This window comes from Vidua chalybeata, chromosome 4, assembly GCF_026979565.1.
Source record: "Vidua chalybeata isolate OUT-0048 chromosome 4, bVidCha1 merged haplotype, whole genome shotgun sequence".
NCBI classification, from domain to species: domain Eukaryota; kingdom Metazoa; phylum Chordata; class Aves; order Passeriformes; family Viduidae; genus Vidua; species Vidua chalybeata.
Window position 1 is genome coordinate 54,383,953 of NC_071533.1, and position 283,775 is coordinate 54,667,727.

A 283,775-nucleotide genomic window follows, 5' to 3' on the forward strand; every position below is an offset into this window, starting at 1 on the left:
GATTGTAGGATTGCAAAATGAATGCATTAGAATAAAAGGAGAACATTGTGAAGAGGTAAGGTATCCAAGAGGAGACACAGTAGCCAGAATGTGTGTATGGTCTGTGACTGTTCTGCACTGCTTTTTCTGTACAGAGCACACTTAGCACCAGTGCACCAGTGCAGTTGGTTCCAAAAAGGGCCAAACCAGAATGGCATGAAATTAAAAATATGAGCTAATGACTTCAGGCACACACAGAGAAGTATTAGAAAAAAAATCACCCAGTTAATTGCAGTTAATATACCACAAATTTTCAAATGTTCGTTAAAAAAACCCAAAAGTGTGGCACATAACCTTTCTGTATACAAGGATTACATCCAAGAGATCCAACTTCTGATATGTTTAATTTATAAACCCTGGATATTTGGACACACCACAGCAGCCTGACTGAATCTGACTCTGTCAAAAACTGTTTGTCTCTGTCAAAAAGCAGAGTTTGTCCTTGAAGTTTTGTTTCTCCCTTCTTTTGAGAGTTGAGACTTCTTGGCAGATTTAAAACAGTTTTGTAATGTAAGCAGAGACTAAACAATGAAAATTAATTTAAAACTTAAATACTTTCAGCCACATTAACTCCCTGCACTATGTAACACTGTATAAACATGAGCAAATAGTCCAAACTAACTACGGCAATTGTTCCTCGGAATATATTTTTTTAAGGATTATATAGACAAAAGCCTCGCAAGTAAGGCCAACAATACCATCATTTAACAGCTCATCTGTGCTGAAACTCTGGAAAGTACTATTTTCAGTGTTTCATTATTTTAATAGTGTTTTGAAATTGCTATCAAATACTTTCAGGACTGCTTAGCACAATAATTGTATTAAATTAGAGTATTTTTTGTCACTATGGACTTGACCTGCCTCCCTCACTTTCTCAGAAAATTATAACAGCTTTCTACATACAGTTATTGGATGGCATTGTATCAATCAAAGAAGTCCAAAATGCAAAGAGCATTTAGCTAATTTACAAATAAAGCTAAACATCCCAGAAATTAAGACTTGGAAGAAAATTTCAGCTGGGGTAAATTGTCTTTGCTCCTGAAAGTCTCCATGTACCTCATCTTACTGTGTTCAATAATTAGTCCAAAGTGCCAGCTAGCAGAGTTCCACTTAACTGAAAAAACTGGCCTGGAGATTATCACAGTAAGAGAACAAGAGTCAAACAATAAAATACTTAATTGTGTACAACAGAATGAAGGCCATGAGCCTAATTTAAAATCCTACTTCCATTATTTAAGCCCATAATTTGAAGGGGACAACCTGTCATCTTGCTGTCTGACTACCCTTCCATGCAAAATCATGACAATGGGAAATCAGCAAAATACTAGATATCCCACAGTCTTTTGCTTTTCTATTTATTACATCAAAATCCTATTTTGATTACATATTTTCAAGGAGTGTTGTTTCCTTGTGGGCTTTGCTGACAGGGTTTTATAGAGTACAGTAGCTGTCTATGTTGTACCAGTAGTAATGATCAATAGGTCTTCTAATGGAGAGACATTTTGCAATATCTTCTAATATTTTTCTTCTTTACCCTCACTTCATGGTTTGAATTGTTTCAAATTACTAAAATTCATACTCAGATATCAGTTGTTGAGAAGAGGTTTAGCCAGTTAGTTGCTCTTTAAAATCCGAGGCTATGTGCCCCTCTTTGGTACTGAATAACAGAGAATTCATCAAAATATTATAAATTGTATGTTCTCTTTCTTGTGCAGACTTGTGCAAATTTATGTCAAATCAGATGACTGCTCATAGGAAGTTTATGTTTCCTATCAAAAACTGAAACTTTAAAAGAATGACTATTGCTGATTGAATATATTCATTTTATGTAAGTGTAATTTTCAGTATTTGTCTAATAGAGATAATGCATCTCTTGATTCCCATATCTTGGGTTCCCTTACAACAAGGATTAGATGATTCTTGGGAACTCAGATGTCAGTGAACAAAGTTCAGTAGTATTACCTTAAGGGAATTTATCATCAACAGACACTGATACTCCTCTAAAAATGTTGATGTTAGGTGAGATGCTACGGAACACAAAGTAATTTCTCTCTCTCTGTACATAGTAAAGCACACAAACTGAAGCCCTGGCTTCAGACATGCTGGTACCAATTCACCCAATAATACATCAGCTGACCTCCATTTCCTCCCTGCTAATTGCACAGACACTCTCTAAATTACTTAGTTGGTGTTGTGAAACTAACATCTCTTTATCTAATTCTGTGGAAATGTGGAAATCCATGTGATCTTAACGTCATGAGGATAGTGTGGCTTTTTTTGAGAGCAAAGTATCAGACAGCAGCAATCTGAAAAGACTTCCTTGCTTTTCCCAACTCTTCCTCTCTCCCACTGAATGGCCTGTGCCAAATACTTTGCTTTGCTTTTTTCATCTTTAAATTGAAACTCATGGCAGCTGCAGTTAACATAACTAATTTCATTAATATACCTTTGTGAGATACACTAATGAAAATCTCTTGTGGTAAAACAGTTGTGACTCTTTGTTATGTGCCTAACTGGAATCTTAAAATCAAAGACTTTGGTTCTCAGTTGTTACAGGTGAGGCTTTATTTAGCAGCCTCTTACTGTTTTGAACTTTGTTAAGGAGTTGAGTACTGTCAAGAAGAGTTGTACCATTTTGTTGCTGATGTTATAACCTATTGGGGTTGTTTCTGGTGGCAATCCCTGATCTTTTATCTGTTTTTTACAAATCATGCCATGACTGTACCTCAGAAAAGTCTCAGATTACCAGTACCTTAGAACATGTGATGGATTTTGATTTTGACTGATGTTCGTCTCATATGGAAAGGTTTGCTCAAAGGAGAACATTAACAGTACCAACATTTGATGGTATTAATATAATCCAAAAAAAAGGGATCTCCTGGGCCACGTGTTGATGCAGTTTACTTGGCAAGGGGTTCTAGGGTTCTAGCACATAATATACCCACAGAATAAGGGTATGCAGGGCTCTTCGCTTGCATCTCTAGCTTAAATCCTGAACTGTGTTTTTCTAGCAAATTAATATTCACAGGGTGAAGGGACAAAAAGGGTTGTACAACATCATGCATAGCCTGCAAAAGAAACAAACACCTTTTTAAAATAGCTGTGTTCCTCTTTCATGGGTGGGTATTCATTCCTCATAGCACTATGTATCTGTTACAATAAGACATAAAAAGGAAAAGGATCAGCTTTAGTTGTTCAGAGAGCATTGATTTAACTTCTGCCCTCAGTTTTTAATAGTTAGAGATGCAGCTGAGCTCAGTGACGGGCTGAGAATACCAACATGAGTAGCAGCATGCACGGTGAGCCATTTGGGTGGAATGAGTGGACAATGACTCATCCCAGACTTCAGTAACATCACAGGGCGTCAGAAGGATTGTTATGAGATATTTACCCATATTTCTTTGAAGCAGTTTCCCTAAATTGTGTACAGAACTTGCATAGAAATCTCTGGAGCAGAAATCCCTTTTGCACCTGGAAGCCCGTAGAAACGTAACCATGATTATGAAATTGGACCTGAGGATTTCATAATCATGAAATCATTCATCATTTCATAATCATTTCATCATTCATTCATCTATGGTTGGTGAATGGTATTTCAGAAATCGCTGATAGTACAACAAGGTGCTCAGAAGTAAATTTCATCCTTATATTGTTTAGTTCAGGTCAGTATGAAATAAATTGTTTAAATGCAGTTACTGTGAGATAGTGATAGGACTCAGGCTGATTGCCTTGAAAAAGTTTATGATAAATGTGTTCATGAGAATTTTGTGCATTCTCCAAAAGTGTGGCCTAGTTCTGATCTGCCTGTAGTTTGTTCCTGTGAGAAAAACTCCACTGAATCAGAGGCCTAATGCCAGCATCAACCTGGCAAGTGAGAATAGAAGTAGACCATGACATTCCATATATGTTTTTTCTAATGGTTTTATTTAATTTCACTTGTCAGGACAAAGAAGACCTGGTAAGAAACATACACCTATTTGTAAATTTGACACCAGATACAGATATGCTTTTCCAAATTCATCATTTTACAATTGGATTTTCTATTTAACTTAAGTAAAGATCTCTGTCAAATGAATGAAGAAACAGAACAGAGTATTCTTCAGGAAAAAAGAATGAGGTAACTGTAAATTGATGTGGTTTAGTTTTGGATGAGAAAAGATACATATAGATAGCAGGAAATGGCAGAGCACACCAACTGTTTTGGCTGCAAGGGCAGTGTGTTCAGTATATGACATTACAGGGGAGAAAAGGATTAAGACTAGAATTAAAAGAGGCAGATTCTTTTGTTATCACGGATTAGCAAGCCTCCTTCAAATATAGGGAAAAATATTTTTGTATACTTTTGTCCAAACTATCAACGCAGTCATATTAAGACACCTAAATTATTTCTTAATTAAAACCAAATTTTATTAATAAATCAGTGTTGCTAATAAAACAGCCAGCTCCAGAGAAGTTCTTGCCTAAAACGTTCAACATCCCAAATAATGCATGATTAAGTACAAGTGGACAGACACTCGGGTTTTTGTTTCTCCTAAATGATAAAATTACATCTGCAATGAACAAGCATTTAGTTAAAGCCTCCTTTTTTTGTCTCTTTTGAAACTTGCAGGGAGACAGAGAGATGATACTGATCTGCATGGAGAGTGATCTATCAAGCAGTTAGTTAATGTAGTGGAGAGAAATTATATCATAGAGGCAACTCAGAAATGTTCAAACATGAGGACTATTGGCTGTACATTTGAGTAAATCTATGCAAAATAAAAGCCTAGAAAAACAAAACTCTTTGATCTCAATATGTTTCATGCAGAAATCCACTCCAAAATGGGAGTCAAGAGTTCATAGCAAATTCTTCCTCATTTACTCTGGCAATTTAACTAGCAGATGCTGAATCGAGCTCAGCCCAGGACCAGATGGTATTCATCCAGAACTTCTAAAGGAAATAGTAAAATTATTAACTATGATGTGCAATCTATTGTTTAGAACTACGTTGTTGCCAGGGAAAAAAAAATTGTGTAAATGTGATGCCAGTGTTTAAAAAGTACTCCAGGGGAACTAAACCCTTGGAATTGTGAACCTGTCTGTAAGCCTGGCGTTCAGAGAAGGAAAACTGGTGAGGACTCTAATAACAGATAAAAATCTCTGGACAAATTTGTAGAGGAAAGCTGCACCTTATACATTTGGAATCCTGAGAATGTGAACAAGGTGATCCAGTTTGTTTTAAACACTAACTCCACAGTTGCTGGGATTTGCACAGAATATCATTCCCTCACACATTCTGCTCTTACTTGTGGTTGAAATGAGTACCTTCTGGAGTTAGTCATGGCTCAGTACTTATCCCTCAGCTCTTCAAGCCTGTGCTGCACCTGCTGTCTCCTACCACTGTGATGCAGCTCCTTTGCTGCCTGCACAGCACACAAGGCAAGCAGTGTCCAGTGCAGCCTGGTTCAGTTTGCCTGTTTGACAACTCTGTGAAGCCTCCAGCCGTGGCTGCTGGCCTCATTGGCTTCATCCATCATGCACGTACTTAGCAAGCATGTCTTGACACTGAGGTGGGCCCACTGGCTTGGGGCTCAGTGAGGGGCTCCTGCTGTCCTGGGGGAGCTGGTCCTTCGCCCTGTCCCACATATCTTTGAGAGTGATATCAGAGACCTGCACTGGCTTCACAGTGTTAATCACAGCCCTGGCCAGCCTCTCACACCCTGAGAGCAAGGTGGTCAGTGGCACCATGCAGTGGTATGGGCCACTGATGGCCAGCTGCATCCAGGACTTCCAAAGGATAATTGAGGAATTGGAACTTTCAGTCTACTTTCCTACATACCTATTCCCATTATTCATACTATAAAGCAAAGCTGGCAAGACTGGAAGAGAAAGCCAGGCGTTACAGCTTGTGTATATCAGCTTTGAGGGGTCAGGATTTGTTATAAAGAACCTGTTACTGCTCTGCTTTTAAGTAAAAGGGATTTTAAATGTGAAATTAGTTTTTCATTCAGTTACAGTAGAGATTAATTTCTAATATTAATTTTTATTTCTATATAAACAAGCTATATACTGGAAAGTAAAAGCCCATGACTTTGTGAAAACACCAGTGAGGATGATGTTTATTAAAAAAGCAGAACTTTTAAACCATCGAAATCTTTGTGTTTTCCACTGGTGTGTAACTAATCTGCCACGATTTATCAGGTTTATCAAGTTTGTCAAGTCATATACAAGTTCTTGCACAGAGGAAATGTATAGACTTCTGCTCATATTAACTGACAATTCTAATATACTTTCATAAGATTTGATCCACTAAGTGAAATTAGTAAGTTTTTCTATTGACTTGCTGGGGTTTGGATCAGGCACGTACAGCACTTTTGTATAAATCTAGCACTTCGCCAATTGAGATAAATGTAGCTGCTTTTATTTTTCTGAGTCTACCCTATCTTCAGTTTACTCTGAAAAATATGAAGACAAGAATCATTTCCATGTAAGGAATGCAAAATCTTCACTATGTTTTTCTCTTCTCTGCCCTTTTATTAAGCAACTCTTACCATTTTAAATGTTAGTTGAGAGACAGATTTATCACTCTCCTCACTCTCTGTGTCTCATTTATAGGCTGTGACTTCACAGGCTGACTCTCAGAAATAGTGTAGAGACATGAGTAGAAGCAATCTTGCAAGGGGTTAATGCTGTAATCTTTTTCTAGCCTGTTTATAATTCCAACAGTAGTGCAGTAACAGAAGAGGGTGGATCTAAAAAGTCCCCGGGGGGATATGTGTGTGTGTGTGTGTGTGTGTGCATACGTGTGAGTGTGTGTGCACACATTCTTTGCTTTTCTGAACGGCCGTGTGTGCCCCTGGAATAAATCTTGTTCAACCAGAACAGGACTCTGTGTGTTGGGTGCTCCTGCTGGAGAGTCAGAACAGCTTCCTTGCACAGCTGCCTCTCCTGCATTTCTTCTGAAGAATTCATTCAGAAACCATTTGTTTACTGAAAGCATGGGCAGATAGTTACAAACCGGTGGGTTTCTTCTTCATCAAAGCTACCCTGTGGATACTGAAGAATGGAAATAGTTGATGCTAGTAGCTTCCTTGGGAATGGTACCAACATTACTGATTTCCTCTGCGATATTATCTTGGAAAATGACACTTTTTTCTGTGTGGATGATGCACCTTATCCTTCTAAAGGTATGTATGGAAAATTGTTTTTTTTTTTTCCAGGCAGTTTTAGTTCTAGCTGGATGCAGAGATACTGTAGAAAGAAAGAGCTATGCAAGGCTTTTTCTCTGAGAGGGTGGAAAATCAATTGCTTGCTTTTAAGTTAGCATGAGAAACAGGCAGCAAAAAAAATAGTATGTGCTGATTTTCCAAGTTCAGAATGAACTAGGACAAAATTTGAATATAATGGAAAACTAAAATACTAGCACTTTGGACCACGAAATTAAGGACTTGGAGAAGCATGATTTTTACTCAATTCAATAACAATGGAGTGATCAGATCTGATACCATGCATGAAAGTGATTTAATATGAAATCATAGCACTCTGAAGCTGAAAAAAAATCCATATATTAAAATGTCTTTTGATTGCTTGATCTTTTCTTACCTTTGCATAAAATAGGATCACCCATGGTGAGTAAGTGGTGCAGTCAGTAGCATGAGAAGCACACGCTTTAAGAAGTTGTATTTGACTCTCCAAATGTACATTGTATTGCTTATATTGTAGATTAATGCTATGGAATTTAGGTAGATCGGAATACATTTAAGAATTTCAGCACTTTCACTGATTTTGTGTTAGTGTAAAGACATAAACCTTCATAAAATTGAATACAGAAAGGCTTTTACCTTCTGATTAAAGGTTGAAATATATAATATTAATCTGAGTTGAATACTGTGTAACTGATCTTTTCTTGTGACAATTTTCAGATTTGCATCAGATAATACGGATTCTGCTGTATTGCTTGATATTTCTGCTCAGCATTTTGGGGAACATTCTGGTGATTACGGTGCTGATAAGAAACAAGCGGATGAGAACAGTCACCAACATATTTCTGCTGTCACTAGCAGTCAGTGACCTGATGCTCTGCCTTTTCTGCATGCCTTTCACCCTTATTCCCAACCTGCTAAAAGACTTTATTTTTGGAAGTGCTGTTTGCAAAACTGCCACTTATTTCATGGGTAAGTCTGGGATGTTTATACTTATTTTGAAGACTGACTAATGAGACAGGTAAGAAGGTATTTAAAGATCTATAAAAGGCTGATTGTTTCCATCCACCATTGAAGTTTACCAGTATTACGAAGAAACAACTTTGTAGTGCAAATCTTCATGGTTCTGGTGTCCTTGGTCTGATCCAGCAAAACACAGAGGCGCACACACACTTAACTTTAATGACATACAGAAGTGTTTTGCTGGATGTGAAAATGTTGCATGATTAAAACTTTAATGCAGCACATGCAGTTGCTTACCCATCATTGACAAGATTCTTATCAGTGTTCAGATCACCCACCAGAAATGGCGGGCTTGTACACCCTCAGTAAGGGCAGACTTTACCCACAGATTTTGGCAGCAGTGAGACATAAAAAAGAAAAGAGAAATAGGCCAAAGTAGGTGTCATTTGCAGAGCTGGAAGTTGGAGCAAGTACGCTTTGTGGACAGACCAGGTGTGATCAGAGCTCACCAGAAGACCATAAAACACAGATATAGATTTTAGAGGCTGACTTTAATAAGCATCACTTTTGTATGCCTTGTCATACTCCTTGACCATACATCCTGGGTTGTGGACGCAGGATGTATAGAGTTTCAAAATGTCTGGGTTGTGTATGTGTGTGTAAGTGATTTTTTGTCTCACTTTAATATTTCCTCTGCATTTGCTAATTTCTTAACCAAAAAAACCCAAACAAACAAAACAAAACCAAACCAATGAAGAAAAAGAAAAAGAAAAAGAAAAAGAAAAAGAAAAAGAAAAAGAAAAAGAAAAAGAAAAAGAAAAAGAAAAAGAAAAAGAAAAAGAAAAAGAAAAAGAAAAAGAAAAAGAAAAAGAAAAAGAAAAAGAAAAAGAAAAAGAAAAAGAAAAAGAAAAAGAAAAAGAAAGGAAAAAAGGAGAATATTGTGTAAAGTTTTTGCTGCTTTGGGAGACCCTTAGTTGATTACAGAAACCTCAGGTCCCCTTTCAACCCATGCCCTTGAGAACTTTGATGTAATGTGAAAGTACACACCTAAAGTGTGCGAATGGGAAATCAACATCTTTTTGTAGATAAAACCAATAAAACTAAAGGCCATGTTTAAACAATTATAATGAATTGCTGGCAAAAATACCCTAAAACATTACTGAAGCATTGTCATCTTCCTCTTATTGCGCACAGTGTAAATTACTTTATAAAAAAATCCAGTGAAATAGATCAACATAAAGTTTCTCATTATGAAGCTCTTTTATTTTAAGAGTCAGAATGTGAAGATTTCCCACTAAATGTTCAGGTAACAGGGGCATCACCTGACAAACAGACACTGACAACCATTGCATCAACTATGCTCAATTTTTCATTTTCAGTTACAGATGATTTCTGTAAAGCAAACCGTAACAATATTGGCATTTTATAATCTGACACATATTCACAAAGACAAATAAAAGCTCATTTATGGAAAGAAAAATTTGTGGCAAAGTTAAGAAGAAATATTTATAATTTTACAGTGGTGAACTTGGGCACCTCAATGACAGAAACACATACAACCGCACTATATTTTATAAAATATGAACAGAAGAAATTAAGGGTACTCGAAGGACAAAGATTCTGCTTCATGACTTCATTTCTCCTACTTTGTAGCTCCATTACCATCTAATTAAAAAGTTGTAATAGATTTAACTCTCTTGAATGAGAAAATCAGATCACAAGTGAAGCAGGACACTCATAAAAATTAAAACAATAAAAAAGGGACATGTGTTAAGAGAGTAATTAACTGATTTCAAATGCTTAGTTTGAATTTCAGCACAGTTAGTGAACAAACCACAGGAGCAAAGAGAATAATTAAGAGTAAAATTGTCTTCTTTCCCTGTTACCAGAATTTTATGATTTGACAGTGTGCATTTTTTCTTGGACTTTTGGAGTAAGAGGAGTGCAGAGCAGGAATATCAGTCTGGAGTAGTCTGGAGACCCAAGACCCACTGCCCCACATTCTTCACTGACTTCATCCGTGTGGTGTTTATAAATACTTCTGCTTATAAATAGTTTGCTATATTTTTAAATTTTTGTATGCATACAGCAAGCTACCAAGACCATTTGAACATAACATAACCTTTAAAACAAGAGAATAACCTTTTTCTTTATTTTATATGCATAGGTGTCTCTGTAAGTGTCTCTACCTTCAACCTGGTTGCCATATCTTTGGAGAGATACAGTGCCATTTGCAAACCGCTGCAGTCCAGGGTCTGGCAGACAAAGTCTCATGCTCTGAGAGTGATTGCTGCGACCTGGTGTGTGTCCTTCATCATCATGTCACCATACCCAATCTACAGCAAACTGGTACCTTTCACCAAGTACAACAACACCACAGCAAATATGTGTCGGCTCCTTTGGCCAAGCGATGTCATTCAACAGTCTTGGTAAGAATAACTGGCTGTTAGCAAATGTGTAATTATCTGCTGGAAAATGGGATTTCATGGTAGCAATAAGCCTATGGAAAATCAACTATTAACCTTCAGCAAATGTTTACACTCTATCATTCTTATTTAAGATGTAAAAAACCCCCAACATTTTTAAGCTGCTTACGTTTTGACATTTGAATGACTTTTCCCTTGTCATAGGAATGACTGCCCAACATGGCAATGATTCTCACACCATGGTCTGCTAAACCCCAACTGTCACTGTAAAGAAAGCATCTGTCACTTGTAGTAGGAATACTGCTTTCACTCATTTACACATAAACTTCAACATTCTCAGGGAAATCCTTGATTAATCTTTGAGAAACACAGACACTTACACCCCTCTGTGTGCTGCCTTGCCTGTTAATTTGTTTGAAGGTTCTTTGTAGCAGAGAAGTAGAACATGAGGCTGCAAATGTCTTATTTGAGAATCCTTTTGGTTGCTTGTGGAGAATAGGGGCAGAGAGAAGTGGGGAGAGACATGCTCCCAGTCCTACACATCCAGGCAGGATAAACAGCAGCACTATCAAACAGCTATAGTACTTAGACATGGTGTCCTTGCACGTTCACTAAACACTGACTGGCACTGAGAAAGTATAAGATTTTTTTTTTTTTTTCATACTGAAGGTCAGTTGGAACTGGGAAAGAGATTAAACTCTGCACCATTTTGGTATGATATATCCACAAAAAGAGTAACTTTGTGTTAATGCTTTCAGTAGCAGTCTCAGGTATTAGGCAGCATGAGGAGGAAGGGTACAGGACAAAATTCTCTTCTCTGTGGTCTCCTTACAGATTTCCAGGTGTGTTACTGAGTTTGCACCAAAGTCACAGGGATCAGGAGAGACACAGGCTCATGGATGCATTTAAACATCATTATTTCCCTAACTTGTCGCCACATCAGAGAAGCTGTCTAGCAGAGCAGCCTATATGAAACCACGTAAAAGCTGCTTCCTTTACCAAAGAGATTGCCACTCCTGGGATCCCCTCTCAGAAGTTCTTCATGGCTCCAGGGATGAAAACCCAGGTTGTGGCTGCTCTGTTTTTGCCCATGTGTGCCATGGCCCTCTAGAAGTCAGATCTTTCTGAAGCACAATAATAGAGTAATTTGCATTGGAAAAGACCTCTAAGATCATTGAGTCCAACCGTTAAAATATTTTTAATGTACCAAGAAGCCCTTTATGAATCAGCAGGTGCTCATTTATCTTCTGCAATGCAATTTTTTCACTGGCCAAAACTACAGGGCATCCAATGCTCTACAGCAGGGAGTCCCACTCATGGGCAGAGAGAACTTCTGCCCCCTTTAACTAATGTGGGAGTGCCCATCTCCTCTGAGCTGCATAGGTGGGATGAAAGATGGTTTTCGGCCATTATAGTATTTTTCCTGCTGTACCTTTCTGAGGGAAGCAGGAGAAGAAGTAGGAAGCTTCAAATTCCTGAGGTGTCAAAATGATACTTTGTATTAGCATGAAAAAAATTTTAAAAATCTTGAAATCCTGTCTTTCCCAACTCTCAGTTGTATAAAAAGAACTTTTTCTGCCATGGTTTTTTGCCATTCCCTATTCTCAGTGTGTCTTTTGATGCCTTAGGTACACTTTCCTGCTACTCACACTCTTTCTTATTCCTGGGATTATAATGATGGTTGCATATGGTCTAATTTCTTTGGAACTCTACAGAGGAATAAAATTTGATGCCAGCCAGAGAAAATCTTCACGAGGTAACAATATATTTTGGTTTGGGTGGGCTTTTTAAAATTACAGTTGAAGATACAAGCAGTCATTTTGAGGCTAGTAAAAGGAAAGCTTTCTACTTGCAGTAACGATCGTAATGGTCAGTTATGTCATGAACTTGCTAGCTGCATTTCTTGATTACTCTGCTGTTAGCAAATAAACCTCACCTATGGCTTGTTTGCAAAGATTCTGAGCAGAATACATTAAATTTCTATTTTTTTTATTATAGAAATATGAAGGGTTTTTTTCTGGCCATGGATGAGGACCGTTTTTATCAATAAATGTCACATTTAAAATTGTCAAATTAAAGTAGAAGGATATAACATTGAAAATTATCTTCTGTCCATACTGGACTAAGCAACATTCTTACACCTTTTGCATCAGTTTGTATAGAAGTAAGATGTAAGAATATTGGGAGACAGTGGATTCAGAGAAGCTGATAACATGACTGACTCAGAAGCAGGCCAGTGCTTTCTTTGCAACGGTTGCTCAGCTATGAATTATGTTGTTTATTTAGATTTAGACTGCATTCTTCATGTTTTATTTGGCTGACTGTTCAGAGATATTTTGCCAACTATTTAAACAGCACTTTATATGTACAGAAAGAAGAATAAGTACCTGCAGCGCCAAATACGAGGATGGAGATGGATGTTACCTCAACAAAACCAAAAGAAAAAGGAAAATGCCATTGCAACAGCTCTCTGCTATGAGCCACAACAAAATAGAGAGAGTGAGAAGCAACAGCTCTTCTGCCAACTTAATGGCCAAGAAACTTGTCATCCGCATGCTGATGGTGATAGTGGTTTTGTTTTTCATTTGCTGGACTCCCATCTTCAGTGTCAATGCCTGGCGAGCCTTCGACACAGCTTCCGCTGACCGCCGTCTCTCGGGGGCTCCCATCTCCTTCATCCACTTGCTGTCCTACACGTCTGCCTGCGTGAACCCCATCATTTACTGCTTTATGAACAAGCGTTTCCGCATGGCCTTCCTAGCCACATTCACCTGCTGTGCCAGGCAAAAGCCCCCCACCATACGGGGAGAGGCTGCTGATGAAGAGGAGGGGAAAACGACAAGGGCTTCCCTCTCCAAATGTTCTTACACACACATGTCTGCATCTGCACCCCCCTGAGCTTCACCAGGGGAGACAATGAGTGGTGAATTGTCTGGCTTTGGAACGTGACTGTGGCATCAGCTGAACGCCATTTAGTCCTGAGTTAATGAAACACTTCAGCTGGCAGTAAACAGCAAGAATTTTATGGGAAATTGATGCTATCACTGTATGAGTGTTAAATCACTTTCCCTTCAAAAGTACAAAGGAGGAAGAGAGCTCTGAAGATAAAGGACTTTTCATATGAAAAGCCTTAGAAGTTGCTCTATTAGTAATAAATTCCACTGCAAAAATTGGTGTCCTCTACATCAACAGCTTTGCTCAGTTTTCAGATGCAGTTCTGAGTATCTCAAGGTATTCCCAAGATGCAAATAGATTCTCCTCAAACATGAATATATGTAATGCAATCTTCACTTCACTAGCTATGCCTCATAAGCAAAAATATTTCTGTTATATTTGTAGTATCTTTTCACATTATTTTAGCTGAGCTAATATATGTTGAGATAATTTTGGTGTCACTCTCACGGGAACTCTGGGGTGGTGAGAATGGGCTTGTCCATGTGAAATTAATGCTTTTACGTAAAATAATTTCTTTTTAAAAAATAAAATTAAAATAAATATCATTGGCTTTGTGGGTGGAATGCTTTCTTCACTCAGGCAATAGCATAAATTAACATAAATTAATGTATTTTTCACTTATATAAACCCCATAGAACAAGGACAAAGAAGTTGCTTTCTTCTGTACAGCTGAAAGCACCCACATATGCAAGTGGCGGGATCTATGATGAGCCACAAAGGCTCGTGTGGAAATTTCCACAGTGGGAAGCACAGCAATAAATGCTTGGGATAAAGCACTGTTTTACAGAAGATGCAGGACTGAAGATACAGGCTGGTGCCCACGGCAGTCACATTTCACAAATACTTTCACAGCCGCTTCAGGCACAGCACTGCCAACACGGAAATAAAGACACTGAAGGCAGAGTGGCAGAAAGGGCAGATACAGCAAGCAAAGGCTGAAAGGCTTAGTCAGAAAACAGTTTTTCTAAACTTTGAAGCAGCTATTTTTTCTAACTCCATGTACTTGTAAACAGATTCAACACAGAATAGAACAGCTTTGAATGATGTAATTATTGCTGCTTTGTTGCACAAGGAATCCAGTCTCTTTCCTTTGCAGCACACAGGTGAGTGTGGATGTTCAGGTCTTGTCCTTTGCTCTGTGGAACTCAGATGGAGAAGTTACATTACTTATTTTGGTTTGTGAAAATATCCTGTTGGAGATGTTTCTATCTTCTACCTGAATCAATATCATTATAAACCCTTGTTATTAGACAGAGATTAAATTTGAGCACAGCGTGGAATGTAGATGTGGATATTAAATATAATAACCTCTCAAAGTTTTTAATCAGGAAAATCTGATCTCTTTATAGAATGATTTTAAATTAGAAATATACTGTGAGTTCCAGGACCCAGATCCATGTTCTGCACTGAGTTATTGCCTGAAATAGTTTATCCTAACAACTTAGGACACAACTTTGGCTATTATTTTTTTTCCATCCAGCTTGTCCACAGACAGGAAATTAAAAAAAAAAAAAATTCTAAACACTATTTATGCACAATCCATAGAAACAACGTTTTGCCTGCCTAGTTAATAAAGTAGCACTGCTCCTGAAACAGTGCTGAGACTACTGACATTGATCTGACCTTTTGCAAATGCCCAACAAATTAAATTATGGGATTTAATTCATAGCAATAAAATGAAAATTTTACTTCACTTACAGATACATGTTAAGACCCGCTACAAAACTGTCCTGTGTGTTGAAACTGAAGGAACAAACTTAGCTGTTTTCTAATTTATGTGGAACAGTGACAGCAGAAAACATGCTTGTGAAGTATTTTATACCATTTGAAAGCCTGGATCAATTACAGACAATAGTTTAAAAATTGTTGTTTAAGCAAGAAAACCCTCCACATTTTAATAATATTCTGGATGTGACTATTGCTGTCTATATGATGTATTGCAGGACAGTGTGGCGGCTACCACATGGCATTGCCCATGCGAGGCCGGGTGGCCGCCATGTGGGTGGGCACCCCAGGGGAATGGCGTCTGCCACGCTGGTAGTGCTGAGTGCTGCGGCGTGGGTTACACAGCTTTGGGTGCTTCACACGCTGAGAGGAGATGAAGAGACAAGAGAAGGACACTTGTTTGCTAGCCCTAAGAACTTTTATTCCTCCATGCGTGGTGTGAACAAAATGCTCTCTGGAAGGATGCAGTGCCAAAATGCCAGAGAACAAAGGCTTGCAGCAGATTAAGTAGGGGGTGGGCGGACAGGGGTGGAAACCTGCCTCGCCCAATGGGGACGAACGATAGAGAAATGACATAGATTATAACAACCAATGGTAACATAACAGAGGTGGGTACAGAGTCCTGGGACAAATAGAAAGGCTAAGGGGGGTGATTGATACAGAACTTTCTTGAAGAAGCTGGGGGTGGTTACAAGATTGACACTCAACAGGGAGTGACAAACCTTGACTGATGGGACCAAATAAGGAGAAAACAGGGAGAGGTGAGGAGATTGACAGGTAACTGTGGATCTGGGTGGCAGGAACTTTCGGGGTAAACAATTTGGAACAAACCACTGTGAGGGGAAAAATGGGGGAGTGCAAGGAACAAACCTAACTAACATTTATAAAACCCCTGACTAAATCAACCCAACCTACAACAGGACAGCCCATGCTACAGCTCTGCATTCTCTTTCAAAAGCAAATTCCTTTTTGTAAATGCAGCTTCTCCAGTACCTGTTATGTCACCTGAGTGACATAACAGGATATGCACATTCACCTGCTCTCACTGATTGAGTCTGAGGATAGTGGTTTCAGATGAAAGCCAAAAGCTATTTTCAACAATGCCTTAATCAGATCTCAGCCCCCCACAGCCACCAGTAGCTGCAGCTGAAAGGAGCAGAGTTTCTGATTGATTCCCTTCTCGTAACTGTCAGGGAGCACAATTTGGAGGTGATGAAATGAGGAAGGCAGGGGAAGATCCTGATGGAGTGGTGGCTGAGAGACAATCAGGGAAGGGTTGAAATGTGCCATTTCTCCAAGGCCCATCTGTGTGTGCGTCACTCATCCCCTCCATTGCCCCCTCTGCACCTATTTTCTTGTTATATCAACACAGTATTTCTTTTGATCAAGCTCCCTCAGCCACAAGCCTTATGCCAAATTCCATCAAGAATTAGGAATTAAGCTTTTGAAATGCAATATAGCGATCCGGTCATTTTGTATTCTTCTGCCTTGGTCTCCTAGCACAGGAAATTTCAGCCCTTCTGCATCTTAATGCCATTTTTCCCGATCTGTGCATTGCAGAAGTCATTCCTGGGTCCAAATCTTGCCCTTTCATTGTTAAAGAATCATGGCATCCTCCCAGTACCTTTAATTCAGATGCTGATGTCACTTGAAAAGTCATCTTCAGCAATAAATATGGGTGGAATAAACATACCAAAATAAAAACAGCCTATGAAATCTTCTCATTTTAGTAGTAGTTTACAGGGATTGTGGAGAAAAATCCTGTCCTACTACAAGCAATCTGTAAAATCAAACTGTTTTCCAGATGTAGCAGACAAATGGCAAACCAATGAATTTCAGGCGCATAATATCCATAAACCTTGGAAGTTTTTATCTTCTTTCCCTTTCTCCAGTTCCCGGGGCTTTTCCCCCCTCCGTCTGTCTTTCTCTTATCTCTTTCAGCTGCATGACACCATGTGATTTTTCTCCTGCATGCTTCTCAGTCTCTAGGTTACTTTCCCAGCACCACCAATTGCTAGATGATTTTTTTCTCTTTGACAGGTTTATTTTCCTTCCCAGATTTACTTTCCCAGAAGGCACTCTCATCTTCATTTCCCCCATCATCTCCGGCTGACAGACTCCCAGAGCACATTTCTCCAAGCAATACATCCTGCCCACAACACAGCAACTCTGCAGTCCTCCCTACACTCCTACTTCTGAGCTGACACAGTGGCTCTTGAACACCAGTTCTCTAACAAGCAGGATGTTCAGAAAACAAAAGTGGAGCATTAATTACACCCAGATCCCCCTTTGATACTTCTGTCACTGTTACTTGCAACCTCTATTATTAGGGCATGCTTTAATACTGATGCCTTACAATACTGCTAAATACAGGACTTGGTGAGGGGTCAAAGTAAAGGTATTTCACTGTTGCCAAGACAAAATACCTTAATGCTCTTAATGGGAAGCTGTGTGTGGATTTGGAACTCCAGCCACTAAAGGTTTACATCCCTTATACAAGTCAGGGCCTCCTTTCCAATACCACCAAGCTCTTCTTGGCAAAGTGGAGAGCCTGTCTGTGATCCCACCTGCTCCTGCATTCCCTCCTGTTCCTCCTGCCTCCGAGCGCAGGGATGGTGCAACCCCAGTACAGCCACCATGGTTCACCACAATGCTTTTCTCACCTGGAATAGATGACTTCAGGATCAATCAATACTGAAATAGATGTTGAGCTAAACCGAGGGTTGCTGGTGGTAAAAGATGCCTATTCTCAAAGGGAAAGTATAGAAAGATAAAACCTAATGGTTTTAAATTTGGGAAAGGATTATGTGACAGCAGAGGCTGTAGCCTTTTTATTACAGCATCAGAGACAGAGTGGTAGGGAGTATAAAATGAAAGTTTGGACTTTTGGTTGGGTTTGTTTTGTATTTGTTTGTTGTATTTGTTTGTAAAATATTTTGCTCTTCATTCAAATATAACATAGACCAACCAAATACCACTTCACCTCAGATGTGCGTGTAGGTCAGCAGTTTGCTCACCCTCTGGCCACAGTTTTCCAATCAATTTTTCTATATGCATTATTAATTTCAGTTAAACAGCTTCAGCTTTTTATGTACAATCCATCCATCATGCACCCAGCTCTTCTCCCAGGGGTCATGCACAGCATAGTAATGCGTGCCTTTAACACGCCAGAATTTCTCTCAGTGTGTATAAAAACCTCAACTTCTAGAATTACCTGTTTTTATTTTTTCCTTCTGCAATGCTTGTCAGGCTGCCTTGGATACCTCCTAAAGAAAAAAATGCAAAGGAAATCTTCATGAATTGTAAAACTCCTATTTTGCTGCCTAATGGCAATTCATGCCTGCTAGGAGCTATTTGTCTGCATCTTCACAGATAACTATTTCATGAAGAGTTTTCTTGGCTTCCACTCCCAGTTGTGTCCAAAAAGCTGATTTTGAGCTAGCAAAGATGTCAGCTGTTCCACTCTACAGTGAGACAAGAACAAAGCATATTCATTAGCATCAGCTGGTAGTAAACATCAAGTAGGAATCATCCCCTATGGGGTAAACATGAGTTAATTGATGTCCTGCTATTTTGACAGTTATTAAAAATTTAAAAAATATATCCTGTTACAATGAAGAAATGCAACTTATATACAAAGTCTGACTTAAAACAGTAGACAAAATTCACTGCATAAGTCCTGTGAAAGTCACACAAACACCAGAGTTACAAAACAGGCATGAAGAAAAGTCATATGTACAGAACCTAAATTCACAGGAAGGGGGCTACTCATGCACTTGGCTTGCTGTCAGAGACAATTTTTTTTTATTATTATTATTGAATGGACATTGGCTCAGGGCCTTGTTCTGAGAATATTTAGCAACTGCTAAGAGACCTCATTTCTGAGCAAGTGAAGAATGACACACAGAGGTGAAACCACAGGGGCAACTTTGCTGAACAGATAACAATGCCCAAGAGAGAACTTTCCAACCAGCCGGGAACTTTGCATTGACTCCTACAAACCTGCTATGGTCCTTCTAACACCTGAGATCCTCAGGATCTCATACCTAAACTGAAGGTAGCTGTGGAACAACCAGAGATGCTCCTTGCTCTGCAACTGGCTCAAATCTCAGCCCATATCCCTGTGGGGACATCTGGCAGTGTTGCTGTGGCTGGCTTGCTGTTACTGCAAAGGAATATGAGGATAGCAATGTCATCCAAGACACTCTGTCTTTGGAGTTATTTTTCCTGTTGGCATCCCAAAAGATGGTCCTGCCACATGCAAAAAGGAAAAAGAACACTACAGGTATGCACTGAAATTAATTCAGGAGTTGTTCCTCCACTTCTTGTCCACCAGCCAACATAGAGCTCACCTCTGCTACCACTGCCATGGTGGGAGGCAGCCTCCAGGAACATGATACTCCATCAGACAGAGTAGGAGTGACAAAGGCTTCACAAACCATAAAAACCAGTTTCAGTAAGTAGAAAAACAACAATCTAATGAAGCAAATTATTTAAAAAAGAAACCAAAAAACCCCACAACCAAACACCTCCCCAAACTGTGGTGCTTGCATTTAATAGTTACCAGTAACTAACTAGCATTTCATTAGAAAGAAGCAGGTATTGCTTCTCCTGCCTCACTTCCAACTCACTGTTCTAAAGCTCTTTTCCACCACAGAGCTCCTGTGTCCTCATTTTGAGGACTGACAGCAGCAGTCTGTGGTGCATCTCAGTGCTACCACCTGGCTTCGCTAGATAATAATTTTCAAACCTATATGTCTGCTTAGGCTACAATGCCTTGAGGGTTCAATTATTCTCCTAACTCTACCAAAAGTAACATTTCTAAATTAATATAAACTTACCAAAATGCAATTCTATAACTGATTCATGTTGCGTCTGTGCTTCCTCCAAATGTAGTTTGAATAACGTTTTCTAATCTACTAACACATAAAACAAACGGAAGAACTTTGGTATTATTTCCATGTGCTTGTGGGCTCAAATGTAGCCATCTGTGCAACTTCAGGCTCTACCTGTGTGCCAAGAATTGTTATTTACTTACATTTGTCCTTGGTCCTCTCTGGACAAACATTTGTGCAAGTGCTTTTGAGCACTTTGCTGTGTCTGTGAGAGTCTCTCCAGCTGTGTGATCAGCTATCAGGTATCAGGCAGGAGGGCTTTGAAGGAGGAACACTTGGGAACACCTGCTTTTTATAGTTACAAGTAAATTTACACCCACTTTTTTTTTTTTTTTTCAGTTTTTAATACTACAAAATTTCACATCTGGCTTGTGGTCCCTCTACTTTGTTTCATAGCTTTAATATTAATCTTCCTCTTTCACCTCCTATAACTCATCTCTAATTCCAGCAATTCCCCTTTCCCTTGGGGAGTATCTCACACACAGGTCACCAACAAAACTACTGTTTTTTGTATCCAGGAAACTAAAGCAATTTTTGATTGCTTCTCCTGATGCATTGTGTTCAGCTTCATCAAATTTAAAAGGATAATTTTATTAATATTTCAGGATTTCCATGTCTGCCCTGACAAATTACAATTCACAATTGTTGGACCATCTTGCATTTTTCAGTTTCTTGCATTTGGGCCCTTCAGCTCTTTCTGTGGGGTGAAGTGAGATGTGACAATGAATTACCTGTTAGGAGTGGCCCACGGGAGACACTGAAAATAAGGGGAGACAGAGATACATTTTCCAGATTCCACTCTCTGCAATAAATTGCACAGAAGTAGTGACAGCACATACTCACGCATCCTTAAGGAGGGTGAAGGTTTGGGCAGCAAGGCAAGAGAAGATTAAAATTTTTAGCACCTGATGAAGCAGGAGACTACTGAGTACATAGATTGCATCTGTGTTGGAGAGGAAATTAGCCTAAAATGCAGACATTTAAAGTCTTTTGGCATGGGTGAGTAGATGAGGTAGTTTACACCTGCAGCAGATAAGGAATAGCGCTATCATGCAAGAAATGGTGTAAATAAAGGTGCACAATACCTGGGGTGCTGCTGATGATCTGGAAACCTTTTACACATTTATTAGCTAGTTCTACTTCAAACTCAGCCTAGGTCAGCGCCATGTAACCCTGCTTGTTCCCAAATAGCAGCTCTGCAAACCATCTTGGGCTTACATTTGTGGATTCTATCACAAATGTAAACTACAACATCCATAAAGCACAACTCCCCTTCTATCTGAGTATCCAAGAAGAAACTGTATATTTGTTTTCAAGCATTTGTCCACTCTCATCACAAATACAGAATCCTACTGCCCAGAATCCTACTTTGGGTGTGTCCATCAGGACTTAATTCTGACCACAACCACCCATCTATGGCGAGGGTGGGGCTTGGAAGGCCACAGAAGCAGAGAGTGCATTGGACCAGTAAAAGTTCAGGCTTTGTTTATTATTATTTTCCATGTCATTTTGAGCAGGCAGAATAGGTTTAGTCTGTAGTAAGGCAGTGGAGTGTTTGTATCATTTACAAGGAAACAGTTCTTTCGCTTTTCTAATGAACTTTTAGCTCTGCCTCCAAACTGAGATTCCAGCATCTCTCCATTCAAAAGCTCGGCCAATGACCAGACTAACTGACTTAGGTGCCTTACTAAGTAGAAACCCGGCACACCACTGGTATATTCCTCATCCAACAATTGCCAGAACAGGGGTTTTCCAGGCAGCAGCTACAGCTTGAAGTTCAGTAGTCCCCATTTTCCCTTATACACAAATACACTCTTTATTTCTTGCATTTTTGCTTAAGGTTTGCCACGTCCAGATCCTTATTGAGGACTTGGAAGTGCTAAAGACAATGGTTCTTCAGCATCCTCAGTTTACGTGACTTTTCATTTGTGCACACTAAATAATTCGTATTTCTCCATCTCAGCAATATAATTCACTCCTTGAATAACTTCACAGTTCAATTCCAGCGGGGAAATTAGGTGAAGTGAGAGTTCTTCAGGAACTTTCCTATTAAACTACCCAATAGAAAATTTTTTGATGGAGATAAGCTGTCAGAATAATTTTTTTTTTTTTTTTTAGGAAGAAAGCTCTTATTACCCAAGAGAGAAGTTCTGATTCAAGGTGAGAGAGAATCCGGTTTTAGCTCTTTCTGCTTCAGAAAATGGATTTAAACCTCAGTTTGTTCCATTCCAGGCAAGATGGACTCACTAAATGGTTAAGATGGAAGACAGACTTTACAGCCTCTCTAGTCTGATGCTTTATCAACATCTATGAACTATTCATTATTGAAAAAAACAAGGAACACATAAATCTCTAGAGAATTATTATTTCAGTAAGAGGCACCCCAACTTTGCATCCAAAGTAAGTATCTTGACCAGACTTTTTTCTTTACCCTTTCCCCCCTTTTTTAAAATTGTATTTTTAGACTTGCTCCATCTGACCCTGGCAAAACACACCAAATTAGTTAAGATTAGGTAAATTCAAGATGATTTCAACTGGATGGGGCACATGCCTGAGTTTTTTTTAGTAGGTATCTTGTATATTATTTGATTTCATATCTGAGTCCTTGACAGTTTACAATGAATTGCTAGAGAATAATAATTTTAAACTCAGCTCTGGTACAGTCCAGCAGTACACTTAACTGTAATTATCATTCGTCTGTTATTTAATTTTTCCCATTTTACATCACCAGGTTTTAGTACAAAATGATTCCTAAGTTCTGGCTATCAAGGCTACATCTGGTACTCAACAGAGGGATTTCATGTGTGGTTTTTTAACAGCCCATCCTCTTGTCCTACATGACTCTCTCTCTATATATATGTCTATACAATTAGGAAGTTTTCAGTCACATATACAGAGTAAATTGAAAAACAAGGTAAACATTGTTAGTGTCCACTCTAATATGACCAGCTGAAAAGAATTTGTTTAAACAAGTGAATGGAAGTACAGGTGAGAGAAAGAAGTTAGATTGTAATATTTGTTAGATTGTAATGTGTATAATGTGCAACTGATTAGTAAAGGTTTTTCAGATTCCAGCAGATGAATGGAAAAACTCTACCATATTTCATACCTGTATCCCTCAAGGTGGCTGAAAAAACATGCAGCAGAGATCTTCATATCATTTTTTTAAGCTATGACTGCATGACATATTTCAATTTTCTCCTTGACTTGAAGACAACCCCATGAAGGTAGTAAGCCTAGTTTATTGTTTCACCATCCTAAAATCTAGTGAGAGGAGATGAAATTCTCTGTTTGCTAATTTAGCACATTTATCTTGGTAGCCAGTATCTATTTTCTACAAGTTTACCTGTAAGCTGACAGTAAAAAGTTGTGGAAAAATATAATTTTATAAAAATTTATTATTTCAAGCTCTAGATCTGGAAGACATCCACGGTATAAAGACACCCAAAACATAAGTTTTAGGATGAAACACACTTGGCTCATGACAGCTTAAGAGACAGAAGGCAGAAATATAGAACAACAATAAAAATCAGATTAGTGGTTTTTTTCTTTGAATAAATAGCACAAAATTATTATTAACCTGAAAAATGAACCACTTGGTCAAAAGTGGAGTTGTATTTGAAAATCTAAACACTCACCAATTGCATTTATCCTCCCAAAGTAAGGAATTTTCCTTATCAACATTATTTCTGAATTAAATGAAGAATAAGCCATTTTTTCAGACCACAGTCTGATTTCCATATCTATTAAATCTCCAAGGTTTAACTGTTTACCAAAAATTGATTTAGAAGTCCAAAGCTTTCTGAATGTGTGAAACTGGGAGGATGAGACACCAGTCTCATGCCTGAGGTTACCACATCAAGCACAATCCAAAAGGCAGATGGCTCCTTAAGCCCTGGAATGCTGTAAAAAGCAGTATGGAGCAGCAGCAGAACTCACAAGATATACAAGCCCAAAGAAAGATTAATCAATGTCAGAACCTTCAAGAATAATTTTCTTGAATCTGTCTTCTGAAATTTGTAGTAACTGCTGAGTAATCTCCACAGCAGAGCCACAAAACATTTTCAATGTGGAACAAAAATAAACCAAACTCCTCCTTTGTTGAGAATGTTGTGTTAGCTGTCTATTTGGCCAATACAAGATTTAACACCTTTTCTTTTTATGTTTTCATAAGTCATCCTGCTTTGCATTCCTGCAGACTGCCAGCCTGTGCCACCTTAGCAAGCACACCTCCCCACAATGCTGGAAATGACCAGGCTGCAGCTCCTACAAAAGCAGAGCCAGGGTACAGGAACAACAGGACCACTCACTTCCTCTCCTAAAAGCAAGAGGTGCTGTTAGAAACTGCACTGGCCCCAAGATGCAACTCTGCAGTTGCTCTGTCTGCACACTGAAGTGCTTGTTTTCTGAATCTGGCAAACAAGGAATTGCCCAGAATTACGCTAAACAGTGCAAGAAATTTAAAATTCTTTCTTTCAAAGGCAAAGCATAGAAACACCTTGCTTTAGGACTAAGATGAGGGCACTAAAAATCAGACATGCTACTTCCTAACCTAATGACTTCTTTCATGTTAAAATCTAAGTCACTCACATTTTTGGAAAAGTTCCAATTACATTTTTTAAGGCAGTAAATTCAATCACTATGAATCCTCCACTGCCCTTCCCAATTTCCACAAAGAAAAAGTGTTGGCAGTTGAAGCACACCTAAGAGAGAACAAACAGCAACAAAGTAAAATAGGGCTAACAAGATACAAACCAACCATTTGTGTCTGGGTTTTTTTGTATGTGTGTATCTGCATGGTGCTGCACAAGACATGCTTATGCGGATAAAGAAGTATTCATAGTTTGCCCTGAACTAAACTCTGCAATTACACTGCACATACAGAAGTATCACACAGATACTTGGACAGAGACCAGTCTGGAAGTTGGAAGGAACTGCTGTCACATTTTATACGTGTAAGGACACCACCACCATGGATCTCAGGATCACATCCCATTTCACAGCAGATACCTTGGCTGGATTTTAAACAGATCATGTACAATTTTATTAGAATTATCAAAATCAAGAAGAAACACTAGAACAAACTCATAAAAAAAAAAAAAAGTCTCCCCAAAACTCACGTGGAGATTTTAAGAACTAAGTTTTTGTTTGTCACCAGCTAGCTATTAAAACAGGTAATTTCAAGACAGAAAATATAGTATGTATAGATATGTGCTTCTATCTTTTATGCAACTGTTGAAGTTATTCTCCAAACAGAACTATGAAGCTCTTGGAAGGATTCTGATAGTATGGTCAGCAAGGCTGTGGCTTCTGTATCAAAATCCTTATTTTGATGGCCAACAGGTGGCAATTTATTTAAATGTTCTAAAGTACTGGTATAGCAATGAACAGATGAATGCAGTTGCTATTAGCTGTAAATGCCAAAGGCTTCCAAGTCAAATCACTCAGGAGAAGCTAAAGCAGAAAAGATGAGATGGAGGCTGGGCACAGAAGTAGCTGCAATAGCACAAGGCCCCATCTTGCCTGTGAACGCACCCACTGGGATTCACAGAGGTGGAAACAGACAACTTTTCCCAGTAAACAAATCAGCAAATAGAGAAACAGAGAGGACTGAAGGTTTAAATGAACACAGATGAGGGGGCAACATGACTGAAAATACAATTAAAAGATAAATAAAAAGCAAAGGGTTTCTAAATTCAAAGAATTTACAACTTTACATGGTTCTAAATTGTGCCCCCTCAACTAAAAGCCTGTAGATCTTTAGGGCCAGGTCTGTAGATCCTTCCACTGCATTTATTTACAAGCAGCTTAAAAAACAAACTAACATTTCTTTCTCCCCACCCCACAGTCCAGCAGTAGAAACAGTACCAGGAGATGGCAGGGTGTAGTCTCAAAAATTGGAGTTCACCTTACTTAAAACCAACTCCTCTTCTAAATTATGCAGCAAAATTTACACATTCTGAGAAAAACTGCAACATAATTAAGGATCTGGAAAAGTACACTTGAAAAATAAGGGAACTAAGACTAGAATACAAAAGCAATAACACACACAACAGACAATATCCAACTTTTAACCATCCCTTTCCATCTCAAAGGAGATGCAGAACCTGAAAGACGTCAAATTCAGAAGATTTGATCGGATCTTTTTCAGATAATAGTTAACTTACAAGTTTGCTTCTACAAGGAATCAAGGCTTTCCCAACTTCTTTCACTTTAGCATGTCATTAAAGTCTATATTCAATACAGAAGTATTTTAAAGTAATATGGGCTATAACTCCTTATGCTTTTGATCTAACACTGAGCTTGTATTACTGAATATCAGAAATAAATCATCTTTACAGAGACACTCAGTTTTTTCTAGCCTGCTCAGGAGCATGCGACTCCAATCTAAACAGGGCACCATGAAAGGCCAACTACTCGATGGAGTTCTGTAGTTCTGAATGTTCTGAAATGGCACATATTACATGCAAACACGACATGAATAATTTCCTCTAGCCCAAGTATTTAACACCACTCTCCTTTTAAACTTCTTCTCTGGATCCTACTAGGATTTATTATTGAGACTACCTCTATAGCTAATTGCCATGGCTCAGCTGAAGAGATTTTTTTGTATTCACAGTTCTTCCTCTAAGATCTGCACCATCCCATGGTTTCTCCCAGTGACACCAACATTAAAGTTTAGCAAGTGACCATTCTCTTCGCAAAAACGTCAGATCTAATTTCTACTCAGTTCCAGAAGAATCAAGTTATCATTTCAGAAAAAGACTGAAAGGTCTTGGAAATAATTTTGAGACCGTAATTTTGAGAATAAGGTCCATAGTGTCTCTGTTTCAAAAAACAGAAGTTCTGAAACTCTTGAGTTTCTGACTATTTTATGCATCTTAATAGCAAACACCTTGCAGGTGTCTCAAAAGTATCTGTAATCCTTCATTAAAGCCAGTGATTTTTTGTTGTTGTTCTTGCCTCTCCTACTTAAGCACCACTTTTAGCCCTTTCTCAGTCTTACAGGTAAACTTGTAATTCTTCAGTCAGTTTAATATAACACTAGTTAGTACTGGCAGGCTTCTGCTATTCTATATTCTCTCTCTTCCCATTTCAAAAACTTTCTTGAAATGAGTGTCACTTGTACTTGCAAATTAAGAGTGCATAATTTCTAGCTGTTCTGACAGCCCTACTATGCTGTCAAAACAAGAAATAAGTTAATTTGCTGAATTTCCAGCTCTAGTTATCAACCAACTGAATGAAATGTCAGACATTCTGCAACTAAGATTAAAAGGAGTCAGATGCACTAGTTGCAAAAATAAAGTTGCTAAAGTTAAACAATTAAACACAGTTCATTTTTTCTTATTTAATAAATTATATAAAAAAGTGAAACTTTTTTTACACATTATTAAAAAACAGTTTCTTATCTAACTTCAGCAATAATACAAGCAAAAATGAAACCAAATTTTGGGTGGACATTCCGTATCACATTTAAGTGGAGTCCAGTGTGCACAGCCTCACAAGTACTGATGATTTTTCACTCCCAGGGTTGGTCTTCTTTGTGCTGTTCTGGTTCCATAGATGACCTCACTGCTCATTTGGGGAAAAAAAAAACCAAACCAAACCAAACAAAACAAACAAAAAACAAACCCATATTTCTTGGTCAACATTGAAAAAAAAAACCAACAAAATGTGGCAAGTTTCAACACCTGTTCAAACTAGAAGTACTTTTGTATCATCACACAGATGTTCAATTAAGTTTGTCACAGCAACAGTAACATGGCATTTTATCTTTAGCCTTGTAGAAAAAAATGAAACCCGACAGTTTATGCACATACACACACAGAGTACACTTGACAAGAACTTTTACGTGGTTTACATTTCACTTTTATTTAATCCTCAAAACTGCCCATATTGCAGGGATTTTCTTGATGAAATATGGAACTGAGCAATTAATTCTACAAAATTATGGTAAAAACTTGCTCATTTTTCTACCTTTATTGCTAAGAAATTTTACAGGTGCACAGTTTGTAAAAATAACCCTTTTAAGACTGAATGTATACACATGCTACAGGATTTTAAAAAATGACATTAGCATAGCACCTCCAGATGGGGCAAATGCAGTGCTGAACACAGACAGAATGTTTACAAAGTTAGAACTGCTCATTTATTTTACAGCTTCTAAAGGGAAGAAATTGTTCAGTCCTAAAAGGGTTAAGTAGAAACCCTAATATACTTCTTTTTCTAACAAAGCTGCCACTCAATCCCACAGTACAGTGCTTGAAAACAAAGTCAAAAGTCTGGCACAGGAAAGTATACACATTTGTTCAGTACTCATAAACACAGCTGCTTTTGATAGAAAGTAAATAATATGGTTAATAATTGAAGAGCATCTTAGTTTCAAAATGGACATCTCTATGGAGTCATTTAATCCACAAGTGGGTAGCTTACTTCCAATAGATAATTTGATTCACTAGGCATTAATATTTTCTATATGGGGAATGAATCAATTTATGTCTTGACTTAATGTCTTTTCAGGTAACCATTCTGATTTTATAAGTCTGTGCAATGGAAACAAGTACAGAATAACATTATTAACATAGCTGTGGGATGCCCTCGGGGCAAATAATTAGAAAAAACATCAGCAGCAGATTATTAAAGACTACGCTAGTGTTGAATTCTGAAACGCAGTTCCAAGCAACAGAAAACAAGAAAAGGCATAGCTAAATTAGAGCACTCACTTTGCTTCTCTTCCTATAGTTGGAACTACAACAACATTCTGAACACAGACTCAATTTCTATGTATACAGAATTAACAGCAGACTTAACAGCTAGACTTGAACAGTTATAAGAGTTTCATACTGAAACATTTTATAAGTAGTTTTATCAAAATCTTGAGATATTGTTAATATCATGAAAATTGTTAACAGCTCACAAGGCCAATATATGTAACAATATCACCCCACAGAAAAAAGTTCAGGAAGATAATATATCTGAACAACTGGACGTATTAACAACAGTAAGGACCTGGAAGACCATTTCTGTACTACAGAATAACTACTGGCAACAAGAGAGCCACAAGCCAAATGAAAAAATGTGGTTTAAAATGATCTTGTAAGCAGAATAGGCTCTTTTTTCACCCACTTGGCTGTAGTGTGTAGAACAGCAGATAGTACGATAAATCTTTACAAGTCAAGGGATATTATATCTATTGGGCAAAATTACCGCATGTAAAGAAACTGAATATAAAAAGTATTGCATTTATATGTAAAAAAATTTAAAATAATGAGTATAAAAGCACGTGTCAAGTTCTGAAAAGCTACTTTAAATAGTCTTTGAAGGTTAAAAGGCTTGTTATGGTTTGCCTGCTGTGTGTCTACCATGGTTTCATGAATACCCTCTAAATCTGATATATGTATCTTGCTTATTTTAATTCTCAGTCTAATTAGCGATGAAAATCTGTGGCTCTTGTACTGTAAAATATTTATGTGCTTCTAACAAAAACACTGTGAAACGATTCCTGCCACAACACAATAAACCAAAACTTTACAGCACATACAAAGTAAACAGATCTGCAAGTAAATGCCAGTAAACAGTTTAAAACAGAGATAAGGCCACAATGAATCCTGCCCTTGGTCACTGAAATGGAGATGAGGTGAGGCAGCATTCACTAGTGCTAGGAACCAGCATTGCGACTACGTCGCGGGAACACGTTTTGTAATAGAGAGTAACAAGTATGAAGGCCTGTGGTAGAATACAAGCACATTTCAGGAGGATAGTGGCACTGATTTTACTATTTGCTAAATATGCTTTATAACCAATTTCTTCCTTTAAACATTGTTTTCACACATACAAAGGAGCACTAAAGCAAACAAGTAGAATGGAGCGTCAGAGTACACAAATATGGTGCAGAGACGATGATTTAAGATGGTGGTGGGTGTTGAAACTGGAATCAGTGGTCAGAAATAAAAACCCTATGAAAATGGTCAACACGTAAGCATGTAAGCAATGCACTGTAGGAAACCACAGGTTCACATTTACACAGCAGTTGTGACTTTTGCTTCAGGGTATAGAAAAGGCTGAACACACCATGAAATTCTGGCTTTTAAAGAGGAAGATCACACTGTCAGAACTTGTCCTACAAGTCTATGCCTAGCTCTGTGACTACAAATGAACTACTGGGGTATATGTTCAAATACAAGTGAAGCAGGCAGGTCTACAAGGAGGGACAAAACATGGTAAAGTCAAAATGAAAAACAAATGCAACAACCAACAAAGTCAAAGTGCAAATGAGCCTTGAATTTATGCTGGAGAGAAGACTTGAATGTTGCACAAGCTGTTGGCAGGGAAAGGGAAACCCACAGGAAACAAGGATGGGAGGAGTTGACATCTTCATAGTGCTTTTATGATTTTCTATTTGCCCATTTCTAGGTAATAAAATTTACTTCTAGTTATTACTGTATGATCACTTCACAATGAAAGCACGTTCTCAATACAAGTGTTACACAAAAGTCTGGCCTAATTTACTGAACAGTATGAAGAAAAACATGCTTGCGATTCTCAAGTGATGAAGGGCATCACCTACCAATCCCATTTGTAGCACATACTTCTCATGGTACTTTAGTTTCATGCCAACAAGACAGAAGACATGCTGCCAAATGAAGTTATTGGGAACATTCCACTTTTGAAATAAAACATTTAACTTACACTTAATACAAATTATGTACAAGATTAGAAAAACCTGAACAGATCCTGAAACATTTTCAGATGTAATATGACTGATCAAGGAAGAGGGGGAGTAACCCAGTAAGAACCCTTCAAAAACACCAACATATGCCTGTGACATGAACAATCATTAATATGACTGCTTGAGATGCCACTTTTAGGAAAAAACTCATGTAATGTTAGAACCTCGTGAATTATCACTATAAATACATATTTAAAAAAGAAAAACAGAAATAACTATTAACAATGAAAACAGAGCACTAAAGTTAACATACATTGCATGTATTGCAGGCAAGGCAGAGGCATTTTTTAAAGCTTTTGCACAGACTTCATATAATCTTAAAAAAAATATGCTGGCCTTTACAAGGTTCTACTTGCTGAAATAAAAACAATTTCAGTTCATAAAAAGTCACAAGACTTCAGTTTAAAAAAAGGAACAGTTCCAGCCACAGACCAAAAATATATATTTTTTTTTTAAACTGGAAGAGTATGGTAATTAGATTATACAAGCATGGTCAGGCTTGGAACCTGAATATACTTCAGAGCAAAAGCTCAGAGGAAAAAAAAATATAAACTATTTGGTAACAAAAGTGTACTATATGTTGTGATACAAAAAAGGTATGGTGAAAATGTACCTTTTATACTAAAGCTTATACAAGTTCCTTGGTCCATAAAAACTATGTTGTGTTCATGTTTTCTAGTTTGCTCAACATGTATCCCAGCCACATTTTTGTTTCTTGCCCACTAAAAAAACCACAGCTGAAAAATAGATTTTCAATAAAGTTCTTATGTAGCGGATGTTGGTTTTCTCTTTTTTTTTATTGTGGCTTCTGTTTTTAAGATCAGCACTTGCAGGTAACAAGGTTGAAATCATATCACCTAAAATGGAAAAGTGTTTTCCCATGAAACCACAAAAACTGTTCAGTTCTCTTGAATGTAGCACGAAAAGTCAATTTAAGTCCAGACAAACAACAGTAGTTAGGAAACTACAGTTGCCGTAGATGATGTGACATTGGTGGGGTTTGTGCTGACACTTGTGTAACTTCCCTCACTGTTTGTGTTTGTTTCACTGGAGGCCATGAGACTTGAGTTGGCTCTGAGGATTGCTCCAGCAGCACTGCAGTGTGGCCGTGGCCCTGGTTCCGGTGTGTATGTAAAGGTAAGGCTGGTGGAGTAAATTATGCCATCGTTACGGACCAAAGTTACTGGAACCTGGACTGGCTGTCGGACCCACCTCCAACCCTCTCGAAACGCAGAAATGTCTGGAACAACACAAAGCATGCTCTCTGCACATCTGCAAAACAGGAGAGTCAACTGAGTACAATGTACTTAAGTTGAAAGAATTCAGTAAAACAGAACAGCTCTGTTGGAAGGGGACCTACAATATTCAACTAGTGCACACACTGACCACTTCAGGGCTGACCAAAAGTTACAATCATATTATTAAGGGTTAATGCCCTTTATTTGGTTAAACACAGAGAGGCTTGGGGGCATTAACTGCCTTTCTAGGAAACCTGTTCTAGTGTCTGACTACCTTCTCAGTAAAGAAATGTTGCCCAATGTCCTGTCTAAATCTTCCCTGGCGCAGCCTTAAACCATTCCCATGTGTCCTGGCACATGATAGCAGGAAGCAGAGCTCAGCAGCTCCCTCTTCCCCCACCTCAGGAAGCTGCAGAGAACAATGAGGTCACCTCTCGGCCTCCTTTTCTCTAAACCAGACAAGCCCAAAGTCCTCAGTTGCAACTCTTTGGGCTTTCCAGCCCTTCACCATCTTTGCCGCCTTTCTCTGGGACATGTTCTGGTACCTGAACATCCTTCTTAAACTGGGGAGCCCAGAACTGCATGCAGTGCTCGTGGTGAGGCTGCACCAGTGCTGACTGCAGTGGGGTGGACACATCTTTTGACCAGCTGGATGCAGTTTGGCCTCCATGCTGCCAGGGCACATTGCTAATTCATCCTGAGCCCCTGGCAACCAGCACTCCCAGACCCCTTTCTGCAGTGCAGAAAAGTGTACATTTGAGTGAGTACACAAGTATACATTCATCAAAGCACCCAGTAAAACACAAACACCATAGAAGTAATAGAAAATATTGTACCTGTACATGGTTTCAGCTTCCACATCCCCAAACCAGACACGTAAATTTGGAGTGAAGTTCTGTCCTGTAAGTTCCAACATTGCTACATCCCCACCACCATTCAACTGGAAACGGAGCACATAGAAAAAGAACAAGAAAATCCCCCCCAAATATGTATTATTAAGAATAAACACTCTTCCCTTGGAAAAAACCAAACAAATAAAAAACCCCACCAACCAAAAAAAGTCACAAACAAAACCCTCACATACAGTTAAGAACTTTAAATAGTGCTGTTTTTATCAGCTGGACAAAACCAAAACACAAACACAATCTACACAATTGAAGTATAAAGAAGTAACACATTTAAAAGATACTGCAAATTAATTTGATACCTATGAAGGAATTTCCAAGTTTTGATAATGGTTGCTTAGAATAGATGTCAACAAGGCTTTGAAAACAGAGAACAAATCTTTCAGAGAAGGTATTAGGGGAGCTTTATGTTTTTCCTCTGCCAAATGCTGAGGTTTTTTTTAGTAAGGTTCTCTTTGATCTATAATTGGCAAGAGTCAAAAACAATTTCTAAATAATCAAACAGAATTCCTAAGGGTATCACTACCATGGAAGTTTCAGAAAAAAAATTCTAATTGTATACAACAATATTGGTATTATTCCTATGATGGATAGTCTCATGTATTCTGAAATGTAAGAAAAAAAATTACAACAAAGTAATTTTTTTATTTATAAAGCTATAAAGACTGCTTTGCTACAGTATTTCACAAGGGTACCATGAAGGTTAAATGAGTATGACAAAAATAATCTCACAAAAAACCAGTTTATTAAAACAAACTACTAACTTACTTGAAGACTTTCCACAACAGGCACAGGTGTCACTGGAGCATGGACTGGACCCATCCCCTCATAAAATGTGTATTCTGCTTTGTCTGTGCTAATGATTGTCCAAGAAGCTCCATCATTAATCATTTCTTTATTTGGTTCTTTTGGGCATGGAGTGGCCTTAGAGAGAAAGAAAAGTTTAAAATCTGATCTGTAGAAATGTTTGTCAAGTCACAGACCTAAAAACCAACTCAGTCAGTAACAATGCCTGTTTTTTCAAAAACATGTTTCCTTGTGTTTTCGTCTACAAATGACCTAGGGAAACCCTCTTCACATTTCAGAAAAACTACTAGACAACTACTATTTGTGAGAACACCATAACTGTCACCTAGAACACTGTCACCTCTCCAACCTTCCGTTCGAGTTTTATTTTAGTTCAACTTTCAAAGTTTTAATGTTATTCAATAGGCATTAACAAAAAAAAAAAAAAAAAAAACCAAAAAACAAACAAACAAAAAAAAAACCTACAGCAACTAGAAGTAGCTGTTTTAAAACAGATCTCTTATTAAGGCAAAATGTCTAAAACAGCTACAGAGTGAACTGGAATACTTTTCATTAGTTATGATTTTTATCTGCTCTAGATTTTTTTTTTTCTTTTTAGAGTACTTCACCCTCTACAAAATGATGGAAAACACATTGTACTTCAGCATTTGTGCAAAGACATAGGAGAGCAGCTGAAATGGCAGCCTTACAAATTAGAATAATGAAATCATAGAATGGCTTGCACTGGAAGGGACCTCGAAGGTCATCTAGTATCTCCCTCTAAATACTACTAAATTAGCATACATAGATAGATAGATACATAGAAAATAGACAAATATTTTTTTATGGCCACAAAAGCCTTTCTGAACAATTTCACCACCTAGCAACCCATAAGACAATTGTGTATAGGTTAAACACAGAAAAAAATGGGACAAAAAATTCTAATAACTAGATTCTCTTTCCCTTCATTAAGCTTTAAGGATATATTGGTAGGTAACCATAACCTTCACTCTTCAAAGTGGCAGATAAACTTCAATTAGCATGAATTGTCCATCTTAGATGTTAAAAAAAAAAGCTGCATTTTCATGTGGACTCTTCATTCTGGTATGATCATGTAAAAAGCACTGAAAACAGCTGATATGGGAAGTGTGTGACATGGATAATAACTACAGATCTTTTCAAACTCAAGATTCCCAAATGAAACTTCCATCAGAAACATACAGTTTCTGAATTACTAGCCCAATTTCAAAAGAGGAACTGTTCTATACTATTGTGAAGCATGACACCATTCCTTTAGTCTGACTGCAATTCTTGTTGGCATGAGATGATATACTTTGAATCATAACAAATAAAACCATGGATATGAAAAAATCAATAACCCTGTAAAAGATCCTTGACTGACTTTTTTCACATTTCCTAAGTCCATGACATGTAGCAAATGCCACAGAATTTGTTCTCAAAATCCTGTTACATCAAGAATCATTTCAGTAACACATTACTCCGTCTGTTACAGAAATCTTTAAGAGGTTTCAATTCCTCTTTTAGAGAAGCATTCTTCCATGTCACTTCTAAATAGGGCTCCAGGGACATTTCTCACCCTTTATTTCCTTTCATTTTTGAACTAAATTTTCTCAACAGGTGGCACTGGAAGATTAAAATGCCTTAACACCATGCTTAGTACTCATGTACTGTCTGGCTTCAACTGGAGACCGAAGTTACAGCTTGGGATCCTAGGGTTGCCACTGACATCAGAAAACAGGGCTGAGAACAAGCTCTCTGGTATTATTTTGCCAGTGTGAATCCCTTGTTCACCTAATTCTGGAATACTGGGTGCAGTTCTGATCTCCCTATCTAAAAAAATCGTGAAGAAAAAAACAAGAGAAGAGACAGAAAGGGCAACTAAAATCACCAAGGAGTGCTGAACTTATGAGAAGAAATGGAGAAAACGGTGTTTTTCCAATTAGGAGAGAAGAAATTAAGATGCTGAATGGCTAAGTGAGTGCAGAACTGTTGCTCACTAAATACAGCAAAACTGGAAGTAGGAATTGCTCACAGAAATTGTTACATCATTCAAAACAAATACAGCAAACATTTACTACACAGGGAACCTCTTGAACTCAAGGAAAGCTCTTGAACTTTCTGCTACAGATTACTGAAGGAACATCTGCACATTCTGAGGTTATCAAACCAATGTACACATATACAACATGACAGTAAAAGACAAGAGTCAGGAATGCAGCCTTTAACAACACTTGGTACAAATGTGGATGCTGGCAGAGTACAACCACACTGGACTGTGAAACACAACCAGATCCACCTGCTTCCTGTAAGCACCAACTCCTGCTGCTGTTGGCAGACTAGACACAGACGTGGACTGTGCTCTGATCCAGTAAAGCATGATTCATATCCTCTCTCCATGCTCCAGAACACATGCATGTCTTGAAAGAGATCTGGCTGGTGCTTCAGCGACTGAATTTCAAGGTTCATGCTCACCTGCAGACTTTTTACAGCCTCTTTGCTTTAAGCTTCTATGGTCTCTATATAGGGCTATTTCCATTCACCCAAGAGAGACTTGTCATCCTAAAGTTTCAGGATTTTGGGGAGGTTGTTATTGTTGTTTTGGTTTTTTGTTTTTCTTTTTCCCAAACAGTGACCACAGTTTGTCTAGACTCCTACTATAGGAACAGTATACACATGCTGTTTCCCTTGTCTTTGTCTTCTGACCCAAAATAAAAAACCCAGATGAAACAGGATTTCTCTCCTGACACTGGCAGAAAGAGTTTCTCTTCCACTGTGATTTCACCTACCAAAGCATGGTAGCAGTCTGATGTGCAAGTTACCAGATTTTTATCAACAAGTACAAGCATCAGGTTCCTACCCCACTAAGAGAATTCAGGATAGGGAGTGTCCTTTTATCTAACTCCTACCCATGCAGAAAGTTCAGAGCTCTAATCAGACTGGGCTCCTTGAGTGCTGCTGAAACTGAAGAGGGGTAGGACATCCTGACAGTCCCACAGGCAATTCCAGGATGCTGAACTAAGGCAGCTGTCAGAGCAGCAGGAGTTGTTTATGCTGAACTAAGGCAGCTGTCAGAGAAGCAGGAGTTGTTTCTTCATTCAGTGCTTCCCATGCAGTACTCTAAAAATGATTAAATAGCAGGTTGATCCTGAGCTCTTGTAGTTCATGTTTCACAGCTTTCTCTTCTTAATGATAGTCCATTCTCCTTTACAAGAATATATATTGACAGATATGTATTTCTGCTGTGTGCTGTGGGTAGAAACAAGAGATCTAGTCCCTTCTGAACCACAGGTCATGATTCTTTACTAAAACAGAAATAAAGCTTCTCATATTCTCTTTCCATTGTCCCAGTTCAGGACAGAATTGAAATGACTCTTTACCAAGCCTTCCTGTCCCTTCCCTTAAATTAAGGGACATCTTCAATGTTAGCTTCTAATTTCCTACCTCTACTTTTCTTACCCAAGAAGGTACAGCTGTTCTAAGGAAGTCCTGAATCTTTCCCAAGCATGGCCATCTTCCTGCAGCACAGCATTAGCTCTCAACACCCTGCGTTATTTGAGCTGACCCCAAAATATTTAAAGAAAATTGCAATACTTAGGTAGTCCTGAACTTGGTCAAAGTCTTCAGAGTCATAGAATATTCTGAGTTGGAAGTGACCTGCCCACAAGGGTCATCAAGTCCAACTCAAGAAAAGACTAAGCATGTTCAGGGATTGAACCCACGGCCTTGCTGTTTTCAGTACCATGCTCTGACTAGATGAGCCAATCTCAGGGTCCTTGTTGGTCTGGTAGGAATTACCATGTGAAAGTGCTACAAGCATACTAACATACAAGGGACTAAAACCTGATGTTTTTCTCCACCTGCTGGAGAAAAAAATATTTCTGAGACAGTTCTATTCTTTATGACTAATTACATTTCTGTGGCTTTTCAAGTTACTGTGGGCAACTGCCACAGCTGTCTATGTTTACACTCTTAGCCAAGAGCAACACATGGCAGCTCTGCTGAATTCATCATGAAACAAGACTATTATCAACATATCTTTGCTGCAACCTAGAAAGGGACACACAAATAAATGCTGCAGCTCCACTGGCGTTTGTCAACATGTTAAGCCACAGTATCATGACCACATGCACAAGTTTCTAGTGCATTTCCTTTTCCTCCACTGGAGAAACCAGAATTCATTTTCCAGACAGACATGGAAGAAGATTATGAGGAAAGAAAAACAGATTTGGAAAGGCATGGATAACAATTTGTTGCTTTCCATCCTCTCTTTTCAAAACAAAGTGTTAAGACTCACATTCAAAACCTACTGCAAAAATGGCATTCATACATATTTTGGGGATACTTGGGAAAACTTTGCAGCTACACTTATCTATTGAAATAGGTTTGAACAACTTACTTGAAATTGGATTATTCTCTCCTGGGAAAGGCACAAATACATTCTCTCAGTGTCTTTAAGGTAAAATGCACATTTATGGAGCTGTGATACTGGATCATCTGCATCCAATAATGCTGTTTGTTTATCTACTTTTCGAATTATCTGTGAATGAAAATGGTACATATACACTTAGAACAATTTCTATACTTTATTACATATATACAGTCAGTAAAGGAAGTGAAAAGTAATTTTTATAAAATTCATGCCTCATTTTGATATCAACATTAGATTCGTAATTCTTAATGCTTTTGAAACAAGAATACAACATTGAAGCGATACTCAGTACTACTTCAATGTGCTGCAGGCATATATATTTTATCTACTTTTGCTGAAGGAGTGGGAAAATTGAAGCTTCAGCAAAATCTACTTTTGTTTCATTTGCTGGTGTAAGAGAGCAGTTATTAATTATATTGTTATCTTCAATTATTACTAATTACTATTTTTAGTAATTAATATGTTTCTACAGAAGCTTTTAGCACTGATAGGATCAACAACATTCTGTGGCAAACTGGTTGCTGAAGGAGAATAATTAAAATAAGGATTAACTAAAGATATTGAGATGTCCTTAAATACAGTTTTGGAAACAACAATCATAACATATCAGTATTTGGTCATTAAATATTACTTAAAGACAACTACAAAGAACAACTGTTCATTACATTTGGCAGTTCAGTGAAAAAATATCTGCTGACTTAATTCAGATCTCTTTTGTCAATTTATTTCTAGAATCAAAAGCTATTCCTTTAGATAGTGAAAATCTGTAGCTCATAATTTTAACTCAACTCCTAGAAAGAAGTTTAATGCTTTATGCAACAGACAAAGTGCCTGAATATTTCCAGGCTGACAATCAGAAGCCCAACTGTCCTCTGCAATATCTAACTATAATAAAGAGTATTTTTAGCAATGTAAGTTTAAAGGTTATTTTTTTTCTTCTAAATTCTTTGCATTTGCTTATAAAATACCTGCAAGTTATCTTTTAATTGCATTACCTTCCATCAGTCCTGTAAGCAGTATGACAAATGTTCCCCATGGCAAACAAAACAGGAACCTTTAGCCTAATTTGTTTCAATCTGTTTCTACTTACAAATAAGGTTTCTGGAATAATAAATGATGGTATCTCCTTTCACCAATAAAAAGGTATTAACATGAAGCCCATAAAAAAGTGACATCCTCTTACTGAATTTCCTGTGCTCAAACCCTATCTGTAGTGTAACCAGTGTAACTGCTTTTACTGTCATACAAAATTTTCATTTTGTACCATTTACATTGAGCAGCCTATTTTTTTTCTTTTAGCCAGGTTTGGTATTGGGAGAGAAATTCACATTACAGTCCTAGCAAAATTAGTCTGGAAAAGGGAACAAAAGCCTGACTGCAGGAAGTCTGTTTTTATATTGGTGCATTCTAAAGATTGCTTCTACCTAAATTGGAATTAGCAGAGCCTTGTATGAACTCGTAATGAGCTCACAAACCACAATTTCAGAGACGATCCCATATGAAACACTACTGATTATTAATCACAATAACATTCCACTTAGGCTGGCATTAAGTGCATAAAACAGGGGAAAAAATCTGTAATTCTGCTTATTCACAAAACCCAGTACTGTGTATCCAAAGGTAATTTTTTTTGGTTCACAAACCTTAACTGGTTATTCTAAAAGCAATTCCCACACTTCAGATTTAAAACAGACAGTATTAATAAATATGAAAAAATGTTTTTTGCAAGCTGCTACTGGTATAATATATCCGTAGGAGTACACAGAAGTGCTTTTAGATTCAAATCAGTTGAGCATTTTTAAAGCTGTGCTGGAACTCAACACATGGAAGAACCCTACTGGCTGAAAATATTTTACTCATCTATTCAATATTAATATTTGAAGCATTTTGGAACAGAGAAATCTACAATACTGTTTTTAAAAGAGACAGGTTAACCTATTTCGGAAGGCTTAAATTCTGAAAAATTCCCTATCTTATTTTGCAAGTTGTTCTTTGTTTACAGAAATAATCTGCAGATACAAAAATATGCTTTAATTAAAATAAATGCCATTTTCCATAAAAAACATTACCCAAGGGCAACACACAAGGCCAAAACTGTAAACACTGCAAACCCAACTATGGAATTACATTAAGTTGCTATCTATAAATTAATTACAGCATTGGAGAAATGAAACTGTACCAGTCTCGGGAGTGCCATGCCAGTAACTGAGCATACAAGTTTGACAGTCTGCCCATAATGAATGTAGCCATCTCTCACTGTGAATTCTTCTCCTTCTGATTCATCATCATCCACTGCATGAAACAGGAATTTTCAGAATTACTTGCTTTAATCACCATTTTTTTGATACCAGAAACATGTAACATCACACTATTGTATCAAATATACAATCAGTAACAAAACAAGTGTGCATATGGGCAATTAATATGGAGGAAAAAATGAAGGATGTTTTTTTGTGAGGATGAAGCAAAGAAAGTGAAGAAAAATACAGATTTGCTTTTACTTACACAGGTGAATGTAAAATGCTCCCCACTGCTGTGAACTGGCATGGAAATTACCACCTTCTACGTGCAAATATCTGGTGCTAACTGTTTGGGATCGAAGTCTATTAAATAGTGCCACTTTTGTCCCTGATGCAATACATACTGCAAGGAACACATACAGACTTGAGATTATAAAATTACTTTATTATTACATAGAAAAGTATCAAAAAGACACAAGTAACATAAAATAAACTGAAGAATAATTGAAATCAAGACATAATTATCAAATATTGGTTAATTTAGAAAATATTTATATTTGTGACAGACCAAAAATAGACATAAAATTATGAGTGCAATAACATACATAGTGGCTGTTCTCCAAAGGCATGCTAGCTCACAGAATTCTGCCACTTAGCCAAATGGGCTAGTGCTTGCCAGCTGTAAACTCCTTCTGTTCATAGTTCTCCAACAACTCATTATTTAAGCAGAAGCTTTAGCTTGCCCTTGTGAAGTACTTAAGACAACTTTCAGCAATCATTTGAAGAGTATTTGAAATATAAATACACAGTATTCTTACAAATCACAAGCAATTGAAAGGAAGACAGATGTAACTATGTCAAATTATAACCATGCAACTTGTAATGTTCTCAGATCTGAACTTATTTATCATTTAAAAGAGAGAAATGTAAAGTTTGCTCCCCTAAAAAAAAAAAACCAGCAACTAAAATTTTGCCATCAGAATGGGCATGTTGTTCTACTTGGTTCATATTTACTATTGAAGAATGCTTGGTTCATATTCACTGTCCATCAAAACTATCTGTCTGAATACAAATTCAACAGTGCATACTCTGAGCCCACGGGTGTGAACTGCACAGCAACAGATTGCCTTTAGTCATGTGCCAAGCTAGCGGCCCCGAGATCCACATTCCATAGGTGAATGGGTTCCAGCCCAACACAGATGGAAGAGCCTTTTAAAGCACTAGTGAAGAGAGAGAGAAAAACAAACAAAAAAAAAGGGTATCTCTTGAGGTGCTCCAGTGGTATGCAGGCAAAAAACGGTGGAGGAAAAGCAAAAACGTTCCCAATTATACATTAGCACCAGAGATATTGTTAGTTGAAAAACATGGTAAGCAAATAAATCTGGGTGAAATATCACCATACAGATTTCTTAAGTGACTACTTAAAAAGAACCATGCAAAACAAAAATAAGAACAACATGAAAATGGCATGAGACAGTAAGAAGGTGGCTGTGATGTGACGAAGTGCAGTAACATGATGCTACTCATTTATCACAATTTGAAAGCAATCTCTTTGATACTGATCAAAACATTCTAAGCACCAGATCATGGCAATTAAAGAGATCCAAAAGCTTAGAAAGCTGAGGTAGAACATTCTTTATACACTTGTCTACACTAATTCATTCCTCAAAATACAAGGGGCTTTGGGTGGGGCTTTTATATTTACTAAATAATTAACCATGACTGCATAAAACTCAACAAGGTAACTTATGTATATTGGAATATTTTAAAATACAATGATGTGTACAGTTCTGAAATATTGCAAAAAAACGGGAGTTGAAAATTTCAATGTATTTCCCTTGTAGTCAGACCTTAGAACACATAACAAAAAAGTATGAAACAAAATTAATTGCTAAATAGAGAAAAACCAGAGAAATACTTACAGTCTGCATTTTTCAGTGACTGTTTCTTTTTAGAGGGTTTGGAGATGACTTTGATCCGTTTGCTGAGGAACACGCCGATGTCATCACTATTGCCATAGAACATTTTTACTGATAACATGAAGTGCTTTCTCTTGTCTGAGTCTGATATGTATAATGTTTTGGCAGTGCAATAATTCTGTAGGTGAAAACATACTGTGGTTTATTCTTTGAAGCCAAGCCAGTTCAAGAAACTATGCGTATTTAATTATGAATAAAATAGAAAAACTGATGCAATAGTTTCTAAAACAGAGGAGAACCTGTTTTTTTCATCTCTTCCCTATGCATTTCTTTTATGACTACTGTTTCAGCTTTGTGAAGTGTTGCACTCAACCTCATTACTCTATGATCATTCCAAAGACCCTTACCCGGACTAGAAGAGACGACTGGAGACCATAACTGTGTCAAAGCCACCTGTGAGGGGTCAAGAGCACTACTAAAAATTACATTTGATTAGGGCTGTACAGACTCTGCACAAGGGACTGCCTGTGCAGAAAATGTATTGAGCTAAACTTTTCTTGAAAGGATGGGAAATGACTGGATTTTGAAACACAAGGAAGTTACTTTTGGCTACGTGTTTATGCTAGGTGACAATAGAATTAAAAAAAAAAAATCTCATAAAGAACTTCAATTATTCTTTATTCTTTTCCTATTCTGAATATATGAAGCATTTCTGGTAGACTGTGCTGGAAATACCAGGTAGCTATAAAATACTGTTTAATAAAACAGCCAGGTAAAATGAACACTTTTGCTGCTAGTTCTATTCCAACTGTTTAAGTCATCACAAATAACTTAAAAAAAAAAATCTTGTAAGCAATTTACACCACTGTAAAAATAGCCTACTAAATTTTAAAGATTCTACTTCAATTGTGTTTTTAGACAAAGGGACTTAAAGACTACTTCTAGCAGCAGATGTTCTGATATTTCCTTGATAAGATTATCCACTCATGCAAGCCAAGGAGTAGGACCAGAAACCATATTTTAGTTAGCCACTGATGCCTACCAAAAAACCTAACAGTTTACTGAGTCTGCATCAACAACCTACAAATGAAATGTTGCTATGACCCTATAAGCCAAAACCAACTATTCAATTGTCCTAAGTATTTTGAGGGATTTTTTTTTAAACCATTATGCAATACCTAGAAAGAAAATGATTCAAAAATAAGAAAGGGCATTCCTTGAAATATGCACCATGTAGCTATAATATCCTTTGCAGTTAGTTATCTTAGTGGTTTATTACAGTTTTTCTACCTTTCCTTCCAAGTTCAGCTGCTGCATTTCTTGGTCACTGTTTCCTATCCCAATAAAGGCGCAAGGTTGTGACTCCTGCTCAGTGCAACCATCCCGCTCCATTTGCTCTTTTTTTTTCTTCCATCCACTGCCCATGAGATACACACATGGAGGAGGACAAAAGAATCTGAAAACAAAGAACACATTATGGAATTACACACAGTTTTCCAGATAAACAAATTGACGTGTACCCAATGCTTTCACATTCACACTTTGCACTTGAGTTTATACAGGCATGCCCTTCATTTGTCTTGAAGGTTTTCTAAAATGTAAATTAAAAAAAAAAAAAAAAGCAAGGAAAATCAGCAGTAGATGCACCATCAGTGAGAATCTTTCCAGTTCAATATATACCACAGTTTGCATCTCTACAAAACACCTTCCAAAGAGATTCTGAAAAAAAAGGAAAAAAGGCCTCAAAAGTTATTATAGTCTTTTGCAGGTGCTTAACATGATGGAGCAATTAATACACACAGAACAGTTCCACAAACTAATTTAATGGACAACTGCTGACTACAATTCCTAAATGCTGAAAGTTTTGTCATAAGCAAGAAGGGAGTTTATTCTGTCCATACATAAATCTCTCCCCAGTTTTTAAATTGAATAATTTTGTATCTTCATCAGTATGTATAAAAACTAAGACCTAGTTTTTCAGCAGCACTAACTCTAATCAGTCTAGATGCTACTTACAGCAATATGTTCTAAATTAAATTCAGCATTATAATACAATGCATTGATCTTGAAGTTTCTGCAAATTGTTAAAGGCCAAATCCTGAAAAGTCATGGTTTTAGTTAGCAAACAAGCTACTATGTTTTTATCATCATTTCATTATGATCAAAGATAAAGAGGAATGAGTACAAACAGTTGTGAGGTAGCTAAGGAGGCATGTAATGGAGAAGAACATGAAAAAGTTTTTAATTATTTATTTCAGTTTGGAGAGTAGTATTATAACTTCACACTTCTGCAACCCAACAATGACTCCTACCTTATAGGTGAGGGTTTTCTGGTTTTGTTGTTGGTGGTTTTTTTTTTTTGTTTTTGTTGTTTTTTTTTTTTTTTTTTTTCTTTTTTTCATTTTTTTAAATTGGGCTTGGGACAACTGAATTCCTGGCAGGGGGAGCAGGCTCCACACTGGGGCAGCAGCCAGTTCTGCCGGTGGGCAGGAGCTGTCAGGGCAGGGGAGTAAACTGAACTGTGGGCTCAAAGTCATGGAAAATGATTAGAGGACAAAATTATTCAGTTTCTAAAGTGTCTATGGGAGTCCTGTCAAGAAAGATCAGTGCCAGGTAACCAGTTGGACTGGATGATCTGAGAGGCCTTTTTCATCCTAAATGATTCTTATTTCTATTAAACACCATTAATGCTAGCTTTAGTATGAAAATCTAGTGTAACACTCCTATTTATCTCATCTATTCAGCATTCTTTTTTTTCAGCATGATCACATGTATTTGACAGATACAAACTGTTTTTTTAAGTTACAGAATTCTTAATAGATGAAACCCAAGTGTTGTTAATAATACCATAATTAAATGCACATATTAAGAATACATATAAATAACTGCAAGTTTATGTAGTATTTTTGGTTAATGGGCACAAATAACGTATATTCTCTGTCAGAGAAACAAATCACCAAATTTTAAGTCTTACTGGTATTTAAAATGTCTTAGTGGTTATGAAAATGAACAAAAAATTTACTGTCTTCAGGCAAAAAAACTCCTCAAACCTTCTTTCTTGACTATAAATCTGCAGTCAAAATTTTTCATTTGCATTTGTTCCATTTACAACACAGCAAAGTAGGTGTTACACCAATAGGTATACAGCTGAAATATTTAAGAACCTCTTTCAGAAGTATCATGGTCATCATCTATAAGCTATTCCTGATGAAGAAGTTATACACGGATTAAAAATTAGTGTCAACCTTTATTAACAGAGCAATGCTCTGGAAAAAAACAAAAAACCATCAAACAAAACCAAAACAAAAATCCAACAAATCCCTTTTATTCCAAATATTACACCATAAGGAACATGACACATTTACCTTCTTTCCTTATATACTCTTTTGTATTTATCTTACTGGTCAGAAGACAAGAAAAAAAATGCCTACTTTTTTTCATGCCCTTTCTCATTTCAGCTTTATTCTAAACCAAGTCCTTTGAATAACTACAGCCACTAGATGGCAATAAAGACCTGTAGGAAACAAGGTGTAACCCACTGATGAAGAGAAAACAAACCACAACAAAAAGCACTCTTAAAATTAGAACACAGAGAAAAATGTTTGAAAATTTACTGAACAAAGAAACTTTTAAAGCTGTTAAAATTTTAAGTTTGGTTAAAACTACAAACATGAAGAAAGACTCTGGACACTCACAATTTAAATGGGTTTTCTTTCTTACGTATCTACCTCTTTTTCAGCTTTCAGGCATAGACAGCTACAGTCTTGGGTCTTCTTAACTTCATATTTACCATTCCACGAACTCATGTACAGAAGAAATTAGCTATGAATATTCTATCCAATACAGAAAAAGTGAACCAGGCTTGAATTTTGAAAACACTGTATTAAATCAGATAAACATAAAGAAAAGAACAATATTCCTTCAGTCAATGCAAGTCAATCAGTACAGAGGAAATGTGGTACTTCAAGCAGAGAAGCTACTCCAACTGAACTTGCTAGGAAGCAAGGGCTTAAAGGGAAATATGATCCACTTGTGTCATTTCTACCTCATCCAGATGCACTCAGTGCTCTCCTCAAACCACAGGCTTCTGTCACAAAAGTTTGCTTTTTCACATCATCCAAGTCATCTCTCTGGTCATCTTATACAAGGCTTTGCCTTCAGGAGAATTCATATGCTTCTTCTAGCTAGTTGGTAAATTCCAAGTGTTTGCCAATTACCCACATTGTTCTGAGAATGAAACTGCTCAGCAATCTTTCCTCATAGGAGATCAAAGAACTAACAACATCCACTAAAGAACTCCATGTGACAACAAACAAACAATCATTAGGTACTACAGTGCTAAGGACAAAGCAGTGGAGCCATGGGGTAAGCCCTGAAAAAAAGCTATGCTCTCAATAATTAATTTTATCCAGAGGCACACTCAGTTCAGAGAAAGGAAGTACTTGGTCAGAAATTATAGGAGCTCCTTCACTAACAGCTGTAAAACAAGATGCAGCTACAGCATTCTCATGCCAATCAGCAGTGATCATGTTTAACTCCGAGCAGCACAATCAAAATCCCAACCTGGCTCACAGTCTTTAGATGAACTATACCTTGGAATCCAAAACACTCAGTCCTTTAACTACTGGATGTTCACACTGCTCAGACTTTGAAGAGAGAAGTCTCAGTAAATGGTAAATATGGAAAACAATACAAGAAGTGCAAGCCAAATACCCACACTCATCAGAGTAAAGAGCATCTGAATCTCTATCAGCTGAATGCCTTTGAAAGGTGACAGTCATCCAACATGAAACATCAGGCATAAAGTCCTAAATTCAACTAAAGCCCAACATGAGCTCCTTACCTCCTGGCTTCTTTGTGAAGCTAAAAACCATTAACTTTGTTAAGTGCAAGACTTATATGAAGGGATGACTCAACAAAGTCAACTCCTTTCATTCCTGTTACTTAAAAGTACTGAAAACTCTCAAATTAACCTAGAAAGTCTGCATCCATGAAGCTGGAATAGTGTTGTTAAAACAGGCCACACTACATGAGATCTGCACCATCTACAGTAAGCTTTTAACAGAGTATTTCACCATCTAGTAACACTCATTAAAACACTGAAAGGTAGTTATTGTGCTAACCTTTTAATTATGATGTGCAAAGTTTGCTAATGGCAAGTATTCTCCATGACCTCGCAACAAGTAAGACTTAAATAAAGACTGGAACAAGAGGTGGAAGTTTGTCTAGGTTCAAGTTCTACATTTACTTGAAAGAGATGTCAAATTTAAGAAACTTGAATTCCTCATTACAAAAGTAATACAAAGTAAGTTATTCTTTAAATAACCAGATGATATCTATGCCACAATGAAATCCCATGGAAAACAGGAAATTTGTCTACAAAAATGGGTATAAGTTTCTTTCTAAGATGTATGCAAACCAACTCACTTCAGAAATGGTAGTGAATACAAAAATTATGAAAACTTGACTGCAGGGTTGAACAAAGCAGTATTAAAACTTTACTAATTTTGCTTACTCCAGAAATATGAAGAAACAAAGGCCACAGTTTGCTATAAGTAAAGTTGACACAATTTAAAAACTAAAAAAAAAAAGAAAAGAATAAACAGGAATATAATAATTCATCATTCAGCTTTACTAAGTACCTTAGGGCATACATAGATCCAAGGATTTCATAACTGGCACTTTCCTTTATGCTGATAACAACAGGACATCATTACTGATGCTGACAGTCTGGGAACTAGCAGAACAGTATTAGAGACAGTCAACATGATAAGTTACAGCTTAAGAAAAAATAAAATATTTAACTGAAAAAAATGAAACCTTAGTATGTATAGGACAAGAGGGAACAGGCATAAACTGATGCACTGAAGTTCCACTTGAACACAAGGATGAACTTTTTTACTGTGCAGGTGACCACACATGAAACAGGTTGTGGAGTCTCCCTCACTGGAGACATTCAAGAACCATCTGGATGCAATCCTGTGCCATGTGCTCTAGGTTGGACCAGATGGCCTCCCAAGGTCCCTTCCAACCTGATTGATTTGGTGACTGATTCCACATCTTCATTTCATACCCATACCACAACAGCAATCATTTCAGCACCATACTATTTGATAACCATCAAGAAACTATTTCCTTCCTGATCTTCTTTTATAAAGCTCTCAAGATTTCTACACTCATTTGAATGCTTCTATTCTTAATTAGATGAATCAGAGATAACCTGCATAAACAAATGCAACTATTAGGTCTACAAGCCCATATATGAAGGAGCATCCTATTTGCTTCTACTAGTCATGCAAAAAAACCATCACACAGTAAAGACTGCAAGAGAAGACTGAAGGAAAAGCACCTTTGCCTAAAAAGCATTCATTCTCATGTATTCCTGCAGATTCTGTCCTTTAGAAAAGTACCTATAATTGCAACTTGTACTGTATTGATTTTTGCAAGGAAATGTTTATCATAAATACAGTAATGATTGACCTATCATTTTTTTAAACTTATTACAGATGTGATTCAGAAATTTATCTTACTGAGGCTAGCAATTTCCCTTTCATATTAATGTGAAATTATTCAGAAAAAAACTTCTCTACAAGTATTCACTGTTGATCACCTCATTTACTCCAACATTAAAATGGATGGTTTAAAATGAGAACAATTTTAGGCAATGAAGTAAAGCTTTGCCCACAGATAGGGAACCTCTTGGTAGAAACTGTCATCGCTCCATTGAATACTATAGGTTTGGAGTACTTGGTACATAATTAAATGATTTAGGAGGAAGCATTTTATGTTTCTTCAGACTACAGTGCAATCTGAGGAATTCTGCAAAGCACTGTGCACCCAACTACACAGTATAGTTTCCTTAGTTCCCAGCTGCAGACAGATTTCAGTACAGCATAAAAAGTTACCTTTTTTCATTTCCATATGATTTCTGCGCAACTTTCGCATGGAGTATTAGCACGGTTTGGTCACCTCGCTCCTTCAGGTAATTTCGCATTGCTTCCCTAAAAATCAAAACACAAATATAAGCTTTGAAAGTTCTTTTGGTTTTGTTTACAACAAAACAAAGACAGCTTTAGGGAAAAACCCCAGGACCTGAAATTCCAAAAAGGCCATCATTAACAGGGTCAAGATGTGTCTGCTCACTTTTTAAGACAATTACACAGGAAAAAGAAGTAACTATCCTACACAAAACTAGCAATATGAGGTCTGTGATCATTTACAATTACTACATTTTCTGGAAAAAAAAAAACAACTTGTGATGTAAAATCATACCAATGCCAGTAATTACACCATGTTTAAAGTCCTGTTTCATTAAGCACCATGCCACAAATTAGAACACATTTTATTAGTTACATATTTTCTTCATGACCTGTTTAGTATCTCATGATAAGGACAAATTGTCTAAGCTTTTAACCAAATCAGTGCAAGGTTTATATACAAGTTTTCTTTTGGTTTTGAAGATACTAAGAAAAATTAAATTCTTCAGCATATTGTTTCACCTGGTTTTTTAGAGAAAATATCTACTTTCTGCATACAATCAGGTAAAAAAAAATTTAAAAGGTTCTATTGTTCATCATCACTGTAATTACAGATGTTATATAAATGCTGTAATTACCTCAAACACACCAACAACAATTCCTTGAGAGAAGTGAGAGAACAATAACAGCCAGTCACTCTTCTGTATAATAATCTAACCGTTCATTAAGCAGCATGCCAAATTCAACACCCTAGGGATCAGCTGTGCCGGAGTGCTGGCAGGAACACCAATTCCTGAGGGAGATTTTGTGGGTTGAATGCCCACCAATGCACTCATCTTCAAAGTCATCTACCAGAGAAATAAATTATGAATTTATCAGGAATCTATATGAAAAGATAAAACCCTGCATAAGAAGGATTTTTCATTTGGTTGTTTGGATTTTTGTCTTTTTTCTGTGAACAGAGCTAACTATTGAATTCCCTTAGGACAGATCTAGAAAACCAAACATATCTAGTGAAAAAAAAAATCATGGGAGATAGAAAGCAGTATTTAATTGAGCAGACCTTTTCCAAAAGAAATACCCACATAGTTTCATAGAGAAAAGCAAGTAGATTGAGCCAGGGCTGGGTTGGACAACGACAATTCAGCTTTGCTAATCATGTTTTGCAAATTCTTGTGTTTGTCACGCCTGCATAAGACATGATTAATGTCTAGTGATTAGTGAGCCGATTTTCTGTGTAAATAGCAGGATATAAGAACAGAGAATAGACTTGAATTGCTGTTTCAAATTTGGACTAACTTGATCTATTTACATTTGACATTGGTAAAACTGATGTTTATCCATGAAAGTACAGCTGGAATAACTATTTCAAAGCCCACAGACTTACTAATTTACAGCCATTTTTTAAGAGTATATTCTAAACCCCAAAACATAATTCACTGTGAAATTATTATTATACATTTCATTATGATATATATTAGCTGCATTTAAGTTTTTTAAAAACTTTTAATCTGACAATGTGAAATATTCTATTGAGAGTACTGTCATACTAAATGAGGTACATCTGTTGTATTAAAACCTTTTTACTTGACTACTATTAAAAACTACCCAAACCCAGCAACCAAACACAGAAAACTGCTTGGTGCTATTTAATTTTTATTTAGCATTGTATGAGGAAGAAAGTTTATGTTTCCTATTGGTCTTTTTCTACAGTGGATTTGTACAATCCAAGCTCCTGTGAGAACAAGTGATGTTCCCCTCCAACTCCTCCCACTGATATCTTATGTGACATTTTTCATTATTCAATCCTAAAATTCTTCATGAAGGTAGTATTACTAGTTTACATCTAAAACCAACTAGCATAGTATGAACAGAGTAGTGTTATTCTGCTGGAGATTATTAGTCAAACCAGGCAGCCTTTAAACAAAAATCCCACAGCAATTTTTCAATAATTGAACTAAATGCTTTTAAGGGTTTACAGACACATTTTCAGCATTGCATAAACAAGTCAATTTTAAAAATCTGGGTGACAGTTGTTCTGTTTCAGCAGTTTACTCTTCAGAGGAAAGTTAGGTTGTTTGTTTCCAACCTCTATCATCACAGGAAAGGTTTTCAAACTGCTGCTTTGAAGGATGGCTGGCACTTCTCAGATACCCACCCTATATTCAGGAAAGAGCAATGAGCATACCTAGTAGTTAAAATCGTGCACATGAAATTTAGAGTAACTATGGTAAATAGAAAACTTATTTAAAAGCTCTCATTGCACACTCATTTGTTTTTTGTTGCTCTTTTTAAAACACAGAAGATACATTCTATTTTTGTTCATTTTTTTAAATGAAGGAAGATAAATTCTATTAATACCTTCAGGATTATAGTATAGATGTTACTACTCAAGATGGAAAGCAGCTCATTACTTTAAACCATTGTATCTTCAAATACCCGTGAAGACTGCCAGGCCAACAAGAAACCACCATGTTTGTTCAAATACTTGTAAGTCAGTATGGATTAATTTTGCATTGAAATGAAGTTTAATGATGACAAGCTAACCTAAAACTTATCCAGAAATGCAGTGAGACAGATATTCACAGCACAAAATGTGAATGTTCCCCCCCATCATGTGCTAACATAAAGTATCATTTCATTCAAAACAGAGGCTGTCATGAGGTGACAAGAGGCTTCCTCTATCACCACACAAAACTATAAAAACAAATGGCACATCCTTTTTTGCTTTTAAGCAAATAGTGAATTTTAAAACCAAGAGCTAATTATAATTGGCACAGTTTGGGGCACAGAATAATAAATATTTGCATAGACTATGTTAAAGCAGTTTGAAAAAATAAGGTGACTTCTTAACAATTTCTGGTGTAAATACATCCCAGGCAGGCCAGGACCAAATCAAGAACTGTACTCCAGTGACCCTAAACACTTTCCAGAATAGATTGACTTGATAATTCTATTTGATAGTCTTGAGGTTCACCAAAAATTGGTTCAGATCACTCCTTGACAGCACCGTGTTCAATTCTGGCAGCAAAAAGGGTTACATGACCTCACTTCTACTCAAGAAACAAATCAGCTCATTCCTGAGGATTTGAAAATGAGCAGATCCACATCCTACAATATAACCTGCAATAACCTGATACAAGAAGTGAACACCATTTCTAAAAATTCATTTTGAGTTTCATATTAAAAATAAGCCAGTCTGTTAAAACTTGTACTTCTGGCTGCTGATTGCATGTATAATTGAAAAGCTTTGATATTTAAAATTCTAGGGCTAGCAACCCATGAATTTTTAACTTAATTTTTCTGAGAATGAAAAAGGTAACTTCAGAAAATTGTTAAATACTGACTTTCTTTAATGCTTACCTTGTGAGCCGTTTCGGTTGAGGTCGCTCTCCAAATTTCCTGAAAAAAGAAGCAGTTGCTAATTTAAACCAAAAGTGTTTAGACATAATTTTATAGTAAGATGCTATCCCAATTTTTGAAATTGTATTAGAATTTTATATCTTTTCTTTGTGATTTCCTAGATAAGATCACTATTAAAATATTAACCACCTCCTCGCAACAGCGTTTCCCACAACAACAGAGGCTTTTTCTTATTTGAACATTAGGTAACTTTCTTTGTTGAAGTCACATTTGCCCTCAGAATGACTTCTGGAAAGTTCAGACATCACAAGAATGTAAAGAAGCAGAAGATCTTTGCCATAGAATTGACCAGCAGTGCCATCAACAAGCAGTTACTGCAAACATACAGAAATTAACAGACATATCTGTGTTGACAAATAAGTGAATGCTTTCCACCAGGACAATTTCTCAAAAATCTGTTTTTCCTTCATGACTTCTTACAAAAAGGATGACAACATTTTCATACATGCCAGTACAGAATTACAGGAAAAAATCTCTCCTATGGAATGTAGCCAAGCTTGATCCATAAATAGCCACCAATACACACAACATTTTTTTTGCCATAAAGTGTTTTGAGACAGCTGTACTTCTTTCAGTGCTTCAACACCGTCCTTGAGAGAAAGAATATTCTTTACACTAGGCTAAGACTTTCCATGAAAGTCTTGATTTACATAAGACACCAAATTAACACATGGCAGATACATTTTCATTACCAAAACCATCCTCAGATTAAAACTAAATGGTCAGGTGAAAGATCTGAAAAAAGGAAGGCTGCACCCAGCAATGTACATCTGCTAATCCTGGTGAGGAAGTGCAACCACAAGCTAAAATGATGACAAAGACTGGGGGAAAAAAACCCCCAAGAAACCCACAACGCAAAACCAAAGCACAACAAAAAGACAGGCTTAGCTTAACACCTTTTTGCCTAAAAATAAATAGAGACATAAGAGACTGTGCTTTTACTGCCAGTGTTCATAAATATCCCTATGACTTGCCAAGTTCGTTTTATAGGTGGGCATAGCTTTCCCTTCATGCTTCCTGGAGAGGGAAAAGAACCCTTTCCTACTATTGTCCTACAAGAGTGTTGGAGGCTCCTTAGGACAAGAATTTGCTCATTAAGTGATGTAACAAGAAATTCCCCTGTTCGTGCAATGAATCTGTCCTGGACTCTACAGCCACTGATTGTGGAATGATTTCATACATTCCAATTTAATTTCTGTAATCCTAGAAATGTACAAATATGTAACTATTATAATTTATATACAGCTGAGCTAAATAGCACTCTCCTGACAGGGCAGTGAAAACATTCAGCCAATTTTGAAGTTATTTTTCAAGACTTTTCTAAAAACACTGGCAGTCCACATAGAGAAACTGAATAAATGACATGAAGCCAAATTTTCTTTTCAGCTTAAACAATGAAATAAAAATTTGTTTTTCCAACCAGACAAATTCCCTTCATGTTTTACTTTGTTGTTATTAATATACAGGTCACTTCTCTGGCTTGATTTTAATTTTAAATGAAACAATGAAATCAGAATTCTTGCTGTGAGATTTGTTTTTATACATTTTAAATTTTGAGGTCTACTGGAAACAAACTTAAATTATATTTTTCTCTGTGGTATGCACCACTGCATAGACATAGCTGTAATGCAGAAAAGGTAACTAGAAAACCCAAACAGCTTTGCAGTTTGGCAGCGGGAAAGTTACATCCAAAGCCTTTCTGCTTCTAACACTTATCTTTTCAGGATCTGCCTAGCCGCCTCCTGAGCACACCCCGTGCCTCTGATTTTCCCTGGAAAAGTGTGTGAGTAGGTGAATATCCCAGCTCCCCCATACTATCTGTGTAGGTGCTGCTCTCCCTTGAAAACCCAGGATCATCCTATTTGACAGAGGGTCTGTAACTCTCTGACTAGAGAACAGATTACCTTTAAGCTGTACTCTATAAACAACATCCCTATAGATTAGCTCCCTGCTTTTGAGCACAACTACTGTCTTTGTTCCAATCCCTCTGCACGTTTCAATTAACCACAAAAAAAAAAATTAAGAGGTGCTTACCTTGGAGCAAAGAAGGCATTATGCACACAATACTTACTACTTGTACTGTGGCCAATAGAGCCAATCCAAGATGAGGACCTTAGTACACCAGAAACTGCATTAACACAAAAAACCCCCTTACAGACAAACTCTGCCCTAAAGTAACACATGCCCATGCAGAACTCGAGTGCAGAAGATACATTCCCCTTGCACATACGCTTAATTACTAAAAAGAGGCTATACAACTCAGTTGCAATTACTGAAATAAATAAATTTCATCTTTTCCTTTAGTCAAATCCTGAACATACAACACAGGAGAAAAGTACCAAAATCCCCATTCTTCAGAATCAGAGCTAAAGCACTGAGTCACTCTCGAGATGTACAGGGCAAACTCTGATCTGATGCTCAGTGCAGTACCTCCCTAACTCATATACCAGCTTTCCCCAGCCTCCTCCACACAAAAATGAAGTTATTGATGTCACTGTAATCAACTTGTGAACACATATAAATGCTACCCTTAGCAACACGAACCTTTCAAAGAGATGATGTAAATTGGGTAAACCTTTTATTATTCTTTCAATATATATTACAGAGAGGTAGAATAGGAGGAAATTGCATCTTGGTATTTATTTTAACTCCCATGTTAACTGTTTCTAAATTAAATTCAGCGACTTTCCCTCAATAATGTTGTCTTGACAGATGACTGATGGTTATGTACCATAGCCATGGTGTCAAAGAACAGCCTTTTCCTGCATCATTACAAAATCATTTCAAATATTCCATAGATATTCACCTCCCTAGCTCAACAGCAATAGTTAAAGAAGTTAAAATTCAAAAATTATGAAGAATGAAATCAAGGAAACTGAAACATCACCATGTCATGGCATTATTCTGCCACAACCTCACAATTCTGAAAACTTGCAGCAGTGGGAAAAAGTTAATCTCAGAGTAGTAACAGCATGAAAGTCAGTATGAATAATCAATAGTTTTGTATCCAATTGGCTAAAACTCCAGCTTTCTAGTGAGAGTATGAGAGAAAAGTGACAAACAGATGCAAAGATCTAAGAGACTGATACAAGACATGCAAAATGTGGAACGGATATAGTTATTCTCTCCTATCTCACAAACACAGGAATTGGGAAATATATCCAACACCAAAAATTTAATATTAGAATATTTTTTTCCTAGCTCTACAAACACAAAACTAAGTTGTAGAACATTTTGCTAGAGAATATTGTGGAGGCTGAAAGCAGAAGTAAGCTCAAAAGATTAAACAGAAATCTGATACAGAATTCAATTCGATTCTATTAAGTATAATGATCCTGTTTTTACAACCTTGTTCTCAGGAAAATGTAAAGTATCTTCTACCAGCAGCAAAGAAAATAGCATGAGTTTAAAAAAACCCAAACCAGTCTACATTTACCCTGTCTTTCATATCCTTTCCTTACTTATCCTTTACTGATGACTAGCAGGCATGGATCAGTATATATACTCCTGTGAACGAGATATATTCCAAAGCAGCAACTTTGGAAATCCAAAGCAGGATGCCAGATTTTCAGTCACACTACAAAACTCAAATATACAAAAAAGACACAAATTTTCTTTTAAAAAGTATCACATGTATTTTGTTTAATGGTTCATCGGGTTTATTTTTTCCATATGTTTGCAAACTGATGTAGAGATGTGTACTGACAATATACACATATTGTATATTTTAGTTTCTGTCCTTCAGAAACATATATTAACATATCAGCAACTTCTACACAGAAGAAAAGACTAAGAATCTTTTTAAGTTTTCTGATGTTAAAACAGATGAAAATGCAAGAAACACATTATATCTATGGTTTTGTACTAAATGACATCCACTGCACAAGCTGTAATTGCTGCTATTTCACACTTTCATATTTGACTGGTATGTTAAAAAATGAGCCAGTTCAGACATTCCAAGGTTACCTGTCAGACATGACAGAGACTGCAACACTTTTCTTATGTAGGTTTCCACTGGATTTCATTGTTCTGGAATTTATCTAGTCAGTATTTCCATTTCTCCTTTTTTTCATCTTGAAAATATGCAGATTGATGAATAACAAAAATGTACAGGAGAGGAAACTAAAATGTATCATAATTCTATTCTTGAAGAGGTTATTAGACAGGATAAATATATGTAATTTGGAGTCCTAATTAGAGGTTATGCATCATTATATCTGAATGCTCACCAAGTTCCTTTCATTTCCTGGGTTTTTAAAATTTTACTATCCAAGACTAAATGCTCTTTCAGGTGTCCTGTATTGGGATTCTAGACATACAGACACACAGTCAAGTTGCTGTTTCATTCACATCAATTCAAGCTGTATTCTATCAGTATATCCTAACACATTGTACTGGTGTACAGCACATGAGTGAGAGTATTAGTCACACCATAATCACTTGCTACTGGAGCAAGTTATACTTGTCCTAATTAATTCTTTTCCCAGTCCTGGTTTTTTTTTTCCAACCACCAGTTAGTATTCTATTATTTCCTATGTTTTGTCTTCTGATGCTTTGCATAAATTAATTTCACTTCCACACTTTGCACTGTAGGCATAACTCTTTCTTCAATATAATGTCCCAAATAATTATTTTCAAGTCCATACTTTTCATTAAGCAAGTCCCAGTTTGCCATTTAAAATTCTTTTCCCCATTCACAGAAGTGTAAGGAAACATTCTTTCTCCTTTTATCTCTTTACTGCCCTTCAACTAAGTATGGAAGTTAACAAATGAAGTAACACTAATCTTATCAGTAGAGTACATAGTTTTACTCAAAACTTTTTAAATTCTCAAGTTAGGTAAACACATGGCATAATATACAGGGTAAGTTTCAAATGTTTTCAGACAATACAGAAAGTGAAATCCTATTTGGAATTCCTAGCTCAGATACAATACCACTACAATTTTCTATGGCTGCAGGAATATGAATTTTCACTGTTTTCAGCATCTATCTAGTTGTATGCCTTTACTGAACATGACAAACTTTTTGTTATTATATGTATTATATTATTTGTCTTATTTTTCTGGACATAAATGATTTGGTTCCTTTATTTTTTATTCAATGATTCTATGTGTCAAGTCAGCTTTGGATGGAAAAATAAATAAATGAAAATTACCAAAGCAGTTCTACTATTTGCAAGAAAAAGAATTATAAAAAAAAAAAATCTCTACAAAAATCACATGCCATCCTATCTTCAACTCTGACTGAATATCTATGGTCACTGAACAGCTCTAGCATCCTCCTGCCTGGAATATGAACTTCAAATTTTTCCGGTATTGGTCTTCAGCCAAGAACATCATTTTAACAGTCCCTGAGAAAGCCCATTCACCTTTATGTACTGAGAACAGAAGCCTTAAAAAAATATTTCCAAAATGTACAAATAGAGACAAACTTCAGCAATTAGGTATTGTATTTTCACTTGGCCTACGGATTGACACAATTTTTTGGCATCCAGTCAGAATAGCATGGATCTTTCTGTAAATGGTCTCGAGAGAAGCAAAATGCAAAAGGGAGTTGTCAAATTTGACTACAGCAGGAACAACAGCTGAGCAGAAAGCAAGTGTGTTGGAGAGGCCAACATGGGGGAGCAGTAGAAACAGTGTGGACTAAGAGGACATGAGCTGCAAACTAAGAATTGTTAAATGAAAAACATGGACCCGAGACCAGTATGGGAAATGGGGCACCAGAAAAATCTGTGGCAAGGCAAAACATTCAAATTCAACTCCAGAATATACAAAGTGTAGTAAAAATACACTACAGTAACTGTTTTCTGTGTCAATTATTTTTTTGTGACAGAAGTTTTCCTGGTGTCTTAAAAATTTCAACACTGAAAATAAAAGTAAATACTTTCCTTACCCTGAAAATCCAAAAGCACAGTATCCAAAACCAGGCTGCCCAGAAAGCTGGTAGATGCCCCATCCTTGGAAACATTCATTGGACAGGGTTCTCAGCAACCTGATCTGACTGAAGACATCCCTACTTGTTGCAGGGTATTTGGACTCCATGATCTTTAGAGGTTCCTTTCAAAACAAATACCCATGTGTTGAGCTCTCCATTTCCTTTCTGCCTTACACAACTATGAAGAGATCATGCTTTGTTGCCTGCAGGTAACTAAACGGATCCAGGTGCGTATTTCCCCCTCACCATCAGATGGATGAAGAGAGAAACATGAATAAAGAGCAAGAAAACTTGTATGTTGACATAAAATAACTGTTTAACATAGAAAGCAGAAGTGGAAGTAGAGAAAAACAAAGTGAAATGGGTCACTCACCACTACCCACGATCAATACCAAGCCACTTCCTAAGCAAAAGCTGGGTAACCTCGTTAAATCCCACTCCCCTCCAATGCTGAGTATGACATTATATGGCATGGAATATCTCTTCAGTTTGTTTGGGTTACCTGCCTAGTTGCATGCCTCCCAGTACCATGTACCCCCCTCAGTCATTGTGGGGGGACAGACACCAGGCAGAGTGAAGAAGAGAGAAGGCCTTGATGCTGTGCCAACACTGTTCAGAAAGAGCTAAAATATCAGTGTGTTATCAACACTGTTCTGTCACAAAGAACATGGCACCGTAACAGCTGCTATGAAGGAAATTAACTCTGTCCCAGCCACACCCAGGACAATGAGAAAAGAAAATTGGATTCCTTCTGCATGGGAAACAAATGCCAGATTTTAAAAAGGCATAGAGTGCGTGTTCATTGGAAAAGTTTCACCCCTAACTACCTAACTGAAAGATCACTTCCAACTGGACCTACTCACTTGCTGGTGCTTTTGACTGATTGTAGCAAAGGCCTAATATCATTCCTGAACAGTAAACTCAATTCTTTATTAGTCCTGTTATATCACAGTACGTATTTGCTGCAGGACATGTTAGAAGAACTCTTTAATAGGCTACAAGAGATGACTATAATACGTCAGTATGGATTTTGGAAAAAATCCCCAGACAAGTGTTACAAAGAAACTGGCCTGGACAGAACTTAGCTCACACTGTTCATTCAGTTCAATGGTTTCAGTTCCATCTCCCAGAGCACAATTGTCTCAACATTGTGATAAGTAAGATATGGCAGTCACTAATTTGAGGCAGTGTAAGATGCAGCATATTAAACATAGAAATTAAAATACAGAATAGAGTGATCAAGGAAAGTTTTTACTTCCTCAGAGGAGATCCAAGGGAAACAATGCTTGAAACACGAGGAGTCTAATAAAAAACCTCCAGATTTTTATATAGTCTTTGGCAACATCTCAGACTATATTATGAATTCAGAAATAAAGAATGAAAGAAAATCCAACTTCTCTCCAACAACATGAAGTGACAAAAAAGTCTGGTGAAAGGCTCAAGTCCCAACATTTCTAATACCTATCAAACAGCCAGTATGCCACAAACCATTATGTGCAATAGGACTGGGGAAGAAGAAATGCTGCCATTTCAACTACTCTTAAGTGCATTTCAGCCAGAAGTGCAGCAAAAGAAATTCCTGTGCTTCACTTAACTCCAGTTCTAAAAGCAGTGGCAACTGTCAGGTGCAACCTTTTCCTAGACCTCTTGCAATGCCATGTAACTTGTGAACAAACAAGAAAAGTTTGTGACTTAATAATCAGACAAAAGCCTTTTAAGGAAAGAAATTAAAATAAGAGAAGTAATTTACAGGTATTTTTTATCATTCTCCCTCAGCTTTAAAGTAACTGCTATATATCTGGAAAGCTAGAAAGTCTGTCAAGTGTTTGTTCAGCTCTTAGCACCAGATAACCAGACCCTCGTTGTAACAGGCTCTATTGCTTTCTACCATGAGAAATGGAAATACTTCTCAAAGAATTCATTTCAAGCTACTTTGTGATCCGTTACCACAAACTCACTATACTACAAGCCCCCCACAGGATCTCAAAGGTTTACTTGGCCTACTGAGGTTATCCAAGATCCGGGAAAGTGAAATACTCAGGTTTCCATTCAAAGTTTGAGGATCAATATATAAGTATTCCTTTTCAGCTCCTAACAGAGACATCATCTGAGAAAAGCTGAAAGATGGATTTAAGTAGCACACTGGGACTTTATTTTCTCTTTTTCTTTGAATTGTCTAGCCTCTGCCTATTTTCAGCTTCAATTTGCTTTCCATAGACAAACTAGTGAATAACTGAAGAAGCACTGAGGAAAGTTAATATTTATGGACTTTTAAAATGCTTGAAATTATCAAAGCTAACATATGCAACAGTGCCCATGTACAGGGCACACTCATTAATTCTCAGGAGCGATCCCTTAATCTGACATTAGCTAAAAACACTTCCTTTGGGTTGAACAGCATATTACAACTTACATGGTAAGACTCAGCCACTCCACATCAGACTTGTTTTGGTTTTGCAGATTTCTACATTTAGGATAACATGTCACATCAACTGCAAAAGCAGGTGTACATTTTAAAATACAAGATAGTCTGTTAATGTAGGTATACTTTTCTGTGCACAGATTTTGATGAAGACAAGATGTAAATACTGAAAATATTTCTATGCATTCACCTACACAACCATAGTCTATTACAAACATTTTAGAACACAACTCCCAAGGGAAATGATCATCTGTAACTAAAAAACATTTTCCCATATGGTGGTTTCACAGGCCCAAAGAGAATTCCTATGTATTGAAAAAAAGGGCCATTTACGATCCAGCATGAGCTGGCATATAAGGCCACCACATTTCATACAGTGGTTGGATCCACAGCACTTAAACATGTTTCCTGCTGGAGATAACTGTTGCATTTGAGTTCTCAGTATGCATCTTATTCCATACTGATATCCTTTATTTGTAAATGAATCTGAAAATAGTGCACTGTTACGATATGTCAGTGCTAAAAACATAGAGCTCAAAAAAGTGATGATCTACAGGTTTTACACAAGATTAAAAAGCCAAAACACCTCAAGGACACAATTTCTAAGAGATTAATGCAAAAGACATATAATTGTATATAAGAATTCAGTTAACATGGAAATAAACACAAGCAATTACCTATGCTCAAAAAATTTTTCACACTGATCTTCTCCATGGATGAAGACAATAAATGAACCATACCAATGGCTAAAAAAAAGCCATCAGAAGGAAAGTTTTATCTTCTCAAAAACAAACTGGGTTCAATATACACAAGTCTGATTATGGGAAACAGAAACAGTTGTATTACCAGTAATATCCAGCACTAAACAACCTCCACACTGGAAACACAAACTAAGAACGAAAATAAACTAGTTAATATTGTCAAAAGAAAGGACAGATGATGATGAAGTAATTCTTACCCACTCTATACTCCACAGCCTACAGTTCCACACAACCTTCATTCTTCACATTTCTCAGGCAACTCCCCCTCTGTGTCCCACAGGTTTTTTGGGGTTTTGCCCTCCACCAATTTTTGTAGGTTGTTGTAACTTAATGCCATACAGTCTAATGTGACCCAGCATACCCTGTATTCCTAAGTATCTGCACAGCATCATAGGGTAAAGAGTGTTTAAATCCTTAGACTACTCACACCCTAAATACTCCATTGTCTTGTTCTTCTAAAATACCACACAGCTGAGGTACAGAAACTGCTGAAGAAATGACACCTATCTCTCCCTGTTGCTCCCTCTAGACACAACTATGTCTGTAAGTGTGGTCCTCCCAAGGCTGATGAAGTCAACACAGATTGATTGACAACTTCCAGCTCACCCATCCCAGGCTGGTTCATGCTTCAGGATGAACACACACGCTAACAGAGTCACACGCAGTCATCAACTCACTCTCACTTTTGCCTGCCAGCAGCACTTCAACCCTGTTTCTCATTAGGGTGTCTACTGTAATAAATATTGCTATAAAGACTTTGTCCTGAAGGTTAGAGTTGAATTAAAAGCTAACCCATTTTTAAAAATAAATACAGTTTTCATATTCACATACAAAGAACCAATCTCAGCCAACTTGCTTTGGAACACTATTGACACAAGGTACCCTCTTTTTTATCCATCCTACAAAAGGAGATAAAATTAATTAAAACCACACCAATCAAAAATGTCTAATGGACATGACCAATGGATTTCTACTACTCCTAAAGTCCCTTTCTCCTCTGTAAGGAGTCAGTGATGGGTGGTCCAACTGCACTGTGACTCTTTGGAAGCAGGGGGCACAGCAGCCCCTGAAATCACAAAACCAGAAAGTTTTTTATCAATACACAAAACATTCTCCCTCTTTAACAACAACAACAAAAAAAAAAGACCCACCTGCTCCAGGGTGAATGCCACCAACCAAGCACTATCACATCTTTGTACTGCATGATTCTGTACTGCCCCTGACTATACTTAAAGAATTTAAGTCCCCCAACACAGGGAGCATGTTATCTGTTTGAAACAAGTCTTCCACTCTACAGCACTGTACACACTCTTGGCACTATATCAAATAATACTGACAAAAACACAATAGAAAAAGCTCTGCTTCACTTAGTCACGCCCTCTCACTCAAGTCACTGGTTCAATTAGAAACTCCCTCTCCCTTTTCTGACCTGCTTTCATCCTCCCACACTGCTCTCATTATTGTCCTCTGTTTTCCAATCCCCATAAAATCACAGAACCACAGCTGCAATTTAAATAAAAGCTTGCACTGTATCAGTAAGCAGGGTCACTTTTAAACAACTTAAAGAAAGTGAACAAATTCACTTCTTTATAGCAGTCTACCTAGATTTGGAAAAAAGCTCCATGCAGTAATCACTACACTTGTATATGACTCTAAAAGTCAAAGGTCTTCTCCCAACAGGATATAATTTTAATCAAGACAGCATTCACACAACTTTGCCACACTAAGTGAGGTAAGGAAATCGGTAATGATAGCTTGGTTAATGAGGAAGTGCCAAAACATACACCTGGAGATGTGATTTCCCTGTTTTTGCTTTTGGTTGTAGGTACCTGCAGCAAGGAGCTAGTAATCCAAAGATGTCAGGTATACGAAAGAACTTAGATACTATCAACTTAAAGGATAAAGACATTAAAATGTCAGAGTGGTGCAGAATGTAAGAAATGTAGTAAAACATTAGTCAATTTATTATGATTCCTTTATATTCACGTGCTATTATTTCTTTTTTATTAATTGCCTAATAACATTAGCTCAAATATTTAGTGGAAACTGTTGACTTGAACACACATACCTTAGCAACTGACCAAGTCTTATTAGCTTGAAAATCAGCATGCCAACAGAATCCTGGTCCCTAAAACACAGCTATTGTAAATGCATAGGGAACGTTCTTATCCATTCAAACCAAAAGAGTGTGGACACTTGGAAAAGGGAAAACACCTGCACATTCAATTCACAAAACTGACCATTAAAGTAATGGCAATACATAAAATCAGTCTGAAGTATGATTCTACACAAAACATCTCACGGTCACAGCTTTCATTGATAATGACTTTGCTCAGCTTATGATTACTAGAACTCTTCTTGTCCATCTGACACAGCAAATTTTCCTCGGGATCTCACCTTGCACACTACCTTTGAATACATACTTCACAAGCAAACTTGACACTTATTTCCTAAGAAAGTGATTATATATCCCCTACTAAACCATAATTTAAGTATCAGCAAGTCCTTAAAAACAAGCAGTTATCTTTTAAAAAATTAAATTTCTAAATATGGCAAGAACAGAGCTATTGAGTACCAAACCAGTGCTTTTTAGAGTTACTACTGACCCATAACTGCAAGTAAGATTTAGTCTGAAGACATTTTTTTTTAGAAGCATGAGGGAAAAGTTACTAAGTGTACTGATTATTATCTCTGCTGCCCAATTACTTGAAAAAAGTCACAAATTAGATATAAGAGGAGACTTTTTCAACCACTTTCCTGCCAATATAGGAACCCAGCACTATAGTATAGTACCTAAGGATTTGTTCAACCTTCATTTCAGTGACTGTATGTCTGCAGTGTTCAAAGAACAGTTTCTCCTCTGTAAATATAATTTCCATCCTTAACTGGAAGATAAGCAGATATTCTGTGCAGAAGATAACTTTTAAAAAAAGTGAATAAAAAGAAGGACAAAAGTTAAGGTTCATGGTTTTCTCTGAACCACCACCATTCACTGTAATATCAAAAATATATAACAGAAGGAGAAATTGTGAATGATTTTATAAGGAAGTGGTAAGGAACGAAATTAAATTTGCAAAGGCAGAAGATTCGCAAAAAGCCAGACTAACCTCACTAACCAAAAAGGCAAATAGGTATTTCTTTGGAGTAGCTCTTTAAGAGACAACAGGTTCTTGACAGGTACAGTCATTGGTCAGCTTCAAAATCTCTAACTACCACTCTAATAAAGTAGTGGGATAATCACTCTTCCATGTCCTTTTCCTTACCCTATACCCTCATAAACAAAGGAGCTTTATTGCTACAGCAACTGCTTCCTATGAGCAGAAAAACAAGGAGAATGGCCTAATCTGTCTCTAAGGGGCTTAGTGTCCCTGCTCCAAGCTCCTCAACTCAGTTGCCCTGCACCACCTGCAGTGCTCAGACCTTCAAAAGGAGCTAACTCAGTCCATCAATCTGGCACACCACTAACACATGGGGAAGCAGAAGACAGGGAAACCAGTCATGTTAGTTGTAGAAAGTTGTCTGGTCACCTCAGCAAACTCAACTTCAACAGAAGCCAAGAAAGATTACAGGAGCAGCCAAGCAAGCCTGTAACTCTCATGGGCAAGAACTATAATGCAAGAAAACGCACAGAGGAATCCAGTAAATCCAGAAAATGACTTGCAAAATGCAAGTCTTAAGCAAAATTAAAAGATCTTACTAGGAGACTAACATCTTTAGTCAAATTTTAGCTTAGGATACCTGTAAGACTCTCACTGTAAGTGCAGTCAGAACCTAATGCAAAATGACAGCTAAGTAAACTGACATCTCTAAGGTTTAAGGAGACCAACTCTGACATGTCTTGCTGAGACAGTTTAAGTCTCCACTGTTTCAAATGCCATTCCCACCTCTCTGCTCAGTCGGGGCAAGCAAACGTGCCTGTATCCCAGCTGCTCCAGTTCACAGTTGGACTATGGATTCAGAGGCAGCTGAGCTGATTTGTCACTGCCAAACAGGTCTTGCCTGCCAGCTTCCCCCAGCTGCACTGACCCTACCCTCAAACACCAAATTCCAGCACTTGTCAGACCTTTCCACAGGTAATTCAAATCAGTAATCCAGAAAAAAAACCTATCTTTTTGGGGAGGCCAGAGTAAGGCTTTATTGATTCAATCACAAAGCCAGTGAATGCCAGCACCACCTCACTGCAATCAAGAGGCACACTCAGGAGTATGTGACCACCTACTTTGGCAGCAGGGCACTGTTACAAACCTGGTGCACCCCTGGTGCACCTTCAGTTTAGACCCATTTAATATCATTGTAAATAATGTTAAAAATAGTAACAATAATAGCAAAAAGCCAACAAAAACCAGTTCATAAATTCTGTCAACTGGTCATGGTTTAGGAACTGTAAGCTCTGACAGCAGTACCTAGCCCTCCAAAGCAAGTTTCAAGAGCCATTTTTATATATATTTCCTGTATTCTCACACTTCTAAAACACACCTCTAAGAAATGGGGACAATTCCCTATCATCTCCCTCCTCCGGCAACTCAGTCACCTTCAGTCAACTTTATTTATGCAATGTAATTGTTTTTCTTTTTTTAAACACAGTGTTATTCCCCTCTCCTTTCATTTCATGTATGCACCCTCTCCTTTCATTCCCTTTCTTCCGCCAACTTCTATACTGTGAGCCTTCAAAATGCAATATGGAAGGAGCTCCTTATAGTTAATAAAAGTAAACTGCTAGAGTTCTATAAGCTTATTTCTCTGAACTATGTCCCACCCACTGATCCTAGACTTGTAAAACAATTAGAAAACTGTATCAGTACGCAAGCAGAGAATAGATTATCAGCACCTAAGCAGACTGCCATGCCAACAGTAACTTCCAAACTTGTAAATAAAATTTATCTCCTCAATTAAAATGACACAAAATCTGTGCATATGTGTACCTTTTAACTAAGCTGTATTTGGCACCAACCTGTGTTACAAAATTATAGGGTTTCCTAGATATCAGATGCTTTCTTGCATCACCCAGGAATTACGTGGTTACACTAACATTAACTGGGCGCAGTTATAAAATGAGCTGTCAGTATCCTAGAATTAATCAATCTCAAGTGTATTGTTTCGTAATTAAGCTTATGAATACATCATCCCATGAATATAAAAACAGCAGCAATAAACACATCCCAGAAAAGAATGAGAATTAGAAGGCTCTTTTCTAACTTTCCAGGACAACTAAATCAGTTGGAGGTCATTCTCCACTGTTAGGCTTTTTCCCTGTGATTGTGCTGAAGGTCTCTAACTGGGAAGCATTTAAAAAAGCAAATTATTCTTAAACCTTTAAAGTCACATAACTTGCATAGACAGCAAAATTAGGTAATATTCCATCTACAATTTACAAACCTGTGTTTTAAGAAAAGCAGTTGCTTTAAAAGATTTGAAAGCTTTGGACTTTTCGCCATTGCTGTTGAATTAATTTACAGTTAAATTCTAAGTTTCTAAGATATTAAATTATACTGCAGCTACAGCCCCAGCAATAATTAATAGAGCATTCCAACATAGGAAAGACAAATTCATACTGCCATTTAAAAAAAAATGCTCGATTTGAAGGAGAAAGATGAAAATAGCTAACAAAAACTATATTTCTGTTTAAATTGTATAAGCTAGAAGCTCCTTCTAATTATTACTAGTTCTAACTGTAAAACTAAAATATTTAGAAACAAATTGCTAGAGAAATACAATCTCCACAATGCCTACCATCAAACCTGATAATATTTTTAACAACTGTTATGGTAACTGGGTCAATGATCCCTGTACAAGATAATTAAACAGACACTCCAATAATAAACTTTTACTCCTCCTTATCACAGTACATTTACAAAAACCATATGAAAAGATTAGATTACATGGCTGGAATGTCAGCAAGCTAACACCTTATCATCCTTTTTTCTAGTATTACAGTATTGCAGGTCTCTTACATAGTCACACATGCTCCTAACAGCTTTTATGCAGCATTTTTCATAAGAAAAAAATATGAAGAGCACAAATGCAAAGCAGTTATTATTGTCCATTTTTTAAAATGGAAATTGTGTGATTCATACTTAATTCAAGGAGGCTTGCTTTTCGGGTTTGTCAAGTTTAAATTCCACACAGATGCAAATTACTGGTAAAACTTCACCCTGCATCTTAATGAGGTACACTATAAACCATGAAGCCAATTTGAAAACAACAATATTTTTTTGAGACCAACTTTACTTAATGTAGGTATTCTAAATATTTACGAAACCAGTATTTAAAAAAAAAAACAAACCAAATAGCACTTAACTTCTGCATGATCTTGAACCTGTGACTGCTACAACACGAGTTACCCAGAATAACGCCTGCACTGGCACAATTTTTTTTGCAAGGATTTTACAGCATGAAAAGCGTGCCTAAGCACTCTTGTGAGGCTCCCAACTGCTCAGCTCTGAACCCAACCTCTTTTCAAAACACTGTCTCATCCTTCCAAGTACATTCAGGCCAGAAAGAAATGTAAATTGTCAGAAGCGTCTTGAAGCACTAAACAACCAAATTTGTCATTTCAGTTAGCACCTACCAACCTTGTCAAGCATATCTTGACCAGTAAAATGATTACCAACACAGGACTACCAAGTATGTAGTACACAGAACATGCCAGTCTATAGAGAGATCTCCTTCCTGAAATTTCTGCCCACTGCTGCCTCAAACAGGGCAGTCAGAACTCTCCAAAGCAGAAGAAAAAATTGACAAATGCAATCATTAAAGTTCAACAATCAGATAGATAACCTGAACTATAGAATGAAAATATGTAGATGGCCACACAGCCAAGATAAATGAAGAAAAAAATCTCATCCGAAAACAATCAAGGGATAACTTCTTATATAAGTTACCACCTAGAATTCACCATTTTAGGGAAATGGTATCTTCAAGGCATTAATGCATTCTGGAAAATATGGCACACTCTGTCAACAGAGCAGGCTTACTGCTGTATTAGTACAATTAATAAATTGATTAGCCACTCTTGCAATAGCTTAGGAGCCCATAAATCTGTTAATTATTAATTAAGTTCAAAAAGAAGAAACAAGCTTTTAAAGAAAATTAAGTTGCTATGAGTTTTATGAAAACTGGAAACTGGATAGACATTGCCAATGTCATCAAAAAAGACAAAGCAGGATTTGGAAATTACTGTTTGACAGCTGATCACTTTGCATATGCCATTTGGCTAGACAGTAAGCTTATGCCTTAGATCTATTACCACTACACTTTGTCCATTAGGGATGAATGAGTTCATGGTACTGTCCCATAAACCTTCCTCACCATACAAGGCACAAGTGTACAGGACACAGAAGTTCTTTAATCCTACCATTTATAGAACAACTTAAGAGGCTAAAACCCACAAACCTGTCACATGACAAGAGAACATAAACAAAATGCAGTCTAAACAAATGAAGGAAATTCAGAATACAAGTTTTAAAGTGCTTAAATTATCTTATATGGTTGTGGGAAAGATTAAATACTGTGAAGACAGCACTAACATTGAATACAGTATGTTATCTACATACTGCTCACCTAGGCATAAGAAGTAAGAGAAACCATTTGCTTTATAGTCAGATTGTAAACAGAGCATCTCCAGAATTTCTAGTGATATTTATGAAATGCAACCTAACTGTTGAGTTACACACAATTTCAGGGCCCCTGCCTTAAGCGGACTTTTAAACAAAAAAAGCACATAAGTTGCATACTGAATTTATTTATAACTATAAACCTCTTGGAACATGTATCAAAGTTATGTTATATTTACTAGCCTGAAAAAAGCCTAATAAAACGTTCTGGCAAGTTAAACACCAGAGAAGTGTAGCACCGTGTAAATTTTTTTATTTCCCCAGTGGTTCACAGGTTGTTGTAATAATTTGGTGTGCCAAGTTAGCTATCACATTTGCTATGACAGTGTCTAGCTCTTCAGATAGGTAGCATTGCTAAGGGTAGGGGAAGGACTGCTAGACTACTTGTATGACAAGAAAGATAGTGGGAGAAGTGAAATGTGAGCCACAGGTTTGGGAGCCCGAGGTATTTTTCACTTCTGTTTTTTATTTTTCCATACACACAGGAAACTCCCTTCGGGGGGGAGAAAGAACAACTTCCCTCCAGCTAAATAAAAGAACATGTGTAAAAGAGAGAAGCCACTCAATGTTTCTGTACTCCAATAAATAAAAACTTAAAGAATCAGATAGAAAACTTTAACACTGAGATAGCAAAAATCTACTTTTCCCAAAATTTCTTCAATGTCTTTGCAGCAGTATAAAATTCAAGAGACAACTGCCTCCACACACACAGACATACATCATTATCTACCTTCAGAAAATTAATTCTGTTCCCCAGCCCCAGACCAGCATCCATCCATTCCTCTCCATTCCTTTTTGCTATTACAAAGTGAGGCAAAGATGAGGAAGAAGGACAGAGTTAAGACAATCCACTGGGGTGTGCAAGGCCTTCTGCTCCCACTGTTAGTGGATGCACAGGTTATTCTTATTCAGACCAAGGCTGCAGCAATCAATTTCTCCATTTCCAGCAGCAGGATTAAAGGACAGCTGAAGAAGAACCATACAAGCCTAAATGGTACCTCCCCTCAACCTTCTCGTATCTGTGACATTTTCAGTTCAATGCAAGGAAATCCCAAGGCAAATTCACATCATCAATGATTAGCCTCAAAGAGTCGTCCCACCTCAGAATCAAAATTTAGTTTTAACAGATCAGTAAATCCAGGTTCCAGTGACACTGGAGAAGCCTGCAAATCACACAGCTCAGCAGCCACAGACGCTCACCGCTGTGACAGAATGCCACTGCTATCTGAAGGTACGCACAGAAACCAGCTGTCAAGTGTGGCATGATAATACCAATGCTTATTAATAAAATTAGCCACAAACTTTAGGGGAAAGCATAATAAATCTCTACTGGTAATTTTTGGGGGGGAGGGGAGGGCAGCAAAGCAATGGTACTGCAGAGTTTTCTGGATCAACTTAGTTTTGGTTTTTTTTAAAAATGAAAGGATTTTCCAGTTTTCCCCAAGAGACTGGCAACTACAAAGTAAAATGCTCTTCAGGAAATAAATCTTCATTAACTACACAAACAGTGGCATGACAGGCACTGTTTTTCAACCCAACAGCTTTTCAGTTATGATCCTTTTACCAGTTATAAGATCTGGTTGGCCATGCCAGCACACCTTGGGACAAACCTGAAATATACTCAACATTCAGCACACCATTCTTCCTAAAACACAAGGAATATAGAGAGCTCCAGTAGTCCTGGCTGGTTTTATAATCAAAACCAGAGTTTATCCTTTAAGGTATACTAGAGCCTTGCTCAAAGGGCTCCCTGGACCTGCATGCCACCCAACAGCTTGCAGGCAGTTTGAGTGACAGGTGAATACAGGTTACTTACAGGAAGGACACTGTGCCAAGACCTAGGGCACTTGGAACTTAAGAGTCCTCAAGATGTTTCTAACAGCCACAATTAACTACAACACTGCAGAAATCAGACAGAATAAGCAATCAAAAGGACTGAGACAGCAAGTCAAAAGCAAAAGGACAATGTAATAAACAGCCTCAGGCAGAAAAAATGTAGTGGATTCCATTACAGATTATTTGGCAAAGGAGAAGCTGATAAATGACTCAACTCTTAGGAAAACTGCATGAAGCTACTCTTGGCTTTCAAGAAAGAAATTAAGAAAGCAGCTGAAAAAAAAGGAAGATGCCACAGACTGAAAGAGCAATGGTGATCTGGGACAATGCTTAAGTGTTTGCTTCCTGTTTCTCCAACTATGGACCAGTGCTGCAAGTCTGAGTTTGAAGATTGCTTTTACCAAAGGAAAAAACCTTTAACCAAAGGAGCAAGGTTGCACACATTAGCCTCGCTGCCTGGAACAATTATTCAATTCTTATATCCAAAGGATATGCCTATTTGACTTTCTAAATTTTGTTCCAAAATGAACTGGGGAAAATGCTTTAGACAAAGGCCTACATGAGCTGTTTAATCAGCAAAAGTAAACTGAGGCTCACTGTTGGAAGAAAAAGTGCACCATTGTTACACATCTACTTCCAGAATACCTGTATAGTAATCTTTCAAATACTTTTTTTTTTTAAGCGAGAACAGACATGATCGGGATAACACTAATAAAAATGCCTTCTATAATAAAAACAAAAAATGTAAGAGAACTATCCTGATCAAACTGGTAATTTTTAGCCTATACTAAGACACCCCAATATGTACCATTTCTGTAGGGTTCTGAAATGGTATTAAGAAAAGCAAATCAAATTCAACCACTGAAGCAGGCAAAAAGAAAAGTTACAATTTTATGCAGAATGTCACACATGCTCTTTTAACCCATCTTATGTTAGAAGACACTGTCTGTATAGTAAATATAAATCCAAGTTGTATATTAAAGTTGTATAACAAACACTTTTAAGTGTATCTATATTCACAGACACACACCCACCACTTTTTGTACAATGCTTATTTACAGAAATTAACCTGGTCTCAGCTTTACTTTGTTTGCTTTCATCACTTAAAAAACAATCCTTTCCCCATGTTCTGCTGCTTTAGAAATATACCATATTAGTAAGAACAAAGTGTCCTGCTTCTTCACAGCTTTCAATATACACCCAACAAAGCCACTAGCAATAGACTGCAGTCTGTGTTCATTCAAAGTTCTATCTTATCCATTCTCTTTGGAGTAGCAAAAGGATAAAAAAATAGTAGTAGCTTCCCATGTATGAAGAGGATTGAAACATTTCAAAAGAAAGAAGTGTGATAAAAGCAAAAAACCAGAAGTCCTTCAAAATAAAGTAATCCTTCACTATGTCTTCTTCCCCCTCCCAAAATATATTTCCTGCCTTCACAGCAGTAACACTGGATCCTTCTCTGGCTTTACCAGTATAACTTAAATGTTATGCTTCTCCCTCTGCATCAATGTTTCATCTTTTGTTACATGAGATATCTCAGGTTCTTGAATTCTTTAGATTTTATTTTCTCTACAATCCTCATCAGTTCTTAACAGAGGAGACAAGTCACATTATTAGACATCCCCTCTCATGATCCAAGACACTGACAAAGCAAAGTTTTAAGTTTCCAAAAATGAAGAATAGGGTTTGGATTTGATTTAAAACATAGAGTTGTTAGATTATCACACTAGCTGAGTAGCAACAGTGACTTCTCTGCTCTGTAGATAATGGTTGTGGTGATGCTCTAAGTACACAAGCCTTAGGGCTAGTAACAGCAAAATTTAGGGGAAAAAAGGAACTGCTTCTCTCACTGTTGAGAAGCAGTCTGAAAGTACTCCTCTGGACAAACCTAAGGATTTGGACTGCCCAGGAACAAAGAGAATGGGGCTTACACAGAAACAGCACAAAACAAACAAACAAAACCACAAAAAAAAAACCCACCAAAAAAAAACCAACTCAACAAAACCAGGGAAAGTATTCTGGTGTGCTACTCCATTAAAAGTAATTAAAGAGAGGAAAAAGAAAAAGGAAATCCAGAAGCAAAGCTAACTGAAGGTTGCTCACAAAATTCAGGAGAGGACAGAACTGAAAATGACTAAGCAAAACACAATATCCTCTGTTATTTCAGTATGCTTTATATATGTAATAAGAGGAAGCAGAATTGACCAGATATAAACCAGAATCAGAGAAAAGGAATGTCAATCTGTGCCTATACATGTTTTTCAACTAATGTCAAAACAAAAAAAAGACAGCATTAGCTAGGAATGCAATTTGTGCAATGGTAGAATAGCATTTTTCTTCTTAAAAGTCTAATATCATTACTGAAAATCTCTTCTACAATCTGGGCCATTAAGTAGGAGAATACTGAAAACAACAAAGAAAATATCAGAAGTGTCACCAGCAAAATCTGCTGAGTACTTCCAACAACGATATTCACAATTTGAATCCTAAGGACAGAATAAAAGTTTCAGTAAGTGAAGAAGTCTCGTATCTCTGCAGATAGAATATTCATTACTGCCTAAGACCTTCTGGCAAACATAGGTCTGTTGCTTATGGTTCAGTCTTTTTTAGCGAACTAGTCAAACTGAAAAAGATAAACTTTTAAATTTAACCTGATGCAATACTACTTTCATGACTATGCAAACTGACAAGTCAAACCAGTCTACTGCTAACTCTAAGTGCCATCCAGCAATATGGTGAGACATTAGGCAGGAAGGTCAGTTCAGTTTTTCGGATTATTTACTAAGTATTTAACAATCAACAAAAAAGTTAAGATTTTTTCCAGAAAAAACATGGAACACAGAAACATTAGATAAATAAGGGATATGCCCAGAGCTTTTCTTCTTCTCTATTTTATTTCCATATAGAAATGGCTACATTCAAGGAATGTTCACATAAGGACTGGCTTAATACACTGTCTGGAGAGGTACCTTGAACATATCTTCTGAGGTCACCTTCTGTTTACTGCAGCCTCAAAAGCTACATGCAGATGCAGCAAGTCAAAAAGAATGACTACTACCCTTGTAGCACAAGGGATCCCGTAACAGGAGTTGCTCTATACTTTTTAGGAGTCTTTAACAATCACAATTGACTGTAAAGGCCTGGTCTACTTTTCCTTTGCTACCATCTGAAGTACGATTTATCACTTCAACAAGCTGACTGGGAGTAAAACTCAGAAAAACCTTTTTTAAACCTTGTTTCATAACGACTCCTTTGTTTTGCCTGCTAACTGTTGTGAAATACAGGTATTTTGCCCATTGCAAAAAAAAAAAAAAAAAAAAAAAAAGAAAAAAAAGCAGAAAGTTCTGACGTTTGTTTTGGCATACTTCTCACGTTTGTTTTAACACAGTTCTTGGTATTTTGAGAGTGCTGCTATCTAAACGTAAGCACTGGGAACACTAATCTTATTTACTGTATTATCAAAACTGAACATGAGCCTGGCCAACATCTATATTATTAATTAGAACAGATTATCAGGATAGGTTTTCATGCCTTTCCTGCTTTAGATGGCTCTTAGAGCAAGAAATTTGCTTTAGCTCTAGAGAACTGCCTGTTTTTTTTCTCTCCACTTAACATATTCTTCTATCACTCTTACAGTGACACGTTAAGAGACGTAAGAGACACGTTACCTCCATCATCAACAGCAAAACAATTAACAGAGGAAGGTAGTCTTGTAAATTTAGTACTTACACAAAGATCCCTTGAGCTTTTATACTGTGATCAGAATTCCATCTCAGTATCATCTGTGCTGACTAAAACAGTTTGTCACAATATATCAAGAGTGCTACAAGCCTCTTTCAAAGAGGAAGCCTTATCCCAAATAGTTATTTTGATTAACTGCTCTCCATGACTTATTGTGAGAAATTTGTAATGCACACATACAAAATAAACCAAAAGCAACATCAAGCATGCAATAGTAAACGAAAAAAATGGAACACATAAGGAAAAATAAAAAAACCGAACAAAACCCCCCCACACAAACAAAAACCACAAACAAAACCCAAACCAACAACCAAACCAAACAAAAAACCACCCCAAACTACACCAAATCAACAACACTCCAGGACTCAATGCTGACAAAGAAGTACTGAACAGCAGAAAAAAAAAAGAATTTAGCCAAAAAAATACTTGGACAAAAAGACATGTCCAAAATAGTTTTGATATATCCCCGTAACTTCATTGAGGATTTTACTAGTCGTCACTGTATATCTACAACAAAATAAAGCATGAAAAGAAGCACACACATGCAGAATAACTGCAGTCTCTCACCAAAACCTTTTCTTTTCTGAATTCTGACACTCACCACTGAAACCAGAGCTAGGTGGCACATTTGGAAAGCAGTGAAATATTTTCATTTTGAAAATAAGTACCTATACAGAATAATTTCTCCCACAGTATAAAGACATGGAAACAGCACACCGCAGCACCACTTCATTTTATTACATGGCACGTTTATCTACTGGTCATGCCCTAACCATGGCATCTGCCTCAACTATGTAAGAGCAGCATCTCTCTAGTGCCCACTCTAATATTGCCCACTATAACCAAAACACATTAATGATGAATACAGTCACTTAAGTCTTATTTACCATACCTTTCTGTTATGCAGATGAAAAACCTAAGGAAGTCTGATTTCTCCTGACCAGCTTTCACGGCCGCAGGTGGGAGAGACAACATGATGTCACCTGTCAAAACCCAGCAAACAGCCCATAACTACACCAAGTACAAGAACAGAGGCTGGAGATAGTAATTCTATTTCCACCTCTCCACAGACTCTGTTTGACCTTGGCAAGTCACTGGGGTTTTGTGCTTGTTTTTTCATGTTCAGGACATGAGGAGCTTTTACGCAGACGGCTGGACAACAACAATAACTGAGTACGGCTAATTATTATTTATTCTGCCCGGCCTTAGAACTCTTCCACAATGGCATAAACTCAGAGTGTGCACAAGCACCTTCAAGACTCTAGACCTTAATGTTAAAGTTCCCTTTATGTAAGATCACCACTGAAAGCAGTAACACCCCTTACCAAGACAACCTCCCCCGTAATCCATAACTGATAAAAGCTTAGTTTCACAAATTCTTCTGCTAAACAAACAACTTTAACCTTATTTTCTGCACTGGTAGCTCCTAATCCACAATTTGCAACTTACAAACACTGCCTGCAAGATCCTTTGCCACTGCTCCCAGACAAAATTACATTACAGAGTAAAAATAAGAGCTGCCAGGAAAAGGACGCAGGATATTTTCTGAAGAGTATATTTTATTCCGTGCAGTTTCTACAGTTCGGCAAAAATTAGGGACCAGTATTTTGCACAATTCAATTCTCTCTTTAGGCTTGGAAAATTCTGAATTTCACAGCAGCCTGATCAAGTTTCATTTCGATACCAACTTTTCCTGGTAATCTCCCAAAACACCACACACTAAAAATATGCCAAAAGTATGGCTTTGAAAAAAAACGAAGTGCAGATGAAACATCCTACAGACCAAGCAATGTTACCGAGAATAAAAGCAGAATGACTTTTCTTCTGGCGCATTCAGAAAAATGTCTATATTTGTCTGTACTCATAAAGGAAAAAAATTAGGTATTTATTCCTCTACTCAAATAACTAGAAGAAATTAGATTAATAACTGAAACACCAACTAGGATCCATTGTAGTATATACCCTTTAATCTAACCTATGATAAGTAGAAAAATTAAATGGAGAATCAGGTATGATTCTCATGCAGAATAGTTAAAAATTATTAGCTGCCAATACAGTTTGTTGCTTATTCGAGAAAGTGTTCTGGATTTTCAATGCACTGAAGAAATACCACTGCATACAGGCTAGTCATGCAGTACAACAAAATGGAGATAAACTCTTGCTCCTGAATAAGAAGCAAATTAATAAAAGTTATACCATAACCACAACCACTGTAAGGTCTTCATGTTTTCCAAGTGAAGCATGTAAACAACTTCAGACTCACAGAATCACAGACTCATAGAACATCCTGAGTTGGAAGGGATCCATCAGAATCATCAAGCCAAATTCCTGGCCCTCTGTAGGACACCCCCAGATACACACCATATGCCTTTGAAAGCACTGTCCAGATGCTTCTTGAACTCTGCCAGGCTTGGTGCTGTGACCACTTCCCTGGGGAATGTTTTCCTAATATCCAACCTAAACCCCTCCTGAAATAAATTCAGCCCATTCCCTTGTGTGCTGTCACTGGTCACCAAAGAAGAGATCAGTGTCTGCCCCTCTGCTTCCCCCTGTGAGAAAGCTCTAGGCTATGATGAGGTCTCCTCCTGGTCTCCTCCAGACTGAATAAGACAGCTGATCTCAGTCATTCCTCATATGACTTCCCCTCTAGACCCTTCACCATCTTCAGGGTGTTCCTCTGGATGCTCTCTAAGAGCTTTACATCTCTCTTACACTGTGGTACCCAGAAGTGCACCTCCAGCACTTGAGGTGAGGCTGCCCCAGTGCAGAGCAGAGCAGGACAATCCCCTGCCCTGCCTGGCTGGAGATGCTGTGCCCTCAGCCCTCCTGGCTGCCAGGGCACTGCTGACTGATGTTTAACTTTCTGTCAGCCAGGACCCCCAGGTCCCTTTCGAGCCCCTCTTCCCCAGCCTATGCACATCCACAGGTGCCCCATGCCTGGCACTCGTCCTTGTTAAATTTCATATACGGCAATTGCCCAGCCCTCTAACTAGCCAAGATCACTCTGCAGGGACTCTCTTAAATATGGAAATACTATGGAAATATGTTCTTCAATTCAACACAAATGTTTCAAGACTTATCTACATAAAAAGACATGCTCAAAAAAGAGCCTCACAAGCTTCCTGAAGACATGTGTTGTTGGCTGAAGTGTCCAGGCTGCTTTAGAGAGAACAAATAATGTCCCAGCAGCATGTCATTCACTAAAAAATCTTATTAATCAAACAATAATACATGATAACAATTATACCTTATAATAAAATTTTACAGATCAGTCAAGCTTAAAAAAATACTAAAAAAATCAATGTCTATCTTAATCTCTATATTTTATATATAATTTTAATACATATATAATATTAGAATATATTTTATATATATAATAATAGTCTATTGTAAGGATCCAAATCTGCAAGCTTAATCAAGAGACTTCTCACACTGTACATACTGAAACCCTTATGTTCTTTTCTTTCTTGGTAAAAGATTTACCACCACAAATATGTAGTTTATACATTTACAAGCATAAGAGCAAGAAGATACACAGCCATATGTCACCATCTGGATAACTAAAGTGCAGTTCAAGAGCATGAAGTATTTTTTAGAAAATGAAATTATTTTTAACAGTATAAATAGGCTCTGAAAAATGGCTGTGATGTGACATAGCAAAGGTGACAAAAGAGTTTCCTCAGGTTCTAAAGGTTACTTATTTTTTTTTTGTAAAAGGTAGCAACCACAAAATATGAGTATAGAACACCACGGAAGTAGAACCCCAGGAAATGAGAAATTCTATGTTTAGCCCTTATTTTTCCAAGGCTCAGTAAGAATATAGGGATATGGAAACTGCTTCTATTAATAATTTACTCTTCAATGAAGAGTATTGGCTGTTTCCTTTTCTGAATTTTTACACTACAAAAGATAACCATAATTCTATATTATTTCCTTACTTCGTATCATCTTAATTGTTAATTAATGTGATTATGTTCAAGGTAAGGATGAAGTGTATAACATTATAATGCTATAAGCATTTCTACATAAAAATAATCGAAGTTCACTGAGATCAAGACTATAATTTATAATTATAAAACTGCCTTGAAATAGTATAGACTTAAAAGGTATATCCACTTTTGTCAACAGAATTAGGATTTCACCTGACAATACAGCTAGTGACATTTATCTTTTTCTCCTTTTCACCTAAACACAAAAGAAGAAAATAAATAATTCTATAAAAGCCAGTACTCACAACTGTTCAATTTTTAGAAATATTGAAATAACAAATTTAAAAAAAAAAACCACTTAAAATACACCTTCCCTGTGAAATGCTCTTGGGAGGCAGTATTTCAGCACATTAGTGCCATATAGTTCAGTTAATAATGTGTTTGCAATTAACATTCAAAGAATTTAGGGTTGCAAGTATTACAAACACAGAAAATTCATGTCCTGAAACTTCAGAATTCTGCCAGCATTATTTGGTCTCCAAATGTCAAACTAATACTGTGCATAAACTACATTATTCATCCCAAGAGAGATTCTAACGAACTGCATAAGAGAATACTTGTTTGTATTAAATATGTACTTTAAAAATTCAAATGACCACCTATCTTTTCAAGTTTATCTAAAACCAAACATAGCACAGAACAGGTATGCATTGCACCTTAACTGTAATCTTCACCAGTAGTGAATATATAAAACCTTTAAAACTGTAAAACCTTTCCTTAAAATCTTTACCTGTGAAGGCACCACAAGTCTTTTAGAAAGATTTTATACAAACCTACAGGCTACTTGTTCTTCTTTTCAGAGTTTTTTTAAACATAGAAATTGGAGTTCCAAATAATGAAAAATAGTCCTATAATAAATTACTACTACACAATAGAAATTAGTAAGTCAGGGGAAAGAAACTCACTCTCATTCACAAACCCATTATCATTATGCAATTTATAGTATGGAACAATACTTAAAAGAGAACTATTTTTGCAAAAAGATATCAGCAAAGGATATTGCCTTTTAATTGGCTGTAGCAAGCACACATGTACTATGCCAAATACAATAGTCTACAGATTATTTCTGGAGAAATCAAGCTATAGAAAGATTATTTTCAAACCTTTTTTGTTCTCTGTATCAACCAGAATAAGTCAAACAACAAAGAGCTACTTAATACAGTGAATAAACAGCAAAAGCAAATAAAATCCAAATTAAGACCTTAACTCCATAAAATTGCTTCTACTGAAAGTAGAAGGTTCAAAGGTCAAAAAGAGTATTTGCCAGCATTTCAGAAGACTCCTTCAAGAATATAGTGCTCACAAGGATTTCCCAATAGTCTGACTTGACAGCTCTTGCTTCTTGATAACGATTTAAATGTTAGTCACACAAAACCATCGACTCATTTGATTGTGAACAAGTTTTTCCCAATCTTTAACACTCATCACAATACAATAGCTGTAGTTATACTGCTACTCAAATCTTAATAAGCACTGTTTAAATGGTCAGTGACAGTAAAAACTGTAGCCTGAAGAACCCATCCATGAATTCTAGTCCTTATAGTCTACATCATCCTGTTTCCACTCCATAAGCACCACTGAAACCATTCTGACATCTCTTGCAGCCTAACCCTATGATGAGGCTTAGAATCAATATGTAATTGTTTTCTTCCTTGACCTGTCAACCACCCAAGACTACCAGCAATTCTTCTTTTCCAGAAATAACTCTCCTTCATTCCCTTGGCGTTGTTGCTCTCATGATTCATCCCTTATCACTCTGTTTTTTCAGTGCTTCCTCCTCAAGGAGCCTCCTCATTCACCTGTATTATTTTATGAATCACTTCATATGCTTTGGTCTTGCATCCCTTTCCATTTGTCTTCATTCTATCCAGGGCCAGGATTCAAATTCAACCATGAATGACCTACTATCAATCAGAAATATTCTTTCTACTCCCTACCTCTTGTGCTTCTCCAAGTCAACACCCCAGCCTGAGTCTCTCTTTCCCCACACTGATGCCTCACTATCAGCTCAGCCTCAGCACAGACAACACACAGGTCTTACTCATTCCACCATTGCTTCAGTTTCCTTTCCTCTACTGCAAGTCCTGAACTTAACTAAGCATTAGCTCTCAAATCTAGGTTCTCTACAGGTCCTAGAAATAACCTGTTGTTATTCTAGCAATGCCCATCACATCACTAAGATACCCCCCAGTAGCTGAAATTTTATCAGGTGACCACAAAGTTTGATCCTTAAGAACATTCCTCTCTCAATAGCTTTTTCTTAGCCTACAGCCAGATCACAAAAGTCCTTCCTCATCTCACTTCTTGAGCAGCATCCACTTCACTCTCTATTTCAAGACCCTCACTGGTCAAGGTCCTTATTCTAAAATTACTAATCAGGCTGTAGATGAGATTAAAGTTCTGGTGAACCGTGATATTTTCACCTCTGAACTTTTTTTCTCTTGCCCTTGTGGTTGGGAGAGCTCCATGAATCAGTACCCTCTTTCAAAAACTTCCTACAATTTTTTTTTTCATATTTCTCATTGAAAACAAATAAACAAAATGACCAGATGGTTGTCACATCCACACTACTACACTAAAATTCATGGCACTGATGCCAAACATTCTCCTGTACCATCACACATCTCATGAGTCTACCCTTACCCTTAAATCATTAAGCATTCTGGGTCAGAAAACCCCTCATAACCACTGAACTCCAGAATGACTAATTCAGACATGGAACTTGAACAGCTTGTTACTTAGAAATGTGACTAAAACAATTTTCTACTGTACAGTGCCTATGGAAAACCAGCATCATACCAGCAATAAGCCTACTCAAACTATTTTTGTCTTTTCCAAGGCTTCTCAACCTGTTTAAAAAATAATCTAAATGCTCTATTTATACTGCTATTACAGAGGTTTTAACTGGTAATTGAGTACTTAAGACAATGTCTACTATTTATGATTTCCATCTGTTACTTCTGAGTTGGCTTCCAGTATTTTAAAGATCAGGTTGTCCCAGGCTACTAAGAAGATCCCATTCCATACTTGATGCCGCTGTAAAACTACAAAATTAAGTTCATGGCACTCGAGATTTTCTCTGTCCTATAGCTTTATTAGACCTAGCAGAGCAATTTTCAAGCTAATGGATGCCTACAGGTATTTCTGCAGTATGACAATTATTTAAAAACAAGTGATTTGCACTCAAAATATAATTAAAGAAGCATTTTCATTAATTTTGTCATCTTAAAATGATATTTCCCTAAATTGTACACAACCAAAACCAAAAATACTCCACAAAACCCCAAAAATACTATCCTATAATCCCAGCCATAAATTATCCACTTCTTTTAAACAGCAGTTGTGAATAGTAATTCCTTTTAAGTTACTTGTCCGATGTTTCTGTTTACTTTCTCACTGTATCTGGTTCTGACACTGTGCAGTTTAGCTTGTCACACTGTACATATGCACAAGTTTAATCAAAACGCTCCTTGTGAGGCAGCAGCACAAGTGTGCCACATGCTGCCAACAACAAAGCACAAACACACTCTGACTGCCCCCTAAAACTGCTGCAGGAAATTCCTGCTATTCCATTCCAACACTGCATAAACCTACATACCATAACTTAAGCTTAGGCATATAATTTTCACAGGAAAAGAAAAAAAAAAAAAAAAAAAACAACAAACCCCACAACCTTTTTCATTCAGGTAACACTGACTGCAAAAGAGCCATAAGTTTTACCTCAAAGTTTGAGTGCCCATGTGATACCTAGTCAAACACAGTGTAGGATTTGCATATTACGTTCTTCAGTTATTGCTCTTGAGGACACTTTTTCTCCCCCAAGTAAGTTTTTACAGAACAGCCCAGAAAGAAAACTTCTTATACTAACTATTTTGAAAAAAAAAAAAAAAAAAAAAATCACCTACTGGAGAATCATCAATTTTTAATCCTAATACACACAGACAAATCAGCATCAGAGCCACACTCCAAAAACAGGCCATTTAATAAAAAAAAAAAAATTAAAAAAAATCAGGCTCCTTCATGCAATATAACTACAACATGAACAAAGTTAGCATATTTCATTTTATGTGCACTGGAAGTATTTAACAATAAGAAAACAAAATTATTTTTCCAGAGAACTATTTGATTTATAGGTTTAAACAATAAATGTAGAATAAAACCCTGAACTACAAACAATTATTTCACTCTCATTAAAATGGTATTTTTTCTACTCCTCTGATTATTTGATCACTGTTTTTAAAATAATCCACAGTTGTTTTGTCAACATTTTAACAGACATCTGAAAAGGATAAAACTAATGTCACAAACATGACAACACTTCTGACAATCCTGTAACAATCAATAAACAAAAGGAAATGGAGCCCAAATATTCAGATGAGTAAACTAACAGAAACGTAGAAAAACTTAATTGCTAAGTGGAGCACAGGCTAATAGTTATAGCAAACTTTAAAAGCATTTGTTCCCTTCTTTCAAGTCCAACCTCTAAACTAGTACACTCCAGGAATCATAACAAACAAGATTAGCTTCCCTAACGAACATTTAATTGGGAAACTGTATCAGCCACAAGATACCTTCATCAGGAGAGAAATCAAGCAAAAGCTTCAATTTATTTTTTGACAAACAAGAGTGAGGAATTGGAAACACTACTGCAGCTAATCAAAACAACAAAATACCATAATGCTACCTTCTCCACGAGAACAAAAGCATCAACCACCAACTCCACCCCACCCCCAAGCAGGCTGTTGCTCTCTAACCACAGAGCCAATCCTGTAGACAATGTAATCCCACAGGGAAGACAGAAGGTCACAGACACACTGTGAAATCTTAAAATAAGGTCCACGTTTTAGAAAGACCTAGAAGTACTTTAACGAGACAAAATTTCATTTGGAACTAACAGGTGGAGTACAGAAACAGCCTGCTCTTCTCCTGACTGTCTCTTCCCTCAACACATAGAGGGAGGTCACACTTGCTCAGCGTAGTCCAAAACTAAGGATACAGCACTTAAAATAAGCAGCAGCAATCAAGATGTGGCAAGGATGGCAACGTGCAATGTGACACTGCAGGTGTGATTGCACACTGTATACCAGCAGTGGATCTGTTATTATTCATCAGCAGTAGGTGGCTAAGAGGGTGTCACTTATTACAGTGACACATGCTGCAGCTGGCTAGCCATGATTAAGTATTACATTACCCAGTGCGGCTGAAAGGGATGGAGACTACCATTCATTATGATCCAGCGTGGCTTAGTAGCATAGGGAGGCTGCTACCCCTTCCCTGCACCGCAGCATTGGAAGGAAGGCAGCTAAACTCAACAAAGCCCTGGGAATGGTGTGCAGAGAGGAGAGAAAGAGAACCTCGGTCGCCCAGCCTGACGGAACGGGTGTCCTGCTAGCAGGGGCGAAGAGCCCGCCCGCGCTCGGCGCGACCGGGAGCGCTCCGCCGCCAAGTGACAGCGCCGGGCCGGGCCCCGGCCGGCCCCGCCGTGCGAGGGGCGCTGGGGCACCGCGCTCAACTTCCAACCACTGCAGCAAAAGCCTTTGTCCGAGCGCTCCCCGTCCGTGGCCGGGGGAGCCTGGAGGACCCCCGCCTACGGCGGGACAAGCCAGGGCGTCCGAGAAGGGAGAACAGCCCGTGCCAGCCCCTGGTTCCCTCCCAGCTGGGCTCCGTCGCTCCCCTGGGAGCCCTCAGAGCCGGACCCGCTCCGACGCAGCCGGGATGAGCACTGACCCTGCTCGGAGTCCCGACCGGCGTGTCCGTGCCGGAGAGAAGGAAAGCAAAGTGAGCGCCCAGACCCGCCGGGACTCCCGCGCCGCGGGGCGGCCGGAGAGCGCGGCCGCTGCCGGGCCGGCACCCGGGGCGCCTCCTCCGTGCGCCCACCCGGCGGGACCCCAGCCCCACGAGGTTTGCGCCGCAGGGCCCGCCCGCGGGCCGTCCGGAGGGCAGTCCCCCGTGCCCTCGAGCGGCGGCCGAGGAGCGAGCGGGAGGGCGCGGCGCGGCCTCGCCCAGGCAGCCCCGGGCGGCGGCGGCTCCGGCGGGCGCCGCGAACGCCCCGCACTCACCCTGTCACAACAGGCGCCATCTTCCACAAACTCTCGCCAAAACTCCTACTCTCGCGAGAGCGCCCCCCTCCCCGCGGCCCAGAGCGCGCGTGCGCGGGCCCGCGAGACACGCGCGGGGGGGGCGGTGCGCACCGCCCACTCAGCGCCCGGGCTTCTCCCCACAGACACAACAGCCCGGGCGTGGGAACCGCGCCGCTCTCGCGAGAGCCCGGCGCCAGCCGGCATGCGGAGAGCGGCGCAGGTCTCGCGAGAGAGGAGCGCGCTCCGGGGAAACCGAGGGATTCCCTCTGCCCGCTCGCGCGTCCCGCCCCCGCCGGCGCGAGGAGGGGCGGAGGGGGAGGAACCATTCGGGGCGCGGAGGGAGGGGCGGGCGGGGCGGCCGCTAGCGCGCGGGGATCGGCCCGCGGCCGCCACCGCCTCCACCCCCACCCCCGCGGGAAGTGCGCGTGGGGCCGCGCGCCTCGTGCTGCCCGCGGGCCCGGCACGTGCGCGGCCCGGAGACACCCGCGGGCTGAGGGGCCGTTGGGGCGGAGCTGCGAACCGGGACGGGGCGGGGAGAACTCTTTGTCAAACGGTGAATAAAAAGAGCAGGAGGCTGGGATTTGGAGGCACAGCCCTTAGGAGGACCTCTCAGGTTCCTTACGTGGGACTGTTAACATTTTTTTTTTTTTTTTTTGGTAGAAGTCAGTTTTACATTAAAAGGCCGGTTTCATAATTTTGTTTTCATCTGCAGCTGAAGTGCGTAAGATGGGTTTGTTTAGCAAACAGAAACAGTGGAGCCTGGCAGAGTCCCAGCCAGCTGAGCGAGCCCTGTGGCGACAGACGGCTGAGTGTGGGCACGGGGACAGGAGCTATCTGCAACACGGGCTGCAACACGGGGTGTGCTCCGACGTTTTGATAAAGACGACAAAAAAAAGACGACCCCTGTTTTGAATTCATTTAACAACATTACCCATTCAGGGTGCGGATCTGATTGTCCATTAGGAGACCAAGTTTGAAAACCAATCCTTTTACATCAAAACTTCTGTCTGTTCCAACTTCCTCTGTGTTTAGTATAACATGTCAGTCTAACTTCGGGACAAATGCTACATTGATTTAAAGTTTGCTGAGATTCCAAAGCCCACATCTTTTTTACTGTGTTAGCTCTGTACCTCTGCTGTCTTCCAAATTATGGGAAAAAAATAACATTTCAGTAATCCATGAATAAGATTTCAGATTTCTTGCCCACATATGCGCTTCACTGCTTATGCTAATTCAATGAATAATGTCTCAGATAAATAAAATCACGTTTCAAGAGATTCCTTGGTGACAAAGTTTTCTGTACGTGTCACTGTACAAACAGCTATTGTCTCCTGTCGTTAAGGGACTTTCCCCATCCTGATTTCCCCCTCCTCATTAGATATAAGAGGACTTTGATTGGCTCCCTTGTACGCACAGTTCTCGGCAAAAGCACAATGCATACTGGAAATCCTCTGTATTGTTTGCAAAGAGCAACTCATAATCCCTTTGGAAATCTCTTCCTAAAAACATCTCTCTTTTTTTTTTTTTTTTTTTTTTTTTCTCCCAAGGCTAAAGAATGATCTCAGCTCATGCTAACTCCATTCCATTAAGAATAGTTTCTGGATGTTTGCCATGGGCTGTCTCTAGATGGTTATTTTATGGGGCCCTTCTTTTAGTGTGTTTTGAATCAAACTGGAAAATCTAAAAATATAGCACACAATAATCTGCAGTGTCTGGTCTCTTTTAATAATTGACAATGAAAGCACTTTTACTAATAACCAGATTAATTGGATACTGGAGCAGGTATATTATTTTGAAGAATTAATAATCATAGAAACCATTGCAATCCTTTCCATCACTTACAGCAGTACATTATAAAACAAATAACCATTGATTTTATTTCCTTAAATTATAAATGATCTACAGTTCAAAAGGCTAGGTATACTACTCCAATCAAAAACAATAGCTTGAACTTCATGTGAATAGCTGGTGGAAAAGAAGATAATAAGCCTAAAGTTTTTTTTTAATATTGTTTATGCATTGAATTTTTTCTTGCTGCTAAAAGTTTGTATTTCACGTAGATTGTGAACAATTCCTATTGACTTTATTGGAAACTGAAAGCATCCACTACCTCAGGGAACTAGACCTCACCTTCTGGCCTGTAACAAATATAAGCACTTCCAGAGCTGAGGTAGAAAAAATTAAATACCAGGTTTGCACCATTTCAATGTTTGTGTTTGCTATGCAAATCAGTAGTTTGACTTTTTGATTTAAGCTCAGCTGAGGTTGTCAAAAGGGCTCTGAATCAGGCCCCTCACTTCAGAGACCATTTGGAAAATCACAGCTTGGAGGCATTTTTGAAGGATGTGACTCCACAAGTGTTGGGCCTCACCCATGTTCCAAGCAGATGCCCTGCCAGGTGACTCCAGCTGGGTGCTCAGAATCATTAGTCACTTTTGAAAATGGAAGGCTGTTCATGCAAGAAATCCAGTTTACTCTCACTTGTCAACTGGGGGACAGAACCACCTTGAACTTGAATTCACCAACATGTGTGTTTGTGGACAGAGCCACTTGGCCAGTGCTTAGCAGATCTCAGCAGCTTCATTTTGGGAATCCATATGGTTCCCCTGTGCTCTCAGTCTTGCTTTGTGTGGAAAGAGGAGGAAAGACAAGGAGCCTAGCACGAGCCCATGGCATCGTTAGGGATCAGGCCCTCGGTGTGGGCAGGGAGGAGGTCTTTTGGCCTGGAGTGTTGTCCCACCAATGGTACTGCAGGACAGGAGCTGCTGGCCAGCAGTGCTCAAGCAGCCCAGCTTTGGAGGAGAAGGGCAGGCATGAGCAGGGAGCATGAGATGCAAGCTGTGATAACCAGGCCAAAAATTTCAACAGCTTGTTTGACCAGTCCAGAACAAACTTTCTCCAGCTGTCTTGGCTCTGGGTTTCCTCTAAGCTCATTCCTTTGGGCACAGCACTAGCTAATTAATATGCTTCTCATTTGGCAATTGCTTCCCACCTCACTGGTTTGGAGAAAGATGAGAAAACAAAAGACCTGCACACTTTTGTGTAGAAGCAATCCCAAGTTTCTTATGTGCTTAGCACAAACATGTGAGACATGGGCAAGGGGACAAGAGACTCTGTCTCAGATCAGCCTGTCTTACAAAAAAAACATCTCACAGTGTGTCCTCTAAAATCCCAACTATTTTAAAACTCAGTGACCTTAAAAAGCATTGTAGGTAGTGAGAACTGCAGTTATCTGGATCCTCATTATAAGGAGCAGGTTTATCTTGAGATGTTGCAGTTTGTAGGTGGTGTAAATCACACATTCTAGTGGTAGGTACTGTGATACAGCCCTGCTGGGATTTCATAAACACAGGATGTACAGTGTGGTTCAATTGCGTGTCTAGGAAAGCAAACAAACAGGCAGCTGCCCACAGAACATCTCTTAGATCTGAACTGCGGTGCATGTGCCAACAAAAGTTATCGCTTAAGCTGTTAGCCAGCCAGCTCAATGTCAGAAGTGTCTGATGTTTGAAATGGATGCTGATGTTCAACACAGCTCAGAGAATTTGCAACATTGTCTTAAGGATGACAAGGAGAAAGAATAGGCTAGTTAGCAGTCTGCAGCAGAAGCATTGTTAAATAGTTTTTGCTTGTGTGTCATAGTCTCAAAGAGGATGGTAGAGCAAAGAAAAAATCTGAATCCATGTCATAATGCGGGCTCAGGTATAAATATACCTCAGTGTGACAGTCCCCAGAGGCTATAGTCAAGCTTGGTCCTCACTATGGTGTTGCCTTGAAAGCAAGTACAGTCCCTTCCCAGAGTGTTCTTTTAGAGTAAAGACAAGAAGCAAAGAGTATAGCAAACATTAGGAAGGAAGAGGGAGAGGAAAGATGAGGTTAACAGTAATAACATCATATGGTTATATAGGTTAACAGTGTGAACAGCTTGATGACTGACTTCTATAACCTCTTATTTTTAAATACTTTTCTAGAACAGCCTGCTAAGACACTTTGCATTGAATTAAATTTTGCTCTTCACCCTACCCCAGAATAGTATCTTATTTTCCGTTGGGTGAAATATTTTGTCAGTTTGTGTGTAAACTACTCTGCATCCCTCCTTAGTTTTACTGGGCTTTTCAAAGAGTGCACCTCTGAACCTCTCTTACTCAGCATTCCTCCACTCATGCACGATGCCTGTCCACCAGTTAAGTGTGGCACCAGGTTATTCCCTTAGCCCTGCCTCCCATGCAAAGCCCTCTGCAGTTATGGCTGGTGCCATCACTCGTCTCATTTTCAGGGTGCCCCTGCAGGTTCCACCAGACGTCAGTGAATCATTTGGAGGCTAAAATGCCATGTGGCTGCCCACCACACACTAGGTAGTGCCAGGCCCCTGCACCCCAGCATTCCCAGGCAGTGGCAGAGCAGGGGTTCCCCAGGCCCCACCTTGGTGCTACCAGCAGTGTGGCTGCTGTGCTGCCCTGACCTTCTGCCATGGCTAATGTGTGCACACACCAAAGCAGTTCTAAGATTAAACCACAGGATGCAGGATTACAAAGTTATTCATTACAAGGAGTAATGAATGGATACAGCAGGATAAAGTGCAAAAATCTCCATGTTTCCAAAATGTACAGGAGAAGATACAGCTTCTTTTCAGTCTGTCTGATCTCTGTAGGACTGACTGTGGGCTGAAGACATCTAAGGAAGTTATTTGCATCCTATTGGAATCAAGAAAATGGGGAAGATTGAACTAGTTGATTAGACTGTGAATTATCACAAATAATTAACAAAACAAAAGGAAGATTTAAAGATTATACTACTCTAGATGTTTTATTGATTTTATTAATATATAAATACAAATCAATTTTGCAATGCTACAGTTCTGAATTGATGTGAATACAGATTTTTTTTTTGCAGGAAAACATTTTAACTAGAGGTGCTGTTGCAGTTCTTTTGTTTTCCTGATGTGTATCAATTCACATTTACACTCAACCCCAAGCCTGTAATTTAGTGACTGAATTAGAGCTGATTTTTTCAGCTAGTCTAGTTTCTCATTCATTAGGCTCTTTGAGAATATATATGCTGACAGACTTCACCTCTATCTGTAAGTAAAATGTGGTTTTTGAAAACAAAGAATGAAAACTCATTTGATTCTACAAAACACAAGAGAAATACACACTCTTAATTATACACATTTTTCTTACTTACAGGGAATATGTAATAGAACAATGCTTAAGGAAATTTCAGACTAACTATAACAAGGTACAAAAAAAGAATTCATCAGCCTACTATAAAAGAAAACCACAAACTGCACATGACCTCTTGATAAAACTATCACTAAAAACCCACTTGCCATTGTAAACCATCCCATTTTACTATGTATTAGGAAAGTCCTTGTCCCAGTGATTACCATACACTATGTCAAAGGAGGAAATATGGGCAGAAATCCTTAACCTATAATTCTACATACAAATATGTGCACACACGAATTCTGTCTATAGAGAGAGGAGTTACAAAATTAATCGATTCACAAGTGTAAAGCTGGATACCATATAAATGCTTTCTGGAGAATTTAGTGACAGGTAAACCTCATTCTTATCTTACATAGAGAAGTTAAACTAATTTTGTGTTTAGTAGCTTACAGACTGTCCACAGCTGTGGTCTATAAAGATAATACTTGTTTTGGGGCTGTTTATTTAAATCATTTAGGAAGTTATACAATCTTGAAACAGAAGTCTAAAGGCATCACCAAAGAACATGTAATCCTAAAAAATATTTAACTTGTAATACTGCCATGTTGATATCTATTTGGGTTACAGAAGTTTTAGTTGTTGTAGACTTAGTCTAGCTTTCATACTATTATCATTTTGCTGTTCCACAGACCATTTTCCATAATCCTCCTCCTGAAAATAGATGGACTATTTCTGGCTGGAATTATTGAAAATAAATTCCATAAAAATTGCTCAGAATATTGCTCAGATCCAGAGTGGCTGACACCTTTTGAATTTTTTCCTCTTAGGGAATTACACACAATCATTTAATGCTAAAATTTATTAGTGCTTGGATTTCATATTGATGATCTTCGTATAAATGAATGGATGAACAGATAAGTCACAACTAAGATAATGATCTTACAGCTGTTATGGAGGTAACTGAAGACACATCCTGGATGATAATTACTTAAAGAATTTCTCTATAATTTTATTTACTGTCATTCTTGGTTCAGGATTCACTCTGTCTTCTTTAATCTTAACAGGCGGTGTTTCAATTTTAGTGTGCTAGACAGCCGTATCTTTTTCTAGAAATGCAGATATCCAGACATTCTTATTACTCACGGTTTCATTATCAGTTTGTTTTTCTCCTCATTACTGGCACTGACCTTGCCAAGAACTAAGCACATGCATAATTTTACCAGTGTGATTAGACTCATTAAAGCTAATGGGATTAGTCAAGAAAGTAAACCTTCTTCTGTTTAAGTGTTTGTTGTTTGAGGTACTGCTGCTAGAATCAAGATGAGGAAAGTCTGGAAGGAATTCAGACTGAACAATAATTTTCATTAAATGTCATGCAGAGAGAAATTAAAAGATTTTTCTCTTGACCCATGTGTGATCAACCCAAGGTGGTTTTACACTGGAGGTGAGCGGGGATTTCCTAAAATTGCTTTTTCTTCAAAAAGATGGGGCTTGTCAAGAATTAAGCTGGTCTCAGCAAACTTTACCAGGTCATTTCTCAAGTCTAGGATGAAATTTTTAAATTAAAGATAATGAGACATCTCAGCCACTAGCCCAGTAGCAGCGGCTGAGTGTATCCTGATAGCAGTGTTATGATGCTGTGCCCTGGGAGACTCTGGTTCCCCCCAGGAATATTTCATTAATGTGGGGAGATTGAGAGAGGCAAACCCAGAAGAGGTTTCCTCTTTCTGCACAGAAATAGGGAGATAGCACTGAATTAAACAACATTCCCTCTTGCAGAGGAATGGTCTCACAGTTAGAACATGGGCTTATAGCTTGTGGGTCTTGTGTATAAAATCCACAAGAGGTGTTTATGCCAATATAAAGTGGGGAAAAATATAAAGTATTTCCTTGCTATTACTCCTACCCTACCTTTGTTCCTCATTTTGAGTGCTGCAAGTCTGCTGTTTTTTGACTTGCCAGCTGAAAGCCTCCCAGAAGCATTATAGCAGCCAGAAATACAATGTTTAGAGTGCACCTGGTTTTCAGCCCCTTTCTTTGAGAGCCATCTCAGCTAGGGCTGAGAGGGGAGGAGCATGGAGTAGTTGCTCCGTCCATCCCAGGGAACTTCCCTTCTGGACCATCAGGACAATTTTATGGAGACTGGTAACACAGGCCAGACATAAAGTGGGTGATTATTAACTCCATCATGCTATAATTTATCATTTCTGACCTCTGATGAGCTGCCTCATATACAGTGAGTTATAAAAGTCTGGCCTCTTACAGAATCAAATACAAACTGCTCTACTATCATTTCAAAGTAGTAAATCTCACATGGCCTTGGAGAAAACATCACTTGTGGGCTTTCACACATTTTATACTTTCCTTTCAAAACAAACACTTATTTTGGTCTCTGATAAATACAAATGACAAGTAAAATTTATTTAAGCTGCAGGAAGGGTATTTGTAGTCTAAAAGTTAAAATTCTTAGTTAATACTGACTCCTGTACCCTGTCCTTTTCTGTGCAGAGGTTAAAAACCAGCAAGTCCGTCACTGCAAAGTCTAATATCAGGGGTGGTAGATATATTTAACTATTACTCACTTTTTTCTAAGAAAGCAATAGATCTATGCCCCAATGCTTACAATTTTATTAACATTGGAAAGAGCCATGTAGTGTTCATATAGTGTTTAAGCTCCATGAAGTCTCAGAGCCCAAGGTTTTCTGATTACTGGCAGAGGAGGAGGACTGGAGTGACAGTTAGGGGTGCGCCGGTCCCTACTGTATATACAGCTGTTGCTGCGCAGGGGAGGGAAATGCAGGGTCTGGCTGTCTGCTCCAAACAAAAAGAAATGGCACATGCTATTACTTCCAGATCATTGCAGTCCCTGCACCACCATCTGCTGGGGGTCAGAGCAGTTGTCCGGGTCGGCGTCAGTCATGCACAAACTCAATGCCTTCCACCGAGCTGCGCCCAGCAGTACATATTTACAAGAACAATAAAGCGAACCTGCTCCCTGGACACAGGCACCACAATGCTCCATCACATTGGGAACAAAGGGGCACAACGAAAGTTGATATGCATTACAAAGGAGGTTCTCGGGGATCACAGCTTTGTGATTTCAGGCCATAACACAAATTGAAGGGAAGAAAAACTGTCACCAATAAGCCCAGACCAAGTGATCATTGTATTTGTAATTGACGCAGCATTGCTGAAAGGGCACCTGGGACTCTGTGTTTCCCCTTTTCCTATTGTTAAAGTCTTCTGTAGAAAATAGTTAAATGGGAAAAGCTTTGATGGTAAATATTGAAAACTTGGATATGTTATTCTGTAACAGCAGCAAGATAATCTCTGCCACTTACCCCAGCTTGTCCATGCAGATCTCTTTTTCTGTGGCTTATGCCATGTGCTGGAGCGAGATGTGGAGAGCCCTGACTGACGTAAACTGAACAGTTCCTGGAAACCGGATGAGTACAACTGTGTCACTGTGATGTTGAAACCAAATGAGCAGTTTTAGCATCCCTTTGGCCTAACAACAGCTAGTGAGTAATTCATTTCTCCTGCTAAAAATGGCTGCTTCACCACCACTGGAGTGACACATCAGGCGTTACTGTTGGGTGCTGCAAACCTTTCACTTAGCGCTGTCCTGCACCCTTGGCTGAACATACACGTACAGGCATGACACCCTTGGGGCCTAGAGCTTGAGGTGGCATAGCTGGCAGTATGTTAAGGCATAGAGGTAAAAAGTACAGGACTTCTTTTAGGTCTGGGCTAGCTTGCTGCAGAGCTACATCCAATGTTTTGGTGCTGCATCCAAATGGAATGCTCGATGCAGAGGCGTCTGCATTCAGCTGAGTTTATTAGTTTGGTCTCAGCATCAGCACTGTTAAAACAGGCAGCAGTGCCAGCATGGGGTGAGGGAAATAGGCAGCAGATCTGAAAAGCTATGAAAAGGGCAGGTGGAGCTGCACTCAGAACATTTTTCAAGTGAGGCTCATTGCCAAATAACTAGAAACTATGCTGTGCTAGCAAAAGCACACGAAGGACTGCTGTAGTTCCTGCCTCACATAGCTACAGTGTCTGTCACAGCTCTACCACATACATAATCTTTGACATTTCATCTGATAATTAGTGGTTTTGGCACAAGTAAACACACTCTTGTTAGTTCTATCCTCAGTTGCTTTTTTACTAAGCATCACTCGTCATTTTTGCATAAAACCTCTCCAGTTCATGTAATTTGACAGCCTTCTCGGATGATTTGCCTGAAACACGATATGGAAGAGGACACCTCCAGGTAGCTGCACACACATGTCTTCCAGACTCCACCTTCCTGGCCTCACTGGCACCAGGACACCCCAGCTGCCGGAGCCGCAGAGCTGGTTCTGGAGCCTGCGAGGGCATGCAGAGCAGCCTTTGCTTGTTTCCTTGGAGAACCTCAGCAGCTCAGTTACATTTCTGTACTTGGAGGACACTTTCCCTGAGCTGAACTCACAGAGCTGAACTCCACAAGTTTGTACTGCAGTTAGGCAGGCTTTCAGCAGTGGGTCAGAACTAAAAGAAATCATTTTTTTTACCATCTGGTCCTGTGGAACTGCATTTGAGGTAAAAGTTGCAGAAGAGTAGTCAATGTATAGCTTAGATGCATTTACATAATAAAATGTATGCAAAGTGTAAATAATTTTGAATCTCTTAATTTTGGAGAGGAAAAGGCAGGGGATGGAAAGCTGGCAGAGTGGTTCTGTGAGGATAGTAGTAATAAAATGAAAGGACAGAAAGCCTTCAACCTGTAGGTAATTGATGTAATTAATGTGTGGGGACTGAAAGTCATTTCCATTAGTAGTCCAATATAAGTGATTGTCCTGTATGTCTAGTCCACCACAGAGAGCTGCTACATTGTGGAAATCATCTTGTTTCAGTGCCTGCTTGCACCCCTGCTGGAGGCTTTATTCTACCAGTCAGTGACTAGATTAGTGTAAGGAATAGCCTGGGTTTCCCAGTCATCCTTCTGGGCACAGTTCAGACATTGAAGAATTTGTTGTATTAGAAGGTGCCCCTGCCCATACCAACTATATGGTCTTTAAGGTCCCTTGTAACCTAAACCATTCTAGGATATTGTGATATTCTTCACATAATGCCAGGGAAATTTAGAACTGGTCTCATGTATTCTGCAGATAAATAAGGGACTTCAGTATTCAGGAGGAACTTTACAGGTCTTGTGGTCACTAGCAAATGTAAACTGCAAGAATAGATACATTCTGACTAATGAAATAAGTTTTCTGATAAAAATAAAGCTTTTACTGAATGAGCAATCAAACAACTGTGTTGGTACTCTTGTTCTATGATATGTTACCGGTAAACCATGCTCTTGTTGATGGAATATTCCATCCTCCTCAATCATATGTGGCATACTTAAATGCTGCCCTGGATAAACTGTAGTCTTCACTTCTATGTTGTTAGACTATCATTGCAGGAAAAAAAGTGTTCTGTTTATTTTTCTTAATTGCCTAGATAAAACAAATCTATACTGTGTCCAGCCCAGTGGATATCCAGTTATGCATACACCTTAAGAGTCTAATGTTGAAACTCTGCAGCATCCAGGGGCTGAGTGTAAGCTTTTATGTTTGGGTACTTAAGTGGGAGATGAGCTGTTGGGAAAATCTAGACCAGAATAATAGTTTAACTTTTTATATTGACTCTTTTATTTCATTAACATCACCCTTTATCTCTGAGGTTCTAGATATGTTTTTGTAAAGAGTAATTCTGCAAGTTACTACATCTCTGGGCAACATAAATTCAGCTCACATCAGGCACAGCGTGTTGAGTCACGCAGCACACGGAATATGGACACACCATGGCTGTTCATGCCAGCTTTATTCTTTATGCTGCATCAGTGACAACTATTGGAGAAAAAGTGATGTTTGATCAAACTCAAATTGCACAGAGGGAAGGTTTGGCCTTATTGAACAAATCTAATCTTTCACCTTCAGCTGTGCCAATTGAATACATTGCATCAAGAGACAGTGATGTTTTTGATCAGGGATTAACTGTTGTAACTTTGGATTTACTGCCTGGTGGAGCCTTGGCCTGATTTTTACCCCCAGACCACTTATATGCTGTTTCTTAACATGTCTTCCTTGAACTACTTTTCAAATCTACTAACCTCTCTTCTTCCTACCTGTTCTCTGAATTCTGTCTGCAGTAATGTCTGCCAGTTTCTAATGCCTGATGGCCAGATAAATGACCATTAGGAAATGATGGATTAATAAAATACAATTATGTATTTTTATGAAAGCAATGTCTTAGTGATTTACACTGGCCTAAGGCGTATATATGGTTAATATGGACTTTTGTTGCTTTTGTACTGCAAATCCCTTATCACTGTTTATGCTGCCCACTTACAGATTGTATTTTAGCCCCTTGAATTGGCCTAAGTGAAGAAGCCTTTGCAGTGGTGTTTCCTTAGCATCATATAGAAGGTTTCTCAAACATATTGGAGATGCTTAAAACTTCATGAGGGAGAAAAAGCTTTTAATATTTAAATATGTTCTCATTGTTTATTTTTTTTTGTTGTTATAGAAATCTTTTAAAAGGAATATTCAAAGGGTTGTCTTGCCTTAATAAACTTAGGAAACTTTCAACTTGTCCCTTATGTTGAGTACAAATGCAGCTGTTATTACTCCGTTTTTACTTGCACATTTTAAGCCATTGCACTGTGTTAGTGATTGAGTAGCACTTCACTGAGCAATAGAACTGTGTTCGCTCAGCTTAAAAACTGCTTCAAAAGAAGCACAAGAGAAAAATGTCTTTAAGGTTCTACAGAAACTCTGGCTAAGCTGCAGTAGTGGAAAGAGATGTGTCAGAGAGAGAAATCACAGAAGTTAAGGAAAAATTGGTAGAAAGGCAAAGGGAGAGACTGTTACTTTGGTAAATAAAGAGAGGGGTGGCTGAGCAGACAGCGTCAAATTGCTCCCCATCTCTGTTCTGGCACTTGCAGATCTATTGAAAACAGGCCAGAAGGACATGCTGAATTTGTTATTCCTGTGTGCCAGCCTTTTCTGCAGCAGCAAGAGAAACCAATCAGTGCTGCTTCAAAAGCAGCTGGAAACTGAGAAATCCCTGGTCCCCCGCTGCCTGGCAAGCAGCAGTACAGGGTCTTCTCAGTTTCCAGCCACTACAGAGGCTCCATTGACAAAATGTGTGCGGCATTTGAAGGAGCACAATGTAACAATGAAAGAACCTGAGGGAAACAAAACTAGGAAGGGGGAGAAAGGAAGAAAGGGGGAAGAATTAAATGGGAATGAGGGAGCAACTGAAGACAGGAGGACAAAAATCAAAAGAAAAATATGCTAATCACTGCAAAAGGGACAATAAAAATAAATCATCCTTGTCATATTTAACACCTCTGCACTGCTTTATCAAAGAGTATAGTTGTGATAGGAAGACTAGAGAAAAAGGGGTAAACTTTACTAATGTTTGCTTTCATTGCCTCTCTGAGATACAGGCACGCCTAATTTAGTCCCATACTTTCACAAATTCTGTTGTGAAGTACAGAATGACTGCAAGATGCCAGATACCACACAGGGGACCACATGGCACTGTGAATGGCACAGCTCCTACCCTGATCCTCTGTTTCTGAGAGAAGCAGAAAGATTTAAAGAGCCCTGTAAGTCAAGAGAATGGTGCCTTACTGTTGCTCAGAACAACCTGGAGAGTAAACAAATGCTGCCCAATATAGAGCAAGGCAGCTGGCTCGTTTTCTCCTTTCCCTTGTATTTCATTGCACTGGCTATGAGAATGTGTAGCAGAGTGGAAACCAGAGTATCACCCAGGGCTCAGAGTAAAGCAGCATGGCTGGGTTTTATTTCTTTTACCTCTGTCTGCCTGGCCATAAGGTAGGACATCCAAGAGGGGTACCAAGAGCTCAGGGGATATACCTGCGGTACATTAATCTCCCAGTTGTTCCCACTTATGCTGCTTGTCCAGGATGAAGGGAGATCTGGGAGTGCCAGAACCAAAGTTAGTTGCAAAGCAACTAAACTGGAAGGGACTTCCCAAATGTCCTTACATGACTCATGGAGTTTTTAGTTCATGGGTCCAGCTCAAGCTCCTTCAAATTAAAATTACCTGAAACATATGCTAGGTGAACACAGTGTCTTCAGCACCAACTTTTTCACTCCACATAGCTGCTCTTGCTTGGAATAACTTGGTACAGTAACATGCAAAAATGAATAGTACTTGGGAGAGAGCACTGGCATCTACAGATTTTCTGGGAATTCTTCATACTTTCTGAAAGGTCAGAGAAGTGCACCATAAAAATTGAGACAGAAGAAAAGAACTGTTGCCATTAGTTTCAAGAGGGAATATCAGCCAGGAACCACGAAGGGGTAGATTTTGTATTGCCCAAGTTGAAAATGAGTAAACTCAAGTTATGTGCATTTGCCTTTGAGCACTACTCTGTCATCATCTTAAATGAGCTTATCTTTTTAAGCAAAGGAAGGCTTCTGTCCTGGTGACAGGAGTTTTAAAATTAATAAAGCCTTCTTAAAAAAAATTTCTCATTCAGGTTTAAAATAAAATGCTTCCATTTGCTCTCTTAGTTTGACAGTTATTTTCAGTCATGAGTAATAATTCCTGTAAAGTAGTTACTGCTTAGGTTAAAAAAAAATCTGTTTCTCCAAAGCAAACTTAATTTGAGCATGAACCATGGCCTCTACACAATCCCTAGTATTTAGATCAGTGATCAATTTGTCTTTCTCTTTAGGAGTAGTAGAGTGTGGAACTGATTTTTTGTGATATTTTTATTAATGAATTCCTGGGTGTTATAGTTTTGAAAGAATTTACAGATGCTTTAGCAGTTGTAAAATGAGACCACCATCATGTCTATCTGATGAGGAATCACCCATTGTGTAGTAGGTTAAGAATGAGATTTTTTTTTTTTATTTCATCTGTTCAGTTCATGTGTAGTAGATCAGAATTGGTACCATATTTTCAAATTTACCATTTCAGATTTTTTTCATTTAAGTTAATTTAAAGCAAAGTTATCTTGCTGTCATCTCTAAAATCTTAGCTGTATATTTTATGTCATAGGAGGAGATGACAGCAAGGGCTGTAGAGGAACTACCAGCATGATAAATAAACACATAGAGATACCTCTCAAAATATTGGGCAAAAACCTATCTAATACTTTTTGATTTTTTTTCCCCTTTTATGTTTTTCTCATGGACTGGCTCTGATTACATTAATGAGTAATTCATCATAACAGAAACAGATCACCATATTGAAGTAGTTAGTGCTGAGAATCAGTGCATTTGTTATAAACATTACAAGGATTTGAACTTCAGGCTGCCTTTAACTTGATCCCTTGGACTGGCTCTTCTCACCATGCAAGCTGCCCAAAAGCTGCCCAAAGGCCCACTGGTTGGTTTGGACTCGTAACATCCTCGCTGGAGTGCATTTCATGTGCACTGAGCACAGCTTCTGGGTTAGTTCCCTGCAAAGGGAATTCAGTGCTTCTGTGCACCAAAACTGCTCTGGGAACTGAGCCAGTGTGCAGTAAATGGGAACACTCGGGGGTGGGATTTGTTGCAGAACTGCATTGCTGCTCTGAACCAAAATGGTAAATATATAGGCAATCATTTGTATTTTTGTGGCTTTGGGAAAGCACTGCATATTTTTCTATAGTGTGCAAACCAAGCAATTTTGCATGCTAAAACTCAAATGTGTATTTGTATACTTTTCTGATCAGCATCCTCTGGTAAGTTCTGTGTGTTTGATGATGCAAAGAGAAAGCAAGCTGCAGTGAATCATTATGTAAGCAGAGAAATCCTTACATGTGTGCTTTACATGCAACTCAGAATAGTAGATTTTATTTTATCAAGTAATAAAAATTGTGGCATTCACATAAAAATTATGAAAAACTGGTTTCCTAACTTCAGTTCTCCAAAAAAGAGAAAGTAACGGGTTTGCCAAATAAGGAAAATAGACTAATTTTCTATGATCAAAGAAGACCCTGCACTACATAGGGTTTCATGAGAATACATAAAGAGTGAAGAAAAAGGTGTCCAAAATCATGTAATCTTCCTTTAAGCAATGTGCTTGATATCATATAGTACATTGATCATGAGATCAGAAGTCAGAACTTCTGCATGCTAATTTTGACTTTGTCAGTGAATTCAGCTTTTGTCAAGTCTTTACTATGCAGTTTCCCACCAGAGCAAAGGAATGTTAATGTTTCGAAGAGCAGAAGAAAGAGTTCAATACTTAACAGTTTACCTTTCTGATTTCCAGGGTATTTATTTGAGTGAATCATTATTTTACTCATAAAAGGCTGCTGAATTTCATTTGCTATTGCTGGCTAAATTTTTTGCACTAAATGTTTTAATTTTGATTACTCACAGTCATTTGTGTAATTTCAGTTCCTTGGCTGGATTGCTAGAGCTCAGACAAAGTTCTTCTGCAGTTGCTGGTGTAAGTACAAAATTTAATTTCAATTAATTCTTGCATATATGTTTTTTGCATTTGTTCTCAGCAAGTGATCAGGCACATTTTGAATGAATGCATATTTCCAGAACCCAATAGAAGGGAATGTAAAGTGAGTGGTAAAAGTGTAATGAAGAATGTAAAGTGAGTGCGAAAAAGGGAGAATTCCTATGGTAGTGTACTCCAGTGCCTTTGTGCTAATGCTCTTTAATTTCTTCCACTGGGGTCTGATCCATAAAGGGATTTGGCTACTTAAAATAGCAGTTATGTCTTAAAGTTCTTAATATGTGCTATTAGAACTTCATCTCAGCTTCTATTTAAGCTTAATAGAGTACTCTCATGTTCACACCACAGATTATACCACAATCTACCTTTGAGACTGCTTTGCTGCCTGCCCAAGGGAATGGTGGCACCTGAAATGATAGACATTGCAGGAAATTCAAGCAAATGTGCTGTACTGCCACCAATATGCTTCAGCTCCCTGAGAGCCTCCTTATTTTGACCTGGGGGCTCTTTTGCCACCTGTGATTGTGCATTTGCACATATGCAGAGGTATGTCTGTCAGTTTGTAGGTTACTGCTGTAAAGACCTGACAGACAGACCAGCTCTGATGCAACAATGCTGGGGCTCTCCAAAGGGCTTTGTTTCGTGAGAGCTCATGAGCAGGAAAAGGCTGCCATCCACTTTTGTGCAATATGCAGTTTGAGCCATATTCTTGCCAATTATATTTTGAGGATAGTGTCCCAAACTGTACTTTCCCTATCCCCAGATGAGAGGCTAAGTTTGCTCAGAGAGTTGGAAGATGCTGCTTCCCGGGGAGCTGTCAGTCAGCTGTGACTCCAAACTCCTGGTATGTCACTCCCTAATTAAAACCAGGTTCTAGAATGTCTTTTTCACTCATGCCTTGAAATATCATTCTAGTTTAGGAAACTTTCAGACACAGCCATGCTCAGCTCCTTTCTGAGTCTGGGAGACCGCAAACCTATATTCACCTTCTGGACATCCTCTGCCTCTGGGCACGTTGTCTCCCTTTGTAGTCCTGGTCCTAGAACAACACAAGTGTACTTGTCTTCTCATAAGGAGATACTTTGTAAAGTTTTCCACTTCAGTTTTGCAAAACCAAAAGTTTCCTGATGGTCTACAGATAGCTTCAGATCTAGTTTTTAATCTGAACTGGAGGCTCTCCACAAAACTGTTTAGAGATAGGGTCTCAGTTCAGTTTGGTGATGAAACACCAGGAGTTTAATCTGCAAGGTATTTCTGATTTTCTTCTTTTAATGAAGCACAAAAATGTAAAGTATCTCCCCTTCCACCCCAGGTTTACAGCAAGAGCTGTAGGAATTATCACAACTGCATCTCTCAAAGAGAGGGTTTTTTTTTCTTAAGTTTAGGAGACTTTTAAAATTTCAGTTTGGTTATCCTTTTAAAATTTGATCCCCAAAAGAAAGCTTGCAGAAATCCCTAGTAATTATGAATGGGTCACCTGGTGTATCATGTAGCTCAATACTTCTTACCCTCAATCATTAACCATTACATCCCTATTAAAAGTGAGAATACAGAGACAGACAGCTCAGGCTTTTACTTTGGCACAATCCATAGAGATTAATTAAAAAACAGGCCCAGTACAAATTATACCAAAAGAAAAAAGTCAAAAGCATGAAAATAAGCCAAAAAAAGAATTACATCATTTCCTTGTATCTTCCCTAAGGATAAGGAATTGGAGAGTATGAGTCAGTCTCAAGAAATGAAATAAAAACAGCCCAGCTTTTAGTGACTTATTCTTACCTTCTGGAGCAGAGCAGGCCATCAAGTACAAGCAGCAGAAGTCTGAGTGCCTGACAGGTTTTAAAATAGGAGTGAAGGTGCACTTGTGAGTAGCTTGGCTTTCTGGTTCGTGACAAGATACAGTGACCAAGAAAAGTAGATTTGAATATGGGGCAGCACAGCATTGTGGATATCCCATCTCCTGCTGCTTACAGCCAACCACAAAGTCAGTGTGCTCTGCAGCTGTTATGGGTGAAGTATTTTCAAAGCTCTCTGTAGTGAGGAGAACACATGTTACATGTCCTTTTGGATGCTCTTTTTTATACCTCTCCTTTCCAGTCTGCAATACAGAGGTGCTGTGAGGAGGAAGCAATGGATGACTTATAACTACTTTCTTGGTACAGGGACAGCACATTTTGTCTGTGAATTATCACTTTGGCATATCATTTTGCCATGTACTTGCCTTGCTCTCTGTCCAACATCACAGTTTCAAATATTCTGGCAAATTACATTTAATAATGAAACATATCTTCCTGCTTAATAGTTCAGTGAGAATTATCTGGAATATTAATAAGCTTTCTACTGTGCCTAAATGGTGTTGTTCATTTCTGCTTAAATAAAGCTCAGGGTAACAAAGCATCAACTCTTTGAGCCAGGGGTTCATTTAACATCATCATTCACATTTCCTTCAAAATCAAGGGTATTCACAAGGTCAGTTTCTCTAAGGATACTTTGACAGACATAATTCTGTGTTGTTTACATTGGTGAAGAAAACGAAAAAGGGCAACACAGCATATTTTTTGGTCACACTCTCCAGTACCTGTGAAGTATTTCAGTGATCAAACCTGGTAAGTTTCAGAGCTACCCTGGGGCATCCCTGGTCTGAATTTACAAAGTAGAAAGTTTAGTTACCCAGCTCAAGTTTCATTGTCCCCCTGTTCCTGAAATTTCATTTCAGAAGGAGATTTGGGGTGCACTTTTGCCCATATTTTTAACAATTTTTTTTAATTTTGGTTTTCACCAGTAATTTCTGATCTCTTCTGTCTTTTTTTGTCATGTTCTGTCCCTGCTCCAAATAGGTTGTTTGATGAGCACAAAGACATTTAAAGGGCTTCAACCAAGTTAAAAATGTGTGTAAAACTGATGGAAGACTTAATAGGAGAAAGTGGGAAAGGCTTACCTGGAGTATACAAATATTTTTTTAAAATATTTTTGACCCCCCCCTCCACCACTCTGAGATTCATTTGACATTATCACAATCCCAGTTTTCATGTAAAAATAACTCCTGCTGAAAAGATACTGATGCCCTTACTGGTGCCTGCAGGTACAATGTGAAACAATACCTGTGAGCAATGCTGACGCGCATCATGAAGTTCCACAGTGTTCAGTAGCTCCCTGACAACTTCATCAAATGACCCCATGTACTAACATGAGAAAAATATGAAGACCTTATTAAACCCTCCAAAACCTTGGCTTTTGCAGTAATAATCTCTTTGCCTCTGTCAGCCTGTGAGGGGCAAATGGGAATGAACCATAGGATGGGTGTGAGAAGCCAGGACCATGCAATTTTCATGTCACGCTGTGCCTTGGGCAGAAGCTTCCAGTCATCTGATGCTGTCCTCAGCATCTGTTTCCCCGAATTGCAAATAGTTCCATTACCATCATGCTGTTTTATGTCCTGCAAATGCAAATTTGCCCTATGACAGAATGAGTCCTATGCCTGATGGAGATTTCACCATCCCATATTGTGTGTGTGCAGGTCCTACGTAAGCCTAAGAGAAACCTTCTGATGTGTACTACTGATTGTTTACATATGTTATCAGAAGGGAAAAAAACAGGAAAGGAAAGCTGTCAGCTTACACTGCCAAGAGACCTGGCAGTGGCTATAATCACATTTAGATCATTTCCAGTCAATAGATTTTGTTTTCATTTTTAAAAAAACCTCTTCCTAGAAAGTTGCTGCACTGTTCTTTTTACTCTGCTACAGTCAGTCCAGAAAATACCTGCAATGGCTCCTCTCCTTACAACCAAAGCTGGCAACATCAGGAGATGCTTCCAGAGGGAAGGTGGAAGATGTGGTAAGAGAATGTGCTTTATACCAGTTCAAAATATGTAACACTGCTTGGAGTTATGATTATGGTTCAGTATGATAAAGGTCTTTTAATGATAGTGAAGTCACAGACTTGTAATGCAAGTCAAAATTGATGCCAAAAAGAAGATAAAGTTTGGAACCTGGGCGTATTTCTCATCTTCAGGTCAAGCTCCATAATGGGACTAAAAAATATGAGCACTGGAGGACTGGGACTCCAGCTGCCTGAGTCTAGGAATTGCCTGTAGCAGAGAGATTGGTTCCTTAAGCCCACTAAGCCAGAAGAGCTCATTGCTTCTCCGAAAGAAAATACTAGAGGGACTAGACACCAAAGCAAGTTTAATTAATGTCTGACTAAGTGTGTTTAAATCTGTCTTCTTTCAACTATTCTTCACCCAGGGTGAAATAGAAGTCACAAACTTACGTCAGCATCTCAAGTACTACAATTCCAGCTAGTCCAGGCCCAAGCCTTTGGAGTCCTATTCTATTAATACAAAACTGTTTTCATAGGGTTAAGCATTTAGGGACTGAAAACTGCAATTTTTGAAAATGTCAACTCATTTTACAATAACAGTCTTAATATTTTCTCTGCCTGAAGACATACAACATGAGCAAAAATGAAATGTAAACTTGAATATCAGCATAAATATTAGCCATTCATATTAGCATCATCCAGAGAGAAAAAAAAAGGAAATTCAAATGCAAGCAGTCACAGAGATAAGGAGCTATAGTATGAAGTCCCTGTGAGAAGATGCAGTGTTATTGGCATCAACATTTCTTCAGACATCTTAGTCACCAGAAGCACAAAGATGGCAATGAATGCTCCAGAGGAAGTAGGGCAGTGATACAATCACTTCACATCCAGCATCCGATTCCAGGTGTAAAACCAAAACAGAAGGATTATTTTTGTACACATGTAGAAAAGCAACAAAAGCTATCTGCTTTTGACATCTAAATGAGACACACTGAAGACTAAAGTTAGCATCCTAGTTTTACTAGATGTTAGTTTCCCTTCCCTAGAGAAGGGAAGACCAAATAGCACCTATCAGATGCTGAAGTAGCTTACAAGTTAAAGCATACACTCCTTCCCTCTGCCCTCCACTTGGAAATCATATGTCATGGGATCATGTCAGAGGTTCTGGCTGTTAGGTCACATATTCCAATACAAAAATGCAAGGCAAAAGAAGTTGTCAATGATACAAGGGAAAACAAAGTAATACTTGTCAGCTGAGATATCAAAGGAAAACCACTGCTGAAAAGGAAAACCAAAAATGCTGTGCAGTCAGAACTTGGTGGAAGCTATCATCTTCTGCTGTGTTTTCCTTGTGAGAGGGAGAAAGATGCTGTCTCCTAAAGGCTGGCAATGGTAGGGCACTGTGTGCAAAACCTTGGTACTCCAGACCAACAGAAGTGGAAAAGAAAACAAGCTTGATATAAATGGACTTTCATGTCCAAATCTTCATCCAAAAGACCTAATCCTGGTCTGAGCAATTTCAGATAGTAGCAGTCATTGGTGCCAGACTCCCAAACATACCCCTATCTTTTTACAGGTTTGGGAGTAGGGTGAAAGGCTGGATGAATTAATCCTCATTGAGGTTAGTTCCCCAAGGCAGTTTGACTTGGAACATTTTTGAGTTTAGCTCTTTTGAAAGAGCTGTCTGACTTCTTTCCAGGAGAAGAGTGAAAGTGGACCAACACTGTTTTTACAGAAAAACCTTCATCCACCTTGATTTCACACTCATGATTCCTGCAAATGTCAGATATACTGTGGCTCAGAGCCAGCACATGGTAGTGGCAGCAACAACTTCTTTCCACGGGTTTCTTTAATTTACCATTTCCCTTACAGATCTGAAAAGAGATGAATCAAAACTAATTGCTTGCTTAAGAAGTAATACTGACTTATTTGTTGTGGCACTGGGCACAGGCACTTAAATGGTCTGGAAAATATGAAAAGAATTGGCTGGGGAACAAAAACAGAGCTGATACGTGGTAATGGCAGAAACAGAAGTAGAAGCTATATAATAAAGGCAAATTCCTACCAAATGCCTTTCTGTCTTGCTTTAAAGAAATACAGAGAAGCACTCAAGATGTGCAGATAACTAGGCAGTGTTTCTTACTGCAGAGTTTAAGAAAGAAGGAAGTGCTTCAAGGGTTAGTTCCTGACTATATGGAATATTGCTGGACTGAAGGCAGTCAGCTGGAGTTCATCCTGATAGTCCCCCAAACCACTTTATCGCAAAAATGTACTGTAATCAGTAAGGAGCAGTCACAGTATATTCCCACCACTTTCATGCTTTATAGGCAGATGGGGGAAGCGGAAGAGTGTGGGGTTCATGATGCATGTGAATGATGAACTTAGTCCATATTTTAAAGAAAGTATCTTGTGGAAAGAGAAAAAAAAACAAACTATGGTTGCATGTGAACTTCAGCTTTCCTCCTGCCTATTGATTATTTGATCTATTTGTTAGTCAAGGTTGCTTGCATAGCTGTTCATTTGTTGCATCAAAGGAATAGAGATGAGTCACTAAACAGAGGGTGCTACCTTCTGTAAGGTCTTTGCATCTGCTTCCACTGCTACATAACCAGCTGGAGAGAGACTTTAGAATCATCAGTCCTTCTTCACAGGCTGATCACTAGATCGGTGAAGACAGAATTTACAGAGGTAGGAAATTAGAATCAGCAGAGTATTATACCTTCAGAGAAACTTACACTGGCTACTTTCAGAGATAAGGGTATTATTGCCTTGGCCTTCAAGCAATATCCACAAGAATGCAGTTTTAACATCTGCTTTCTTTTTCTGCCAATCTGGGTCTTAAATTGGATGACTGTGTTTCAGTGTGATGTCTTGTAATGGTTTTGATACATATTTTTATTGTGTCAGTGTACAGATACAACTGTATAATCTTAAAAAACTAGACACTTTGTGCTTCAACTTACTTTGCAGTTTAGTTTCAGGAGTACAAGTGTTCTCAGTTTGTGTTCAGTTCCCACGATGTACTGCTTTACTTGGGTCCTTTGAACAGTGACATGGAAAAAGAATTAAATATAGTTGTAGTAAAGTCAAAGGCAAAACAACCCATTGAGGTTTCTGGTTAAGGCAAGTTCTTACACTCTTGTCCTTCTATTAGTTCACTTCCAGCTGACACATGATATATAAATAGTTGTTAATGTATGATAAGAAAGAAAATCTCAGTCGTGGCCATAGCAAGATAATTAAGATGACTAGGAAGAGTTTTTATCTTATTTTGTAGCATCAAAAGTCATAGGATTGATGGCATCACAGCAAATTACTTTTCTGGAATTTTTCCTCTTACATAATGCATCACTATGGCCAGGATGGAAGAATTCATATAGAGGTCACTTTTTTTAAACAAGAAAGTTAGAAAACTTTTCTAGAAAATTTTCTACTCTGCTCTTGTGAAACCCCAGTCTAGAGCACTGCATCCAGCTCTGGTACCCTAACACAAGGACATGGTCCTGTTGGAGCAAGCCCAGAGGAGGCCATGAAGATGACCAGAGGTGTGGAGCACCTCTCCTAGGAAGACAGACTGAGAGAGCTGGAGTTGTTCAGCCTGGAGAAGAGAAGGCTCTGGAGACACCTCATAGCACCTTCCAGTAACTGAAGAGGGCTTACAAGAAATCTGGAGAAGGACTCCCTACAAAGGCATGTAGTGGTAGGTCAAGGGTTAATGCCTTTATACTGAAAGAGGTAGGTTTAGATTAGATATCAGGAAGAAATTTGGTACCAGGAGAGTGGTGAGTGAGCACTGGACCAGGTTGCCCAGAGAAGTTGTGGATGCCCCATCCCTGGAAGTGTTCAAGGCCAGGTTGGATGGGGCTTGGAGCAACCCTGGTGTAGGGGAAGATGTCCATGCTGATGGCAGAGGGGTTGGAACTTGATGATCTTTAGGGTCCCTTCCAGCTCAAACCATTATGTGATTCTGTGAAATCTGTCAGACCTGAAGTGCTCTTTCCTGGTCTTGGTGGGCTGCAGAGGCATGGCTCTGAGGTTTCTGTGGTCCTAGAGCCCACAGTTCCAAAACAGCCCACTGCTCAAGCTGTCCCTGGGGCCAGGGGGCATTTGGGATCCTGCTCCAGCCAAGAGCAGGGAAGCCTTGAAAGCTCTGACTTTTAACTTTATTTTGGCCTCAATCTTTATAGCAGTCAGCCTGCAACCCCAGCTGAAGCCAAAATTTGCCTGCCAGGTGTCCTACCAAAGAAGGGGCTGCACTGCTAATTCAGGTTGACCTGGGCTGAGGGTGCCAGGGTTTCCAGACTCCCAGTCCATGGAGCTTTAAGGATTACACCACTATTTAAAGATACACCTCAATCCAGTTTTAGAAGGCTCCAAAGCTGACATTTGCCTAAGTATCTAGCATCCCCTTGGTTTCAGTGCTGGTTTGTCTACCTTCTGCAGTTAGCAGTGTATAGGTTTCAATGATTCTGCAGTGCTATGGTTACCAAACAAGGAAGTCCCTGCAGCCATTGTGCTGGATCATATGAGTAGGAAAGATAGAGCACAGCATCACTGCTACCATATCTCTTTGCAGGGCTTCTGAAAATAATTAAAAATAGCTTCCTGCTTTACCAGGAAACTTCCTGTTATATATATAGTCCTCTCTGTCACCTAAGTCAAGGTGTGAAATGAAATATATTTAAATGAAACAAAATGTGTCAAGTATTATACCTCCATGAAGTTGAACAAATTCTCATTTCTATTGCTTCGTTCTCATGGGTACTAAGACTGGCATGAACAGAAAAGCCAAATGAGGAAGTTTTTGGATGACAGTTTTCTGCTAGAAATTCTTGTTCTTATATTAAAATGAATTTTGGAGCAGAGGAAGGGGGATAGTAGTGCACCTTCATCACACTGCATGTGCTTTCAGCTGTCTATTTTGCCTCCAGCCAGATGCTCAGGAACAGGGCCTTTAACCTTGCAGCTATTTGAAGCTTCAAGGCTTTAAACAAGATGTGGTAGAGTATTATTATATTATTGCTTCTGATTGTTAAGGTAGAAAAGAGCAGTATGGTATGGCAGAATGGTATTTGGCACTGTGAGACAGTGGGGCTGAAAATTAGGAAGCTGTGTTATTCTTTACTATTTTAGTTTTCTTGGCAAGGGTGTCTATCCCTGTATTGTTAGTAGGATAAAGGCTATTAGAATCCAGAACTCCAGAAAACAGCAATTAGCAAGTGTCTGTGCTGTGCAGGTATCTTATTTGGGGAGTAAAGTTATGAACACAAACAAAGATATTTTTCTTGGTCTGTATTACCACCATAAGAGATTTATTCATTGGGAAAAACTGTGTACAAGTCCTTATCAATTTAAGTGATAAACAAGAAGAGTACTAAAGTCTTGCACAAGTGTGTGTTTCCTGCTAAACTGTGTCCTTTCTTCTCTTCCTTGGCAGCAATTGATGGAACAAATCTTTCCAACTTACTGAGGTGCAGTAGGCTTTTCTGCTGAACATTTTTGTTGCCCTTCCCCAACTGTTTTGGCTTTTGAGGTGAAAGTGGTTTAATTTTTCAGATCTGCTAGGATTTGGCCTGCATGTTTTGTTTTCCTTTTCCTGTGTTATTGCAGAGTGTTCCCTTCTTGCTTACTTATTGATTGGCAGCCAGATAATGACACTCAATAAGACTATTTTGCTGTGGTTTTTTTAGGAATGTTTTTTCCATGGTAGAAAAACCAAAGGCAGTGAAATTGAGTTTAAAAGTTTAGCATTCACAAGCATTGGTTTTGTTCAGAATAACTTTCAATTTTCTTGCTTCAAAATACAAACAGCCAGAACTGTTTTAACAACAATGGTGTCATAACCAGTCCCAGATTTTTTTCACTGATGTCCAGCCTGCTTTTAATTGTATGAATGCTACAAAAGTAAATTCAAAAGTTTTGAATTAGCAGTGTCTAAAAATCTGTACAAATCTGGAACTCATAAGGCTTGTACTGAATGTTTGTTCTAGAAAGTTAAGGCCATGTCAAAATACATTCATTTGTGGCCATTGCAGCCTTGATTTTGGCCTGAATTGACTTTGTACAGAACTGAAGAAATAATGTATGATGGTAAGAGAGAAACCAAGCCCAGAACTCAAGAGGATGGATAATGCTAGATGTGATGAGGGAAATAGAGATGCTTGATAATGTAAGAGCAGTGAGGAAACTGTAACCATATTGCTATAAAACAACACATAAACAAAGGCTCCAAATGGATGGTGTTGCTGTACTTTTGAGAATTGTGCATGAAGAAAGTATTGCTCATTTGGCTTGCACAAGGGCTGGAAAAAAACTCGTATGAATTTGTGCAGCCACCTGCCTAAAGTCAAGTGAAAGTTGTTGTGCAGCTAGGCAGACAGAAAGGAAGATTACTGAAAATATTAAAATGAAGCAATTCAGCTTTCCTATTACAGCTACAGATATAAGGCATAAAGTGAAAGAATAATCAGGGAGAATTTGAACCTAGTAATCATTAGATCAATAAAAAGGAATTTGTTTAGGACAACTGGGAACTTAAGAATGTTGAAGCAAGCACAAAAGTGATGTTTTGGCCAGGAATGTCTGGAAAGGGAAAATAATTTTTTTTTCTAATGTCAGCAGAAAACTTTGTCTAAATGTCAGCAGCAAGAAGAAAATGTGAAATCATCAGCAAAAATAAACATTTATCATTTCTAACTTCCATGTCATTTATGGCAACTTCTGGGAACAAGTTTTTCTGCAGGGAATAGTATGAATATTTATTGGTAATTAATTAATTTCAAATATTTTTAAACATCTCCCTGAAAACAAAATATGGGTGTCCACTCCAAAATGGTCTTCTGTATCTGAGAGAAGAAGTGTGAACAGTAACACCTACTTTTAAGCAAGATCCAGAAAGATTTTGAAAAAAAGCAATGATGGAGGAGGGTGGGATTTTCTGGTTTTGCTGTATGGACATAGTTGAACCTAAAATGCTGAAAAAATGTACCCAATGTAGTCTTGTCAGTCACAGTGACAATCCTAACAATGAAACATTTATGTAGGGTTCACTTAAAAAAAAGTGAATCAAGAACAGGTGGACAAACTCATAGCAGGCTATTAGCAGATAAACATGAAATTCCTCCCCTGTGAGTGTAGCGATGCTCTGGTATCTATCCAGCCCAGCACTTCTTCCCAGGTCCCACAGCTCCAAGTGGCTTATAGCACCTTGCATCTGTGAGGGCTGGAAAATGACAGCAGCAGCTCATCTCCTTCAAGCATCCAAAACTTTCAGATGAGGCCCCCACAGTGCAAACCACCCAGTGTGCAAGGCAGCTCAGAATCAGCAGAAGGCTGATTGCCCCCTACCAGCCCATCTGGCTGTAGGAGCCCCTCCTGCTGTGAAATGCCCCTTCTGACCAGTCCAGAGTGGGAGCTTGTGCTCCACTCTGTCCCCTCCCCTCTTGGGGAAAGCTTGGTGGTGCTGCTGTATCCAAGGTGCTGCTGGAAATGAAGAAGGTGCTGAGAAAATGTTTGAGGTATTTTGGAAATTGTGACACTAGCTGCCCGAAATGTATATCCTACCACAGAGTCTATGCTGGAATTGTGATGAAACCCAAAACCGTGACCACAAGAAGGCACAATGTCTGGAAGAACTAGACCTATCTTTCTCAGAGTGTTCATTGGTAAATAGTATGAATTCATATTTTTTTCTGCATAGAAAAAATGTATTTTTGTACCAAATTACACTCTCTAATAAGCTGAGTTTTTAATCTTACAACCTGATTACCAGATACTGGATTGCATCCACCATGATCTCTTTTTAGGGAGACTACTCAAAAAAAAACCTAAATGAAACAAATGTAATTTGCATCAGTTTTGTCACGACCAGAGCCATGCCTGTCTACAAAACCAGGAGTTTTAAGTTTTAAGGACAAACTTAAGTAAGAAAATGGCACAAAAGGGGATTTAAGCCACTGCTCTCGGTTGTGCCACAAGATAAGGTATGTGGAGGCACAAAGAGGAACTGCTAGAGTGCTTTAGAGTCTGTCTTGGGCTACTGAAATGGTAAAAGTGGGGAGATGGCAGCACTAGCTCCAACCAGTGCAATGAGCAACTGTAATTCTTAGCAAATAGCACATGTGGTGTTTTTTAGGAGTTAACACTGGAAAATATAATTGGCTCCAACCACTTCACTCTCAAGCTAGGAAACCAAAAATCCTAAAGGAAAAAGCAAAGCAGCAGCCTCAGAATATCATACAAATGTGTTAAAAATCAGCCTACACTGTCCCCAAGAATTTAAAGACTATGAAAATCAACAAATTTTACTATTAAATATCTAAGCAAGAGGCTTCACCATTACCTAATGGCCAGCCAAAGCTAGATAGTACTATGCAGTAATATTTAAATAACACCTTGACAGTGCTATTAGAACACAGATTATTACTAAAAACTTTGAAATGTGAAGGCCTCATTTGCTGAGGTTACTAAGGTTTAGTTGAAAACTTGGCTTTTTGCCCTGTGGCCTACCTGTCTATTATCTAAAGATCTTATAGGGTGTCTCACAAAATGAAGCCCAGATTCTGGAATATAATCCTTTACTGGAATTGTTAAAATCTTTTCCTAAGAGAAATAAACTTGTATTTCCTCTTCTGGGTTTATGTAGTTCTGGACATATTATTACCATGGAAAATTCAGGAATATTTGACAAGTTCTGTTGAAGAAACATCCTAAGGAAAAGGTTAAATAAATCCCATGCCTATGCAATATTTCAATGTATTTATAATTATAAAACCCACATTCATGGAATTCTGAACCCAGCACAATTTTTATTTTGATGGACTGGAAGACCAGACATTTTACCAACAAATGGGAGAACCTCCAGATTTCTTTTACTCATACTGCATAATTATTTTTCCTTAGTCTTAAACTAAATTTCAGTGATGCAGAAAAATTCAAAGTACCATTTTTAGTATAAGATTTGTAAAATACTTTTTTGTGTATATATATCTCACACATACGCACATGTGCATACACTCATGTTCTCTTTGCTGTCATTTCACCATTAGGTTCTATATAAAAACTGCAGAGGTTCTTTGGATAGTTTCTGATGGCTCAGAATACCCACTGAGACTGAAAGCAAGCCAGAGTTTCTGGAAACCAAAATCCTCTCATTTTAATAGTTTTGCAAATCCTTGGCATTTTGCTTTGAACTTTAACCAAGAAAAGTTATATCTTGTAAACAATGGCATTTGTTGATTGGATGAAGGACTAGATCAATATTGATTTTGGCAACTTGTTTTGGCTGGGTTTGCATGAAAAAATATGCTGGTTGTGGTGTTAAAAAGTTATGTCAGTTCCTCAACATGTGCCTCTTTTTCTTGGAGCATTGCCTGAAAAATAGTTTCCAAAGTTACTTCCAGAAGTTAACCTAGAGGCTATCTATTATTGTGAGCTAACAACAGCCTTCTGCTGAGCTATCAGCATGTATGAAATAAAACCATTCAAGAAGGCAGATTAAAGACAGATTAAAAAATTGTATTTCTGTTTCACAGAAGTGCTAAAGCATAGAACCCCATTTTTATTTCCAATGAATATGATCTACATTATTCTTGCAATTTAAAAGGAGCTCTAAAGTAAAAGCCTAGTGTAATAGCAACAAGATTTTAGGCACTCTGAGAATTATCTAGTTGACACACAGCAAAATAAGAGCCACAGGATGCACATGAATCATTTCTGATTCAAGGGTTGCACCAGGAATGAACAAAAATGTATCTGTTAGAGAAAATATACCATTTTAATTTCAAAGTTTCCACTGAGACAGAATCCACAGCTAGCTGATCAATTACCATCGCAGCTAAAATTTTCATCTGGTTTTGAATTTTTCTAGTTTCAGCTTCCAACTCTTTGAGCCTCTCATACAAGTGCTACAGGAAAAAGTCACGTTGAAAGTGACTATCTATTTATACATCTATCCATCTACCTACCCATCTTCCATTTCCTGTAGATGCTGTTAGTTCACATATCTTTCTCCTCTCGTGGTGCTCAGCCCTCTGATGTATTTCCAAAAAGCAATCACATCACATCCCAGGCTTTTTTTGCTATGATAAACAAGACAAGCTCCTTCATGCCTTCCCTACCAGAACAATTTTCTTTCATCCAGGTGTCTGCTTTACTCACGCACAAGTTTGAATTCTCAAACATGAGTGAACAAATTTTCCAGATAGTATCTTACTAATACTCTTGACAAATAGCACTCATATTTTCCCAATTTTAAGAAAAAAACTTTCCTCACCTAATTCATCCTGAGATTACTTGTCCCTTTTTGCATTCAAGTTGCCTTGTTCCTCTGACTGTATCCTGTGGCTGACTAGTGTTTTCATTTGTGGGGTTTTTATTGTGCCCTTGTGAGGAATGCCACTTTACAACAGAAATTTATGTTCTTTGACCCAGAATGGAGTTCATCTCCTCTGTCTTTAGGAACTTTTGGAAAATTATTTAGTCTGTCCTGAGATGAGTCCAAGACAGGGATAAATGAGCAGTAAAAAGCTCCTATTTCTATGTGTTGAATACAAATGCCTTGAGAACTGCTATACTGTGTAGTATTTCATCAACAGATTATGTGAATACAGTTTTGCATTCCCCATCCCCTAGAAAAGAACAAAACCACCTACTGGACATTTCTAGATTTTCTGAATTATTTTCTTATTTCTCATTTTAATCTAATAAAGACTAAATACATTGTCTGTAGTTCTCTCTGGTCATTACTTTTGGCCTTTGATTCTATATATATTTAAAATTATAATTAATGTATCTGTATTGTCTGGGAATCATCCCTCACTCCCACCTCTCCAGAACCAAGGATTTTTTCTTAATTTTTAACATCCAAATTAATTATTTCTTAAGGTAATACAAAAGAGACAAAACTTCACTCTGCATTGACATACATTAGGATAAGCAGAGTAAAATGATGCATCACTAGAGTTACTGTTAGCGAGTTCCTTTAAGGATTTTGTGATAGCATTTTCCTGTGAGTTCCTTCATTATTCCAGAAATCCTTTATAGTGTACACTCAGCTAAATGTATCTTATGCATTGCCAAATCTAATAATATCAAGAAAAGGAGAGAAAATATTCTACAAGTAAGTTGCTGGTTCCTTTCACTTTACAAGGAAAACATCATTTCAGGCTTTTATAAGTCCAACTGTTGCTGGTGTCATTCAAAGTCTGCTGTCTGAAGTTTGATCAATGCTAGTTTTGATGGCAGGATCTGTTATCAGTTTGAAATGGCATGTGATGGAAGATTCTTTAGCATTTTTTTCTAAGTTTGTCCAGAGAGATGAAATTCTCTAACCATTTTTACCTGAAACGGTGCTTCTAAATTATGATGAGAACAGAAATAATCTCCTTATTGCTCCAGAATTTTTCAGACACCTGTAGGAATAATGTACCATGGGATTTCTGCGTCTCTGACTCTAGGTTGCCAAATTCAACATCAGAGCACCCAAAAGTGGAAAGAAAAAACAAATTCTTTCTCCAAGGGCAAAAATTAAACGTTTCCCTTTTTAGATCTTACTTCTTTAGCCCTTGTTTGCTCAATCTTAATGCATGCTAAAAAAAAAAAATATTTTCCAGGCCCAGTCCATGATACTAAAATCAATCCAGACTTCTTAAGAATTCCCCAGGAATTCACAGGTGACTTGTCAGCTATGTAGGATCTCGTCTGGCTTCTCTAATGCACAGTGCATTTGATGCAATCCTTGCCACCGAGGCCAGAGAAGGGCTTTGGCCAGAGCCCATCTTGCTGGAGGCAGTGCCTGTACTGCATTCAGCAGAAGCAACAGTTCCTTCCGCAATCTCAGTTGGACCAAAGTGGTGGGAAAAATTTTCTTTTCTGTTGGACTTTTAGGGGAGGCATCAGATCACATCTAGGTCTTGTACTTGTGTCTGTTGGGTCAGAAAGCCCTTTATCATCAAGTTCTTTCTTCTTCAATGAGCACAACTTCCAGACTCTCTCCTAACTTTATTGCATGCCTAATACCTAGGTTGAGCTCCTTTGAGTCTTTGTATATCCCCCAGGTCTTCAACCATTGCTTTGGATCCTCTTTGAGTTCCCTCCAACTTTTCTGAGATCAGTCTTGAAAGGTAAAAACAAGAACTGCCCTGTTGTAGAAGCTGTTGAAGCAATGCCAGCTACAGAAACTCCCAGCCAACTCAATGACTTGTCTTCTCAGGCTGGTGTTTTACATACTGAATTCCACCACTTAGCTCCATCCTACTGCTAAAAGGCTAAAATAATCAATGAAATTATCATTCAACCTCAAGATCTTCATCAAAGGCTCACAAATATGAGACATTGTTTCCCCAGCCATACTAAAGACATGTTGACCAGCACACACATGCCAGGTCACAGTTCAGAGATATTGAGGTGCTCACTGTCTCCCCACCCAGCTCCTTGGAGAGACTCATGAGCAGGCAGGAGCCAACACACACTTCAGCCACATGCTTGAAATGAAGAACTAGAAAACAGCTATCTTGAGGTGCTTCACATAATGTACCTCGTGTACAAAGCAAACATATCCACAGAGACATTCAGACTCTCTTTAGAGACCCAAAACTGCCAAAACTGTAGCCAAAGACCTCACAGAGAAAAAAAAAAAAAAAAAAAAAAAAAAAAAAAAAAGCTAGAAATAGAGAGTAAATACATAGTCTTTTCACCTTCCAATATGAGATTTCTCAAAGCTAGGCATGAAGGGCAGGGAAAATGTAAAATTACATTGTTCGGCTTTTCTAAAGCACCAGGCTGGGGGTTTTAAATTAGCAATTCTTATATAAAGGCCTCTTCTTTAGAATATGTATTGCTGAAAGAGCTATTACTAAGTGGGTCAGAAGCAGAGAAAGTGCAAAGCCATTAAAGAGTATGTTTAAATAGTATAATGAGCACTTGCAAGACTTTTGTTGGATCTGGTTTGCTGTATCAGCTTGCAATGATCTTACAGTGCTTTGACCTCCTGAGTCACAGAACTGACAGTCTCCTGCTTGATCCCCATTCCTCTGTACCCCTCTGGCTTTTGGGCTGAACTTTGTTTTTTTAGCTTGAAGTCGAAAAAGGAACTTATTCAGCTGTTTCATCTGAAGTTCACCAACTACCTAAAGAGCAGACTTCCTGGTTCATGTATGGAGCAGGTCATATTCCTCTTTCACTATGACTGTCAGGTCTGTCATATAACCTCCACAAACCCACTGCAGAGAAATTCAGACATATTTTAGAGAAGTAGTTTGCTTTAGCTAAATATAAAAGGGCAGGGACTTGCTTTCAAAGACTGAAATTTTGCTTTAAAAGTGATCTTACTAAGAGAAGGAAAATGAGTCAGTAGCATGTGGAACATATATTATGTGTGAGACATCTTACCCAAGCAAGGGCAGACGGGATACAGAGAGAAGTTTTGCCTGCACTTGCAACAATCTTCAGAAGCTTTTTTCCTCCTTAATTTGCAGGACTTGCATATTGCTTTGTTCATATACAGAACCAGTCATTATGTGTATCCAACCTCCTAACTTAGCAAGCAACTCAATTACATCCTCCTGTCCGGTGTCACTACTCTGAGTGGCACTGCCAGTACAATCTAGCAGTAGAAACACATTAAATGGTCCAGTTCATCTGAGTTTCAAGATAGGTCTTAACATATCCCACCTCACATCGTGCTGTTGTAGCAGCAGAAAAAGGAAGTGGCTGGAAAGATTCTGGACCAGTCAGCTTTCCACTGCATTTGAGGCGTTCTGTATCTCACAGAGCTCCGGCACCAGCTCTGTGGTAACCTGTCTCTCCCATTTCTCATCATCCCTCAGAACAGTTGCGTTTTCAAGCAAGGATGTGACTAATGGGAGAGAAACAGGATAAAAGCAGGACTGGGGATAAAATTGTGATATCACATAGCCATTTGGCACTGGTCAGGTTCAAAAATCACGAAGTTGTCAGAAAGAGAGATCTGAGGTACTAGACAGGTCTAGTAACCTTTACAAGAAACACCCACATGCTCTTCCATCTTCTAACATTTTCTCCTTTACGTGTGTGCATGGCAGGAGGAAGCTATTACTGCTTTCGTTTTACACATGAAGAACTGGGACTCAGTGCTTTGAACTAAGCAGCCCAGTGCAGGGACACACAAATCAACCCAGCTCAATCATGTAGCAGCAAAACAGGCACTGGGAAAAGAAAAGCCATGCTTGCTTAGCTAGTCAGCCCCGCTGGAAAGCATCCTGTGCCTTGTTAATGAGATTATCCTGCTTCCAGAAACCAGGATTTCTCATTAAGGGACTCTCAGTATCTGAAATTTGGCTTTAGAAATTATCTTGGTATGAAGAGGTTTAGAGCTGGCTTGGTCGTCGCTGTCATGGAAAGGTACCCAAAGGAACTGAAAGGATCATCCAAAAAAGCAGTGAAGACTTTCAGAGGAAGCTGGGGCAGAGAAAGCAAGTGTAGCCACAAGTGTTTGCCAAACTAACCCCCAAACCAATGAAATGTCTGCTGTTCTGCCAGTGGCTATGGAGACTCTCACTCACATGAAAAAGCTTTGACTTGGACTCCTGGGTATGTCAATGGCTCCACTGAAATTATACTACTGTTTTCATAAGCTATTTATTTCCTGTTAATACCTTGGAAAAATTTTTAGAAGAGACATAAATGAAGACAGTATTGCAACTTGGCAAGTTCACTTCAAAATTCATTAGTGCTCTTTTTCTATTTTCCTTTACATAGCTCTGGTGCCTGTCATCAATAGTCAAGGGGAGAGTTGAGGGCTCTTCTGTTTGATTCTGATTCTACAGAGAAAAATCCTACTGGCTTCAGTGCTTTGACTCTTGAAAATTATTGAATTTCCCCTAGGAAATTAAAAATACATTTTTAAGTCTGCCCAGATGTAAAATGTTTACATGAATTAAGTTAACTTTTTGAGTACCTGAGACAGAAAAATTTCCTAATTAAAGACGATATATTCTATATTAGTCTTTCCTATCTGTTGTGATTCAACCCATATGATCAATCTATTTTTCTTCTGTCACGGATTTCAGAGATCATTAGGCCATGGTGATTTAACATAATGCCGTGCTGTGTTTGCACAGAAACACCGCACAAGGGAGATTCCTTCTTTGCCCAGGTCTCCAAAAATGTCCAATATGATATTAAGGGAGATTCCAAAGGAATTTTAGCAACCCTCTTCTAACACAGGATTTTTGAATAACACTACTTGGCCCTAGGCAAAAGAATTTCCTTTTGGCATTTTCTTTTCTCCAATGAAAACACAAAAAGTGGAAGTTAGATAGTACTGTTATTAGAGCTTTGTTGCAATGAGAGAAAAAGTGGTGTTCACAACAGCATGGATACAGCAGCTGAGAGACAGCTCCTCTGCTAGACCTTCATTTGATCAGCTTCTTTCCTAGATTTAGGTCTTCATGGAGCTGATCCATCTCTTGGACCATACCTAGTACATTCCACTTTGTTTTCTTCTAATCCTCTGCATCATTGGGAGTTTGGGAGGGCAGAGAGCAAATAATGAGTTTGATGTTGAGATTTTTCTGTTTTAAATGTCAGTTACTCAAGAAATGCTTGGAAATTTTGAGGTTCGCTCTGTGTGGATTTCTAATGGAAATAAAAAGATGAAGACAGAACCTGTCAAAAAATCCATAAGCAGAGAAAGCCACCTATACTTATCCTTGGCTGCAAGCTGAATGGAGTAGGAAGCACCAGAACACAGCAGTTCTGTTTCGTGCACTCACTAGAGCCAGTGAAAAGTGTTAATATTTTCATAGAAAACATTTCAAAATAATCTCCCTTCTGCAACAGCTTTTGGATTCTCAAGTTTTTTTCTGGTTTTTGGTTTTTTCCCTCGCTGTCCTTCCATTTCGTCTTTACTGGTACAAGAGAAGAGAGTAGAAAGGTGGCAAGTAATCTAGCTAACTAAATATATAGGTAAGTATCTGCAGTGACAGGGCTGTAAATATGACTTAAGTTAATCAGGCCTGTTGAATTGAAATGTAGTTTTCAGATTTCCTCCCGTAAACTCAGCACATGCCAGACTCGTGCTTCAGTCTCTGTGACTGACATGCCATGCCAAAGGCACTCACGCATCTGTGCACAGGCAGCTGATGGTACAGTGAGACACTATTTGCTGCCCAGCCAAAAGAATGTGCTCCTGCTCCACTGCAAACACAGAGCAGACTTGTCTCTAAACAGGCTGTTTATTCTTTTGACTTGCATTTGTCACCTGTATATGTTGAATTGTAACTTGGTCTTGTTTCCATTTACTTCTCCTTTGTGCTGTGCATAGACAAAGCAGCAGTAGGTCCTTGATCAGTTCCCAATTTTCATTAACAGTTCTCAAGTTTCTGTTCCTAAGAAACTATGTCTATTTACTTAGGGTTTAGAGAATTGGCTCACTCTTTTCCTTTAATCACTTCATGCAGTATTCTGATTGCATAAGGTAAGAAAGTCGTAGAGCCTTTCTCTTCCTCCGTAAGATTTAAAATAGAGCTACTATTTCAAGTCACCCCTCCTGAGGGCAAGGCTTTCTGTTTTTAAAAGCTGGCTCTTACTTTTAGATTCTCTTTAGCATTAGATAACTCACAAATCCAAACTGAAGTCGCACAAGATTTTTTTTCTTTTTCTTCTACATACTGCCAAATGTTTTCTTGCATCAGGGTTGTCCTTTGCACCTTGAAGGGGTAATATGCACCAGAGGGTGGCTATTTTAATTTCAGAATTTTGTTACTGAGGCAAATAGTGTAATAAAAGCAGCATTAAACTTTGATAAACTTGAGACAACTCTGAAAAAAAATTAGTTTCTTAACAGAAGACTTCCTAGTGTATGTTTGGACTACCATTTAAATGGCCAATAAAATTTTGGCCATAAGCCCACTTCCCTCCTTCTCCCTCCCCTCCTTCTCCTGGTGCTGCAATTTACAGAAGCAGAAAGAGGAAATCTGCTGATGACGTTTTTCCAACTGAAGAACAATTTTTGCTTAGTGTTCCCTGTAGTGTTCTTTGCATAATGTTCTCATTTCTACTCCTTTTTTTACATGATGGCAGAAAGAACTGGTTGCTGCCCGTGCTGCCCACCAAGAACTTGGTGTGCCCATGCTTGCTTTTTTGTAGAGAGAAGAGCAACATGGAGGCTGAGAACACAACTGCAGCTTTTAGCCAGGGTTCCAGATAGTTCCTAGTGCCCAGGATGAGCTCTGGTGTACCTGATACTCACTTTTGTGAGCACTGGATACACTGCTGAGGGCATAGTCTTAAAATTGATTCTGTTGAGACTACGGTCTGAATATATCCTTAACTTACTTCTGCTTATCCTAATCTTTAAGGAGACAGGCACATAACACAGGGACACTTCCATACTGACACCACTTCCATCAGATGGCCTCAAGATATTTTGCAAGGCATATTTGAGAGAGGAATAGGCCTTTAAAAACTGACGGACCACTATCCCAGAAGCTGTAGGGTTGCTGGCATATCAGCATTCAGTGGCCCTTCCTGATAGCTGACAATATTAGATGTTTTAGAAGACAATGAAAAATACTTTGTAAAATAATAGTTTATTTCTTTTTCAGGGAAACTGATAGTGACTAAGTCATTGGATGAAAACCACTAATCCAAAACTGACAAGATATATTGCATGGACATTGTCCAAATAACAAAAGTCTCCCTCTCCCTGTTATATAAAAGACTTGTTAGTCAGGAAGGATTATAGACAAAAGGACTTTAAAAGTTCAGAGAAAAATGCTTGCTGAGTAAAATGCTGATGAGATTACATTTTTAAAAATGGAGAAATAGCCCAAAACTGGTGAGTAGTAAATTTGGCTTATTTGGCAAACTACAAAAGAATAATCGGATTTTGCTTATTGCACTTCTGTGTCCATAATTTGATTCCAAGAAGGCTGAAAGGAGTGAGATGTACCTTTGTAGCAAAAAATGCCCACTATATGCAGGGACTTGAGGGTTCTTTACGGCATTATTGAACCTTAATTCTCTTAATGCTAAGTGATGATGTGGGCAGACAGAGTTGATGGGAAGGATCCAAAAGATAACACCATTTCTACTAGTCTCTGTTCACTTCTGAATGATATCCAGCATGTCAGGCTCAGGTTACTGTTCCCAGGCTCTCCCCGCTATCTCTTTTTCCTTCTTTAATTCAGTTAATCTTTCTCTATTCTTGCCATCTGTTTAGTTAGTCTGTCCTAAACTGTTTCTTTTGCAACACTGCTGAAATCCTGCAACCAGCAAGATAACCAAGAGCTGCCTTTGGCAGCTCAACAGTAGTGTAAATTTGCCAGGTCTCAGAGTGGCTGATAAAGCTTTCTGATACATTTTTTTCTTTGTCTAGCAGCAAGCTTGGAGGAAGTAGGATAAGAAAAAACACTCTGTTGCTGTTTTGCTGTCCTATTCTCCCTCTCTTCATTGGATTTTTTTTTTTGTCTCGTCTTGTCTTCAAGAAACTAGGAGTCAGTTTTAAGTAAGAGTCAAAAAATTATCTCTTTTCTGTTCTACCAAAGAGACAGTTAACACCAGAAAAATTCAGGAAAAGGGAGTAAAGGAATGTTCACAAGAGCTTGCTGCAGCTAAATGCAAGGGAAAAAAAAAAGGAGGGTTAACTCCATTTCCTTCTTTGCCCAGGTGTCCAAAAATGTCCAAGTGATTATTAGTGGTACTGTTTGTCATCACATCATAAAAGAGAAGATCATGTTAACACCTGTGAATCTCTATGTCCAAGTGCTTCACTGAAAAGAACTCAGAGCAAATGTCCCTCCTCTGCTGCTGCCTTCTTATTTGACTGCCTGTTATTGCTGCAACCAGTGCACATAGCAGAATGCATGCTTCTGCCTCAATATGATATTTAAAAGGCAGTTAAATGCTCTGGCATCTTCATAAGAAAATTTCTCACCCTCAGATTGTCCATGATGAAGCGGACAGAACTTCTCAGCCACTAAGTGGCATTTTATGGCAATGGAAATTTGGCATTAATGCCTGTTTCAAATATGTTCCCTTGAGTCTGTTTCCTTTTAGTGAACACTTCATTTTACTTACTTTTTCATTGAGTTCTGCTGGTGACAAAACGAAGCAAGGAAGGCTGACTGGAAAACTGGAATTGTGTTTCATTAAACTGCTTCTAGTTTCAAAATTTGTTTCTGTGTTCATGCGAATGCAATCCGCGACCTTTCCACTGAAAACAAAGCACTACTCTGTGACAAAGCCCCAGAGAAGGTTCACTGTGGCTGCACTCCCCAGGAAAGGACGAGACTCCTCTGGAGAGCTTTCACTAACCAGACTGGGGTTGGAAACTTGGTTTTCCATGGCTGGGAGGAAGCCAAGGCCTTTCTCTTAGCTTGTCTCTCCTTCTCTCTATATATCATCTGGAGAAGCTATTTTGCCAAATTTTGGTGAACTGACATTTCAATGTTTGACTGCTGCAACAAAATGACATTTTTGGACAAAAAAAGAACTGTCAAAAGATTCTTAATGTTTTATAGTTGAGTGCCCAAAAAACATTCTCCCTACAATTCATTACTGTATAATCTTTTGAGAAAAGAAGCAGCCCTCTAAACTTTTCTCTCATCAGTTGCACTGCAAACAGCACTCTAAGCTTGGTGCTTAAGAATCAAGGCTTTTATGCCACAACTTTGATGACACAAATGTAGAAAAATTAATTGTCAGCATAACATTTAAGAAAACTGAACTCTACAACAAGCCCAACTCATAAACAAAATTTAGACTCACTTTTTTTTTTTTCTGAATACTTTTTTTATTTATTTTTCTGCAGTAATACCTGCAGAATACTTGGGTTTCATATGCATAATTTAGCATGGAAAAAAAAATGTGAACAACTGAGCTGTAGGTAACACTTGGGGCAGAGACAGCAAAATGAGATCTTATTGTTGTTGAACTGGCAATATGGCCTGTCCACTTCTGAGAGCAGAAAATGTACCCTCAAGTATACTGTGACATGCTTTAATCAGCATAAAATGGAACTGCCACTTAAAACATGGATCTCACACTTGATGCACTGTATCCTTCTCTTTCCCACCTTCTCTTTTCTGTATGGCCCCTTCCCACACAAAGAACAGAACAGCTTTAGCTCTTCTTCTCCCTTGATCTTTTTCATCACATGCAATAGGAAAAATGGATGGATCAGAACTGGGAATGAGTAAGCTGCTGGAGATGGACAGAACAATATCTTTTATTGCAATGATGATGTCATTTTAAGCAGAATTACAGTATTTGCTGCTACCTGGGAGTTTCTCCAGATAAGGTCACCAGGAGCTATGAATTTTGCTATAACTTTTGGCTTTGGGAGATCTGTTTTTATAACAATTGCCTCTCTGTGTTTTCACTACAACAAAAAGGAAGCATATTTGGACCATCCTGAGAACACCCACCTTCCTGAAATGGAGCAGATGGCCCTGAACTCTCAATAGATGTGTGGCATACCCCAGGCTGGGCTGTATTATATCAGAGGTAACCTCTGGCACACACACCACAGAATGGGATGTGCAGCACAACACTGGATTTCACTCTTCCATCAGAATTCAGACAATCTACATGCCTATTATTTCTTCACCTATTGGGAGTGGGATTTACATGCTTAAATTTCTCAGATAAAAAATATAAACTATTTTATTGACTAAACAGTATTGTTCCTCTAAAAAACCACACAATATAAATAAAGACATAAATGCAGATGAACTGTTAAGTAATTTGCAATAGTTTGAAATATTTATATTCATACCATACTTGTAGGCTTTTTTTTCACTGGAATATATTTTGCCCTCGTTAACAAAGATGCTATTCCATTTAAGTCAACTGGGGCTTTTCTGGTGTATCCTAGAACAGAACTGGAGCCAAGATATGTATCTTACTCAGTTCATTAGACTCTCCAAAGCCGTAGATTAAATAAGCAAGTATGTCACTAAATCTGTTCAGCATTAAAATGATACAAAATGTATTTTTCTTCTTCCAACTAAATAGTTTTCTTCAAATTTGAACCAGATGGAAACACAGTGAGTTATCTGAGATGAGCTCATCTGGACTTCTGAGTGGAATGTCCGACATTTGGTCACACATCTTGAGATGTTAGTTAGGGTCTGAATGGGGAAATTTTGATCATCTTGTGTTTACTCTTGTGGATAGGCTCATTAGCTTCAATGGGCAGCAAGATAAACATATGACACACGCACAGGCAGAGTAAGACCACGCAGGACATAGTTCTCTATAAAATCTCTCAAATGTGGCTCACATTCCAAAGAAAATTGTCCCTGAAAAGTCCAGCAAACACAATAAATAAAAGTTCAGCATCAAAATCAGTTAAGAAATGTGGAGCAGTTCTTATTTTTCTGTCTTCTATTAAACCTGCTTTTGCTATGTTTGTCTGGAGGATTAATATTTCAGGGGGCACACTGACTTGTAAGTCTTCTATGGAACTGAGCATACTGTTGCCATTTGATTAATTTAAAAAAGCAGGCATCTACATTATTTCTTGTAATAGTAATTTTAAAAAACCCCAAAACCTATGAGGGAGTTTATAAATGTAGAGCAGCAGATATTAAATCCCCTTGCTTTCAGGATTAAAACCAAACATTTCCAATTGGAACTCTGAATTCCCAACATGGCAAGGCTACCAGGAAACTCCACATGTTTCAGCTGTAGAGTCACTTTCTGTTGTTGAGTACACCAAGTGCTGCAGTCAAACAGCTCCTGTGTTGAAGAAGTACCTGTCCTTTATTAGCCCAATCAGGCTAATCTTGCCTCACTGAACTCAGGGGAGTTCTGCTGTTGCCTGCACTGAGGCAGGAATTTTACCTTCAGTCAAGAGCCTGAATATTAAATGCATTGAGCTCCCACATCTTCAGCCAAGAAAATGATACCCAAAAGTACCTCCTCTATAATATTATGCACAGTCAATTTTTAGACAGTGTGTGATGGCTGCTTCGGGCTAATTTACCAGGCTTCCTGGTAAGATGAATTAGCATAGGTGGAATTCATCTCTGTGAAAATTAAGCTGCTTCTAATAGTTAGACTGAACAGGTTTGGTTTTTTACACTGCATTGAACTGGGGCCAGCATACTTTTAATGTGCAACTCTCCTGACTCCCATGAGCAAATTGGAAGAGTCTGTTCTGTGGCAATGAATAAAATCTGTATACCTGAGAGAGATTTAGCAGCAATCTGCCTGAAAGTTTTTTCAAACTCTACTATAGACTTTTGGGTTTGTTTTTTTATTTTTTAAACACTTTGTATCATAGTCCTAATCAGAATGGCCTGAATTTATTCTTCCTATGACTCCACTGCAGTTCAACAATTATTTTGTATTTATTCTTTCCCTCTTTTGGAAGGAAGATAGTAAAAAGATCTGCATTTAAACAAACTTCAGGCTCATAAGAATTCAGAGTTTTTATGGTCTGGGATTTTTTAAAAATCAAAATCAGATACACAAAATGTGATTTGTATTGGCTAAATTCCAATGTATTTCTCTTGCCTGATGTTTACCTCTGGCTAGCCCTGCATCTTCAGCTGTGTGTAGCCAAGAGGAATCACCAGCCATGGGGATGTTAGATTAATTTAACTGAATAAATCTGGGCCCTGGTGCCTTCATTTTGTGACTTTCTTTTTTGATATCCCCAAAGTGTTTGACAGAGACTTAAATGTTTGTGGGCCAAGATTTAGATTATTACTTGAACAGCAAACAATGAAACAATGAGACTATTCTGGAATATAAACAAATTTGCACATGGAGTCAAAGCTGAATTTATCCAGCAGAAATGTCCAGGATTTTACAGACACCAGGAAGAATGAAAAATAGGAGGATGAAAAAAAATAAAATCATACTTACTGGAGCTGTGGACATTCTCAGGATAATTAGTTACATATGTTTTGGTTGTGCCCTAGGGTAAAATAAGTTCTGGGATGAGGTAATAAATAAATTAAATGTGGTTTTGGAAATAGTTATCCCTCACTACCCAAAATGTCCACTGGTAAAAGAATTTGGAGGCAGCCAACTTTGGAAATCTGAAAGGACCACAGACGCAATTTTTATAAGGGCAACAATACTGTAAAGAAGACACCACAAAACCTGAAGTCAGCACAGTTTTGAATGCTGCTGATTGATGTGCTGAGCTGATCTAATTGATAGATTTTGGAAAGATTTGTTTGAATAAGCTAGGTAATTTAGAAATGAGCTATATAATGTAGCCCCACTTAAAGTCATCAATTATTATAGCAGCAGCTGAAATACTAGCTACATGTTTTGATCACATGGATGAACTTTATAAACACTAATTGCTTTCTCCAGCCACCACCCTTCCTTTTTTTCCTCCATTTTTTAGAGTGGAAAATGTAAATACAGCTTAGTATCCCTTATCATGTCATATGTTCATTTACTAGTGTTATTCAGTCTTGCTTGCAGTACTTTGAGAGCAAACTTTTTTTAACTGTGTTCTGCCCCTGTGATGAAACAGAGAACCTGCTTGACCCAGCCAACCTGAGAAGACATATTTTAAGTCCTTGACTTATCACTAGGCTTTTACTTAGGGCTAATATCCATTTTCAGTGGAAAAGACACATTTCAAGGACTTGACAACATGCTATAGTTTTATTTGGTCTTGTAGAGGCAAGAAACAAGTAAATTGCTAGAGTCTCCTGCGGTTTTGGTAAACTGCATAATTTCCTTCTCACAACATGCATGATTAGCCTTAGAACTTTTTCATCAACTTTCCAGAGGACTTCATAGAACTCTCACTATTTAAAATGTATTCTTTTGTTGGACAAAAAATAATAATACTTAGTCTACAGTATCAAACTCATTTCTAGATATCTTTGCTTCAGTTATCCATTTTAGCTCTTCTCATTCCTCCTCCATCAGATGCAGAATGATTCTGGGGTGGCAGCTCCAAAGGACTCTCCCAGTGGAAAATAAGAATCAGCAAGTCCTGGATCTGGTGTATCCTTGCAATGCCTATTTAGCATTTTATTAAACAAATGGATAAATCAAGGCCTGTCAGTTTACCACTCCTGTCCCTTTGTGCCAGATTAAGCCTCAACCAATTTACCTCAGAAGTAATGAAAAATACAAATTACTCCAACATACAAAGGATTTTAGTCAGGGACTAGACTGAAGTCTCTTTCTTCTTAGTCAAGTGGTCACTAGTTTCTGGATTCTTCCATCAGTAAAATTTAAGAACTTCGCAAAAACATAAGAAGAAAAATTAACTTCCAGTTCTGTCTTTGCTGTTCTGCTTTTTCCACTTAGAATGCAGGTGTAGGTTTTCTGAGGTGCACAGTATCCCCATCAGGCATCCCCTCCTGAGGCAGTGACAGAGCAACTGAAACATAGCAGAGGAAACTGATGGCAAGGTCCTAAAACTTAATTGATCTTGGGTTGAGGCATGCAAATAAAAAGACAAGGAGAAAACTGACCCCGAAACCCAATTAAGATGTTTTGAAGGAGCTTTAGGAGGGACTGCCACCTAGAGAACTCAATATGCTTGAACCTTGTGGTCTTCCAGCTGCCATAGAAAGGGTGTGTCAGGGGACCCACATAAATACCAAAGTAGCCTGTGTCATTATAGAAGCATTTTCATATAATATCAAAGATACATGCTAAATCTAAAAAAGCTGTATGAGCGACTGTATTTTCTCAACAGATTTTAGCAACACAATCTGTCTAAAGCCATTGAAAATTATCTTTTAAAAGCAATAAGTTTCTGTTCTATCAGCATATTTCTGAAACACATTCAAGGGTGTTAGAGAAATATGAGGTATTGTGGGTAGAGGTAATCTGGACTCTGTGCACCAATGAGTGTTCACAAACACATGTTAACCACAGCTGGGGACTGGAATTAAGTTAGAGTTAAGCAATTTTCTACAGGATTGCATTTTACAATGGTAGGAAGGAAATAATGTTAATCACATAACTAGAACAAGTATCATTCATTCACTTCTTTCCATAATGATGTGTCAGTGTTCATAGACCTTGTTGTGAAATCCTGTGTTCTGAGCAGCAGCAATTTTTGTAATAACTAGTAGAACTTAAGGATCAGGATTCATAGATAAATCAGGCTTCATAGATACTAGATAAAGGGCTATGCATTGTATCATTAATCATATATTAAAAGTTAATAATAATCTTGATCTTATACAATAAAAAATGTAGGACTGTAGCATAACTCATACTGATTTTTTTTTTTTTTTGCAAGCTGGGAGCTGCTGCTGTAGTTGCACCACCAGACTGCCATTCAAGAGATGTAGGGATAGCCACATGTTTCCTGTGTGACTTCTTATAAATTGCTTAATCTCTGTTTCTTAACTTCTCATCCATGAAACAGAATTATTCCCTTGTAGCACAGGAATGTCTATTAAAACACATGTATTAATGAGCAGGTACAGTGGCAATAAAAACTGTAAAATGGCCATTAGGAAAATGTCTGAGTTCAAGCTCTCTGTAATTCATTCTTGTAATTTATTCCTAACTTCAGGTCCCTCCACATTTTCTGCAAACCTCTGCTAATACCCCATGGGTAAACTTACTCATTTTCTGCTTAATTCTCAAGAGAACATTACAAAAACACTGTGTTTGTCTAGATAGTCTTTTATCAGAATAATTTTTTACTATTTCTTTCAACATGTTGTGGATACAAATGAAATGAAAAAATATATCAAAGTACAGGATCATCAAGGACTATTTATCTCAGAAATGAAGTATCATAAGGAAATAATCCCACAAAACTTTTTATCCTTCAACAAACTTTGCCATTGATAAATGTGTTGCTGAAAATGTGATGCATTCAATGTGAAATTCAGATATGTTAGAGATTAAATTGTCAGTCACATAATAGGTAGGAAACCTGTAAATGGATTATAGCAATACCTACTTTAGGACCTTCCATTAAAAATGCTCTGATTAAGTCTTGAGTGTATTGGAGCAACACTTTTCTTGATAGATAAGGAAAATGGAGAGGTGAAGAGTGAGGAATGATGTAAGATTGCACAATTGTTCCACATGGAGCGAATCTGCCCTAGCACTGAGGAACCATTTGAGGAAGCTGGGAAATGGAGAAGGGTGTGGCTGGTGAAACCCTGTCTCTCAGAGCCATAACCACATGTTTAAAATAGCATTGGAAAAATACACTCCAGCCCATCTTTGTTGGTTTTGAGTGCAATAAACTTTCTACACAAGTCCTTTAAAACAAGTGTGCTCGCACAAGGAAGACTAGGAGCCATCAGTGGCATAAATCATGTCCTTAATTTCCACTCCTCTCAGTTCTAGGTAAGAAGGAGTTCCCAAAGGCAAGACTCCATGTAGTTATTGTCTAGATGAAGTATCCCTGATGCACAGTGACAGAAAATATTTATTGTTAGTTCCACAGAAAACAAAAGAACAGAGAACAGGGAAAAATATTATTTACAATAAAAAGGTATGTGTGGGCTTACGTGTCATGAGTATTAATAGGTCAAAGTCAGGAGTAATATAGTATTCTGGCACAGTAAGTTTCTCCTTAAGAAAATATTTCATTTAGGCAGGGCAAGAGATTTTTCAATGATAAAGAAATAACAAAGAAAGCCATGCAGCTAAAGGTAGTAACTTTACTAAAGGTCTCTTTCTAACCAGTTACTTAAAGAGAGAGGAAGTAGACATGGAACTATCACAATCACAGCTACCATATGATTTTGATAAAATGCTTCAGGAGACAGTAAAATGACAGAATGAAAACAAAAGAGATACTCATTTGTAGTCTATCTCAAATGAAGTCTGAAGGCTTTTATGTCACTTCATGCCAGTCCCTATTTCAAAATGGTTCAGAAGGCCCTTTCCAGAGGATGGTGGTCCCACATGTAGGATGCTGAGTCAGTTCTGAGTAGCCATGCAAGAAACTTCTTTTCTACTTACGTAGCAGTTTTTCTTTTTTTTTTAAATTTTGATTTAAACTGAGATGTGATACCAAGTCTCATACCCTGGCATGACACTGGGATTTCAGATTTTCATTGTAAGGAGTCAGTGCAGTTGTTCGATCAGTTACTAAAACACATAGAGTCCTGAATGAACAGGTACAAACAGGTACAGTACGTCAAACAACAAAAGATATTGCCATGCTTCGTCTCTGTTGCAGATTCTTCTGTATAAAATACAGACTTTATGTATTTGTCAAGGTCACATGATCACAGAATGTTTGGGGTTGGAAAGAATCTCCAGAGGTCATCTGGTCCAACCCATCTGCTCAAGGCTGGGCCAGTTGTCCAGGACCACGTCCAGATGGCATTTGAGTACCTCCAAGGGTCGAGACTCCACAACCTCAGGGCAGACTCTGCCAGTCAAACAGTATTTCCTGACATTCAGAGGGTTTGTGCCAGCTGTCTCTAGTCCTGCCAGTAGGCAGCATTGAAAAGAGCCTGGTGTCATACTCTTAGCACCCTGCCATCATGTATTTTTATACACCGATGAGAACCCCACGTGCCTTGTCTTCAGGCTGAACAGTCCCAGCTCTCTTAGCTTTTCCTCATAGGATAAATGCTCCAGTCCCTACATTAAATCCATAGTCTTTCACTGGACTCTCTCCACTAGCAGTTTTACAATAAGCCTCCTCATAAATGGTCAAGCTGAGGAAGAACTGTGTCTTTCTTGCTTTCTGAGAAAGATGCATAGGCCAACATCAATATTGTCTAAGAAAGAGTCACAATTTTGTTCACATAACATATGGTATTCTCTCAGTCTCCTGCCTTCCAGATTTGCTCATTCTGGGATCATTTGAAGAGGAAAACTGAGTATCCTGGGTACAGGAGAAAAAGAGAGGTGGCATTTTCTAGCACTGTTAAATTCCATACCACCCATGTCATGGCGTGGTTTCAGCAGAAAATGCTGAGCTGCTGGAAGCGGGAAGTGGACTCAGTTTTACCTCAGTGGTGGGGAAAGATGGACTGGTCCCTTGAGCACAAAGAAGCTGTAACTGCTGCTGAAGCCATGGAGGGGTGACTGCTGCTGCTGCTGCCCTGGGGAAGGGAACCCCCTGCATCAGGACTACCGCTGCAGCCAGCAAAGCCACCACTTCCCAGCAGCACGACTCCTGTCCCAACTAAACAGCTTCCCAAGTACTGCCCAGTTTTTCAAACGAATTGTTCTTATCTCAACTCAGAATCTCTGCTTTTAGTGTCCTTCTCACCGGGAGAGAGCGGGGGAAAGAGACCATCTTAAGTGGGGTTAATTTTCCACTGGGTTTTTAAAACTAGCACACTGAGATAATTTCAGAGCCAAATGGACTTCATTGTAATCAAATAAGCTTTTTTGAACTTTCAAATATTTTGGAAAACTTAATTTGGCTAATTGACCTTGCTTTCACCTGAAGGACAGGCATCCTCTGCAGTAGCAGGGATAGGTCCCAGTTTTGCTTCCCTGTGCAGGGTTGAGATATCTGCCTACGGCACCACGCCAGGCACATGCAGAGAGGCACCTTCCCATCCTGCCCTTCCCACTGGCAGCACAAACCCCTGCAGTTCTGCAGCTCACTGCAAAGGGTTCACAGGCACCATAAGTGCAGCTGTTTGAGATCTGCTCTGCTGTCAGATATCCACTCCCTTTGGCCTCTGGGGGAAGGTTAACAGGTCAGATCCAGCTCTCCCTCTGCCTGTCCTGGGCCATATGTCTACAATACAGGGGACAGTGCAGCATGGTCCAGGGAAGAGTTGACCTAGTGGGGCCAGGTCTGGGCAGTTACTACTTTGGATCCCCAAGCAGTTCTGCATTTGCATGCTGTTGAGATGAAAATGTTAATACAGCTTTCAGTTGAAGATGTGAAAGACTACAGTAAGTTCCTTGAAAAAATGTAAAATCTCCTTCACAGGAGGTCTATAATGATTAGTTAAAAATTACCTGTCAGGAAGGTGTATAGATACCTGATCCTGCATCAGTACTGGGCAGTTTGAGGTCCAAGTTGTTTCCACCCAGCCAATTCTACAATACCTAGGTAAAAGCTTCCTTTCTCCACTGGAAATGAGTTCTTAGGTTGAAATACCCCTGATACAACTTCCTTATTGCACATACATAGGCCAGTTGAATGTGAATAAAACCACTTCCAGCACTAGTGCTTCTACTTACTTCTGACTTCACAGTGAGTAGCATCATGTCCCCAGGCTCACAGAATCCCAGCCCACTAACCCCACCTCACTGAGATTTCTTGAGCCTACACTCTCCTTCTTATACAGAGAATCATGATAAAGAGACTATTTCACCTCCCTTGCACCTCTTTTACATTTGCCTTGATATATTGATTACATATCAGAGTTCAAGAAGGAAATATTTCATACTACTTTGCAGTCTTCTCATCTTGCAGTCATCTTGTAAGTTTCTGTGCATATTGATCTCTCATTACAGAAAATACATTTTGTTTTGGGGAGCTCACAACTAATTCTAGCCTCATAATCAGATACGAATATTTCAGAAGGGAGAGTCTACCAGATGCTCCAGAACACTTCAAAGACTGATTGCAAATAATTTTTTGTTTAGATTGATCTGACTTTAGATTGGTTAGAATTGTTGTTAATAAACAGTGAATGACTTTATGCTGAATGTTGCTGCCATTTACTTCATTTAACTGTGCTCACAGTGAGATTTTTAAAAAAGATCTCACAGGAATAATTACATTCTTCCACTGTAAAAGGATTTCTTCTTGTTTCTTCTTCTGGTTATGTACACCTACTGCCAGTTCAGGCATTCAGCTTTGAAAACTTCTTGGTCTGACATTGCCAATTCTCAGCCACTGTCACTGAAACTGTGTGACAACAAAGGCTGTCATTCAGATCTCTAGAATGTTGCCTTTTATATTAATTGACTGTTACACAACAGTTAACTACTACAGTACTACTGCAGTAGTCCCAGTGTGTATTATGATAATAACCTTTCTGATATGCAAATAGAAATAAATTATTATCACAGTCTAAAGGGGTTACAGCATCTCCCTATGATCCTCTGGTTAGGACCCAAGCCCTGTGGCAATTACATCTGTATTCTCATACTCATTCCCGCTGTGCTGACCTCGACCCATCTTCAAACATTTGCATCCTTCAGTTTCATCATTTGTGAAATGACACTTTTGTTGACCTTCATAATGTTTGTGAAAAGCTTTGAAATAATGGGTTTAGAAGACACTACCAAACCCCACAGTTAAGACCTTCATTTCTTTGACTGCATCTTACCTAGGATGTGTGTGAGCAGCAAGTCCAACCTTAAGGGGTCTGATGACAGGAGAACAAAAAATGCAGACAGTAGGCATGATAAAAGACTAGGAAAAAAATGTCTACAACAGGCTTGCCACCTGGTATTCACTGGGTTTTTGTTTAGCTGTCCCAGAGAGCTGATAGACTCATGCCCAGGGTAGCTGAACTCAGGGAAACCTGAGCCCATCCTGCTCATATTCCAACCTGGCCAGCTGTGGGGCAGCTGTGGTCTGCAAGCTAAGCAACCATGTCCAAGCTGAGATACCCTGTGTTAGCATGGGCCAGGGCTTTCAGGTTGGAGCCTGGCCATTTCAGTTAGATCAAAGGACTCGGGCTGTCTAAACCAGCACAAAGACACCTGGAAATATTCATAGAATTATAGAATAATGGCATATTCTGAGTTGGAAGGGACCCAACAAGAATCATTGAGTCCAACTCTTAGCCCTGGAGGGGATAGCCCCAAGAATTACACCATATGCCTGAGGGCATTGTCCAAATGCTTCTTGGAATCTGGCTGGTTCTGTGACCACTTCCCTGGGAGCCTATTCCAGTGCCCAACCACCCTCTGGGGGAAGAACCTTTTCCTGATATGTAATATAAACCTCTCCTGACACAGTGTCAGGCCATTCCCTTGGGTCCTGTCACTGATCACCAGAGAGATCAGTGTCTGCCCCTACACTTCCCCTTGCGAGGAAGTTGCTATGTGTCCCCTCAGATTCCTCTTCTCCAGACTGAACAGACCAAGTGACCTCAGCCATCCCTCATATATTCAATATATTCCCCATCTCCAGGCAGGTATGGTTATTGTGTAATAATTTTGCATCTCACAAATAGTAGGTCCCTATTTTTCATTATTCACTAATTCACTTCCCCACAGTCCTAGTTAGGTAGGTCATTGCATCAGAATGGACTCATGGGTTCTCAACAGAGAAGACAAAAACACATTTTGCCTCCCTTTGGATGAGAAGTCAGACTCTTTGTCGTTGGAGGGGAGAGCAAAAGACAGAGGTATGGCAAAGACTGAGGGTACAACCCTCATTACTCATCCTGACACTGGAAAAGGCCCTAAGCTCAACAATTCTGCCCTCCTGCTCATCCCTGCCAGAGACCATAGTGACAAGCCACGGAGTAAGACCTCCAACAGACTGAGGAAGCTGCAGAGCCTTTTTTGCTGTCACTAGACATCTGCCACCCTTGACAAGGTTCTGTTTTGCCTGTGCTGGCACCTGGCCCTGACTGAAGCCCTCTGCAAGCAAAGCTGTCTCCAGTGCCCCCAGCTGCCACTGGAGTGTGGGCCCTGGAGCAGTGGCAGCCATGGCTGTGGGAGTAAGGAGCTGCTGCTGTCCTTGTGGGCCAAACCTTTGGCCCCGACAGGACTTAATGCCAGCTCCATCTGAGAAGGGCTTTAGAAAATCTGCGCAAGCAGTTAAGGGATGAACTGCCTCCAAGGAAACTTTCTCCCTAACCCTTATTAGTAGTTAGAGGTTGGCCACAAAGCAAGTAGCTTTACATTCTCAGACTTACAGACACCATTATGATGGACGTCCCCAATTCAAAACAGATACACGGTGCTTTGCTCGGCAATGTGGGTGCGCTGGTTTGCGTGAGGTACCAGCGCTGCAGCTCTGCATGGGACTGACAGGGCTTTATCTTTTCTAAGCACTGGTCTTAAGGAGATTAAAAAAGAATTTTTTTTTAATCTGAAGCCAAAATTTTGACAAGACTTCAAATTGCCCTGAAACCAAATCCAGACAATCTACAAATATTTGAAAATGAAATCTGTTATGAAAAGTAATTTATTTTTAGGGGTTTAAACATATTGTTATTGACATTTCATGCAGTAGTGTAGAATGCTGTCTAAACAGATGTGTAATGTACAATACTGTCAATATTCTATGAGCTGATTCTCATGTTTTATTTTATAAGTGGACAGCTGTGTCTAAATTAAGGGAGAAACCCTTTACAGATCGGGAAGCCTTCTGTTTCTACTGTGACACATTTTTTACAGAGTATTTCAACAGAATTTCCATTCCACAGGAAGTTTCAAACTGTTTTCATTCTGAAGGAGAGCAATTTGCAAAGTGACAATATTTTCCATGAGAGGGAAATCCCAGCTTTTAACTCATTTCTGTCCCAAAGCAAGGAACTGTGTGGGTTCCCTCTCACTCCTAGCCCCAGTGCCACTTCTTGCATTGCTTACTGTTGCTTTTCAGACCAGGATTTGTGTCTCCAAGGTTAGCAGGTATGATTCTGAGTATAGGATTAGGAAGATTTCATAAAATGAGCATGCCATATTTTTGGAGGTGTCTCTCTTCAGATCAGAATCACACTCTGTGTAACCAAGCCCTGCATTTTCCCAGTCATAAGAGTTATTATGACCTGGTCTTAAAGGGAGTTGGGTCCTGAGCTGTGCAACTAATTCTCAGATCCTTTTATTTGCATGAACAGCTTCATCTGCAATCATACTTGCACCATATGCAAACTCTTCTTTGCAATTCACATAAATTATTAATTCACAGCTTAAGCTGCACATTTCCACTATTAGTCACATTTCTTGCAGGCTTCTCATTACTACAGCATATGGAAGTCTTCTTTCCCTGTGGTGCTGTACAGTGATTAATTGTGGGAATCAAAAGATATGTAAAAGATATAATTTAGGACCAAACTCAACATAGAAATTTCCCTAGCGCAAACTTTGTCAAGCAAGCAGTAGAGTTTGCTGAAAGCTTACATTGCTACAAGCTTTTTCAGTGTTTGGAGACAATGTATTTTCATCTGGTCCAATACTGAATGGACAACAGGAGTTTGAGAACTGTGTGTAGGGACTAATGACTAACTGAGAGGAACTAATTGCTGAAACGCAGTTGACGGCCATTAATTGTAGGCAGTCATTAATTCTCAGACAACACCCAGTGTCAGAGTTGTTACTCTTATGAATAGTTGTTTAAAATCTTGTCTATGAATGTTTTTAGGGTTAGGTAGTTATAGTCAGCACATATGGGGCATTTCCAGAAAATTAACACTTTGTATGTTGGGCAGATTGCTTATGTCAGCTCTCCCCATGGCTCTCATTTGCTAATACATTTTGAATGATGAATTGTGGTTTATGTTTTTATACACTCCCAGTATTTAAGTGACATCTATTGCTTCTCTCTCTCTCACTCTGTGTGTGTGTGTATGTGTGCTCACCTTTTAAGAGAATGTATTGCAGAAGAGAATCTCCATGTTGATATATCTGACATGACTTGTAACAACCAAAGGAAAGAATTTTAGGTAAATTATAAATGAAACCAAAAACCTCCCAGCATGTCTCAGGTTTTGTGAATAGACAAGAAAAGGACAAAGGAGGGTAGAGCAAGCAGCTGCCAACAGCCATATCAGCAAGGTATTTTAAAGTCAGTTGCAAACATGCAAACACATTCCTGTTGGACACACTGCAGATTGCTCCAAGATGGAGCAGGATTGGTAAGAAAGTGCAAGTTCAAAGAACTACAAGGAGCTCAGGAAAATTAGGTTGGTCTCCAATTAAAACCTTGCCAATGACCTATATAACGTGTTTATGGGTTGTATGAAATGAAGATGTAGTTTCAGTTCCATTCTCTGTAAAGGCCTATTTGCATCACCTAAGTCATCATCAGAGAAGATGTTAATATGACTTCCTTATTGGGGAAGCCAAGACCTAAGGGACTATGGAAAATGAAGCTTCCTTTTCCTATTACAGTTGTTTGCTCTAGGTTGAGTTAGAAAGATATTGGCAGTGAAACACAAAAAATATTCCTGTCCTATGTATGTCTCCCAGGTGTCTCAGCATGCTTGCTTAACAGCTTTCGTGACTGCAATATCCATTTTTAATGGGCATTTTAAGAAAAGAAAAATCTATTGGTTTTTTGAATATGACTACTAAAGCCAACAAGAAGACATATAAAAAAGAGAGCACATGAACAGCTGCAGATGTAATCCAGGCAGCCAAAAGACTAGTGTGAACTTACTCTTCCATAACTCAAAGCTTGCCAGAGGACACCCTCTCTTCTCCTTCTCCTTCTCCTTCTCCTTCTCCTTCTCCTTCTCCTTCTCCTTCTCCTTCTCCTTCTCCTTCTCCTTCTCCTTCTCCTTCTCCTTCTCCTTCTCCTTCTCCTTCTCCTTCTCCTTCTCCTTCTCCTTCTCCTCTTCTTGCAGATCTCTTTTTTCCTACAATTTCATAGATTCTTATGGTTTTCCTCACATAAGAAAATAAAACTCAAGTTACGGGTAGGAAGACTTAAAAGGCTTATTGAGATCAAATTACTGTAAGAACAAACCAATCTCCAGTATAACCCTATTAGTAATTTTGTTTCATATAGTGTTTTCTCTGAGGGCAGAACATTTTAGAAGGTTTAGATTGCTCTGTAGGCGAAACTTTTATCTTCTGCGCATGGAAAACAGAAGGGTCAAGGAAAGAGGTAAGGAAAGAGTTTAATTGTCAGATAATTCACCCTTATAAAACCCTTATAAAACATAGAGACAACCATACAAATCTGAGAGTTGTGTATTTCCATGACAGGGAAACTGCCTCACTCCGCAAATGCAGTAGTGTATTTTATGCACACCTGCTTGACTGCACAACAGCTCAGATTCTTGATCTGACCAGTGCAATGAACTTTTCACAAGCAGGTCCCTGTGCGTAGGTGCATTTTTTGATAATGTGGCCTCTAAGTCTTTCTTCAGAATAGTTTTACAGTTTCCATGAACTTTGCTCAAAAATGTGCCAAAAGACTTCCAAGTAACAAACATGCTTTTGCAATTTACTGAAACTTTCCCCTTGTGTTCCAGAGAAGCAACCTCCCCATTAGTCACCAGAGAGACACATGAGCCAAGGAGGAAGGAAAGGGAATCAGCTCGTAAAAACAGTCAATTCCCTTCTTTAGTGTCTACACTTGGTCATTAAATAAAAAAAAGAAGTGAAATCCAAACTTTTTTTTTTCCAAATGGGTCATTACTTCAGTGCAGATTGAATAGATGAGGACTATTTGCATCTTGATTTTGATCAGGAATTTTTGTAATCAGTTGCTTTTTTCTGCACTTCATACCCAAGTGAGGGCTATTGTGCATTTGAGGTACTCTGCATCCTTCCAAAGGAATGCAGTCTCCCAGGTATATATTTTTACACTTCTTTAAATGACCAGTGAACTATATTACCCAATCAATAAGCAAGGGGGTTGGAGTATGTTTGCCAGATACTAATTTTACTTAGAAAAAACCTGAATCAAAGCCAAGGCACAAAGTTCATATCTAAATCAAATTCATTTTCCTCTAAAGATAGAGTGTGTTGCAGTTTGAGGTTTCCAACTGACTCCTCTTAAAAATGGACATTTAAATACTTGCAGTGTTGAGCCTGCTTGAGTTCTAGGCTTGGTTCAGTTGGGAACTCTTAATGTAGATTTTGCAAGCTGTATCACATGGAAGGACTAGCAAAGGAGATTATAATGTCTCTTCCAGCCTTAAGAATATGGCAGTCAAGTAGAAGTTGAATTTTCAAAGCAAACTGTCAGTTGATGCGTGATGAAATGGTAATTCCTGTTCATTTCCCACTACAATGCATTCAAAGCCCAAGAGTGACATTCAAACCTTACTTCCTGCAAGACAGTACTGTACTTAGTAACACACTGTGCAGTATGAGTTGTACACTTGTAACCCACAAATCCCCCTGCAATTTTTCAAGAATAGTCAGTGATAGGTAGCAAAACCCAAGCACATGGCTCCTTTTTTTTGAGTTTTTCTCTGAAACCTTTCTCCACAAAATCACTTGAAAGATTTTGGCAAGGGCAGAGAGAGGGGGGTTAGCTCCTGGATGCTCACAATATTGAACTGTAGAAATCCATAAAATAATCAGTGTTACATTGTCAGAGCACGTACTTTCCACGCATCCTGGCCAGAGCAAATTCTGAAAGGCTTTCTGGTGCCAAAGTACTGGAATTAAATTTAAAAATAGCTAAATTTAGCTGTCCCTCCAGATCTCAGTTTCTGAGTATCATCTGGCTGCAAATGTAGGTGCAGAAGGACTCTCAATCATGGGTCAAGTTATTGTAAATCAGCTGAGGCCCTGGAAATACTTAGCTGCACACTTTTAGTTTGGCCAAATGCAGGGTAGTATACGGCTTAGTTTAGCCATCTTTCCCTGCAGGCAAAGCTACATCAAATTGCCTTACATTTTCTGTGGGCTCAAAGCATTCACACTGGATTTACCACATTTCAGCTGACAGATGGCAACTTATTAAACATCAGTATGCTGATGAATATTTTGAGCCCACAAGATTTCTGAGACTTTGAAAAGAGATAATTCCTAAAGTATGCTACACAGCTTCCACCTACACTGCTGACTAAATGTTTGCAAATGCTTTGTGGGTATGAGGTACCATATTTGCAAAACCAAGCAGACGTGGCACTTCAGTGCCTCTCTCCTCCCTTCTGCTTTAACAAATTATCATCCTATTGAAACAAGCAAGCTGTTTGGCACAGTTGTAAGTGTGGTTACATAACAAGGCCAAAAAAAGCAGCTCCCACAAATCCAAACCACAGATTAAGTCCAGTTTTAGAAGATAATATGTACAGTAGTGACAATGAGAATTAATGCCATAAGAAGGAACAACTCTCTGGCTCCATTACTCACAATAATTATGTTTAAAGGCTCATATGTAAACATTTCAAAATACAATAAAAATAGAGTACAATAGTCTAGATGGCATTTTCCATTTATATCTTTTCACCACACCTATAATCTCACACTGGAGGTAAGCAAACTAGTTTGTACTGGGCATTCTTTCATTCACCTAAAAGCTGTCTCTGGAAGCAGTACTTAACAGCATTTTGTGTTTACATACACACACAAAAAAAAAAAAAAGATAGAATAAGGAAAAGGAAGAAAGGCTGTAGGCTCCAGAACCAGTGTGTCTTGAACGTCTTCTGGAATGGTCCAAAAAGTGCACCTATAGAGTCTTAAGTAGCCTTTGCTGGCCCAGAATACCACTGGGTTCCTTTCTCAGGCACATATTTTAGAGACAAATGCACAGCCATGTTCCTCTACATATGGGTACTGAGTTAGAAGTGTTTGGAGATTTTTGGTAGGTAAAACATTATTTGTCTCACTTCATTTGGGAAATGCTTCTCATTACCTTTTCCAGCAGTTTGAAATAAGTAATGAAAGAGCTGGTTGGCTGTCAGATAAGCTGAATATATGGGGCTCCTGAAATGTGTATCCTCAAGTGGAACTTGACAATCATCTAGAACTTTTTTGCTGTTTACATTTGTTTTGTAATTTTGCATTATCATTAATAATGAGGCCAGGAATGAAAACTAAAAGATGTGTGCTTTGTTCATAGGAATTAGAACAAGAACGACATGTCTTTGGCTACACTTGAATGGAACAGTAGTTAAGAATATAATCAGAGAAAAGAAAAAGAACTTTCTGAGGCTGTAAACTATGATATACACAGGCTTAATAAAGTGTCACATGTGTCTTGAGATTCTGGCCCTATTATGTGCATTTATTTTTTAGTCCCAGTGGCTGATGTAGGAAAAAATCTGCAGCTACCATTTTATGAAATACTTGATAGCTCTGGAAATGATTATGAATGACAACAAAGAGAAATTAGTTTCAGACATTCCAGAAATAGAGTCAGAGTTCTCATTTAAAACAAAACAAAACAAAAAACCCACTCAACAAATAAAGCAACCCATTCTCCTAACACTAAAGCTAAATTGTAGTATATGAAGCACAAGAACTAATTCCTCATTATTACACTAACAGTTGTCTTACATATGTAGCGAGCTTGAGTGGTGAGTAAGGACTAGACATCCTTGTCCAGGACAATTTCCAATAATTTTTGAGTCTACACAACTCTTTGTCTCTGAGAACAAATCACAGAATGAACTAATAGAGGGTGGCTGCATAGCTATTCAAAACCAGAATCTTCTAATGGACCAGAGACCAATAAGAAAGTAGTATCTGAAAGGTTTTCACTGGAAGTGGTCAAACAGAGAAAGCACACTGGCAGAACAAGGTACGTGGCCTACAGATCTTATGCACAGGACAGAACACTTTGGAGTTGCTGATGGGAGTGAAACCAACTTTTCTGGTTTGATTAGGATGCTACCAAGCCAAAGTTTCACTACTGCTTTCTCAGTGCTTTGGAGTTTTCTCACCAAACAGGTCTGCTTCAGAAAAGAATCTCATCACTGGAAAGTTCACTCACAAACAGATTACAAATAATGTACATACAAATAAACAGCAGTCCAATGACTTGATAATAATACAAATAAACAGAAGCCCAATGAATTGATGCTAATTGTCATCAACATGTAAATTCCAGCCTGCATACACTGATAGGGTAATTCACCATAGTTCAGAGGTGGCTCAAGACCAATGAAGCAGAGAGACAGAAATCATTCTTTTAAAAGTGTTGCACAGTTAAAACCAGAATAGGAAGTTCACTACAGAAAACAGCTCATCAAGCCCAGGCAGTTTAATTACAGTGAAGCCCTGAAACCTCATCATTGAGGAAACATCAAGATACAGAACTGGTAAGATCAAGTAAATCCACATAAGGAATAAATGCTTCATCTTTCAACAGATACCATTATCTGTTTCATCCCATCCCATATCCACATGGCAAAGCTTAAGAAAAGTACTAAAAAATAGAACCATAGAAAAATGAATCAGTTTTGTGGCTTTCTGTATTGGTAACAATGCAGAAGAAGTTTGTCTGCCAAAGACGGAAATAGTGCCTCAGTCAGAGAGATTCACCTATCAAGCTCTTTGAAAAGTAGGTAGTTTTTCCACTCCTCAGGAAGGAAGCATTATCCCCATAGATGTCTGCAATTGCCCTCTCATTTCTGGGCAAAATGATTAAAAACAGAGTAATCAGAAAATGCCAACAGCATACAAGTGCCAGCTTTCTGGAGGCCTCACAGTCAGGGTTCACATCAGGACACAGAATGGAGACTGTCTTTATTGCCACTCTGGCCATCACTAATATAGAAAAAACCCTGATACTCCCATATAGAGCCATATGTAGGAGGGCAATAAGCCATGAAAATGCTGGATTCAGGAAAAGGTGACCCTGCTCCTGGTACCTGCAATGTCTTGTTTGAAGCAGAGCTCAGAATGGTGTGTAATTGTATCTTCTGTCCAGCCCTTCACCTGCAGAGTCACACATACCCTTTTTGTAAATCTCTGGTAGATACTCCAAGGTGACAGAGGCATAGCTGATAACATTGCAAGGACATTCATTCTCAACTGTTACAGCTATTACTACTATTGCAAAGACAAAACACTAAGAAGAATTTAGCTCTCTGGTAAAGTATGGCTGACTGGCTCAAGCTGAACTCCAACAAGACTGAGTCAGTGTTTGTCAGACTGGGAAAAATACTTTAAGAGCCTCAAAATACTCCTGAAACTTTAAGAGCTCTCACAGCCATACAGTAAAACAGGGTACTGACTGATGCCTTCATAGGTGTGGATGGCTAGAAACATCTCTTCCCTCCTTTGGTCTGCTGGAAAACTTGTTCCTTACTACTTAGTGAAGAGCAACCCATACCTTGGTCAGATCAAAAATCAGGCAGGTCCATTTGCTGTAGCAAAACAAATGCAACTTTTAAGCACTGACACATTTCCTCTGTCCTCTTTCTCATGGACTCAGACCTCTGTGTAAAGGTGACCTTCCAAAAGCTGTGGAAATTGGTTTGAAAACTGGAAGCTGGTTTGAAAACTTGCTCCTAATTTCTAAAGCAATTGATGGACTGAACTTCAGAAACTAAAATTAATTCTGATCAACAAGTATCTGCAGCTGCTTTATCCTCTGGGCCAATAAAATCAACACATCAAAATCTTCCTCCCCATCATGGATCTCGTCTCAAATAAAACCCAAACTAATTTACAGCCCTGCAAAGAACTCTACCCTGAGCACTTAGAGTTTTCTAATGAGTATGGCAATATACCATGATATTTACTAGGCACTTTGATAATTTTTAGAGATAGCATTTCCACATCATGGTAATAGATAGTGATACTGATGCCATAAATAGCCAAGCTCAATATTCAGGAGGAATGAAAACAGAAATATAGGCAGGCAAAAGAGTGATGCTAACAAGAACAGCCGAATAAACATGGGAGAAGCTGAAGGAAAAGGAAAGCCTTTTTTTACTCTTGTGGAAAGAAGGTGGGCAAGAACAGAAAGGCAGAAGCACAAGCCTATGAAGATGAGCTTCTCAGCTCAATGTCCTAAATACTTCTCAATTTTGTGGCAATATAATGAAATTTTATGTTTCCACTAGGAAACTTGGATAGTTCGTATCACTTTTAACATGGACCATCCTAACAATAAAAATAGAAGAGGAACAGCCTGTGTATTAGGGCCAGAGTGAATGGGACATTTTTCTGCCATTCTGGTGATACAGAATGGCTGGAATGGACCTTGAATGTGTCTCCATGATTTAACAACCTGGAATCTAAACTGACCTTTCCCCCTTTCCTTCTATTTTTTTTTTTTAATAGTTCCCCAGCAGTTCTCAAGAGGTACTCCTCCTGCACTGGTACTAATCACCATTTCTGTGCTCCAAAGAATTAAGCACTGACTTCATTGCATGGAAAGTCTTAAAAAAAATGTGGAAGTGTGTGTGTGGGGGGAAGTAATTTCAAGTGATATTCCAAGCCCCTCCTCCCTGGCTCCAAAGAGTAATTACTCATCTGGAAAAAGAAACAACACTGCTATTTCACTGTGGCTTAGGACCTTGGGCCTGGTTTCATGTTTCAGATTAATGCTTTCTGTGCCTTTTGGAGATTCAGAATAGCAAAAAAGCCACCCTTCCAAGAGAGTTGCATCTATAGATGCAGGGCCTTCTGGAGACATGTATTCCTTGCTGCCTTTTTCCTATTTTCTGGCATCCTATTGAGACACATAGCTATTTTCCTCCCACTTGAATGAACTTCTAACCTGCATCTACAAAGCCACATCTGTTCTTCCTGACCCTCTGTCCAGGCCTCCAGTCACACTGTATAGAATTCTTTGTTGCAACATTACTAATAAAGGAAAACAGATTCAACCAAACAGTTTAGAAATGAAGTGACAACACGAGCTGCAACTAGTCAACAGAGAAATCTGGTGTTATGATATCTTATGATCCTACCTAATTCTAGTGCTAGTGGCATGGCTGGCTAGAATCCCAAATCTTTAAAAAAGGGGTCAAAATTCTTTCCTCAGCATATTATTTTGTGTATCAATTAGTAACACATAAGTATTTCAGTTATGGTTCTACAATTTTTTATATTCCAGTGTGGTGCTGCAAGAATACAGACACACCAGGACAATGGTGAGATAACCCACAAGGAGAACTTCAACATCACCCATCATTCTGAGGAACAAATTGAAGCAGGGCAACACTTTACAGAAACAAGACAGCCTGAGACCAAAATTTGAAACATGAGAAAAATTCTCATATTGTGAAAATAAATTAAAGAATAAAAATTTCCAGAACTAACATGATCAAGAAATTATCAGCAGCTAAGGAAAAAAAAATTATAACAGTGACTCAGTAATATAAAATGTAAAAATAACTTATCTTTCCAATACAATAATGACTCAGAATGAAATAAACTATCAACTCCATGAATACCTGTATCCTCATTTACACATGTTTAAAGAATTATGGGAAGAAATGGATATAAGTTAAATAGAATTCTAAAAACTTTCAGCTCCTTCCTTTATTAGTATTAAACCATTCTAGAAATGGTTTAATATAGGAATTGCAAAACTCACTTAGACACAAGGTCCATTTAGACCAGAACACTTCCATTTAAGTGTCCAGCAGGAACACTGGAAGGCCCTGCAAAGGGCACAAGAAGCCTCACAGAAAAAAAAAATTCAAATGTGGTATAATTTTAGCCTCAGTTTCCACCTCAGCTCTCCATGTACTCTCTTCTTCATCACTTAATAAAATATGTGGGTCCTTTTCAAAAATCTGAGTGCTCTTCAGTATACCAACAATAAGAAGCCATACTGCTATAAATTTTTTCAGCAATAGACAGTTTATTAAAAAAAAAAACACGAGAAGATTGAATTCCCAAACCTCTGAGTAGGACATTAACCTATAAATCCCACATACACAGTTGCCAGCAGTAACAGATCGTAGCAAATAGACTGTGCAACGTCAGATCCCACTGTCTGCCCTCTGCTGAGAATATTATAGACCAGGTGATTGTCTCTGTGAAGTCTGGAAATGCTTTCAATAGTGCAAAAGCAGACACACAGACACACCTCAGGTCTACCATATGTGTAGAATAAATACCTGGTTGATTCTGAAAAGTTCAGAGCTCTTAAAAATTCTGGCAATGTGCATTTCACTTCTGCTTAACTAAGGTAAGCCTACAAAGTGTAAAAGTGACGTCTCACTACTTCAAATAATTGTTTCCTATTTCAACAACTCAGAAAATTAAAAATGTTTCATTGATCTCCAACAGGCTGCCTAGAGACAATCACGAAGACTCCTACAAAACTTTGCATATTGTCACAGTCTAAGATATCCAGAGGTGAAATATGCCATCTCTTAGCTCTTTAACACTGTAAAGTAAATCAATCTCCAAAAAAATCCAAATTATCACTCTCTTTTCCTTATGAAAAGTCAGATAGCTCACTACAGCAATAACAGGACTAGTTCACCATATAAGTATATAAACAACTCCTCATTCTTTTTGATGTCTCACATCCAAATTACTCTTTCAAACCTCCAAAACAATTCAGCCCTACCTAATGACAGTCATAAGAGAAAGTCAAAAGCTGCTGTGTAGGTGAACCTTAATTTTTCCTTCCATAGGTGCACAAGGGTCTTTTTGTTCTTAGAATGATGACACCAGTACCACCAAAGTGGCATCATCACTTTCTCCTACGTGTTACTGAGTCTCAACAGGTACTGCATAAAAACTTGCTTCAGTCACAGCTATCTTGCAAGAAATTCAGCTTCTGTCAACACTAAACTTAAGGTTTAGCCTTTGTTTAGTAGAAGATATTACCCTTGGTCTACCTCCAGAAAGTGGTGGGACTTTGTTCTTAGACTTTTGAAATCTTCTGGGACCTACCATAATTTGCAGTTTCAGGGAGCTGTTTGAAGAACTATGAACCAGGTTCCTAGAGAATAATGCAATATAGTGACAAAATGACCTGGGCGGGGACATAAATTACAGGGACAACTGAATAAAGATGGCTCTTGTTCCTTGTCTAATAGTACAAGTTCATATCTCTAGCCAAAGCCACAATAGTTAATTGGTTTCTTTTTCAACACAAATAAGTTCACTTAAGGAAAGAATATACAAATATTTTCTATCAAGCAATGAAATTTACCCCAGAAAAAACTACTTCCTTTCTTGAAGCCATGAGAGATTCCAGTCCCATGCCCTTGCAAGCTAAGAAAAACACAAATCCTTAGAACAAATAAAACAAGAGACATCAAGTTATGTAATTCTTTAATGAAACACTTAAATAAATCTGAGATTCTTAAGGAGAGTTTTGTAGTGACTTGGTCAGTTAACTATGTGCTTGGACTCAACACCTTTTGTTTCACATTTTGTCTGCTTTCCACTTTGTGGCAGCAAAATAATTTTTATTCAAGATCACTGAAATTGGAGAGAAATTCTACTGCATGTGAAAAAGAAGGAAATATATCCTGAGCTTCAGTTTGTGAATGATGGGGCAACAATTCAAAAGCTTCCCATTTCAGTCCTGCATGCCCAAATTATTTCACTGGCATTTTGGCTGACATAGGTGAATAAAATAATCTGAGGAATCCAAGCTTGAAGTCTTCTAACACCAACCAAACATTACTGCCAGTAAAATGTCTGGATCTTAAAAATTGAGGTTCATCCAAAAGAAGTTTAGGGATTGAGTTAAAATACCTATTGAATCTTTTCACAGAAAATTTTAAAACAAAATCCAACAAAAGATTTCAAGTTGAATTTCATTTGGGTGTTTGCTCATTTCATCCAGCTATGGAATTTAAGAAATTTAGTAGAGTTATGGGGATGTTTCTTCCTTTACTTTTTTCATGTCTATTGTTTAACTTACTCAACAAACTTCCTTCCAGTTGGGAAACTTAGGGAACAACAAAGCATTATGACTGTGGTGCCCTTGATAGTGATGAAGTTATGAAGTTATAGAACAGGAAATAAGCTCTTTTTACATGATGATAAAATTATAAAATTTTATGGTACACTTTCTTAAAAGGAGGAAAGAAATAAGAATACAAAACTAAATATTTGCCCCTTATTTTTATAGGAAAATTCATTTAATGTCAAAGTCCATGATGGAATTGCAACAGGATTTTAAGATTTTGTTTTAATTAGCTTTCTTTTTCTTCACCTGCTGTATTCACTACTCTGTCAGAGCTAGCATGCATGAATTTTTCTTGCACAACACTTGCAAGAACTTGAACATAATGGCTGAAGACATTTGAGGATCATGACAGATTTTACATTTTAAAAGTGAAGCGGTAGCAGCTAGGAGAGTGTAATCTACCAGACCACCAGGGCCCACAGATTTCTAGTGTGTTGGGGTAATTCCTAGATTAATTTCCAATTTGCTTCATATTTGTGTCATATTTTATTTCTGTCATCTGTATGTTGTTTTCCTTTTTGCTACCTTTTCTTTACGTAACCTCTTTGGTCTCAGATGGGCATTCCTCATATTTTATCACTGTAATGCCTTCAAAACAAGCAACTTTACTGGTTAAAGTTAGTTAACTGTATCTAAAACATCTACAGAAAAATAACATCAACAGTATCTCCCTTTGTACCTGTTGTGAAATGCGAAGTATTTCTCCTGAGCAACATAGCCCAAGGTCTCGGTACTACTGCTCTTTCATATTGATCACAATTCCTTGCTGCGGGAATTCTACCTAAAAAAATTATTAATCCCTTGCTTTTGTCTTCTTATTTCTCTCCAAAAAAGGAAATAACCTATTTCAAGAGACCAAAGATTCCTCACTGCCCAGGAGTCATGACAAATTCAGCCCTGGGGAGGAGCAGTGGCTCTATGTTAGCCAAAGTATACACTGAAATGCTGTTCTGGCACTTATGGTTTCCAAAGAAGTGTCATATGAAAAGATGTCACTTGGTACTTGATAGTTTAATCAAACCCTCAGGGATAGAAGACATTCATTATCTTGTAGTACAAAAACATTATTCCCTTCCCAAAGTGACATCATTTCAGTATGACAAATGCATCACCCTTTCACTTTTCTGACTGGAAAGCTAACACCAAATAGTTCATCAGCAGTATCATTTCATCTTTAAAGCATTGTTTCTTGGGTGAAAAATATTGCACAAATGAATAATATTGCCATGAGCACGGAGGTGAAAGTCAGGCCTCTGAAACAGATTGAAGCCTCTCCCATCCTGCCATCTTTTCCTTAGCAGTTGTTAAGCAACAGGTTATTCTCAGGTCTTACTTACCTAACCATGGCATTGGTTTCCTTTTACCTGTCTACAGATGTTTAGGTCTCTGTGAGATCACTTTTCACACAATGAGTGCTCAACTCAGTGTGCTTGGTTTTCCATTTAAATGTGCTCTGCTGAGGGGCAAACTCAGTCTGGGTTTGCAGGGAGACCTCAGTTCAAACCAGCACAAGCATTTTGATATATCCAGAAGGCCAGGCTGGTGCTGAGGGTTTGCACTCACCTTTTACAAATGGCTCTGCTTGCTGCCTGGCCAGATGATAATTTCGTCTGGCTGCACCCAAGAGACATCAGTGCTCCTGAAGCATCTCTAGCTGTCCAGGAACACAGCCAGACTCCAGAAGCCACCCTCTTCTGGGAGAAGCATTACAATCCGGTATTTGATTAAATCCCAGGTTTATGACCCAGAGAAAGCCCTCAGGGAAGCAGGGAGCAGGCAGGTGTGGCCATCCCCAGGCCGACAGCAGCTGCCAGTGGGACCCCTGCACAGGCTGGAGCTGGTGCTGCAGAGCCGAAGTGGCCCTGAGGGCTCCCACATTTCACCCTGTCCAGGACCCCATTTCATTATCCCCTGGGGTCATTGGTCCCTGCCCCAGTGACACCGCAGCAGGACTGGTGTCCAGCTCCCCACAGCCCTGCCCTGCCCGGCCACAGCCACCACGTCCTGGTGCAGCCCCAGCCCTGGGAGGATGCCTGGTGCCCAGGGCGGGCGCCCCCAGGCCGCCTGCTCCTGGCAGGGGCGGTGGGACAGAGCCTGGCTGCCAGGCTCACAGCAGTCAGCAACAATCAGCACCATCCAAAACGGGGGCTCTCGCCAGCAGCCCGTCAGGCAACAAAAGCATCCTGGCACCATTTTAGCTGAGGAAAACAGAAAGAGCTCTTGGAGCTGCTGTAAAGCGTTGATAGCTACCAGCATGGCTTTCATTTGTTTCTGAGAGTGTCCTTACATGCAGCCATTACTATGCAAGGGGTACATTTCATTGCAAACAGCTCCGTTTCTGCTTTAGATGGAAGCTTCTTGGGTATTTCAGAGGGTCTGGTTAACTAGGGTTTGCTGAAAATGGCCATTCCAGTGGTCAAGGTCCATGGTGCCTGGGCCAGCACCCCTGCATGTAATCAGCAGATGTCATCCCAGTGGAAACCCTGCAGCAAAGTGTCAGTTTGGGAATAACACTTGGGATGCCTGTCCCTTGAAACATAGTGAGAGAACGTCTGACTCCCAAGAGCAACACAAAGCTGTCATACATGGTCCTCTGGAAAGCTGGGCCCTTAACAAGCACACAGGCATTTAAACAAGGTGCAAGATTTGGCTTAGACAGTGTTTGCACAGGGCAAGCAAGACACAGCACCCACTCCCAAGGAGCACTACAGCTTCTGGCAGCACTGTGCAGACCCTGCATGGTTCCTCAGCGGGGTGCTTGGGAAGAAGAAACAAAGCATGAGACAAAGAGAAGGAGACACAACAGACTCTTAGTCATAAAGCTTAACAAGGGGTGAATGAAAGCAGGGTGAAAATATGGATTTTTGTCTTGATGTACAAACACAGAGGTTTCCTCCTTTCATGTGGAAGTGAGAGCTTGGCCATGCATGGGCAAATATTGCATGGAGTTTCATATCCCCCAGATTCATCCACTCATACAAGCATGTTTTGTACCACGGACCTGTGCTGCTCTCTGGCACACCGGCTTTTCCCCACATGGCTGGCAGATATTGTAATGGCATAGGTACTTCCACAGTGGTTTAGTCTCCTACCCACACTTTTCTGAGTGATAGCAGAGAGAAGAAAGGAGAGAAGAAAGGGCAAATACCATAAATCACAGTATTCTCCAGCAATTCTGCTTTGCATGTAAGTTCAGAAAAGTTAGAAAGGATTTCCTCTCCTACACAGGGCCATTTTCTCCTTATTCATATCTGTTGGTTTGTCCCAAGTTGCAATCCTATGATCTCACAACCTGCAGTTTTACCTTTACTTGTGCTTTATTGTTCAGCACTGCATACACTACCTTGTTCCCTTGACCTGCCTATGTGACGTTTAGCTCCACTGGTCTTCCAGCTCAAGCCTGTGCCATCTTGGCATAAATAGGTGCTTAACTGCACACCAGCACTCCTCTGTCCAGGAAGCCAGTACACTGACTCACAGGGTTTATTACAAGGTCCATTGCAGACAGATGTTTTGGCACTCAGGGCCAACTGGAAGCTACATGGCCATTTTAGAGAAGTGTTAAGCCACAGCTGCAAGTTTATGAGTTGGGCTTTGCAACCTGCTAATTACAGGCACAGTTGAGAGCACATACAGAGGAAGCTCCTATCTGCTGGTGAGTGACCACACAGCTATAGATACAGTATAAGGAAGTGAGTAACAATAAGAAAAGCAACATACAAAAATTTGCTGGAATGAAGATACCTGGTACGCTTCGCTTTGATGAAGTTCAAAGATGGGAAATTCGACTTTATGAAATCCAGCAATGAGGAAATAAACATGTATCACTGTAATAAGGTTATTAATCACAGAAGACTGAATGTCCTGTTTAAAATGAGCAGGATAAGGTAATAAAGACTATCAGTGGAAAGTGAAACATCACAAAAAAGTGGGCTATCAAATAACTGATTTTTTACATGACAGCTTGATCTGCATTAGTGGGGGAGAAAAGTGTTTTTTGACAAGTAGCACCTGTACATCAAAGCAGACTGCAGTTTATTAGGTTATTATCTCTTTTATTAGATTAAATCAGACTACGTGTACCAAGCCTCGGATATGGAGAAAAAAAAATGCAGCTTCAGAGGATAACAGGTAAAGTTTCCTGTGAGCCTCTGGAGCCTTCCTGGATTCTGCCATGCTTAGATCTCAAAGCTTCATTGGTGGTTCATCTTACTCCACCCTTCTTTGTCCTCATGCTTCCCAGCATTTGGTGCTGTTGGTAGTGATTAGGATCTGTTTAATGTTCAGGTGACTTAAATTACTCCTTCATGGCTGATAGCCACCTCCTTCCCACCCTCAGCTAAGATGTAATACTTCTCAATAGATGAAAAGCATGTATGTCTTGCCTGGACTAAGATTTACTTACACCCCCCAGAGATGTTTCAGGGTGAGGTATTTTACTTTACCCTGAAGTTAAACAGGAGCAGGCATTTAGATACAGACTTACTTCATTCTGTCTTAGGGAAGAGAGGGATAGGATAACATAGGATTAACATGTGCATTATCTTACTTGTGCTTGTCACAGACATAAGTTTTTACTATTCTTAAACTGTTCAGGTTCCTCATAACATGGAAGAGGAAGTACAGCCTGCTTTCTGTGATTCCTTTCATGTCTTCACTGCCTTGTAGCTTCAAGGCTGATGCTTTAAATCTTTAACTTCTTTTCTTCTAATTTTCCTCCCTAGGGTCTCTTTCCTCTTTCAGGCTTACCTGTAAAGCTCATCAGGAAGTGGTGGTAAGACCACAAGTCTCAATACTTGAATTACTAGCCAGGCATCAGCAAGTATCTGCCTACACACAACTACACATCTGCAGGAAGGAAGGGGTGAAACCACCTTAGATTGAAATCACAACCTGCCCGGCTGTAGCTCACAGTGCCTTGTAAGTAAAAATGCAAAAGATACATATAACTTGCCAAAAAAAGTCTCTGTCTTACCACTTAATTGTACATGGCAACTAAGGGAGCCCAAACACTGTAAAAATCAGTCTAATATAGGAAGTCTCTTATGTGATGAGGGACCTATAATACAGTGTACTGTCTTTATATTTTCCTATGCACTCAAAGGATATGCATCTGGAATGGTTACACATTTTCAGCTTATAAAAACTAACTGTATATTTATTAATCAATAGAAGTCAAACTAATTCCTGCATCCTACATCAAAACCATACTTTGATAATCAAATTACATGTTTAACACTAGCCCATAGAATGTAAGCTCTGACAGGTCCTGATCCAGCCTCCTCAGCTTCCAGTGAAATTCAGTCTCATTCAGCCTTGGATTAAACTTGAAGAACTGCACACAGCAAAATGGTGTGTGGGGGGAAAGGGCAGGAGAGCTGCAGCCAGCACACCGGACTGTGTTGTCTGACAGCTTTCCAGGCACAATGTCGAAATGCCCTGAAGGTGTTACAAAGTGATACCATGCTAAGTAAAGGCCACTAAATGGGTTTGATCTATTCTGACAGTCTCAGTTCTCCACAGCTAGAGGGAGGGAAACAAAGTGTCATATGGACAGATCTCCAGACACCATCCAGTGTGTCCACCTTATTATTTCTTCTGGCTTTTGTTTTTTTTTTTTACACAGGCTTGGAAATTTATATTATTTCTTTCTTCTTTATCGTAGTTGAAGATTTACATTCCTCCTCAATGTGGTCATTTGTCATAGATATATTTTGGGTTCCTATCTGCTAAAAAGCATAAAACCGCAACAAATCCCATATCATAAGCATTGTTCAGTCCCTCCCAGGGTCAAGCAGTCTCGCAGAGCAAGTTATTGCATAGGGAGGACTCTGTGATGTGCAAACCCCATCTGCCCCCGAAGTGTGTGTGCAGCACCGGGCCAGCAGCGTGCTGAGCCACGCCTCTGTTCCACGGAGACACTTTCCACGTTTATTGTTCTTGATTAGAAAAACATCCCAAATTTTAGAATTGACATTTAAGACTGAATAAAGTTCCAGTTTGGTTTTATCAGGGCAAACTTTAAACTATATTGTCTAATAGCTTTTGTTACTGTATTTCCTTTATGAGTGTGAGTGGGAAGAGCATTAAGGAAGGCTATAAATCAAATGCATACTTCTGGTGAGTGCAGGAAATCCTTTATGTTTCATAGAAGTAGAAATAAATGTGAATCTATTCACATTGTCTACATTTTAAACATCATCCAAGGTAGTATTTCTAGAAGCAAAACTATCAGAAGAAATCAAAGGAAAAAAAATCCCCCTAAAATACAGTGGTGCCTAAAGCACTAATTAAAAGCCATTGCCTCCTACACATATAAGACAGAAGAGACACAAAAAAAACCCCCAGCATTTTTGTTTTCTTTTGTTTTTTTGAGGGGTTAGGGGATAAAAGAAACACCATGGTGTTGAGATTTAAGACAATTCTCTTAACACTGATGGCGTGCCAGCATGTCCACTGGAAAATAACCTGCCCTTAGTGACTAATTCTCAACAGAAAACTTGGCTACTTGCCAAAATGTACATATCCCTACATGTATGCAGGAAATCATTTTCAGCAAACCCAGAGCTGGCCTAGCAGGATGGGAGATTCTGAGCAAGGCCCCATTGATACATTCTATTGGAATGGGTTAAAAGACACTCATAGCACATGTTATGGATGACACCAGGGAGAATTTAAATATGCAGCATAATGGTAAAGCAATTAATAAGAGCAGTTGCTAACAGTTGCACAACAGAGGAGTGTTTTAAAATTCCTGTGCTCTTTAACAATAATGCGGAGAGACGCTGTGAAGGGGAAGGGGGGGAAAGCCTGGCATGGAAGGGACATTCCTTCAGTTCCTCTCAAAAGTTTGAAAAAAACCTCTGGATAGGAAAATACTATTGAGCAGCCAATTCTTTCCACATTTGGCTAAGCCCAATGCCCAAAATACACAGAACACTACTTCACTTTGAAAGGATTGCAATACTCCTATCTGAGTCATCTGAAAGCAAATAAAATGAGACCTAAACAAATAAACCTAATTGTGCATGGAAACAAATCCAGCTCTCCAGCTTGGCCATGCCTTTGTTTTTGTTAGTTTAAAGCCTACATATGCCGTTTTAGTGGCATCAGGAGTTATACAAATATTGACAACAAATTGCCAAATGTTGTTTTTTTCCCCTTTAGTGCAGAGAGTAAAGAAGCTGGGGTAATGCTTCTAGGAACCTTCCCCAGTGCACTGAACCAAATCACAGCTTGATGGGATCCACTCCAGCCTCTTCTCTGAAGAGTAGACACTAATGAGATTGAGGTTGTTGATTGTTATCGTCAGAGACCTTTATTTTTCACTCATGAACTCTGCTGAACACAAATCCAGGCTTTCGAAATGTAGCTCAAATGTTTGCACCATAGCCAGGGCATTGTCACATGCTCTGTCCTCCACCCCATGATTTGTTGCTAGCTTGTGTCATCCTTAACCTGCTTCTGGTCGTTTGGCCAGGAGAGAAACAAATAATGATGACAACTGAGAAAACCAAGCTGCTCTCTGACATCGTTCTTTTAAAATGCTATTGCTACTTGCTGGCTGTGGAGAAGGGGCAGTTGCCTTGAGATAGAAATCACTCATGAAATCCTGCTGTCATCTGTCAAAGGTATATTTCCATCAAGTTGGTCTGAATCCCTAGCAGCTTGATAGAAAAAATGAGAATATGTCAAATCTTGATCTGTCACAAGCCAAAGTTAGGAAAAAGATATTTACATTTGACTTTTAAATGAATCCCAGACTTTCCTCTCACAGAGAGCCAATAAATTAACACATTTTCTTCCTCTTTGCTTCACATTCACAAAACACCCTTAACTTTTATTATTCTATCTGGCTGGATAACAAGGTTTTCATTTTGCAAAACAAGAAATTTTTAGTACCAGCAAAAAAGAAAAAGAGGAATTTTAGAACTGGATAAAGACTCAAGAGTTTTCACACAAAGAAGCCACAGAAATCAGACTCATGCATCCTCCTCAAAAGCCTGACAGTTAAGACACTTATCTACAGTACTGGAAAGATTGATATTGCTGTTTCTTCTTATTCATCCAGAGACCTTACAACTTGGTTTTGTACATCTCAGTGATCACCTAATGATCAGGTTATTGAACACCCTACGATATACTTCTCTTTTTCTCCTTTTCATCAGAAATTGCATTCTACACATAAGAAACTCCTCAACGAATTGCATCACAAGTACTGAATTTCCATGAAAAGTTTCAGGGTTTAGTGTTAAGATCCCCAGCAAAAAAAAAGCTCTTGACTAATTGTAAACCTTGTAGCTTTGACTGCTATACTATCCACTCTTCAGTTATTATAGTGTTACCTGCTCACCATATGCAGGGAGACCTCAGTGTATTCAGGAAGCCACATGCAGAAGCATCTGCAAAGGCTTTCTGTACTGCATTGCTTATCACAGTGCAAGCACCCCCAAGCACTTACACAGCAGAGGGTGGATCACTAAATCAGTGAAAAGGATAGCAGAAAGGCATGAGAACTTGGGGGGTTGTGAGAAAGTGAAGGAAAAAAGATCTTCTCTATTTCACTAACTCTGGACCTTTGTAAAAAACCAACACAATGCTTGGGACTGTTCGTGCTGTGAGCAAACACTGAAATATGACAAGGCATCAAGGCATGTTGTGTTACATGATATTCAGGCAGCTGCTGTGATGGCAGTTTCAATCCACCAACTGGTGCAACGAAACAAATCTGAAATGTAAAAGCTAGATTTCCACCAAAATATTTCATTAATATTACATGCATGTAAGTCAGGGAACTCAGACTTCTAATCCCCACAGCTACCCTAAGTCAGCCCTGAAGGACAAAGCAACAATGCAGCTGCACAGACAGGGGCTCAGAAGGTATTCTAGGTTTCAGTTTCCTGACTGAAGTGTGCAAATTTCTCTATCAATGTTCTGTTGGCATATTTTCTTTGAAATTCGTTGAAGGGGGAAAATACACATTGTTTTTCAGAGGAATATAAGTATGAAATGACTGTATACCAACATATGAAGATAGCCAGATATAGCCAAATTTGTGTGAACTCCTACTAGTGGAAAGTTTCACCCTGCAGAATAGACCTCAGCAATATGTTTTAGGTCAGAGGAGGAGAAGAGAGCTGAATCTTCTTCTGTCCTTGACTGCAAATTGAGAACCAAGGAGCTTCCACAGCATATGCCAACCTCAAAACCTGTCCTGCACTTGCAGCAGTCCCATGCCTGTCACTCGGAATCCCCACTGGCCAGTCTGTCAGCACAGAGTTGGTTGGCATAAGCCCTTACAGCTAAAGTACCCTGCAGGTCCCACACCATGGGGGAGGAGGTTGACCTACCCCCAAAAGTCACCCACCAAAGCAGGAGAAAGGCATACTTCCAAGTGAAAGAGAGGGAGCAGGTGAGCAGGTTTTGTCTGATTTAGCAAAACACTTTCTCTACACGGAAATGTCCATTCAAATCACTTTTAAATTTCCCTAGATTAAAGCAACAGGGAATAAGTAGAAAGGAGAGCAGCAGCTGAAGCTGTCCATAAAACAGGATACGTGTGGATAACGGAACAGCAGATGTAAGGGCACCTCACCAGCCTGCTCTCTCCTCATGTCTCTTTCTCTCACACACTCACCCACTCTTCCTTGGGCTGGGCACCTGCTTGTCCACTGAGGCAAATCAATTAAAAAACAAATTTAAACTATAATTATCACAGATAGGAAGGAGGACAGACATCACAGATAGCTGTCTGAAGACAGCTACTACTTCCAGCTGGAACTGCACAGGGGCACTGCAAGTTGTCCCTCCTGGCCCTCCCTCCCGCTGGCTCCCTCATCCCCCAGGTCCCACGATGTGGGGATGTCAGTCTCCCACCACAGCACACAAACTGCCCACGAGCATGACAAGGCAACTGTCATTTTCCACCCTGGCTGCCACTGTGGGTGGTCATGTTGGTGTCTGCTCGCATTTGCACGGTACTGGATGCTGTGGCGTGTACAAACTGTTCCATGTGGCATGTGGAGGGAGAGAGCCATGCTAGCAGTGCATTACAAAGCTGCATTTATGTTACTATATAGAGCCCCTGGTCTGTATTTTTCTTAGCATGCCTATTAGAAGGATAAATGAGAAAAATCCTACTTCTCTGTTCTTGAAAGTGCAGGAAGAGTGGCTGCTAGCAAGACTGTGCCCTTCACCTTGGAGTTTCTACCTGTCACTCTTCTGCTTGGTATTTGTCACATGCTTAACTCCTCTAAGGTCTTAAGTTTTCATTTAAATAACTTTTATTCCTTAACTTTCTAGGCTATGTCCTTGTTTAATATCTGATCTTTTCCAGCTAATGAGTTGACTGCTATTTCTGAGACACTGTCAAGTTATTTACCTCGCTGAAGTGACTTAAGTTCCTCCCCTCACACCCCCCATCCACCCCCTGTCTGTCTGGTTTCCCCCTCTAGTCTAGCTGAAGTGACAAACTCTCTACCCTAGCCAAACATTTGTTTTTACAAGGTATTTTTATACCATCACCTCTTCCCTGCATCTCCCCCGCCCACCCACCACAAACATATGCTGTAGTGGGAGGACATACTGGTTTCACATAATTTGCAATGTTAAGGTGACAAATTTCCCCTCCTTCAAGTTTTTTTTTTAAGATCTGGTTTGTAAAATGCAAAGGGTAATGGGTTGGTTTCTCTTTGCCTTTTTTACCCTGTGCACGGTGACGTCCTGCCTCGCATAGAAGTCAGTGGAAGAGAAAACGAAAACCACTTGATTTATATTATTCAAAGCCTATTTATGCTATAATAAGATACACAAATAGACAAAAATAATATTGTCTAGATTGATGAATTTCTTTTATTCATCCCAAGAAAGACAGGAATTATGATAATTTCTGAGAAAGTAGGCAAATGTAACCACTTTACTGACTTCATTTGCTGGTCCCAGTATGATTTTCTCTGTATTAAAATCCACATGCAGTCACATTCACGCAGTAAAAACAACCTCAAGCACTCTAAGCTTCAGGCTTGGAACCATGGAAAACATGACTATGGCCTTCATCATACCCAATTAGGGGTACATGTAATCCACAGTGATTCTGGTGTGGTGGATAAATGCCTAAGCCAGCTTTAAAGCAGGCAAGAACAATCTAGTTAAAACAGCACAGAGCCCGAATTGGGCTCAGCCACTCTAAATATTTACCATATTCTGAACAGGAGGTTGCAGGGGCATGCATAGTACTACAATTGGAGAACTTCCAGTACCTGCATTCACCACTGCAAAGCAAGGTCTGATGTGTGCTAAACATCCTGGTCATTCTAGCAGCATACATGCATGGAATGGGCCAAATGAAGGCTGTTTATAAAAGCACTGAGTTTATGTGGTAGGATGACTGAAAAAGGCCTTTTATATGTGCACGGTATCTAATCAGCACACACCATTAGACTTTCTGAGGTGGGATAAAGTCTTTATTTCTCACCATAAGAACAAATTGAATACTATTCAAGAATATAATCTGCATTTTAATTCCCATTTTATGCAGAACTTTTAGTGCAGCATGAAACAACAACAAAAAATTATGCATCAATAAGGCATCCTTGTTAATTTAATCTTGTGACTTTGTCTCATATAAGAAGGGCAAAGAAAGATAAATTTGAAAAACAAAACAGGGTAGGTCATCTCACTGCCAGCAGCAGAGGAACAAAATGGGAAAGTACTAAACAGTGAAATTTATTTATACTGTGCAGCAACAGGCTCCAGAGGACAAATTGTTAACAGAAGGAGCCACTCATAGCACATGCAAAGCTTCTCTCAAATCAAACAGATACGGCTGTCACTGTGGGAAGCCAAGGAGCAGAGAGAATGAAAGAGAGAGGAAAAAAACCTCTCCACAGACTGAAAACATTTTGTAGTTAAGGGACTCAGAGTAGAACATGGGTAGTGCCTTCAGTTTCCCTGTGGTTCTAGCAAAGTCATCTGGGGAAAATGTCTGCAGAAAACCACCAGGAGTGAGCTAAGCAAATGAGAAGGGAAAAAGCAATTTTCTCAGTAAAATGCGTAGAAGCTGGAAGGAACTGGATGTCTATTCCAAGAATTTTCAGATTGCCCCCTTTTGTATGTTGAGGAAAAATGAGTAGAGGATCACCAGACCATCAGGGAGGAGCCACTCACCCCAGTTGTCTGGGGATAGTCTGGCAAAGAAGATCCATCCTCCAATCATTCTGGAGCTATCAGCCTCCAGAGCTCTGCTGGAAATAGTTCAGGGCAGTGCAGTTCTTCTGGCTTTTAAATCATTGCCAAACCTCTGGCACATCCTCGGAAGCAGGTGATATTTATTTGGAAGCATGTTCTTTTCTAGAAAAACAACATGAAATCCTTGCATTAACACCCTCCTGTTGGCTAAAGATACAGCCCTTTTCTGTATGCCTTTGCAGACTAACAGGTGACCTCTGCGTCTCAAAAGAAGCATCCAAAGATCTATCTGCTGGTCCGTGAGGAAAATATCCACACACGTGAAGGGACTACTTCTCTCCCTTCTGGGTCACCGGACATTTTCCTGTATCAGACATTATCTGAACATTCACTCAGCAGTTGGACATGGCACAACCTAGCCTGAACCTATTCTCACTAGTGACAATCTACACAATATTTCACTTTTCCCATTTATGTCCCCTCAAAAGCAGCAGTAGAAAAATGTATCTTTGGGACTGATCTTTTGTCTTCAGTCCAGGTCACAGATCTTCTTGCCTCCTAAAAATAAGACAAATGTATTTTTATACTCAAGTGACCACAGCTCATGTGTACCTACCTGAGCTAGCCACACAGTGGCCTGCTCAGGTCCTGTTACCAACATAACTGCATCAGCATGAGCTTGGCACCAGCTGCAGAAACCATCTTTGCAGTTAAGGAAACAGTTGGCCAAGCAGCCACAGCAGTCCCAAACTCAGTGTAGGCTGTATGGACAGCAGCATCCAAAACCTGCCTCAAATACATCTGCAAACACAGTCATTAGCCTGTCCTTCTTAATGTCTTCAAAATGTTCAGAGATTTTGGGTTAAAGATGCTGCATCAGCACAAAAGCATTCCCAGAGCAGTAAACATACTTGGCTGGACCACTGCCTTTGTTTGAGCTCTGATTTGCTTCAAGTAAATGCAGTCATTTATTGCATGTTTCACCTTCTTGTGGAACAGCTGCTGTCTGCAAGAAGCCAAATAGCAGACAGACTCTCAGTCCTCCTGAGATACCTCTGGCTAACAGCATGCATAGCTTTCCTCAGAGGCCAGCATGTCACTGACCAGTTGGTTTACTCTAAAATATTGCATGCTGTAGGTGTTTCCAGCTGCCTCATGAGATATTTGTGTCAAAACCTATGTTCCTGAGGAGCCTGTGCCATCTGAACCATGTTTTATACCTACCCCAGGAGCAATATGTTCCTTTTTAAGTAGTTCTCTTCATATCACAAACCAGAGAATATAGACAGAAATTACCAGCTTTTCAGGGAAGGCCCAAAGTAGGATGGAAGCAGAGGCTTTGAGAGTTCATAACACTGCTTATCTTATGAGGATAACATCTCTTTGGGAACAGGGAAGGATATGAAGAAAATTATAAATAGAGGAAGACCACAAGGAAGTCAAAGGGTGCTGGACAGTCAAGACATACACAATGAACAAAATGCAAACACTGGCTGGAAAAGCACTGAGGAATTTACATTTCATTCAAAACACAGTAAGCCAATAAAAATATTCTAAGGCAAAAGTAGATATGGCAGGAGCCAAAGGAATTTTTGCTGTAAGACTGTCAGAGGACTGAATGGAAAATACAGAAAGCAGGACTGCTGCAGGCTGTAGGAATTTGGCTGCAAGAAGTCCCATCTGAATCATGCTGCTCACCATTTAGGGGGCAGTGTTAGAGATGAGGTCTGAGGGCGTCGTGAAGGAGCAACCTTTGAAATAGACAACACACATTGCTCCTCCAAAGTATGGAATATGTTAAGGTAATGCCTAGATTCTGTATAATGTACTTTCGGAGAAAGTGAGCCAGACTTACTGCTTTAGATGTCTGTAGAGTTTGGTTACTTTTGTCTGCAAAAGAGCTGCTCTCAGTTTACACCAGCTTAAGCCTTGTACCCCCACTCTGCACTCAGTATTAGCCATCTTAGATTTAACCACATAACAGCTTTGAGAAAAATGAGAAAGTTATGCCAATCCAGACAGGAGTTCCTCTGTGCTCCATCCCACTCAGAGAAGTTTTGGATATCACAAACAGATAGTGACAGATGGTGGCACACAGAGACCCCTGTGCTAAACTAAAACCCAGCAGCTGAGGGTCTCTCTATATATCTTTGAAGGTGGGCTCACATCTATTCCTCCATTTCAGCTTTCAAAAGTTCGAGGAGAAAGAGCTGGGGGTTGATGACTGTTTGTTTGTTTTTTTAATCTTTAGCCAAACTGTTTTCTTTTATTTTAACATGCTGTATTTGCCTGGCCATAAACCCCTGTCACAGGTTTCTTTAGTATAGATACAGGTTTCTTGTGGAAACCCGCCCCAGTCACTGAACTATCTCAGGCAGCTTGCTGCACTCTAAGATAAAACAGAATAGAAATATCACTACCTTTTATTGAAGGCTGAACAGTAGGAGCTTCTTCCACAAGGGCAAGATACACTCTTAAATTGGCAAACCGTATCTGGTCTATGTGACAAGCAGAAACTCCCCATTGTCCCTGGGCTCTGCACTTGAGGAGTTGTTTGCCTCAGTGTAATGCAGAAAACAGTTCTTGCACCTGCATCACACTGCCTGTAAGAACACAGCCTGCTCCAGGACTCACACTACCAAGCTGAGCTCCAAGAAGTGGGGACAAAGCAGAGCACACTTAAGGAGTTGATGTGATGAACAACAAACAGAAGTGTGATTGTGGCTAAAGGGAAACTGAGGACTCTCTATTCCTACGTGTACCTATGTGTTCAAGAAAAAGCCCTTACTCCTTTTAATGGGCAGTATTCAGTGACTGACTTGAGGACCACCCTCTCTTTAGATAAGTAGATAACACCAAGTGTTAACAGGAAGCAAGGAGTGTGGGCAGAGAGCAAATGTGGCCACAAACATGGCCACTCATGTAGTCTGTACAAGTCTGGTGCACCAATAAATGTGTAAAAGCAACAACAGCTTTTGCAGGAGATAATTGGTTACCCAAAGGCAAGTAAGGTGATCTTGCCATTGGTACACTCTGCAGGCAGGTGGAAGACTACCAGGGATTAAATCTTGGATCCTTTGCATCCCCATGGGTGTTGTAAACACCTAATGATTGGCTGGTTTTGGGGAGGGAACATACATTTCCATATCTTTGCACAACAAAACCTTCAAAAGATTTGTTTTCATCCTTGTGTAAAGAAAGGAACATAATTTTAAATCTCAGAATTTCAAGGAACAGAACAATTGTTTACGACACATGTTTGTAAAGAAAATAGTGCAGTTACGTCAAAGTTCGTAATTTACCCTTACAGTACAAAGGTAAAGAGCCTTCAAACGAGACTATTGAACTAAGAGCCAACGACAGCTACATTTTAACCTTGCATTCAAAAAAAAGAAAAAAGAAAAAAGAAAAAAGAAAAAAAAAAACCAAAACAAAACAAAAAAACCCAACCCTAAAAAAATTTGACCATAACTATAAGGAGGCCTACTTGCCCCATCTACTGGCCATTGGGAAGGCTGGATTTATACTGCAATTAAAAGCATTACCACCGAGGCCACAGTTCAGTCAATTCTCAGGTTATCAATTCTAAATTTAAACACATGCATAAGTGCGACTGAGGGTACTAAGCACAGAAGGGCTCTACCGAACTGGAGCCTGAGGCCAGTTATTTAGCATGGCAGAAATAGAAAAACAAACAAAGAGAAAAATGTATTATTTTCAAAGGAAATACTAGGGCAGTCTATTCACTAACACTAGTTTGTTAACCTTGAAAAATTAAATAAATATGCCTTCTTTTGTTCTGAAATGGGCCAAGGTAAATGAATGCTATAAGATAGCAGCCTGCCAAACCCCTGTCACAAAGCAGCCATATATACTGCAGCTCAGTAAGGTCATCCTAAAAGGTTACCATGCCATCTTATAGATTTTTAAAATAAGCATTTGTTTAACAAATAGTTAGATAGCAAGTTAGATTTCCTAAAGGCCTGTTGACCTTATATTTTTCTTCTCTGCCTGCAGTGAATCCATCCTTCTGAAGTGGTTCTATTCCTTTGAGGAACAGGCTGATGTCTAAAGGGAAAACATAAAGTGCGGGTTGACTTGATGAGACCTTTTACACTACCCTAGGAGGAAGACTTGCTGGATTTCTCTCTTTTAGCACTTGCCTCACTCTCATCATTTTCTTCAAGGGCAGTGCCTGTACTAGTACTGTAGCATCCCTCTGCTCCATTACCTCCCATGCTAGTTGCAATCAGATGTACCAGAGAAAAGCTGCAGCCAAGGGAAAGACCATCAAATACCCTGGCAGCAAGCTTCCCACCAGGCAACCCAATATACCTGCAAGCTGACTCACCATGAGATCTTACACACAGCCATCCTCTCTCCATGTGACCCCAGCAAGCAGCAGCATGTGACAGTATGCAACTATATTTTCTGCAAGGCACACAAGCCTCCTGCTCAAAGGACATCTGAGTCTTGCAGGTTCTAAGCAGAAACAGGACTATCAGCATATCTATCTAGGCCCAGGCATGTAAGCTCAGAGAGGAGTTATTGTCACACCACAACAGAGAATGATGAACCATCTTCTTCAGCAAGCAGAGCACAACATTTTCTTCAAGAAGTACAGGTGCAACCCCCTGTTTTGAGGAGCTATGACCATAGTTACCCAGGAAACTCTGTAAGAATAAACTGGCCACAGCAGGGAATAGACTGTAAAAGAGGAGAGGGAACAGCATCCCATCCCCACTGAGGCTCCTTCAACTCAGGGGATAAATCTGAGAAGTAATTATGACTGCATTTAAATATATCATTTCTATAGCAGACAGGGAAAGAAATCATTGGCAGTAGATCTAGACCTGCAGATAAACCAAATGATAGGTTGTACATGAAATTTCATAAAGTGCATGCACTACTCTGAGGATGATCACAAAAGGTTTGCTTAGCCTCCTTCCAGACATATATTTCAGGATGAGTTTTGCCTTAAGGGGATGTCAAATGTTTCAGAAATCACTCAAGTCCAAACTCTATAACAAAAAAAAAAAAAAAAAAAGGACAACAGTGCCTTGGTGCAAATGCTTGCACAACCTCACAATTACTGTGTAAGGCTGGGATCCAGAATTTCTAGATGACATTCCTAGAGGTCACAAAAAGTGCCAAGAGATTTTTCAGCTGAAGCATGTAATTTCTAACATCCCAGTTATCTATGGACTGAGGTAAAAGAAATACTGTCCATGTCCAGAAGTATCCACAAGGAAAACCCACTGAAGACAGGGGTCCTGAAGGCTCTCTGAGTTCTCTGAGCATCACAAGCGAGCTGAGGTTCCTCACAGGCACACAGCCACTTGGCATACTTGCACTAGACATCAGAGGAAGCAAACAGCTGACAGCTAAGGTGTCACTTGGGACAGTGCACAGAGATGAGGACCACAGGCAGTGCCCAGAACTGCCTGCAGTGCAAGCTGGTTTCCTCAAGAGCAGATGCTTTGGGAGTCCTGTATCTAAGCTCACCTCAGTAATTCCTCATCTGCAAGGGACAAGTAGCACCACCTAAGAGTACTTCAATTCTTCAGCCTATGAAACACTGAGTAGTATAAGAAAGGCCAGTACTTAGACCTAAGAAAACAGGTGCCAACTCTGCCTGGGCTTGTGAATTTATGCACAACTCTCTGTGCATGAAGACCCACCTAGAGAAATATAACTCCCAATAGCTCAGGATCCCTCTCTCCTGAGAGGATGCACAACATTTAGCTCCCTGAGCTTCAATCCTGTTGTGCTGGGAGGACCCCCTGAGAGCAGCTAGTCATGTGGAAGCTGCTAGAAAAGGAGTCATAGCAGACAGCTGTGAAAGAGGCAACCCTGCTGAAGAAAGACACTGAAAGGATGCTGGCCCATTTTTAATGGCCACAGAGTAGTACTGCTACAGACAGTACCTCCACAGACAAGAGGCAGACTTCATTAATTCTCTGGTCCCTCATGGCAGACACCTTTGACAGACCAAGTTCTGGCTTATTAGGCTGGGAAAACCCACTCTGTTCCCTATGCAAAACCAGATTTAGACATCTGACTTACATCATGGGCCCAAAGCTTATTTTGTCAATCCAATCTGATAAATAATCCTGAAACTGGCAAAAGCAAATGTTTGGCAAGAGCTTTGAATATAAACTAGGGTCTAACTGAAAGCTCCAATGATGACTGCAAATAAACCATTTATTCTTTCTTTCACTGTTGCCATCACTGTACATGAGACAATCCTTATCCCACAACATCCCATCTCTGCCCCATTTTCAGTGTTCAGAAACAATCCTCAATTCTTATTTACATTGCACTTGACAGATTGAGGACCCTCTTTTTTCTTTTTGCAAAGTAAGGTGAATGAAACATACTTATTCCTCGTTGTGAATAACTGCATAATTAATTATGTTAGTTACATACAGTACCTTTGAGGGGGGAAAACAGCACTGTTCTCTAAAAGAATTTTCTTGGTTACTCAACAGAACTAAATACAATTTGTCTTTCCTTTTAACTTTTTCCTGGGAAGAAAGTCTACATTTTTCAGCTGTGAACTTAGGTTTCTGCTCTGTTTTGGGGGTTTTGTTTAGTAATAAGAAATACTAAACAAATTTTTTTTTGTTTCATAATAAGAATAATGCACAAGAAGAATACAAAGACAGGGTTCTCTAGAGACTGAACCACATATTTTATATCAAAAGAAAAAATGTTTCACTGGAAAATAAGCAGTCCAGAAAATGCCAAATGAGAAGTTTCACTCTACATCTAGACACTTGGGAGTAGGTAATTATCCAGCTGACTAGACCCTGTTTTGGGGGTTCTTCTGGAGAGCAGGGGTAACTATATCTTTAGCAGCAGACGTACTAAAATTCAAGAAAAAATAAACATGCAAAGCAACTAGTGTATCACTTCTTGCTACTGCCACAAGCATTAAAAATATTCTTAAACATGTCACTCACTCACCAAGAAACAAACATCAGAAGGAACTGGAAATCACTGCTTTGCCACCACTCAGCTCTGACACTGCTGCTTTCCACCTCCTTGCAGAAGTCAGGCAGCACCTGTCCAAGCACCACCTGCATCAGGCCACACTGTAATGTCCCACAGGCTCAGCCAGCTCACTTTAACATAAAACTAGGCACAAGTGCTGGAATCAGCCCAGGGGCTGAGTACCAGCTGGCACATCTGAAATGATTTCCAGCCCAACGGAAATGAGAAGGGAGTGTTTGGAAAGACCTTGTGTGTAGAGACTTTCCAAATGTTAGTAGCCCTCCTTTAGAGAACCAGAAATACTGACTAGGCTGAAGAGCAATAGATGGTGTGGACAGTTTGAGGTGTACTGGAGGGATGATTCTCTTCTTGTTGTGGACTGGGCTGGGCTGGGCTGAGCAGTCCCCATTCCTTCGCTGGTGAGTTTGCACAAACATCAATGTGGCTCTTGCTTTGCTGGGTGGAAGAGATGTGACTACAACTCATGCCCCACTGCATGGTTGCCTTCCCACTGCCAAAGCCCTTCTGTCAATGAGGCTTCAAAAGGGAGTGTGGCTGACCAGTTCACCCAGAAATAGCTTAAAAATATCTGAATAGAGCCTCCTGGCAAGACAGGAGGAATCCAGTCACTGGCATGCAGATCCCAGTGTTGGTGCCCTCAAGACAGAATACAGACTAACTCCAGCACTTGTTTATTATGTCATCTAGGTAATGCACAGAAAAGGACAAAGGTGAATCCTTGAATCACTGTAAGGATGTTTTTTTCTCCAGGGCAGGCATGTTAAGTCCAGAGATATCAACAGCATAGTACCTGGCATATTCTAACAAGCTTTGCACCAACACACATGATGATAATTCTACCTACACTTTAGACAAGTAGGTACTGATTCTGCAGTGCTCCCAGAGATTATGATCTTGTGTATTGACTTACCTAAGCTTGAGGAACTAGCTACAAGACAGCACATAATCCTGAGATACCTTCACACTGAATAATCCTTAGCACCTTGATCTGACTCCAGAGTTAGCTCTGATTGGAGCAGGGAATGGGATCAGATGACCTCCAAGTGTCATTTCCAGTGTATATTTTGTGATTTTGTGATATGACTGCTTTTGAATATCTGTGAAGAAACAATGGAAAGACCTCAGATTTGGGATTTGGGGTTCAGTTAGAATTAACTGAAAAAGATTCTTGATGACTCTTGCAATCAATGCAATGCAAACACAGTGGAAAAATACTGGACAGGTGCCTAACATTCTTGTGGTATTATGCTTTCACTTTGTTTGTGGCAAGGATATTCTTTCCTGTGCATAATTCCTCTTCAGAAACTCCCTATTTCTACAACAGCAAATACACAGCAACATTGTACTAAACATGATATTTCCCCAGATATCCAGAATCTGCAAATACAAGTGTATGTATTCCTTATTATATATGAAGTATCACTGTGATGTTTTCTACAATGATTCAAGATGGTAAAGCCATTAGAATGATGAGGAAGACTTTCAACATAACAGCTAGCCTTCAACACAGAAGTATTCATAAGAAGCTGTCCATAAAGAATATGCACTTGGAATATGCAGATGATTTTAAGGCCTGTCCTCTGCTGTGTTTCAGGAAGAGAAGTTTCAGGATAGTCAACACATTAACTAACACTAGAGAACAGAGGGTATGACTCCTATGTCCATCCAGGTAAAATTAGCAAAGCAGACATAAATACTAGCATACCTCTTGTATACAGTAGAGGTATGATTTCCTAAGTGTTTCATACACAAAGGACGCTATTTACCCAGAACAGAGTCTTGAAAATTCCAGAAGTTATTTTCAGATAGTTGGGATCTGATAGCCCTGCTTGGGATCTATTTCAGGACAGAGTGAAGAAGATTGCTCTTCTGTAAATAGGAACTACAATTTTTTCCTCGATTTATCTCAAAAACTGCAGAGGAGACAAAATTGCTGAATCCTGAAAGAATTAAGTGGTTGAAGCCTCCTAGCTGTTGTAGATATTTGCCCTAAGAGCAATGTTCCTAAGCAAGGCAGTCCTAAATGTCTCTTTGGAATGAAATTGGTTTTGTGGTTATGCATTTCTGTACTACCAGCAGAACACTTAACATGGACACTTCTGGTACTGGAACTCTCTGCCTGCAAACATAGGTAGAAAAAATCATCTAGGAGATGAGAAACTTTCCATAGAATTAGGGCTAGAATTAGAACTTGGTTGTGAAGATTCATGGTAGTTTCAACAGAAAGTTGCATGCCAACTTATTTTATCTTGGAAGACAGAAAATAACATGAACAAAACATCTTTTGTTCTTCTGAGACTTAGAGATGATGAGAATTTTAGCTAGACCATACCATCACAGGAATATTCCTGAAAAAGGATGAGCAGAGTGACTGATGGTAAATAGGGCATGAAATGGTGTAAAGACACCCTTAGAGTTTCTAGGATCCAACAGGGCATACAGATCGTAATCCAAGTAGCTCCCAAAGGATGTGACACTTCACAAATGAATCACAATGTGCCATCAGCATCACTCAACTAAAACTGGTGGCACATTGTAAAATTTTATTTTTACCTTTATCTGTATCTCTTCTGTGATTCCAAAGAATTGAAACAAAGGGAAACTTCTTATGTTTTTCAAAGCAGTCATTATCTGGCTGTCATGCCTTCCTTGTCAGGAGCCTTTCTAAGCAATAGGCACCCAATGACCTGTGGAAACCAGAACTGGGTGTGAACACTTTTGCACCCCCTTAAATAATTTTGTAATCAATGCAGATGTGACAATTCACTTAATCACATTTTGTCAATTGGACTTGATCACTGCATTTCCTCTTCTCCAAGTCTGATGAGTGATGGTTTTTCTGACTAAATAAAACCATCCTTGTGTTCTTGTACTATTTACAGCAATTTTCTATTAGCCAAGCCTGGTTCTTATCAGTCAATAATCAGTGACAAAAGACAGGATGATTATCAACTTCTGAGCTTTTGAGATAAACTGATAGCAGCAAACATCTTTCCTTCCTGCCTGGACTGAGGAAGCAGGTCTGTTGTTATGTTGTATGTATGTTATCTCCACTGTTTAGGTACTTCTAACAGAATGGTTAATTTTGTGTGCATCACAATGCATTCAAACAGATGGAGTATCAGAATGTTCAGGTACTTCCTTGGAAAACATCTGTCTACCTGTTCTTCTTTCCAGAAAAGCACATAAGAATCATAGCAAATTGTGACATAAAGTGGGGACAGTGAAAAGTCCCAAGGTAGAATATGTCAAAGTATTATTTGTACTACCTAATCAGGTAACCAGCTTGTCAACCTGACAAAAATTCAGGGGATATATTCCCTCTGGACTTCAGCAAAGTATTTGGAATGATGTCACATGGGAAACAATTTGTTGCTGCAAAAACTGTAGGCCAAGCATGAAAGTAGCAAAAAGCAGAAATGACAAATGGGAAGTCATTGGCCTGGATGGATTTTACTGGTGGCATTCCTCAAAAGACTGTCCCAGGACAAATTTAACATTATTGTTTGGCACAAAAATCAAAGATACTAATGAAATTTCCTGATTAAACAACTTGAGAGGCAATGTCAGAGCAAAAGAACAGCTGGAATGGTAGCTATGGGACAAAATTTAACTGCTAAGTGCAAGAAGGAGTAACAAGTTTTTGCAACTAACCAAAAGCTTGCCAATTGAAAGCAAACAGGAGGAACTCTGAGACATATTGCTAGGATTGCCAGACTTCATGTATGGGAGTGTGCCCCTCAGATCCTTACAGTTCCTTACAGGCTCCTTCATTTAGTGGTGTTGCTAGCATTGTTGCTTTGATCCAGAAGCACAGAGAGTTAGGCAGGCAGCAGAGGACACAAAATCCAGAACCCATGTTAAAAACATACAGAAAATGCAAGGAGTAGAAATGTCCCAAAGAGATGTCAGAGTCCAGGACATACCTCTGGCTGCCCTGGCTGTCTCGAGACCCTGGCAGGGGACTTGGGGACCTTGGCAAGAAGTCAAAAACACTTGTGGCTTCGATTTTAGCCTGTGGAAAAAGCTGTCAATTTTGTATGAGGAATTACAAACCATAAGGGTTTTAGTAGTGTGATATTTGAACTAACACAGGGTGGAAAAGTAGAATTTTGGGATTTTTAGAATGGGGTTCAAGGGGTACAAGATGGAGGAATTTGGGCGTGTCCTAGCCTTCATCTCCTTCGTCTTGTCCTCCATGTCTTGGTGTGATGGTGACACTTTTCTATTGGTTTAAGGTAGAGATTCACTGTCTAACATAGATGGTGGGAATTAGCAATAAACTGTAAACATAGACATGTAGTTTTGAGTGTATAAGGTGGGAGCTGCCGGAGGATCCCATGGCTTCCTTTCTGGACAGACCTCAGCAGGTCAGAGAAAGAATGTTACAGATAAGAAGAAATAAACAGCATTGAAAACGCAATCGGACACATTCCAGGCTCCTTCTTTGGCTGCGTCGGGCTAGGGAAGCAAAGACTCTTTACAATCGTGGGGTCACCCTGACCTTCAGAACCCTGAGAGACATCAACAAGGTGCGACATGGGATTTTGGATTGAACCATAAGAAATTCTTTGTTACATGAAACATCCAGCAAGCCCACATCAGCCACTCACAGTGTATCTGTAAGAACCAAAGACAGAAGCGGACTGTGAAGATACTAAGATTAGCTGCTTTCCAGGCTTCAGAGGACTCCTAATGGTACTGTTCAGCCAGAAATGGCACAAGTTACAGTTCTTGTATGAACCTTCCTCATATCTGTACATGTGAGGAGTTATGGGTCTAGAGCTGGCCTGCCACAACCACTGGCACCTGAAAATTCATACAGAATAGATAAGGGAGCAAATACTTCTGGTTAATATCCATAGTGGTTTCTCTTCATTCAGAGTGGAAGAATACATTCCTAGACTGTGCCTGAGCCATCCACTTGTGGGTTGCTGAGAACTCCTCCTACAGGAATTTCTGAAGCAAAGGGAACACCTTCCTGCCCTACCTTGACTGGCATTGCTGATACTCACCCTTCTGAATTACAGAAAGAAGCTGATAGGAGGCACCTTTCTCTGCGACCTGGGGCCTGAAAGACTCTTTTCAGAACAAATGATTCTGTGATGTTTGGCCTCTTAAGGTAGGCTAAAGCAAAGGACAGCTATGCAATTCCTCCTCAGATGCTCTTCTCATGATAACCTTTGTCTTGCCTAGGAACTTTCTTTAGTAAGGTTTACTTCCAATCTGCTGGGGAGGAAACAGAAAAGAGGTCAAAAGGTGCCCCAATTTGCTCTGCGAGCTGCAGAGCCTACAAAGTCTATATATGCCAATGGATTTATGTCCTATTTTCCTCATGCTCCCACTTAACTGAATGCTGTCTCCTCTTCATATCCACCACTCCACTTCCAAGTGTTCCTCCAGGGCTACAGGAGGAACACTCTTCCCAGCGGTATCTCAAGTTCTTTCTCATCTCCTTTCACTGTGCCCCAATCTCCTCTGCTTAGCACCAGTAACTCTTAGAAGGCTTACAGTTGCTTTTTTGGCATGCCAAGGTCAGAAGGGAGGACCCATTGTTACAGAAAATAAGGGAAATAGCAACTCAAAATATTGAAAATTGCTGAGTCTCAAAAAATTGCTGAGGCAGCTGGGCCACCAAAAAAACCTGACCAATTTTTTGCTTTTTTTTGTATATCTATACAAAACATTCATGTTGGGTTGAATTTCAACTTACTCATATTTGCAGTTCTTCCAAAAAATATTAGTATTGTGAAAATGAGATGAGTTTTCTGTTTGCCTCCCAAAATATAAAATTTCCATTCTCAGAACATAGTATTTCAGCAGTATGAAGATCTGGGAAATTTCATTGTTATTTTCTTTTGGAAATAATTCTTCAAAACATTTTAAATTTCTGGAACCAAAATATCTGATTCTCATACAAATTCAGACCAATTTTTCCTAACCTCGAAGAGAACTTCTCAGACAAGAAAAAAAAGTGTTGGCTAGAGCATCAAAAAACCCCACACTCCTTCCTGTACTTACCGTCAGTTGCAAAGAAGGGGAGTACTACTTATGGCTACTTTACAGATGGAACTGAAGCTCAAAGGCTAAATTACTTACCTGCTGCCAGACATAAGCGTGGTGGAATATGGAACTGACTAGAACAGTCCTATTTTCCAAGACAGTGTCTTAAACACTGCACCATTTTTCCTGCAAGGCCCACACAGTCTGCATGATGGAGAAAGAGACCTCGGATCACAGCTGAGCTAAGCTTTGACCTGAACTTTGTGTTTTGCTCTTACCTTTGCAAATTGTCCACAGCACTTTCTCAGAAGCTGGAGAATAATTTCCTTCCACTAGCAAACATACTTTTTGGGTTGTGTGGCACAACAGAAAAAGCCAACACAGTTTTTCATTTACTGCTACATCTGCATGTTAACATGAAGGTCAGTAGGAATGTACACAATACAAAGAAAAAGAGCAGTTAATTATTGCTAGGCTGCAAGAAGGGAAAACACATGCTTTAATTTGGTTTAGAAAAGAGCAAAACATGAGAACTGTTTCTTCTAGGCTGGTTTTTCATAGGAGGGCATATATAGAGTAAAATTCATGATAACTGGAGGCTATTTAATACGCTTTGAGTATCACAGATAAAAAATTCCCTCTCATCATTTGGAATCATCTCAGTAAATAATTACAATATTCAGCAAGAAAAATCCCACTTGCTTTTTTTCAAAATCCCATGGGAATTTTCTTGCTGAATATTATACTCATTTATTGAGATTGTTCCTTCTCCCATGTGTATAATCTGGCAATTTGTCCATATCTTTTGCCATATTTACTCCTCCTCAAGTGTTTGTACTTGAAGGTTTTATTGCAACAACAATCTGCAGTACTTCAAAACTAAGCTGTGTTTAGACCAAAATGCTAGATTTGCTCTTTATGGAACAAGTTTTAATAATTTCAAAACATCAGCATACAACAGGCCAAAGCCTAGTACAACAAGTTTCTGCTGGGATGTCAAACCACTGTTTAAAACTTTCCTTCAGTCCTTCAAGGGCTGAAGGTATATTTGCTGTTCACCACCCAGCTATAATAAATAAGCAAAACGTATTCATGTAACAGGGTAGAGATAATTGCTTTAAAAATATTCTAAGAAGGCATTTTTATCAAAACAATCAGAACAACTTGACCAAACCTAGCAAATTTAGTTGCTCTGCAAAATGCAGGCCTAGTCCCTCCCAATCACCAAATTAATAGTAGTCAGAGGTTATGAAAATAGTGAAGAACTCTTAGTTCCAGAGCAAGAGTCCTGGAGAGCAGAGTTCACTACATTGAACTTCACTTGTCACTGGGTACCTGGAAGAACAGACTTGTATCAAGCATCCATGAGCAGACCAAAGCACAGCCTCAAAGCCAGCTGCAGGACTAGGACCTCACACACGAGAATCGGGCAAGTCTCCAGGCAACTGGCACATGCCAGAGCAATCAGAAAATTTCAGTGTAAACTCTGGATAATTATTGCAGTTCATACCTTGTTAACTTTACAGTATTATCCAGACAGAACAACAAAAATTTGTAAGAGACATTCACTATCCTAAAGCTTTAAAGCCATGGTCCATCAGCCCACTTTATTAGGTGGAACATAAGTGGAAAGTGATGCTCATCAATACCAATGTACACCATTTTTAGAGTTTAGATTCACTTCAGCAGTACTCAACTGATATAAACTGCTGTAAATTCTGTACAAACTGGCAATTACAAAACTTACCAAGCTTTTCTGCACCGGAAGGAATTAGTGATCATGACCAACAGACACGCATAGCTCTATAAATGCTAAATAACTGAGTTCAGGTACTCAAATGTTTTGCAACATTTAGGTAATATGAAGGCAAAAGGCTCAGCGGCGGCTGGTGGCAGGTTCAGAAGGCAGGTTCTGCTGTTCAGAAGGCATCTAACATTTTTCTAGGCAAGATCCAGACTCAGCAAATTGCTCAATTTCACAAAATAAAGGCATAGCAGAGATTCTCTTATCTCTTAAACCCAACCGAAGTAATTTCACATTCTCTGATGGTTCCACACTACCACGATATATGATTTTTAAGCATTTGTGTCATCAAGTAACAGCATAATGGAAAAATTCCCATATTGTCTGAAAAATCTTTGGTTTGCAGCTTGTCAATTATAGATGGAGTATCTGCATTTCAGCAATGTTTTATTTTCACTGAGGAAGTATTTTAGATGAAAAAACTTTGCTGAAATGGTCTGATGCATGAATGTTTTGTTCAAGAAAACAAAAAAAACCAAGGATCCCTCATTTCTGCAGTCTCACTGAAGAAAGGTTTAAATTATAAAAACTTTTTCAGCTCTATTCGTTTCACAGCAAACACAGAATTAGCTTTGTGGCAATGTTGCTTTGTTCTATGTAATGAAACTTCAGACTGAAAGAGGGTAAGTTTAGATGAGATATGAGGAAGGTCTTCACTGTGAGGGTGATGAGGCACTGGAACAGGTAGCTCTGAGAAGCTGTGGATGCCTGGAAATGTTCTAATAATAGAGAATAGAAGACTAAATAAAAACCTAACTCATAGGAGAAGTGTGTCTGAGTGGGAGAGTAACGACAAAGACAGATAGAAATAGAATAGCAAGCAGCAGAATGGCAGTTTGGAAAGTAACACTGTAAACATGGAGTCTTTCATCTGTTTTCCCAATAGGAGTGTGTGAAGTCCAAAAAGACGACAAACATCTGCTAATGTTAGGAATAACACTCTGCCCATACATTTTTCAAAGCATACAGCATCCTGCAATGATCTTTAAAATGCTGTGTGTCCTAACATTAGGACACACTTACTTAACTACAATAATTAGTTAAGTACTTAACTACAATAATTTTCTCCAAGTTGAGTCTGTTTTGCTTGCAGAAGAAACTGGTAAGAAATCTCCTTGTGTTTATCCACACCCATGAGCTCTGTCGCTCTATTTACTCCCCTTGTCCAGTGGAGGAGCAGGAGTAAGAATGGCAAGGGGGACACCTGGCAGGCAGCCAAGGTACCTTCCACACACACTCGCAAAACAATGAAAAAAAGTACAAATTGGTTTTAATTTTTTAATGTACAAATTTACACTCACCATGTTGTAACTTTCAAACTTGGGAGGAAATTGCAGCAGTCTGCATGATTTATTCTATCCATAATTTACAAGTGTACAGATTAGAAGAAAATCCTTTTTCTTTTTCTCAAGGAAATAAATATTTCATGTCTATACTCAGTAATCATTCAGCTTTCTAACAGTCTGTGAGCTATGTACTAGCATTCTCTCTCAGAACTAGCATGTTTTTATCTCTTGGGATTCCAACCAGTAGCCTTTGTTGCTCCTCACGTGCCCATACAACATATTCAGAATTCTGCTTCAGTGACACCTAAAGACACATTTCAGTGAAAGAAGCAGCAGCTGAAGATGTCCATCTTCAGTTTTGCAATATGTCCAGCTGCCAATTACTTTCTTCTAAATGGATCCGACCACACTTTTAACCCTACAAATCAAACAACAGAATACCAGATGTTTGTAATTTAGACTGTTGGAGGAAAAAAAAAAAAACAGGTCTGCTACTCCAGCTTTGTGTATTATAAACAATGAAAGAAGCCAACAATTTCTGCACTGAATTTGCAACTCTGCTTAAACTTGCAAAAATATACAGAAAGACAACCTCATCTTGATCTTAAACTTCAGATATTGGAAAAATCTATCACAATTCATAGGTAAGGCTAATATTGTTGGATCAATCGTTTAGAGTTGCACATTGCACTTAAATTTGTCTAGGTTTCCTTTTCAACTAATGGATTTTGTAACTTATCAGCAGCTGAATTTAAATGAAAAGGAGAACTTACACTAAGAAGAACTGGTCATTATGTACCTACATCTTGGCTAAATGAGCCAGTCCAGTCCTCTCATGTTTAGTAAAAAAGACAGGTTTAGAAAGACCTCTATTTCACAATACCCTTCCTACTCCTCTTCAGCACTTCCCCCACTTTCCTAGAAAGCAAGTCTTGCACTAATGATCTAACCAATGCGTGTAATAAGGTCATAGCTTTAATCCTATTTGATTTTCACCTGCTGCTGATGCTAGGCTTTTTCACAAACAAAAATACATTACCCTTTAACATATTCAGATATTACATATTTCATCAAGACAGGCACTCTCACATCTTTAATCAAGAAATGCCAGCCTCGTGTAGCCACTCCATTTAGCATTATAAAAAAATGAGCTATCAAGGATAGTCTGCTATACTTGAATTTTACTTCCCTCATATGCTTTTCTAAGCCTTCCACTGTCAACAGCAAGGATCCAAAAGCTATTAGCACTGCATTCCAAATTTTCTTTCACACGTAGTGGATTTCTGCATGGCCCATCCATCCACGAAGCCAGAAGGCACTGCCAAATTGCTGATGAACTGTGTTTCAGCAGAGTTGGGTATTCCACAAAACTAGATGCAACATTGTTCTTTATAGCTACAGCTCAGCCTATCCATGGTTCTTGCTCGCTCTGAGCTGGCTCAGAATTGGAAACTGGCCTCTAACAAAGTGTGAGGACAACAGAAACTCTGCAACATATTTGGCCAGTTAAGTCACTTTAAGATGAGTTTCATTAAAACTGTAATTTTTCAGTGAGGAATTAGCCTGGAAAAATAATTTAATGGCAAGTTTATTAAATATGTTTTCATTGAATGTATTCTTCACTGTATTATTTAAATCCATATAAATATTGAGGCCTTACTTCATACTTAAATGTCTTTACTTACTTTTAAAGACATTTTTAAATGTCTTTAAAACAATCAATGCAAACACATAAATCAAGTGTACCTGCAGGCTGAATATCCTCTTGAACAATACCAGCTCTGTTTATTGACTGTTCATTCTCTGGAAAACAGAACAGAAAGGACACTACTAAAAAAAAGAAAATACCAGATATCTTAATTGCACCCAATAAAATAATCTTGAACATTTTATTAATTTGAGATGCTACACAGTAAAATTCTATTGAGTATCTACCTACAGAATGAGAATGTAGTATTCCACTTCAATGAGAAACTAATAATAAAACTATTCAAAAGATTTTTTTTCTTTTCAGCGATTCTCATTTTCAGGCCCTGAAAGATCTTGCAAAAAGATTTCATGACAGCACCTACAAAATTACTGCTGGTAAATTTTGTGAAATTCAGCATCTGAGGGACATTTTCCCAAACACTGGGCCTGTCTCAGGCTTTTCTTTTTTCTTTGAAAGATTCAACCACTTCCACAAAGAGAAATAGAGAAAACTACTATTTTCCCTTCCTAAATGCCCCTCCTCTTCTTCCACTTCCAGTTACACACTTCACCACCACAGTGGTACTCCGAAGCAGGAAGTCAAAGCTCAGGTGGATTCACCTTTTGCCCACGCCACTGAACTTCTGAAGCCTTTAAAAATCTGCAGGGTGTGCATTTGCAAAGGAAGTTCAGAATGAAGCTCACCTTAAAACAAATTTTTCATTATCCTATCCCACTGGGAATGCACTGGCCCTACATGTTATCAGGCTGTCTAGGTACAAGCCTAATGCTACTGGAGACTAGCAGGAAGATCACAGTAATTGATTCTCCTTGCAAGGGGACAGGCACTAGAGGCACATCCAGGTTCTCCATTTCTGTTCACTGAGCATGGTAATTCCACTTCATCCTCTGTAGCAGACAAAATCTCAGGCACCTGCCTAAAACCCAGAAAGGGAGAACAGAATAGATATGGGCAAGGAATGAGACGTCCTGTAGGACATGAAGGAGAAGGATATTCAGTCTTGAGGGGAAACTTAAGATTATAAGAGAGGCAGGGACAAAAACGGGAACCAATCTGAGAGTTCTGGGGACACACTTGGGTTGAACAGCAGGAGCTGTTAATGGTCAGGCAAAGAAATCAGTGCAAAAACATAAGAGATGATAAATACATAGACAGGACACAGAACAGTCAATAGGGATACTGCTGTGGGGCCTGCAAACAACTTGGAAGACAGGTAAGCCAAAAAAGGACAACAAGGAAGATTCAGTCTTGGTGACAGGAGAGCCACCTCACAGGATGGGAAAGGAACAGAGTCTCACAATTCAGAAAATCAGGAAATCTGTGAAAATGTCACAAAGAGCAGCTGTCAAGTCACTGTTTTAGTTAATCCACATGGAAAACATCTGTGCTGACGGCTTCAAAGTTTCATTATTGCCACTAAACTGCAGTCTTTTTTAAAGCTAGAAACAGACAAGAAAATATTAGAGACAGCAAAGCCACAAACTGAGGTACTAAAATCCTACAAAATTGTAACATCTCTGTATGAAATTAAGTCAAACTCCTTTGTGCACAATTTACAGCTCATATCAACAATTTGATTACATATCAACAGTTTTTCCAAGTAGCTTTCATCTTATTTGTTAAATTGCTAGGAACGTCTCTGAAGATGTTTGAGAATCGTGCAGTAAAGCCTTCTTCCTGAATGTCAATGTACTCCACTTGTATAAAATTTGGGAGATACACAAGAAAAACAAGAGTGAAGAAAGAAAAGATGGTATTTCATGTTTACATAATTCAGTGTCACTCCAGGTAACTAAAATTCATTCTTGCCTTTTGTATGATTACTATGTGATGCCAATCAGAACACCCCACTTTTGGGACACAGCATCCCCAGACACAGAAATACTGAGAATTCTCCCACAGCTCAAGCCAATAGAGGGCAGGAGCTTCTATGGAAGTTGTCATAACAGCTTACTACACTGTACTTGGAAAATCCTCTGTACTCCAAAGGTTAAATACTTGGGCTCAAACACCACAACTGTGATAGTCCACAATCTTGCCTCAAGTATTGATAACAAATGCTTGTGCCTCTCGTGATGAGCATCAAGAAAAGCTCATTGAAAATGAATAAAGGTGATATCAGATGGTGATTCAACACCAGCCAATAAGTTTAGAATCAGATATCAAATCACAAGCTTGTGCACTTGCTAACTGAGCATCAATCCCATCATTTTATGTCCTAAATAGAGATTAAAAATCCCTAAACTGATATGAAACATCTACTCACATAATTCACAAGTACAAAGGAGGACATTGCTCCACTAGTTCTGTTCTTTCCTTACTGCCAAGACACATTTCTGATATAGTATTCTTGGAAAGTATAGCACAAGCAAAAAAGATTTAGTAATATAAGTTTTCAAAGGGAACACAGAGCAGGAAACATAATTGTGGGAAGCTTCACAAGCATATCATCCTTGAATAAAAACTTGCTTCTAAGTTAAATTTTACTTGACTTTTGATGCAAGGCCAAAGCCCCTCCAATAAGACCATTTTCTTTTTCCTTCCTAGAAATCTTCGGTTGTCTTGGCAGATTAACCACATATATCTTCATGTTATCAGCTTGCTTAGTTTCATAACAATTAAAGTGAAGGGGCAAGGCTGGTTGCAGCAGAACTTTCCCGTTTCCTTCGGCAGTATTTCACAGAAGTTGAGGAGTAATGGGCGCTCCCCCTGCGGAGCACCCGCCTGGAGCCGCTGAGGCTTCACAGCTGCAGGAGCCTTGGAGGCCTTGGGCAGGTCTTCCTCAGGAGTCAGTTCCAGAGACTCTGCAGACTGAGACCAGGTCCAGCAAATCCTCACAACTGGTTGCCAAGTTTTAAGTTAGCTTTTCAGTTGCAGCTGGAGAACAGAACTCGAACAGCTTGTAGAATCATTGAATAGTCTGGGCTGGAAGGGACCTTTAAAGATCATCTAGTCCATCTCTTCTGCACTGAGCAGGGACATCTTCAGCTAGATCCAATTGCTTAGAGCCCTGTACAACCTGATCTTGAATGTTTCCAGGGATGGGACACCCACCACTCTTCTAGGCAATCCATTCTAGTGGTTCACCACCACCATCATAAAAAAACCTGTATTCCTTCTATCTACTCTGAATTTACTCTGTTTAGTTTAAAACCATTACCTCTAGTCCTATTGCAACAGGGACTACTAAAAAGCCTGCCCCAGCTTTCTCACAAGCTCTCTTCAAGTGTTCTACAAGGTTTTTCTGAAGCCTCTTCTCCAGGCTAAAGAACCCCAACTCTCTCAGCCTTTCTGCATAGGAGAGGTGCTCCATCTCTCTGATCTCAATTTCTTCAACTGCGTCTCAATCCTCTAAGGAGCAGCTGAAGGATGTTCTTAATCACGTGCTGCCCAATAACTTAAAATAAGAACAACGGCGAGCTGTATTATTTTGGCTTTCAGGTATCTCCTAGACGAGCAGAAAGCCTCGGGAGTCACTCACCGAGTGGCAGCCCCAGCATTCCCCCAAGCCCGGGCACAGACGGGCCATGGCCCAGCCAGCTCCCCCCGCGCACGGACTCACTGTACTCCTCCGGCAGCAGCAGCGGCCGGAAATAAATGGGGTAAAAGGCGGCTCCCACCACGGCCACGAAGGCGCCGAAGATGCCGAGCGTGCGGGACAGCGCGGCCATGGCGCGGCGGACACGGCCCGGCGGACACGGAGCGGGCCCTGCACGGGGCCTTCCGGGGCACGCGGCAGCGGCGCGGGGACCGCCCGGCCCGCCGGGAGAGCGCCCCCGCGCGGCCGGCGGGGCGCAGCGCGGGCACGGGGCCGGTGGCGCCGCGCTGTCAGCCCGGCCCGGGCAGCCCGAGATGATGCGCCCCAGTCCCGCCGCCCCGCCCTAAAGCGCCTCGCCCGACAGCGGGAGCTGTCCCGGCCCGGGACTGCGCCGGTAGCGCAGCGCCGAGGCGGGAGGGCGGGGGCCGCCGCGGAGCCGCAAAGGGAGCGAGCGGGCGGGCGCGGCCCTGGGTGGGGATCCCTGCCGGGCGCGCCGCTCCCGGGACGCCGCCCGGCGCCTGCTGTACGGAGCTGCGAGGAGCCGCCGAGGAGCTGCGCGGCACGGCCGGGGCTCGGCGTCTTCTGGCCCAGCCCCTCCGCACCTGCGGCGGCGGAGCGGGGCCCTGCCCGGGCGGCGGCCCCTCCTCCAGGAAGCCGGATCTGCCGCATCCTTGTCGCCGGGCCGGCCGCGCAGTCCCTGCCGCGCTGGGCACCGCCGCAGCAGCAGCATGCGGCCCCCGGCCGAGCCCCGCCGCCCCCCTCCGCTGCTCCTCGTCCTCCTCACGGTGAGTGCCGCCGGCCCCGCACCTGCCCCGCGTCCCGACCCATCCCGGCCGTGGCGGCCCGTGCGGGGCCGCGGGTCGTACCCGCAGGGCGGAGGGAGCCGGAGCCGGAGTCCGGGGGTGTGCGGGGGGCTCAGGCCGGGGCCGCCTCTCGGAGCCGGCCCCCGGCTGTCCGGCCTGGCTCCGCGCCCCTCCCAGCCCCCGGAGTGACTAGGGCCTGTCTTATTGAGATGGGGGACGCCGAGTCGTCACATCCAAGTGTTAAGCTTTCTGCCCTGGGTGACGATAAACTTCTAGAGTGGAAAAAATGGGGAGGCCTTTGACATCTGCTTACAGATGCACGACTGAACATACTGCTGCACTGGCTTATGGAAACAACCATGGTTTAAGGCCAGTTACTAAACTACTTTTTAATCTTTTTTGTTGCTAAGCATAAACTCTGGTCAAAATCTTTGTGTGCCTGTACCATGTTGGTGCTGATGGAGAGCAGCAAATCAACACCCTTTTTTGTCATGTCTTCTTTTCACACATCGTAAAATGTTGTATGACGTGTTGGTCATTTGCAGGTGAAGAACTGCAGTTATCTTCAGGCTTTGGGCAAACAGGTGCAGGTTTCATTCTGTGGAATTTCTTCAGGGTTGAACTCATGGAGGGTCCTGTTGACATCTCCAGCAAATGAAAGAATACTTGCTCAATCATTTCTGTATTATTGCATTACTGAAAATATTCAGTTTCCTAATGCTTGCAGTATTTGCCTCCCACTTATCCCAGGATCTGATGGGATGACTTGGGCTAATTCGTTAAGATTCAGCAGTATTTAAAAAAAGAAAAAAAAAAAAAACAACATTTACAGCTTTAATGGCTAAGTTGCCCCACTCACAAAGCCTGTCTTGTTGAATTTTGCCTAGTTCATGATAATATTTTGGATCAGTGTAGCTAGCCTCTTTAGTGTGCTGGAAAACTTTTATATTTAAGTCTCATAATCACACTCAATGTGTAATCTTTTTATCCTTGTTCTATGTCAGAGGTGTTGCACATTTAACTCTTCCTTGTCTGATATAACAGGAAAGGAAGAGGCTTCCTCACCAAGTAGGAACATTTAGATGATACACACTCTATGCACTGTGTAGTGGCAACCAAGTGGTTACAGAGACTCAGCCATGGTCTGGAAGTTTATAGTCTGCAGTCTCTGCCAGGCCTCCATCATTGTGGGGTTGCTCAGGGTTCTTTGCTCCATGCTGTTTAGTGGATGAGCCTCCAGAAGGGTTTGTTAGGTGGGATGTAACAGCAGACTGAAATATACTTCATGCATTTTGGCAGCACAGGCCTCAAGTAATACGCAGGGACCAAAGAATACAAAGTAAAATGGGGAGCCATTTAGCAGATCAGGCACTGCGGGAAAGGTACTAGATCAGCAGAGCTGAAGCTAAACTTAGGCATCAGCAATTGTGTTGCATTGTGCTTAAGTGCTCTAGGAACATCACGGAAATTGTTCTGCAAAGACCTGGCTTTGGGTTTCAGAACTTACTGTTTTGGGATCCCCCACCACAAAATTTCTGCCATTCACTGGAAATCAGATGGACATATTCATACACTGCTGCATGTTTGTTAATGAACCGTGCCAGACCCAAGTTGTCTTTGCTGGAGTATAGTTCCCATTGCTCTGTGTTGGATAACCACTGAGAAAATTGAGAGCTGGCTGTGTTTTGACAGTAAGTGTGTGTGGTAAGCACACATTAGTACCCCTATGCTTTGTAGTATCTACATAGTAGACTTTTGCATCTTGTGATAACGACATGGCATTGTGTTCATAGTACAGTACCATCTTCCTAATGGCACAGCCCCCTTATCACAAAGATTAAGCTACTTACGAGTAGTCTTTATTGTAAGATCAAGAAATATTAATTATAACCATCAAGTACAAGAGGTTTAGGATAATTTGTTGCTGCTGCTATGGGCTTTTAATGCTCTTGGAAGTATTTAAACCAAAGAAGAATTGTGTTTGAAATGTAAAAGAATAGTATCTTTCATCAAGTGAAGCTCTGAAAGGTACTAGAATTAGTATTAAAATCAAGGCTCTCTCATCAACTTTTATGTCAGTATTTGTGTATGTGTGTTATTCCAGCATATGATGGACACCATGTGTTCCAAGGGACACCAATTTCCTATTGCTATTCCTTTTTTAGCCCCTTCAGTTTGCATAGTTTTTACAATATCACAAAATCACAGAATATTCTGAGTTGGAAGGGACCCACAAGGATCTTTGAGTCCAATCTTTAAGTGAATGGCCCGTAAAGGGATCAAACCCACAACCTTGGTATTATTAGCATTGTGCTCTAACCAATATGCATTTTGTGGAGTGGGAAATACGGCAGAGAGGAAGGCTGTCACTATGATGAGACTGCCAAAATACTGAGTTGTATAGGGTTTTGTGGGATCAAGGTGCAATCTTGGTGCTTAATGTGTTTATCAGTGTTCAGCATCACTGCACATCTCGTTTGCAGTGTCTCTTGTCAGATACAAGAAGATTTGGTTGCAAGTATGGGAAGTGGTTTAAGTGACAAGTTCCCTAGGAACACTAAATAAAGAGATCTAGAGATACCCAGCTGCTCACAATGATATCTAGCTTTTTTGTCCAAAAGTTCCCTCATTCAGTTATGTCTTCCAGTGTCTACCCTTAATAAAGTCAAGGTCTTGAAGTAAACAGCACCTCTAGGCATAGTTGTGTTCCACTAACAACCCTTGAGCTCTTTTGCACCTCTAAAGAGGCAGGGAACTGGGGGAAAAATAGTATTTGATCACACAGGTGATCAAAAAATCCAAAAATCCTCATCTGTAGGAGCAAGGAAGCAGTATAGGACTTAGTTCTGACTTTTCCTAACATTTACACCTTCACAGATCTTACTGGCTTGATGTTTTTTCAGTGTAGCTTTCAAGGAGTGTCAACATATTCTTAAGAAATAAAAAGCAAAATAGTTTAGGGACTTTTACTGATCCCCGTACTGGATTGTGGGCAATGTCTAGTCCTCCAGGTGCACAACATATAATTTCTATGATTAGTAATGTACCAATGACTAGACCAAACCCTTTAAATATTTTTATGCAGTGGAAAAGGCATCAATACAAGATAGGAATCCAAGATAAATTTTATTTTGATTTGTTTAATCTTAGCAAAGTTTAAAGTTACCAAGACAGATATAATTTTGAGCAATCTTAATGACCATTTTCCCTGGTAATCCTAAGTGACAATTGTGAGTATTTTAGACAGACCAGGGGACGTGGTGGAGCTGCTGTGCTGGTGGCTTGCCCTCAGAGCTGAGTAATCCCCAGTATCCTTAGCAATGCATCAAGCTGGATGCTGACTGCAGAGCAGAAAGAAAAGGAGCTGTTTGAAGCTTTAGAGACAAGAACTTGAGCATAGAGGATAATCCTGTTGTATGTCCAGGCACTCACTCTCAAACTGCATATAATATACATAGCTGTGGAGAGCAAAAGCTGAGCAAATTCACCCTGCTGGTCTTGCTGCTCAGATTCCCAAGTTCATCTTCAAGATAGGAGCATGTCAAAAATTAAACATTTCATGAATATTAATTCATTCTCAGGAAGCCTTTGTTGTTATTTTGTCCTTCAGGGACCTGCATGACAGGTAACAAAATTAGCTAACTTTTAAAGAAAATGCAGAAACATCAGGCTGTGGCAATCCTAGCAAACAGTGATACATAATGAATATATGCCTGTACATTTTCATGTACACTCCTTAGGCCTGATCCTAGGAGCATGTTTAAATAGCGTGACGTGTAAGTTGCTATCTTAGACCGGATTCCACTTGCGTCAGGGCTGAAGGGTACACCCTGTAAATACAGTTTGTTTGTAGAAGCATGTGTAACTTGGAGAACTTGATGTAGGGACGTTGTTGCCATTAAAATCTTGATGGTGACTCTCCAGTAATCCATGTCTACTTGCTGGGTAAAAGAAACCTCATATTTTGAAGTTAATGTATGGTGTATACATGCTTGTGCAGTGTTCTGTTATTACGGTAAGTATATGAATAATCACATCTGGTTAACGTGTTTGTGTTTTGGGTTTTCTTCCAGAACTTTGTGCTGTCCTTTGGAAAGGAGACATTACAGACAACGGCAGTTACTCCACAGTTTCAGAAGAATATGGATTATGTAGATTTTATCTATTTAAACATTTTAGAAAAGAAAGTTCTTAACAATTCTGAGGTTTCAGTTCAATATTTATGTTCTAAGCCTTGTATTGTCAGTTTAGAAGCAGTAGCTTCCTCTGAGTTCAGGACTGGTGTACCAGTATATAGAAGGAGATGGAAGGATGAGAAGAACCTTTATGTTAGCAGAACTCGACAAGTACACTTGAAATTTCCAAGCATCATGGTTTACAGAGATGATTATATCATCAGAAACTCAATAATAGTGCACAGTGTGATACTGTATGCATGGATTAGCCACAAATCAGCTAGCAACTATGATGATGACCAGAGTGAAGACTACCAGGCTGCGGTTGCCAAGAACTACACATTTTTAGAGGCAGTTCCACCTTTTGAACGGCCATATAAGGACCACAAAGTTTGTCTTCAGTGGGGTGCTGACTATTTGTGGATGCTCCAGGCCAATAGGATACCTCAGTGCCCTCATGAAACTGGTAGGTCCAATGTCACTTTTTTTCCCCCAAGGAAACAAATAACATCTCTGGTAAGCTGTTAAAAAGTGCCTACTGGTAGTAAATAGTAAATATTATTTATAATATGTGGTTTACTTGGGAAGCATTGTTGAACATGTAATCTCCATAACTGTGGGGTTAGAGCTGCAAGTTACTGAAGCCATCCTGCTCTTCAGATGGTTTCGTCACAGTCAGCCTGGAGGTTGGTAGCAGCCTGGCCCCCTATTTTCTAAGCATATTCAAACGATTTTAGTCAAAACCCACCAGAGTCAGTGGACATAATTCCTTTCTCTGCAGAGAGAGTTGTTCAGTCCCTTACTGCATTAATTCAGAATCAGTTCTGCAATTCATGCACACATAATTTTCACACAAGTAGTCTCCTCCTCCTTAAGATGATGGCCTCACACTCAGAAACTTATTTTCAAGTCTTTGTAGTGAGCTAAACTTTACAGCACCTCTTTCTTTTTCCCCCCCTAGCATTTTAGGAAAAAAAAAATAGTAGTTTTAAGTAAAAAATCGTGCCTTGCCAACAGTATAGATTACTGAAACAACTTTGCTTTCTAGATTTTTTGAGTTCTTTTTTTTCTGCCTTCCTATTTCTAGCTTTACACTTGCTGACAATTCTTTTGCTCTCAATGCGTGCTCAAAGCAGAACCTAGAAGGAAAAAGAACATTTGTTTCTAAATGGTTCTCTCTGAGAAAATCCCATAATGGTATTTGTGTCATTTATTTTCACTACATTGGCATGTAAATGCTCTGAAGAACAACAGGGAACATCTTGCTTCCTTTAAGGGCTTTTTAAAATACTTGTTGGAGACAGCATGTGTTATCTGACAACACTGTGAAACATCTTATTTTCTCTATTATCTATTTCTATTACAGATTAAATCAGTTTAATAGACAATAGGAGGAAATAATATTCAAATTTTGTTTCTTAAATTAATATCCTAACAAAGTGCTCAGGCTTTGGTTTATTTTGTTGTTTCCTTGGTGGTTTTTTGTTTGGTTTTTGGGATTCTCTAGGCAAGCTGATGATATATCATGGCCTGGAAGATTTTTCTCCTGTTTTTTAGGAGGGGCAGCTTTATCAGTTTTATTACAGGATTATCCATACCAGTTAAGAACAGAATTAGTATCTATGCATACATATAATATAGAGAGGCAAGTGGAGACAAGACAAATGGAGAGCAAGTCCAAGAGATGTTGAGAAATGTCACTTAGGCATAACCAAAGATAGATGAGATTTAAGTGAATAACATAAAGTAGGACTTCTTGTTTACTGACTGGTTCTTTAAGTATCTTAGATATAAATAAGTCTATTCTTTCCCTGCTTCTAATTCTGAAAACAGGCTCAATTTAACTTTTAGTGTGGTCCAAGACTGTAATGTATTTAACAGCAGCAAGTGAACTTGTGTCTAAGGACTTACTGAGAGTAAGTGTTAACTTTTAATCTGTTGTGTGATTTAAATGTTTGACTGTAGGAATATGAGCTAATTAATTAGTTTCTATGCTTTCTGTCTGTCAGATTAAGAAAGACTGTATTTTGCAGATGGTGTCCAGGTTCTTGAATTTATATATGCTTCCAGTGGGGAAAAAACAGGAATTGTGAAGAAATTTGAACAATTTGAAAACAGAGAACTTGAGACAGTCAGACAACATCAGATTGATTATCCCATGTAAGTATAGGCAAGTAACTGAACGGGCTGTATTTGGTATTTGAAGGCTAAAAATGTACTTAAACTCTTGGGCTTTACCACAGATTAAAGGAATACTGCCTACTAATTTCAGAAAAGATGCAAAAGGAGCCTAGTTAGCAATTCCTCCTGATTCCAGTTTTGGACAGGCTTAAGCTGAACCTCAGGAAGATACTTACAGTATGTATTAGTGCAGTGCTGTGTAAGAGATGCCACTGAAGGTGTAACTGAATGGGTTAGGTACAGTTAGGAGGGTGAGTTAGCTCTTACCTGCTGTCATGATCACACTGCTGTCTCATGACTAACTAGCCTGGGGTTGGTTTTCTGCATTACAAACAGATCTGCATTTCTAACATTGTTTGCAGACCAAGAGCAGAGTAGGATTTCTTGCAAGGGCAAGCAGCATGAAGCAGCTTTATCCCTTTTTAACTGCTCCACATTTATAAATTCCCACTCTAGTTTATTTTGCACCTGACGAGCTGCTAGATAGAATCCTCTGCCTAGATAAGTCTTCCAGCTTGAGCTCACTCAATTTCTTTCTCCCATTGCTGTGTAAACTCTCCTATTTAGACAGGAATACAACTCCTTAGGCCCTGCACACTATTCAGTTACAGAGGAATCACTCTTGTAAGGTCATCTTGCTCTGTTCTGGTCCCCCTTCCCAAAACGTCACAGCTCTCCAGTCATATTTTGCAACTTCAGGGGAAAAGAGATACATAAATATACCTCCCTTCCACCAGATGCTCTTACTCTGGCAACATTATTACAGAAGTAGGAAATAATTACAGGAATTGGAACTTGCCTGCTGGTTTGCATTTGGCCTGTGGCCTCAAGAAGAGTGCCAGGGAGCACAAGTTGCATGCAAATTCTTAGTTCTCAAACCATAACTGAAGCCATAAATACAGAGCAATTTTTAGCTCTTGGTCTCTTCTGGATGAGTGACGGCCTCCTGCTTTTTTCTCACCAACACAGTTGCATTCTGCTTCTGGTACGGAGGCACTTAAGCTCTGGTTTAGAGTATATGGCATGAATTTATGCATCTTTTTATCTGCTCCACATAGTTCTTGCCTTCAGGTGATGTCTTCTGTGTGTGTTGTGGTTGTGTGACAGCCTGGGGTAGTTATGTTAGGAAGACAGTTCTTCTCTTCAGTTCTTTTTCAGTTCTGTGTTCAGAACTGTACAAAAGGTTAACAGAAGTAGATGGATCTAACTGAGATACTTGTTTGGCTTCAGTCAGGGATTTGTAAAGGAAGAGAGCCCAAGATACGTAACTGTCGTTTGAGCCTGCAGCAAGGACAGGCTGGGACTGTAAGGGACTGCTCATGCTGTTTGGCATTCTGCAGCAATGGGGATATGAAATGAGTCAGCATTGTCCCAAACTCTGTCCCAAGAAATGTGTCCAGAACAAACACAGTCTCAGACTGGCAATCAAGGATTAAATGGAGGCTGAGGCATTTGAGTTTGCTGTATTGGCAGAGATGAAAATTGAAAATAGCAATATATAAGAATGAACACACAGGCAATATTTCTGGAAGCACAGTGTTTGCCTGTAGGTGCTAGCAATCAATATACAACTGACTGTCGTTTACAAACCTTTCTACCTCCCCCATGTACCATCTGTGGAGAAAATGGTGTTATTAGCTGTTTAAGGCATAGTTTCCATTAGGCAAAACTTAATCACCCTTGCATTTTTTTTAAAGCAAGAGAGCAGGTGTTAAGCTTTTAGACCTACAGTAGTTTAGTTTAGGAAAAGATACAAGGTACTCATGTTAAGCAGGTTTTTGAGAGAGAAGCAAGGCAAGCTGACCCAATCCTAAAGTATTATAAAAAAATATTGGCCATTTTTATTAATTACAGAAATGCAAAAACTGACTATCTCTTTCTAAAAATCACTAAGAAAAGTGAACTATTTCATCAGATATGACAATAATTATAATGCTTTGCTGAATTGTACATTGGAAGTACAATTTTCAAAGTCATTCAGCATTGACCTAACTGATGTGGCAATGTTGCAGAAATAAGTGATCAAATTTCTGTTAAGAGCACGGAAGCAGATTTCATCTGGCACAGAGGAACTCCTTAAAAATAGATATTGTGGTAGAAATTCTGCTTTTACTGCCTCCACCAGGTTTGAACAGAAATTTCTAAGTACATAGTGCTGTTGGTGTTTGGTTTTTTATTTTGCACTGTTCCATAGTTTGCAGAGGCTCCACCTTTATTTATCCTGTGATACTTCTGTGACAGCTCTTCATACCTACCTGTACTGTCCAGAGGATGGACTCATTTTTAACTGCTTCTCCCAAGCATATTTTCACAGTTCACTTTTAGTACAGAAGACAGAGCTTATAGTTTTTACTGGCTTCGACAATCAAGATGACAAGACCATGCATCTGGGGGTTTGGTACTGTAGTCTGTGTGGGGGAGGTTGGCTCCAGTTTGTCTTGGTTGTGTTTTCAGTTCCTTGGTGGTGTAGGATCTGGAAGTAGCTCTGACCTGGCATTCTGGAATTGATTCAGATAACACTTCCTTACTCTCTTCTCCTGTTGTTACCAAAAAAAGTCTGCGGTTAGATATCAAAGATCCAAGAGTCTTAAGTGTGTTTTTTCTGAAGGTTTTTACTGTAGAGGATGTGTTCTATTCTGAAGATTACATTTGTGACACAGATTTGCTAAATTAAAGTGAAATGCATGCTTTTCAAATTACATAGAGAGCTTTCTCATCGGGAGTGTATTTTTTGTTTGTTTTTGCTCATACAGGTTCACCATTTCAATCTGGCTATATCTACTCCATCACTGTGAAAAGGATCTGTGTGGTATACTCTATTTTATTGATTCAAAAGAAATGTATGGTACTCCTGCTGTATTTCTAAATGAGGAAGGTAAGGATATTATTAATGGCTTTCAGAAGAGGTCTAATACAGTCTTTATTGATCTGTGCCTAGGAATAACATTTATAAAAATATATTATCAGACCTATTTTGTGAAATTGATCCCTTGCAAAATGCTTCTTTTTGACTATGGTGTCTCAGTAGGAAAGTAGCTACTAAATTAACAGGAGAAAACGTAGTAGTTGCATAGCATCTAATCTTCGCTAACTTCAGGAAATGTCTGCTTTGTCAGGAGAATAGCCTGAATCTTACAGCCAGGAACATACACTGAGATTAAACGATCTTACCTCAATGAACAACCTTTCTTATTATTACTGAAGTGTTATTTTAAGTTGATCTTAATTCCTATATATATATACAGCATGAAAATTTTTGGTAATTGGAAGTAGCCTCAGAAAAAGTCAGTCATTCAAGGTCTTGCCTACATTGTACGGTTCAAGAGTGAGTCTGTTTCCCTGATCCAGAAGAAAGTTCAGAGGTAGCACTGTCTTAGTCTTGCAACACTTGCAGTGGGGGTCTGTTGTTGTCAGAAGAGGGCTGGGAGCTGGCTGGCAGGATCACAGAGGAAATAAGCATGCAGAGTTTCAAAAGTGCACTCCTGGCATTCTCATAATACATTTTATTCCTCCTTCTTTGCGAATTTGACCACTGACCTCTTCCTCTCTGTTATTTTTGTCATTTTCATTTTCTCAGTCATCTAGCCAATTTCAATAATTAATTTATCCATTATAAACCGGATGCTTTTCTTTGAAGAACAAAAAAAAATGGAAGGTATCAGCTTAATATGAGAATTGCCTGGTGAAGTTTTAGGACCAGTTTTATTCTCAGTGTTAAACTAGATTATCATAGTAGGCAGTTCTAGTCTTAAAAGCTCAGACCATGAGAGTAGCTTCTGCAGGTCCAAGAAGTGGAGGGTAGAGTCATCTTGTACTTGATCTTTGCAGTCACGTGCCACCAGTTGAGTGCTGAGTGGATGCCATTGTTTACTGGTCCCTTCTGCTATTTACTGCAAGTCACAACTGCTTTCTGATGTTTGAGATCAACTGTGACAGCCTCCCATAGGTTTAGTCTGTTTAACCCTGGTTTTCAGCCTGTGATGGGAGCATGAGCATCAGCTTCTGAGATTGTAACTGAAATGTGGTGCACTGTCTGTGGGACTCTCTGAGAGCTGATGTATGGCTTGGTGAGTGCTCAGATTTCTCTTGTTGGTGATGAAGAGGATGAAGAGGACAGAATCACTGTGAACAATGCATTAGTAAACCCATTCTTACTGTTAATGTTTCTGTGGGGTTTATTTCCTTTTTCTTCCTTTTTTGCTCTCAGGTTATGTGCATATTCAGATGCATCTCATGAGAGGGGATGACCTTGCAGTGAAAACTAGCTTCAGCCTTCCTCTGAAGCAGTGGTTTCGACTGGATCTCTCCTTTAAGGGTGGACAGGTATCCTTGCTACTGATTTACAAACTGACAAACTCCTTAATAGCTGAGGTTGAGAGAAACACTGTAAATTGTACGTGCTCACATAGCAAAAAAAAAAAAAAAATCTAAAACTAGAAGTTGTGAGGGGATGTTCAGACCATCTAGCCTTGGAAAATCTACTTTGATTGATTGAGTTGGATTGAGTGCACCCTCAGCAAGTTTTCTAACGACACCAAGCTGTGGGGTGTAGTTGAGATGCTGGAGGGGATGGATGCCAGATGGACAAGGGCAGGCTTGAGACAGTGTAATAAATGTACCCTATAACATTTCTTTTATTGTAATTAATATTTTGTGCTCTTTTAGATCGAAGTAAGCAGTGTTGGGAAGAATTTGAAAAGACACCATCATCAATCTTTTACGTAAGCAGCATTTTCCCTTTGTGGAGTAATATGTGTGTGTATGTTCAGATACAGAGAATGGGAGAAGGATAGCACAAGTTTGTAACTGAGATTCTAATTGATATTGAAAATGTCTGTGGTCTTTTTCTACACTATGTTTTCAAAACCAGTTTGCTTTACTGTGCTTACATTAAGCATGAGCTGAATATTTTTGTTAATGCCATGCATTAATGTGGTGCATGATCTAGTACTAGAGTCTGATAGCCCTCACTAAAACTGATTGGCAGGTCAGTGGCATTAAGATCAGTCTTCAAATGAACTTTTGGCCTTACTGAAGTCTAGTTTTACTGTTGCTGTGAGAGGTAGTATTTCACCAGGGAAATTGTTACTTGCTTTGCTTAGATAGAGAGCAAAATTTCTACCAAAATTATTCACTCTCTGTCCTTTATTCTAAGCAACTGATTTTTTTTTAATGGATTTTTAGTTATTTTCTTTCACTATAATTTACGATGGACTCTTTCTTGTGCAAATAATTTAAAAAGTACACTTAATAAGGGAACTACGTAACAGTGAACTTCATGGTAGACTTCAGGATTGTTCCTTCTCTGCTATTCTTTAAATCCAGAAATTGATAAGTTGCAGATGATAACTCTAGGAGACAACTTAAATTTCCATATGCTGTGTTAGAAAAGTGAAAGGGAAAGGTGGAACTGAAAAGATTGAGCTTAAGTAATGATGCATAAAATAGCAAAAGATACAGGTCAGAAAAATAAAACACCCTGCTGGTTTAATATGTTTGTAGACAAGGTATTTATTAAATTTACTCCATTATTTATCACACTAAATTGCAGAGTAGATTTTGAGAATAAGCAAATGACAAAAGAAAAAGATACTTGCAATAAGCTTAAGAACGTCAGTTGCAGAAATTCTGAGAAATACTAATTTCTCTTTTTTCTTTCGCAGTACCTCTAGATAGTCAGCTTACTTCTCTTTCATGTTCTCAAGTTTTAGGGAAGACTTCTATTACGATGACACTGCTGGATACTTCGTTCTGGGAGGCAGTGGGTACGTAAATGGTATTGAAGCGTTCTTTGGACCTGTGAAATACTATCGCCTCAACGTGTTGGAAACAGAACAGGTAAGCAAAAGCACTACTTGGGAGTGCTGAAATATTAGCAGCCAACTATGACTGTATTTTATTTTTTCAGATTGAGTGCTCATCAAGTGATAAACTAGCTATGAAGCACAATAGTATCTGGGAACATATGTCATATATGATAATTTTCTGTTGAAATCTATCAATATTAGTTACCATTTCAAATGCTAAAAGATAATACTTTGGAAAGTGTGCAAAGCAGTGTTTGTAGATCTATATTTAATGAGGACATATTTTCACTACTGCTTTGTTCCCAGAGTTTCTGATGATACAGTGTTGGATATATTTGATGAATCTGGGTTTTGATGAAACTGATGGTAAAAGTCACATGGGTTTGGTCAGTTTTGGAAATTCATCTGTGATTTTTGGATTATGCTGACCATTTAAATAGACAGTGGTCTACTGTGGCCAGCATCAGGTTGTCTGACACACTAATATGATATGCCAGATAAGCTGATTGTAGTGAACAATCTCTTTCCCTTTGTAATGCATCTTTCCAGCTGAGCATACACAACAACAGATGGGATGCCACTTACACATCATTTGCCTTTTTACAGATTTCTAATCCTCTTCATGACAAAGACACAGTGGAACAAATTGAACTTTACTACGAGAGATGTATGGACATTCAAGAAATAGTTTATGATTACAGATATATTGTAAGGCAAGGCGAAAAAACACATAGAAGTTGTAAGTGTTGATTTATGACATGAATTTTAAACTGTCATCTTTGGAGACCTGGTTTCTTTCCTTTAACAATCTGGATATTGATCATCAAAAGTAAAATTAAATTCAGCCATAACAAGAAAAAAGAGTTTAGTCTCATTACTGTTAGCTAGAACTGGGGTTTTGTCTCTGCAAATACTTTTGTGTCATAGAATAAAAACTTGAATTCATCTTGATATGTCTTCTCTAATAAGACAGGTGCCTAAAGTGACAAAGAAATACTCTCAAGCTTTCATGTATGCTATGCAATTGCCTTTCTTCCATTTCATTTTCAAAATTACCCTAAAGGAAAATGAGTGGATTTTGCTAGAATGTTTCTGCCACAGTTGCCTAACATTCAGTAATTAACCAAAGTGTCCACTTTGGTGAAAGGAGAATGACATAGCTTAAATATGTGCTGAAAAGTAGCTTATGTTTCTAATTTGAATTCGACTGAATGCATTGTGACCTGAGTATGGAAGAAGAAATCTAAATATATTTATAAGTGGCCTGTGCTAGCTGAGTGAGTTTTTAGCTTTGTGTTAAGGGTGTGCTCATCTTGTCCATGAATTTTTAGTTTGCTAGAATTTTTTTTTTCTGTCAGAAACTTCTTTTCAAGACCAAAAGTCAGCTTTCATATCTTAAACATTTTGCTTTCTCTAGGTTACTATGAAAACTATTATTTGGAGCTGATTCACAAATATGGAGAAAAATCCAAATGTGATGCTTTCATGTGGGGAAAAGAGCTCAGGGAAAAGTACCACACTTTGTTCAAACTGTTACAAGAGATGGATTTCAGTAATCCAGATGGTAATCATGTTTCTTTTTTAAAATTGTTCTTAAATAACTCAACAATATTTGTTGTGTAGTTTAGTATAATTTGACTTTATGTGTTATACTTTTTTCATATTAGCTAACTTAATATAGAAGTGTTAAGTAGCTTATATGTTGTAATATGCTGCAGGTGGAAGGATGGCTTATTAGGTAGAAGGAATCATAGAAATATCCTTATGTTTGTAGTGGTTAGTTACTTTGAGATGGTCTTTTGGATTTTTATTCACCCTTTATATTCAGTAATAATTGTTACTCTAGGAATTTTGTCTACATTGAGAATACCATTCAGCTTGAGAAATAGCAGAATCTATTATTCTGTCTGTTACTCAGTTTCTGGGGAAATTGGTTCCTAATTTTAACTCTTGCAGCAACTGTGTGTTCTATATTTGTTTTTTAGTGTTAGAAGATGGAAGTGATACAGTTGTAGAAGTTGGCCGGATGATATTTGAGAAGGTTGTGAAAGGTCTGTCCAGTGCCAATGGCCTCAGCAATTTGGGCTCCTCTGTCCCTCTCCTGGTGGATTCCAGTTGTTGTGGATACCATAAGGCTTCCTATTTCCTTGCAGTTATATTTGAAACAGGGCTTGGTGTGCCTGTGGATCGTATAAAGGTACTGTATTTAACATGTGCTGTTATGTCTGTGAAATTCATTACCTTTAGAGACTGTTCAGAAATGGGATGATCCATTGAATTTAAAAAAGTGAAATGGCCCTCAGATCCAGGTGGTTGAAGGGATTCTCAGTAAAGCTACTAATAAATACCTTGATGGCAGTGATATCTTTATGAAGGCCTGATGGTGGTAATCCTAATCCTGCTCAAGCAGAACAAGGATATAGTAAAGATCTGAAAATGGTAGTAAAGTGAACAGCAAAGAAAGTACTGCTTTTCCTAGTCACTGTGGAGCCAGGATGAGTATGAGCCTTGAGTCACCCACAGTCATTTGAAGACAGGCAGGAAAAAAGTCCCAGATCAGGCAAATCTATAGTAAGTCAGGAAAGAAGTCTGATTTTAGAGTGTGCAAAAATGTGACACTGAGTATATTATGGTAAAATGAGCAAGGGTAATCAAAGTAGAACAGTTTTCTTTTGTAAAAAAGTGACTGTGCTTCAACTGAGCAACTGCAGAGTTTGAGAACTCCTGACCTCTTAGGCAGGTTGCAAATAACTGAAATGTTTCAATGTGTTCTAGGTCAAATAAAGGGAAGGTGTTTATATGCCAGGGGAAGTATGTGGTATAATAATAAAATATAAAACACTCATAAAGAATAGCAGATCTGTCTGTTGTGGTTAGAGGATGCTAAATCAGAAGAACCTCTCACAGGCCCAACAGAGACAAAGCTCACCTGCAGTTCTTCAAAAAAAGAAACCTTAGATAGGAACATTTTTTATACCCTAATGATAGAGTATACAGTGCTTATTATGGAGGCTAAGTCATTTCATCATTGGATCTGCTTCAGGTAGTGTAGGAAACACTTTAATATCCAGCACAGATGGGACACCACTGGCTTTCTTACTGTGCAGGTGAAAATAATAGTAGTGCTGAAAACATCTTTTGGCAAATGTGTGGTGCATAGACCAATTAACATGCACCTCAAGGGAGATTTGTGCTGAAACCTTATCAACCGTAGATTCCATCCTGCTAGTCCTGTCAGATCCCTAGGGTAAGATTCTCAGATACTGTTTGTTAGCTTCCATATGTTTCCACAGAATTTAGTGTGAAAACTCCAGCTGGCATCAGTGGGACTAGTTAAGTCCTGCTGAGTATAAGTGTCAGAGTATAAACAAAACTGTAGTAAAATGACATTAAAAAATTGCTGCACATTTAGTGATGACAAAATAAATGCAATATTTGAAAAGTATTTAGAGCCTAGTTTTTCTTTCCAGTTTTCTGTGCAAACATAAGACATTTTGACTACTTTATGGCTGTACTTGCTTCTCTAACTGTGTTTACATAATATAGCTAGTATCTCAGCTACCAGTATGAACATTCTGTTCCCTGTAAATTTCCTGCAAAATGCTTAACTTGTGAAATGTGCAGTGAATTCACTCTTGTTTATGTCTGTCAATTTTTGCCAGGGACTGCTGTATAGTTTGGTTGGTGCTCAGGGGAACGAGAGACTTTCTGTGATGAATCTTGGCTATAAACATTACCAAGGGATTAATAACTATCCACTTGATTTGGAGCTGTCATATGCTTATTACAGCAATATTGCAATAAAGACATCCCTGGATCAACACAATATAAAAGGGGAACAGGTAAAAGAGTTATAAGTGTATCTGAACTTGTTTTCTGTGCAAGTTATTTTTCATATTCGTATTATGTGGCCAGAAGATTTTTGTCTTGATTTGCAAATATTGGCTCATCTGATTCGTGTCCCTGCCTGTGGCAGGGGTGTTGGACTAAATGGTCCTTAAAAGTCCTTTCCAGCCCAAATCATTCTATGATACAATGATTGTTACAAAATCCCCCAAATTATATGTAGGTATCATTACTATGTTTATTAGGAAGGGGGAATCAAAATCACAATCAGACTCAAATCCTCAGAATTGTCCACAAGGCTGTCTTTTATTAAAGTCCAAGCCTTATTCTTGGCTCCTGAATCCTTGGTCAGATTTTTAATTATAATATAATTGGATGTGTTTATTAAGCAACTGATCTGCTGTTTCAATAGACAGACATCATGAAGTTCCTGCAAAAGATGAATTGTCCTCTCCATACTTTAACCTTTTCGATAATCAAATGTAATGACTTGGTTATTAAATAGTTACTTATCTGATAAAGTTTGATAACATGATTTTAGAATAGGCTGCTAAATAGGAAGTAACACAACTTTATTTGTAGAGAATAGTCAAGATAGGTTAGTGCTAGAATCCTGGCTTATCAGAAAACATGATTATTGTACAAAAATAGAGAGATTCTAATTGCTGAAGAACTAATATCTGGCAGACTTACCTAGATGAGTGCTGTGGGTCAGGCCTTCATCAAGCTTTCTGCCAGTCCTTTTTTAATCTTTTGAAAGCGATTTCTGTAGAAATATTAAAGCCTTGAAAGACTTAAATACACTTCTTTGTCATTTTAAAGTGCATTTAACACCAAAAGATGGTTTGGGGTTTTTTTTCAGTTGTTGATATGCCAAGACATATCTTTCTGGAGTAGAATGGACTTACAGTTCTGGAACAAAGCAGTAAATGTTTTTTATAGTGGATGTAAGAATAGTTCTTAATGCACTGGCCAACAGAGGAGTGATGAGAATTTTAAAATCCAGACCTGATTGTGAATTTTTAGGGATAAGCAGGAAATGGACAACATTTTCATTTTGGTAGCAGATGTAGAAATTAATTGTGAAATTCATGTGGAAATTAATTTTTTTTTGTTCACCTACTCTTCAGGCATTTGTTGAAACTATAAGACTGATGGATGATGAACTGCTAAAAGCTCAAACAAAAGAAAATGGTGATGTCTTTATGTGGTTAAAACATGAAGCAACAAGAGGAAATGCAGCTGCACAGGTATAAAGCAATACACTTCCCCATTCTTGGTTTTAGACACACTCAGGAATGTACATCTATAGACCATGTAGGAAAGTTCCAGAGGAGAGCAGACGGACTTTTCTCCTTCCACCCAGAATTGGTTCTTTTTTCCGAGCCTGGACTACTTCTCATGTTCCTGTTCAATAATATCCAGTAACCATGTAAAAGCCATAACAATGATGCAAGGCAGAAGGGAAGAGTCTTCAAGTCTTGGCAACCTCCTTCTCTGATCCTTTTCCCTGCCTTTGTATTTGATACATTGCACTTACTGCTGCTGATCTGAGACCAGTAGCAGTTTATTGCAGTACCGAGCCATTTACATGCATCAAATCTGTCTGTCACTTACCTCTGCAATTAAATCAATCCAGAATTCATGATACTGACAGCTGTAAAAATAAGCCTGCTGTAGAGTTAGTATCAGTACATTCCACCACTGAAAAACTCTCTGAATATTCCTGTTAACCAGTTCTTTTCAAACTGTTGAGGGTCTATACTAGTTTGTTCTCATATTTGAAATGCATCTAAGCCTGCAAAAGTCTGCTCCTGCAATTCCAGTTTCAATACTTGCATTTATAGCATTATTACTTAAATTGTTTTCTTTTAGCAACGTTTGGCTCAGATGCTGTTCTGGGGCCAACAAGGAGTGGCAAAAAATCCTGAAGCTGCAATAGAATGGTATGCAAAGGGTGCAATAGAAACAGAAGATCCAGTGTTGATATATGATTATGCCATTGTGTTGTTTAAGGTAAGTCATATTTCAGGTTTTCACTTCAAAATCACTGTAACACTGTTACTGTTCCTGTAACACGATGTTTTAGGTTATCTGCAGTGACACACGTAAGAGTGTATACAAGTGCTTTTAGATTTACTCTGAAAATCAGTCAATAGGTATGAAGCTAATGTTGATTTTTACCAAAAAGAGGCACAAAAATTTTAAGAAGAGCAAGTTAGAAACAATCCTACATTATTCCTATCCATATTCAGGATCAAAATACCACCCAAATTATGGATCCTAATTTTTCCTAATGTCTTGTCACCTCAAGAATCCAACCAGCTAGTAGGCATAGGCTTTGGTGTAGAGGTGTAGGTAAAAGTTTGATCCTTTCTTAGAATGCCCTTTATTAGGATTTTTTTTTTTAGTTGGAATTAAATTATCGCTGCATGCAATTAGTTTTTCCCTGCTAGAAGCAGTAGACAGAAGATGCTAAACTGAACCATGGCCTCACCTGAGTCAAAAGAGGTGTATCAGCTAAGTGATGTCACCCATAAGACATTCAAGCACTAAAGCCTAGAAATATTGGTGAGAAATATTGTTAAGTCTTCATTTCATTCCTTTGACAGTGGAGGGTTTTTCTCTAAAAATGCTTGCTTATTCTTAGCTTGTGTTAATTTTAAGCACACATAATCTGTTTTACCTGGGTCTGGAATTATTTTATGTGGACATCATAAGCATGATGTCTGTATATTTCCTCTAGAGACACTCTAACATCCTTTTTCAGGAGAGCTGAGAGCTCTTACTGCCAAACTGTGCACAACCTATGCCCCTTTGAATGCTATTCATTCTTCCTTAGTTGCTCAGAATTAAATATCTGTGATACTATTTACCCGTAAAAAAATCACTTGAATATACTGGTGAAATAATTGTTTCTAGACTGAATCACTGAGATTTTGTAAAGCTATGAAGGAAGGATGAACACAAAACTGCTTGTTTTGTTGTAACTGTTTAAGCTGAATGACCATTATTCGGTAATAGTACCAATATTAAAAGGCATTTTGGATGTGCATAAGTGAATTTTTATCAGCCTGCATTTGTAAACAATGATTATTATGCATATTTGTTTCCTAGGGTCAAGGTGTGAAAAAGAATATAAAACTCGCATTGGAATTGATGAAGAAAGCAGCAGCCAAGGTAAGATGCAATAAATATTTTATTGTAGCAGTTCTGTACTAGGTGCTAATAACAATGAACTCTGATTTATGTAAAATTCCTGTTACCATAATTCTGTGTCATACTGCTTGCTTCTTACGGTGTTATCACCATGAATGGTGAAAGCCTTATTTGCCCAAGTTGGGAGACAAGACCACTCAAAATCAGCCAAAATTTCTGTGAAAGAAAAAATCTCTCTACTTACATCTTTTCGAACTTGATGTTATTTAAGTGATTTACAGAGTGAATATTTGATCCAGGAGCATGTTTTTGCCTCATATTCCTAAGCATTAAGGGAGAAGACCTGGATGTCCCAAAGTCTCCTGTTTTATTTCCATAGTAGGGGGAAACATTGACAGGCACCACAGAGCAGAGGAGCCTCACTCCATGTAATGATCTAGGACAGCCAGGTTACTCAGGCCATGATCTGGTCCTTAGAATAAAAATGAAAGAGTACCTAGACCTTGAATACATTCCTAGCTCTTAGAATCAGAATTAGTTAAATTACTGATTATGACAGTTGGACTTCACTGCTGACTACTATCCGAAAAGATTTGTGCCAATTCTGGGATTCTTTTGAAACAAGAGAGACTAACTGTTTTACTGCCTGTTTGGAAAAAGCTTAAATAAACTGAGAGGCGTTTATGATGTGATCAAAATTCCCTTGATTCAGGATCTGAGTTGATTCAGCTTCCTGGAAGACTTCTAGAGACATCAATTTCCTTACTCTCCTTGAACTCATATACTTGGGTTCTTATGCTCAATGCACATTTTCTATACAGAAACAACATCATAATTATTGAAAAGTTTAACGGCTTTTGCATTTTAATGTGCAAGTTAGTAACACTGCTGGCATACTTACAGCCCCATATGATCCACCAATTTATGCAAGGAAGCTGTGACTCATTGCAACAACAATGAAAACTGTCTCAAGATTTTCTCTTGAGCTAAGATGTAAAGATGCAACTTGGTAACAGCAAGTAGCAATATCGTAAGCTGATCTGTGTGATGTTGGTGAAGTGCATTTTGAAAGCAGCGTTACAAAGTTCTGTGTATGTTAGTTTCTATTTATTCTCAAGGAAAGGTTCTAGTTTAAAAGAAGTGGGTTTTTTGATTGCTAATCCTGTCAACCAGTTTCTGGGAGTTCACAAGAATAAGTGTCCTATTTGGCTTTTTGAGAGGAGATAGGGGAAAAATAGTCACAGTTTGTTCCTGTCAACAAGTGAAAGTCATGGCTGAGACTCAGTAGAATAAGATGACACTGGAGTCTTATTTCTCACTCTATATACAAGGCCACAGGGAAAAGTAGTGGGGAAAAAAAAGTCCCAGAAGTGACAAAAAGCAGAATCAAATGTGTGACCTGAGATTGCTCTTCTCCTTCCCTAAGGGCTTGCCCCAGGCAGTGAATGGATTAGGATGGTATTACCACAATTTTAAAAGAGACTACAGAAAAGCAGCCAAACACTGGTTAATTGCTGAAGAATTGGGAAATCCAGATGCATCATACAACCTTGGTGTCCTATATTTAGATGGGATTTACCCTGGAGTACCTGGTAGAAATCAAGTGAGTAAATATTTAATGGTACTATTTCTCACATTAGGGCCCAATTTAGACCTTTTTGCCTCATTCTTGAGATTGCTCTGCTCACCCTAAGTTGGATTTTGATACCTTTTATCATAAAGAAGTATTTTACTGGGGGATTAGATCAGATTGCTTAGGGAGAGAGATGTTGCTCAAATATCTCAGTCAAAATTATATGCATGTGTTTGTATTATTTTAATTTAGAAACAAAACAGGTGCAGGTTTTACTCCTTCCAGTGACAGCAGCCAGGAAGGATTGTGTGCTCTCACATCATGAGACCTTTCAGTTCTCAGTTTTGGATTGGAAAGTTTATAGGGAAGGGATTCCACAATAAATGAAAGAAGCACAACCTTGTCCCTCAACCCATGAACAGCTATGCTGTGTTCACATAGCTTCTGTGAGCCTCAGAACTGAAGTGAGAAGCCTCCAATCCAGACTTGAAAATATAACTAACAGTCTTGGTAGACGGCAGTATTTTATTTTGTTTTTCTGTGACAGAACCCATTAATATATGTGCGAAATAAATTTTCCCCTAATAGGAATGGTCTACTTCATTTATATTTCTTTTAATTAACTTGGAAGTGTATGAACAGCAGCAAAAATGTAGTGAGGTAGTCTGTAATAAATGTTGGCAGACCTCATACTTAGAGCTAAAAAATGTTTCCAGTGTGGCCTTTGAGTTCTGAGATCTGGATATACTCCAGACAATGAGCATTTCTGCTGCCAGCAGCAGCAGTGCTCACCAACATGTGCATCTGGCAAACACATTTTCCTTCCCCAGAGACCAAAAAACACGTTTCAGAGTGGACTGATTGTAAGAGTACACCAGAAAGTGCCCAGGTTTCTTTATTCATCAAAGCCAAAGGCAAGAAGGAGTGTGTAGTCCATCCTCACTAACAGAAAGCATATATGGATGGTTAAAAATTTCCTGAAATAAATTATTTTGGGTTGTATGCAGGTTTGGTTTACTTTGCCGACTACTGTTCCTGAGGGTAAAATGTGGAGTCACACAGCCTTCCCACTTCTGTAGCTTTGGCCCTGCTTACTCAATCTGTGTTATCTTTTATAAACCAGTTGCAAAGATTTGAGCACTGTGGTTGTGATCTGCTGAACATACAGAGAATTGCTGCTGCTCCACAGTCTTCATTTGGCATTGCAAGTGCAAAAGTTCTGTTCTCCAGGATGCCTTAATAATCTTCCTACTAGTGAATAACTAATTTTACTTTTGTCAATGCATGCAAGACCTCTGTGTTAGTGAGTGTTAGTTAATCATTTAGATGCTTTTCTGTTTGATGTTCCATATATTACTGAATATATGTTTTTCAAAACTTTTGCTAGCCTAAACTATTAAAAACTTAGGAGAATTCATTTCATCTAAGTACACTAACAGTAGTTAAACTATCTAACTCTCATTAGCTAGCTACCTGTTTTTATTCCTTCGATGAAAAGGGTCCTGAGGAAGAAATCTCAATAAAGATTAATAATGCAAAGTTGCTAATTGTGTCTTGTTTTTTTACAGACAGTTGCTGCACGCTATTTCTATAAAGCAGCCCAAGGAGGACATATAGAAGGGACTTTGCGATGCTCTCTGTATTACATCACAGGAAATATGGAAGACTTCCCTAGAGATCCAGAAAAAGCTGTAATGTAAGTAAGGAAACCATTTATAAAAGGAGAATATATTTCCAATGTGATTATTTTGATTATTGGTGATTTTTGTGTCCATGCCCTAAATACCTTGTACTTCACAGTGCTTACCTCCATGGCAAAAGGTCCTTCTGCAGTAATATTTGATCTGCATAAGTATGTGTATTATTTGATGACCAGTAGATTTTAAGAGATACTGAATACTTTTACTACTTTTTTTTTCAAGAGCAACTCAGAGAGATTGTATTGAACAAGTCTTTGTATCTAACAAAGCCTTGCTATGTTTTTTATTTTCAAGAAATATCAGTGATGTGGTAGAATTGGCATTTTGCATGAAAAATAGGCAGATAATTATTGATGGCACCTATTAACTTATGTTTGTTTTCTTAAAAAAACATTGCTGAGAAAAAAACATAGGATGTCTCTAATACACTCATAGAGATGAATGGATGTCATGTTCTCAGTCATTTGTCACAGGATTGATGCAGTGACTGCTGTTAAATCCCATAGTTTGTCTTACAGACTAAGTCAGATGGTGATCCCATATCCTTTTGTGTTCTTTGAGTCTACGTGAGTTGGGATAACATTACTGGAGCATGACCATTCATTTTTTGTTTGTTCTATTCCACAGCTGGGCAAAACACATTGCAGAGAAGAATGGCTACTTAGGTCATGTAATCAGAAAAGCTCTCAATGCTTATCTGGAACTTTCATGGTATGTTTCTTCTGTTCTCTATATTTTCTTTTTTTTCCACTTACTTTATAGCAAGATAAAAGAATTAATAATGGGCCATCACCACAAAGAAAAATAAGCAGTAGCATTACAAAAATCAGTTGCAAAACATCCACTGACATAAAGGGAAGGAGGACTTGACCCAAAATGTAAGTCAACAGTTCTGACAGAATCAAGTGAAAAACAAGGAGTTTGTAGTGTGAAATAGTTGTTTCAACTGTGGTTCTCATCCCATAATATTTGTGTAATGCGCACTGGATTAACCAGAGAACACCTTTCACTTTTACTATTCTCTCTGTTACAAATATCATCTTTTACCTTCTCTCTTCTGTATGTTTCTGTGTCATGAAAAGTCTGGCTGCTGGATTAGATTTGTTGGGTTTTCTGTGAATGGTTAATACTGTCTTTTGTGTAAGTATAATAGGGGGCTGTAACATCCAATGAGCCAGTCAAGAGGTTTCAAAATATTGTCCAGGTTAATGCTCCATCTTAGCAGCCTCTATAGGCTTGAGCATCAGATATTGTGTGTGCAAGCATCAGACTGTCATATGCTATTGAAACAACAGCTCATTTAGTCCTGCAGCTTCCTCTGTAAGTACTGAATTAGTGCTTCAGGCTAAGGAGATCTACAAGAAACTGTCAGTGGACTGTTCTGGAGTAACCCATTCCTAGAAGTGTCTTTTCACTCAGTCCATCGTAGACATTTCTTCTTAGACTTGAACCCACTTCTGAACACTGAAAAACTCTGTTGATAGTTTTGTAGCATGTTCAGTTGTGCAAGCCTGTGACTCTGCCCAGGTCACTTTGCAGTCTGCAAGTAGATGACAGGTAGAGCATAAAGATTCCAGAAAGTCTGGGCTCAACAGCTGGGAGGGAAAATCTCTTGGAGTCCTGCTTGAGATGCCAGGGTGTAAATTGCATAGGTATAAATCATTGCACTGCCAATCCATCCAAGTAATATGTGTTCTTCAGTCATTCTTTACAGACACATGTTTTACACATCTGTTTGTCACGGTAGTTTAATCTCCAAAGACTCATGCAAAGGCTGTAAATGTAATTTCTTTTCTTAGTTGCCCTTTGAGACTTAAGGATCAACCAATTTCCCAGCTTTCCCTTGAACTCCTTCTGTAGTCCTAGGTCTCACTTTGTACTAGATGTTTTTAGAGGGCAAGCACAAGGAATAATTTGTAATAATGCAGAAATAGGTGGATAACAGGAGGTTACACCTGCTAGTTCTGTAAAGACAACTGCTTTCACAATTTGATTTAAAGTTGCTTTGCTTAAGCAGCTATTCTTGAAGTCAAATGTGTATTTGACCATATCTTCCAGTTAGCTTCCAGTTAAACAAGCCACTGAACCCTGAAACTTACCATGGTTTTACCTTTGTGTTTTGGAGAAAATCATTGGCAGCACTACTCTTTAACAAGAAACTTCAGAAGGAAAAAAGTACACACCAAGTGGGTTTTTTTATTGTCTTGGTATTTCAAAACTACACACGTGATTTTAAAGACTTCCTCTTACTTTTAAATGCATAGTCTTCATAGTATAGAGTAGATGAGTGGCAGAGAATATGAGAGATGCTCTCGTCTGCTATCAGAATACTGAATTGCTACATTGTAAATGCAATATTAAATTTTACTACTTGCTTTACAGTCAATGAGGTCCATAAAGTCCATAGAGGGACAAAGACTGTTTTTCTATTCATATATTCAAATATATGGAGAGAATTTTTTTTTTCCAAAAGCTCTGTCTAAAAAGACAAGAAAAAAACAAGTCACATAAATGAAAGGTAAAGCATACTGAAAAAAATACTCAGATGAGTGTTAGACAGATATATACACAGCTAAGTTAATTATAGATTTTTTTTTAAGTAGAGTCTTTTAAGAATGTTTTATCTGAAACATCTAAATAGAGAATTGGGCTTAGTATCAATTTTTCTTTCCCATCAGTCTGGCACTTAGAGTAAATGCCCACTGGAGCTAGTAGCTTCAATGCAAGAGGAAAAGGGCTGCAAATTCTTGAGATCCAGCATGGCTGGTGACACCAAGCCTTGCCTCTATATGTCGCTGTTGCATGGGTTTCCCAGACTTACGCTCTTAAACTTTGTACCAAAATTTTGCTCATAGGCAATTTTATACATTTGTTTAGTGCTTTTGGGTTTTTTTAACAGTAAGTAAAATGCATGTTATTTTTGTAAGGTTTTTCATTAATTTATTTTTCTAACATTAGGCATGAAGCTCTGCTGCATTACATTTTAGCAGCTGAAACTGGGATTGAAGTGTCACAGTCAAATTTAGCACACATCTGTGAAGAAAGACCAGTGAGTAAATGAATTCACAACTCATTATCCTGAAAGGACCCTTTGTTAATGATAATGTGTGCCATTAGTCTCTTACTTGGGATATGAATGAAGCAATTATTTTCTTTATAGGAACTAGCAAGAAAATACCTAGCAACTGATTGTGTCTGGAGATACTACAATTTCTCTGTTTCTCAAGTCAATGCTCCATCATTTGGTATGTATAAGGAATTCTTTCTAAATTTTAATTTTACTTTATTTTTTAAATTTCAAGAACTGCGTTTGTCACAACTTCTATGTAAGTAAGCAAGCTGAGGGAGGGAAGATTAATTCCTACTAATCATACATTTGCTTTTTCATGTTTTAATAGGAATATCAGGGGAGAAAAGGTAATTAAAGTGTTTTATTTCAGCACAGGTTTTCTGAAGATTTTATTTTTATTGCATTAAATGGATAAAATTTTAATAAAATAAGATAAAAAAGCTAGGCCCTGAGGAAGGGCTAGATATTTAGGAGTTGGAGCAGTTGACTCAAAGTTTAAGAAAAAAAAGCAGTAGACTTTAGGAGCTCACACTGTTTGGTTTATCAAAGGGAAAATCCAAAAGCAAATATACTTCCATATCATAATTGAGTCATGAGAAACTAATAAAGGCTAAGCGATTCCTTATCTAATTTATTATTAGTTTTCCTCTTAGGGTACAGAGTTTATCAGCATTGGTAGAGCTTACCTTGGAGAACTAAAGGATTCTCTAAGGTCTATTTGCAAATAAGTTACATTTCTCAGGCCTTAAATTTTACTACATCTAGGGCTTCAATAACTAAGTCGTTTTGGTGCCTCTGAAAGCTTTACTGAATATTTGAAAATATTGATCTGATTGTCTCACAAGAGCACTTCAGTGATTTGTAACAAGTATGTGGAAAAGTGGAGTGTAAAAATAATTCATGCTATTCATTTAAATACACAGTGTGGGAAATTTAAATGTGTGGAAACTGAATACCACGTGGATATAGCCTGAAGCCAGAGGAGCTGACAAATACTGTTAGTTTTCCTGAGGAGTTTGTAGACACCTTAGTAAGATGTAGTTTGGTTGACCCTTTGGTAGATCCACTGGTAGAAGCTCACATTAGAAAAACTTTTGAAGGTCAGACTCATAGGATGGGACTGTCATTCCATTTCAGCCCTCTGTAAAAACAAGTGGGATTTCTTGGTAGCTGCTGTAGATGCACAAGCCAAAGTGTAGAAGAGTTTCAAACTATTTGAGGAAAGCTTAGGTCAGGTAAGTGTAGACACAGTCATAGGAGTTTTTAAACTCAGTAGCATAGCACAGACTAGTGCAACATCATGCTTGCTCCTGTCTGGGTCAGTGCCCTCTCTTTTGATGCATTTCAATATGGTACAATGTCACAGAAAGATGTTTGTAAAATATTTGCTAGGCATTGCTCCCTTTTAGACCAGGAAAATTATATCCCTACTGTTGTCCTGGGTTGAGTTGGATTTGAAACTAATGAAATTATCAGCAGCAACATTCTCGAACTTTTGGGAAAGGTTCAGCCACCATAGTGTCAGGCACAGAGCAAACACATAGATGGCATGGTTTTAAGTTTTATCAATTTAGTAGGGCTAATCTTATAAATAAGGCTTCAGGTTGTCTAAAGACAGATTCAGCAAGTGAAGAAGGGATGAAATATAAAGACTCTCAAGCCTCAGATTTTGTAAAAGCAATGTCATTCACTAATTCATTAAAGACAAACAATGAGAGATTTCATTCAGAATAATTATTTTCAGTGGGATTGTGATATAAAGTAGCCACAGAGACAACCAGAGAGAAAGAGTACATTAGTTTTTTAGTATTGTGCTTTCAACAGAATTACTGTTAATTTCTCCATCACATTAAGAGTTGGTTATTGCTACAAATAGTCTAAATGATCTTCTGCTGGTTTCTTCTACAGCTTATTTGAAGATGGGAGATTTCTACTACTATGGCTACCAGAACCAGTCTAAAGACCTTGAGCTCTCCATGCGGATGTACGCCCAGGCTGCCTTGGAGGGTGATTCACAGGTGGGTCTGCAGTCATGGCAAAACAGCGGAGTGTAGAACAATTGGAGAATTTAGCTGTGACTGGTTCTTCTGCTTGGCCTCATCTGCACCAAAGAAACCTGCTAGAATAAGTTACAATTATTTCAAAATACCTTGTGAGTCAGTAGTTGCTGTTTCATAATAGAAGATAAACTTAGCACAGATTAATGGTCTTAGAATTAGGCTGCTTTGTAAGCTAAAGGTAAATGGCCTAATTTGGTGCTACCTTACCTTGACACAATTGACTTAGTTGGGACCTCAGTATTTTTGCTATTCCAAGAGGAAGAATTAATAAACTGCTGGGATGTATTCCAGTCCTATCCTCTGCCATTTTATGATAAAAGAAAGAAGTCTGGACCATTACCCATGGTATGTTATACCAAGTGAATCCCGGGGTGAATTTTGTTCACTAATGAAGGTTTCTTCTTAAAATGCTTTATAATTAAAGAATACACCATGTCACATTACCAAAGGCATGCAGTGTTTCACCACTGAGTTTCCTGTTCTCAGGCCCTCCTGAAGTGTCCTGGGTGCAATATTCTGTTCTCCCTGTCCATATAGCAATATCCCCAGATGGTGTCTTGTATGTGAACTTATCAAAGCAGCATGGGTGGGTTTTGTTTTGAGGTTATTGGGACAAAACATTACTGCTAAACTAGCAAAGGAAAGAAGAAATGCATTAATAGTTACTTTAAAGTATGAAAGTCAAAGTGATGGGGAATCCTGTAAAATGTCTCATGTGTGTTCATCTTCATAACTCTGAAAGAGACACAGTGTTGCCTAAGACTTGGCCAAGTAAGCAAAACCGTAAGATTAAGGACTTAAGTTCTCTGGAGGAAATTTCTGCTCTCAATTTCACTATTCAGATTCTGTTGATCTGTGGAGCTATGTGAAGGGGAATTGAACAGTAACAGAAGAGAAATCCATTTCTGCTTTCACTCTGTATTTCCCTAGGAGAAAAAATTGCAGTTTGACATGGTGACTGGGCTTAAAGAGCAACTAAAAATAAGAAAGAAACCATCTGAAAAAAGATACGAGCTAAGAAAACAATGTTACAACATCTGAATGCTTCTTTTGCATTTTCAGCATTTACCTGAGTATATGATTAGGAGAAAAGGCTCTCATAATTATTCAGTGACGATCACATTATACATAAACAAATTTAGGGAAGACAGTTATAATTATTTAGATACTTGGTGCTTAAATACAGATATGAAAATTTAATGTTTAAAAAGTGTGCATTTTTTTTCCTGTTAGGGTTTCTTCAATTTGGCCCTTGTCATGGAAGAGGGCAACTCCATACCTTCGTACATTCTGGATCACTTGGAAATTGATCAAGCGTTGCATTCTAGTAATACATCACTTCTTCAAGAACTGTATTACAGGTGAGTCTTTTTTGCCCTTAATCAGTATCTTCTGGTTTTCCACGTGAGTCTGGAGGACAGCAACTCCTGTAATTACTAACTTTGTTCACTTTTGTGATTTAAGGCAGGTTAAAGTCAACATACTTGAAATTCTTAAATTCCCTAAATATATTTCAGTTTATGCCTGTTAAAGAGACCTGATTATATGTGGTTACCTGAAATAGCAGGGACTGGATTCAATAATCCAGGAGGCCTTTTCCAGTTCAATATATTTAAGTTCCTAAGTTAGGCATTGGTGATTTGTATGCAGTTCAAACCAATATTTCAATTCTAAATGTAGCATAATTTAATACAGAATTTTAAAATGTGTAACTGGGATAATAACAGTCCTCCTTATTGATCCTGCAAATATGTCCAGGCTGGCACAGATATTGTGGCACAGAATATTAGGTATCTGAGAATTTTACAGGTCTGCTGCCTGAATGACCTGTGCCAGCACTATTCATGGACAAACCACCTAGTGTCCTCTGGTTCCAGTACAGAACATGGATTTCCTTTACCCAGGTAAAGCAACAGGTATTGGAAGGCACAGTGGGGATGTGAAGCTTACGGAATATTTGGTGAATTGGTGGAATTGCCTTTCAAATATTTGAAGAAGCAGGAGCTAATGGTCAATACATGTGGCTGTGAATGATGAGTGTGTGGTTTATCATCTGTTTTGCTACTGAGTGAACCCAGAAAGGTGGAGATGACACCAACATTGAAACTTCATTTGTCTCTTCACCAACAATCTGCTGAAATTGTTCTTCATTGCAGTTAGACTGAACTTGTACCCTAAATTACTTCCAATGCACATGAAACTGCTAGTCAGACACATAGGGGTTCTGGACCATCTGGAATTATAAGCTTGAGTCTGAATTCTGCCTTCACTTGGGCTGAATCCACCTGCTTTGCTGTGTGTGTAATTCCAGAGTTGATCGTGCTGAAGGGTTTTCCTGTCATCATACAATTTTGTCCAAAATGGCACATACTTTTATATATATGTGTGTATATATATACATATACACAGTCTACGACTTTATAACTAAATTATATGTATATTTGTAACAAAATTTATGTAGAAAAGGTATATATCTATAAATATACGTCATCACTCCCTCCTTAGCTTTGTAGAAAAGAATCAATTGAAGTTTAAAATAGATGGCTGTGATTTAGCTGTCTAAACTCCCCTAGTAGAGGGGAGTAGTATTTGATAGAACTAAGAAAGCTGCTCAGCTTACCCTGCAGGAGGATAGGTACCTTGTGCTAGTCAGCTAAAACACTCTTCAAGCTCTAACTTCATTCTATTATATAGCGTTGTCTCTAAAGGAGTTTTGGCACCAGTATTCTGTGTAGGCAACTAAATTTTGTACATCTAATTTTAAATCAAGTCCTTCTGCTGTTGACTCACATTAGTTAGAGCTTGAATTGTGACTGCTTTGAAAGTGTAGCCTGGATGCTTAGACCCATTGTAGACTAGTAAGAAAATACAAAGACAAACTTTTAGGGTAAGGTATTCTGTGCCTAATAAGTTTAAGCTGGTATTTTTCTGAATTTTTACTTCACCGTCTTTGAGACAGTGATAATGATATTAGTTTGTTTTCCTGGATTACTGGTTCTGCAAACCCATTTGAGATTCCCAGATGATTGATGCCACAAAATTGTGGAAGAGGACTAATTAGTTGTTTTTATCTTCTTGTTGTAGGTGCTGGAATAATAGTAACCAAGAATCAATTAGTCCATGTTCATTAGCATTGCTTTATTTTTACATGAGAGTTCTCTGGAACAATGTTTTACACTCTACTCTGGTATGTATTGCTCCTTTATTACATGCACAATTCATTTGGAACTTCAGATTATCTTTGCACTGCTCTAACTATGTTTTTAAAATTATTGTCACAGATCTACTTCATGGGAACCTTTCTTTTATCAATTCTTGTTGCATTTGCAGTGCAGTCTTTTCAGTCTTTATCTGGTAAGTATGTGTCATAGTAAAACTGAAGAAAGAGGAGTGATCTTTTTAGGTCAGTAAAACCTTCAAAAATGAAAGCAGAATTCTAGATTTGATAGAAGTACCTCTGAGCAGTAGCTTCTTTAACACATGAGTCATTTTTTTGATCATTAAAAAGGAGTACATGACGCAAAGCATAACTGTTAACCTTGGTTTCTGAAGAACTTCTCTTGGTAAAGGATATTCTTAATAAAAATCTTGACTGCATGTGATTATTCCCCATCTCTCAACATGCAGTACTGTTACAGTAATTATATGACTTTGATTCCCATATAGTCTCTGCAATATGTAGTCAGAGCATGTTTCCTGTTTCATAGGATTGGATCTCTTCAGATGCAAGGTGGGAGAAAAAGTGAGGTTCCAAGAGCTGGTACATTGGAGTAACTTAGTAAGAGTCAGTTCAGACTCTTAACACCAGTAACAGAAACAGCAAATGCATTCAGTCAGGAGTTACAGAACCTGTCGTAATAATTCTGATATCCTGCTTTCTTTTCTTACTAGCTATTAATTTATGTAACTTGGGAATTATGCAACAAATTTATAAATTATATAGTTATAGATATTCTTCTTTTAGTATTTCCAAAGCTTTGAATATTATCTTTATGTGTAATTTTACATCCACATAGTACTTAAATATTGATTAATAGACTTCCTAGACACAGTGGGGTTTTCTTAAATAATTTCTTTTGACATGCTTCTGAAGCTTGTAATTCTCGTGGAGGAAGATCAGAACCATTGTCACATGCTGTCCCTTCTTCCTTAGGGAATGACAGTGAGGATGCTACCAGAGCAGTACAGCAAGATGAACCTACTTTTTCAAATGATTTGTCACAGCAGGAGTCAAACACTCAGAGTCCTCTTGTCACCAGCTGAAGTGTAGTTTTCATTAGGTTGATGTCCATTGGGAAGTTGGGATATGAACAACTGCAATTCTAAGAACTGGCAACCAACCCTGTACATGGCATTAATAATGCAGTCCAACAGCTGAAGTTGTAGGGAAGTTCACTGATCTGACTTCTCCAATATAGAGGAAAACCATCCCTATAATTTATTTAACTCCAAAGAGATGATGCAGATTATCTCAGTATACCCAACACACAATCATACTTTATGTCATGAAAGGACCTGGAAGGAAACCTGCAAAGTCTTTGCCTAATTGAAAAATAAGCAAACATCCCACAGGTTTTAATGATGTTTTAGTTACACGTCTAATCTCATATTAAATTGCTTTTACTGCATTTGAGCTTATTTATTGGTGAAATTAGCAAAGTTTTCCAAGTCTGAATCATGGAAATTACATAAAAGCAAAACCCAGTCACTAATACTTTCCAAGTTCCATGGAAACCAGTCAGGACTTCAGTACATGCAATGGTAACAATGAGTTTTTTGACATTTTATATTCCATGCTGATTTTTCAATGTGAAAGGTGTTTTGTTTTGAAAGAAAACACACCAGGAATATTTGCAATATGGTCATAACATATTAGTTATGATTTCTAAGTTTTAGTCAAAGTTCTACAAGCATCCACATTTCCTGGTGGACACAACAAAATGTTTCTCTTCCTGCCAAGAGCCACTGATTAGAGAAAGGAGCTCCCCATTGAATAAATAAAAGAATATTTAAGTGTGATCAGGTGACACAAAGTGAACAAAAAAATATTTTTGTATTCTTCTGTAGATAACTCTAGCAAGGATTTATTTCATGTTCTATAGTGATTCTAAAAGACATATTTAAATGAGAGTTAATTTGATAAATGTTGGATGGGACATGGATAACATGTATGGAGTGCAAATACCTTCTATCTGATTTAAAGCTGTCTGTAAAGTGTCTGTAGGAAGGGTCTAACCTTTACAGCAGGTGTGCAGTCACCTCTGCAAAATGATGTAGATCACAGACTATAAATTGCATCAATCTATGCATTATTGAGGGTTAAATCCACTTGCCTTGCACTACATTATTTACTCTTGTAAATAAAAATATTTTTTTAATTCAGCCTGTATGTGGAGGAATTTCTTTTAAGGCACCTCTTGGATGAAATGCTATCTTTCTGTTGCAATCACTCAAGATCATTATTTACATGTCTGTTTTCTTAACTTCAAATGAGACAATCAGCTTTCACTTTCTTTGAGGAATACAGTTTTCTCATAGAGCAAACCTAGAATATTTTGTTTTGTTTTTCAAAGCCAAAGAGCAAGGCGTAGGAGGTTTCAGTAAGAAAGGAATGATTTAACAGGAAAAAAAGCTCTGACCTTAAAGAGAGATTTTTATATTTATGTATAAAGGTCTATACATCTATATCATCAAGGCGTGTTTCACTTGCAGAAAAGTGAAAACTCAGAAGTGTTGAGAGAATATTTGATGCTTTGAGGCAGCAGCTCCCTTGATAAGTCATGGGATAAAAATGAAGATGTTGAAGCTCCTCCCCCTCTGCTGAGAAAGGAAATTGTGTGTCACATTACTGTTTCTTATTTATTTGATCAAGAACTGTGCAAAGAATACTTTTTGTTCTTAGTACAGTTGTAGATGCATGTTTTGTTCTTTCTATTTATAGGTAGGTATTTTAACATGTTAGAGAGGACCTTGACTTTTACATAGTAAACTGTTGAACTCACTGGGGTTAGATTATGCATATTTGATATCCATTGCAAGTGGTCCCAGGTCCCTGTTATTTCTGAGTCTGTTTTGACTTGCAAAAACTTGTGCAGCTAAATTTGATTATATCAAATTCCTTAGCACAAAGGTATGAGTATTTGAAGAGCCCTCTCAACTATTTTTGTCATCTCATAAAAGAAGACTGTGCATCTGTATTAAAACTGGAGTAGGTTTAGATGGTAAACCCAGAAGCATTGCAGGAAGTCAAGTGTAGCCTTTGAAGACAAGCAGATAAATGTCACAACATGGGCACAGTTTTAGGTTAGGTACCAAATGGCATGCACAGTTAGATGTTCACAAAATACTATTTGGGTGTGCATAAGACAAATCCTGCTTATACTTAGCTACACATTAAAGGTGTATTTTGCTACAAATGTCACATGTAGCAAAACTGAAGCTCCTGGTGAAATACTAATCCCATGGGAGTTTGTCAGTGGTGGTGTGATTGCAGTCCATGTGTTGCAATCTGAGAGATCTCCAAGTAGCAGTGGTTTAGATTGTGTAAATACAGGTCAGAGTTAAGTGTTAGCACTCCAGCTCACTCTATTTTCCTCGCCAAAGCCCATGTTCTGAACTCTAGTAATTAACTAATTTGAAGAGTTCTGCCAGAAACGCAATTCAACATCTATATTTTAGAAGGCAATTGCTGAAGCTGCAATACATTTCATGATGCCAGCAGTTAATAGTTCCATCTTTGTTTATTGTTACCTATTACAACAGAAGTTTTACTAAAGTATTTTAAGATAAGCAGCTCTTCACAATAAACTGGCAATCCTGAAGGTTAGAATAATATTAGTTACATTATTGTCCTTCATGTCTCATAAGATCCTTCTTATAAGATCCTGTTGGCTATTGACAACCTAGAGAATCAACCAATTCCCAGTGAGAAGAATGGTTATTTATGCAAAGCAGCTACATAGTTCTGCTACATCCACAAGGAAAGCAGGGAGAGAAGGGAAAAAGAGTTGCTGCATCAAGAATTATTTTTCATAAATTGAAACACGATCAGTGAACTTTATAGTTTCTGCAGCCCATGTTGGGTGTTCAGGGTGGGAATAAGGAAATAATAAATCACAGCTGTACAGCTGAACTGCTGTATATAGTCTGTTTATACACATTTGATACAAGTCCAGCCATCTGAACAATGCAGGTCATGCATAAGGCAGTGTAATGATAACCATTTTTCTTTCTCCCTTTTTTCTGCTCAGAATCATCTCTAGCAAATAAATTATGGACAAAAAAAGAAATCCAGAAGGGCTATTTACAAAATAGGTGCCAAGTTAGCTAAAATGAATACAGTTTACACCAAGTAAATGGATTTGTGTGTTACAGAAAGTGAAAGGGGAGAGACATCGCTATGTGCAATGTATCAAACACTGTGGGAAGAAGGGAGAATCAGATAGGTGGAGATAAGCTACGACAAAGAAGTCGATGTTCAGCAGTTCTGAGTAGTTACCAACTACAGCTTTATGAAGGAAACAATTCAGACCAGTTATGAAAGATTTGCATCTATGCTGAAAAGTTTGTTGAGCTCTGAGTCGCACAGTAGGGTAGTAGCAGGACAGCAGCAAATGTAGAGGGCATCCATATGGGGATGACTGACCACTGGCTGCATGGTGTTGCTTCCCAGAACATACAGTGAAGAGCTTTGCATCCCAATAAATAAGCATGAGCCCAGATTTAAAGTTCTATATTAATACCTTGCAATATCAGTGTTACTTAGTGATAGAGGGGACACTTGTGAATTAATCCTGTTATACTGATTACATGTTATAAACATACCCCTTGCTGGTATTTTTGTATTGCCATTTGAGCTACTGGAAGAGCATAGATGATGTTTAAAAACCACATGTGAAACATGGATTATCTGTGAAGAGAATTGATTTATAGCAGATTCTTCTCTGTGTAAGCTGCCCCCATTGACTAATGAACATTTAACAGTGACATTTAACACTGGCTGTTGACCCTTATCCTGAGTGAAGGATACAATGAAGCACAAAGGCATGAAACAAGTTGAATAAGCCTTGGCAGAGGAATTCCATCCATACACTCTCTCCTTCCTCACATAAATGTGTGAACTCTATTAAAAGACTGGGATGTAGGACGAGAATAAAAATAAAAGGCTGGATTTTTTTAAGAAAAAGCCCAAGGGGAAGAAAAATGAAAGAATGTCAAAGGGAATCTGTGCATGGAGCAATTTCTTATGCTGTCTTCTAAGACGTAGGTGACAGGAACAATTACTGAAGAATCAACAGAAAATTAAAAAAAAAAAAAACCTGCAGCATCTGGAATATAGGTGTGTTGGAAATGCATCACAGCCTCATTATTTATCTAAATACCTAATTCCTATGCCAGGAGACTTCATTATAGTTACAATAAGGAAAGTAACACTGAGTATCTAGCTAATTAGAAAATCAGACCATACAAGGAGAAATGAGTAACCCAAATGGAAAGGAAAGGATACTTGCATTATTGCAGTATATATTTATGTAACAGTTACAGTAAGCAAGAAAAAAACCCAAAACCCACAACCAAGCATAAGCCAAATCACCTGCAGCTGATCTGCTGATTGCCAGAATGATCAACAGATCATTCTGAGGCACTGATGTTCCAAACTGAAACTGCACCAACAGTGCCGAGTTCCTGTTGACTTAAGGGACTTGGGTTATTTGACAAGTGCTATCAGATACCCATCCACCTTTGGGCATCTAAATAACCCCTTAAAAGAAAACTGGCTGCAACAGCTTTGTTTGTAACTGTTCAGGGATCTTTCTGTTAACGTATTCCTTGACCTTGCTTCCCTTCCCAGTTTGCATTTTCTGATTTCTGTTGTTTCTTTTGTTTGTCCATACTGACCTCTCCTTAATCACTCGTGAACTGTCTAGATAGCTCCTAGTGCTTAGCATTGCTATTTGCTCTTATCGGTTATGCCAGGTGAGCAGGAAAAAGCACAAGTCCATTAGCAAACCTAGCACCCTTTTTTGATTGTCTGCCAAGGCAGGAACTGAGATACCTGCTTGGCATTATCTATCTGTCTATTACAGCACGTGCTGAGAAATGGATTTACGCAGCAAGTAATAGTGCAAGTTATAAGCAAATCTCCCCGGATAGACTTGTAATGATAAACTAACCAAGGCATGTCTGGTTGTGATGAGTTAAACTTTTCCTGTGAGCCCATTTACCTCATCTGTTGCTTCTTGGACCAGTCTTGGTCCATAAAGTGACCAAATGGTGCCCAGCCATTGTCTAGGAGGATTATTCTCAAATGAGCTTGAGCTAGGTCAAGCAGCACACCCCCAAATAGCTGAGATAATCACAACCCAGTCTCCAAGCATATCCTCCAGACCTTGTTCAGTTTAGTTGTGCAGATGAATCAAGACTGTTTCCCTCTCTTACAGGCCATGAGGCTCCATTCCACCCCCAAGCAATGACTGAGATTAGTCCTTCCAATTTCACCTGCCTGTTTATCAGTGTGAGCCTTCCAGCAGCCCTAGCATGGTCAGAGCTGTTTTGAAGACTTGCTTTCTTGAGAGAAGTGTGCTCAGCCTGTGTTTGTAGAACACAGGACAGTCTTTCCAAAAAACACCAGTACTGACTAACTGGAATGAGAAATTAGTGTCTCCACTCACGTTTCATGAAGACCAAATTGTATTTTTCCCCTTCTGCTCTGCAGAGATAGTAGTGGCAATAACACTGTCCCTGCCTCCTTGTCCCATATCAGCTCTGTCTTCTGTCCTGCCTAGGTGACGAGTTTTAGAGGCTCCTATCTCTCATCAGTCCTGCATTGCTCTTCCAAGCCAGCTCCAGTTGCACATGGATAGCCTTTCCAATTTAATTTTTGAGTTAAACACAGTACACTAGTCCCAGAAAACAAGATAACCTTTGCAGTTCAGTTGTCTACAACACCAGTAGAGGAAACCCAGATACACCTACTCTAATGTAGAAAACTCTAGGCTAGTTCATTAAACAAATATTAGAAGTCGCAGAGGATCAGGCAGCCTGATCAGGACGAGGAAGTGGGTGAGGCCTTCTACTGGCAGCTGTAAGTAGTCTCAAAAATCACAGGCACTAGCTCCTGTGAGTGAGTTTAACTCCACTGACATCAGCTGCAGAAGCAACAGAGCAAAGCACAAACAGTCCATCCAGGAGTTTCCTGGAAAGCACTGATAACAGCTTCCTGACACAGGATGGAGAGATGAGCAGAGAAGAACAATCTAAAATTCAACAAAGACAAATACAGCGTCCTGCATCCCAGGCACCAGCACAGGCTGGGGGCTGACCTGCTGCAAAGCAGCTCCATAGAGAAGGACCTGGTGCCCGGTGCACACCAAGTGTCCATGAGCCAGCAGTGCCCTTGTGGCCAGGAGGGCCAGTGGTACCCTGGGGTGCGTTAGGGAGAGCATTGACAGCAGGCTGAGGGAGGTGATCCTGCCCCTCTGCTCAGCCCTGGTGAAACTCATCTGGAGTTCTGTGTCCAGTTCTGGGCTCCTCAGTACAAGAGAGACATGGAGCTCCTGGAGCAGGTCCAGAGGAGGGGGACAAAGATGCTGAAGGGACTGGAGCATCTCTGTTAAGGGATAAGGAAGGCTGGGCCTGTTCAGCCTTGAGAAGACACAAATGAGAGGGGAGCTCATCAATGTCTGTCAGTACCTGAAGGGAGGGTGGCAGGAGGATGGAGCCAGACTCTGCTCAGTGGAGCCAAGCAACAGGACAAGAGGCAGTGGACAGAAACTGATGCCCAGGAAGTTCCACCTGAACATGAGGAAAAACTCTACTGTGAGAGTGACAGAACACTGGAACAGGTTGCCCAGAGAGGTCTTGGAGTCTCTGTCACTGGAAATGTTCAAGAACTGTCTAGATGCAGTCCTGTGCCACGTGCTCTAGGGTAATCCTGCCTGAGCAGGGAGGTTGGACCAGGTAAACAACCAACTCTGGTCTCTTCCAACTTTGCCCATTCTGTGATTGGATATTTTTCCTCTAGATCTTTTTAAGTCTTTACTGCTCAGCTGTGTCTGACCTCAACAAATAAGTTTTTATAATATCGCCAGCAGCCTTCAGAAGCACTAGTAGGCCAATATTTAAGAGTTGATTTTTTGACCTGAAAAGCTGCCATAGATTAGAGACATGAATCCAAATATTCCAAGGCTTGGAGTAATTGCCATATTCTTCAGATAACCAATTTAAATTAAGAGGATTAAAAGTGGTTATCTACACTGATTAAAAGCATGTCCTTACAGAGGCCAAAACCCACCAGAGGAGTGACAGCCATGCAGAGATAACCACGGCAAGTGCACATGTGAGCCCTTGGTGCCAGGAGCCAGAGGCTGTCAGGCAGCAGCGTTGCTGCCCAGCCTGTTTTTCAGTATCTCCTAGGGCAAATTCTTCTATCCTGTGTGACACCGCATTAGTGTGCTCTGCAAACATACCCTCTGTGCCTTTACAGTGTTAAAAGGATATAAAAAGCTTAGTTTTCATATCTCAAAAATCCGGTGCCAGTGCACAGGATGTCCTTGGCACTTGGATACTATCAGCCTCGCAGAGGGATCATGCATGACAGTTGGTTACACTCTGTTGCTGATAACACAGATAGAAACCACCTTGTTCAGCATTTCAATTTAAAAAAATACCTATGCACCATTCCAAGAAAGCTTTGCTATCCCACATGATAATTCTGTTTGAAAGAAAGAACTAAACTATCCTGCAAACCCCTGCCTGTCTACCTTGTGCCCCCATGCCATTATTCCAGGAATACTTAGATTCTTTTGTGATGCAGTAAATAAATTTTATGGCCATAAGTCTGCCTATAAAAACCATAACATTTGAATTCCCCAGGCACCCACCTACCCTACCACCACTTGCAGATGAAAGCAGAAATTCAGATATCTACCCTGTGCTTTGTGTACCTGCCTCGTGTAATTTCACAATTATTTGTAGGAGTGATGATCTGGGTTTAATAAAGACCCCTTCTGCAAATATATAAGATACCTGCAATTGATTCTTTCACTTACTCCAATTAAAGTATTTCCTTTGAAACATTTAAATGGTTACACTAGTGTTAACAAATACATGCCTAGGAGCAAGAAGTTCAAGATGCAATTTTTGAAGATACACAATATTAATGCTACTCCACTAAAGAATGATTGATCTAAACTATCTTAGATATTCATCTCACTCTTGATCTCCTTGACACACGGCATGGTTTAACCTCAGCAGGTGAGTAAGCTACTCATTCACATGCACCCCTCCAGGATGGGAGGAGGAAATTGGAAGAATAAAAGTGAGGATATTTATGTAGTGAGATAAAGACAGTTGAACAGGTAAAGCAAAAGCCCTGCATGCAGGCAAAGCAAAACAAGGAATGCTTTCAATGCTCCCACGGGCAGGGAGGTGCTCAGACACCCCCAGGACAACAGAGCTCCATCGCACATAACAGTAACTCAGAAAGACAAACAGCATCACTCCAAATGTCTCCCTTTCCTTCTTTCCCCAGCTCTATGTGCTCAGTATGATGGACACTCCCTTGGGTTAGTTGGGGTCAGCTGTCCCAGCTGTGTCGCCTCTCAACTCATTGTGCACTCCCAGGTTCCTCACTGGTGGGATGGGGTGAGGGGCAGAAAAGGCTTTTACACCGTGTAAGCACTGCTTGGCAATAATGCAAACATTTTCATATTGTCAACACTGTTTTCTGCAAAAATCCAAAACATGACCCCATACTAGCTACTATAAAGAAAATTACCTCAGCCAAAACCATCACAACAAACAAAACCAGAGTTTTGTCCTTTAAATTGAGGGTAGCTGTAAAAGAAAGCAATTTTTGTTTGACTGTGAATAATAAATAAATGAAAGCAATGGAAAAACAAAAGGGAAAAGGACGCACAAAAAACCCAAACCCCACAGTCACTGGAGTCCTGAGAGTATTCTGGAGCCTTTTACAGTAGCCATCACTCTTCTATACATAAAGAGAAGAGCAGTTCTCTTGGTCTTGATTGCATTTCTCCGGTAATTACAGTGACTTTATTTATAGCAGCAAAGAAGAGACAAGAATATTCTCCTGGAAAAAAAAGACAAAGTAGTCCAAGAGAGATTCATCCTTGTATGGACTGTCCCAGATGCTATCAGAAAGTTGACCTCTACTCTTCAGTGAGGAGATAACAGTCCCCTTTCAGCCAAGAGTACTGGGTGAAGCCCAGACTCTAGCAGTTCTTGAAGCCAGCTTGAGTTCACAAGCCATGTTAGATTGCTGATGTTGAGCGGCAATCTCAGACTTCATAACTGGTCCAGGACATGGCTGGACTGGGGCCTGCTGCTTGTACCCTGTAAATTTTCCATATTTTTGCCATAGTTTTTGTGCCACCAGCCCCACCATATATCTCAACCACTGAAGGGTAGTCCACCCCAATATACATTTATTGGCACAGGTGGCATGAATTCATGAAGTGCATAATCTACATCACAATACAAATTTATTTTACCTCCATTTGATTCATAGAATCATTCACTCAGCATCCTTCCTTCAAGACCTCTGTTTGCTAGAAGCACACATAACAGTATCCTCAGGATTTGTATGCCACCAAAAATAAAAAGTGAAGAATTAGATTGTTCCTTTGACTTCAGATTAAATATTGTACAAAACCAGCAGAGCAGTTTCTGATAGAAATGGGATATTTTTGGAGAAAGACTAGACTTTTCTCTCCTACAGACTTAATAAATAATCAACTAGTATTTTCCCATCACACCCACCACACAGCCAACAGAGCAAGTTTTGACTGCATTTAAAACCTCCACACAAGTTAACTCATGAATGGGGAAGAGAAAGGAAAGAATAACACTACAGCAATAAAAATCAACAAAAAGATCCTCAGTGAGTACATCCTTCACAACATTGCTGACATGTTCAAGAAAAAATGTCCTTCCTCCACATCTCCTCTGGTTCAAGAAAGTACTCTGAATAGAAACCTTTTTCCTTCCTGTTATAATATTGTGGATTCAACCAAGTAACAGGTGCCAAATTATAAAAAAACCTGAACACTTACCTGCTCATTAAACAGCCACAGTTTTTGACTATGTGTTTCCAGGAACAACCCTGCCCACCATGAGCAAAACTTCAGACACACAAATACAAAGCTGTTTCTGATGCATGCCAACAAGCCTAAATCTGACTGCCCCTAGCAAGAGTTGTTTCTCTTCAGTCAGTTTTCAGCTGTTTTCAATCCCTTTATTTTGCTTTTAAGCCTCCCCAGCTGTGCCCCAGGAACCTTGATTTAGCTATTTCAGATACTTTATCTTTGCAGAGCAATTTTTCTCATCCTTTCTGAGCTGAAAAGCTGCTTTAAACTTTTAGTTAAAAGTTCCCAGCCCATCTTGAATGGCATTTGTTTGTAATCCAATAGATATAAAGTAACATTTTGGGGACTACTTCATTATTTTTCATTGCTACTTAATTTTCTTATTTCCATGCATGGAAATACATGTGATTATTAAAAAATAAACAACAATTTTGACTGCTTGTGATATCTTACCCAGCACCAGTTATCCTACTAGTCATTTACAGGCCTAAGACTAAGAACTGCTCATCATACAGCATGCACATTCAGGCATAGGCAGGCTTTGAAAATTGTGTCCTACGGAGGCTGAGGTCAATGCCTCCTCCTGAGGTGAGCAAGGCACCTGGCCCAGGTGATGAAATTTTAAATTCCTCTGGGATTTGCAACTAGGAGAATTGCCAGGATGTGTGAACAGATGGTGCTGGAATGGCCCTTTCTACTGGTCACATGTGAAATCCATTCTCAGCTCTGTGATATTCTCCATTAACCAGAGTTTGCTTCATTGAAAATGCTCTATGTATGCTACAGGAATTCTGCCATCCAGTCTCCCTTGTTGTTTTTAAAAGGTTGCTAAGTCTTTTAAATGCTAAATTTGATGTGAAAGCAATAAGTGTTTACCATCTAGTGAGGAACAGAGTATTTTGTATAACTCATGTATTTGGCATTTTGGCTTAGAACCATGACTGAAAAATAGAGGGAGGAGACCCCATTGATCTCTGTGTACATTCTGCCCTGTGTCTGAGCCAGCCCCAAGCCCTGGTGTCCAAATCCCAAGAGCCAGGGTATCCTGAAGACCCAAGAGCTACACCACGTTGATGGGGTGAGTATGGGGACAACCCCAGAAAAGCAGACCTGGCTACTGTATCCTGCTGCATCTTTCAAGTCTTCACTGCCCTACAAACACCCTAATGCACCCGGGGGTTTTGTTTTGTCTTTGTGGATGCTCTGGCTGAGTGGTCCTTCCAGCTCCTACCAGCTTGAGCCCCAAAACACCTTCCATGATGACATCTATAGTGTCTCTGTGGAAACATTTTCATTGACCAAAAATCTCGTTAGTTACTCTTGCTCAAAAGTTACTCAATGAGGTGTCCTGAAACTGGGTTTTAATTAAAAGTGACAAAGGGTGAGTAAATATAGCTTCAAACATTCCTGCCAATATGGTGTGACAAGCCTTCCCTAGCAAGGTACTGCTGCACATGGTGTAAGAAAGACCAAAACCTTTACACTAAGCTTTGGCTCAATGTAATTTATTCAAATCACCTGTTACATGTGGTCAAGATGCCTTAAAAGCTTTACAAGTTGCCTCTCAGGTATTATCCCTCTGAGTCACACCCAAGAGGGGCAGCTGAATATGACTTAGTAAGAAGTTAGTTTTACTAATAGACAAAGAGTCTTTGTGGTCCTCTCAGGCAATATTCGTATCCATCACAGGACAGTTCATTGCAACAGTAGAAGACCACTTAATCAGAATCTCCAAATTCACCAAGAACCAGACCTGTCATTCTCCTGAAGGGACCTTGAATGATCCACAAATTAATCTCTTGAACTCTTTTTCAGTTACTGGTTTCAACAGTGTTGCTTTCCTAGCTGTAATATCTCAGTTTTATACCCACTAGTTATAGTCTGGTTACTTTCCCTTATGGGTCATTCTTCCAGCTGCAGACATCTGCCCTAAGTGTACCCACCTGAAGCTATTGCACACAACACTCCATGGTTGTGCATACCCGAGGTGAAGTGGCCTGGCTGCTGTCCTGCAGAGGGAGGGAGGTCTCCTCCATCCCTCCCCTGGCAGTGTCCAAGAAGAACCCCCTGGGATGGGCTGCCCCTGAACACTGAGCTGCTTTCTCACAGTACCTCAGTGAATGCTTTGAGCCCATCTTATTTAGGGCTTTGTTGAGATTGTGAATCCATGGCTGACTGGGAAGGGTGGACTGGAGCTGCTCCATCACACCCATAACCATGTGGTTCTTAGAGAAGGACTGCCAGCTCCATGCATCTGGGCTTAGAATGCCTTGCTTGGCTCACCTGCCATTTTGTTTTACTCCAAGGGGAATAAAACTCATTCCTTTCCCTGTGTTACAAGGTAGTGTTGAAATTGCTGCTGATGAATGCAAAGTACTCTCTGCCTGCTGCCATGTACATGCAGTCATTTAACCATCAGGTCCAGCCAGCCACCCAGCCCTAGTATCAATTCCACCTCATCCCACCCCTGGAATTCCTGGCCTGTTTTGGAGCTCTGTTCCTCCAGCCCCACTCCTGCTCTGTCTGTGATTCCTCAGTCCTCAGCAACCCAAGCTTGCAAAGTGATGGAGGGAGGAGACAAAACAAATCATTCCCTGCCACCCCTTTTCCCAAGCTGGGGATTCCTTGGTTTAGCAGCGTTGCTATGTTTGAGGGAAAGGAAGAAGAGCTGTCACAGGCACAAAGGACTGAAGGCAGAGATGGGATCCCACCTGAGACACCATGAGCTGCTTGGGATTTCTTGTTTTCCCTGCCCATGGACAGAGGTGTCAGCTCTGAGGGCAGTGAGGACATGCTCAACCTGGCTAAAGGCAGCAACCAGGCTAAGTAGGTTTCCCCAGGATGTACAACTGCTTTCCACTTCCAGCATACCAGCCTGTGATTTGAGCCATCATGCTGTAATTTTCTTCAGAAACACTCCTTGTGTCACACCTGTCCTCAAACACGAGTCAAAGGATGCTCTGTCCCTTGCGGGTGGGAGCAGCCATATGCATCCCACTCTGCTGGGGAGTGTTTGAAACTGTTCTAGAACAGTCTCTGAGGAAGACAGGGAAATTGCACTGATAAGTATCGTTAAGAATATCTTTTCAGGTGGTATAACAGCAGGAAGCAAGAAACAAGAGTCAATATAATTTGTTTGTACTATGCAGCAACACCAGAGCCAGCCTTCAAGCTGGCAACCATTTGAGATCGAGTGCCTGAGGCCATTGCATTAGTCAGTTAAAATAGGGCTTAATTTTCTCCTCACTCACATGAGCACCATTTTTCCTAATGTCAATTATGGCCATGTATTGCCTCACAAAGGGCAGCATTTGAGCCACAAATTGTTGGCATGTCCTATAATTTATGCATTTTGCATTGTGTAAAAAACCCCAGTCTATCAGCTGTGGTGTTGGTTGCAAAATATCTGCTTCTGTAATTACCCTGATTGTTTATGTCATGGTAATGTGTCCTTAGACGTTGAGCCATGTAAAAAGATTGATACACCAAAAGTGTAAATGGCAATTAGGGAATTTCATCAGGTGCTGAGTAAGATACAATGCTTGTGACAGTTTAATTCTAGCCTTTGCTCTGCTTCTCTTGATATCTTCTTGAAACACTCAGTTGTTAGGGGAAACTGCTTAGGGACAACTCCATTCAATCAGTGTGATTACTATCCAACATGCAAAGTGAATACTCAGTTCTCTCATATGGATCATGTGTTTTCTTTGTAGTAGAATTGTCATAAAGGGAGTAAGATCTAAAATATCGTGATATCTAAAATATCATGTAAGAATATCATGAGAGGATTTACACATCCAGTGTCATGCCTCTGGCATGTGGCAACACCAGGAGTGGCCATTAGATAGTGAAAAATTCTGAATGCAGATAAAGCACCTGCATGGAAGCACAGCCCATTGAAATGATGCAACAGAAGCACGGCCTGGCATTCTCTGGTACTTGTATGGTATCCTTGCTTATGCAGGTCTTGAAACAGTGGATTTTTGCTTCACACTGCTCACTATTTGTTTTTAAAAGACCTGATGAGATGTTGTGCCATTGGTTGTGTGTTGGTTCAGCTGCTGCCAGTGGTAGCACACCAGCCTGCACCCCCAAATAATTTGCTGTAAATCAGAGAACAACCTTTTTCAATGGCTCAGTGAGTGGCTGTCCAAAGGGCCTGGCTGGGTGCCCACCACCACGTGGTGAGATGAAGGAAGAGATGATGGAGCATTCAAGCAGCATTTCAGACTAACCAGAACACTGTACCGTGGTACATCTGGTGCAGTTCAATGCAGAGTTTGAAACTCGGGGAAGCAAATGTGGCACTTCAGCAGAGACTAAAAAAGCACAGGAGCACCAAAAGGAGCTGTGGACAACATGGATAAGTTGCAAGCAGAGGGGAAGAGGACAGAGAACAGGCAATGAGTTGAAGCATTGTTTGCACATTTTGAAAGCTTCTGATGAGTGCAGAGCTCCATGACTTAACTGATATTGGTTAAATAGTGATAGGTATTGCTGAACTTTGTCCCAGGCATTTGGAAACAGAAAGGTGGGTGGCACAACATGTGCCTGTGTCCTGGGTGTGCTTTGATTCCCAACAGACAGTGAGTCATGGAAGATGATAAATTACAGTATTTTTGCATGGGTGTAAGAAGCTCTAAGTTTTAAACCTAAAGTTTAAACCTAAGTTTAAAACCCATGGGCCTAGGGTGTTTACTGCACTTTCAGAAGCCAGTTTACACTTTAGTGCATAAATATTGGTGTCATAAGAAATACTTCTGCGATCTTCATTTCAATAAAACATGGTGTAATTGGGAATGAGAGGTACTTTTGGGGCTGATTCCTCAGCTACTATTGAGCTCATAATTAGAAAGTTTAATAACCTTTTCAATACTCTTTAACACATTTAAAGAGCACTCTTTATTTCTCTCTGTCTGTCTAATTTTAAGCTCCATAGGTCATGTGTGATTAACAAAAAAAGAGTAAGATGGATATTTTTGCAGTTAGAAGCCAGACATCACTCAGGTCACGGGGTATAAGGAGCTTTGTGGAGACACTCTTGTTTGCCAGAGAATGCAGGAAGAATCTGAGCCTGGTACAGCGACACAGATAATTTGGGGTGACTCATCATGCATCCTGTTGCCACAATAGCATTGGCTTTCCTCCTACATGCTTGCCTTCACTAAGGACAGTCTGTAGCACTCTGCCAGAAAATGTCTTGACCCACACAGCTGCACTGAGCAATTCTTTTTATTTTTCTCCATATGAAAATCTCTCATTCATATGAAAATATTGGACACACAGGTGCTGTTCTTTAGTGCTCAGTGCTAAAAAACCCTTCTCATTTCTTGCACATTGCATCAGCTCAGGCTAGAACTTGTCTGAATACTTATTTTTCTGCAAAATTCCATGATAAATATATAAATAGATATTATGAAAAGAATTTTTTTAAACTTCTCTTTATTTTTAAATTCAATGCATGATGACAGACAAGATGAACATTCATGACAAAATATAAGGACATAAACTGTCCTTGAAACAAGTTAAAAGATAAAGTGTTTAAGCGTTTAAAAAAGTATTTTAGAAACATTGTGTTTTCAAAATTTCTCATTACAGAAAATTCAAATCTTTTAGAAACATAGTGTTTAATATCCTTGTGCATTAAGCCATAATATGAAAGTCTACCATTGTTTTTTGTCTTTAAGAAATCTGTCTCTGCATTACTAACAATCTTTAAGTAACCTATTGATGGAGCCAACAGTCTCCATAATACACAGTATACACAGTTACAAACAATTGAAAAGTTATATTACAAAATATACAGTAGTTCCTTTTTACATTTTTATAGATAAACATTGCTTAGTTTTCAAATATGTAATATATAACACAATCACGAGCCTTTTTCTCTATAAGTTATGAAAAATTCTGTACACTCAAGCAATTATAAATAAAGCGTAAATATATTTTAGTGAGAGTGTGGGGGTGAGTGTACCAGGACATATCATGCTGTATTAAACAGAAATATTTGTTGGAATCTGTTTAACACAATGGCATGGTATGACCTGGAGCAAGGAGAGGAGATCATAGGGGAGATGTTACAAAGAGGAACCATAAAGTACTGATATGCCTGACAATTATTACCCTGATTCATTTGTAAGAATTGCTTTCCCACAGTTATTATCACTGTTCTTGAAGGCTTTGCTTCAAGAAGCAAAATAAGGTGCGTGTTGTTTAAGAAATAAGTAATAGTAGATTAAAATGTTTCCTCTTTCAATGGGTGGTCAATGGAAACGTAAGATAACTTGAAAACAATTCTGGATATTTTTCTCATATTTTCCCAAAGAAGCAGGGCGTGGGAAATGCACACTGGGATTTAAAGAAACAGATTCAAAAAGTATCCAGAATTGTAAGAATAAAATGAAGAAGAATTACTGAAAATATAAAAAAAATTCACTTTAAAAATGAGATGCTGACAAAATTATGTTTCAACCATATGAAGCATAAGGAAAATGTATTGGAGCATGTATTGAACAAAGGAAAATAACTTTTAAAAGAATATTTGACATAATTCTGCTGTTTGGTACTACACTCCAAAAGAGTAGAACTATACCAAAATTAGATGTTTTTGGAATTTCACTCTGATTCTAAGTATTTTGTCACTGGCTCACAATTACAGAACCAGTTAGAATTTCAGTTTGAATGCAATTTGCAAACACATAGTTTGCCAGTTTTAATGTTAGCTTTAAAAAGTAAATGAAAACAATTTTCACTTCTAAAATGTATGTATTTACTTGATTGCTGAATTTAACCTACTGAATTCCAAGTTCTGCAGAAAACAACTATTCAGAAGTAATTGTGTTCTAGCAGCACTGAGTTGCTTTGTTACACTAAGGGTCTTCTCAGCATTTTCATTACACATTTAATTTAAAATTCAGCCACTTAAATGGGCTTTAAATGACACTTGGTTTACACTCAGCCAGCTAATTTTTTTTGGAACATCAGTGATTGGACTTTGGATATTGTCTCATACTCAGTAATATCTAAGCTGTTGAAAACCAGCAGAAGTACTCAGTGCATCTTTGAAATGTTCTTCTTCTGATTCTGAAATTATGCCTTCTGTTAGCCCATGATTCAGGGCAGTCTCACAAGCATTTACTAAAACATCAATAAGGTAACATTTGAGCACAAGCAGCTTCCTATCAAGTATTGCACTACCCATGGATTTGCTAGACATTGTAGTGACTACACTCCTTATGGATTTTATTTGGGATTTTATTTGGGATTTTGATTGCTACATACAATTGCCAGTAAAATTCACATTATTTCCAAGTAGGGTGGTTCAGAGCACAAAAGGGTGGTGAAAACCCCTTTCTCTCCAGTAAACATTACCAGATGCCCTGTGCTAGCCACAATCTGCTCTGCAGGCTCCCTCTGTTGTAGGTCCAAAGCCATTCTCCACTGCTACTCTGGAAACTCCTTTTGTGACTCAGGCAAATGGAGCCACAGCTGCACACACATCTCCTGGCATCAGCACAGGCTGGCACAGCTCTCTCCTCTCCTACCGTGGCCACTTGCCCTCCTTCCTGCATCAGTCCATAGCTGTGGGATTACATGGTGAACAGGACTGAAAGGACCATCCAGAGAGAGGAATGGCCACACAATCACATCCTCAGTCAGACAAGACCTTTGGTAGCAACCCGATGTCTCCGTACACAGTTCTTAACATTCAGCAGGCAGAGGGAGCAGCAATTACTTTTATGGTCTTTAGCCTGAGATTACAAGATATTATAGCTCCTGTCCCCACTGTTAGAGGAGACAGAGAGGGCTCCAAATGGGCTTATGCCAGAGTAGGACTCCAAGAGCTTCTGAAGGATGTCCCAGCATTTCATTTTCCTTCACACACATAGAATAATCTGTTCTAGGAAAGCTACTGTTTTCCATTTTGACCACTGCAGACAGGCCAATGAAAACATTAGGATTCCTTTTTTCCCCCTTTTTTTCCCTTTCCCCCCCCCCTTTTTTTTTTTTTAATTTCAAGGGCTTCTTAGGTATTATGAATTAATTTCTGCTGAGTCAGTAGGTCAGAAAGGCTGACCTCAACAAGTGCATTGTTTATTTGTTTTTTTTAAAGATTGAATTAATTGCCACTTCTTTCATCCTCCTCTTCATGGGACTACATCAGGATTTCTTTTGTTTGCTACTGATAACATTTGGAGGAAGGTACCACACAGTAGATCCTCTGTGAACATATCTGCCATTAGCTTTGCAACTGAGCATAGATTTTCTGGGGATTGTTTGACTCCCTTCCTTGATGAGTGATGTATCACTGGCTTCAGAAATCTAACAAAATGTTCACTCTGTCCTCAGTGCAAGGTCCAAGGTGGTTTTGATGAGCCTGGGTGTCCTGTGCTGTACCTCTGCTAATATACATGGATCCAATACTATAAGGCTGTGTTGTTTGTGCCTGTTTTGTCAACACAAGCTACAGCTGGTGCCCTTCTTCCACCTCTTTCTTCATCAGCCATTGCCATGGTGTTTTCATAAACTTCCATAGTTTTTAGCTGCTTGTCTTTGGCACCCTCCTGTTCAGCATTGACTTTGCAACACTTGCAGAAGCCACAGCAATGTTTCCCACAAAAAGCAAGTGAAGACATAAGTATATTGTCCCAGGGCTCTAGGGAGTGCATCCAGACAGGTAGGAAATCCCAGTTTTGGAGCTTCTCAGGCAATGAATGTGGTCGCCTTTTCTGCATAACATTAATTACAACCACAGCAATAAAAAGAACAAACAGGGGAAGGCAAACACCCAAAAGGACTGCCCAGCCTGCCAGTGACAGAGCAAATACAAACAAAGGCAACAGAAAGAAACATAGGAGAAGATAAAATATAGCAAACCATCTGTACTGGGCTGTTATATTTCCCAAGGTCTTGCTCATGCGGATTGGCAGGCGTGTGTAAGGTATCGGATAAAACAGAATAATCCCAGAGACATTGAAGAAAAAGTGGCACAAGGCAATCTGAAAGCAAAAACATTTGGGAAGCTCATTAACTAAAACACTATTAAATACTCCTACCCACATCATTATTACTTCCAGCTCTCAGGAAACAGTACTGTTGTCAATAAGGTGTGGGAACCATTGGGTTCTGCATCCATACATTTTCAATGAAAACATGGGAAATATAAATTTGATATTGCACACAGGCTACAGAGAAATTTTTAATGGTACAAACTTGGATTTTACAAAAAAAAAAAATAGCTATAAGTTTATAGGGCACTGAGGAGATTCCTGGAAGGGGACTTTTTCTTTGGGTCTTTGCAATCCTTTGATTCACATACTTAAATTTTTTTAAACAAAAATTAGAATTAAAAGGCACAGACTTCCTAAAGCACACAGGAGTCACTTAGACAGAATAAGCATGTATTGAACAAAACAGTACATTCCCTGCTTACCTTATCATATTTTAATTTTGTTATCAGACTAAAGTAAATATGAAAATACAGGTGTTTATTTATAAAGGGCATTATAAAACCAGTATGTTATCATGAAATCTGAGCTTTATCAAGATAGCATCTTCTCATGATTACATCTGTTGCTTGAGGACAATTAAATGACTTCTGTAATTTTCTTGATTTATTTTAGCTAGTAAAGACATTCATCCTATTCACAAAAGAAACGTCATTATCTTTTCACTCTTAATTGTAAAGCATTCATTCAAAGGTTATCTGCTGCTAGGTTCTTTACTGGGTGGAAAATGGGAGGTCAGAGCTAAGCTTCCTACTTTTCAAATAGTTTAAGGCAAAAAGGAATTCAGTAAAACCCAGTCAAAGTACATTTACAAGGAGAAAAATAGATGCTATGATGCTCACTGCAACGTCAGGTAGATAGAGAGTTTGCCAGCTTAAGGATTGTGCAACCTTCACTTCCCTGTACAATTCATGAACTGACTTAGGATCCTGAGAAGAGAGCTTACAGAAATGAATAACCCTCAGAGAGTTCTCAGTATGTGGGCACTGAACTCCAAGCAAAAAATACCTCATGCTCAGGGGTCAAGTGGCCTCCCCTGTCTCAGTTCTGAATCAATTCAAGCAGACCAAGACAATTTATAAAAGTAAGATTAGCTATACATTGACATCCTGGGAATTTTTAATGCAACCTTTCTGCTCTAGAAGTTGAAGTGAATGCTTTGTTATTAATAGCACACAAAATAACAGGCACCACATAAACAGTACATCTGCATCACAGCCACTTTTGTCAGGTTTTTCTTCAGAAAAGTTACAACTTCTAAATGAAGTCAATAAAGCATTGTTTTATACTGACCTGTAATGAATATTTTAATGTACTCCCAGGACTTGCTAAGGCTGCAAGTATAGCTGTTGTGGTTGTGCCAATGTTGGCTCCCAAGGTGAGGGGGTAAGAGCGCTCAATGCTTATAACGCCAATGCCTACGAGAAAAGAAACATGACTGAGTTGGTTTCAGAATGATGGAGAAGATAAAACATGGGGATTAAGAGCACTGTATTTACAACTTACCAACAAGGGGTGTAATAGCAGATGTGAAAACAGAACTGCTTTGGACAACGAAGGTCATACCAGCCCCTGCGAGCATAGCCAGGTATCCAGCAAGCCAAGTAAAAGGAAATGGAAAATCTAAAAAATAGAGGAAGAATAGTGCTGTTAGCATAACAGAGTGATCTATGTAACAGTAACACAGCAGTGAAGACTGTTAAGCACTTAAAATGTATATATATAGCTTGCATATTGGATCTCAAATGAAGTTTTGGGGTCAATTCTACTACTTCGATTTATCCTGTTTGCTGTGTGCCTTCTACAGCCTTGCACCACTGGATACACTTTGAGATGGATACCAGACTAGGCAGACATTTGTCCTGACCCGGGGTAGCATGTGTGTTGTGATACAATTAGGTACCAGAAATGTTTATGTGGAGGTCAACACAAAACCTTCCGGATGTTTTGAGAGCCTTGGTTTCAGCAACCAGGCACACACTGCAAAGATCAGATCTTCAGAAAGCTCTGAAGACTATCCTGAGAGAACCAAGTTGTGTGCTCTAACTATTCCAAGCAGATTATCTCCTAAAAATGCACTTGTTAACTCTTGCAGAGAACAGTTAATTACACTGATTAGAGAAACTAGGCACAAATGTCCCCTGTTGTCTGCAGATTTATGGAGAGAGATGAGAAGTGAGGACTTAATCAGCTGGGAAGACACAGAGGAACACAAAGCAGATCCCAAATTAAATAAGCAGTAGCTGTCAGCTGTTTACTTTCTACCCCTTGTTTTTAATTTGGGCAGTGTTCTTTGCCCAGGAGAAGACAGCCTGGGGACCACTTTGTTGCCTTCTGCATTTCTGTGTACCCTCACTTCAACCATAGCCTGAGATCTGTGCCAGGACTGCTTTTCTCTGCTACAGCTTCTAATCTCTCCATTAAAAAGGAAAAGCAGCCTGGTGAAAAAAACCCATAACATTTGCACTCAATGGATCCAGGCTATAAAAAACAGCTGGACAACACAGGGAAAGATAGAAAAACTCCACTATGCAAGGCTGCCTTATCCTGCTGAAGAGCAGGTTAGGCAGCAGAACAGGATAAGATCATTAATTACTACAAACTTTTTTCAACTTACTTTAGAAAGAATATGCAGGCCCTGTGTCAGAGCAGGCAATCACAATCTCAGCACTTTGGTGCTATCTTTTGAGGATGAGAACTCTACATTTCTAACAGCTAATGATTATACATCTAGAAACAGAGCCTGGACTTTGGTCTCCAATGCTGTTAATCTGCTGCATTTCTCAATCAAGCTGTTCACTAATAGATTTTTAAATGAAAGAACAAAAATGCTTGAGAGAAAAAATGGTGGGCAGTGTGCATGATTTTCATTCAATAATATTTTCTTTAAAATATTCTATAATGTCTTCCAGAACAGGAGACATCAATAAACATTCTCAGTGTCCTTGTCACTCCTAAAAACAATCCTCAGGAAAAGAAGATAGTTACCAGTGTTGATTGTGTTCTTGATAACACTTGCCACTTGTCCTTTAAGCACAGAGTTTAATAGCTTAACGATCATGATCAAACAGGAGCAGAGAACAAGCAGGGACAAAGCCAGAAGGATGAGCCCGATGGCAAGATCAGGCAGGTCTGAGTTTACAAAGATGTGTTGGCCTGAAAAAGAAAAGAAAAATGAATTAGCCTACCCTAATTTTTGCCTGTGATCCTAAGCCCAGCTCTAGTTTTCATTTGCTCCCCTAAGAAAATTGGACCAAAGCAAGCACAACTTGAGGGGTTGATGCAAAGAGGGAAAATGCCACCTTCCCTCCTCCACAAAAGCCATGTCTGAGGGAGGCAGGAGAGGTGCTTCTACAGACATGTTATAAAATACACAGCAGGCACCCCTATGGGGCAGGCAGGAATGTGACCATGTGCAAGAGAGAGGAGTACAAAGGCAGGAGAAAATTTTGGGATGCTCCAAGCTGCATGGTGGGTCAGCTTTTAGGTGGCTGCATGCCTGAGAAGGGCTGTTGAAAGTCCTGCAGGGCATGCATAGGGATGGGATATCCTAGCAAGCATTACAGCAAAGTAACCGTAGCTCCAAGCCATCTGAACATCGAGGGTGACATGATACTGAGGACCTCAATTACTGATATCAGGCACCATGGAAAAAGATCCACCTGCAGCCAGATACCATGATGATGCTGTAACTCCAGCTGTGCAAGCTATAGCAGAGCACAGGCTCCCTTGTGTCTATACAGGCGAGGGCTTCTGGATACACCTCAGAAGTGGTCTGTTAGCACCATTAGAAAGCCATAGACTTTTGTAAAGATGTGGCAGAGGAGTAGTTCTTCTACTTACATTTACTGATATAGTCTGTTTCAGTTATATTCTTGAGGGTCCATGTCACATTTCCCTCAGTCCAGCAAAAGTCAGGAGATGTGCAGTTTTCGGAAGGTGGAATTGTGACATTCTGCAGTGTCTAAAGATTGCCAGACAAAGCAAATAGTTCAGTCGTCTACAATCCTTTATTAAGAGCTCATGTAGAATTTCCAGATTTTACTACAACCAAGATTCATCAGCTAAAAAGTCTGAATTGTAAGCTGGCACCACATTAATGACATGATCATATTTTGTATTCTTAAAATAAATTATTATGTTGTTACCCAAGTCAATCAGTACAACATGTAAAGATTAAAATATCCCCAAAATCTTCTACATTGTAATAACCACAACACCAATCCACTAATAGCCAAGGAACTTAACTACTGATGACAGTTTTTGTGGAGTGAGGTTCATGCTTGGCTGCAGTTGTGGGACAGTTGGCATTCCTTTTCCAGCCAGTGTCACAGCTTCCTTGATGAAAGAAAGACCTCTGTCCTGACATCTCAGTGCAGTTCATGGTCTGATGAGTACTACAGGACTGTGAGTCAGAATGCTACAATGCTAGTGCAGCCTCTCTTGCTGGATGAGCACAAAGTGCTCGAGCTGATTTTCTGCACCTCAGTTTCCATGCCAGTAGAAATAGAAGTGCTGCTACTACTTTAATTTTCAAAGCTCAAATGCTGTCTAAAAGCTCATTACAAGCACTATGATTAGCGTTACTGAATTACTGAATTTCTGTGTATACCACAATAAAACATTCCTTATAAGCCCTCCTAGGCCAGACATACTGCATTCTGACACCAGGTCCGTAAGTCATTAAGCAGATTAAGGAAGAGTTTGCTGACTGAGCTGTACTTCCACACAAGAGCAGCTAACAGCCAAATGGACTCTGAACCATGCCCCTGAACACGAGGTACCTTTCCAAAGTACTTGAGTGATTTTCTTTTGCAGAAATGGGGAAAGAGAAATCATTTTTTGTATTTGCTGGGTACTGCCTACTACCACCTGCATTTGTACCTCTCTCCAGATGATGCAGGTGGGCAAAACTGGGAGTAGATCTAGTGCCCCCACATCTCCAGGGAGTGCCTGGCCTCCAGGCACCCCATCCTGTAAACCTTTACAACACAACAGTCTTGTTTCTTACCTTCCTGAAATTTTTTCAAACATCTTAGTTTCAAAGCAGCCTCACTAGATCAAAAACATTTGTTTTGCTTTAAACATATGGGATCTGCATGTATTTATCCTTGCCATGAGTCTGTTTAATAATTTTTGCTAGAAATTAGTTCAACCTAGTAGAAATGCAGATAATTTGAATTATTTTCCTTTTTCCCCACCAAGCCCAAGTCAAAATTCTGAGGGTTTCACATGTTTTTGTAATTTGACTGTAAGCTTGAGCAGTAGGTACAGAGCCAAAATACAGGCAACACAGAAAAAAGTGTGTGTCTAGAAATAAACACTTTTTTCTAGGCTGCACTTTCCCTCAGGCTGCACTTTCCGTGGAGTTTCTTGTTCCGAGTGTAGGGCTCGGAGCTCTCCAGCTGAGGCTCGGGCTGTGCCTGCCGGGCAGCGAGGGGCACCAGGCTGCGGCTCTGAGCCGGCTCGGGCTCACACCCAGAGCCTGCGGCGTAACCCGAGCAGGGCTCCAGGTGAGCACAGCTCTGCTCCGCCACTATCTCCATAGGTAGCGTTTCACTGGCCATCCAGACTGTCATTCAATAGGAGCTGAGCGCTTAATTTCAACCTCCACGGCCTGTCCTTAAGTATCTTCTGCCCCAGGACTTCAGGAATTACTTTTCTATACATGCCAACAGGTAGAATACTCTAATTAGAGAATCAAAGGATATTTAGTGCTGTAATTGCTAGTTAGCTGAACAATGCAAACCACTCAGCTCCATAGCTTACCAAAATACTCATTGGTGTTGGTCTGGGCAAGAGATTCCTCCAAGCTACAGGGCTGCTTGGGTGAAGAGGAACAGGACACAGCCCTACAGAGGCTTTCTCCAAGGGCAGTTTTCCAAGAAAGCTGCAAATAGCCAGCTGCCACCAGATCACCCCGACACACGTAAAGCTAAAGCTGATTAGATCAGTAGATAAACGGTGGTTGAAATTATCTTTTCTCTGGCCTATGTTGCAGAATTTTTCCACTTTCAGGGAGTTGGTAGGACTATCAGAGTTTAAAGGCATTTGGGTTTGAAAGGAGTAAAAGGCTTGGCACCAATCCACCAGTTCTGATAGGCAAGAGCCTGCACAGTACTGAAAGCAGCCAGGTCAAGGTCACCATTGGTGACCATGCTTGCTTTAAGTGGAGCAAATACTGCATTAAATTTTTTTCATTCTTTTTCGCTGATAAAAAACCCCACCCTCATTTAAAAAAATCTAATTTCACAATCCTATGATAAGGAGCATCAGGTACAGATCAGTAATATATTTCCTGAGGCTGACAATTAATTTAACCTGACAATTAATTTAACATGATACTCACCACATTGCTTTCAGTGACACACCAGATCTTTACCAGGCTTTTGTTTTTTGCTGATTCATCATTAGTGGCAATTGCATTTATTACTGATTTATCAAGCTTAAAAAGAAGAATAAAAAAGATTTAAAAAATGCTTTGTTTCCAGCTTGTATCACAGCTCTACTCAAATAACCCCCTTCAGAAGCTCAACCATATAAAATCTGCATGACTTTAATGCTGGAACTCCTGCCCAACAGGTAGGAGGGGGGTTACTCCCAGAAAAAAAGGTACAACTCTACATGAACAAATGCTTTGTCTCATTCTCCCCACATCATCCACTACCTCATCTCACCCTTTCTGTTTAATCAGCTGCCCTGACACAATTCCCTGACTGTATTTACTGTCACTTCAGAAGCTGTGTGCATCCTCCTGGCTTCTAGATGCACATGACTATGTCCCATCATTTCAGGGTCATCACCTATGCTGATCCTCTGGCTGTGGCAGGTTATCTCAGCTAGTGCTATCTGCCAATGTCCAGGCAACAGGCTGCCTTCCCATCCATCCCACATGGCTGTATTTGTGCTCGCCTGCCTTCCCAGTCCTCCTAGCTAGGTCTGCCATTGATACGGTGAAATGTGGGGGAAATAGAAACTGGAAACATAGAGCTGGGCTTTATGAAATGTGAATAAAGAGAAGAATTCATCTGCTAATGAACTTTACCCTGAGGACACAGAGATAAGAGTGGGAAACCTTCTCATACTCAGAGCATTTTGATTAGTTGTGACTGAACCAGGTAAGCAGCCTCCTTGAAGTGAGAAAGAACTTACCTCAATGATGAGCTTTGTAAAGGGGTCTGTGATAACTTTTAGTAGCTCTGGAGCATCCTCACCACTTTCAAGATGAAAGGACTCAACTATAACATTGGTGAGATGGTAGAGATAGCCGGTAATGACTTCAATGGGTAACAGTGCAAACACAGCTAGCCAGTTAAAGAAATCATGGATTGTTGCCCCAGCAAAGGCCCTGCAAGAAGAAATTAAAAAACAGAGCTGCTTTTAATTAAACAAAATGTGTATAATATCAATTAGATATGAAATCATAAAAGTAGAGATGAAGGGCATTTCAAGGTGGGAATCATTTAATTTCTGAGGTCAAGTGCAATAGCTACTTTGTTATGGAGTGCTAGGTCGGCTCCACACTGTTGACCAATTAAAGAGCCAGACAGGTGAGTAAAACAAGAAAAACTAGAAAAGACAAAAGTGATACTTAACATGAGGCTGCCAAGAGTACTTTTTTGAAGAAAGAAGTGGCTGTACAGCCTGTATTTGTTTTGCCTCTCACCTGTTTTTAGTATATTTTTAATCCTCAACCAGTCATTGCCTGAGGGACCTGTTCTCCCTGACTCCTGGGGCAAGAGGGCTCTGCAGGTCTCCCACATGTTTCTGCAAACTGTTGGTGTATAGCTCCCTTCCATCTTCTCCTCCAAAGCCTGAGGAGCCACAGCTCTTCCCTCAGAGGCTTTGGCCAAGAGTATTTCAATATGCTCAGTGCGCCATAAATGACGCAAAGGTACCAGAGTCTCCTATCGCTCCCAAGTTTACTGCCCATCTCCAGTAGGTCTCCAAGTGCTCCATGAGCTCTCTCAGTGTCAATGTCACGTGTCAGTCTAAAAGTTGTCTCTGACAGACAGAACACTTAATTTCTCTACAGTTACCAGCTCTGGCTTTGTGCAGACTTAAGAAGCCTTCAACACTGAAATCTCTTTTAAGGAAACCAGACCAAACTTATGTAATACTAACTTCTTGTACAGCCCTCCCATAACTAGCACATAATAAAAGGTGGGTGGTATAGTGGGAGCACTTGAAAATTTATCCCTGTGCAGGATCGTTTAAAATGGTGAATTCTTACAATCCCAAAAAACTTTTAAAGGAACCTGATATGTTTTTCTTCAAGCATATGAAGCCATACACGTAGGCAGCTTTATACCTTTGCCATGGCCATGCTTGTGACTTTCCTACCTAGAAAGGTTGAATGGCTGTAGTAATGATAGAGAATACAGAAGAAGACCTACAAAAATGAAAGAAACAATTTTCCAGATCTAGAGTTTAAGTACAATACCTTCTAAATTCATTCCTGTCCCCAGCTTGCATAAGTGCCACAATTGTGTTTGTAACTGAGGTGCCAATGTTTGCTCCCATGATAATAGGAATAGCTGCTCTAACTGTCAGCACTAGAAAACAGAAAAGGAACCACTGAATGAAAAAATCAGATTATCAGCAAGCTCTATGCTTCAATGAAAATTTTTATCACTATCAGTAAAACCCTGACTTCCCTTGATGTCAGTGTGATGAGCTGCTCCAATCCAAACAGGCTGGCTTTAGTCAAGACCCCTGGGAATATGGCACTCCCATAGTCCCATGATCCCCACAGTCACTATGGCCCATGGTTATCCATTTTCATCACATGTTAGAGGGCCAGATTAAAATAAAGTCTCTTCTTTCCCAGGCATTTGCCTGCTTACTGCAGAATTTTGAAATGATGTTACAGAACTGTTAGGCAGTTACAGAAACAATGAAGATCAGTAACTGCCCAACATGAGAAAATTATGCAGATAATTCCAAAATTAAGTCATTCAGAGCCAAGGCTTCTAATGATTTTCATTGCAGTTGTGGTTTTATTGTTATTACTAGTACTACTACTAGTATTGCTACTACTAATATTAATACTGTTATGATTCTGTTATAAAATTCGATTTTATATCAGGGAAATGGCTGTGGAAAATTTTCCTAGTCTCTATTCTTTTACCCAAAGCTTCTACAATTTGAACTCAAGTGGGAATGTTTGCACTTCAGACAAGATTTATGAGTGATCTCTGGGAAGATGCTGTAAGCAGACTTACATGTGGAGGACACCATGCTGACTATAATGGATGAAGAAGTGCTGGAACTCTGGACCATAACAGTCACCAGAACTCCAATCACCAGTCCCGCAACAGGATTTGAGAGCACTGAATCATCTTTAAATATGTCCCCTGCTGCTTTACCTAGAAAAAAACCCCATATTCTCAGAATGAGGGAAGTACAAGGTAAAGTTCATAGAAATTATCAGAGTGCTTAATTCAAGATCATTCAGCCATTTAATTGATACATATATAACCATATTTGCTATCCCCAAAAAGTACAATGTAGCCCAGGGATCCAGATTCATATCCTGGACTCTCAGCTTCTCAGGTTTTAAAGAATACTTTATATTCTCTTATTTCAGTGACTATAAGCCCTGCTGGACTCTGCAGAGAAGCATATAATGCCACAGCCATCAGCAGAAAGACTGTAGGACAAAAAACCACACATGCCTTGATTTAAATGTTATTTCTTGTATTTTTGGATACTGAATTAAGGAAAATGCTTTTAAAAATACTATTAAAGTACTATTAATCCTGTACCTGTACCTTTCTCTGTTTGCAAAATACTTCCACAGAAGTGCACATATTTCTCTCTGACTCCTGAGTCCATCACCTGAACTCAACGCTTCAAGGTAAATGTAAAAAATACATGTCAATAGTTTTCATATCTGAGGGATTTGGGGGACATTTTGGTGTTAGACGCTTTGGTCAAGAGCACAATTCTCATATTTCACCTTGTTGAAATGTCTTTTACATGGGACAGATTAATGCACAGATATATTTTTTTTAACTGTCACTAAAGTAACAGGAAGCTACTGGGAAATTAATAATAACCCCTACATCAACAGCTCTTTCGAATTTGAGACAGAAAGACCCTTTCAAACAAATGAAGGTCAGTGTTTAATCAGAGCTACTTCCTTCTGAATCTATGTCACGTCACATATGAAGAATGTTCTTGAAGAGTGGTAGTTGTAATTAAGTGTCTCAGACAAAATTTACTGCCTTATTCATTTATTCTTGATATTTTAGATGTTTTACCTCCTACCAGTTGAAATGCAGAACTCAGTACATCCAGAGAACACACGAACATGTAGAGTAGTCCAAGTAGCATAATGAACTTCCCTATCCCATAGAGTACACGAATGATTTTTCCTTTTCTATCCAGTTCTGCAAAACAAATACATTATGTATAAAAGAATCATTTGAATTTTTCTCTGGAATCCTCTAGTGCACAAGCAGAGACAGTGGAGACAAATACAGTGACATGGCTCTACTGTATGATTAAACCCAAAAGAATGTTCTTAATCACATTTTAACTGCAGCAGCAGTTATTTTGTTTACCTACTTTTACCACCAAAAAAAACCTTTTTGGTATGTGTCAAGAGCCTTATGAAATCTGACATTGACCCTTGGTTTTATAGTCATCCTACTGAGTAAAAAAAGACCAACAGCTGCCTGGATATAAAACTGTATTAGTGCTGGACTGTTTAACATATATCTTCTTGTGTTTTAAGGAGGGTAAGAAGCATGATTTCAGGATTTTTGTTACTGACTGAATATAATACACCCATTAACTCCTGAAGAACATGAGACAAGTGATGAGAAAACAATGTAGGTAACTTATTTACAGAGAAATGGCTACCTGACCACTTGACCCCAGTGTCCTGCAATTCTGGCAGAGCCCACGGGTCTTCTTCTTCTGGCCTTGTCTCATCTATCAAAGCTACTGTGGAAAATGCAGGTTGAATTTCCCCTTTATTTCCAAGTGAAGCCACATTGCCTGATGAAATAGAACATTTAAAAAATTGTTTAATTACTTTCCATCTTCTCCAAGGATCCCCAAATCCTATATATTTTATATAACTCAGAGTGAGCACATTACCTTTGTGATTTTCTCCTTCTTTCCCAGCCATGTTCTGGTTTTGCTTGGAAGAGTCCCCAATATAGTTATTGGTTTCAGGCTTTTCTACCTCTGGCCAGGGAGCCATGATCTGTAACTAACAAAGTAGTGTTGATTGAAATGCAAGTGCAGTCAAAATATTCACTTTACAAGACTGTATGTGAGAGATATGATAAGGATAAAGAGCAAAGGAGATGAATATTAAATATAAGCAATTTTCCCTTGAACACAAATTTTTACTAAACTTTGAGTTATTCCTCTATTTGGAAAATTGATTTCTCAATTATTTTTTAAATCACAGTTTATTTGTGCACACAATTAAAAAATTATTTCCATATCACATCCGTATTTTCATACACTTTTAACTGTCATGAAATCAAAGATTCCTCTGCTTTCCAAAAGGTAGGCATTTCTTGTCTTTAATTACTTTTAACTCCTTTCAACAAGAAGTCAGAGACTTTTTTACTTTCTTCCACCTTCTGGATTTAACCAACTGCCTGGTAATTCAATACACAGACCTTTATCTGGTAATTCAATACACAGAAATGTTTTAGTAAAAAAATTCTTCCCTAAAGAACTGCTTAGTTTGGGTCATGAATGCTAAACACAATGCCTTGTTGCCTTTATTGGTTCATTCCCATGGAAACAAGAAGAGGAGAATCCTGGACAAGGTGGAAGAAGAGCCCAAGGTTTAGAGCTTGCTGAGTGCCCGGAGGAGAGGACAGTTAAAGAGCAGTGGCCACTTGCAGGTCTGTATTTGCCTGTAACTCACAGCCGATGCTGCAAATGAAACTGAGCTGGTAGCAGCAAGGACCAGCTCACCCATCTCATAGACGCTCTCTCTTCCTTCCTGACCCCTTTCTGGGCACATTTGACGTGCACTGTATTATTAATAAATAATAACTTAAAAAGTAAGATATCACATGTCCAAATCCTGCCTGCATGGGTGCAAGCACACATGACAGACCCAGTTCAGGCACAAGAGGAGGCCAAGCCTGGAAGAGTCCTCCCTATTTACTTCACCAATAATGGAAGCCAGAGGGAGAGACATGAAAGAGGGGGGGAAGTGACTATGTACCACAATGCTTCTGCCTTTACAGACTTAGTGACATCAGCCAGCACACCCGAAAACTCCGCAGAAAGGATGGGAGAAGTGAACCCTGTCCAGGAAAGCCCCACCTGCAGGTCTGTCTCTTCCACCCTCTCTGCTACACGAGTCAGTCAGTGCTGCAGTCAGAGCTGCCCCATGACCAGAACATCTGGCACCCACATGGCTGAAACACTGATCAGCAAATTTGCCTCCAATGCTCCTCATACACAGAGCCCCTACACCCAGCCTCCAAAAGTCGGAGTTGGTTTCATGCTCCTGTAAACAAGGTTCACCAGCAATTAGCAGTCACTCTAAGGGAGTATAATTAGTCATTCATTTAATCATAATCCTTTATGTAGCTGATGGTGAAAATGTTTTGTCCCTGCCCACATCAGTAAGCCACACATCCTCCTCCTGTAGCTGGGAAGGAAAAGTCACAGCCAAAATCACTTGTGTCTTACTGTAACACAGGTGGGTATTGTTTTCTGGCACTCCACAAAGGAAGAGTACCTCCTCTTTCACATTACCAGGAAAAGTTATTCTACAATTCCATTAGCAAAAATGACACATTTCACATTCTTTATCTGTGATGTAAGACCCAGAGCAGCTCCCAAGATACACAAAGATCTTCGAACAGATGAAAGAAAGTCATTCTTGCTTGTTTCAACAAGGATTCCCATTTGCTTGGAGCAAATTCTTGCATTTCCATCCATGCCAAAACAACCGCCAGCCCCACCCAGGCAAAAAGACCTCCATCTTGTTAAACAAGTTTCATTTATATATGTTCAGCACTTAAAGAGCTATTAAAAAACTGCTCTGCACAAGTGAGTCTTAAGTGAAATGTAATCATGAAAATATATTGGAAAGTCAGATGTGAAGCTGCAACTTATCCCAACCATGGAGACACAGAATATGCTGGACACCACCATCCCTAGAGATGCCATCAGCACTACAGCTCTTCTGTTACGCTTAGTATGGAAATGAAGGATTCAGCCTGCATTATTACTGTATGGAAACTGATCTGATGCATTCAGTGGAGAAACTGGAGCTTGAAAACTTCAGCAGACAAACAGCCTCTACATCTCCTAAATAAAGTGTCTCCAAACAAGAATTTGGCAGAGCATTTTTCCATAATAAGCATCTCCCATGTTCCTGAGGTGCTCAGGATCCCACAGGTACGTCATGTATTATTATTGTTTTTGCTTTATGTGATTAAACATCATAGAATGAGAGTTAATCACCGCTGTAGAGGAAGTTTTTTATAGGTATGTATTTAAAGTCATTCATATGAGCCCTAGCCAACCTCTGATTTGAGAAGGTAGACTTGAATACAGGAGGCCTTTACAGCATTTGCCTTGAGCATTAGAGACATTACTAAAACAGCCTATGTTGTGTGAGTGGTATCAATGACTGATGCTAGCAGAACCAGCTATACCCTTGAAGTCCTCCCACAGTTGTCAGCTTTCTCAGATCCCAGCTCTTGTTAAGAGGAACAGCTGAGAAGATAGTTGAGAGACACCTGATACTCTCTGCTGGCGTCCTAGCCACAGCTACTTACTGTTAATTAATCACTGTGCTACAAAGATAATCTACATTCTATAGTTTTCCCTTTAAAGAATTTTTCTTTGTCCCAAACACAGACATTAACACCTTGAGAAAATACTCAGAAGACAATCCGTGTGCTGTGGAGGAGCAGAGCAGTGGGGTGGCAAAGTGACCTCATTGCTCCCTGGCCGCTCACACGCACCTTTGGAAAGGCTGACGTCAGGTAGAAAAGACCAACATTGCTGCAAGGTATCAGTGGCAATGAAAACCCTAATAGTGGTTTACTTTTGAGCACCAAAGACAATTACATGCAAAGGAACATATTAAGAGAACAGGCCAATGACAACACACACTGCAACAACTTGCTGTGCTCAGCAGGATGCACCAGTTCAGGTCCAAAGGCAGGAGAGCCACAATTGCTGGATGAGGTGCTGGAGTGATGAGCTCTGCCCACCCCCATGCCAGCCCAGGTGTCTCAGTGCCGTGCACCTGGTTCCTGCCTTGGCTGGCAGGCCACCAGCCAGGGTGCCTGCACCCAGGGTGAAGTCATGGAGCTCACGTCAGGACACACATTGGTGCTTTGGATATCCACCTGTTGGGAGCGGTACTGAAACGGGAGCTGATTTCCTCCTGAAAGTGGCAGGTCACAATATGCTATGCATATTGCAAAGGTCTGAAAACCAATGCCTGTGCAAGATGTAATCCAGACCGTTTCAGTGAACCTCGTGGCAAATCCTCTCGCACCATCGTGTGTGCTTCTTTCGTTGTGAGTATAATCTTTCCTTGCCTTTGGAAAATGCTAACCATGTGTGACATCCTTTCTAACTTCAAAAGAAACTGAACCCTCTCCCTCCAAAGAGGGAGATAGATGGAAAAAAATCAATCGCATTCAAATTCTGAAAACGTGAGAGAGAAAAACTCAGAGCCAAAGTGAGCTCCTGTGGTTTTTATGTCCATACTCTCTCACTACAGTATTTCAAAGAGTTAAAGTCTCTGGGGAATTATCTGAGCAACACTAGGTGTCATGCAGTTGCCCTGTATTGCATTCCTCAGTGACTCACCGGGCTGTAACAGCTTTGCCTCTGTTGCAGAGCTGCGTTCTCGGTGCCTTGCAGTCCTAAATCAGAAACAGCTGTCAATCTATTTGTTTTGAACTACCACCTGTGTGTGCCTGGCCGGTATTGTTCGTACCTCTCCACCCATGACAGCTCACCAAAAGGCCACGTTGTGCCTCACATAAGAACTACAGAGCAGCAAGCCTTAAAGAAATCTCACTCCTGAGAAACAGACCCAGACAAAACAAGATAAAATAAAAAGTACTGAAGAAAAGAGCAGTATTTTCAAAACTAACTGATAATAACTACAACGACCAGTGTGACCATACATTCACCTACAGGCTGCTTAAGCAGCTCCGTATCAGATTTTGGGTTCAGCCAGGCTTTCCCCATTCTCTCTCCCTCTCAATCCCTCCTTCTGTCTCAGCTTTTCTACAAAGCTACATCACTTCCTTATCATTCACCACAGCACTAAAGTTTTTATCTTAAAAAAGGATTTATTTGCTAATCTGATACCCAAATATATTACTTAGTAAATATGAATATTTATCACACACACTTCTTAGGAATAAATACCAACCTACATATCAGCCCTTCTTACACAAAGTTTGAAGAAATATTGTCTTTTTCCTCTCAAAATGTACCACTTGCAACATAGAAGCACATTATGTAGAGACAGGAAAAGAAAGCTTCTCAGCCAGCACAAATTCATTCAGTAGCTTTACATCAGCTGATGGTTTTGCCCCAGAACCAGTTCCATGGCAGCCACAAAGCCCCAGGTGCAACAGAAGCAGTAACAACTTAAATAAACACCAGCAATGATTCAGCCTTGCTAGGAGCAAGTCTTGTCTTTGCTCCGGCACCAGCCGCTTCCTTGGGGCTTTTTCTTTGAATAAGTCAGCAGGCTTAGCCGGGATGTAAACTTTCAACTCATGCAGTAGTAAAGGCAAAAAGAGATATGCAAAAGCTACAAAAACAGAGCACTGTGCTCAATTTTATTCCTACGGATCTGTAGGACTCATTGCTCACAAGCCTGAATCTAACACATAGCAAAACTAAAAAAAAACACAAAACAAACTAGAAAAGAGAACTAATATCTATGTATGTGCAGAGAGAGAACAAATCCCAAAAATTAATTTTTGAATTCACAGCCAAGCAAAGCACTGGAGATTGCCCCCAAAGAGCCAGAGCCAGGAAATACCAGTGAACTACTTGAAATGCCTAATAGGTATTTAAATAAAACAATTACTTTTTCAGAATAAAATGCCAAGAAAATTAATAACCCCACCAACAATGAAATACTACGGATCTACCCCATCCCATAGACAAAATATATAGTAAAGAATAAAGAGAGGATAAAAAATGACATTAAAAAGACTTACTGATCTAATGGAAGAGCTGATAATAAAAGTTACTGAGAAACCAGTTGATTTCTGCCTACTGCCACATTAGTTGAGCAAACTACATCAGACTCTAATGTATTCCTTTTACCTCCGTGTATCAAACCAAATTAGCATAAGAAAATGTTTCCATCGAGAACAGCCTGACACGGCCGTCGTGAGGCACACAGGCTTTACAGAAGATCTATGCTAACACATGAACTGACCGTATTTCCTTCCAATGTTTCATTAATCATATCCTAGACATTTTCCATTATCCAATACCACTGATTACTATGACTTAAAATCTCACTTCTTTTCAAGTAATAGTTAAACAAATGCTATCTTTTGCTATAAGCAGTTTTTTCAGGGGGGGGGGTGATTTTTTTGGCAGCTGCTTACAAAATACTTTATTTCTTTATCATATTTCATAAGAATAAACCTAGGTAATTATAGGGGAAAAAAAGTACCATTTATTTTCAGAACTATGGTTTTTATAACTTCCTTAAAATATAGATGCAGTTAAAGGAAAACAAGATGAAAATGTTAAGAAGAGGATGACATTTCACATGCCACTCCAGTACCCTGCATTACCTCTCTCTTGCCATTTCTTGAACTGCAAAAACAGAGCTTTAGATTTGTTAACTAAAAAAGTGCAAAAGGGAAGAAAAGAAAACTCAGTCTTAGTTGCTTTTACTTACCACGACTTAATTCCGAGACAATAGAGTGAACGGACCAACTGGGCAGCCACTGAAACCTGCAATATATATAGACAGGTGTTGAGCAAAGTTTGCTTTCATCACTGCACACTAACATTCCTATTTTACAGTCCAGAGGCACTGCCTACCTGCAACTTAATGATCACAATAAAACTTTTTTTGCAGGAGTGGACAGCAACAAGCACTGATAAAACTATGGGTTATTTCACACTTATCACATTCTAAAAAATGTCCCATCAGCATTTAAGTACAAGTTACAAATGTGTTCATGTGAGTGCTGTGGAACTAATTGTTCCAGCCTGAAAAATTGCCGTCCGCCTGATCATTCAGTAATCTTTTTTCCAATAATAATTTTCCAAAAATATTTTGCAGTCTCAAAAGTCTGTCAAAAGAGTGTGAAGGAGATGTAGTACTGTTATTTGTCTGTTCAGGTGCCTATTAATCTGCCTAAGAACAGAAGTGAAGGAGAATCAGATAAAAAACAGTGTAAGTAGGAAACACGTAAGAACTCCTTAGAACAGAGGATGGAGTTTCATTCTTATCAGTGCTCAATGTTTACAATTAAGGCGAGCTCATTAGCATTTTGGCTGTGGCTCTACTTCCAAAGTAGATTTAAAGGCGTAAGGACACCTTTGATAATCGCATTCGGAACGCTAGAGATGAAGACAAATAGATGATAAAGAGATATATTATTCAATGAAACAGTGTGGCACTATAGATTAGACAAAGCAGCCACCACCATTGCTGTCTGTTCTAATGCTGATCTTAACAGGGTTAAGGAATGGGGGGTGCTGCACAAGGCACTGCAGTTTATTATCTTTGATTCTTTTCTGTTTCAGTGGGCAACTTACACTGAGAAAATAAGCCGTAAACTAGCCATCTAACAAGCAGATCTGCTTTGTCTGCTTGTATGCAGTCATATCTCCCAGCAGCTTAGTGACTTAGTAACTCAGCAAAGTAAAACTCTTGCTTTTTGCATCTCTCAGTCCCCTGGAGATGCCCAGCCTTTGGAGTGGTGAGTCACAGCTTCCCCTTCTCCTGAGTCGGCGTCAGAAATGTTTAATAAGCAGTGGCCATGAGAGCCTCTGCAGCCCCGTGTGCAGCATCACATCCTGGCAGCAGAACCACCAAGCACCTCCCCTGCCTTGCAAGTGGCTCTGCTGGTGTCGACCCCCCTGCCCACACTGTACTGGGCAGGGCTGATGGTCTAGCCCAAGGACTGAAGCACCAGCCCTGCCTCACCCTCCCCACTTGCAGTTTGCACAGAGGTGGAAAGGATGAAAAGGAAACCAATTTCTCTTCTGTGTGGAGAACTGTCCAAAAGCGGAAAGAAGTAATGGAAAAACGACCCAAGGTCATCCTTGGTGGTTCACAGGATCAGTTTTCCAAACAGATGTGTACTTTAACATTACATCTAAAAACAGTACATTTTAAGTCATGCCCAACATGCAGGAAATCAGGTGAATCTTTTAATTGGGAATACTTGTATTTCTTTGAGTTATGGCTTATTCTCTTCTGAGTCACTGCTTGTGAAACTCAGCTCTTCTGAGTGGGAAGTTATGAGATGTGCACATTTCAAGTACCCAAGTACCCTGCCATGGCTCACCCAGAACATGGTGGTGTCCTCTACAGTGGTTTTATTCCAACATTGCTAATTTCATTTGCTAAACACAATCCTAATTGCTGACCAAGTTAACATTTTAGAGGAAGAAAAATTATGTATCAGACCTATTGTACTAAAAAAAAACTTTAGGAAAGAAAAATCAGTCATTTACACAAAGGCAGACAATCTACAGTCTGTCTTTGGAAGTCCAGGGTGAATCTTCTGCAGAGTTACTCTGAAACAGCCTTCATAAGAAGCTTGTCACAAGGGATGAAGGTGAGTGTCATTTGTTCAGAAGCCTTCCCTTCATTCAAAATCAGAGGAGAAGAAACTGGTGTTCTTCCCGGAACACCAGGACAGTCAGAGAGATAATTCAGAGTGCTTGTCTGGCACACACTCAAAAGATGCTGCTGCTGCTCGGGAAGTATAAGGCAATGCTCTCTTTCCACTTTAGAGCTTATTTTGAAAGAACTGACTTAATTAAAAAAAAAATGGATAGGAAACACTTAATAAAGTAAAGAAAGCAAGCAAATTTCAAGGGTCCTGGTTTCCTCTAGCAGAAGTGCTGGCTTACTCTTCATGTATTTGGAATAATACCTGTGAAAGTCTAGCATTTAGCAGGAAGTGCAAACACGGAAAATATCTTAAACACAGAATAAGAAAAAATTCCTAGCATGTGCAAATTCTGTGAGAGGTGAACTCTGTCCAGTCACTGTTATATGTTGCAAGAAGTTATGACACAGAAAAGAAACATGTCTACATAACATCTGTGCTACAAGCTCCTTTCCAGATCTCCCCCACAAAAAGGGGTACCTGCTGTGCAAGTGTCAACCTCATCATCTGTAAGATCAAGCCCTAGTACAGTAAACCAAGTGCACCTAAGTCACAACTAAAACAAAAATAATTAAAAAGAAGTAATAGGAAGTAAAAGAAATGGGCATTTATCCTGCAAAGGTGTCAGTGCAGTCCAAGACACATATTCACTAACAGTAGTACTAACATGATGAGGTTTGCTCTTTTAGTAGATGCAGCTTCAAAAGATAACAAGCATGAGCATGGCTTTCAGCTGACATCAGGAGAAAAACTCTCTCTCTCTTACATTTTAATTTAATTTTTAATATTCCACAAATCCAAAGAATCCATACCTAAACAATGTACATTCTAAGGGTGAGAATCTAGAAAACAGCTATATGGCTCTTTACTGAAGAGAACAGGTATTGTTTCCATCATTTGGAAACAAAAGTGTCTATTTTTCTCTTGTTCAGAAACCTTGACCAAATCTAGTTGTCTACATTTGGGAACAACATGAGTGTAAATCCCTCTTCCGGATATGTAAACCACAAAGCCCTGATCATTAAAGAGAGAGGCCAGAGCTGATTTCAATAGGAATTATAGCCAGAAGAGTTATTTGGTTAAGGGCTTACACCCATTCAGCTGAAAAACATTTTCCTTCTTTGTGCAGTTACCTGGAAAAATTTAAGTCCTGGCTTTATCTATTGTCTGAAAAGTATTCTTCCTATAAACATTTTAGCAGTGAAGCTTATTAATGAAAACACCCAGTCAGATGTGTTTTCTGAGTATGAACTTCCATAATGGTACCCAGCTGGGTATTTATTTGCAAACAATATTTGTAGCAGACTTTGACCCTGACATTATATAGGGAGCTTTGTTTTTGTAATGGAGGGTAAGTGCTACAACTCTGCTGTTCACTAATTAATTTATTTTCCATTAAGAAGTGTAAATTTGTCTTTGAAGGAAATCATTGGCTTTTAGCTACCCTGCACTCTTCTGCCTATTACTGCAATACATACTCAGAACTTTTCCCCCAAATATTTCTGCTATAGTTTGGAATAGTAAAGAATAACTCCTAAGACTACTTTGACAGGAATAAGAAAACCCCTATTTTAATGTATAAAGAACCTGGATTCTATCACAGGGTTCTCTATTACAATACTGTGCATTTCATGAATGATATGCAAAAAAAAAATTAATGGAGTTACAGTAGTTAACATACTTCCAGAACTGAGTAATGAATAAAGTCATAAAGAGACAGCATTCAACAGAACCAATGCCAGGAATGGAAGGGGGAAATAAATTGTGAACCGAAGGAGTCACAAAGAGAAAAACTACAGGAAGGGCTTTCAGACATACAAAGGAAAATAAATATTTCAACACAGAAGAAATAGTTTTTATGAAGCAATTATATGGCAAACAATTTTAGAGAGATAGAAGTGTTTGAAAGGAAAACGGAAATCTCTTTTGGTCTTACAACAACTGAACAGTTCCTTCAGTATAGAATGAGTTTATTCTCATTACCACCACATCTCAAATTTCTTTGTCAGTACAAATGCATCCTCAGACATGAGTTAAGGGGGTTATTTTGTTCACATTTCCCATGATAGCTATGTTTTCCATTAAAGTAGCTTATTACAGTTGTTTTTATTGTTCCTGAAGTACCTTATTCTAACATCCTCTTTAGTTGATGTTTTGGTACAAGGTGCACCACTCTCAACATTTACTGATGTGTAAGGGACTGCTCATCTGGAGCCTGCAGTCCGGGCACTGGGGGTGAGGGCTTCAGAGCAGGAGCAGTTCTGCTTAGCCCAGAAGCCCACAGCTTCTGACCCTCTCCCACGGGAGGCATGGCCAGAGGCAACAAGGCACAGGCTAAAGTAGAGCACGTGAAAAAATAGTACCAGCAGTAGCCTGCATTTGATTTCAGCAAGAATGCTAAAAATCTGGATCATGTAATTTGCTTTGACCACTAAATCCCAGGTAAATTTTTAAACTTTGCTTACCATAGCTGTTTTAAACTTTTACTTCTTGTCTGGAGTGTATAACTAAAAGGTTTAACTAAAGGTTAAGATGATTCATTAAAAAATAATCTCCAAAGCAAAGATCTGGTGATGCTTTGGCATCAGAAATTTTTAATCACAAAAGAAACCCAATATTATTCCCCTCCTGTTAACCTTTCCTTACACTTTCTGTAGTCTCTCCCCTAACCTTGCTCCAACACCACACTCCTCCTTCCCCACTCCTGTTCACTCTCTCAGCGAATCTTATATTCCTCACCTCTGGTTGCCTCCCACTTTGGACACACATGAATGCAAGTAGCACCTTCCCAACAAACAAGTGACAGGGAAAAGGAAGAGAAGTGAAAGGAAATGTGAGAGCTCATAAATAAATAATAATATTCACACTCTTAGGCAAACCTTAATTTACAGATTCAACTGCTTTGGCAAAGTAAGCGATGTTGGCTCCTTTATTATTCACAAACAGTTTAAATATATGTTTAATTTTAAGAAATCCATTGTTTTCTTCCTACATGATTTGTTAATTCATGGCTGACACTGGGCATGGTGTTGCTGGTAGCAGGACAAGCAAGTATAATTCCTGTCAGCTGAGCATGATTGCAGGGACAGAGGCTTCACCTCACCTTCCCCACCTGTGCACTGCTTCTGCGCCTGCGCTGTGCAGCCTGCTGGCCTCTGCATGCTGCCTACGGAGCAGCTGCTCAGGTTCCACACCCATGCTCATTTATCTTCTCCCCAAATTAATTCTGCCAAAAAGGCAGATTTCAGAGTGACTTAAAAAGAGGATTTTTGACAAAATCAATAGTCTCTCAAGAACACACTACTCATTCAAAGGCCATATGCACTAATTGTATACAACAATGTATATTCCAAATAAAGTATAAAACACCTCAAACTCCAGGTGAAAAATTTCAAATTATTTCATCAATGACACTGTTCTGTACTTATTGTTGCAAAATGCTTGACAGTATTTCCTTTCTGAGCCTTCGTTCATGAAACAGCTTTTGGACAACTCTAGGTGACTTACCTAAAGGTGATCTGATGCCATAAGGTCAGGGAATAAATCTCTTTTCTTTGAAATTAGTTGCCATACAACTAATTGTCCAAGTCACTAATTCTGTATAAGTCATTAAACTGGATCTGCAAAATTAACAGCAAAATCAATCTATCTGGTATTTAATAAATATCAAACACAGTAATTTTCCTTAATGTATAATTTATAAGCAATTACCTGTGATTATCATCTAATACAAAGGTCTTTGAATGTATCTGGAGAAGGGCAACAAAGATGGTGAAAGGCTGGAAGGAATGTCTTGTGAGGAGCTGCTGAGGGCTCTGGGTTTGTCTGTGTAGGAGAAAAGGAAGCTAAGGGGTGACTTTTTTGCTCTCTGTAGCTTCCTGAGGAGGGGAAGTAAAGAGAAAGAGAGAGCTGATCCCTTCTCCTCCCTTCTGCAGGGATAGGATTCATGGGAATCGTTCAAAGCTGCACCAGGAAAGGTTTAGACTGGACATTAGGAGGCATTTCTTTAACAAAAGGGAGGTGAAACCCCAGATCAGACTTCCTAGAGAGGTGGTCAATGCCCAGGCATGTCAGCATTTAAGAGGCATGTGTACAATGCCATAAACAACATGCTTTAACTTTTGGTCAGCCCTGAATTGGTCAGGCAGTTGGACTAGATGATCATTGTAGGTTTCTTCCAACTGATTCTATTCTATTCTATTCTATTCTATTCTATTCTATTCTATTCTATTCTATTCTATTCCATTCCATTCCATTCCATTCCATTCCATTCTATTCTATTCTATTCCTGCCAGGATAATCAGGAAAGGAATCCTAGTCAAGTCATGTGAGGACAGCCCTCTCCTGTGTGAGCACTGCAGTAATTTTCTTACTGCGTTAGGCAAACTAGTCTTGCTGCATAGTTGAGAGATCCTGCAATTAGGAGTGTGCCAAACATCAGAAAAATTGTCTCCTTCTTCCACAGCAACATCTCTCAATGATGCCTGTGCCACATAAACAGTTTCAATCCAGTCCTGCTGTCAGCAATTGAAACTGTGGATTCTTTTAGAGGATTTTGTTCTTGAAAACATTACATTGTACATGGTGAAAAAACCATTCTCACTCTCCTTGCAGCATAAAATGGATATAAGTCCTCAGCCTTAAGTCACACATGAAGAAATGTAAGGCTTTTTTTCCTTAAATACTATGCTCAGGACTTTCTATAGACTTCAGGTGCCCATCTTCAAGATACATGCAATGAGTGACTTTACTAGAATAAGAAGACATAAGTTCTTATAAACTTTTGAAACATTAAATCTTCTATTCACACACAATTACAGATCCTATTGACTCAGAAGTGTAAATGTGTGTGTAAGGCATTATATTGACCAATGCATGCAGGCAGTGGCTGCTTTTTAATTGTTTAGAGTTCAACCTTTTACACAAATATTTTTAGCTTTATAAGGGTTATTTAGGGAGTAACAAGACCAATACTTGCTTTTACAAAGGAAGGCTGTAATAGACACAATGCAAACCTGAAGAGGAACCCAAGAGAGAAAGCATTTCCTCTTGTGCAGGGTTTTTGTTGTTTGTTTCCCTTAAAGGACAGAAGGTGATGTTCTTTTATAGCAGTTGTGTCTCTTTATATGAAAAATTATAGAATCATGGAACCATAGAATGGCTTGAGTTGGAAGGGACCTTAAAGATTGCCTAGTTCCCACCTCTCTGCCATGGGCAGGGACACATTTCATTAGACCAGGTTTCTCAAAACCCCGTCCAACATGACCTTGAACACCTCCAGGGATGAGGCATCCACAGGTTCTCTGGGCAACCTGTTCCAGTGCCTCACCACTCTCATGGGGAAGAATTTCTTCCTAACATCTAATGTAGACTTGCCCTGTTTCAGTTTAAAACTATTGCCCCTTGTCCTGTCACTCTCTGCTTATGAAAAATCCCTCTCCTTCCTTTTTATAAGGCCTGGAATCTATAACAGCTTTTCCTACTGAGTACACAAAGCAGAACTCAAAGGTATTAAGTAAATATCCAAACCTTTGGGCTCAGTGATGGCAAAAAAAGTCAGCAAAAACTCATAACAAAATATTCTCTGTCCTGATATTAAGCTGAATTCATGAAACAGGAATTTGAACATTTCTTTAAAATACAGAGAGATACTTCAAGGATATCTGAATACATCATTACCTATCTTTCCTAAAGGAAAGAGACCTCAGTTTTGGCTGGTTGCTCAAGTGCAAAGAGGAAATATTACAGCAAAGACCATCTTCTTTCTTTAAAGAGTGGATCATGTTAGCTTTAAAAAGCATTATAAACAATTCTTGTGCTCAGGAAAATATAATTTTATCTCTCTAAAAAATTATTTGATAAACCATTGGCTATATAGGTTGGCTGCTCTTTAAAACCTCTTCACACTTAGGCCCAAATATTATGCTTATTGATAAGCTGGAATTTTCTGGCATAATGTGACCTAATTAAGCTCTTGTTTTTAAGTCTTGCAAAGTATCTCTATCAGTTAGCAGAAACACAGTCTTAATAATAATTTAATGCATTTTCATTGAAGTTTCTGCATTTTCAATAAAAATTATACTATTGCAAACCTATGACTTCAATTACTTTCAAATTAAGTGTTTCTTTGTTTAAGTAACAAGCATAAATTAGTTCAGTGAGAAGACAAGAATTGCTTCTTAATTGTACTGGGAGAACTTTTTTTTTTTTAAACCTGAAGGTAACAAGTGTCATTTTGCATATATTAAGATTTAAAGAGGTGCTTTTGTTACAGCTGATGTGTAACTCAAGACTTTCAGAGTTGTAAAACTGTAACTTTATGCTAATTTATATAAATAATGTATAGCCCATTTACAATACGTTACGTGCTGTCCTTGATCCTACACCATGCTTGGATTGGTCTGCTATTTTTTAATCAGCTCTGTCTCCACAGGTCTCCTAGCCAGTAACAACTGGCTCCAGGAAATAAGATTTGACCTACCAGCCTTCACCCCTGTCAGTCACAGCAAGGGTTGGCACATGTCATATGCCACAGAGCACATTCTTTCATTATGAGGTGAGTTTGGTTCTTTATTTGAAAAATACTATTGAATAAAATAAAAAAGGATGAAGTATAGAGCTTGTGATATTCAGAGATAGTCAAAGCAGACATTTCAGAATAATTATTATGTATGACTTTTCCACAGTCTGAAGCCCTTGATCAGATGTAATTGCTCCATGCTTGTGGCTGTTCTTTTCACTGAAACTTAGCAGCAGGAATAACAACCAGGATCCTTTTTCAGCCCAGGAGCATTAAGGGCAACAGGGAACACCGTGCATGGAATGAAAGCCTGTCTGAGGCACCCACTATGAACCTCAGTGTGGCCAGACAAGCAGTGATGGGGGTGCAGATGGGACAGAGCTGCCCACCTGCTCTCAGGGACAGGGCCATGGCCATGCTCCCTCAAGGATGATAAACTCACACTCCAGCAGGTACACAACAGGCTCCTGGCAGCAACTGAGCATCAGTTTCTAGATGTGGTGCCTTGGGAAACACTTGGCTGTTTCTCAGGAGTGAATAAATAGTGTCACGAAATACAAGCCCTGGAAAATTGGAAAACAGGAACACAGCAAACTGCCAAGGTTTCTGGTAGGGTTTAGAGTACAGCACACAGCAAACAAGTGCACAAGGCTCGATCCAACTCCCCTTTTAGACAAAGAAGCAGTCCCCATAAATGTTGTTTCCAGTTGCAGTGTGTCTTTCACGTGTGTAATATGTCATGCATTTGCCTGCAAAGCTGGAAGTGCTCTTCTGTAGCTGGATATTACAGAGATTAAGACAGCAAACCATCACAGCAAAGGGTAGCACAAAGAAAGAGAAATAGCTTTTACAATCCATTTATTTGTAATATCAAACATGCTATGGTTTGCCTTTTACTGCCTTACTGATATTTCCTCTGGAAAGTCACTGACTCTTTTTCTTAGTCCCATCATTTCTGAAAGGTGTCATATTTACTATGTGGCAGATTCTACTACTGGTCTTGCATTTTGAAAGTTAAAGCAGACCACAAAATGGCATTAATGCAAAGCCAGCATGATCTGTTCAGGAGGCATATAGAACAGTTTCCAGCACATTTTGTGTAATCTCTAAACAAAATACATAAGGCTAATTATGTCTGATAGCAGTGTAATAATACCTGATTTTTGCATAGTGCATTTCACATTAAAAGAAATCAATCTGTTGAAGATGTAAAATGCAGGCTGAAGATACAAGATTAAGATAGCTATAAATGGTTAAAAGCAATTTCTGGTGTAGGACAAGATAATGCAGCCTGAGACAGGTGCCATACCCAGATACTGGCACATCTCTGCAATCTTTGTTTTAAAGTTTCCTGTTTCAGGTGGTCCTGAGCTTAAGATTGCTCTTTGAAAGTGAAGACAGGGAAATGTCCATTTGAACAACCGTTTCTGAGAATTTCCTGTCCTTGAAATACTTTCTTAAAAGAAGTGGTTCAGTGGCAGCTTTATCCAGAGCAGTAAGCACAGGAACATTGGAGTGGCCAGTTTGAGATGACTGACAAACTTCCTGCTGAATTCTTCAAAATGTGCCACCTTTCAGTCAGGTGACAGCATCATATCATTTCCACCAGTGGAGCAGCTTCCTCAGACTCCCAGTGGCCCCTTGGTCTCCAGGTCAGGCTGCCTGCAGCACCCCAGCTCCTGCTGCCACAATTTGAAACAATATTTGGGTTTACATAAGCTTCAAGGTAATGGTGGAAACCTTCCTGCTCTAGCCACAGTCCTTGCTGGGATGCTTTCCTTTGAACTGGACCTCTCAGAGCACCTTCAGTGCAGAGAACTCCACCACCAAAGCCCTTCCTCCTCCTTCTGCCCATGCCTCACCCACTCCCAGCCTGAGTACAGCAGCCTCAGCTCTCTGGCACTGCCAAGGGAATTCATTGTGGGTGGGAGCAGCCATGGGACTCACAGTGATCCAGATGCAGGGGTGGCTGCTGCTCCAAAGCATGCAGGAGCAGCCCAGCACATCGCTGCTGCTCACTGCATGCAGCTGTCTCAGCACAATGTGCCAGCACCCGCCAAGGGACACCATCCTTGGGGAATAAAGTAGGATTCACAGCTTGGGGATGTGAAGGAGTTGGCAGGGCCAGGGAATGGCAGGGACATTAACTACACATCTGACAGCGAGCTGTGCTCTGCAAGGACATGTGCAAACTGTGCTCTGCAAGGACAGGCATGCAGAGGGATGGAGGGGAAGGAGGGTGAGATGCTCTCTGCTCTTAGTGTAGGAGTTGGTCCTCACCCCAGCCACCAGCAAACCCAGCTGTGCTGTGATCTGCTGCCACACAGAAACGTGCACCAGCTCTAATGAACAGGGTGAGATGTGCAGCTCTCCTCCTCCTCAAAGGGTTTACAACTTGCCAGTAGGAATGAAAGCTCACAGGCCTGGAGGTTCAGGGTGTAACTTGCACATGCTTAGTCTAGTCCCCAGATCGTGGTGATACAGTAAATTCTTCACAGATAAGAAAATGCACAGGCTTTTTGTGGGCTTTGGTTTGCAGGAATTGCAAGATGTGTTTTGTGAGATAACCTCTTTCTTATCTTTATTTTTTCTGTTCTAAAGCAGAACAGTCTGGATACTAAAGCCATTTCTGCCACAATATTAACCCCATCAGGTAGAACAAGCTTCACTAAAAGAATTTTAGCCTTGGCCTGGGATTCAAGGAGTTAAAATGTGGCATTAGAGCTACAACAGAGTTTCTAGCATTGGAAGATGTCTCCTTCCACACTACAGAAGGCAGAGAGCCAGAAATAGCTAGATAAACTATTCTCCCTGCTACTCTCCCTACTCTCCCTCCTTCTAAACTGCTCTCCTTCCTCTGGCTAAACCAAACAATGGTTGACTGCTAATACTCTTGCCATCCACCCATTGTATACATGACTGATTTTTAGTATTGCAGTCCTCATGTGTTTTTTGGTATAATACTCAGGACCAACACCAAGTGACTGATACATGTCTGCCAGACACCTCTTCACCAGCATCACACTTCTCACACTAGTACTTCTCCAGATTTAGGTCTTACTTTTTTTCTGAGAATACATTCAGTTTCACAGGAACACAGAGAAGGAATTCAGCAGGACTAGACAACAGATGTTTTTATTCAAAACATTAGTAGGTTAACACATCCCACCTGCACCCAACTTTCTGTTTTGTTAACCTCCATATATTCATAATTCTTGTCTCAAGTTTTTTGCTGAGGCCTTGCACACTACAACATACCTGCATTGCTTTGATCACCATTTTCTCCCTTCTTTCATGGATAATGTGCTACACTTGCTATTTCCAGTCTCGTTATCTCCCTCCTGGGCTGGCAGCCATTTAGGCCATCTGACCCACATCCCCTCTGACCTTTATTACAGAATTTCTTCTCCCAAATGACCAGCCTCCCCAGTGCACTATAGCCATTTTAGGTATGGTCTATATATTCCCACTCTCCTGGCCTAATTGCTTCCCTGTGTTTTCCCCCTGGAAGAGAAATCTTTTTTTCTTTTTCCCCTCAAAGATGCACCATTAACCTGGTGATCAACAGGACACAGATACCCACATCCCCACATTTCTTTTAGTAGTAAAGAAAGGAAGGGACCATTTGAGGAATGTTTAACAAATCCAATTACCCAAAGCACATCATGGAGTGGATCTTCTCTGCCTAAGGGTACAAGCAAAAACAAACTATCTGCTCTTTAAAGATAAAATACACACCTATCATTTTCACAGACAGAAAAGGCTTGTCTGGAGGATTTGCTCTTTTAGACTCATGAGCCTTTTGAGGTTCTAGGCTTTTGAACATAGTAATACTTCATAAAAAATCCATTCTTAAGTCCCCTTTAAGTAGCTCTCAAAGGTAAGGACTGCCTTACAGAGCATGTCATCACCTCAGCTGTCATTATATCACACAATAGCATGTAAGAGCACACTGTATTTGGGATTGCATGTGCAGCATGGAACTCACCAGCATTTACCCAATGCAATTGCATAAAAAACAGTGTTTCCTGAGAAGCAAAATGGGGCTCTCTTTTAGTCATTACAAAATAATACTTTCCTACCTGACAGCAGAGAAATTTTACTGAAGTGTGTCACACAGAGCAGCTGGCGTAGCCTTCACCTGGTGCAGCCTTCATCTTGTGCCAAGTCACACAGTCACACCTCTGGAAGGTGCATGCTCAGACCAGGACACTGCTCACAGCCAAAGTAACAGCAAACAGAGCCAGCTCAGGATGGCTGCTAAACCTGCAGCCACGGGTCTTCTACACCCACCCTGAAATGAAAAGGCCAGGACAGAGGCTTTTCCTCCTTCAAGGGGGAGGAAACCACTCCACCAACCACTTGAATATAAAACCAAAAGGTGAAAAAGCTTTTAGGAAAGTCCTCTTGCCTTTTGTAGAAACTTGGTCAGGCTTGCCAGCACAATTTGATCCTTGTCCCATACAGAAATCACTGGGTAGAAAGAGCAGTATGTTAGCTCTCAGAAATTCAGAGAAAGAAACAACTCTAAATCCTTCTGCCTTTAAGCCCTGTCAAATATCTTTGGGTTTTTTACATTTGATTCAAAACATCTTTTGTAATTTATTAGTTATCTTTTGTAGAAGGCCAGCACAGTAAACACGGACTTGTATTCAGCAATAGTGTGCATAAGGGTAGTCAGGAAATTGGAATGGAAATTAAGTTCATCATGATCATCACAGCTTGATGGAAGAACATAATAATTCAGTGTCTTATTGGCTGTATATGCAGGGGTTTGTCATTTGAGCACTTCAAAAGAAATGAGAGCAGATCACTCAAGCTGCCTTTCTGAATTATTCTGTAAAACCCAAGGAGTCAGGAAAGGAGGTTAGAGGTGGAGGTAGGTGCTTGGGACCTTCAACTCGTTAGAGAATGCTGATTCATCAAAACTTTTTGTGATTCATACATTTTATAGTAATAAAACTTCAGAAGGAAAGGTTCTTGGATAGAAAATTGCTGTGTTGTTCAAAGAAGAGGCAAGATTTGTGGGATGTGAGCCCAGAAAGTTCAGTTCATGAGTAACTCCCAGTAAGTACATTCTCCCATTGTACATTCTCTTCTAAGCATGGCTGTCCATGCAAACACTTATGGACAGGGTTGCTGGAAGAGCAACTACTGGGGTCAAGAGCTACTTGAGATAATTTTCACTTGAAAAGATTAGGAGTTGATAACCCAAGCAACTGTGCAGCAGAACTGACTTTGGAGCAGAGAGCCATCTGTCGGGGGCCTGAAGATGCCTCTCATTTAGCTAACCCAGCTGCCCTTCATACAATGAGAAATGACCAAAAATTTCAATAGTAACCAGCATATAGAATTTTTATGTTTCACACCAAATACCAATTGCCTGGTCAGTAAGACTACAAAAGAAACATAATAAACTAGAAATATATTTTTTTATTAACCCTGTGGTCAGAAAATGGTTGCCCATATCAGATGTGTATCACTCTTTGAGGATACTGAGGGCCCATGTGTAGAATTCTATATCCTAATAATAGCAGTTCACAGCAAAGATTTTAATTTTTGTTTTTTAACCCAAGCATTTATAGGGAAACAAAATAAAGGTCATAATAAATGAAAGTTTAAAAATGTAGAAGTTCAAAGAAGGCAAGGAAGAAAGGAAAAAAAATTATGGGTATAGCAAATAATTACAGTGCCATGTGAAGAATGTAGTTAAATGCAAAGCTTACTGTGCTTTTAAATAGCCCAAAATAAACAGATGTACAAAGCCATTTCCAATTTTGATAATTTCCTTAAACATGTCTCTTCTACTGACTCACAGGAGTAATTTGAGGACAACACTTTTAAGAGATGCTCCTGAGGAAACACCTCCCTCATGCTGTTGCTTGCCATGTATTTCAGATATAAAAGCAAAGCCACATGACAATTACACCTTTCTTTGAGCATTAGTTTACATTAAAATTCCCTTTTCTCTAGACTACTCCTCTTACATTTTTATGATTCTGATGTTTAAACTTGATTAGATCTAGCAGTGACTCCTTTCAACAGTACCAAGAAATTGCCAAGAAAAGCTGAAAAGTACTTATGGCTGTGATGAGTATTATCGAACAACTCAAAGATCTACAGAGTTTAATGGCATTATTAAAATCTGGAATTGCTAGTGACACAGACCAACAAGAAAGTACATTGCCCTTCTAGTGCTGATGTTAACTTTTCCTCTTTAGAAAAATGCAGCTTTTCTGTAAAACCTTTGTTTTTAGTTTCTAGTCCTTCACAATCAACGGAGAGAGACCGGCTTTTCCAGAAGGTGTTCAGAAGGTAGCAACATACCACAGTAGTCCTACAAAACCAGCTTTTTTTTTCTCTGATAATTGAAGAGGCAGCTTACAAAAGTGCTTATTTGAATTCTTTCCCTAAACTCATTTTCTGAACTTAACCAGTACCCTGTGACCCTTGCTGACGGATGGGTTATGTCAGGACAAGAACTCTGGTATCTTGAGCTCCCAGAAGGCAGTGATAAGTATCTTTCCTATCCACTGGACTAGGCTAAGGACTCGATGATTTTAGACACAGCAGTGGTGAGCCTTCTCCTTGGCAAGATAGGGCTTCCTGAGCAAAGGCAGTGGGGTAAGGCCAGAACACGGGAAAAGAAAAGCACTATGAATGTTAGGAGACGATCCCTCAAAAAGAAGAAAAGGGGCAGTGGCGGGAGGGGGTGGAAATACATCCCGTATTTCCAGTCAGGATGTAGGCTAGACCACAATCTGAACTCAGTGCCTACAAATGACCTTCACAGAGGTCTGAGATATATTTACATGTTCAGTGGAGTCAATATTTAGGTTTTTTAATCTACTGCCAAACCAGCTCCAGAACTGAAACAGTGCAACAGCATCTCCCAAGTAGTGCTGCAGAGAGGACGTTCTAATTAGTCTGGACATAATCCCATCCTACAGCAGCAGGGCTCTCCAGGTACCCCTGCACTGTGGCCACATTAGGGCACACTGATTTCTCTTGGTGACTTCAGCTAGGATGATGCAGAGTGCTTGGCAAACATCAGCAGTTTTCAGCAGGGTGAAGAAATATTGGATGTTGACTTTTCATTTACACAGTTGAAGAAAGAAGTGTCGTGGGATATTTAAATAGTCTAAATACTCAGGAACTCTCATCTGTGTCTGACTGTTGATTGTTCACACTACAGAAACCTCAATTTTGTCTCTGGTGACAAACAGCATGCAAGGAATGGGGAGATTACAAGCCAGCTTCCCATGACTGCAAGAGAATAAAAAACAAGGATAAATTAGATGTTATTTTTCAAAATAATGTTTCTTTCCCTTTTAATCAGGGAATTACAGTTCTATACAGTTAAGATACAAATCAAGCCAAACCTAACCAAAATCTCCTCAGCTCAAGGAAGTGAGAGGAAGATTAGATTTAAAATAAAGACACCCTAAAATATGAGTTTCTGTTCTAACTCCACTGTGTTCATCTTTCTACAGTAGCGGAACATTTTAGGTTAAAAAAATAAAAAGGCATAACAGGCTCCTGGTCAATGTTAAGGGTAGTCCAGTTTCACTGTTTGTACTAGCTCAAGTTTCTAGGTTGAATTTTCTGTGGTTCATTTCTGGTATTTCTAAAAGAATCTGAAAGAGGTTGCATCAGCTTTTAAGGAGCTGTACCTGTTGCTCTGGATCTATGTGTATGTTGCAAAATTCTTTTATGTTTATTTTAAATACTCTCAAAATTCACCTTTCCTTCTAAAGCAGTTTTCTTTATTCCAGAAGTAACATTAGGGCTTTAAATAGATACTTTTACCAACTGCTGAACAGCAGCATGTCCCAGGCTCCTCACTTGCTTACACTGGTCTCCATGAACTGCTGGAACAGAGCACAGATACCTCTGAGGGAGCAGAAATTCAGCGTGGTTGGTGGTGCCACCACACCAGTGCTAAGCAGTGTCTGAGCTATCAGGTCATACGTGATGGGATGCAGCATTTCTGTGGTGCAACTGCCTTGATTTTGGCTCCAAACACACAGCTCTGTGTAAAGGCACTGTTTATGAACAGATGAGCTAGAGCTGGCACTATTCAAGCCTTTCCTGTGCCATCACTCAGTGTCTGGTGTGGGCCCATCCTCTGTGACTTAGAAACCCAAATTCCACAGACATCTAATGAGACTGTTTCTGACATTACTAAGGGTTTAATTTTACTATGACAAACACTCATCTTCTGCCCAGAACAGACAAGTTACGGGCACACATGAGGAACCACAAGAGCACACTTTTCAGGGTACTTCTTCAGTGTCCCTTATTCTCTTAGCTGCTCATGTAGTTGATCACCAACAGTCATCACGCCTCTGAATATAATTAAAATATATAATAAAGCAGTATAATAACAATAATATACATATACAATAATATGAAAGAGTTCCATTTTTAAAATCTAGCAATTAAAATAAAAATAAAAGCTAGCCTTGTAAGAGAATAGGCAGGGGTGGGATTGCAGGCTGTGACAGACAGATCTCCAGACCTTTGCAGCATGGGCAGCAGGGCTCCAGAGTTACACTTGTGCAATTTCCAGAGCAACAGAGAATGTTCATAATTAGCTGACAAGAGGCTTAACCTCTGAGGCATTGATGGTGTTAAATACTGTAATGTGGGCTCCATACACTTGTACTTCAGCACAAAACTCCTGCAGAATCATCTCTCTCCTTTTCTGTGGCTCTATGCTCTGCTATTATACTTGTTAAAATTTTCACCAAACACAGGTACTAAATTTTCACCATCACTTATAACATTCATGCCTCGAGGGCTTTGCTAAGAGCAACTTATTTTGTTCTTGTGTTTTCTCCTCTGTGCTAATAACCTCAAAGCCAACAAAACAGCTCAAATACAGCTCCAGTAGAAGAGTGATGTTAATGGACTCCCCCTGTTTCACACAATGGGAAAAAACATGAAAAGGGAGTGCCAGAATACAATTTTTCACATCAGCTCTACTTCTACTTTGCAGTATCTGAATGACCAAATTCCTGCAGCTGAGATGGCACTGAACTACAGATAAAGACACAAGCTGAAAACCCTCAGGTTTTTCTGGCCTCTGAAAATGTCAGATTCTGCAGACTAAGCCTTGAATATCTAACCTTGCTTCATTCCTGAGGAGACAGCTTTATGATCTCATTAAAATAATTGTTTTGTTTGGAAAACTTGTTAGCCTTCCAGATAGAGTCAGCTTAGCTGAAACCCTATCTATCAAAGTTTTATTTGATTTCAAAAAAGATAGACCAAATAAAAAGGCTAAGCAAACATGAGCCAAATAAGAAGACTTACATACTCAGGGTTCCCAGATACTCTCTTTGTTTTCTTTGGCTTTAAAGTCATGATTATTCATTACTATTTTTAGCACCAGCCACATGTTTCTCTGAATATTAAAGAAACTAGCAGCATCATATTCCTACAAGGAAAGGAAAGTCATACAATGCAGCACCTCAGCCTAGTTCCTAGTATGGAAACAGTGAGTCCAAATAAATGAATAATACCCCCTGTGAAGTTTGCAGGTACTGTGCCTTGACCAGACATGTTCAGGTACAAGCTGGTGTAGAATTGGCCCCGAGTATCTTGATTCCTGGGCCATTGATCAAAAGGCATAGTTTTGGGTCAGCAGCACCAGCTCCCCACCCACTGATTTCTCAGGGAAGAGCTGGAGCTTCCTCCTTCATAAAAAGAAAATTTTAAGAGAGACAGCTCTGGAGAAAACAGCCTTTGCAAGGAACAACTTTGAGAACAACAACAACCAAACAGCAGGGTTTAAATCTGTATAATACCCAGCACTGCAGGTATTTGCAATTCTGACCAATTAAGCACTGCATGCTCAGGTTGTCTCAAGTATAGGTCTTATTTTGGAAAATTGAAAAAGTGAGGGAGTACAAACCAGCAAGCATTGGTTTGCATAGCAGATATTGCAGGAAACAGGGGCAAGTGAAAGGCTGCAGTTTCATTTCCTCACTCATAGCAAAGAGCCCATTTCTCACTACAGTAGGAGTTAAATCAGCTGGCCTATACAAAAGCTATCTTAATATAAATATTAGAATATAATAAATGTATTTTCCATAGATCTGGACCTGCTTCAGAAAGACAAGATGAAACAGTTCCTTAAAAACTCAGGAACGGAGAACCAGCAAAACACATGTGGGTGGAGAAAGAAGCAATGGCACTGGCACTAGTTTATTAATAAGTTAGAGACTGCCCTCCACTCTGCTTTCTCCTCCAAACCAGAGACTGCAGCTGCCATACCTTGTTGCTTAATTGTGATGATAATTTTAATTGTTTCGGTGCCTGAGAAAATGCACTATAACCCTGCAATACATTTAAGAAAGTGTAGAGCTCTGTAAAAGCAACAATTGAGGAAAAATTTAGTATAGATGTAAGAGAAAATTATTATTTATTATCTCTTCTGATTTGTGCAGCTGTGGTTTCTGAACTTGACAAAATAACTTATCATCAAACCCGTAATTTTAGATTAAGTTGAAGCATCTAAGATATAGAAAATACTTAACCTTAAACAAAGAGACCAGAAGATGAAAAAGCCAATAATAAGTGCTTGAATTACCTGTGTTCAGGTAAATGATCCTCAGTTAAAAACATGAATGCCACACCAAGCCTCTCTGTCCATCATTAAGAGCTTGAATATTTTTCCTCATACAATGAAATTAAGTATCTGGTAGTAATCAAATTCTGGTTTGACCATACTTATAACTGTCTGCCAACCTGCCAAACAGAAAAGAAACTGGGAAAAATGGAATTTAAGGGCAGAGCAAGTAATTTTTCCAAGATAATTTTTTACTTCAGAACTGAATGCTGTGGTCAAATCTATGTACAAATCCATTTTTCATTTTCTGTATTCATTCTACTATGTTTATAATTAGAAGATAAATTTTAATGGCTTTTAAATTGTAAATAGACATTCACAGATAAGAAATACAAGTTATGTTATAATGTGGAAGAAAAACCATTGCAAAAATTAAAGAATGGTTTTCATGTCTATTTGTTTTGTGCTATGGTTTCTCCTCCATTATTTGTCTTACACATTCCTACTACCAGACCTTTCCCATGTCAAGCAAATGTGCTTACATTGAAGAATACAACAGCAGTGGCTGACAACAGGTATGTGTACTAACACCCTTTTCCCATAGCTGGTAAAGTTTTAATTCATCTCCACCATGTATTTACATTTAAAACTGCATCACCTGTGACCATCTGATATCACCTATGCTGGCTGACAGTCAAAGATTTACTTCCCCACAGGCAAACAACTGCATCACACAAACCTTGCTCACACTCAGCTCTGTTCAGCATACCTGGGTTATAATGTCACCAGAGATGCACTGAAACTGCATGTTCCTACCAGAAAGAGCAAATCAGTAGTGTTGCCATAGAAATAATGCAATCCCTTTGCCTAACCATGAATTTCTGTACCACAACAGGTGACAACCAAGCACCTTTTTTTTTTTTTTTTTTTTTACTGTACTTGCTTTTTTAATCTTTGTTCTTTCCAGAAAGTGTTTACATACATAAATCAAAGGGGTGCTCAGTAATAAGGAAAGCCAGGTTATGCACAGGTTCCCCAGAGGAGACAAAGGGTGTGAAAGGTGCTCCTGCCCCATGCAGGAGAGGGGTGGGGCTGGCGCCCGTGGGTGCTGCACCCACCAGCACAGCTGGCAGCAGGCACCCAGCCTGCCCTGCACAGCACCTGCCAAGCACCTCCAGAAACTGCACTGGAAGAGACCAAAAAGCCCCACCACATGCAGCAGAGCAGCCATCCACGTTAACCCCTGTGATGGATGAGCAGGCAAAGGATTTGTAAGGGTGGTCCCACACCAGTGGCAGTGCTGCAGCCCCAGGTTTGTGAAAGGTTGGCTACTCCAGAAACAGGATTTCTCAAATGTTTCTGCTATGTCTACAGGTACTAAACAAAAGGTATTGGGCCACACCCTATCTCATGCTAGGTGACATTCAGATGTAATGCAACATCTAATTTCATGAAACCTGCCTTGCCAAAGTTTGTAATGACCTCAGCCAAGGTGCTGCATTCCCACCTTCCTTTGACACAGACACCTGCTCTTCTGATGAGTTATGTTGCCTTCCATTCCCTTCCCTGCCAGCCTTCTGCTTTTTCTTTAACTCTCCTACAGTTCTCATAAAAGGTGCTTGCCTTTTCAAGTCCTCTGCAACTCTCCTCCGCTTTCTATTAGCATCCTACATATCTGTGACCTTGACTTCTTCCTCTTCAATAATTTCTCCCAGAATCCCAAGTGCAAACAAATTATAGCTACAATGTTCGTAGCACTGAAGTGTTAAAGGTAGAGAAAGTCTTACTTTTTTTTTTTTTAAGTTAGACTCATTTACAAAATAACTATAGCATCCTGCATTAGAGCATCTCTCATGTTTTGATGACTGGTTTTGTATATGACTTTCCTAAAACTTTATATACAGTCTAAAAAAAAAAAAAATCAGCCAAGCCAGAGCTATTGCTGAGCTGAATTAATTTTAGTTCATAAAATATGCACTTCAATTTCCAAGAATTGAAGAATATCTGAAGTTGGGAGGGATGTATAAGGATCATTGAGTCAACTTCAAAAAGCTGGGGAACAAAACATGACCTGGTAGCATATTCTTTAAGAAATTATGTGGTATATAACAAAGACTTACAAGTAAACAAGAAGCAGCATAACTTTTACACATGCAGGCTTAACATGGCTGTACTTTGGCTTATGAAGCTTTTTATGTTTCCACATAATTCCTTGGGAAGCACATCCACAGGTTACCTACAGAGATAGCTGTCAAGTGCCCTGCTCTGGGCATTACGAGCATGGAAATAAGGAGCTACACCCATCATGAGACAACTCTTGGCCCTTCTGAAACAAGTGTCAAAATCCCTACTGACAACTCCAGCTGGCCTTTTGTCACCATGTTTAAATTGAGTGGAGCCTATTTTTGAAGCTTGATAGCCTTTATTCAGTCTGCACTAGATGGGAGTATTTCTGTGCTTACAGTAACCACACGTACTTCCAAAAAGAGCAGAACAACATAATAGCTCTCAAAAACACCAACAATAAAAAACAATAATTGATTTTACACAAAAAGTCATCCGAGCTGGCTTTGTCTCAACACTGCTCTTAGACTTTGTGCTCCATCATTGCAAAGTCTGCATCAGCCCAAAGTGGCAGGAGCAACAGCAGGTGGAAAGAGCACAGGAGATAGGAATGGGGAAGCCTGGTCTCCTGTATTTGTGATGGCCTCAGTGACACTGCCCACCACCAGGAGTGCCATTTCACCTGAACAAACATCTATAGACACAAGAGATTGGGAGAGGAAACAGATGCAGAGTCTGGCATGAATTAATTATCTAAGAATGAGGAGTCGCAGTCATAGCTGGTCATCAGGGATGGCTAGATAAGGAGATTAGGGTTTAGAAATTGATGAATTGTCTAGAATGACAAAGGAGAGAGACAAACCTGAAGAGGAGTATTGTTAAGGTTGGTAAAGAGTGTGAGACAGAGACACAAAACAGGAAAACTTTGAATGTAAGGGTAGACTGGGGTAAGAAATTACAATTGAGAGAGAGGGAAAGATTAGGGAAAAAGACATTTTATTTCACCGTTGCTATCCAGACTGCAAAAGGTACCAGCTAAACAAACAAAATGGTAAAAAGATCTTGGGGCACTGATAGAAAACAGAACAAGGACATCTGTAGAGGCCCAGAAAGGAGAGGGGTATGTGAGGAGCAGAGAGATTTACATGTAGGAATCTCAAAGAGCTTGGGTCATGATTTCCACAGTGAGCTCAGGGTGACATCTGGGCTTGCCTGAAGAAGACTGGTAGAAGATTCCTAAAGAGAGCAGAGGAGATGGCAAATCCATCAGATGCACAAGGGACAGGGCTGGGTCCAGCTCAGATTGTAGAGCTGGAGAGAGAACAGCCTGGGGAGAGGGAGAAAATGAAGGAATAATTGAGTCTGTGCCCCCAAGTACACAGTTTTCTTCATCCCCTGGGATACAATCCAGCACTCAGGACCCTTTTCAGCCTTTTCCCATGTCCAAACTACAGTGCTACTTTCTATTTCAAAGCAGCACACTTGCTTTGAAGGGGAATGCCTGCAGGACTGAGAGTTACTATCGTGTTATGAACCACCTCCTAGCCCAGAAGCAGCTACAGTCTGTTACAAGAAAGTTGTGTCTTTTTGTACACCCCTTTCTGATCTTTGAGTTTGAGCAGTGGGGTTTAACCTAAGTACAATGCTGTTCATTATACCAACACTCAGTATAGGAAAGAAGAACACAGAGCTTGAGAAACTGTAAACAAGGACCATCAATATTATCTAATGATTCACCTAACCTGGTTTAGGAAGCTGTAAAACTCATTAAGTATATTTCAGCAGTCAGTTGGTCATGACAGATAATTCCAGACAGTTGATTTCTGCAAGGAAACTTTTTCACATTACTTCAAGCTTAGAAAAATATTGAATTACAGAAAGGTATAATTAATCAAATCTGATTACTAATTTCATTAGTGCAGTAACAAATACTGTTATCAGAGTAGGAAAGCACTTCTAAATCACTGCTTTTTAACAAAGATGAAGTTGAGCTCAGAAGAGGCCATCTGAAACTGGACAAATAGACATTATCTTGATGAATTTGTTGATTGTCTTTCTGGTCTGGCCATTATGCTACCAGCATCTATCCACAGGGTAAGAGCATACAGCCAGTGCAGGGGAAGAGGACAGGGCAACACTGCAGTGACAACATGTTCTCAGATCAGTGTACATTAGAAATGAAAACTGACCCCATTGAATACAATAATCATCTTCTTGAATTTATCAACTTCTTCAGCAACTGTAGACCTGCATTCCAATCACTCCTGTTTGTGCTTCAGAGGTTGGGTATTATATAGAACTGTTTAATTTGCAGAAAAAAAAATCCCAACATTTCATTTGCATTTAGGAAAGAAAAATTAGTAATTTTTAAGACTACAAAATTATAATTTGAGGACCTAGTTTTCCTGTTATTCTTGGGATATGCAACTTTTATCTGCTAAGTAAATAGAAGCAATGCTCACAACAAAACAATTTGGTTTTGGACATGAATAAGTATTTTTTTACTACACATATGCTTACATACACATGTGCAAGTATTCTTTGGAAAAGACTACTTGATAGCTGGATGTCCAGATTGTTATATTTCAGGAAAGACAAGACCAAACTAAACAGCAACCATAAAAAAATTATTTCCTCACTAAGCTGTACTGATATGTTTTTGCCAAAACCAGATGAGGATCATGCAGTCCCCTCAAAGAAGAGCTGCTTTTGCCTCCCTTACCTGAGTGGTCCCAGACACAGCCCATTAGCTGGAGCTGGGAACACAGGTTTTACAGCACCGATGTGTCAGCCAGGTGTGGGCCAAGTTCTGAAATTTTGTAAGGCAAGTTGGAGGAGGACAGAAGATTGGGTCCTATCTTCTCCCTCCATCAATTTTACAATCAGCATTAGAATTGCAATTTCCATTTAGTACCACTTTCTCAGTACAAATGGCATTAATATTGATAAAGCTTCTTGGCAATTATTTCTATGTCAGCTTTTGGAGTTTCCTTACTGTATTTGAAGTTATCATCTTAAAAATAAGATGAAGAAGTTGCTAGTTTTGCTTTGGGAGCAGGAAGAAACTCCTTGTCTCTCTCTGCTTTATGACTGTTAAGTAGGGCCTACACCTTACTGTCATATTGAATCATCTGAAAACTGAACCCTGACCTCATACACAGATATTACTGGACTTAGTTTCACTTCTGAAGTCTTCATTTAATAGCAACAGTTCTGATATCCTAAATGTATGCCTTCATCCTACATCATTTGTTCATTTCACAATAGTTACAGGTTCAAAATATTAGTAAAGTTATCTGTGATTTTTTTTATTCCATGCTTAGCCATCTTCTTTCTGTGATGAAGTTTTTGAGCCTTTATTTTTTTATGGTAGGTAGGAACTTGCCATCATCCCTCCTACACACTTGTACCTCCTTCTCCTACTCTAATATCAGAGCTGCTAACATCACATCAGGTGTATGAAGCCCACCATGAAGGACTGGCACAGGGCTCCAGACTAAGTTTTCTGCTTGGGCTCTCTGTTTGACTGTTGCTAAAATAGCCTATTACAGAATATAGGGAACCAAGGCCATGACTTTATATTTTAGGTCTGCTCTATATTTAACAGCGCTTCTTTTCAAGATGCACTGCCACCTGCACAGAGGTAGATTGCAATCCAAAATCAGACTTGAAGAACATTGTTAGCTTCAATCATGAATTCAACATTGGATCAACAGTGGTTAGCAGCTCTGGAAAATATCCTCCTGGAATAAATAATTCATAAAGCTTGTGGTGTTTGGGGCTCCATATACAAAAAGTACAAGATTACTTTTATCAGTCACAGGAGGGACTGATAGTTTACGCCCACTGTACAAAACAGGTGGAAGGGATGCAAGTGCTTCACCAACTGGCCTGCCAAAGATTTTGCTTTTATTTCTATAAAATGAACTAATTTTGGCCTATTCACCAACAGAGGTAACATTATTTTCATGCACATGCTGTGTTTCTGCTCACACTCCTTCCTACCTTTTACTTTACATCTGCACTTCAGAGATGTTGTAGAGCTCAAGAACTTAAATACTAGCAGCTACATATTCTGCATCAGGAACTGAGGATGCATTACACATCCTATTCTCTTCAGCCTCCTTTGGAGAATGATTGTCCTCCACCTCTTCCTCTGGGACCACTTAAAGAAGATGAATCAACTCATAACTTGACACACCTAATTATTACATGCTGCTAATATTCAAGGATGCTGCCAGATAAAGAAGAGGGCGTAGCCTTCATTCAAACATGCTTTCCTGATCTCAAATCAAAGGCCTTCCTTTAATTAGTCATCTAATTAATTTTGGTCCAAATGAGGCTTCAGAGGAAAAAGCAAATCCAGGTGAGACATCATAAATGTGCAATTAGAAGTTGTTCACTAATCTTATAATTATTAGATATTTTCAAAGCAAGCCTTATAACAAGGCTGAGATCCCCTATTGTTTATACCAGGAAAGAAAGAAAAAGCTTCTCTAATTGTCTTATTTTGAAATTAATTTATTTTGAACTTAACTAAATTAATAAACACAGTAACCTAAAGAATTTAGAATGCAATTAATAGAGATCTTGAAATTATTTAAAACAGCCAAAGTTATTACATTTATGGGTAATCAAATTCTTTGCTTTGAAACAGTTCTAGCAACTGTCCTGGATTTCCTGGTTTCCTGATTATTGAAAGGCTGCTCATATTTTTAATTTAGGAACTTCTAACAGAGGGAATCATTAATCTGCCCCAAGCAGGATATTTCAGCAGATATTTCAGTATTGTGTGGGTTTCAGTATCAAGTTCAATATTCAGCTGTATTCTGGTACCAAGTGATGCGTGTTTAACTAATATTTAGGTTTTTATGCAAGTTTCTCCTTCACTTTGGTCCAAACTCTCTTTCAGCACACACTGCCCACTAATCTTGGCAGAAAGGATGGCAGAATGAGTACAGCACTATTTTCTTTATCTTTCTTTTTTGGAGGCAGCAAAGAGGTGCAGCTGAAGGGTGCTTTATTCTTCCAGCTACAGCAACAAAAGGTGAATGAGATGAGAAGAAAGTGTGAGCAGCAGCACTGTAGGATTTCTGCAACAGGAAAACTGGCTTGTTTCTCTTCCTTTGCACCTGTCTAGTGCTTATCTCCAAGGCAGCACTGCTTACACAGGCTATAGAAATACAGCAAAGACTAAAAAAATGATTGGCCTTCATGCCATGGCTTAGAAGGTGCAAGTGAAAGAAAGGAAAGAAGTATGGTCTGTGTTCCCATCTTGTTCTCATTTCTGGACCCCCACAGTCCACCATCTGGGCTAGCACACAGCACACTACTTCAAGTTCTTTCAGGCTTCTTCTGAAAAGCACCGTGAGACAGCAACACAAATTTAGGGAACCGATGCTAATGAAACATTCACAACAATTCTGCTATTTCACCCGAATCCTTATAGCAGTAAACTCATTCTCACCTCTTGATCCAGGTAATTCAGACAAGCCCCACTTTCACTTGGAGTTATTCTTTCATGGAGTAGCAGGTTATAATATTCTCAGGTCATTAGCCAGAAGCAGGTCACTAACCTTTTTCAAAGCAAAAACTAAATGGATTTAAAGAAAGAAGCAATATTTTGGGGCTTTTCAACCAATCGGTTGCTGCAACAAACTTTCGAAGACTGAAAAAGCACTTCTGTTTCTTAATGCAACTCTGTTTTTTTTTTCCAGCTAAATCTGTTGATCTGATAAAATATAATGATCTCTTTCTATAAATAATGCCTTTCAGAACACCACAAATATATCAAAACTACCCACCACAACAAATTAACAGGTTTGATACTAAGAAATCATTTTAGGTTGAACTCTGAGGGAGCATGAAACCTGTATTTCTGAAGTGCCAATAATACAGCCACAGCATTTCAGACTGCACAAAGACAGTACAAACTTTAATAGGCCAGATAAAAGTACAGTGAGAAAAGTACATTTCCCCAAAGCACTTTGAGGATGAGCCCCAAATGGTCAAAGCAGGGGGCAAGATTCCTGACACTGGCTGACCTGCACAGCCTTGTATTACCCAAGGTGATGATTAGGATAATAGAGAAAGTGTAACGAGGCCTCCGGCAGGTCATTAAGCAGAAGACATTGGCATTTGAAGTGTGCACCTGATATAAAGAAAAACATTGCTTGAAGGATCTAGGAATAAGTGTTTACTTAAGACAAACAGGAATTCAATAGCAGCTTTTACAGTTGGAGAACAATGAATCCTGTAAATATTTTCCACTCATTTAATTTAAAAAAAATCCACTTAATCTGTGTTCTCACTATTGAAAACAATTTAAATAGGTGGAATATTCTTAGGAACTGACTTTGAAGCAATTACTATGAAGAGATCACTTCATATGTAGAGTAGGATATACACAAACTGAAGGCAGGCTGAACAGGCATAACATAAACAAACAAAGGGTAAAAAAAAGGAAAAGCCATTCTGTGTAGTCAAAACGTATAAGTAATAAGACTAATGGGTAAAGCTGCCTTCTTACAGGTCCTTATTCACTTCAGTCACATGCTCCACCAGCTCCTAGTCTCCCCAGAAAGTACAGGAAACCCACAGAGAATTTCTGAAATCAGACTTCACAACATAATTCCTCTTTTCCCCCCTTCTCCTGTTTAAAGTAGATAGTGGATCTCTGGCTTCTTCTTAAACAACTTCAGTTACTCAAAGAGAAAAATGCTTCTGTCTTTCTTCTCCAGTTGGGTTCTAACACTCTTAACCATCTCAGATCTAACCACTCCTAGCTGGGTCTAATGACTGGAGGACCAGCCAAGAAGGCATGGTAATAGTCCTGCAGTGACACATCACAAATATGGAAATGGGAAAGCATAGGTTTAATCAGAAATCTTAAGTCATAGATATTGTTTTCATCTGAAAGAGAAAAGACATAAAGGAAAAAGAACAGCATGAAAAACTTTCCATGATTTCTGTCCCCTGGTACAGACTTGAAGTTTGGCTTTGAGAAAGCAATGAATAGGCCAGCCACCTGGACCTCTAAAATAATTACAATGCTTTATGTACTAAAATGTGCAAATTATCCAGTGGTCAGGAAGTAGTCACCAAACTTCTGAGGCTTTCTGCCCACACACACCCTTCTCTTCCCCTTTAGGTACTTTGTCCATTTCTCCTTGTTTTCTGGATGGGAGGTAGCTGCTGCTCCAATGGGGCTGTCAAGTATCCAAGAACCCTTGACAAATGGCCATGCTGCATTTACAGGCCAACCTTACAATGTGTGCACAGCCACTGCAAACAGGTTGTGGGCCAGCAAATTTTTTATCCAGAAGCAGTAAACATTAACATCAAGCCTCTCACCAATCTGTTGTGAGGATGCATCACATCCTGTGGGAAGGCACTCAGCAGCTTATTTTTATAAATCCAAACGCACCATTATGCCATATCTTGTTTGTGGGTCCATGTCTGTATCCATCCATCCAGACTTTTATAGGAACTTAGGCCCCTAGTTTAGCTGATAAATATTTAATGGATTGACACAAGGCAAGATTATGTCAAGTCACTGCTTATATCACAAGTATGACTGTCTAGATTTCCTTTTTTTAATTAAGTGATACAGTACAGGACTTTTAAAGCACAGCTCCATCTGCCTACATGAAACTTTTGAGCTATGCTAAGAACAGATGGCCTTATTAGCATGAAGAAACAGTATTAGGCAGGTATGGAGTAACCAACAAGGCGTGCTTTATTTTAATTCGCTTTTCAGACAGATAAAAAACTTCAGGTACATTTTTTTAAAAAGGCATTATATACTTGGTGCTGCATTAGTAATACCAGCATTTGCCTACAACAGTTTGAAAATAAGCCTTTCATTATGTCCAGACATGATTTACAGACACAGTCCTTCAAATAGGAACCCTGTGCTAATTTTAAGACAAATAATTTCTTATGCCCATATCTGATTTACAGTTAGTTTTGTTCAAATAAAAATGTATGACGCAGATTTCCATTTGTATTCTGCCAGGTACTTCTATTTTTAGATGCAGGTCAGCTTTATACTCCTTTAATGCGCCTACAGCTCCAGTACAGCAAATGATGCACCTTAGCAAGTTTATCTAACATTCTTTTAGATAAAAAAACCTGCAAAATTGCTGACACAATTGTATCAACATTGATAAGAACAGCAAAGTGTTTGGACCTCCTACTTGATGGAAGTCTGCTAAAGGAAATTACTAGGGTTTTTTTCCTTTTCTTTCTTTTTTTTTAATTGTAATTTTTTAATGTGGAAAAAAACAGAAAACAGAAGTAGGTCTCTGGCTACACTCCATACTGGAACCACATTGCTCTGACACAAAATGTCTTCTTGAATCTTTCAAGCTGGGGCTGCTCCAGAAGTCTTCACTGACTCGCACTGCCAAGGCACAAGATCTCATCAGCTTCAACCCAACATTGTCTCCACCTGTCTCTCCCATTTCATCTCACACTCGCCTCCCAATCTCCACACTCTGCCCAAATTACTGATGACTGGCCCTTTTGGATTTTTTTATCCACTTCCAAATGTGAACTTTCTTACATCCTACCCACGCTAAGAGAAACAACCTCTTAGCCAACTATTTCCCTTTCATCGAGGGCACTCAGAAAACTTCTGTTCTGAGAAACACTTCACTGTTAAAAATTATGGGAATATGTAGAAAACAGAAAGTGATAGGTACCTTTGTGTCTGATCCTTTGTCTGGCATGTGTTTGGTTACATACAGACAATACAGATAAATACTTTGTTAGCTAAAGGAAAAGCAAAAACTATTTCAGTACATTCTTTTCCCCAAGTAAAAAAACTGGGGTTTGTTTTTCAACAGAAGTGAAAACTTGGTACATATTTGATACACACATGTTTCTTTTTTCTTCCCTTCCCTATCAAAATACCAAGTCAAACAGAAATTCCTTGATTAGAAAAACAGGGTTTTTTCTATTTATCTTTCTGATGGTCTGTAGTCTATACTTTATGAAAAAAATGACAACTTCAAATTCATGGATACATAATGAGAGGAATGTGCATTTACTACTCCTCTTGAAACTAAAAAAACTTATAATCCAAAGTGTGGAAACCCAGACAAAAAGGACTTAATTTACTCATTCCAGTCTCCATAAGACCTCTGCAGCACAAGTGATGATCGTGCAACTCAAATGTGTGTTTCAGGAATCTGTAACATTCCTTGCTGCAAGCTTCTGGGAAAGAATCAACTTTTTCTGGTAAGAAGTTCTTCTTCTATTAGCTAAATGATTCTGAGTTATTTGAAACTATAAATATTTGTCCAAATGTTTACACGACTGAGAAATTTTAGGTAAATTCCATCCAAACAATGAAGCAACTTCCAGCAATGTGTAACAAAAATAGTGCCTCCCTTACATTTTTACTTCAGTAAATGTCTAAAAGTGATCCCATAATCAGGAATCACATGGAGAAATGAAAGACACTGGGAGGATGGCAACATTTGGAACAAAAACTCTTTTACTGTAATGTAGATAACATACGTGTAGGAAGATAGGCTGTACCCAGTTTCATTTCTCAGGGATGTTCTCACTTATCTATTCTTCTCAAAGCTTGCAGATTATTTCTTGCTTTAGAAAAACAAAACTATTTTTTAGAGAATTTCTGAACACTGGATAAATATTTTTAAATAACATTTGGAAAGCCTACTAGAATGAAAATGCCTTTTTGTCCCCCACTGCTTAGTCTGTCACTATCAAATATTTCCCATTTTATTGAAAACACTTCCATAAACTGCGAAAACAAGATGCTGCAAATGATTATACTTAAAGTAAGCCACAATTCTGATCTAATAGGATGTTCTTTGAAAATAAAAATGCAGTCTTGATCACATAAACAACTAGCTCTTTCAAAATAATCTATTGTAGAACTGCAAGGATTTAAAATTAAACATCAGATTAAGAGCTTTGTCAATGATGCAATTATATAAGCATATCCTTACTATTACATGGGTTAAAACTGGAGAACATGAATATGTAGTATGCAGAAAAAAACAGAACTGAGTTTTGCCTGTAACCAAAAGTTTAACTAAGGAACCTATTAGATTTTAAAAACACTGTATAGTTATTTTTGCCATTTAATATTTTCTCAATTTTCTGAAGAATTAGTGAACAAAGCTGAAAGAAGAGAGTTACCCATGCAGCTTACAAACCATCTCCAAGAGTATTTTTTTGAAGTCACAGCCTGGCTACCTACAAGTAATACATTCCCTCACATCTCAAAAGAGACCTCTGGCTACCATGAAGCTACAGCACCTTGCATCAGCCCCACATTTTCCATGGGCTTTTAAATATTTAGGAGTCTGAGAATTTAAATGAAAAACAAACCAAAAAAGCACAGTCCATGATGTAATACATTAACAATCATGATGTGTGGTACTTGGAAATATGACTAAGTTCTTTACTGTGAAGGTTGTGAGGTACTGCTATGAGTTGCCCAGAAAAGCTGTGGATGTCCCATCCTTGGCAGACTTCAAGGCCAGGTTGAATGGAGCTCTGAGCAGCCTGGTCTAGTGGAAGGTGTCCCTGCTTATGATTAGAACTAGATGATCTTTAAGGTTCCTTCCAACCTAAACCATCCTGTGATTCTATGACTGCTGTAAGTAACTATGAAGTTTGACATAGGACTAGATAAGATAAGATCTACACAGTGGAAGCAGTCTCCAAAGATTTAATAGACAACAGCAATCCAGCACTCTGATTGCAGAAACCAGTACAGGATTTCCACCTCCACTGTTTCCCCATGGACAAGTTCCCAGGATGTTAGAGAAAGCCAATTCCCACCTCATAATATGGGCTGGTTTGAGAAGCAGACTTTCACTGTAGAAAATCTGCTACATTAAATCAGCAGTTGGAAGAAAAAAAGACAAGGAGGGTAATATGTGGCAGGAGCCACGTCCTCCCAGTTGTTTCTCATCCTGCAAAACTTAGAATCATACTTTTTGACTTCACCCTGTTGCAGAGTGATGGGATTTTCCAATGCTGTTGAAGTGCTACACAAGGCTAGTAACTCAAAGAGATTGATAAATGAGATTGATAAAAGAAAACACTCATTAAAGATAGAGCTTCAGGAAACCACCTCAACAGGCATCGCTTCCCAGTGCTGACATCTTAGTGACAGGATACTGTGCTGAAGCTTTAGTTTACTGCCTAGTCTGGCACCTTCTTGAGACTCTAAATTGAGCAATTGTTTATTATTACTTTTGGAGAAAAGGCAACAGAAAGGTTTTGGTGGGCAAAGATACCTGGAACAGCTTATGCTGGATAGAAAGTGTTAATAATCAATACTGACTTTGCAACAAATCAGCTAAGGAACAGTAAGAAAATTCATTCCAGAAGAGATGGTAACAAAAAAAAAAAAAAAAAAAAAAAGGCAATAATGAAGGGCTTGGAAAAATAATGTAGTTGCCAAACCAAAGTGAGGAGTTTTCAGTGAGGACTCAGGGAAAAATGCTATCCCCTTAAAACACCAGTGGTGTTCTGTGTAGCACCTAGAAGTCTCTTGTTCAACTCCCTCAATCCAGTCATACTTGATTTATGAGATCACAGCAGTTTGCTATAAAATTCCCCCCTTAAAATATGTTTTAAGGGTTGTTAAAGCTATCTCTTCCCTTACAGTACATTTGAAAATGAAGCCACAAAA

At 39.2% G+C, this 283,775-nt stretch overlaps 6 protein-coding genes and 1 long non-coding RNA gene across 16 annotated transcripts; 4 read left to right on the forward strand and 3 right to left on the reverse strand.

Moving 5' to 3' along the window:
• The first annotated feature begins 7,081 nt into the window (after positions 1–7,081).
• Positions 7,082–14,017, forward strand: CCKAR (cholecystokinin A receptor). The gene is made up of 5 exons (XM_053941067.1): positions 7,082–7,205; positions 7,941–8,192; positions 10,351–10,612; positions 12,238–12,365; positions 12,981–14,017. Exons 1-5 carry the CDS (start codon positions 7,082–7,084, stop codon positions 13,505–13,507), a joined length of 1,293 nt encoding a protein of 430 aa, XP_053797042.1. The 3' UTR covers positions 13,508–14,017.
• Positions 14,018–27,862: 13,845 nt separating this feature from the next.
• Positions 27,863–168,329, reverse strand: RBPJ (recombination signal binding protein for immunoglobulin kappa J region). Of its 6 annotated transcripts, none has more exons than XM_053940183.1 (11): positions 168,202–168,329; positions 52,792–52,830; positions 49,357–49,452; positions 43,742–43,907; positions 42,455–42,629; positions 40,798–40,935; positions 40,472–40,584; positions 38,260–38,400; positions 33,825–33,980; positions 32,988–33,091; positions 27,863–32,185 (listed from the first exon to the last, which is right to left on the reverse strand). In XM_053940183.1, the coding sequence occupies exons 1-11, from the start codon at positions 168,318–168,320 to the stop codon at positions 31,870–31,872; spliced, it is 1,563 nt and encodes a 520-aa protein (XP_053796158.1). In that variant the 5' UTR covers positions 168,321–168,329; the 3' UTR covers positions 27,863–31,869. The 6 variants fall into 6 exon arrangements, with proteins under 6 accessions (XP_053796158.1, XP_053796161.1, XP_053796160.1 ...); XM_053940186.1 differs by lacking the exon at positions 168,202–168,329 and adding an exon at positions 107,648–107,665; XM_053940185.1 differs by lacking the exon at positions 168,202–168,329 and adding an exon at positions 103,965–104,052.
• LOC128786697 (translation initiation factor IF-2-like) lies at positions 84,286–86,508 on the forward strand. Of its 2 annotated transcripts, none has more exons than XM_053940188.1 (2): positions 84,286–84,929; positions 85,944–86,508. In XM_053940188.1, the coding sequence occupies exons 1-2, from the start codon at positions 84,477–84,479 to the stop codon at positions 86,106–86,108; spliced, it is 618 nt and encodes a 205-aa protein (XP_053796163.1). In that variant the 5' UTR covers positions 84,286–84,476; the 3' UTR covers positions 86,109–86,508. The 2 variants fall into 2 exon arrangements, 1 of the variants encoding a protein (XP_053796163.1); XR_008430445.1 differs by lacking the exon at positions 84,286–84,929 and adding an exon at positions 85,774–85,844.
• Positions 107,264–146,550, forward strand: LOC128786699 (uncharacterized). Of its 3 annotated transcripts, XR_008430447.1 has the most exons (4): positions 107,264–107,372; positions 108,140–108,384; positions 125,060–125,171; positions 128,571–128,622. It is a non-coding gene; the product is annotated as an uncharacterized LOC128786699 (long non-coding RNA). The 3 variants fall into 3 exon arrangements; XR_008430448.1 differs by lacking the exons at positions 125,060–125,171; positions 128,571–128,622 and adding an exon at positions 146,218–146,550; XR_008430446.1 differs by lacking the exon at positions 128,571–128,622 and having other exon boundaries at positions 125,060–125,358.
• An 8,980-nt stretch (positions 168,330–177,309) lies between the features above and the next one.
• Positions 177,310–182,798, reverse strand: SMIM20 (small integral membrane protein 20). 2 transcript variants are annotated; one of them, XM_053940518.1, is made up of 3 exons: positions 182,535–182,798; positions 179,089–179,145; positions 177,310–177,760 (listed from the first exon to the last, which is right to left on the reverse strand). In XM_053940518.1, exons 1-3 carry the CDS (start codon positions 182,722–182,724, stop codon positions 177,723–177,725), a joined length of 285 nt encoding a protein of 94 aa, XP_053796493.1. In that variant the 5' UTR covers positions 182,725–182,798; the 3' UTR covers positions 177,310–177,722. The 2 variants fall into 2 exon arrangements, with proteins under 2 accessions (XP_053796493.1, XP_053796494.1); XM_053940519.1 differs by having other exon boundaries at positions 182,616–182,790.
• A 442-nt stretch (positions 182,799–183,240) lies between these two features.
• SEL1L3 (SEL1L family member 3) lies at positions 183,241–216,347 on the forward strand. Its single transcript, XM_053940517.1, has 24 exons — positions 183,241–183,376; positions 187,468–188,035; positions 189,603–189,729; positions 192,504–192,625; positions 193,958–194,073; positions 194,416–194,471; positions 195,456–195,588; positions 196,164–196,296; positions 196,975–197,121; positions 197,543–197,754; positions 199,220–199,399; positions 200,534–200,653; positions 201,279–201,419; positions 202,521–202,583; positions 203,989–204,165; positions 205,704–205,831; positions 206,463–206,546; positions 208,794–208,884; positions 208,996–209,080; positions 210,814–210,923; positions 212,199–212,326; positions 214,050–214,152; positions 214,247–214,319; positions 215,119–216,347. The coding sequence occupies exons 1-24, from the start codon at positions 183,320–183,322 to the stop codon at positions 215,226–215,228; spliced, it is 3,264 nt and encodes a 1,087-aa protein (XP_053796492.1). The 5' UTR covers positions 183,241–183,319; the 3' UTR covers positions 215,229–216,347.
• Positions 216,348–233,117: 16,770 nt separating this feature from the next.
• Positions 233,118–245,296, reverse strand: SLC34A2 (solute carrier family 34 member 2). Its single transcript, XM_053940954.1, has 12 exons — positions 245,191–245,296; positions 244,951–245,088; positions 244,347–244,475; positions 243,306–243,449; positions 242,525–242,636; positions 241,234–241,429; positions 240,431–240,526; positions 237,925–238,045; positions 237,070–237,237; positions 235,588–235,704; positions 235,375–235,499; positions 233,118–234,072 (listed from the first exon to the last, which is right to left on the reverse strand). Exons 1-12 carry the CDS (start codon positions 245,294–245,296, stop codon positions 233,497–233,499), a joined length of 2,028 nt encoding a protein of 675 aa, XP_053796929.1. The 3' UTR covers positions 233,118–233,496.
• Positions 245,297–283,775: the final 38,479 nt, after the last annotated feature.

Excerpts from the sequence above, each read along its gene's own strand:
- RBPJ (XM_053940182.1), bottom strand. The coding sequence starts at position 85,557 with ATGGTTCCTCCCCCTCCGCCCCTCCTCGCGCCGGCGGGGGCGGGACGC. Across the intron at positions 33,981-38,259 it reads AGAGAATAATCCAATTTCAA|GCCACTCCATGCCCAAAAGA; the intron begins GTAAGTTGTTCA and ends TTTCTCTCTAAG. Across the intron at positions 33,092-33,824 it reads CTGTTGTGGAAAGTCTTCAA|TTGAATGGTGGTGGGGATGT; the intron begins GTAAGTTAGTAG and ends CTCCGTTTCCAG.
- SLC34A2 (XM_053940954.1), bottom strand. The coding sequence starts at position 245,296 with ATGGCTCCCTGGCCAGAGGTAGAAAAGCCTGAAACCAATAACTATATT. Across the intron at positions 245,089-245,190 it reads AGAAGGAGAAAATCACAAAG|GCAATGTGGCTTCACTTGGA; the intron begins GTAATGTGCTCA and ends CTATTTCATCAG. Across the intron at positions 235,705-237,069 it reads CAAGAACACAATCAACACTG|ATTTTCCATTTCCTTTTACT; the intron begins GTAACTATCTTC and ends TCTATTTTTTAG.
- SEL1L3 (XM_053940517.1), top strand. The coding sequence starts at position 183,320 with ATGCGGCCCCCGGCCGAGCCCCGCCGCCCCCCTCCGCTGCTCCTCGTC. Across the intron at positions 197,755-199,219 it reads TGCCTGTGGATCGTATAAAG|GGACTGCTGTATAGTTTGGT; the intron begins GTACTGTATTTA and ends AATTTTTGCCAG. Across the intron at positions 214,153-214,246 it reads ATGTTTTACACTCTACTCTG|ATCTACTTCATGGGAACCTT; the intron begins GTATGTATTGCT and ends TTATTGTCACAG.
- SMIM20 (XM_053940518.1), bottom strand. The coding sequence starts at position 182,724 with ATGGCCGCGCTGTCCCGCACGCTCGGCATCTTCGGCGCCTTCGTGGCC. Across the intron at positions 179,146-182,534 it reads AATGCTGGGGCTGCCACTCG|AGAATGAACAGTCAATAAAC; the intron begins GTGAGTGACTCC and ends TCTGTTTTCCAG. Across the intron at positions 177,761-179,088 it reads AGAGGATATTCAGCCTGCAG|GGTTAAAAGTGTGGTCGGAT; the intron begins GTACACTTGATT and ends TTTGATTTGTAG.
- LOC128786697 (XM_053940188.1), top strand. The coding sequence starts at position 84,477 with ATGGTGTGCAGAGAGGAGAGAAAGAGAACCTCGGTCGCCCAGCCTGAC. Across the intron at positions 84,930-85,943 it reads CCGGAGAGAAGGAAAGCAAA|CTGAAGTGCGTAAGATGGGT; the intron begins GTGAGCGCCCAG and ends TTTCATCTGCAG.
- CCKAR (XM_053941067.1), top strand. The coding sequence starts at position 7,082 with ATGGAAATAGTTGATGCTAGTAGCTTCCTTGGGAATGGTACCAACATT. Across the intron at positions 8,193-10,350 it reads AACTGCCACTTATTTCATGG|GTGTCTCTGTAAGTGTCTCT; the intron begins GTAAGTCTGGGA and ends TTATATGCATAG. Across the intron at positions 10,613-12,237 it reads GATGTCATTCAACAGTCTTG|GTACACTTTCCTGCTACTCA; the intron begins GTAAGAATAACT and ends TTGATGCCTTAG.